The sequence below is a fragment of the Excalfactoria chinensis genome, chromosome 7 (assembly GCF_039878825.1).
Source record: "Excalfactoria chinensis isolate bCotChi1 chromosome 7, bCotChi1.hap2, whole genome shotgun sequence".
NCBI lineage: Eukaryota > Metazoa > Chordata > Aves > Galliformes > Phasianidae > Excalfactoria > Excalfactoria chinensis.
Genome location: NC_092831.1, coordinates 30,419,695 through 30,708,052, shown reverse-complemented (window position 1 = coordinate 30,708,052; position 288,358 = coordinate 30,419,695). Strand labels below are relative to the sequence as shown.

Below are 288,358 nucleotides of genomic sequence, written 5' to 3'. Positions count from 1 at the left end.
AATAAATCCATGAGGGTCCCATTGTGTTAATCCGTAAGTAGTTAGGAAAAGTCTTCAACTTTCATATACTCTGAAATATTGATTCTTAATGACCACTAAATTCTGAGGTTCAAATGCTTTTAGGATGCTCATAACCATGCCTTTGGGCTATTAATTGATTAATGATCATGCAACTTTATGAAGTTGCATGTCAACTAGAACCAATTTTAGGGGACAAACATGCTAGAGTATCACTAAGGGCATTATTACTTATTGACCCTTGAGAATCAGGAAATCATGTTGGGGGTGGATGCGACAGGCAGTGCCAGCAGGGTGTCCCCTGCTCCAAAGTGCACCTTTCCTCTCTCACCCACCACAGATTCTCTCCTGCATTCAGGGCCCGAAGGGTTTCTTCCAGTTGTACACCATATCCGCATGGCCAGTGCGTGATACAGAGCCCAAGTGGAACACCTGCTTGGAAAACAGAATAAACTATCAAATTTAGCTCTATTAGCGTGCGCTTTTGTCTCAAATGATGCATGGTCATGTTTTAAAACTTCTGATTAGTGGAGTAAAAGAGAGGTATTCGTTCTGTGATACAGGGTCATCCCTTTGCCTGGGATTCCTTTCCAGGTTTTGTCTTTGCCAATTAAGAGAAGCTAATTAATAGGCTAATAACATCATAACAAGCAGTACTAAAACATTAATAGAGCAATTCCTGTAGATTGTAGCATTGATTACATCAAGTCCTGTTTAATACACATTTGAACTATTAATAAAATAGAAGAAACACACAACATCCTAGATAATTCCTAAAACTCTAATTCTTGAGACTGCATAGGTAACACAGAAAATCATACCACTACTAATATTATCTATATAAGCCATTCATTCTTTTCCTAGAGGTGTCCTTGGTTCTCATGCTGTTTATCCTGCTCCACAGCTGCTGCTCTGTGAAGTCCTTCTCTTGATCCATGGCTTCTGCTCTGTAAAATTCTTCTTGTATTACAACAGCAAATATCAGACACTAACCAGCTAATACTCTACGTCCATTAGCAGGTAGAGCAGGAGGCCACGCTAACTGCACCCACATGACAACTGAGCGGCAAAACACAGATAGGCTGAGATCATCTGTTACGCAACTGAGCCAGTGTTTTCTCTGCACAAGCAAGGCAATTTCAGGAGAGCTTTATTCACTGTTCATCTGTTAATACCAAAACCATGACAAATAATCCAAGAAAATCAGATCTGTAGGCTATCATTATAAAAATCTGGCAAATTTTTTCTACATGCATTAAATACTAAAGCTATAGTGAAAAACCAAAAAAAAACACTACTTGGAACTTACCTGATTTGCTTCTCACAACAGAGTGTGATTTAGTTACTCTGATGCATCCCTATGGGAGCAATATGAAAAAACATTTTGGCTCTAACAATCTTAATCACCGCATTGCAGCACAGAGCTTGCTGCCCGCTCTCATTTTCTTTGTACAACTTACTATTTTGACCCTATTATAGTATTTAAGATCAACAATTACTAAATGAGCTCTGCCACCTTTCCGTGAGCAGTATTTGCACTCAACTATGCAGCTGGTCGCACCCTGCAAAAAAGCATTAGCTGAAAAAATTATTTGACAGGAAAGGCAGTTTCCTCTTTTCCACCTAATGCATTCCAGCAGGTCACAGCGACTTCGCTTCCTTCCAGCGCTTACCAAAGCACACGGTGAACCTGGCAAGAACCTGCAGACATCAAACTTGCACATTCTTCAGCACCGAGGGCTGTTATTGTTCTCATTTCAATAGCTCAGTTGCGCCCTTCGTGAGAAGTGGTCCTTCCTTTCCTGACTGCTAGGAAGTTCTTTTGCACGATAATCCCCTTTATGCAATGTGATATTTACAGATCTTTGTGTGCTATGTGAATGCTACCTGGTAAAGAGAAGGCTGCCACACTTCATGTGTGCTATAGCTTTTTAACAGATTTAACGCGGTATTCATCTCCTGTTGTTGCTTCACTATATTGCTTTGCTGCTGTGCTTACCACTGCCTTCCAAGCTTCTTGCTGGTTTTCTGTCCACAATGGATTACAGTGACAACATTGTTTTTGATTCGCAGGTTGTTTTTCACCAGGATTCCACTAGCCTATGAGAACCTTTACAGACACCTAACCACGATTCCGGGTTGTTTTTTTTGTTGGTTGGGTTCCTGTCACCGTTTTGTGGGGGGAAAAAGGGAGGTGCTACAGGCATCCATCAGCTGTAGCATCTTAGAATCATGTCTTTCCTCATTCATTTATTTACCTTTCTCTCAGCCAGCCACACAGCCCAAGTCCTTGTGTCTATGCTTGCATGGAGATCTCACCACATTCGTGCATAACATACCCACAAGTGCCATTTTGAAAAAGAAAACCATCAGCGTTTAAATTTAGTGATAGGTAAGCATGCGGAACTCTATACCATGCTTGCATACAAGGACGTAGTTCTGGGATGAACGCACTGAAAACAGTGAAGTCTCAGCAACAGAGCAGATGAGGGTGACGCGGGTTCCCTTGCACAGACAGGCTTCGCACAAACTGTCTTAACAGGAATACACAAGCCCTGCTGGAGTTTCTCATAAAGGCCGAAAGCCTCTTCGCTTCCTCCAGGTCTATAAGCCTGATTTAAGAGTACTACAGAGGCAGCCGACGTATTCAAACAAACTACTGCACGCTTAGCCTTTGATTACAGTCAAGTTCACCGTCTTTGCTCTGGCTTCCTCACATTGTTTCAGTATGCAACGTAGACTGTAAAAAAAATCCTTCTTCAGATACAGATAGAACATCTGCAAGACACTTACTCAGATTCAAGATAAAGCACCTAGCTACTGTTCTGAGGAGTAGGACATGCGATATACTAATTCTCACTCAAACAGTTCTTCCCGTTGGTCTCTGTGGAGGACTATCTCAAATATCGCTTCCAGAACTGATAAGGGACATATGCAACAAACACGGAGCCTGTATCATACAAAAGCTGGATGTCAGCCAGGTAAGCGGAGCACAACCTAAAACTTAAGCACTACTATTCAAGCTTTCCTTGCAGCGGTGCTTTCTTCTTCAGCCTGCATTTTGAGCCTGCACTCATTCTTCTCTTCCGATCATCAGTTAAAATACTTCTCAAAAACGTGAGAATAGGTAAAAGCAATGTAAAACTTGGTAATAGCTTGACAATTCTAATTGTAAAAAAACTCTCACCTAACATTCTCATCTCATCAGCTTTACCAAAGCCAAACTGTTCCTTAAAATTAATAGGGTATCCTGTAGATTACACTGCTTTCTGAGCATGCATTAGACTAGTACGAAAACCCAGTAAAATAGAAAGAAATTCTACAGTAGATCTACAATAACTTTTATAGAGCTGCTCCTCATGAAAGAGTAAAGAAAACAAGATGGAAAAAAAATGATCATGGGCATTCACTACCTTCCTCACAACGTACCACATGAATGCATACACACCTGCTCGATCTCCTGGTAGGTGATGAACTCCTGACACCCTGCAGATGACTTACATCTTTTCAATCAGTTTCCATGTGTTTCTTTTTTACCACAGTATTCCCCCCGTTTAGAAGATGAATGCTAGTGTTCGCCACTCAGATGTACCACCTGGAGGCAGTAATGCTGTCAGACCTCAGCTCGGCAGCTTCTCTTCCCAGCACTCAGCCTTCTGCTGCTTGGAGCCTGAAGTAAAGTAATGAAAGAAGTTATATTAATCACGCAGGCTATAAATACCAATAGCTCTGCCACTCATTTAGAAGCTAAAGTATTCTGTTCCATGCACGATGTGACTGTGAACCGTAACCGTGGCTCTCAGATACTTCACAATAAAACTTAACGTGTAGGAATGAGCAGGTTTTTCCCCAAAATATTGCTTCCAGGCACTTGTCTCACAGCGACAATTAGGCATCCCAACAGCGACAAGGGCCATATTGCCCCCAGAATCGTTCATGACTTCCCAAATCTGACAACAGGTGAAGAAGAAGACTACTCTCTAGGGATATCTTTCCAAAAAAGAAAACGCCAAAATCAAGTTAAGACACGGGCAGCCTGCTGGCATTCTGTTTGCCTTAGATGCAGCAGCATGGGCTGCATGTGAGGTGCTGCCGTCTATGTAGAGCAGAGATGGGTCACTGCTGAAGTGGGTGCCTGGATCCACGTGGCACAATGCAGCTTCCAGCTCTAAGGTTTCCTCTCCAGCCTCGAGGGAGCCTGGGCTCAGCCCTCTTGCTACAGACACACATGCAAAAAAATTGATTATCACAAAGAGGCTCAGTATAACCAGGTCATTACAAAGCTCCAAGTTACCAAAGAACAGAAAGTCCCTTTATACTGAGGCTCAAGTATTATGTTATTGTTTACCATTACTACTTTTCTAGCTTCGTGTGTCAAACAGACCACAGCGAGCAGATAAGAAATGCTAGCAAAATCAAAGCAGAGATTAGTGAGGCAAGAATCGCGAGACTCATCAACTGCATCGGGGAGACAGAGCAAGGAGCTGAGACAAGTGTCCTTTCCAACTTCAAATGTCATAAAATCCATCTTAGAAATAAGTGGGACATCGCAAGGCTGTGAGAACAAAGATTCTCTCTCCTACATGGACTACGTGGCATTGCTCGTGGCCAGGGCTACTGCAAGAAGCGAGCGTAGAGGTAAAAAATAATTACCTTCCCTCCTTCAGCTAAGAGTGATTTCCGTGTCATGGTATAAGCTGTCAGAGCACTATTAAAAACTAAAACTATTAATATGGTAGCGCTGTGTCGTTCAGTGATGCGCCTGATCTGAACATCTTTCTCTGAAGCACAAGCGATGCCTTCCACTGCACAAGCACAACCACAGCAGTTTGCCTACCCAGAAATGAGAACGTATCACGCGGTGTCAATGTGGGGAATGCCACAAACGATTCGGAGGCAGGATCTGCAGTATTTCCCAGTGCTGTGGAGATAGAAAGCAGTCCTCATCAGTGGCGTTACTATAAACCAGTAACTATGAAACCACACAAAATCGATGCACTCACTTTAAGGCAGAAACAAAGAGGGTCCCGATGTCATTAACTTGCACAGCCCACAGACACAACTAGCTGCCTCCAACAGGACTAATGGAGCACTTATAAATGAAGTGCATTTTGTTTCTTAGATCCTCTTCCCTGAAGACTTTATTTCCCTTTAATAAACTATTGCTTATTAAAGCAATTGATTCATGTTTCCGAGAGAGGAAAATTAACTTTGTGCACACCAGGTAGCAAGGTGGGAGCTCCGACCAGCATCTAATCGGCAATCCCTCTCAGCCAGAGCTGCTAGTCAGACTCCAGCAGAGGTTTATCGCATCTGTAACATGAGAACACAGCCCACAGCCAACGCCATCCTGTGACACCAGCTGAGATTGGAGAAGCTCCCGGTGGGCGGTGGCATTCTGTAGCTGCTCCTTAGCAAGCTGCCTACTGAGCTATTTTATCTTTGGGAGCTTTGTTTTAGCTTACACGCACAGCAAAGTGCCAAAAGCAGGCTGCCGGGGGAGCAGAGGGACGGCGAATGATGAGATGTGGCACTCTGGGTGGGGGTGGTGCTCCCCGAGGCAGGCTGCCCAAGTTCCCACAAGGATGTTACTCATCTACTCCACCAGCATGCAGGAGGCTTCCATTGATCACACCGTGCTAAGCAGCTGTCTGGAAGCGCTCGGCATGTCTATCGTTTTCACAACCCAAAGAAATTGAGAAAATCAACTGCCATGTTAATTCTCCTACAAAACAGAGCCCCAGTGAATACACACCCCCTATCTCACCGTCATTAACTCCCACTGCTCTTAGGCCGTGATGCTGTACAAGGTTCTTTTCTTTAAGAGTAGAAGGCTGGAGCAGTTAAACCTCTTCCGTATGCCATATTGGTTTCCAAGTTGTGCAAACACGTGCATTAAGGACACAAATATTGACGCAGCACTATCCAGACCTGGAGGGCTGTAGCCTCCGAGGCTTTGCTCTTCCTCCTGGCTTTTGTCATTACTGGTGGTGACATCATGCAGAAACTTCTGGGAGCACTGCTGCACGGATGATTTGATGCTGCGTACCATGGGTCGCTCTGGCATACACGGCACTACAAGATTGTGCAACTTCCAATTTTAGTGTCAAAAAAGGAATTCCATTGACCAATAACTTCACACCAAGTACAATCCCGCAGCCTAAAACTCTCCACTTCCAAAACTCATCTATCTTAATGCCATGCAAACAGCTACTCCAAGTGAAAAGATCGAGCGAACACAACCGCTTCTAAAAGACAAGCAGAAGCTAAGAGTATGCAAATAAAATTCACTCATCGTTTGTGCTTCCCTGCAACAACATGTTACGATGCACCCAGGGTCCATCGTGTTCCTTCCAGCACAGCTCCCTACTCTTGCACTTTCAAGGCTGCCATTCCGCCCCCCCCCCCCATACACACGATAAATTGAATAAAAAGGCCTTGAACAAAATAGCCAGCCACACCGACAACTTGCAGGACTCTTGTCACAGCCCCAACCATATGCCCCACATCCTGCTCCTGCTGTGTGGTTGTACAGCAGTTAGCACTACAGTGATGAAACGACTGCAATGCACGTAGGGTGCAGGAACCAAGAGAAACATCCAAAGAGTTCTTAAGAGCCACCAGAAAATCTTACAGCACTTAAAGCATCACATCCAATTATTTTTACCTGGGATTCTGATGATTAACAAGATGCCAACACTAGATGCATAGAAGTCACCCTGAAACAGCAGGAGAGGAGATCGGGATCGCGTCCTCAGTACCAATGAAACAACATAAAACAATTAGTATTGTTACTGGTTCCACCGCCACATACCCATTCAACTGAAAACCTGCTATCTGACAGCACAGAGGTGGCTCAAATGCCACAGCAGACGAGCATTACTTTCCAGCTTGGAGCATATCACACCCTGTAAGATAAAACTGTCAGAAACCAGAATTCCTTCTATTCCAAACATACGCAGTTGTTTAGAGTTCATAGCTCTGCCTCGTCCCTGCCAAGAACAAGTCAGAGGTTTCTGAATATCAGCTGAGAGGCGTATGTGATGCTAAACGCTGAGCATGCCTTGCTGTGTGCTAACACAGGGCACACGTCTACACTGCAAAGCAGGGCAAAAGCCGGAAGTGGTGCCTGCTCCAGCTGCAGTAAGCAGCTACCTTCCAACGGAAAATATTTCACCAGAAGGAATGCTACTTAATCCTAATGTTTGTTGTTAGTGGAGACAAATGTTCCTGGCACATCTCTTGCTGCAGCAGTAGAATAATCACGCACCCTCAGCAGTTCGCGGGGCTGTTCTAGCCTATGCCCCAGATGCACCCTAAAGCTGTCTGAGCAGAAGGCACCGAGCTGTTGGAGCCTGCTGAACTGCAGAGTAACACAAACAGTATGTGAGAGGAGAAGAGCAGCCAGCCAACCGGGATGTGTCACCACGCTGTGATTCACCGCTCACTTATGCGACAAAGTGCAGAGTCCAAGGACGAACTGAAACCACGCTTGGCATTTTCCTCTCTAGGTGGGGCTCGCTCCGCAGGATTTCCCCTTCCACTATGGCTGCAGACAGTCAAGGTCAGCCATGTAGCAGCCCAGAGCACAGTGAAAACCAGCATCAGCCCTGCTATGACACCCCAGGCTGCCAGATTTGGGATCTGGGGCATCAAAGCCGTGTGCAGTGTGGCACAGCCTCCCAGCACCTCAACACTCTGCCACAAAGTTTTGCCAGCAATGGGCAGTTTTCGGCTCAGAAACCACTTCTTTGCCCCTGTCTGCAACTGAGGCCCTCCCTGGGAGCAGACAGCCCCCCGGGGCATGGAAGATTTCTTGAACAGCGGGTAGATAACCCGGTCCCTCTGAACTTCTGCAAGCATTTCCAAGCACCTTGCAGCGAAGCCCCAAATTAAAAGCTGAGCAAGGGGAGACCATGTTTGTGTGTTGTTGCCTTGATCGCCTGTTGAGTCAGATGGGATGCAAAAAGGAAGACTGAAATTCCCTCTAACCGTTCCCTTCACCTTGGCCTGCCCATCAGATACAAGGTGCTTGTCCCTACCTTAATTGGGTTGACGGTAGGATCAGACAAACATCTTTGATTATCCATGGCTGCGTTGTATACCTCTTCTCATTGAAAAGAAGTCAAAGAAGCAATTCCTTACAGCCTTGAAGACATAATCATAAAAAAGGGAAGCACAACCTAGAGTACAAAACTCGAGACTCTGTCCTCAGAGAGCAGTATCAGTGGATCGCTGTCAACCAAAAGGCTATTTGCCACTATGATCTGTCATAGACGACTCAAACACAGTCATAAATAATTTGGAGGATGGAAAAGAACATGCTTAGTAATTCTGCAAATGACAAAAGAAATAAGGAAGTTTGAAGACAGAGCTACAATTAACATGATTTTGACAAACTGGCAGAACGGACAGACTTAAAAACGGAACCCAGTTTGTACTCCAGTCAAGGAAAACACAACGTCCTATAATTAGACACAATCTATCCCCATATGAAACAGGGAACTATTAAATCATACAACACGGTACGCATAGGAAAACTCCGTGAATTGACAGTAACAACCAACCCACAAGTCCTTAAACCTCCTCCGAAACACAACATTTACAAAGCTGTGGGTCACCTGAACAGAGACGAGAGCACCAAAGTACATAAATCTGTCTTAACTCCTTCAAACTTCCATCACCAAAAAAGAGAACATCAAAGGAAAGTTTGATGCCTGTCACACATGAGAAAGACAAATCAAAACTAGCGAAGGATAATCTAGATATTATATCTCTGAAAGAAAAGGAAATAATATTGAGATTGTATGTCAGCAAAGAGAAAGACAGCAATAGGATTTCAAGAGTAGCCACCACGAGGCACTAGCAAGATCGCTTTGAGCAGGAGAAAAGCCTCCATCACCAGACGCTACTAAAAGGACGGACCAATTACTGCCAGGAATTGCATACCTGTGGCTGGACAAGGTAGTGGGACTTCCTCTGCTGACAAACCTTTGTACCACCAAGTCTTCAGTTAAGTTCAATGGCAGTGGTGGGAACCAGCACGGTCCCAAGCTAGCCTGTCCCAGGGCTGTCATCAACATTCCCTATACTCGGCATACAAGAGCAAATAAGTGCTGAGAGGTTGACCAGTTGTCAAAGCAGCACTGCTTAAAAATACCTGCCATCCTCCCAGGGCTATAAGCAAGCTCTGCATCAGAAACTCAAAAACAGAATTAAGTCTTTGATAGGACACAAGAAATACGAAAAAATGCGCTCTGACTTGAAAGTCTTATGTGAATCCAGTCAAAACTTCCTGAAATGGATGTCTCAGACCAGCCCATTAAGTCCCTATGCGGCAGCTTAAATCAGCAGCCTCTTTTCCAACGCACACTGAGCACTCCGCAGCTCCTGTTGAGCTGAAGAGAAGCTGGCGATTGCTTGGCACATCTGAGAACTTAGGCCGCTTCGCCTTTGAAACGTGAACCTGAAAGCAATTTTCTGTGCAGTTTTTCACAGTCGTAATCCTGATGTCTTGTGCCTACTTTCCTGAACTTTTGCTTTTCTAGGCCATTATTGTCTTTGTAATGTAAAAATAAAGATTTCTCATTAAAGCAATTCCGAAGCTCTACCTTCGGAAATCTTCAATGGGCGCAGAACTTCAGGCTGAAAACTACATAACAGCAAAAATTTTACCATATCAAACACATTTCTCACTCCCACGTCCCCTCATGCATTCAGAATTACATTTCGACTCGCATTATAATCGCATTTGGGCCCCAGTCCTGCTCTTTCTTGCATTAGCCTTTAGTTTACGGTATTTATCTTAAATGATGGCTGTTATTTATTTTAAAAAGAGTTGCAGCCCACGTCCATCAAGCTCTATTTTCCTTCACTCTCCTTTTTTTTTTTTTTTTTCTATTTACAGGCATTATAGCCAGTTAAACCACAGTTAAAGAGAATGACAAACCTATAGAGAACAACAGGCCTTACTTGACCCCAACTGCTGATATCTCAGGTATATAAAGTACTAGTGAATTACTGATCCACTTACAGTATTTAAAGACCCGTTTCTTCAGAAAGTTTAATAGATTCACACCATCCTCTCATTTCCTCACCTATATATCAAAATGTGTCAACGATATCCTTGAACCCAAGCATGGAACGTGAACCACTGAAAACAAGTACCTGCTGAGACCAATTCTACTGAATACAAACATCAGCAGCTTCCACTGCTTCATGACTGTTTTCTTTAACAGTATTAGAATGTGAGATTCCCTCATACTCACATTAAAAATTTGACCAAAAAACTAAACCTTCTGATACACAGCACCTAAAGGCTTGAAAGCCATTACCCACTTGTCCCATGGACCACGTCCAGTTTCTCAGCTGAAAACCAACCTAGCAGCCCCAGCTGCCTAATCAGAGTGACCACAGGCACCATCCCCACAATGGCACAAGGTGGCATGTTTCCACGCTCAAGCCAGCCTGCATGCTACTGACACAACCCACCTCTGCCACATCCAAGAAGACAACGACATCCAGAGCCAGCGACCGACATCCGAGTCTTGTTTCCTCTTGACGTATTTCATCAGCTTCTCAAAACAAATCAGCAGCTGAAAACAGATAAACAGTTGAACCGCCATCGGTAGCGAGCACCTGAACGGACAGAGGTCTAAAGAGCTGAACATGGAACCATTCTGTGGGAGGTTAACAGTATTAGTGCTATTTTGGGGTAGTCGCATGTATCTTAAGTGAACGAATGCTTCAGCTCTCGGCATGGAAGCTCCCTCAACTGTGAATTATTTTGCCAGCAGGGCTTAAGGAAAGAAGAACTGGCAGTGTAGCGCTTTTCATAAAAATCGGGGCATACTTAACACAAAGAAAATGGATCCTACACTCATTTTCTCTCTCAGCTACTCCAGTTAGCAAAGTTCAAAACCACAGCGGCAGTCAGAAGCAATAGTTAAAACGATGAGGAGCGACGCTTGCGCTTACCCTTAGAAGCAATCCTAAATACCGAATGCAATCGCCACAGAGCTGTTTCAAGCTGAGAGCGAAATCTGAGCCGACTCCAGCCCTGGAAGGCACTGATGCACAGAGACAGACTTCTTGAACATCCTCCGTCAACCACAGGAGGGCAAAGTGAGCCTGGCCGTGCTACAGAAACCCAACGAAAGCCGCCAAGCCGAGTCAGGATCATGTTGGCAAAGGTGAGATCGTTCATAAATGCTGGCACCTCCTCAGCAAGCAGGCAGTGTCCTGGCAACACCCGGGCAGCAGCAGCTCCTCCTCTGCGTGCGTAGATCTGAACTAGGTGACCTCACCATTCGCAGTGGAACCACAGAAGTACTGCGTGCAGCAAAGGGCCAACAAGATGATTCCTGAATATTTGCAGCACTGGCTAAGAGCACCATACAAACAACACTGCTCCCGAGGCTTCCAGTTCCCAACGCATGTTTTCTTCCCCACTCTGACACGCTGTCTTTTCTTGCTATGAAAAAGGCACACCTGTGGGGGACATAATGATGGATGCTTAAGATTTCCAATTTCTTTGCGCACACATGCCATCCAAAGGAGAAGGGACTTCAGCGTGGGTGCTGGTGATGCGACTAAAAGCAAATAACACCCTGGTGAGGGATTTGTCAGCAAGTCGTGCTCACAGAGGGCTGGGTAAAGATCCCACTCTTCCAGTCAAAGAAAAAACAGTATTTCAAATACAGAAGTCATAAATAACAAAAAATATTCCCACAATTAAATAGACCGGGTGTTTCACAGCGAGATGTGCCGTGAAAAAGCAAAACCGGGGGGAGGAAAACTTTCAGGTGCCACCTTAAAAACAAAAACCAGCTGGGAATAGCTGTCAGTAGCACACCAATATTATCACTATGGTTTCCCATAAAGAAATTACAACCCCACAAGCCAAAAGGCCTTAAAATGTAGGGGTACGTGTGTTTGTCTTGCAGTTATCGAGACAGCAGCATCTGCCAGTAGATCGTTCTCATGCTTTCAGGCCAATTTTAGTTAATGAAAGCAGTTTCTCATAATCACAGGACTGGAAGATTGAACCTTAAGGAAAATACTGACTTTCTTGAAACACCCCAGTAAGAAAGTAGGCCTGATTCTGGGAGCACAGCAAGCCTTAAACACAGAAGCTGTGTGTTATACCAGTGCCGCTCACCTATTTGTGCAGGAAGCCCGTGCCTTCTCGCACGCCTTCAGTGGCGAGCAACTGGATTTTGCATCTGAGACCCAAATTTGCAATTTTCAGGTATATTTCAAAAGGAATTTTTAAGATCCTCTCCTTGTCGGCAGGTATTTCAGTGCCATCACTCACCGCAGAACCGAACAACAGAGACATTAAAAGGAAAGCCCACGCGTCAAAAAGCAAAAAAGAGAAAAGACATTACAAGCAGACCGGAGCTAAAGGCAGCTTATGATTAAGTCATGAGATAATAATGAGGGTGTAGGAGGGTAGGGATACCTGAGCAGATGCTCCCCTTGAGGCTTCTGCCTAGGGAAGGCAAAAGGCTCTGCCATAAGCACACACAGGGTCTGTGTCAGACCGCTGCTACCTTCCAATGGCTAAAGTAGGGATGGGAAAAAAAGTAAGAGGACTAATGGAGTTAATGCACTATTCGTATACGATTTGATTTTGTTGCTAGGTGGTCATGTTCGCCATTTTGAATCTAATTAATCACTCAGACACCAGGAGTCTTTGTATTACTGTTTCAGAAACGTGATACATAAGGGGGGTTTTGTATCCTTTTGTGTCTTTGTGGGAAATGGGTGTGTGAACAACTGACAGAGCCAGCAGCACCTGCAAATGTGGAACCTTCACGCCTTGACCATCGGCACGCTTAAGTGCACACCTGCGAGTCAAATTCTGTATTCATAGAATCATAGCGTAGAATAATAAAATCATTAATATTGGAACAGACCCTGCAAGGTCATGGAGTCCAACCATCAAACTATCCCACATCGTACCCACTAATAGCGTCCTTCAGTGCCACATCCACACGTTTCTCATACACTACCAAGGACGGTGACTCCACCACCCCCCTGGGCAGCCTGTTCCAAACCTCACCATTCATTCTGAGAAGAATTTTTTCCCTAGCATCCAGAAAAGAGACGTCCCAAAGACAGCTGAGACCAGCCCAGCAGCTCTAGCAGGCTGGAGCACAGAGCACGCAGCGACCTCCCCAAACACAGTCAAGTAATGACATGCCTTGAATAAACTAAGATCATCTGGGCAGCCAACAGTAACTAAAACAGTAACGGTTCATAACTGAGCAGTGCGTGGATATCAAGACTCACAATAAAAGCCTAAATTCTTCTTGCATAAATCAGACTGAGGAAGTAAGGCACGTTTTTCTCTAACACTGGTTTTCTTGCACTTGCCATTTTTGCCTTTACCATTAAAGTAATAGTTTTGATTGACAAGACCGCATTTTTTATTAGCCGGATCAAGCAAGGCACAACATCAGCATTTCTGGGAACATCTGAAAAAGCAGCCTGCTTCTGCAAAGAAAGCTTATTTCCATGTGAAGATTAAAGGTTCCAAACAGCAGCAATATGTTTCTATCTGCCCTTTCAAAAGGGAGACTTGAAAACATCAGGCCTCGCCACGCGAGAGATTAAAAGATACAGGGAGATAATGCGTAACCAATCCCTGCTTCTCACAGGTTTTTCTTCCTTAATCCTGTCCAGCAACGGCCGCTAACAACAGCAGCATCACCGCATTAAGCAAGGATTAGCACGAGAGGCCTCAGTGCAGCACCGTCACCCTTCATCTCATGCTGAGTGCCATCGTGCCCCTTTCCCAAGCTGATGAGAGCAGCGTGCTGCCAGGCACGGAGCCTGCAGATGCCGCTGAGCTCTGCTCCTCTGCTGAGCTACCTGTTGGGGCTTGGGTCAATCAGCAACCACACTGCTGGAAAGCTGTCAGAACCCAGTTATTCCCAACCGTATATTTCTGTTCTGATGAGAACAGCACAGAAGATGCTTTTTGTCAGTGTTTCTATATGAAGCAGACACAATTCAAAACTTGAAAGCTGCAACAAAGAGAAACTGCCATCCCCTGAACAGCTGCGAGCAACACAACTGCCAGCTGCAGCACACGGACACAAACCCTAATAGAAAACATGCCTGCACACAGGCTGCACTGCTTATGTTTCTCTCTCCATGCCTTCTCAGCCTACCTGCATTAAACACTGGAGGGCAGAGAGGTGTGTTCTGCGGGGCAGATCTGCACACAGCAATCCACAATGGTCTGTATAGAAGAAAGAAATGAACTAAGTGCTAACTCAGAATAAACTTCACAGGATCATTTGAGTTGAAAGGGACCTTTAAAGACCACCTATTCCAACTCCTCCGCAATGAACAGGGAACACCTACAGCTCAGTCAGGGTGCTCAAAGCTCCCATCCAGCCTGACATGGAATATCTCCAGGGATGAGACGTTCCCCACTGGTCTAGGCAGCCTGTTCCACTGCCTTGCCACACTTAAATAGCTTAGTAATATTTCACATGTCTTCCAAAAGGAACAGTTCTCAACAGGCTGTTCAGATTTCCCAGAGCCGCAGCGCAACCTGCCTGCAAGCCCTATAGGACACCCCACGGTCTGATCAGCAGACTACACAATTGCAGACTTAGCCTACGAAGACTTACTGGGCCTCCCTGCAACATTTTAGATGCTGGCTTTGTTTGGTTGGTTTTTATTTGCCGAGATTCCAATGACAAACTTTGGCTGTGTCAATAAGGGCTGGGGCAGCCCTGCTGCATTTCTGATTCTGCTGTTACTTACAGCTAGCACAGCACAGAGCTTTCATTCCTCTGACCCCCACCATTATCAGGATTGCAATCCTTAAAGGAAATAAATAAATAAATAAATAAAAGCTCTGGATTCCATGAAACAGCAGCAATCTCACACCACCTATCGGCACAACAAGCTATCGTGTCTCCCTGTAATGCAGCAGATGCCACACGCTTACAGACCGAGCTGAAAGACACACAGGGCTCGTGGCAGGGTTTGTCCCTCACAAAAGCAGGAGTCAACCCCATGCCATGTTCAGACAAGGCCAGAGCGATGGGACAGGAAGGCCACACCTGGCACAACCTTGGTGACCACCCGTGGGCCACTGTGGTCCGTCACACTGCCAAGTCCCAGCACCTAAAAGCAAGGCCAACCTCATCCATCCCTACGCCTTCCACAGAACTCCTTCTAGAAACCTCTGTGCCAGCCCAGGGGGCTATGCTATGATTTTCCTGTAACAGATTTCAAAGAGAGGGAGAAGCCCACTTCTACAATGGAGCCAGTTCAAATAACAGATAAATAAATAAAAAGCTATTGCAGTAACCTCCCTGGCCTGATGTGCTGTGCTTGGAATCCATCAACTCAGTGCGAGACCCAGGCTGCTTACTTGCACGCTATGGGCTCACACCCAGGGCACATTACTCAGCACCTGGAAGAGAAATTGGGGTCACCCAAAGACCAACCTCTTGCCTTTTGCGAAGGATTCAGCTCCATGGCAGCTCTGATGCTATTTCATACGGCACCGCACCTTCCAGACAACAGCAATCTCCAAGAGCAAGTGGGAATCCCGTGCCAAAGAAAGACAGCAGATCTTTCTTCAATAGTTTTTAAACAAATGCCATAGTTCTTCCACATCTCTCTTAATATTACCCAGTCCATTAAGCTCCACGTGAGCTGTACTGCTGGAAAGGTCTCTTGCATTTGAAGCATTTCAATCCATTTCCTTCCAACTCTCTGTCTGATAAATGAAAAAGAACACGCTGACGTCTTTCTTCATATATTATCTATCGCTAGGCCATTGCAGAACAGCCTATCGCGGGCTCAAAAACACTATTATTACTGCTGCAAGCTTCTCAAATGCCACTTGCCCAGGACACTCTTTGACTGCATTAAGAGAAGCACCAAGGAGCAGTGCCATCCCTGCACTGTCCCCGACTCAGGAGGGCCAGGCTCACATCTCTATTATACTATTATTTCCTTCAAAACATTATGCATGAGAAGTCTTTTGATATTCAGTAACCTGTTTATGGGGAAATGACTTTACATAAAACATCAAATGAGTTGACAGCAAATTGAATTTAAAATATGATTTTATTTTTTTTTAAATGCTCATGAAATTCACATTGCTTTAAATATAAATTAGCAACAGTGCCAGAAGGGATGAATGAATTACGCTGCTTGGCTGCGGATGATTTCAACGTACACTTTTACCCTCCATTCCCCATATTCATTCTACTTTTCTATTAAGTGGGGAAGGAGCCTTCATGGTTCTCTCACACGGTCCACACACATCTAGATATGCAATACACATCCTACTTGGACTTCTGACCCAATAATTATGTTCTTCTGACATGAATTCTTCCCGCAGCTTTAAACAGAGTCAATATAACTTAATTTTCTGTCCATAAACAAGCTGGGCTGCTATAAATTTGCTGCCCGCCACCCTGAAGCGAAGCTGAAAGGATGCAAAGTAGTATGGAAGGTCACCGTGCTCAGCTTCAGGAACTTATCAGCATCAAGAGATCCCACGGGAGATAGTATCACAGATCTGATGGGTCATACTAATCCAACAGTCACCTGGATAATGACAGTCCTGCAAGTTCACAGGCTTTGGATAAGATCACATCCAAAACTGCAGTTATAATGTGAACACAGCCTATTCCCCTTGCTTCACATAATTCCCACGCTGCCCACCAGTGGGAGCAGCCCACAAGCAGCCAGTGGGACCAACCCAGAAGCCAAATCCCCTAAAGCAGCCAAAAAGCACACAGTGAAAAACAGCCTTCTCAAAACCCAAATACCTGCACGGTTGTGAACTATGTACACATCAACTCCTGTTGCAACCCACCAACAACATACTTAAAGACACGGCAAAATGCTGCAGATGTACCAAGTTTAAGAGTGCTTCAGCAGAGAGCGACAGCTAAAATAAACCTCTCTCTGCATAAAATCAGCTTTGTGTATTTTTCCACCCTCTATCAAATTACAGCATCCCAAAATTATGTTAAGAGAAGCCCTGTCTAAAATGTGAGTTTCTGTATTTCATCAGCTATCACAGATGACTCAGGATTACAAGGACTGAAATAAAATGAACATCCTGTTCCAGTTTCTTAACCAAATTCTCTCCCTCAAATAGCATCAACAAGTGACTCAGTACAATGTCATAACGAGCAGTACTTTTGTTATAGCTGCATGCTTGGCAAAAAACAGTGTTCTCAAAGAAATCAATCACATTCTACTGGAATACCCTGATGACAATTAAACGGTGCTATTTTCATAATCAAGTGTGAAAACTACTTGTCCGCATTTGGATAAGCCAATAAATGATGCTGAGGCCTACATCTGGCTCCAGATAGTAACACCATGTGCTCTTGTATCTCACTGAGACCAGCCAGAGGGACATCTTTCTCCTTCAGACTTTGAAGGAACCCAAGTGCTAACATAACCCAGCAAGGGAGCAAAGAGCTTATGGCGCAGCAGAACCAGTCTGTATCCCTACACTATCCAGTTCTTGGTGAGGAAGTTCCATATGAAGGGACAGAGCATTTGGGGAACCCATTCATTTCCACCAGACCAACAAAAATAACCTCATTAAAAATAATCTCTTCCTCACCTGAGCTGAGGGATGTGGTTGCCGAACTACTCTCCATCATTTTTCAGCAGTCCTGACTGACCGGGGACATCCCAGTGGATTGAAGGCTGGAAAATGTGATGCCCATCTTCAAAAAGGGCCAGAAAGATGATCCTGGTAGCTACAGGCCTATCGGTCTCACCTCAGTGTCTGGGAAAGTTATGGAATGAATAATCTCAGGAACCATCACAGACCAATTAAAGGTCAGCCAGAAGATCAGGCCTAATCAGCATGAGTTAATGAACGGTAGATCCTGTCTGACAAACCTGATTTCATTCCATGACGAGGCACCCCGCATGGTGGATGAGGGTAAGGCTGTCAGTGTGGTCTACCTGGACTTCAGTAAGGCCTTTGACACTGTCCCACATAACATTCTCATGGAGAAGATGGCTGCCCATGGTCTGGATGGGCATATGCTCCTCTGTGTGAAGCAATGGTTGAATGGCTGGGCCCAAGGAGCAAACAAAGCTTGTGAAGGGCTTGGAAAATCAGCCCTATGAAGAGAGGCTGAGGGAGCTGGGGCTGCTTAGTCCGGGGAAAAGGAGGCTGAGGGGAGACCTTATTGCTCTCTTCCAGCATCTGAAAGGTGCTTACAATGAGAGCAGGGCTGGTCTCTTCTCACTGGTGACAAGTGACAGGACAAAGGGAAACAGCCTCAACTGTGCCAAGGAAAGTTTAGGCTGGAAATTAGGAGACTCTTCTTTACAGAAAGGGTAGTTAAACACTGCAATAGGCTCCCCAGGGACGTGGTTGAGTCGCAGTCCCTGGATGTGTTTAAAAGCCATTTGGATGTGCTGCTTAGAGATATGATTAAGCAGAGGGTTGTTTGAATGAGGATACTATGGTTAGGCTGCGGTTGGACTCGATCTTCGAGGTTCTTTCCAACCTGAGTAACTCTATGATTTGATGATTCGATGTAGCTAACTCAGTATTCAGATGTAGCTACCTTAATTAGGTATAATCCACAGATTACCTGGGATAAGCAGCAACCTGTAAGGAGGCGAAACGCTGTTGTTTTTCAACATTCATGTTAACTGCTATTTCCTTCAACTAGAGCACGCTTCGGGGAACCACAGACTCAAAACAGTGATTTCAATTCGTTTCTGTGCAATGTCAATGTGAAAAAAACTCCTCAAAACCCACCCTGCTTTTCCCTCTGGCCACCCTGCTTGCCCTGATCTCCCCTGGGGACCTGCAGAAAGCAGCAGCCTTCCCTAGCTGCAGACATTGACAACAAACATTCCATCTACTGCCACCTCAAGGCAGTCCAGATATTCACACGGATAAGCATTTTGATTTCAGCTCTCTCTTATCAACTTAAGAAACACAGCTGCGCTCTTGCAAACTGCTCTGCAATGATTTCATATTTAACTTGCAACCCTATAGATCAAAATGCACCTTGTCACCTTACATACACTTACTGCTGCTCTGCAGCTGTGATCATACCCAAGCAGTAGCAGTATTTAAAGAATATTTCCTTAGAAATCACATCAAAGTTGGACATTTTGTCTCAAAAGATTTATTTGTACCAAGTTAAACAGAACTCTTGCTGCAGAAGGATCTAAAGAAATCTAAGGAGCACACAATCCAATGGTTTTAAACCATTTAAATTCTATGACGATGCTACCAACATTAAGGACTTCCTGAAGACATCACAGAAAAATAGATGCATGGAAAGAAATGTATCTTTGTTTTGCAAAACTAAACATTTTTCTGTCTGAAGAGCAAAATGCACCAGGACCACAAAGCCAACAAGCCCTTATCTTACCCCTGCTCCCACAAAGTGCCTGCAGAGCAGGCCACAGCCATTCACGCAGACATTCAAGGTCAGGCTGGATGAGACTCTGAGCACCCTGATCGAGCTGTAGGTGTCCCTGTTCATTGCAGGGGACTTGGACCAGATGGCCTTTCCAACTCAAAAGGTTCTGAGATCCTATGAAGTGCAGCCCCACCATAAGCCAACCTGTCAGATGTCAGAGGCAGCGTCTCACCCGCCAGTCTGTGCAACTATTTACCCAGCACTTTGCTAAATTATACAAAGGCAATAATTTGCTATGTAATGGTGTGTTTGCATTCAGAATATCTGATTTCCTGTTCAACAAATATCCTAAACGCTCCCAAGCAAATGAAATGTAGACAAGACTTAAAACGTTTGAAGAAAAGCACTCAACCAGAAAATTAAGGTCAACACGGAACAGATGGCGTCTCTGAGAAATGCGTCTTCAACATTGATCTTTATGTAAAATAAAAATCTTTTAAAAACCTCCGGCTGTTTGGTGACACTTCTATTTGAAATATCCAATCTAACACTCCTCGGATAATAGAGAAGCGCTAAAAAAAAATCACTTCAAAATACTAAATCTAAATAAAATACTCCCAGCTACTGTGCGATAGGATTTCCGTGGGCATGTAAATAGGTATCAATAAAAGATAGATTCAATCGCTTCTGTAACCGCTATAAATATTGAAACCGCTCTCCACATTTCCATAAATACGGCCCACAACTCCCAAGTGAAAAGCTTTTTCATTTGCAGTCAGCAACATGAAGAAAAAAAGCAACAGTCCTTTCTTCTTTATCAAAGTCCTCTCGGCAGCCACATCGGAAGCCCGGTGCCTGGAGTTGTGAACAACTTGCTAGGATGACTCACAAAGTGAACCCTAGGGGCTCCCAACAGCAGAACTACAACTGGCAGTGCCACAAAACCCCAGGGAGAAACAGGGTCCTCACCGGGAAGGGATGGGAATTACCTCGATAACTCTCAAACTGGCCAGCATCGGCAGAAATAACAACACAGACCTGCTGCAAATGAGTCATAACGCAAATTAAGTTAGAGACAAATCAGAATTGTACTTTAGAAGATGTCTATTAGCAGAAGCAGCAGGACAAGCCATCAGACAGGTACAGGAAACACCTGCAGTACCTAAAAATACAGTCACAAGGACACCTCCCCACACGTGCCCTCACCAAACAGCTGGACAACAAGACTCTGCTCCCCATCAAGCTCATCACACCAGGCTCTTACACAAAGATTTGCCTATCGGCACCGCCAATGTCAGCTCAGCCTAGTGAAAAAGGACTGCTGAAACACATCCCCAAAGCCACCAGGCTGCAACAGGCACAACAGGTACCTGTTAACAGACAACCAACAGCCACCCATTAGCAACACACCTACACTTTCCAAAGTCACTCCCAAACAGCTGTACACACTAGAAAGACCTGGGTTTTGTAACCTGCACCCTCAGACAAAACACTGACAAAGCGGCCCTGAACACTCCTGCAAATCCACTTAACTAAAAAAGCTCATTGCAGCAGTTTTCCAAAGCCACCCTTCCACTCTGTGCCAGTGAAGCCTCACCTGGACTACTGTGTCCAGACGTGGAATCCTCTGTACAAAAGAGACACCAACCTGTTGCAGTGCGTGCAGAAGAGGGCCACAAAATGATCCATGGAATGGAACATCTCTCCTGTGAGGACAGGCTGACAGAGCAATGGACGTTCAGCCTGGAGAAAAGAAGGCTCTGGGGAGACCTGAGAGCAGCCTTTCAGTATCTAAAGAGAAGCTAAGAAAAGAAGGGGACAGACTCTTCAGCAGAGTCTGTGCTGACAGAACAAGGGGAAATGGTTTCAAGCTTCAAGACAGCAGATTTAGGGTGGATGTAAAAAAGAAAAAGTCTCTTACAGTGAGGGTGGTGAGGGACTGGCACAGACTGCGCAGAGATGTGGTTGATGCCCTGTCCCTGCAGACTTCCAAGTCCCAGCAGAGCCAGGCCCCGGGCAACCTGATCTAGCTGTTACACCCCTGTTTATTGTAGGGCAGCTGGACTACATGGCCTTTAAAGGTCCATTCCGACTCTAAGGAATCAATTATCTGTCTCTTATTGGCTTTGTGATACTCATTAATCTCAGGTCCTGCTTCCTTTAGAAATTACCTCTGACTCCTGCACCACTGGAGGAAATGAGCTGAGTAAGAACGCTCAGGCTCGCTGTTCCTAGCTGCGGGCCCTGCCAGCACCAACGTGCAGCCAAAACAAAACTCAATCGCAATTGCAAGTGAAAGGCTTTCAGGAGCGACTTCTGCACAGGGCATTCTTACTTCAAGGTCATCCCAAACCACATCAAAGGCAATTCTGATAAGTAAGAGCGCAGGAACAGCTCACTGGAGTCTCACAAATAAGAGGAGAAAGGAACAGGTTCTGTTTTCTTCCTTAATTAAGGATCTTAATTAAATTGCATCTATTCCCATTTTTTTTTCTTTTAAGAGATTGTGCACTTTTGTTGGTTCTCTTGCTCAGCCAAGTGCTGCTGTACACAGAAAAGCCTGCATCAGGCCTCCATTAGCTACTTCTAAAAATAAGCCGTATTAATTTGTTCCTCCAGCACCTGGTGTTTTAAAGTTCTTTCTTGGCAACTTCTGTTCCTGCCATTTAAACCTTTTTTGCACGCAGCTGAAGTCAGACAGCAGTCCTGGTTATCCTTCCCTGCCTCGCTAATAATTTGGTTGATGGCACGCAGGTGGGTCTCTCCTAATTAAAAAAACCCATTTTCCAAGTTGGTATTAGGTGATCTGAAAAAAAACAGAGTAATCCATTCTAAGGCTAAATATAAGTGATAAGCTGCAGAGCTCCATGAAAATATTGCATAATTCAGAGGTAAAAATAGTTTTGCTTTATTCAAGCTAGACAGGATGGGTAGATTTTGACTGCAATCAGCCTAAACCTCATCTCTTCAAGTTGCATGCTCAAGTTGATTACAGAAAATTAAATTTAGTATTAATCAACCTAGGAAAAGGGGAAATTACAAAAATGAAGCTAATGCATAAATCATAGCAAATAACGATGGAGAGGGCTTCAAGAGACCATTTAATGCATCCACACGCTTACCCTGCACCAAAATCAGCCCTCACACCATCTCCCCAAGCCACTCCTGACACCATTTGCCCAGGCATTTTAAACATCTACCTGCCAAAGCCACCAGCTCTCTTGTTCCAGGCCTTTCTCCGCTGCCTCCCAGCTCCAAGTGTCCCCCAGGCGAGCAGAAATATGTCTGATAACATGCCCTGTGCCTGCCCTGTTTTAAAGGGCCTGGCCCAGGCAGCAGCACCAGGTGGAACAGATCACATGCAAACAGCTGCATAGATTGCCTGGCAGGATGTGGGGCTGCTCCTTCCTCTTCAAACCAAAAAAAAAAAAAAGAAAATGGGAAAAAAGAAAAAAGAGAAAAATCTCCCCCCTATGGGGTGCAAAAACATGCAACTGCACTATTGTAGAGTTTTAGTTATCAGTTTATAAGCTGACTTTGCCTTTTACGTGCCACTTTTCCTACCACATGGCAGCTGGTCAGTGCTAGAAGGCAGCAGTGCCTTGCACTTCCAGAGGGCAGCACAGTCACCACCCCAACTCAGTTAACACATGAGGGAGCCACCTCTGAACACTGTTTCCAGCACATGAGAAGTTTCCTTCCTGAGCTCTGACAAACGATGACGTTTTAGACCTTTCATAATCTCGCTCCCCAGGAAATGTACAAACCTGGTCCCTGTTTATCAGCTGGGAGCGTGGCTATAGATGCAGCTCTTTTATCTACATTGCTTCCTTCCTGAGAAAAAACACAAACGTCAGGAATTTGGAGAAATTATAAAACTAAACCAAGTCCTTAACTGTTCCCCTTAGTCACTTCCAAACTTAGTTTATAATCCCCTTGAACTCCACCACCTGTAGCTTAGTAACCAGCCTGCTTAGGATTTTATCCCTTCTCACTGCAAAATGCTGTGTGTTCACGTGTAGAAAAATATACATGCACGCAGATGCCCAGCACAGAATGGATCAAAAAAGATAAACCCCACAAAGGACTGCAACAAACTTAAACTCCCTGGGACAGAGAAAGGAATAAGTGACCACAGCTCAAGTCAGAAAGTGCATCTCTGAATGAGTTCCTAAAGTGAAGCAGGGGCAGTTGGCAAAACCAACCCTGCTTGGTTTTGCATAGATGAAATTGGATGTAGGTACCCTCTCATAAGAGCCTGGGTGCCCACACTTTCCCCTGACACACCTGTGCTTAGCTAAGGGGAGAACCTCCTGAAGTTGATTAATGTGAGATGATTAATTGCGAGCCCCTGGCTAACTGGGCACACAGAGCCACACCGGACTCTCCCGGAGAACACTGCCAGATGGCACTTGGCTGTGCTAGGAATTGCTTGGCTCCCTGGCAACAGAAAAATGGGGCAAAACTTTACAGATGCGAGAAGAGCAGGGAAAACACTGGGTCGCTGTGAACACAGCAGGGAAGCTGCAGCTGAAATGCTTGTACCCGCCCTCCCCCTTACTACTAATATTGAGTTCTAGCGATGCACTTGGGGAACTGCCGATAGAACCCACAGCTCTACAAGAACAAGAAACAACTGTTTTGGGAGGGTATGGGCATGAGAAGGACCACGGAACAAGCAACCCACAAGCAAAACACAGGCACTAAGGCCTATGAAAACTCACTTGTGCTCATAGATCTGAGCTGTCAGGCCACGACTAGCATCATCACTTCTGTCACTTACACAGACACCACTGAGGCTGGAAAGATCTCACGCAGCTCCTCTGCAGAAGCAGCACTCAGCACCTATGCTCTTAATAGCGCTTGTGAAATACTGTACATCTGCACAGGACTGCAGCTTGGGCAGTTTTAACTAAAGGCCAAAGCTATTCAGATGACTTGTAAACACAAGACCAAGGCATGTGATGCATAATCACTGGTTTCACGTTACTTAGCACTCCCTCCTCCCCCCCTTGTCCCTGTGGACATAGATCACACGGCCTAAACACAAGCTGAAGGCTAGGTGGTGTCTCACTGTACAGGATTGCTTTTCCACTTTAGGTAGGCACGGGTAAAACTCATGCCAAGAAAGGACTGGAGCACACAGCAAAACTTGGCACTGCCATATTGCTGATCTGGAGCAGTCCCTTCGGTACGGGGGAAGAGGGCAGCACTAGTGAGACTTCACTGCTGACAGGTGACTCAAGTGTGCCTTACAAGCTCAGCTGCACTGCAGACTGTAGTTGGGCGGGACAAGGGAACACCTCGCAAGCTCCTCCTTCATTGATCCACACTACACAGAAAGAAAATAACCTTAAGGAAGGACACCATACAGGACCTATCTCAAGTCTTGTGTTAAGGACTTAATACAGCCCTAACCAGTGGGCCCCACAAACAGGCTTCTAGTGTCTGGGTAATTCATGACCACTGCTTGTTTACGTAGAGAAACGTTTCTGTGCAAGCCTCCGTACAGCAAGGTGACAGGATCCAGACGCAAGGCGGGCTCCCAGATTCCTCTGCAAGTTGAGAGCTCTCTATCTTGACACTGCTACCTCTGAGGGAAAGAACTTGGTTTTTTGTATTAGCTTCACAGGAAGCTCAGAGGAACCTTGAGAAGTTGCTACGACTATCTACGATAAGTCCATGCGACTTTTCAGGGCACACATCTCCCCTGCAAAGAAGTAAAAACTCATTAATAAATGGAAACAGCGTCACACAAGAAACATGAAAGCAGGAATGTTACTAACCTTGACAACACGCAGACCAGCCTCTTGTGTTTTTTTCCTCCCAACAGCAAATCAGTGGTCCACTGGACAGCAAACATTTAAACTTCACATCATTTATCGGCAGTAACCTCAATTTCAAATGTGAACAACTTCATTTATTAGCTTAATAAAAAGCCTAAATGCATAGAGCTGCAAACATCGGGTAGGTACCTCAGAATACACTGAAAATGGGTTCAGAGCTATAATCAACCGTCTTTATTATCGTAGAGAAACCAAGATCGCCATGATTGCAGAGATCCACAGCTGAGAAATCCTAACAAAAAAGAAGTCGCCTCCATGCTATTGTACCACTCACTTACTACAGTTACAGCTATGACTGGAAAGCACAGCTCTCACACTGTATTTGCATCTCATTCACCTTTGGAACACATCACTTGTACTTCACAGGTATACAAGTCCTCCTGGCTTCCTGCTCACAAGGATATCAAACATCTTAATGCAACACCACATGAAAGCTTCTCTATTTTCTATGCACGGTTGTTGTTTGTTTGTTTTCTAGGTACATAAGCAGTGTTAAGTCCCTGAGTTGCACGTTCCCTTACACCACCTCCCCAGAATTCACTGCATGCTTTAGGTTTACAAGTTACCGCCGTTCTCCTGTATCAGCACCAGCGAGCGTCCTCAGGAGGCACGTCGCCCTCCCCTGTATGCAAGACAAATTTGGCAACAGGAATTAGGAAAGCACTTCGACTGGAGACAAACAGCACACGGGTCTCCTTAGAGCTTCCTTCAGATATCTGTTGCTGCCGCTGCCTGCTTTTAAAAGACAGATTGGTAGTTCAGAATTAGGCAAGGAACCTTTGCCCCTAAGAGGTCACTGTCAACAGATCATCTCACGAGTACCAAACATACCAAACATATCTTGTAAACATCAATAACTTAGGATATATTCAATGAACATCGATGCCAAAGGAGACAACTTGCAATTCAGAAACAGCCTTTTCTAACAAAGTCTTTTTGGCTTGACAAAGAAAGTTAAAATTGTTTTTGAAACCGTTAGTGCAATTTTTATTTGAGAGGTCAGCTATAAGAAGAGTTGAACAGACGAATCCAGTATAACACCTCAGCTTCCAAGTTGTATTTTAAACCTGATACAAAATATGGCACAGAACTCTTTATCCCTAGAGTCAAACATCGTAATCTCAGAAATAAATCCACGGCTATTTCCCTCCCAGGAAGATTGGGGCGGGGGTTAAGTTCTCTACGAGATAACTCACATTCCATATAAAACAGAGGGACAAAAGCTTACAGCATCAGAACTGCAGCTGTGTGCTTGGCCAGTACCTCTGCAATCAACACATCCAGCTTGATCTAATGTAAAATTCATTAGGAAAAGCAAATGAAGGAAAAGTAGGCGGCCTCAATGAAGAGATATGCAATGCAGCATTTGAGAACGGTTTCTGAAACTCATTCTTTCCTGCAGATTCAGAGTCCTGGAATGGTAGCTCTGGGCTTTTGCACCAGGAACGGCTACTAACAACATCCTCCAGTGCTACCTGAATTTTGATCTGTCACATTCCAAGCAAAATAAGAACGAGTAACCAAGCTCCTACCCAAAGCAAAAAGAATCGGTGTCGCTCTCTTTGACACTGATAACGGCGTATTATTGAGAACTGTCCTTTAGAAGAGCATACAGGTTTTTGGAATCAGAGGTCAGGCCTCAAGACACTCCCGCAGTCTTCAACTTCTGTCTGAGTTAATAGCTCTGATTTAGGAGGCACCACAAAGTGCTGACCACATCACTTCCTTATTGCTTTTGCAAGCTATATTCATTCTAAAGACACCTAGTTCAGTACGGCATCTTCGCCCTTCTCCATCATTTCTCTTCCAATACGAAGAACTCCCACTAACCCTAATGGAAGTCAACGTGTGCACACACAGGACGTTACAAACCATTTAAGGCTATATGGCTGACCGAGAGAAACAAAAATACATACACATTACCAAATTGTTCTTCCATTTGACAAAGGGTACTGAGTTTTAATTCGCACTCTTCAAACCATCACCCCTCAACCCTCTTTATTATCCACCTTTTCTCCCTGCCCCTTTAATTTATGGGAAGACTCCCTGTGCTTCCCTAAGCAAAACAAAAAGATCACATCAAGTTTGCTCCATAGGCCAAAAGGTTTAAAAAAAAAAACAAAAACAACAAAAAAGAAACAAACCGGTTCACAGTTAACCATAAATAAAAGTGCAATAAGTGTTCAAGTAGAGTGTAGAGTTCAAGCAAGCTGTACAACCACATTTGGCATAGTCATCTTTTAAAGGCTCTGCGTGGGTCCCTCCCGTTACTGACAGCAGGGGGAAGAGGCTGAACGCTATTAGCTGTTGCTGGATTTACAGGTCCTCGTCCATTGCCTCTCCCACTACCTGCATAAGAGTGGCCGTGATTATACGTAAATGGAAATCCACTTGATTCGGGTCCAGTTTGTAAACCATTTCCTAGAAAAGACAAAAAAAAAGTCATCACAAGTTCCATCGATTCAAGTCACCGCTTCCATACACAAATTAACAACAGAGAACACAGACTTTGCAGCAATCAACAAACCCTGAGCACTACAAAAAGCCCCTCTGGCTTTCCCAAGACCCCGGCCTGCAACTTACCTTTCCTCCCCCATCCCTTCCAACAAAAGCAAGACAGGACACAGGTAGCTTGACAATTCTTTGCATAGCAAATATATAGGAGTCTAAATGAAACTACACTGATGCTTTCAGAAACGCCATCTTGCAGGTAAGCACACCAAAATGTTAAAGAGGGCAGAAATCAAGGAGAAACAAGCAAAAGCAAAGCAAGCTGCGTCTAACTTATGGCATCATTTCCCATGACCAGATTTTGGAATAGAAAGCTGTCATGTGAGATCCAGTCACGGAAACAAGTCAGCTAGCACTAAGTATTCACAAATTGGAGCCTTAAGCATCATTGCTCATGTTTTGTTTTCACCTCCTCCGAGGACGTGCCTACATATCAACGGGTTTAAATGCCCACTTTGCTCATTCTGGAAAAGGAGCCACTGGCCTCAGAAAGCATTGCTCTTCTTTGCTCAGAACCATTCATTTTCAAAGAAGCAAAGAAGGCTCATAAGTAAAATATAAAATGATCACACTATGAAAGCAGCAAACAGTCACTGTTTCAAAGTTACACAGGGCTTTAGAGCAGAGAGTTACAGATCAGTTTGCAGAGCTTAGCTGTACGACACCAGGCACCGAGTCTGGGCTTTGAATAGGCAGCCACAAATAAGGCTCCCTCTGAGCTTACATCAAGACTTTGAGGCAACTTAGTTAAGCTTTAATGTTTAAATACAGTATATTACAAAACCACACAGTCAGGTCAGATATTAGAATTCAGATTACCACCAACTTTCATCTATTTTGAGGAGCTAACCTGGCAGAAAAATGTGGTAGTAGGCAAGATTTCTAAGGCTAATGTCTCAGGTGGTTTAAATAAAATGCCTCCTTCTACACCGCTTCATAAGCAGAACTTCAAGAGCTGCCAAAGTCTTTAAAAGCACCAGAACTACACAGAACTAGTAAAATCCTATTTACGTGGTACAGGCTCCATGATTATTCTGATATCTCTTCCTTTTCTTGGAGACAAACCCCAAAACCACTACTCAGCAAATGTTTGTATTGATGTGCTTGCGAGCTCAGTCTCCACTCCAGAATGTTTTTAACTCTAGTACACTGTTGTAACACAGTAGAACAGAACCTTAAAATAAGTTCCTTTTAATTATTGTAGACATACCTTCACTTCACAAAGTGAACAGTGACTTACCCAGTGGCCCGAATGTACAAGAACCCATATTACTCGAAGCAGAACTATTATTCTGTTCGCCTTGTGCCTTCAGAGAGATATAAAAACAAATAAACATGGATCAGAGAAGTTTCCATAATTTCACATCGAGGGATTGATTTTGTCCCCACGTTCTTACTGCAGCTCTATATAAAAGTTACCTGCTACTCCACTTACTGACTTCAATCTACTTACTAGTTCAAGACTGTTATTCCACAAGAGTCACAGTATTCATAACAAAGAGAACTTCATGGTGGAAGTCTCAGACAAGTTTAACATACCGGTTTGTTCTGTCCAGTGTGTTCTGAGTTGGGTTCACTGAAGTTTGGCACTTCTGAGTATACCATGCAGAACCTGAGGAGAAATAACCATTATGGGAAAGTTCTAAAACTGTTCTTGAAGTTCTGAACTCTGCTACTCAAAGAATAAATGTTCTGCAAATAACCCACCACCAAGAACTAATCCCGAGCCCTTTCCTTCAGAAAGGAGTCAGAAGGCTTTAAAGGGCCTTGGTAGTTGTTTGATCCCTGTGCAGGGTTGTACAGAAGTTGTCACGTGTATTTCTGTCCAGCAGAGGAAAGTAAACATTTGCTGTATGAAGTAAAACAGACAGAAGAAAATAAAATGCAACGAAGAGCTCCCTTCACATCTCCTGTCTGCGCAGTTTTGCCCAGCACCCACTCGTAAGGTCACCCGAGGCAGTCACCCGGCCTGCTCCCACACTATGGCTGCCTTACACATCTAGGCAAAACAACTTCTCCCACACATACCCTGTGCAATGAGCACCCCATTAGCATACTACACTAAGTCCAGAACAAGAACAAAAGTCAGAGCATCCTTTACCATTTAAGGGGACTCTTAACAAATAGGCCCACTAAGCAACCACACGGAAATTATAGCAGGAATAAAGCTTTGGATCATTAAGCAACTCAGAGTAGCTAAACAGAAGTACAGCTCCTGCTGAGGGACAGAACCATGATTAAGACTCAGTTCAGTCCAACCTGCCAGCCTTTAAACTCACTAGATGACAACACTGAGGTGATGACTTGACACTAAGAAAATCTGCTGATCATTCCTCACCTAAAAGGGAGGCTATCCCATAGCACTATTTCTCCAATATCTAGAAAGGCTCCTGCAGCACTTATAACAACAGAAGTACTCTTCTGGTTTGAAACCTTGCTATTTGACCTGTTGCCTGCCTGCAGTGTTTCTCATTCTGTGCCACAAAAAGCCACCGTCTCACCCTGTAAGCTGTTTAAAGACAGTTTGAGGTTTGTTTCTGTTTAGATAGGACTCACTCAAACGACATCTGTCTTCCTTCTTTGTGCTGCTTCTCTCAAGCATGATAAAGACATAGGGCTTCCATCAAAATGGTAACTCAAGCTAAGTGACTAAGTACTTTGTCATAATATACCACCCCATCACCACCTCACCGTAAAATCCACATCCGTGCCATGACAGAAGCTCATCTACCTCAATATACTTAACGTGTCATTGCAACAAACGTGAAAACCCACATCACAGGTACCTGTATTGTACGTATTCAAGACCAGACAGCACAGTTTTGCTGACTTAGTTCTTATTTGTTGAGAGCCACCACATCTCATACTTACCATGGTGCTCTGCTGAGAACTGAACATAAAACCACAATGTATGCGCAATACTTACTCCCCAATTTTATGCAGCTCGCCTCCTCGCCCTGTGTAAAGTGTCAGGCATCCTTTCCACAGAGACGCATACCTGGCCAAAGAGAGGACATGCAAAGTAGTCAGTCTCTTAGAAGAAGAAAAACACCACTGCTGAAAAAGCAAGTAGAAACATGACACCTTCAAGGGTTAAAAGTTATTACATATCACAATCAATGTACTCAAAACAAGCCCCAGGGACCTCGAGTGTTCTCAACTAGATTTTGATCTTTATGTTTTACCTGCAGTAAAAATTACTGAAAGCTCAGCCGAACCCCCTGGGAATTCAAGGGGACCGGCCAACTATTTTGAGACTTGCTCTTTCCCCGGCTAGAAAAAACCTTGTGACCCATTCCTGCAGAAAAGGCATTTTGCCAAAAGCAGGACCCATGTTACCACCCAACAACAAGTCTCAGTTCTGGAACTTGAGACGCTTGTGGTAGGAGCCGGGCAGAATTACCTCTGTTCACTGAAAAACACAGATTTTGATAGTGATAAGCAGAATAGGAAATGCTTTTTCAGTACTGATCATTAACATTTTTTAAGGGAAAAGTTTGAACACAGTGTTCCCAGTGACATACAGAAACATACTATAAGCATTTTTGGATTGCATAAGCATCCACAAGACACAGCACAAGTGACAAATGCTCCAGGCACTAGAATCTGGGCTTATAGAAAGCTTTCTGTAGAGTCGTTCCTTTCAGTGGGGGGCATCATGTAAGGAAAACACAGCAACATTCACACTGGAAGACTGGATGTAGTGCAAAGAACCTAAAAGGAGCACAGGCACATTCATCTTCCTGCAAAGGAAACACAAGCCCCACACACTCCACCCTCAGGAGTCTCTGATAATCTCGAGTCACCACTTACTCATGCTCCAGGTCTATCTCCTGAAGATAGATAAGAAGCCCTCCTCCTGTCCTTTGCCTTATCTAGTCACAAGGCCCCCAGTAGAAGCACCAGGGAGAGGCCCCACTGGCAGAACAGGACCCTAATGCCAATGCAACGGTGACCTTCTCTGCTCAGCACAGTGCAAACAGCGCAGTGCTGCTTTGGAACTTCTCCTCGGGTTGTCCATTTAGAAGCAGGAGTAATCCTTTACAGCTTGAAGTGCCACCTTTCGCTTTAAAGACGATTCCCTCTGTGTTTCACCTTTAATAACTAGCTAGCTGGACAGACTTCATGCAGAGCACAAAAGAAGATAAAAACAAGTGAAAAACAAAGCGCACATTTACTGGGACAAGACTCAGCAGATCTTGATGCCTTCCAGCACAAAATTACTCCAAGTATGTGGTTTTCCCTCAGAAAGAGTTGGCCGTGAAACACTAAACTCGAGAACTTTTTAATTCAGAAATGCTAACTGCAGCAGCTTCCTGTAAAATGAGTTCATCAGCAAATGATGGTAAACAACAACAGTGCCTGCTTTTGCAGAGGAATGCATCTATAACAGCTGGAAATTCAGCAGAAGAAAGACACATTTACATGTAAAGCCTAGCTAAGCTTTACTACTTGCAAGAATAAGCAGCTTGCACTGGAAAGAATCAGATTACCCTACTGAATGGAGCTGAAATCTACCTGCCTTCTAATGGCAACTTCCCACACTGAATCCCACCTGAATTAAATATGTGTTCAGAGAAACCCATATGACTGCTTGAAGGCTTTTCTTAATAGAAGAGCCAAACCAGAATATACTTAGCTTTTGCAATTACACACTCTAAAGTAGGCTTGCAATTCATGTAGATGAAGGCACAACTTAACCACCTACAAAGATGGTGGATGTCAGCTCATGGATTTAATTCCTACCAGCCAAACTCAGCTTTTGACACGAAGAGATGCAATGACCCTCCCCCTTGGCAATGCTGAACTACCAGAGCAGCTGCAGCAAGAAGGCCTCAGAGAATGCTGCTAAAGTGTATCACAACTTGTTTCAATGTCAGCTATGCGTAAGGCCCTGTCCTGGCCCAGAGCCCTGGTTTCACTCTGTGCATTTCAGTGCCCCAGCACTGCCACGTGCTTCTGCTTCCCCAGAACAACCTCTGCTGAAGAGTCAAGCTCATTTCACAGAAAACATCTGCATAGGAGGAAGCAGCTACAGGCTCAGCAGTAAGGGTTGTCCGGTTCCTATGTAGAAATCAGGAACTACACTGAAATGAGCAAGCGCAGGAGCTCAGGAAACACCTCCACCAACCCACCTCCTCCTCATTTTTTTTCATAAGCACAAATTAAAAGGATCTTTCACATGCTTTAGCGCCACAATCTCCTGCAGGAGAAAGTATCAGTGCAATATACTTGAAGCGTGAAGTAACTAACGTGAGCTCAAATGAAAGCAACTGTTACTGTGCAACTAGCAAAGTGAAGCGAAAAAGGATTTTGTAATTACTATTAAGTTTAGCTTCCCACAGCCACCAAACCTGGAATGGGTGGTTCTTCTGTGAGCAATTAAGCAACACCTACCCAAATTTAGGCCCTGCAAGGCCTCCCTAGTGTGGAGGTTTATGGTGAATTTGAGAAGGCTCTCCCATGCCTGTCGTTTCTGCTAAGCCCACTGCAATGAAAAGCAACTTTCTTACGTTAGAGACGTTAACAATCCCAGCCTTTCATTGAGGAGCTGATTGCTGGGGTACAGTTCAGGCTGGAAAGGTAAGAACACGGTTCTCCCCGGTCTCCTTCACTTACAGACTGGGACTGACTGCTGCATGTGCTCCCTAGGAAAAGAACTCCAAGAGAACAGCTCATTCGGGCCCAACTCACTCACCCAGTACAGCCGCCCGTGACAAGCGCAGGCCCCTCCCACCACCTCGCAGGGAACACGTTGGCGCTGGGCAGTCCCGGGCTGGAACGGACTGCCTTCATTCGGCAAACGGCCCCATGGGCCGCTCCAGCACAAGGAGTCAGCCCGAACCGGGCGGGCTGCGGCTCCCCACGCGGAGCACAAGGCGGCTTCCAACCCCAAGCCTTCGTACGGTGACAAAGGACTCCCCGGGCCGGGCGGTGACGGCCGAGACCCCCCTACGCACCCTTTGGTGAGGCGAATGATGTCCCCCGGTTGGATGAGGCTGCCAATCTCGTCCCACACGGAAATGATGATGCTGCCCGTCTTGTCGGCCACCTTGCAGGACCTCACCTCGTGCCCGTCCTTGGTCTTGGTGACGCGGCCTGCGGGAAGGAAGGAAGGAAGGAGGGAAGGAAAAGGGGGAAGAAGAAGGGAAGCGTTTGTGCGGGGCACAGCGCGGCCAGGCCGCGGCTCCGCGGGACGTGGGCGGCCCAGGCGGGGCGTGCGGGCCGCCACTTACCGATCTCCAGCACAATAAAGACGACATTTAAGTTTTTCAGTCCTGGTTTTATGTCTTTTATAAAGACGTACGCATCGCTCGCCGCGCTCATGCTGCGGCCGGCTGGGGGGACAGGGCCAGCGGGGGACAGGGCCGAACCCGCATCCCGCGGGGCGGCGGCGGCAAGGCAGGGCCGGGTGGGGGACACCGGCAGCCCTCACACGGGACGGGGACACGGACACCGAAGGGCTGCGAAGTCACTGGGAGGCTCGCTCAACCCCCACCGCTCCCTCTCCCCACCGACACAACGTACACCGCCCTCCTCCCGCTCCCGCCGGCACTGAGGCGAGCATGTGCTCCGAGCCCCTTTATATACCGATCGGGCGCCACCACCCGAAGGGCCGGGCGGGGGGGGGAGGGAGGAGCTGCCGAGTGGAACCGTCCGGCGCACGCGGAGCGCGGGGACTGGGCAACGGGCGGGCGCGCGCCGGCGCCGCGCTCTGATTGGTCCGCGCAGCCGCCATTTTCCCTTTGGCCGGGCACGCCCCCAAGCAGGCGGGGCTGGGTCTGTGTAGGGCGTCTCCTCTGTGGTGCTTTCTTCAGGGCTGGGAACGGCCCTACTGCGTCCCGACGTAAGCCTAAATCCTGCTCAGCAGAAGAAAACAAAAAGCCCAGGCACAGACCCTGAGCTGTACCAGGAGCCCCTTGATTTGCTTTGCTACTTGTGGGCCTGAAGCCTTCCTCTTTGATTGCTGCATGCGCCGCATGTTTTACACTGAGTTGCACGCAGAAGGACCGTGCCAGATAAGCATTGCACAACATTTGTTGCAGCGGAGCTCTGCTGTGGCACAATGCATGGCCAAGTATTTCGTAACTGCTGCCATCTTATGGAACTGAGCTTAAAAGAAAGGAATGGGAAAGCCCGGGTAGCTTTGTGGCTTTGAAAAGGCGTAGCAAAGTAGCACTGTTAGCTTTCCTGAGAGGGAGAGATGAACTACAGTCTCACATCTGAACCTTGGATACAGCAGGGCTCAAGCAATCTTAGAGAGTTCACGAGTGCATGAGTGACAGCTTCATGACACAGGTCAAGGAGCCAATGGCATAAGCTGATGTCCTGGACATGATTCATAAATACAAGGAAGAAAAACTGGTCGGGAATGTGGAGGTGGGGTCAGCCTTGGTGGCAGTGACCGTGAGATGACTGAGTTCAGCATTCTAGGAGGACAGAGCAGGGCGAAAGGTAGGACCGTAACCTTGGTTTCAGAAGAACAAGCTTCGGCCTCCTTGAAGATCTGCTTGTAATACAGTCCTGGAGAGAATAGGTCCAGAATTGCTGGTTGGTATTCAAGGATCACCGCCATGCTTAAGGAAGATCCATCCCAACAAGTATGAAATCAAGCGAAGGCAGCAGGAGGAAGGCAGGCAGGCTTATCGCAGTAATGCCCACAGATAGTAAGAGAAGCTCAAACAGAAACATCTGATATTCCTTGCTTTATCTTTACTGTGTAGGTGGACAAAAACCATAACAGGTTGCCTCAAGAGGTTGTGAAGTTTCCATTGATGGAAAGATATATTCCAAACCAAGTGGACGTGGTCCTTGGCAACCCGCTGTAGCTCACCTTGCCTGGGAGCAGTTGGACTGCGATCATCTCAAAAGTCTCCACCGACTTCAACATTTCTTCCATTTATTGAAGTTTTTTCCTGTCTACCAACTGCAAAAACAGACACGAAGCTCCACTTAGTTTGACGCAAGAAGACAAGGTCACAAACCCCCAGTGTATCTGCAAGTGGCTGGGGGTGTGTTGGGAAGGCTGGCCATCTTCTCTTTAATTGTCAAGGAGATACGTGGTCTTTCTAGGTCCATTTTAAGGAAGCATTAGCAGTGTCTCTTCCTCCACTGATGAACAGTTTTGCTCTCTCTGACAAAGAAACATCTGAAATATTCCTCCTATTTTTTTAAATCAACGTTCCAGTAGCCAGTCCACAAGAGTGACTTGGGTATTATCCAGCAGTGATTGAATGATTCCTATTTGCTGTGAAGGTGACCTGCAAAGCAAACCACCTTTTATCTTCTGCTTCTTTATGATGTATAAAGAAACCAGAGTTGTTATTAATTTATTTTGTTTTTCTGTCTTCTTCTTTCCTGCTTTGTTTCTAAGGCTCGCTAGTTGTATCTGCAGGCTGTGGAAGCCCCAGCTTTCTGACCTCCTTGCAGGAGGTATAGTCAGCTTTCCTCAAAGACGAGAAGCACAGAGGTCATGAATGCAGGTGTATCTTCATGCACAAGTGCTTCCAGAAGGCTTCCAAATACCCAGGAACAACAAGTTGACCTAAAACAAAGCCCAGAAGCCATGACAGCGATACGCAACGGAAAGCCTTCCCTCTCAGAGGGATATGAATGTCTCTGTGCCATTCAGCCAGTCTTACCATGATTACCGAATTCAGCCTTCAATGAATTTCTCCCGCAGAGGTTCCACTGATGCATCTAAATTCATCGTCAAGCTCCTTTGCTTCCTGAAAACTTTGATTCCGTGTGCAAGGTCTATCTGTAAGCTAAGGTTACAATTTAATCCAAAGCAAAATCAGCACTGAGTTATTAAAAGATTTCTCAGCAGTTGCATATCTAGCAAAAATGCATCTCAACGGGGCTGTGATTTTACCCTACGGAGTTATGCCAGCAGAGAAATTATCCAACCTCCCTCCCCACACACACAGCCTTTTCTTTCACTTGATCAGCATTCAGTGCTAATGGAGTCCCATTTTTCTCGGGATAGGAGCCACTGGTCCACCCCCAGGATCTAAGGGATCAACTAGCCATACTGACACGGCTGGTTGGCTATTACAAAGGAAATACTTAAAGTCAGGGAGGAATGGCAGATTGCGTAGGGCATAGAGCTTTGCACAGGCCTCTGCATTTTCCCTAGAGTGAGATGAGTCACTTGCTTCACACACTCAACATATGTGGCTCAACATAGGGCGGCCAGCACTGGGAAGCTGCCCACTGTGGCTCAGGAACCCCTAAATTATCAGCAAGGCAAGCCCTTTTCCATCTGCCTTGGCCAAAGGAGAGGCAACATTTCAAAAGGCTTCATGAATGCCTTCTGCAAGACCATTCTCTGCCAGGAGCGATTCCTGCATGAGCAGTCCCATGACACGGTCTGTGGCTGCACCACACACCCTGAGGACAAGGAGGATCTTGGCTCCTTCTGCCCTGGGAAGGGTTTCTAGTGCTCTGCTCTGCAGACCCACCACACTGTGCTGGCTGCCATTCAGCTGCACTGCGGCTCATGGGCTGGAAGTTCAGCATCGGCTTGCATCATCTAATGATGACCTTCAGAAGGGATTTATGATTAGGAAGGAGCCTTTGAAGATGTAATTTGGTTTGGATTTTATATATATATATTTAATGCAGATTTGGGTGTTTTTTCCTAAAATTTTATTTATTTTTTTCCTGAAGCAGTGTCTGCTCTTTCCTGAAAGATTTTTATACTTATAATGTGAACTTATACCTTTCTCAAACCTTAACGTAAGCAACAGGGTGTTAAGGAATATCAGTTCCCTTGGCAGAGTAACCAAAACCACATCTCTATCTCCCTGCCATGTTGCTGGATGAGGACATCAGGGCCCTTATCCTGCCCCAGACAACCAGCACTCCTCCTCTGTGACCTCCTAGCACAGTCCACGTCTGATCACTGCCTTCCTGGTTAGGTCTGGGTTTGCTACTGAGTCAGACTTGGCTGTAACACCTGGCCGAAAAGAGGGAGGCACAACTCTGGTGTGCTGTGCTGAGTCAGTGTGGGAATGCTGGCCCTGCCCTATGTGCAAGCAGAACACTATAGTACTGATGCTGCGAGGGATGTGAGTGTGTAGGCGCAGCCTCAATTGTACAGCTCTGTGCTAACAGCAAGAAGCAAGTCCTACGCGAAATACACAGATCTCATCATGGCAAAGTGTTTCATAAATGACTAACTGCCTTCTGCAGACTAATACAGAATCAAGCTGCTCCAGACTACAGCAAGTTTTAATTTATCTCCCTTCTCCCTATGGCACCCGTATTGTACTCTGAGGTGCCCAGCTTTGTGTCACTGACTAACAAGTACATAAGTCACGGCAGGTTTCTGTGCCTTACATGACAGCACTACCATTTAGGTGCTCAAAGGGGGACCTGAGAACCATGCACCTGGCCCCAAATGGATCAGCAGATAAGCAGTTGTTTTTTCAGTGCATCATACCTGCCAACACAGCATCTCAAGTGCCACTGGTTTTGTACCACAGCTTTTACATTTCCACCTCCGTGTTACTACCATATGTAAAACCAATGTTCCAGCCCAGCTGGGATGACCAAGAAAACAGTTTCTCCTGAAGCCTACACATGAACATGAAATACATCAGTAATACAAATAGTTCTTTATAATTTCTCGCTTCTGGAAAGTACTATTCAAAACATACCAAGCCAGTTCATGATGTTCTAAATCATGGAGGGGGAAAAACATAAAGTAGGAAAAAGAAAGCCTTACTCATAGCAAGAAGAGATCTGTGGGAAACTATTTACTGCAGCTTAGTAGGGTAATGCAGCCAAGCTGCTCTGACATGGTGCTTATGGGGAAAAGAGCACTCCTGCTCTTCCCGATGACACAAACTCCAGCTGTGAAGGCTGTGAAACAGGACATCAGATTGCAACCTCAGCAGCCACAAACCAGCCAGTTCCTTCCCTTCTGACATCTCACGCCTACCAACAGGTTAACTTTCAGAGGCCTGATTTAATTCTTGCTCAAGTCCTCGGGAGCTCCTTTGAGCAAGGCAGTGCTGGTGGAGATGGTACCACCTCATGGTCTAAGTGGTTTTGCCCAGCCTTTGTTCATAAGCCACATGAGGTGTCTTGGTGACTGCACTTTCACACGAGGAAAGAGGAGCCTGATGCCCTTCTGGTGGGCAAATGGATAACCAAAGGCATCAAAGAGATACCTTCATTAGGTTTTCTGTACCTACATGCTAATGAAGTTGCTATATACAAGGTAATTCCTTTTGTCATTTCAGAGAAACAAAAGAGCATTAGTCTATATGCTGATGCTAAGTCGCCTTCACTATATGCAGATACTGACCTCCACCTGATGTCTGATATCTCGAATTCTAAAGAGCAACACATTAAGGCAACTTGGATAAGACTCCAAGAGATGCTTAACTGGCCAAGCTTCTGCTGGGCAGGTGCTCTCCCACATGGAGAATAGAATTGAGAAAGTATTTACTGGCACATAGATGCATCCATGGGAAGTGTCCGACTTGTCTGCTTGTTTACTTCCTGTAGGATCATTAGGAAGGCTCATCATCCTCTCATCCACGCATTCTTTTAGTCATTAGTCTCTTCTGACCGAGCTTTGGTTCCTGTGATTCAGAATTAAGAGAACCACAGTAACACACTCCGATATTCCCCTAAATCAGTCAGATCCTGAGCATCACCAAAAGCCACATGAAAAAAGAGACGTGATGACAAGCATTGTGAATACCCCCACATCCAGTGAGATCTCTGTCAATTCATACAATCGGTACCTTCAATATTCCACTACCAACTTTGTGACAAAATCAAGGCCTGAGGTGAGGCAGAGTGCCCCAATATGTCCTGAACCCTCTTTGCTGCACCCAGCTGTTATGGGTCCCACCTTGTCACTGAGCTCCAGAGGCTGGAGGAGGCACCTTCTTGGACCTTGCACAGCAAGTCTGGATGCTTCTTCCCAACCCCATCCAATATTATTTCCCTTTCGGCAAACAACTGGAAGAAAAACACCCTTCCCTGCTTCTTATCTTTAAGTAACCCACTTCAAACCTCCAGAAACAAACCAGATTTGATGGCTGCTACCTCATCTCAGCTTTGCAGCTCTCCTTAATTAGCAATTGGCAGAGCAACATATAATTAGCAGTAGATATTGTCTGTTCACAGACAAGCAATGCGCCAGGAAAGGATGTGGAGAGCTCACGTGGAGCCCATGTCACACCAACCGCTCCGGCCTGTCATTACAGTCAGACTCACGAGCAGGTTTGAGGTACCAGTTTCCCAACACTTCAGCAGAGACATGCAAGGCACCCAGCACTGCTTTGATCAACACTTATTTCCTGGGCCTGAAAACAGCAGAGCAGGTAGAGGGCTTTCTGCAGACCACCATTCCCATTATGACATCAGCAGTAAGCCTAACCCCATAGCTAATGTTGCCCCAAGCATCTGAACCACTGGCAGAGTTGGCTGATGTATAGCTCTCGCTTTCTGCAACATAAAAGCCCCCCAGAACAGGTTCTGCTGTTATGCACAGCTGTGCTGCACGGCACAATGCATAGCTGAAGCCAGTAACCAGAGTGTTAATTCTGCTTGGGTAATTATCTTGTCACAAAGATCTGGTCACTAAACACCAGCCAGAAACTTCAGCTGGTAATTACACGAGCATGCAGAGTACAGTTCCCTCACCCAGGCACAAGCTGCTGATGCAGGCTTCTCACATCTCACTGGTTCCATGGCAGCACCTCCACACCGAACAAGCTCAAGGAAGCACTTCCCACGTGAACCAGGCACAGAGCTGCTAAACCACCTTAGCATCAAAATCAGCAATGGCCACAGGCACAAGAAACTGAAAAAGCTGCAGGAGCGGTTTGTCATGTGCTAGCTTTCCCTGTTGGAGGCTTTCTCTCTCGACTCTTAAAGCACTCCAGTAACCAGCATCCGCTACCTGAAGGCACATGATAATGTTACCTTGGGATGTCTTCTGACTCCACGGTTTACAAAGCAGCCCTCCTCCCTTTTGCCTGCTGCTTCAGTAAATCCTTTGCTATCTACTCCCCACACTGCATTTATTCTGCGGCCAGAAGGGAAGTTCATTTTCTAGGCCTCTGCTGGCAACCCCTGAAACTGCCAGCAGTGAATGTAAACTTCAGCTTGACCTCCTGGGTCCATAAATCCCAGACCATGCTTGGCTTCTTTTAGCTTTTGTAGGATTCCACAGATGCCAAAAGTAATCCTAGTTTACATTAAATACGGGCAGGTCAAAGATCCTCTGCTGATGCTAAGAGTACCACTTGCACGAGTAGGGCCTGCTCACATAAAAAGGATTACTGGTACAAAAAAGGATTAAAAGACCGAAGCTGTCAGATTCTAAGTCTCTCTTTTTGCACTGTCAAGCCTCAAATACATAAGCAGGTCACCGGAGCTGAAGGACTGCCAGGATGACACTGCCTGGAGCCCACAGCTCCACCTCTATCCTCCCAAGGTCAGCCTTGGGTCTTTTCAAGTTTCTCCTGTTTTGGAGGACTCCCAAGTCCAATTACATCAGGTCTTGGGGCCCAACATGTGGCAAGCTCATTAGCAGCGTGTTAAGCAGAGCCACGTTGCAGCCACTGCTTTGAGCAGCTGGGAGCCAGCCCTGCCTCCCTCCAGATCTGTGGTGGGCACCACTGCACTGCTGGGCATCCCTGCAGGCTGGGTGCACCCCTGTGCTCCACGCCTCTGTGTCTGTTTCCCACTGCCTGTACCCACACAGCCTCAGGACCAGCAGGTTGGCAAGAGTAGCTTTGCTGGCAAAAGCAGCGAGTTCCACAGGCTGGTTGGGAACAACGAGGAGAGCGTCAGCAGCAAACACAAAGCAGAGAGCCTTTTCCTGCAGCAGCATTTCCAACCCACATGCATTTGCACACTGCTGTACGAATGCCTGCAGGTTGCTATGGACAACCAAAGGCTGCCAGACAACCTCACTCAGCAGAGCCCTACCATAGCATGCATTAAGGAAAGGCCTGGCATGTTTGGTGGCCTTGTGAGGGTCCTCATCTCACAAGCTCTTCCTGCTGACTGTCACAAAGCTGGGTGTTCTGGAAAACTGTGCCTCCAGTTTAATACCATCTGACCTCCATGTGCACTTTGGATGCAGGTGGTGCTGCTACCTGCCTTTCAGATGAAGAAAACATAAGAACATTAACCAACCTGCCCAACATCACGCCAGAGGCCCATGGAGGGCTGTGCAAGACTTAGAGGCTCCCAGTTCTGCTGGCTGCCTGGCAGTTTCTATCAGCACCAAGGTACAACTACAAAACTGAGTGGGTTTACTCCAGTCTTAAGCTGGTCAAAATGCCACTGCAGTGTGGAAGCTCACCCCTGCCACAGCTCACCCGTTGCCTTGAGCATAGAGATACACTTTCCTTTGGCCAAAAAAAGGAGAACTACATTATCAAGTGACGCACAACAGGTAATAAATTATCATCTCTGAAACACTCTTTGGATTGGCAATGAGCAAACATCAAAGAAAAAGGCCTTGGAATAGATTTGGGTTATCCTCCTCCATTGATACGCAATGCATGTCCTCCTCTCCTTCAGCAGATCTGCAGAGAGCCAAGTGATTCATCTTCCTAACAAAACAGACACACAGTGCACACCTCCCTGATTAATGAAGTTTTCTACCGAGGACTTGGGTACATTGCAGCAGACAATGAGAAATGTGATGACTGCTAATACGGCATTGACACAAATGTCAACGACGTAAAGCAAGTCATACCTTTTTGAATCAAGGGTCCCTTCCATCATTATTATTTTTGTTAGCTTCTTCCATTTTAATAAGCTGTTGCTCTGTGCATTACCAAAACAGTCCCAAGGAAAAGCAACTAGGGACGAATTACTTTTGTGTAATGCAGGCACCTTTAACCAAAAAGGGTGTTGTGCATTGACGTAGTCCCATTATCATTTACACACACAAGACTCGAGCCAAAAACTCCGGTCAGCTGATGTCTTTACCCCAGTGATAACAAATCAGTGCTTTTTATCAAAGTCTAACAGAGCAGGAAAGGAAATAGTGTCTCTTTGTCTCCCAGCCTCCCTGGGTTCTTCTCAGCCGCAGATCTGAGAGGGCTTCCAGCCTGACCGATGGAATCGGGTCAATGGAGAAACCACCTGCGAGCCCCCAATGATGCTCATTGAGATACTGGTAGATTTCCATATTTTCAGGGAGGGATTAGCTCAGCTTCACACACAGGGAGGGAAAACACACACAAAGCTGTGCTTCTCACTCCAGTAAATAGTAAAGGAATATGCGAGGATGTGAGAAGGAGCTGAGCTTCTAGATGCTCGGACAATTTTTAGTGCCACAAAAGCATTAAAGTCCTTAAGCTTAGCATATAAACTGCAAAAGCAACGACATTTCTTAAAGCCAATCTCACTTATATACAAAACATGAGAAACAAGTGGTCAGACAGGAGCAGAAAGCAATGTTACTAAAAGGAGAAAGTCTGCAAAAGCACTTGTTGCCAACCTAGGCATACTTAAATACCCCTCCAATCAACCTAACACTATTAGGAAAGCAGGGAAGATCTATCCTAGTCTAAAGGAATCTCTTTAGCACCAGGCTCGTGTGTGGTCCCTGGTGCAGGAAGCCTGCAGAGCACTGGTGTGTGTTTTGTTGGCAGACCATGTATTGATTGCATCTAGCAAACAGCACAGATGGGAATGGGATAGCAGCAACTTGTTTCTTGATTACTGCTGCTTGTCAGAACACCTACAGCTTGCAGCAACCTGGGCTGCTCTGTGCTTCTGCTGTGGTTGCTCTTTGCTTAGTAAGGAAATGCCATCTCCTTCATAACTAAGTCTCTTTCATACAAGAGCTAATGGAAGTTACCTGAAACAAGCTCACAAGCACAGGCCTGTGGTGTCTCATGGCCCCAAAATGGTTCCTGGTTGGTGGCACTGACATAGATCACCTGCAGCATATCCTGAGCTTCCTACTCCTGTCGTAATGCTGAAGCCTGAAGCTGCTGAGCAGGGTATGTGTACAAAAGCAGCACCAGACACTCAGGTTTCTCACCGGAAAGCTCTGGTTTTCCTTGGAGCGGGTGGTACAGCTGAATATTGTCTTTCAGTGCTACAGTGTCACTATGGGCTTGACACTTGATACATGTCTGCAATGTCAGCTCTGACCCCTCTAAGAGCCACCGGTGCCTGCACACAGTGACGTGGCAGCTTCAACTGGGTGCTCTCGGGGTAAGCACAGATTTCTTGCCCTAGAAACAGCTGAAGAAGCACTGAAAAGGGGCATTGTTTCTGATAGCCACAATAATCCACTCTAGTTATCCACAGCAGCGTCAACAGCTACTCAGAGAAGTTTCAAGCTTGGGAGTTTATCAGTCTAGTAATTATGGAAAGTAAACAGACTAGGTAGAAAAGGGCTTGCTTTGAGCATGCCCGGGTGTTCTCCAGCCACTGCAAGTTAGAGGACATCCCTGCTTTCAACCTCCTGAGCATTGTATTATCACATTCCCACAGCACAAAGGAAAAGAAGGCCAGTATCAGCGTCCAAATGGTCAGTCATTAACATGTTCCTTAAAAGAATCAGAGACAAACCACAGTGACGCCAGTGAATATAAAGATGGAACAGAAAAGCTTTGGGCTATAAAAACAGACAACTCAAGTAAAAAAAACATCCCCTTCCTCATACCTGGTTAGACAGACGTTGCCTGGGCAAGCTAAAGGCAATCACACTCTGGGGCAAAGGGGCATCTGAGATGACTTCCAGAATGCCCTCCAGGCCCGGTTCTCTGCAGACAGACATATGCAACACCTCAAAACGGCCGCACCAACCACACGGACTGCAGCGCCGGCTGCTGCACGAGAGTGTGGTTACAGCAGGAGCCTCATCAGCTTTTCTCTTTAAGGAATAACCGGTGGAACACTTAAAAACAAACGCAAATTGGAAACAAACCAAATAACTACAGGAGTGGAAAACACAACTAACTAGCCGGGAGAATCTCGACCTTCTTGTTGGTAGGCCAGGAACAAACAGTGGCAGAGGCTGGAAACTGCAGCGTGCCCTGCGAGCAAGGAGCTCACACTGCCCTCTGCAGTACACAGCCGTGCAGTGCCTGGAACGCCAGGAGCACCTTAAAATGCATCCACCGTACCTTTCAAACCACGCTGTGAAAGCTTGCTTTGCCATGCCTGTATATCTTTACTTTAGACATTTCTCCATTACGCAAAGAAATGAATGCTTTTTTCCCTTTGCAAAACTACTTGAATAGCCCTCACTGGTACTCGTGTTTCTATTAGGGATGTTCTCTGTACTCCCAAGCCCTCTAGTCCTTATTCAATGAGTTACTGCTTAGGAAAACCTCTTTAGGGCCACCAGAAAATGAAGCGATGGAGCCCTCATTCACCAAGGCTCCCAGGGGCACAATGAGCATTACGCACTCACCTGGAAAGCTTTTCCAGCTCACTCTCAGGTATGCAGGTGGGACTTGGCACCTCTCTTCCCAGCACTGATCACCTGCAGATCCTATTTCCAGCGCCGTGCGAGTCTGATGCTTGGTACAAACAGACTGAGGCACGGCTTCGTGCCTTGTACCCCATCGTCATTGCCATGTGTAGGACTTGCTTTTTTTCCTCCACAGAACTCTTCCTCTGGGACCTGCTTTCTGCACTGGGCACTTCTAACAACATCCCAAATTCTTTTTCCCCAGCGCATAGTTTCCCATCCTATTATATTTATGGCTTTGTTTGACTTTCCCTGCCAGCACATTTGTTGAGAAAATAACAGCCCTCGGGGGCAGATATTTCTTATAGTTTGCTCATGCCTGAAATAATTGTACCAACTTATTAAAAACCCCACTGACAGCACGACACAATAACCTCTGTGATTTATTTATCTTTCAGCAAGCTTCACAAAAACACCACTGCCTCGTTCCAGCTTTACGCTGTATAGTCCATCATCAAATGCAGCCCTGTGCTCTGATGTTCATAACGCGCTACAACAAGACACTGGGCTTTCAATTACATTTATTCTACCCTTATCTCGTTGATTTACTAGTTGCTCAAATATTTGCTTCCTTATACTATCTTAATTGAAGATTCCTCCTGCCTCTGTTTTCTTTCACTGCTATTCTATGGAGAGCAAGGCTCTTTCGAGCAGCGCTCTCACGTTCCCATTCCCATTTTCTGCCTACAGCTCCATGCCTTTTTTTTTTCCCCTATTGCTTTAGCCTTTACAAAACCCACCTCGAACATTTCAAGGGCATTAAAAACAACTGGATTCCACAGCACCTTTTTTCATTCTTTTTTTTTTCCCTCCTTTCTCCTTTATCTCATTTTCCCAAGGCAGCTCTGCCATCTGAAGGCACAAGCAAAACATTTACTGGAGGTACCAGCATTCTGAAGCGTAACTCCTGTATGGTCCTGACAGCGTTGAATGGAAGGCAAAAAGGGTTGTTAATGGTGGGTTTGCTTGCTTATTCTGGAAGACATACCTGGAAACACAGTCAAAGCCTCAGCAGCTCCTGCCTGTTCCTGTGGCTGTAGCGCAGGCCACCACTCATGTTCTACTTGTGTAAGGAAAATCAGGGTCCGGCCCCACTGTCTGCCCAAAGCAATGCTCCACACACCAGAAATTAAGAAGCTTAGGCTTCCTGTGGCATCAAAGAACTCATGGTTCCCTCTGTCCAAAGGGCCTGTTGTTTCTTACAAAGTCTATCCCACGAGAAGGGAGTTTACCCCTTGAGAGCAACAGAAAATCTCAAGTTTCTCCTTGCCCGCTGTGCACTGGAACAAAGCTATATCTTGTCATGTATTTTTCCCCTCAGTTAGATCTAAAGAACGCAAATAATCATGACCACAAATAGGAAAACTTTCCCTAAAGTTGCTGTTAATATTCTATCACCTTATCCTTAAATTGTTTTCCGTGGATTATAGAAGTTTATAATTACTGTCCCCCCTCCTGCCCCCCGCTCCATTTTATCTGCTACTGTAACATAATCAAAATCCTCCTGCTCTAAACCCTGGATAGCAAATCCTCTTTATAAAGCACTTGTTCAACATCCTCCCTCATTTTCATTTTCTCCACTGCTGCTCATCACACCAAATCCTGATGCCTGCAAATTGAACAAAAGCGTTGACCATTTTTCCAACAGAGATCATATCTTTAGGATGTTAATGCTGTAAATATATTTTAAAATGCAATCCTGTCTGCAGCAAAATGCCTTGCATTGCCATTGTGTTACTGTAAATGCCATTATTATGAGGGAGTGATTGACTTGGTTTAACGTATTGTTCCCATAGTCTGCAGAGATGTACATCTGTGATGCAAGTGTCATTTCTATGCTTTAATTATAATTTTAATCATCCATGATCTTCCATTTTTTTGCAATAAGCTAATTATATATTTTTTCCTATCGCAAAGCACTGGAATAATGGAGTAGCAGAAATCTGCTTATTATTATTAAGCAGATTTGCACGCCTGCTGTCTTGCTCCATGAGCTCCTCTGGTTCTAAATCTGCCTCTAAAAACTCACAATGCACTTCTTTTCTACACAGGACTATTTATTGAGATCAGGGATAATGTTAGCAGTGCCGCATCACAGAACTGCTGCAGATCTGTAATGACAAAGCAGCAAAGCAATTCAGTGCAGGCCACACCAGGCACCAGCTATGGGGACCTCTCAAAGCCTTTTCCATGCACTGCGATCAATTATCAGATGCCCTTCACAGCTTGCTGTGAATGATACCCTTTTCTCCTAGGCCTTCAGATTCCCTTGGGAGAGGAGATGGAAGGCATCAGTGTTGAGTAATCTCCTTAAGCCACAGGCGGCCTATTTAATTCTATGATTGCCTGTTAAAACATACATGGACACTGTTAAAAAGAGAGAGATCTTGCAGCACTTGGGCAAAGGGTTGCTCAGTTCTGACAACACTTCATCCCCACAGCAAACTCAGCAGGGCAGAGCTCCTCGGGGCTACAGTGCCTTGCAGCAGGCAGAGGGGGCTGTCTCCCTGATCAAGCCTAACATCTCTGCTCTAGCTTTGTTTCTAATTTGATTCCTAGATTGCAAAGGGAAACATAGACGTCCTGGTAAAGGAACTACACTTTGGAAAACCTCGCAGTGACACATTGCGTATACCTGTGAGCCACCTTCCCTTCAGATCAGACAGCCATGGAAACACAACCCTCCATTGGAAATACAACCCTCCCAAGGCAAAACATACCCTTGGAAACACAACCCTCCAATGGCAACGCAACCCTCCAATGGAAGCAGGCTTGCTGACACCCCCCTTTGCATGGTTAAGGATGAGTGCTGAGCTGAATGTTTGTCCAGCGGCCTGATGAGATCCTCAGGTGCATCTCAGCACAGGCCTTACTATCCCTTACTATGTCCACAGACCTACCAGCAGGTGTGAATTTCACGTGGTTAGAAGGACAGAAGAGCACTCATACATGCTGTTCCTGGAAAGATGCTGCTGAATGTGAGCCACCTCTCCCACGCCAGTTCTCAGTCTTCTGAGTGGATGCTTTACTCTGTTCACTGACAGTCACTTCCCTACCAGATTACCCTCAGGAAGCATCTCTGAGCTATTTTGGTGGCCCAAGGGTGACAGCAGCCCTAAAGAGCAGTTAGTGACCAATTCGTCCCTGGCTCCTGACTGACTTCACATCATACCGTTGGTATCCATAACAACACTCCTAGATAATGGAAACAACCAAACCAAATGGCTCCTTTAGGTTGCCTCTAACACTTGCATCATCTTATCTCGTCTAATTTACCAGCACTGTGTCTTTTTCTGAGTCTGAGAGAAGGAATCAGTGCAACATAAGTTATCCACAGACCAGGCCTGACAGGATTTCAGTGGTGATAGTAGTAACATAAGTCCATTCATACAAGCCAGCAAGAAACTTCCATTGCAGCTTGAAGGAAAGAAGATGCTTCTTTCCATCACTGAAAGCATGGGGCCCTTAAGTCAGGCTTGCCAGCACCTTCAGGGTTTATACACTGCTTTCAAGCAATGACTAGGAACAGATAAATGCTTTTACTCAAACTTACTTCCAAGGCAGTTGTCCCAACAGCTAGTCTACCTCTGTGCCTTCTCGACCTTCTTCAATACATTAATTTTTGCTCATTCTAACCTCCAAGCTTTCCTTAGACAGGCTCTCCAGCACTCCTTCCAAGTTACACAACAGCTGAATTGGCTGTGACTTACAGCCATGACTATTAGCTTCCTGCCAATTCTGCCATTCCTTTTCAAGACCACCTGGAGCAGTCATGTCTTTTTTTTATCCTCAACGGAAGACTAATAAGCACCTAAAACCATCTACATACTGAATACTAGGGTTTCATGAGCCTCACGCTCCTCAGCCTCCATTTTACACTGCTGACCCAGAAAGATCAAGTCATTCCTCCTTCACGGTCACCTTCCTGCAACCTTTTTGGTGAGCTACAGGCTACTTAGTTGTTCACAGATAAATTACATCAGAGCAGATTCAAAGTCAAGTCCCTCAGCTTCGTCTTTCATATAAAACCACTCAGAAAGAAGAACCGAACAAAAATATTGTGCTTCTTGACACAGCTGAGTCCAGCAGACTGAACACAAGCTTCAGAGCAGCTCCAAAGGCTCTGGAGCAGATGGCAGTGTAAATACACCCCCTGACTTGAGAGGAACAAAGTCCCAAGGGAAGGGCAGGTTGAGAGCTGACCTGCTTACCTCGTGGCCGAGACCAAGAAAGAGAGCTGCAGCACAAATCCCAGCGGTGCATCAGGGTACAAGTACATCCCCTGGTGCTGCAGAGGTGACAGGAGACAGCTTGCTGCTGCTTTGTTTTTGCTGAAAGCTGCTGTTATAGGCAGACTCTTCTGTTCAGATGATTCTGCCCAAATATTCATGATTGATACGCTAACAAACTACAAACTCGTGTAAAATCTTAGCAATTTAGAGCATCCCCTTGCATATCTCCTCCCTAACGTTTGACCATTCCCTTCCCTCAGTCCCCAGCCATTCCACTGGTATCAAAGCCGTGTTGTCAGACTCTTCCTTTATGCTCTGGGCTCACAAGCAAACAGCACCTTTTGTTCTTCCCCAACAGAAGACCAGGACTTGTGGTACAAACCACAGTGTTCACACAGATACCAAGCTAGCAGCAACATAGTCTGTTTCTGAGGCCCAGGTGATATATGATAACCCATCAAGTCATGGTAATATGGTGTCTTAAGATGTCTTGTTTATGCTCAAACACATTGCACTGCACACGAGCTGGACAGAACCTCCAAAGTACACATAATATAGATAGGACAAGGAGCACAGACTAATTATCTCTTAAAAATAATCTTTCTTTTCAGGGGAAAAACAACAACAACTTATTGTTTATGATATCCTAATATCCATTACTATGAGTAGGAGTTCAAAAGAGGTTGCCAGACCGTAGGTATCCATCATTAAAATCCTGTGGGTCAATATGGGAATAATTACTCCTTATTGCATAGATGAGCTGTCCATACCAATGGAAATTCACCATACATGACAAGTTTGGGACTTGTTTTTTCTCCCCGTCTCCTCAGTTCTCACAGAAGCTTTTTAGCCTGTATAACGCACAGTATGTGTGGTTCCTATTTCTTAGGGGAAAAATGGTTTGTTGACAACGACAGGCTGTAATTAGACTGTAATATAAAGAAAGGAAAGTACAGTGCTCTGTGTTCATACACTGCACATCACAATGGGATGTCATTCTGGGCCTCTTGTTCCTCGCGCCTGCTGTAATAACCATCATTAACAACACAAATGGGTAAAAGCTTTTTTCTTTCCATATTTTCTTTCCAAAGTCAGCCAGAGGTTCTATAAAAAGAAAGCAATATTAGGCTGGCCCTACCACGTATTTGGGATCCTCAAGGAGAGTGCTTGTTTTCATCCTGAGCTAAAGCTGATAAGTTCTGAACCAGGACAGCTCCAGGTCAAACAGGTTAAACTGCCATGCTCTGCAGAGCCATAGGTATTCCTGAGTGCCCTCACTGCTGCTGATGGAAAACTCCAAGACAAACGTCCACATGTGGCAGGATCAGGCCCAAGCTGAAGGCAGCTTTAACTAAAAAAAAGTAAGCTCCAAAAGCATTACACCTGGGTGACACGATTCAGCCTGGATAAATGTCAGATCTGCATAAGAATCAAATCAGTTTTGAAGACGCCCCACAATTTGGCATCCTGCACCTCCAGCTCCAGGCAAAGAAAGCTGTTCCCAAGCTTCAGGAGTTCAGTGCAGTTGCAGGAGTCCATCACTCAAAATAGCTTGCAAAAATGCAGGCCCAGTTTTTACTTTACTCATGCTGTTTTCGTCTTTAATGCTGAACAGGCTCCAAATCCCCAAACGCATCAAAGCTCCCATCAGATTCCCTATCTGAGAAAGGTCACAGACATTTCTGGGTAGCTGAGACTGTAAGAAACTGCAAAGGACAGAGCAGTACAGCAGGGGAAAAGTGAAAGAGAGTACTGCGGAGGAATAGATGAGACAGATCGTAGGAGGGCACATAGGAGCAAAACCCAAAGATGTGTTGTCTGATGAGAGATCTGTAAAGTGAAGTGTGACCTTGGTTAGTCAGGCATTCAATAAGGGGAAAGAGACAAAGTCTCCTTAAGATGGAAAGAGGGGAAAAAACTGGAGCACGATAGGCAGCATCTGAGCAGGGTCGTCTGAGCTCTTCCCAAGATCTAGAACTACTGAGAAAATGCCTTTGCCAGGCTTGTTGCAGAGCCACATGCAAAAGGTGAAAGCTCTGCAATGCCATTCCCACCTTTCTTTGCTTTCCTCTGTGAGTGACTCCAATTTAGATGCCGTGATCAAGCAGGACTCTCATTTGCATTTTCCAAAACAGGCTGACAGGCGTTGTTTTTTTTGGTTATTAAACATTCTTTCCTGCTATCTTGGCTGGAACAAGTTCAACGCTTACTACTGATATTTGATTCGATCACTCACAGGAAACAGAGAGGAACATTTCAGCTGTTCTCAGCCCATGCACAGCAACGGCAGCTGCCTGGTTTCTCCCAGGTTTCAGCTCCAAGAACTAAGCCTTCCCAGGAAGCCAGTTCAATTTGAAAAACCACTATATAAATGGGAAATAGAACACCGCATGTGTCTAATTATTCCTCCTCTGCTGCCCTAGCAATTAAGACTATAGTCTTAGTGACTATAAATAGTGAGTGATGTGTGGACTGTCACCCGCATGCCCTGACTGCGTGCTTTCTCAAAGGTTGATTTCACGCTCAGCATGGCAAGTGGTGCACACGAAAACAAAGACCTCTGCTTTTCCATGGCAGTGATACCTTGTGAAACCCCTCTCATCATCCTATTACAGCCCACGTCAGGGAAACGCTGCTGAAGCCCCCCCAATGAACCAAGGGCTACTACAGCCTCTCTCAATGACAATCAATAAGTCCCCCAGGAAAACAGCAAGCATTCAGTGCACCACAGACCAACCCCTGTTGTTTCCAAAAGGCAGACATGGAAACGTGCATTAGCTTTAAAAAACAAACAAACAAACCACAACCAACCAAGCAAAGACCTGAAAGATCTGCAGAAAATAAAAGCAGGTACTGGGGCTGGAGTCTCCCCAAGGGAAACGAAGTGGGACAGCCTTACAGAACAGGAAAGGTGGGACCTTCAGTACTGTGAATATTGCCGTCTTGCTGTGACCAAATTAACTTCCCCGTGACTTAAAAGAGAGCTGACAACTCCATATGTGATCCAAAATAACTTCACACAATGCGAGTTCTTTCATTTGCTTCCATTAAGGTCACCTGCCATATACAGACTCACTGCAAAAAAGGAACCATGCAGATAGAAGGGGTCTTTGTGAAGGGCTAGGGCTCCCGAGCACAAGACAGGGGAAGAAGTAAAGCTTGGTTTAGTGGGTGCAGTGCAATGAGGAAGGGTGTGCTAGGTGCACTTTCTATTGAAAAACCTACCGCCTTTGTTCGAGGAAATGTAAATGGTTTCATTTCTCTGCTGCTAACAATTCACTTCCTCCTTCTTTTGTCAAAAGGAAGCGGTGGGGATTTAGGCAGAGGGGGGAGCATGAACCCCAGCAACAGGACAGCTCTGAAATACACCTGTGGGTACGAGTCACTCTGGCTGCCTCAGAAATGCCTGTTTGCTGCTTGACCTATTTCTAGCTTTAGCAAAAACAACAAAAAAAAACACACATACAAAATACAGCACATAGATTTTGCAACTAGTTGTTCCGCAGAATAAAACAACCCCAACCCAATGCTCGTTTGGCATCATGGAAATCTGACAGAGAGGTCATTGGAGATGGTACCGAGATTTCAGACAAGAGATAAAGAGGGAGAGGTGAGCCTGTTTTCAGTTCAGGAGGTTGATACACATTTAAAGCTGCCTACCTGTCCCAGGTTTCCCTTCCTTCTCTCCCTGCAAGAGCTTGGTAGAAAAATGAATCTTATAAACATCTGGGATGCGCTTAGCTTGAAGCCACTCTCTGCTAGCTGTAGAGGAGAGCTGAGTGTTCACTGGTCCCCGGAGAGGCAACCCATAGTAGCAGGCTGTGCCTGGCAGCGTGGAGGCAGAAGTGTTCAGCATGACTCCGTTTGTCCTCCTGACCTCCACACAGACATCCGCGCTTGTTGCAAGAAGGCAAAGCTCTGACTTCTCACACTCATTTCTGTAAGGGGCAGAGCCAGACAAGCAGCAATGGCTTTCTCAAAGATGCAGCCTTCCACGCAGGTGTGTTGCTGCTGCAGTGTGGGCTTGCATCAGGTGTCAGTAGGTTAAGCACATACAATCAGGGTCCCTTGAATTCACCTGGGCAATAGAGGACTTCGCTGTCACATCGTCACCTCACAGACACCAGGATAGCATGTAGCACAACCTCAACAATACATTTTGCCCAAGAACACGAAGCCTTCCTCCAAGATACAGGGAGAAGGCTGGAAATACCAGTGTATCTGCACAGTGGCAAGACTTTGAGGCCTTTCTGAGGCCTCACTGAAGTTCTGAAGATGCCCTAGGAGGCAAGGAGCATCACCCAAAGGGCTGCAGACGTGGGCCTATGTGGGCAGAACCAGGCCACAGAAATCAGCTGCCAGTAATAAAGTCCCAAGTGAAAGGGATGAGGAAGCAAAGCAGTGTTAACTGGCTCCTGCTAGGATACCAACAGTTGCACACATAAGAATTAAGCACAGTTAAGCAGAGCTGCCTGTTCTGTGTTACAAAAATAAAGCCAGAAATCCTTAAAAATCATCTCCAGGAACCGAGTGGAGAGAAGGGTTGCAAGCAGCTTAAGTAACACTCAAGAAGCACTGTCTGCAGCTTGTGCTCTCCTGACCAGGGCGAGCACTAACACAGTGGACTTGCCAGGAACCCACAAGCTGCAGCAGCAGGATTTCGTCACGCAAGTCCCATGCTTGAGGCCAAGATGCCCGAGCAGCACCTTGTAATCAAGCAAGACTGACACACCAGATACGGTTGATATTGAGCGCTAAGGAAGAATTTCAGAGGAGCTGGGGAAATAGCAGCTCCTCCCTAGCCAGATGTTGTGTCTGCCAGTGAGGATATGACAAGAGACCATCGAAACTGAAAACAAAGAGAGATAGCTGGGAAATTCTCCTTCACAGTAAGAGTAAAGGACATTTTCCCCAGCAGAAAAATGAAGGGAAAGAAAACAAAAGAATTCACTACCAACTTCCCAAACCCATTTCGTTTTCTGAGCGCATCTGACCCTAATTTTGTCCCTCAAATAACTCATCTCAGAAACCAGAGTCTGCAAAGGAATTCTGCATCCCACCTAGGAATGCATGGAACCTGTGGAGAGAAATGCTGGGGAGGAACAGACCGCACAGGCCATGCTGATCTGTCCAGGTAGCAACAGCGCAAGTAAGCCAATGGTGACTTGTGAATTAGATCAGTATCTCATGAAAAACTGACCTATGAGTGCACACTGAAAGTAGCACATGTTCCCTGCTGTGGTTGGCTCCATCACCCAGCAGCGGGGCAGAGGTGTGCAGCGTTGCTCCACAGAGATTCTGACCACTTCTTTCAGGAAGGGTTTAGTCACCGAGGATGTTTCATTACTCACCGGCCCTCAGGGGTTTTCTCAACTGGTGCCTAACTAATGTCATACATTTCACGTGGGAAAGTGATCTGAATATATCAGAGGTCCAGTTTTCTCATTGCTGCTGTGCAACATACAAGTGACATGAGATCAGGTCTGTCCAACCTCAGCCCACAGGTGTCAAACTGGCTTTTAGTCATCGACTCACATCTGTGATTCCATTTTCAGATGACACAAATGCATGACCTGCACATTTTCAAATGGAATGTAAGGAGCTGTGACCAGATATTCAACTAAAAATAATCTGACCATGTCTCTCTACCAGACTTCTCTTAGGCCTCTCCTCCCAGAGCAAGCTCTTGCTCATCACTGGTGAAACTGCATGGCTCATGCTGGTGTCTATATTGAACAAGCGTTTTGTAGCTGAGAATCTGCTCTATCAAACAAGTTACTGTGTTTGCTGTAACTGTTGTAGTTACCATGGAAAGACATAAGACGTATTACTTTCAGAGTAGCCTACAAGTGGCCCAAGACAATTCCTCTTCACTCAATGCAGCCCAGCGTGGGGGGAAATGTCACAAGAGTTGTCAAGACCACTGCCTCCAGATAGCTATATTCCCAGTGTCTCCTTAACACCCCCCTCCTGTGCCCTTGTGCCTCCCTACAACCTCACTGGTTCACAAAGTCTTATATAGCAACCAAAACCAATTGCAGAGACAAGTCTGGTACTGGTGCTTCCACCCAGGACAGAGAGCACAGAGACCCTTCTAATTCTATGTCCTATGGCAAAAATCTGTCTGGGAAGTTAACTGTCCCTATGACTTCAGCTCCCAAGTGCCCAGCATTTTTGGTGCTTTTCCTTGTCAAGTCACAAAGACTCTTCAAGAGTCTTGCATTCCACCCCCCCTGCAAGCCACATCTCTGCCAGAAGCTCTCATCCCCCCAGATGAGGAGACCTTGCCACGCAGAGATACCACAAACAATAGGCTTTGCTCCCCTTTCCTCGCCCATAGAAATGATACTTTCTTTAAATACTGATGCTTTCCTAAAAATACTCAGCTTAAGTTCTGCCTAGCACAAAACAGTTCAGGCCATGCAGTTAAATCTTGCCAAAAACGCAACAAACTGAGAGCATGTTCCAATAAGCAGCAATCACATAAGCTGCCCTTGGAAACAGAGCCAAAGAAGACCAGCCAGTGCCTTTATACAGGCTGAAGACAAGCAAGAACCAAGAGAAACAGCACAGCACCAAGAAGATGCTGCCTGCTTAGTGTTTGCTTGGAAAAAGAAGCAGGAGGGACCAGGAGCTGCCCTCTGCAAGGAAAATATCATCAGAGATGGCAAAGCAAGGCAGCCTCAAACAAACTTCAATTTCTTTCCTCCTCCCAATTTAATGAAAGGGTGCAGAGTAAAAGGAAGGAAAAGGAAGTCTGCTTCTGTAATCTAGCATTTCTAGGTTACACATAGCCAGGTGTTCCTCACATTGTGATTTATTTGTCCACGCTCTGTACTGCAGAATGACCATGTTGGCTACTTGCTGCCCAGCACAGCCTGCTGACATCCCAGGGCTGCTGCCCTGCAACAGGGTTGTCTTCGGGGCAACATAATCTTTAGGGAGGCGACCACACAGAAGAGAAACATAAAAGAGTGACCACCAGAACCAGGGACAAGTTTCCAGGCCTGGTGCTTAAGAAAACTATTTCTGACTTGAGATAAACCAGAGCCAGGGTGGAGTTGGAGGAGGGAAAGCAACACACCAGAATAAAAAGACCCCACCACTTCCACTTATGTATACACCCATAAAAGCTGTCCCAAATGTCAAAGATTTAAGCATCACGCATTCCAAGCATGAATGACAGCAGCAGGACATCACAAGCTGTGATCTAGCTAAAGATATAGATATATTTCCTGTAAGTTGCCTTTCAGTAGCGTTGATTTTCTCTGTGCTATTAAACAAAAGACGGCGCTGCCTTCCTCTCTAAGCCGTTCCCAGCAGCCTGCAGGGAACAGCCACGCTTACTGATGTCCTTATTTAACACTTCAGTCATTCCTCACACTCCTTCAAGGAAGACGCCAGGGCTTTGAGACAGGCCTGCCAGCAGGTGCGCTGGGACTCGGCACGCTGTGCAGGAGTACAAACACCAGCTAATTAAATCTATTGTTAAAACAATTTGTTTCTCGCTGGGGCTGACTCGCCTGGAAGCATCTGAACAAGGCAGGTTTCATTTCTGAGGACAGACTGCCACCTTCACTCGGGAGCTCCTCACCCTCCGCACGTCGTTGTAGATTCGAAGCTCAGAGCAGCAGCAGGGAAAGGAGTTGTATTAGAAAAAGAGGAAAACTAAGAATCCCTGGACAAACTCCAAACCTTCCCTTAGCAAGAGCAGTTTCCACCAAAGTGGGAAACAAAGCAACCAATGCAATGCAAGCTCTTCTGCAGAAAGATACACCCTGCCGCTTGAGCAACCTCTATTCTCTATTCTCTCCCCAGCAACCAGCTCTTTTCACTAGGATGACAATTCAGGCACTTTTGAGCATGGGTCTTGAGAGTGAACCACAAAAGCAGCCTCTCACAGCTTCCATACCTTCTACACACCTTCTCCATAGCCATACTCCTTCACTAGCAGCTTTCCAGCTCCAAATACCATAGACTGCCCTGCCCCAATTACAGACAAAGCTCTGCAGCCCTTAGTTAGGCAAAAATTAATTACAGTATGTGCCAGACAAGTAAACCTGCCTCTGAATACGTAATGAGCTACAATGGGGTTCTCCAAAGACAGATAAGTAAATCAGTGCAAGGAAGAGATTTCAATGGCATTCATTTGGGATAGCTAAACCACAAAACACTTCCCTGCTTTTAGAACTTAATTGTGTTTGGATTTAAACGCCGTAACTCCGTGGTAATAAAAGCTTTTAATTTCCCCAGTTTTATCTTGACCCCCATCATCATGCAACTCCATTTCCACCAACCCAAGAGGCTGCATGCAGCTGTGCCCAGCAGCTCCTGGGCCACTTCAAGTCACACATTCCACACCACTCTGATTACATTCAGACTTAGTAATGCTCCTTACCAGTTTATCCAGTACTAATGGTTCTGTCCACTCACCTGCACGCTGTACAGCATCACCGTGCTGTGAAACACACTCTGAGATGTACACTCGAAACAGCACACAAAAGAAATCAAGGAACAAAATAACCCCTTAGGAGACTTAGGGAGTGACACCTCCAACCAGTCTCTCCAACACTGAAAAGCAAAAGCTGGTGAAAAGCCCTAAACAGAGTCCCCTAACTCTCTGTTAAACTAGGCTTACCTCAAGTATGAAAGCGTAGAAACTCAATCTTCACTCTTTCCAAAAGAGATTCCAGTGTAGATCCAACAGGAAAACTCCCTGCTAACAGAACCATCTGATTGGTCCCTTTAGTCTCTCACTGCAATCTCACTGATTGCCTTCAGGCTTGAAATTTGGCAGGTGAAGCCTAGCAAAGACAGCTGCAACAGCATGCTTCAGACCAGCCCATTATCCCTTCCCATCCTTCACCTCCCCTGGCACTTACTGAGGTGCTCGTAGGCTGCCCAGGGGATGGTGATGTGGCCCACTGCCATGAGCCAGATCCCAACTCCTTGCCTCATGTTTTATATCCCCCACATGGCTTAAACTCTCATTTGCATGAAGAGATGTTTCCAGCACACTGGGAATGCCAGGTTTAAGTTTCTCTTTCCTGTCTGAACAAGCTTAGATAATCAAATGGATGTCCAAAGTGTTTTTTGTTTGGTGTTCGGTGACTCCTGACGAATGTCTAGGAAATCTCTTGTTGGTCCGGCAACCAACTGCACAGATTCCTTGTGTTTAAACAAGAGGACACGACACTGGCACAGCTGCCCACAGGAGCTGTAGGTGCCCCCTCCCTGGAGATGCTCAGGGCCGGGCTGGATGAAGCCCTGGGCAGCCTGATTTGTTGGGTGGGAACCAGCCTGTAGCAGGGGGTTGGAACTGGGTGATCCTGAATGGCCCTTCTAACCCAAGCAGTTCCGTGATGACCTGACATGGGTAAGATCTGAGAGCAGACAGCTTCAAGGATCACATCTGCTGTGAGCATCAGATCCCCTCATCTACCAAAGGTGGGAAAAAGATCAGAGCCAGAGTACTTGAAGTAAAAACCGATCCCTGAAACACGCGAGGAAGGAAACAAAACCAAATTGAAACCTATTACCAAACTCAGCTTTCTACCTGGTTTTTCTCTGTTGCCAGTGCTGCTCTTGCTGCCAGGAAGGAGCCGTGAGGCCACGGCAAACCCCAGGCTGCAGTTGTTTGTGCACGCACACGGCTTCCAGAAAGCACTCAGAGGTGAAGCTTTGCAATTAGCTCTTTTTGCTCCTGTTCCTTCCATTTCCCGTGTCTGTTTAATACCAATACCCAAAATAACTTCTGACACGGCAGTGTCCAGAAGGGGGAGCATTTGCTGCAGGATCCGCTGCTTCCCCATTGCCAGCTGGCCTTGCTTTCTCGGCCCCGTGGAGGTACTGCACCCGCTGGTGCACGGCGCAAGGCTTTTTCTGCCTTACGTTATTACGGGGCGGTTTCATAGAGCTTTCCTGCAAACGAGGATCTTACTGCAAGCTTTGGGACGCGCCTATGACATGAACTTCCAGCTATGCTATAGCTGCACAAACATCCTCCCGCCCGTCAGATCTCAGGACGGCATTTTCCTGAGATATACTGCTAGCAAGAAGGGAAAGGAAGCCCAGTGTAAGCCTTTTCCTATAGGAAAAGACATAGCTTTGAATTTGCCAGGAATCCACCATTCAGAAGACAGAAATCCCAGTGCAGTTATTTACTGGCCTTAAGCAGAAAGACACCCTTGGCCAGATGAATTCTAGCACCATAACAGTTGTCAGGAAATTCCCACCTCTACTGCCACACCACCACCATTTGCCTTTGATACCATAGGATGACAGAAAACAAAAAACAGGAGGCATTGCTTTTGGAGCAGCCGTCATATATTACAAGATCACAAATAGCGTTTGGCTTTGTGTTCAGAAACATGGGCCTTTTGTGGTCTCAGGCTCCTTTTTATAGCGAGAAAGGAAATGAGTGCATCGCAGGGAGGCACTGGTCTGTAAGCAGCACTGTCCAGAAGCAGCTGTTATAGCGAGTGAGGACTGCTGCAAAGAGAAGAAGGACCATTCCTGCTCCCAGCCCCAGCTTAAAGCAAGAGAATGCCTCGTTTTTATCATGCTTATCAATTCTGATTGAAAAAGAGGGAGTGCAGTTCCAGCTTCAAGAAGCTCAAGAGCTGCTCCTTGCGAAAGAAAGCTCCCCATCTGTGCCCGACGGAACCAGAAAGATGCCTAAAAACTGTTCCCTGCAACACTGTATTGAATCTGATTTTGATTCAAACAATATCTTTGAGAACTGGGCACTGGTCCCCAAAGCGACTGCTCTTTTAAACTCTCATCATCAGACAACCCCTATACCAAAAAGTCAAGTGGAGAGCAGAAAAAGGTAAAAAACTATAAAAAATGCTCGGCTGAACTAGAAGATCTGAGTGGTCTTTTCCAACCATAAGAGTTCTATGACTGAGCAGTGGCTGCCCTCCCCCTATATGTGCACAGTTATGCAGGGACACTGAGGCCCCATGGGGACCCACCTCACTCCCTTGATGTCACACTTCCCCACAGCTCTCTACTCCATCACAATGCCTGGGTGAGTCCTGAGCTCCACGGGGCACCTGAAGGAAGGAAGGTGATGATCAGCCACTGCCACGCACCACGTTTTAAGTCTTATAGCCCCGGAGCAAAACAAGAGCTTTGCTGAAGCACATTGTAATTGTTCATCATGCCAAAACTCAGTGCAGGCGAGAAGGCGCTTAATGAGCTGGGGTACAAGCTGGGCGTGACCTTGGGGGAAGGGAGTTTCTCCAAGGTGAAAGCAGCCACCTCTACCAAACACAAAGTTCCCCTGGCCATCAAGGTGGTGGATCGGCGACGAGCCCCCCCAGCCTTTGTGTACAAATTCCTACCCCGTGAGCTTTCCATACTACGCAGGATCCGCCACCCTAACATCATCCATATCTTCGAGCTCATCGAGGTGTGCGATGGCAAGCTCTTTATTGTGATGGAGGCTGCAGCCACTGACCTTCTACAGCACGTACAGAAGATGGGCAAGATGCCCTGCGTCCCTGACGCCCGGGACGTCTTTGCACAGGTTGTGGGTGCCGTGCGTTACCTGCATGATCGCAATCTGGTGCACAGGGACTTAAAGTGCGAGAATGTGCTGCTGACTGCCGACGGCCGCCGGGCCAAGATCACTGACTTTGGTTTCAGCAAAGAGGTCAGCGTCTATCCGGACATGTGCACAACATTCTGCGGCTCAGCAGCCTATGCTTCCCCAGAGGTGCTTATGGGAATACCATATGATGGCAAGAAATCTGACATGTGGAGCCTGGGGGTGATGTTTTTTGTTATGGTGACCGGCTGCATGCCATTCAATGACACCCACGTCCACAGCCTACCTCAGCAACAGAAGAAGGGGGTCATATATCCAGAGGGAGCTCTCCCATTGCCAGAGCACTGCCAGGCCCTCATCGCCCAACTCCTGAACTTCAATGCAGAGCGCCGGCCTGGTGCGGGGCAGGTAGCAAAGAACTGCTGGCTGAAAGGAGACATCTAAAGAACCATCCTTGCCAGGGACTCCAACATGGCAGTCACATTTTACTACAATAAATACCGTAGCAGAAAAGCACATTAGCAGTTTCTCGATGGTTTTAAGTGGCAGAATGTGAGTGGGGTTGAACTCCTAGTGCTGGCAAGACCATGTGGTGGTCAGTAAGATGGCCCCAAGGTGGTCAAACCCCTCCACCAAGGAGAAACATTAGCCTGCTGCACGTTTGGCTGCGGTGAGTGAGGGGCTAGAGAGCACCATAGGGCTGCTTATGCCAGACTTAGCTCCTTGGTCACACGGGGGCTAGGTCCATGCTTTACCAACAGCCTTGCTTACCTCCAAACTGTGATGGAGCTTTAGATCACACATAAATGTTCAAAAACCTGACTTTATGGCAGAATCCTTGAAGATGACAAAATAGCATTACCAAGCCAAACGTTTTGGTGTGTCTTCAACCAAAGTCTTGCAGATAGTGATTCTTGCCAGCATTGGAAATCCCTGCCAAGAAAAAGCTGATGAGAAGGAAATGCCACTGGCAACAGGGAACACTGAAATGGGAAATGGGGAAAGAGGTAACAGAGAAGAGCTTTTCTAACACCAGATTTCTAGTTCCCACACTAAGTTACCAAAGTTACCAAATAATCTGCAATCCCCACCCCACCCCTCATTCCAAATCTGCTCTACATCCCAGCTGTCGAGCTTTCGGATGGTAGGAGCTGGCATCTGAAATGCATTTTCATGAGATGTTTCAAGCCGCCCCTCAACAAGTTCCAACCAAGCTTCCGCTGAAGTCAAACGTAATCTTTCCAGTTGGGTGGTCCACTAATCCCAGTGTCATTAGTGCCCTGCGAGTGAACACAACGCAGCCCTGGCAGGGGACATGTGAAATGAACAGAGCCCACGTGGTTCTGCTGGAGGAGAAGGAAACATCTTTTCTAACACAAACATTTTGTGTCTATTAAAAGCAGCAGTTTAAGCAGAACAAGATGTGGCGGCAAAGCCAGCCCAGGGCTTTTCAGCACGTGGGCTGCAGTGAATTTTGCCACTGCCAGAATGAAGATTTATTTTGTTCTCAGCTGCAAAATAAAACTTCATCGCAGCAGCAAAGCCCAGTGCAGAGGATTGGATGGGCGTCCTGAGGCCTGTGGCTGGGGAAACAGGCTTGGGAAGAGGAGTGGGTGATGGGGATGAGATAGAGAAATCAAAGAAATGCAGGAAGCGCGGAGGTGGATTTTGCAGTGCTGAGACTTTCAGTGAGGCTCAAGCCTCTTTTTCCTGCTAGCCCTCATCTCCGACACCTGCCTTGCTTTTACTCTTGTAATGATGAAAACAGGGATATTGCCCTCCTCCTACTGATGGGCACCACCCAGGTGCTGCTGTGTAGCTGTTTGAAGATGGCAACTCCATGGCATTGTTACCTTATATCAAAGCCGTGCCAAAGCGCTCGCTCCAGAAACCAGTGCATGTGAAAGCATCTCTAGCAACACAGAACAGTGAATGAGATCCTACATTTATAAACAGCAGATAACGTCTCTAGGTCTGAAGCACTGCCATCTCATGGGCTTTCCAATGTTTCCACAAGGTGGGCTCAGAGATCTGCTCAGGTTGTGACACCCGTGTCTTGGAATGGCTGTGAGTGGCTCTCAGGTGTCTTGAAGCAACTTCACCCCATTGAATCGGTGAACTAAGGATTCCAAAGACATCATCCCCATGCTCAGCACAGTTCAGCTCTGTGATGTCAATGAAGCAGCACTTGGCCGGAAACACGGGCATTAATCTGGGCACCAGGTGGTATGTCTTGTCCTCTTGTGTGACAGCGAGCAAACTGAGTGCCTTACCTCAGCCAAGAGCATTGCATTTCACATTACAGTTTAAAACTTCCCTGGCCCCCAGACTTCTGATCAGATCGTGGAACTGGCTTGAGATGATAAAAATTGAACAATATTTGACGGCCTGGAAAGACATGTGAATTCTTTCTCCGACTGCTTCCAAATCCAGCTCGTATTATCTCATGAATGAATAGAAGGCAGTATGCTACAAAAAGCAGATGGCTCTTTCCCAGCGCTGAATAAAGGATCTGGATTTCCTAACTGCACTTTGCACGGCCAGGAGGGCACACATAGCACGGGACAAGGCTGCCTGAAGAGGCTGCGCTGGCTCCATCCCCTGGAGCTCCCACCAGCAGCACCATGTTTGCTCCTAGTGCTGCCATCCCAGGGACCCGCTGGGAGGGATTGCTGCCTCCTGCTGAAGATCACATCCCTTCAATGAGAGACGCCGTGGGCACAGGAGAGACCTCCTTGGGAGCCAAGCAATTAGTAAGTGACAGCACTGAAAGCAGACAGTGGGACACCGTGATTTGCCTCCCGTATTTCCTAACATGGAGAAGTATTTCTGGGTGGCACAGCTCACAGTGTGCTCTGCAACAAGAGCAAGCCCTACTAACACATAGGAAAGTAATTAAACACCTCTTAGCAAGGCAGTTTAACAACAGTAATGAGACAAGGTCAACAACAACGTCATCAGAGTCAGCAGGGGAGCTGACAGTCCACAGAGCTCCCCGCTTCCTCACAGGAGAGGCTTTCCAAGGGTCAGATCCCACCAGATGCTCTCGCTCCTGCTAAGTGATTTTAAAGCAGATAGCAGCTCCTCCGTGTGGTCGCTTTGCCTGATCTCCAAGTCTCACACAGACCCTTTCAAAACACAGCTGACAATGTTGCTTTGCTGCTCGTGTGCTGCACAGCGCTCTCAGATCTGTGTGCTCTCCAGAGGAGGACAAACACACCATTGCCATTAAAACCTTAATGAAAAGTACAGCCTGAGTGCTCACTGTGCCTGACTTGGCTTTAACTCTGGCATTGGCATGGGAGGGGAGAGGTGAGGGAGAGCAGAGGTTCGTGCAGCTCACTAGCATTGGAGATGGTGAACAAACAACCTCGCTCAGGGGACACCTGACTACAGTCACTAATTACAAGCAAAAGATACGCATTGCTGTCTGAAATATAATGATAGTCCTTGGCTCCTCATTTGCATGTTTGTTAGCTCGTTAATAGGATACCTGTCTCGGAACACTCTGAACGCAGCATCACGTACGTCTGCAGCAGGTCATTTATGACAACAAGTAGCTTCTCCTTCTATCTCACATGCTTCTCCCCTGTCCAGAGAATGGTTCAAACCTCACCATCCAATGCAAACTGTAATTGATGAATAAATCTTGGAAAAGCAATTTTGCTCTCTGCACATTATGCAGCCAATTAACTCACCTGACATTGAGAGCCACATTTATTTACTAGCAATGGGCCCAGAGAATTGCCAGAGGAAGGATCCGCGGGAGGGTTGGACCTACTGGAAACCCACAGATAAATACATATTTATTTACATTATTTGTATGGTGAGTGAGAGACAGTTCTCTGCTTCTTCCTGCTCCAGAACCTGGAAGGAAGCAGTGCCATGAGTGCAAACAGACCTGGGCTTGGTGCTGCTGTGCTCCTCCTCTTTTTCCTAGCAGAAACTCATAGAGGTGACTGCAGCCATTTCCCTCACATCACACATTTCATTTTATCTTCGCAGAAGAAACATCAGTTGCTATCTTTTGTTACATGCTATTCCAGGCAGTGCCTGGCAGGAAGGCTCTCCCGGAGACAACTGCAGTGGTGGTTTAGGATGGAGAGCCAGCCTGTCAGCAGATTGAATCTATTACAAATGCTATCCTCGAGACGTCATGCGGGATCCAAACTTCAGACCTGCAACTCAGCACATATTTCATCTGCAACACTCATAAAACACCCGCGTGTTCTCCAGTGTACTCTGCTCTGTCTCTTTGGTTTTACTCTACCCCCAAATTTGCTGCATGCTCCGGACTGTACAGAGGAGAGCACAGAAGCGCATCGGATGCTCGGCAAGTCAACCCCACAGCCCTACAGAACACATTGCTGCCAAACAGCAATTTCATGCCAGAATAAGGCAGGAACCGTCACTGTTGTCAAAGAAATACAAACTAAAAGCGCACAAAGGATGGTTCTGGTCACGGGGATATTTTTCCACTAGTAGATGGATGGAGACTTGCTTTGGTTCGATTGTACATTGAGAGCTTTCCTCAGGGATAAATGGAAATGTCTTCCACAAATGCAAACCCACAAGAGCCAAGAACAGTGGGGAACAAAGCATAAGGTCAGCACACGGGGAGATCCCATCAATGGGCCTTCCATTCAGCTGCCACACGGGAGCAGGGGCCGGAAACGTTCCTTGGAGCTGGAAAGAGAAGGATGGACTGTCATAAAAAAGCCCAGGGACCCTTGGAAGGCTGAAGAACAAAAACCCAGCACATTGTGTCCAAAGAAAGTTCAACAACTTTCCCAGCTCATTGAATTGTGGGAACTTTGCTTTTCCAGGGAATAACTATGCTATTTTTAGCTTTTTTTTATTATACAGTTTGTCACAGGCTGTCTCAGGAGGCTATCAACAATCGGTTTCAAACGGCATCTGACCACAAACACTTCTCCACATGTGATTTAGAACATCTGGACCAGCGGAGGCAGCTTTCAACACATGCCAGCAGCGTGTTTCTTCTTGCTTCCATCTTCACATCCGTTTGTCTAAGCGCACGTAGGAAGCAGATTCAAAAGACTCAAAAGCTACAACCGTACCTCCACGCTCTGTGCTTACTTGGAAGGGCTGGGAAAGGAGACGCCGTGCTGCTGGAAGCAGAGCGCATTGCTGGTAACGCATTCCAGGCATTGCAGAGCTGCAGAGATTGATACGTCACATCCCTAAGGACAAGGGATGGGATGTGGGCCTGGAGGAGTGCCAGCAGCGTGCTCACATCAACACTGCATTTGTAGATCAGGAAAGGAGGTGTGTGCTCCTCTGCTACGTTCCAGCTCTGTGCACCAACTCTATATTCCGTGCGCAGAAGGCTCCAGCCACCAAGGGAAACCTTGCCAGACAGCCTGGGTACGTAGAGTGCAAATCCACTGAGCAGTTCTTCAATAAATCTGAGAAGGGGATGGGAAGATATGAAAAAGGAATCCGAGCAAATAGCAGAGGAAATGACATTATGATCCCAGCTGGAAGCACTGTAATGATCAGCTTGGTGTCTGCGTAGAAACCTGCATGAGAACGGATGGATTCAGGCTCCCACGGAGCCAATGAGGATTTAAAACCAGCAGGAGGGAGTGAAGGTTTTGCACAGTCATTAATTTTGTGTTCCTCTTTAATTTCTCTTCATAATCCTTAGATAGGCAGTGCTATCACATGGCAGCCCACATTCCCACTGCCTTCTGCCTTGCGAGTCTGGGTTCCCTGCGGCCAACCAAAGCTGGAATGGTTGGGATAGCCGCCGTGGTGCTAAGCCCAAACCAAGCCCCATGCAAACACCTTAGTGTGACAGTTCAGGCAGCACAAAGGCAGAAGGAAATCTCTACCAACCACAGGCAGAAGCTGCTGGGCATCACCTCCATGGGCAGCAGCTCCTCCACCACCCAGAACAGCTCGCCCTGCAGCACCCCCACTACCAAAACCAGGACTGCACTGGATATGTGGACTACGGCCCAATGTACAAGCAAGGCAGAGCACATAAAGGTCCTGAATTTGAATCTGGTTTTGCTCCAATCCCTTTCCAAAACCTTTTTTTTTTTTTTTTTTTTTCTTCCTTTTTATTCTTATTTACACTCTACTTTAAAAGAAATTCCCTGCCCCCTCACAGAGGGACGGGTCTCACATGAAAGGGTCTACAGGACTCACTGGGCGATGTGGGAGAAAGGAACATCTGGCAACACAAAGCCAAACACAAGGAGAAAGCCACACCAAGGGAGGCAAGCCTCCAGTGCTGCCACAGGCCAGGATTAGCACTGTGCAAGTCTTCTGTAGCACAGAAGCAAAAAACAAAAAGCAAATCTACAAAGGGCTTTGCAAAGGGAAGACACTGCAGATCCCCACCCACAGCATCCCAGGATCCAGCAGCTGAAGGAAAAACACTGTCATCTCTGGAAAGGGTTTCCTCACCCCACTTCTACAGAAAAGCCTGCAGCTGAAGCTTAAAAGGACAAGGAATGCTTCAGAGCAACTCTGGCTCAGCATTTAAGGTTTGCTCTGTTGCTCTGGCCTGGGAACTGGATCTCTCAGCCACGCGTCCTGAGCAGGATGCCTAGAACCACAGGGCATCCCCAGCACAAGGTGCTGGCCTCATCCCACCTGGGTGGATGTAGGGATGCGGTCCTCTTGGTTTACACACTGACATTTTCCTGGCTTACAGTCCTCTTTCCTTTCCCATCTGTTCCATTTTACTCTGAGAAATCCTACCTCCACCTCAATGGAAGGAGAAAACCACTTGGTAAGGATCAAGAAGCACATGCCAGAACAATAAGACGGTGCCTGGGAGTCCAGCACACGACAAACACCACATGATGTCAACATAGCAGCACTTCCTAAACACTGCATTCAGACAGGAGAGAACACATCTGTGCCAGTAACGAGCTGGCTGTTAACTGGAAACAATTACATAGTTATGCTGCAGTAAGTTTCTGCTGTTGCTTTCAAGTCAATAGTTTTTTCCTATACCAGAAACAGATATTTCTGTTTTTTTCCTTGCATGACTACCATAAAGCTAAGGAAAACTCAGAATCGCCATCACAACCCCTCACTCTTATAAGACATCTCCGTGAAGAAATACAGGATGCAATCGCTCACAAAGACCTTACATTGCAAATTAAAAGCTCACCCACAACTTTTGTGCTCCATTACTGAAAATGAGATGCTAATCCACAGGCGATGGTGATTTCCATCAGACAGCATCATGCCCAAAGCTTTCATGGTTAAACTTACAGCAAGGTCCCACTCCACAAACTATGGCAGCATGCAGGCAAGTAGCAGCCAAGGTGTGAGTATCCACAGCTATTCTGAGCTTCCCTGTATCTCTGTATAAATGAGTTCCCTCTCTTCAGCACTGGGGCTTAAAACCACATGGTTGGTGCTGCAACGTGTTCCTTTCTTTCAGGCTACAAGTCAGGCAGACAGCAGTTTGAGAGCCACACAGTGCACCAGGCCAGCGGGGACCTCATCGCAGCAGCAGAACACACAGCAACAGAAGGTTTTCATGTTACGAGCTTTGCTTTTGCTTTGTGTCAGAGTTGTGGGAAACACTGACAATACTGACAGGGCCAGCAAAGCAGCTTGAAAGGGAACAAGGCACCTTTTGTTAGTAAAAACTCATGGTTAGAGGGGAAATAGAACATTTGCTGTATCTTCAGCTGAAATCAAGGTGCCAGCATGCAGAGGTAGGTGATGGAAGAAAATAACCCAAAGAAAATAAATAGCTGCTTTGCACTTGACACATACACCTCTCTCCATTACCACAGAACATCAAAGCAGGAGGGAAGGAGGAAACGAGTCACAATCAGATGCCATTGTCTTCAAGGTTGAGGGTGAAGGACAGAGGGAATCTGTTTGTTAAAATCTTGTAGGGCAGCTTCATCACCGATCGTAAGCAAAGGCAACCACAGCGCTCCCACACTTTCCTAACTCAACATAAGCTGAAGTTTGCACGCTCAGCTCATCCCTGTGCACAGGGGAGCAGGAGTGGAGCTGTAAGCCAGTAAGGAAGACACAGAGCAAGCGCAGGTTTGGGACCTGCTTCTTAATTCATCCTGGAACCTTTCAAGAGATTATAAAACAAAACTCTTTTTTCAAAAGGCTCTTTTGTCCATCTTTCAGATGAGAAAAGGAAATTTACGAGTCAAACTGTGGATGCGCAAGGTCAGCACAACAGGAGCAACGGTCTGCTTTTTACAGACCAGTTTGATAGGTGATAAAACAATACGGAGAAAAGAAAGAAAAGCTGACCTCGCATTTCAAACTTCACCATCCGAGATACTTAAATCTATTAACATCAAAACGCCACGGCTCAACTGGCATATCCAAATCATTCCGCACCCCTTGGCCTGTACAGCATGAGACATTCCAGTGACAAACAGCAGCCATCACAACATACAGACTAATAGGCAAGGCCCAAACGTTAAAGCCCCGGGGAAAGAAATGAAACAACAGTAAACAAAGCAAAGACACCGGTGTGGCTATCATGACCTGTTGCAGAGAATAAAAGGGATGTGTGTGGGTCTGGCTGGGATGGGGTTCATTTCATGCGTCAAATACCCAAATGCTACCCTGCAATTACCCTCATTTCATGGGATAAACATCCAAATGCACGTAATCTAAACTCTCTCATTTCCTACCTACAGACAACTACAGGAACCCAATAGGCTTTGGCTGTTTTCCTCTATTTGTATCCAATTTAAAATTAGGGGTTCTTACTGGAAGGTCTTCAAAGAGGTTCATACAAAGCCTCAGCCCTTAGCAGGCAGGAATCTTAACACAGGATTTAGGAGATTGAAATCTCGCAGTTACGTGCAGCCTTCTTAAGGCAGTGGAATAATCACTTTGAGGTATCCTCATTTTGCTTTGCAACTTGATGCTAAGACTTCCTTTGTAAGCATCTTTTATTGTAAAACATCCGGAATGCTTTAAACTTTACTACATGATTTATCTGATTCAGCCACTTTAAGTTTTTATATAAGGGTTTAAATTTAGATCACAGTGAAGAATTGGATGCCCCATCCCTGGAGACACTCAAGGTCAGGCTGGACGGGTTCTGAGCACCTGAGGGAGCTGTGGGTGTCCCTGTTCATTGCAGGGCAGTGAGACTAGATGGCCTTTCAGAGCCCCTTCCAACCCAAACAGTTCTGTGCTTCTATGATTTTGTCGTAGTTTGGAAAATCAACACAAAGTAACCAGCTATAACAATAGCTTTGTACTGAAATTATAGCAAACTCGTCTACTTCAACCCCCAAGAGAGAAGCAAAGTGACCCAGAACAACCTTTCTCATCGATACCAGAGTACCAGCTGCACCAACACCGAGCACCAACAGCAGCAGAGGAACCTTCACAGCCAGTAGTGCTACGTAACTTCACCACCAGGAGAGTAACGAGACGCTGAACTTATCTTTTTCTTTCCTTTATTTATGCTTGGACGTCCAGCACTGCACATCAGGTACCCAGGGTCTTCATCTCTCCTATTTCAGACTGCAAAAATACAATGGTTTCTCCACTGTCCTCGCATCAACAAAGCAAACAGTCACATTCAACAAACCCTTCATGTAAGTACTTACTTCTATCTTAAAAAACACAGCTCCTCTTAAGGATTTCAGCTAATGCTTCTGGCTTATGAAGATTAAGTGCAATTAGTTACACTGAAAGTTTATACCGTAGCTCCTGGATTGTATTTCTGTGCACACCTTTACATCAAGCACACAAGTTATATAAAATAGCTCAGAGTACAAAAATACGGCTACAAAGTAGGAATACCAAACAGCACGGAATTAAAACAGTTTTATTACTGTAATACCAATTTATATACAGAGCCTCGGATTCAGGAACTTGTAATTCTAAGTATTCTTCCCAAATTGTAGTGTACACTCTAAAAAAAAAAACCTGCAAATTAACAACACAACTCTACACTTGAACCTCTATACTGTCTATGCAGGCTGCACCAACCCTCTCTTTTGCACACAAAAATGCATCATAAATAATTTTCTCACAAAATGCCATGTGTGTTTTATTGCACATTGTACATGCCAATGTCTAAAGGAAAGGCCCAAAGCCTTGGCTGGGTAATGAGCAGTTGAAATACCTAGCAGTACTGTGTGATGGATACTAAGGCGTTTATCAGGCTCTAATCTCAGCTAATAATTTAAAGAAAAAAAAAGCAGAACAGAAAACGTTTCAAACTGAGTGTCTCCTGCAAGTGAAATAAGCTTCTTCAATTTTATACTTATTTTTTTCGCTATATTAAAGGCATTACAAATATCTGACCCGATTAAAAATCCCGCTTGAAAATGTCTGCTTTTCTAATTTTTATCTTTTTTATTTTATTTTTTATTTTTAAAAAAATTATACATGTAGCTGCTCGGGTAACGACGTGTTCCTTTGGTCTTGTAGACTTAGATGTTCCCATGCTGTATATACTAAAGGATCGAGCTACATAGGTCCTAGTGTTAGCTACAAGGGTCGGTGCCTGGTCTCCGCTCCCCCCATCTCTCTAGTGTGGTGGCAAGGGAGGAGCCCATCAGAACACCACGATGGGTTGGTATAAAAGACACTGGGCATGAGTTGCCACCAAGCCTCAAGGTCATGTATGGCTTCTGTTAAGTGGATCTCTAGGCTAAGGAGTATGAGTAATTTACCATTAATATGTGGGTTTACGGTATGCTGCGTTAAAATATGGCCACTAAACAAAGAGAATGATTCGGGTATGACAGGTAACTTGCCAGCTGGTAAAAATGCCTCGCTGGTTAAAGATCTGCATGTTGAGGGTTAAAACTATGGCATGACGGATAAGATTAAAAAAATCAACCGATCCAATGTTTTGCCAAGGGCTTCTAAAGCTATTAGCCATCAGCAGCTCCAGAAAGGGATAAAAACCAGCAAAACCAAACGACTTAAATTGCACTATTACAAAGAAACAAGTCCATGGAAGGGAGTCACCAGCTGCAGTTAAGGGACAGCCACCTCAAGAAGCCGATTGTTTTTCCGTTTGCAAGTTGGGATGTTGCCATTTTTCTGGCTGCCTTGTATGAACTTCACACACACTTTGTCTTGTCTGAACTGGACCAGAAACCTAGGAGAGGGAATAAAATGCATGTTAGCAAAAGGTGGATGGAACACGAGCAAAGTCTTTGTGAAGGCTGTTCTTCTATTTGCTGCTCTAACTACAAAAAGACATCAGAGAAGAGAAGGCTGAAAGGTGACCTCATTTTAGCCTTCCACTATTTAAAAGGGGATTATAAAAATGAAGGGAATCAACTTTTTACTCGGGTAGACAGTGATAAGACAAGGGGGAATGGTTTTAAGCACCAGGAGGCAAGATTTAGATTGGAGACCAGGGGAAAGTTCTTCACAGAGAGGGTGGTGAGGTGCTGACACAGGCTGCCCTGAGAGGCTGTGGATGCTCCATCCCTGGAGGTGCTCAGGACCAGGTTAGATGGGGCCCTGGGCAGCCTGGTCTGGTACCAGATCTGAAGCTTGGTGGCTCTGCCTGTGGCAGGAGGTTGGAACTTGACGATCCTCGGTGTCTCCTTCAACCCAAGCCACTCTACAACTCAATGACACAGGGTATCACATCCTCAGAAATTTTTAAACAACCAAGGTAACACACTTAGAAAAGAACCTGAAAGCATCATCAACAGCATTTCACCATTTTTGGTCCATTATTTATACCCTATTTTCAGTTAGCTACAATACGTCAGTGTATTAGGTACCATTGCAAACCAGATTCTGCAGCCCTGTAGTCAGAGGGAAAAAAATTACATGTGTGGTTTTAGGGTGTTTTGGTTTTGTTTTTTTTTCCTAAAGCAATACATATAAAACCAGAAAGCAACAAACACAGATATAATTTCTTGTTACTTTCTTGCCTCACGATAAGGAAATCAGTCATAGCTACACATTCTTTGTATGAAAAATAAACATTTCTCCCACTTAAAGGTCGATTAACTGAATACATACATATAGAAAACCAGAATCAGTGCCAGACATGTTAATTCCCTCAAAGACCAATGCTCCTGTGCCTCTGAAGCTCAGCAGAGCACAGCAGGAGCCACATCCCACGAAGAGACGGCTTCGTACACTCAAGAAGCCACAAACACTCAGCTGAGGATGACTGCTTTAGCCAAGAAGCAAAAGCTCAGCAGAAACTGGGGTCAATGTTGAATCCTTAAGCCAGGATTTCTCCGTAAATCTCCATAAACAGGGAAAATGCTGTTAAATCAGTTTCATAGCTGAGACTCCCAGGCCCACAAAATGCCTCCCAGCTGGCATGTCGGAAACGTCCAACAAAACAAACCAGCATTTCAGCAGCCCCCTTATTTCTTATACCTACTTTGCTCTCACAGCCTCAGCAATTAGGAAAACTCATTTTTTCTTGAGCAATACCCAGATTTAGATACTTCCTACTGGCCAGGGAAAAATAATCTGGCTTTGACACTTCTTCTGATACGGGATGAGAAGTTTCAGTGCATTTGAAGAACTGCTTTAAAAAAAAAAACCAACACGGTCACACGAAGCCTCACGCTTTTCACTGATTGGGATAGCAAGATTAAAAGCATTAAACAGGGCAGCGCTGCTTTCTGGCTCATGTGCAGCAGTCACTGACCTAAAATGTCCTTTGTAACAGCAGATTTTCCCCTTTAGCATCCTTAAAATGTCCTCCAGCAGAGGCCAAGAACTTCAAAGAATTCATCCTCCATCCGGAAGCCACAAATCAAGCTGACAGCGTGGCCCAGGGGAGGAAGCAGCCGTGCTGTGTTGCCCCACAGCCCTGCTTTGCTGCCCAGCAGCTCGCAGGCTCTGAAATTAACTTGTTCAGTGCTCTTTGCCATGCAGGCAGACACAAAATGGGTGCTGGTCTCAAAGCCACCACCCTCTTGTCACCAACACTGTGTTTTCCTCTGACTTCCCTAAGTCTTCCAGCCTTGCCAACAAGCGTGCCGGTAGCGCTGGAAGGCAAAATGCATCTTCTGATACAGCTGGCTCTGCTCCTGAGTTACTGCTCCAATAACATGTGTCAACACTGTCTCAGCACACTCCTGGATCAACAGCACTTCTGGTTTAACAACTACTCTCCCCCAGAAGCAATGCACAGTACTTAAAGCATGGCCACATCTCCTCAGTTCCTAGTCGGGCCTCTAAGTCAGCGCTCTGGCATACAACAAGAATAATTTGTTGCTGTCAACAGAGAGGACTGCTCAAAGAGAACAAACAAAACTGAAAACTATTTAGTCTGGATAAACTCGAGAGCAATACACACTTGATTGGTTTTAGTCGCCAAAGCACGTAACCAAACCACATCCCAAAAGACAAGACTTCCAGAAAGCAAACTGGTTTCCAGACTAGGGCTGGCATGCCAGACTAGTGCACTACACACTTAAGATTTAACTCCTGTAGTTTATAACTCTCTAGCAACCAGTGAACTAGTAACTTCGCGGGGTCAGTCACAACTCTTTCATAGGGCACAAAATCACACACTTCAGCAAAGATGAAATAAATAAAAAATGGCAGCAGAACAGTGGAAACAGGCAGATGTCATTTACAAGGAAACAGCAATATCAGTCTTCATCTAAACCCTTAAAGCTGATCAGATACAAATGGTTATCATTGCCTGAGCTCTAGAATACTATCAGCGCTGTACTATCAGATAAAAGATCACATTTTCACCTGCTAAAAAATCGTTGTGCTAATGTTAAAGGTTTCCAAACGTTCTTCCTTATTAAAAATGAATAAATCCACAAAACCAACACCACTGAAATCAGGAAGTGCTTCACACCACGGACTATATGCATAACAATGGTGGGCTAAGCGATGGACTCCTATGGAAAAGAATTCATGAGTCCACACAGGAAGAAATACCTTTGATTTATGATTATAAACACTGCAAATTCAGACCTCACTTAAGTTCAAAATATGAAATTGAATCAAATAAAAGGAAACTCTAATCTATAAAACAGAATAAAAGAAACCTACCAAGAAACAAAATGAAACAACTAAGCAAAAAAGACCAAACCCAACCAACCACCACACCAAAAGACCAATTGACAACCGAAACTCCTTAAGAAGGAATTTTAAGAATAGATCTTTCACCATCAGAATAAAAAGGTTGAGCTTAACGGGCCTACACTGCTGGCTCTGCTGCTGTGTGTGCTTTTGTTGTTTTCACAGGAACCTGGCACACGATGTCCACTCTAATTAATTGATAAATATCTCATAGGAGCATGTGAAGCTCTCATTTCACACATGAAAGAGTCTCCTCCAACGTACCATCTCTTCGTTGTCTCTCAAGCAGCATTTCTGCTTCACAGCTCTACTTGAAACCATGTTAAGGGCATTTTCTCTATTCACTTGCAAGAAAATAGGAGCTCTAAGGAGTACTAGAGATGAGTATCTATTGAAAATTGGATCCTATTTATATGCAGTCAGTCGAGAGAAAAGTAGCAATTGCAAAGCAGTGTTCTGTTTCTCTAATACTAGATTCTTGACTTAGCACACTGCAATGAAAGAAATGCAAACAAGAAACATACTCATCAGAAATCTCAATGTTGAGCTTCTGCTTGGTTTGGCTGAGAGTGGTGCGGTAAAGCTTAGTGGCCATTTCAATAAGGTGATCGCTGCTGAACAGGAAATCCCCTTTGCTAGCTGCTCCTGAGCCCTGGAACAGAAAGAAAAGTGTTAGGATGACCAAAATCTTAAGCAAAGTATTAAATGCTGACCAAGCAGTAAGCTTCACCAAGGAGTCCTCCCTCTGCAGTCAATTAAGTCCTGTAAATCAAAGAGACGCTGCCCAGTGCTGAGGCTCAAAACACAATTCAGCCTCAAATAAACTGTACATTTGTTGATAATAATAAAAATTCCTCTTCAGCCTAAAGGAAAGTGACTATCCCTTCTCCAACAACAGTGTGGTGTTTCTGTCTCCCTCTTCTGGCCATGCCACAACAAGTTCACATTTCCAGGAAAGAACGGGAGCCAGTGAACACCACAACATTTGGAAGAAGGTGGTCAGTATGAAAAGGCACTATAAATAGCATTCCTCAAATCCATTTAAGCTAGAATACAAATGCCAGCTTAATGATTTTAGCAGAGCAATGCTGACAGCCCAGAGCAGCAAATATAGCACTGAACTAAGTTCTTTGGAACTGAGTAACCAAGCGAGCTGAGCCATAACGTGGATTTCTTGGAATCACAAAAAGAAGAGAGAGACATTCTGCTGGCATGTCAGGAAGCATACGAGCTTCATACAAGCAGCTAGAATGGAAAACACTGTCACTAGGTATAAGAAACAGATTAAAGGCTCATTATACTAACGGAAAATGTTAAACCAGAAGAGGCAACAGTGAAAAATGTTCACAATTAAATTATCGTTCAGGATGTAATAACTGTTCCTATTTGGAACCAGGAGTTTTAAATCCACATTTTTGCAGACGGGGCAAAGCACAAAAATAGCAGTCTCAACCTTCAGGCTAACCAATACGACCAGATGCTACAGGACAACCAGTAAGCCATTTCGATATTGATCTACATCAAACCAGCGTATTACTATGTGTTGAAGTCACAACCAACCTCCTTGAGGTGCACTGCAAAGAAGCCATCGTTTTGGGAACTCATGGACACTTTGGTGACATCTCCCAGCGGAACCTCCGACTTGATATTCCCCGACTTTTGATCCGCAAGGAGAACATTGTTTTTGGTTAATAAGAAAATCCTGGACGTAGCCTGTGAAAACACAAAATGGCCAAACACTGTCTATACGAAGATGGAATCAGGCTTTACTGAGCATCCACTTAGCCTACAAATCATTCACAGAGCGAAAACGTTTGGCCCACATAAGTAAACACCAACATTTGACGTTCAGCAAAAACTGCAGATGAGTTAAAATTAGGTCAAATTTACTTGTGTGTCTAATTATAGATTGAGAAGCTTAGCTCATTTTGGCATAAATGCTTAGACACAAACAGTTTCTTTAATTACCAGCTTACAGTTATATCATCCAGGAAATAAAGTCAGGAACCACAAATCAGAATAACCTCATTTCTCATGCAGACAGCTGTTGAATACTTAAGAAATAAACCCTTAAAAAAAATAACAGACAAAAAAATAGACATTTTAAGAATGTATTTAAAAAAATCAAAGCTTCAAGTAGAACAGCTTATGTTTGGTGTAAAACTGTTCTAAAACACCACGATAATTCAATTAATGTGGTTTCTTCTCCTGGAAAACTTTATGAAGAAAAAAATCTTAGCCATTAAGACATGGCTGTCTAAAGCACACAGACCCATAGCTCATTACGATTATTATTATTTTAACTTTGAGCACCATCTCCCGTGCCAGTTCAGAAAAGATACTGTTTTCATTTAATTACTCCCCTAAAAACCGAAAAATCGATTTGGAATCAACAGCAGTCAACCTAATTTCATTCCTACAAATGCATAAATGACACAACGTAGAAGCTGAAATCTACTGGGTGAAATATTTAGACAGATAAGGCGACAACAATTATATCTACTAAAGGAGAACAAGGCTTCTTGTTTTAATAAGTATAATTTAAATGCAAAGTAAGTTCTGTCTTGGCAGAAATTATTACCCTGCATATTTAACAGCTTTATTTCAATTATATTATCTACTCGCCTCTAAATTCCTCGTGGTTTTAAAGCGTATTAAAACGTGATCATCATAAACTTGGAAAATGCAAGTTTTCCAAATATTTCAAGGAGAACAATGTTCTCTAAATGCTTATTTTCTTCAACTGGCAAACATTAAAGATGATCACAAAGGCTGCATTTAGTTGTGAATCAATACAGCCTGTTGCCTGTTGATGAGATGCCATTTTGCTAGCCAATAAAAACTGGATGCCCAAGCAAGGTTTTAGCAATCTTGATGTAAATTTACAGTGGGTGTTTAGAAACACAAATTTACATAAATCCAGCACTTAAGGTTTTGCCCTTTGAGAAGTTGTAGGTTTTTAAAAATCTATCTACCCTTCTGGATAAAGCAACATCATTTTATTACCTTCCCATTAGCTCTATTGATCTTATTCACGACTTCAGCAATAATGATCTTCTCATCCACAGCATCCTTCAGTTTTTTGTACTTGGGGTTCTTGCTGATCTCCAGGTAAGCCCCCTGGAATGGCTGCCCAACGCTGCAAAACCAAGAGAAACAAAGTTCAATACGAATCTGACACGAAACAGGCATTGCTCCAAGCTCCACGGAGCCAGGAGGCACTCCAAATGGAAGCTTCCCTAATCTTGGATATGTCATCTTCCAGAGAAAGTCATCTCTACCACGTCATTATGAGCAAAAGACCCAGACTTAGAGCCAAGCAACCCAGAAACCTTTGCTTTCAATTTCTCCCTCTTTGAAACAATGGCAAGGCAAACTGCTACATTAACGTGTAGTAGAGTAATTAGAGCAATACACTGAAGAATACAAATACGTCAGTATCCAAGTGTTTATGCAGCGTAGTTAGTCCTTGCTGCTGTTGAGGAGCTGGGAGCTGCACGTCTTCCCCAAGACACCAGGGGTGGCACCAGCATTAATGCAGCACGTAGGTGTTAGCATTGAATCAATGCCATGAAGGCATGCCACATCCATCAGAAAAATTTGTGAAGTGTGGCTACATCACAACACACTATCCCCAGAAAAGCAGAGGGGGGTGCTAAATGGTAGGCATTTTAAACATGCTCTCTTCACAGCAAAGCATTAGTGAAGAATGAGAAATCCATCTCTGAAGACAGTAACAGGATATTCCTTTTCCTGCTCTTGAAGCAATTCCAATTATCAAGCCAAATGGTTACCAAAACTGACCACATGCACATCCTCACACATGCAAATGGTTTTCATGTGAAATGTCCCAGTAACAGCCTGTTTGCAAAAACAGAGGAAAACCAACTGCAAAAACAGCATCGCTGTCTCTTTGCAGCATTTTAGAGGGACAGTAATTCCCCTTGAGGATTTACTTGTTAGATGCATAGCAGCTCTTCGTCAATACTTACCGTCCCTGAAGCTCACCCTGTCGTTACCTTGGGTCATGTAACGACAGCTCCCCTATCAGTCAGTGCACGTTTTGTTTGGAAGTCACTTAAACTAATCACTTTGATTAAATTACAGTCTAAGTACTAAATGCAAACCTTTGCCAAGACCAGAGCCCAAAAGGAACCACTACATTATATGGCAAAGCACTGCCCTTTCTAACCACATCTCCAGCACACAAGGAGAGAAAAGGAAGGGCACTGGATTTTTAGTAATCACCAGAGTCCCTCTATGCTCTTTAATAATTGTACTGCATGCAGAAAATTAGGCACTTCCTTCAAATCATTATCATCCCAACTAACCAGAAACTTTATACAATAATTTCCTCCACACTTAGGCCAATAAAAAATTCAACAGGAGTTAATCAGCTCTGAACACAGTTCACAAGGGAAAAAAAGAGATGGAAATGTTTATAAATCAGAGAGGGGTGGGAAGTGGGGAATGCATCCTAACTTTCCACTGAGTCGGTGCTTTCTGCTTTGGTTTCTTTTTAATTAGTGCTATGAAACCCTAGTCACCAAAACCAAAGGTTCCCTGTAGGTTTTGTCCCCAGTCAAGTGATAAATTAACAGTTATTTAATATCACATTTACCACTTGGCTAGAGATCACTCAGCTCCACACTGCAGAAAAATACTGCACTGTTCAGCCTTCATCTCTTCTGTGTCTAAGTACCAAACAGGGACGCAAAATTCCTTCCTTCCCACACTGATCAGACAATAAGTCCAGAGGCAGCATCTTTTTCTTTTCCCAAAAGCATAAAAAGGGATCACAAAGCAAATAAATGAGCAAACCACAAGCTGACATACGCAGCCTTTAAATAAGTGATCTGCTGAAGGCAAGAAACCGAGCCCATTACAGGAAATAAAGGAAATGCCTCGGTAAGAAATGAAGAAAACAAGCCAATAAAATGCACAGACATGGAAGCAGAGCCTCTCCATGCGTGGAACTGGCCCCATCAACTGTTGCTAGATCCTGGTCCTACCTCATTTAACAGAGCTTTGCTCCTCTCTCTTCAAAGTGTGGCATACAAAAGAAATGGCTTTCAAGATGGACGATGCCTTTGCTTTCAATTAAAACATTATTTCTCAGCTCACACTGACTTAAAAAGAGCAATTCAACTTCTTCCAAAGACATCCAACCTCTACGTTGTTATTTTATTGCAGACACAAAACAATCACACTGCTAAAGTAAAATCAGACACTGCTGCACTTCTCTGGGCCATGTTAGCTGCAGGGACAGCAAAGGCAAGAAGAAAGCAGATCTCAGGTGCAAGGAAATTAAAGAACTTGTAGAAACGTTTCACATTTTTCAATCATTTCCAATAGAAAAAGCCAAAAAAAAAATAAAATTCTAAAAGTTAAACAAACAGTAAAGAACTTGTTAGAAAATTCTCCTTTCAAAATACATACGTGCCAATGAGTGTAACTTCAAAGCCCCAGCCTTCCCATCCCAACATTACACTGATAGTATTAATTAGGAAGATAAGAGCGGTCCCTGGCATGCCTCATCCAGGAGCGAGGTGGTCACATACCTTGTACAAGCTTCAGTTGGCTTTGCACATACGGGCTGCAAGAAGCAGCACGATGGAAACCAGGGCAAAAAATGAGTTATTCCCTTCTAACAAGTTCTCCAAATTTTGACTGTGCAAGCTGGACTCGGGGGGTCAGAACAACAAAATGTTCTGGTTTTGGGAAATAAACACTCAGTGTCGCAGGATGAGAAGCTGCAACAACAGGCAATCTAACTTTAAGGCAAACTGAGGTCAATGAAGTAAACGATGGAATCACGACAGTTCAGCAGCTCCTACAGTCAAACAGTATTGTGACATTAGGAAAAACTCTTTCTTGCCTAAGATAAAAAGCAAAACTGTGCACAGATTCCTGAATGTATGTAAGGATATTGAATTCATCATATGGGAAAACCTGCGGAGTAGGTAATTACCTGGCTGGATATAAAGCCTTCTTGTCCTTGAAGAGTTCACTTGCTTCCAGTTTTTCTTCATATATAAGCTTCTGCTGATCTGTGAACTGATCCCTGTACTTTTTACACTGCAAAACACGATATGCCAGACAAACCAAAAATTAGCCTTCCAATTCTGATCTGAAGCAGCAGCAGCACCACAGACTAATGTTTGCTTATTGCTCAAGACATACATTCTTTGTATGCTTTTGAGATGACTCAGCTCCATTCTACACAGGACTAGCACAGTAACAAACTGCAGAGGTGTTTTCCTCCTCACCCATTCCACATTCTTCTCAGTTACACCAGAAAATCTCTACAACATCTCATTTAAGCACAACATGACTGGAATGCCACGCTGAAAGGGTTCACAGAACATGTAGTTTGCAACTGGGAATGCTTACGTAAGCAGACAGAAAGAACAAAACACAGCTGAGATGACAACTTTTGCAGGCTCAAAAGTGAAAATAGTTCTTCGATAATGCACAGAAAACACAGCCCATGAGCTCAGTGCAACGTCTCATCAGCACTAATATAGATTCTCACCATTCTCTCCCTTCAAAGATCCAAAACAAACTTCAGCTAACCTCAGCTCATTAAGTAAAAAATTCTACCGAGTACTTTCAACGTTGGGCTGAGAGCTAGTCCCAGCCATGGCCACAGACACGATGACTATAAGGTACCAATTAACAGGCAACAGCCATGTGGCTTTAATATCTAGTTAAAAGCCAATGGCAGGAAGCAATCCTCTTTCCCTATCCCCAGGAAGAAATAGGCAGGATAGTTATACCCCTTGAAGGCCAAAGACAATAATCTTCCAAAGAAAGAAAATCATCCTGGCTGGAATGGGAAGAAATGCTTCCTAAAAATAGGCTCTTCAGGAAGGAAACAAATCTGCTGACAACCATATGCTGAATTTCTGTACAGACTGGACCAGAACGCGCCCTACCCTCCACAAATGGAAAATCCTCTTTAGTTCCTTGTGAGTTGAATCCAAGAAAAGGTAAGGTCTCGCTGGCCAGTTTTTATCTATTGGTGATAAAGAAGGCATCTTATTCTTCATTTCCAAGAAGTATTTCTGCATCTGCGATTAAATTGAAGCAAGATGTTTTAATAATTTACAAATACCAAAGTTACTGAAATAAGCATGGCAAAGCAGATACTGGGTGATTAAAAGCACCGTTAGCCAACTGCAACGCTCAGCTTTAATAAAAATCAACACAGATTTCATTGGAAAAAGCAGATTTAGATGTCACGAGTCTGACAAACGCTCAGCGCCACCCTCACACCTTCAAAACACTATCACTGTTATTACAACATCAATTTTATGTTTGCTTAGCTTGGACATTTGCTTCCAAGTGCCATCACAGCTGCAAAACAGCTGATATTTTTTCAAGAAAGTAAACAAAAATAAACAGATAACATACATATGCTTTGTGTGGATATATACGTACAAGTCTCTGAAGGGTAAATTCATAAATTTTTCTTCCAGCATTGGCTCTGAAGAATTTCCTGTACTCTCTACGGACCTGAAAAGTTAAACAAACCACCCAAAGTGAGTACGAAGAACAAATTCGTTTTCACAGGTACTCTTATAAATCTTTACAGCAGAAAATAGTCAGAAAGCAGACAAACATGCAAAGCGTTCCCTGAAATGCAAACACTAAGCGAATACACTTAAAATACATGAACCAGACTATGCACTAAGAGGTCAGAAAGTTACCTCAAATGACCTCAACACAGTCATCTGCAAGCGTGACAGAGAATCATAAATATCCTCCTCTGAAGACACGATGCTTGATGCTATAGGATTCATAGAATTCTGTCTATTTTCATGGGCTTTTTCATTAAGTGAGACTGAGTACACCCAGTGTGAGACCGGAGATGAATGGGAAACCCACGCTCATGCCAAAGCTGAAGAGGAAGGCCAGCCTTCCTCCAACTTTGGAGCAGCCTGGAACACACCTGTTAAGAGTCTGAAGCAAAAACCAGAGAAAACATCGTGGCTTTGCATAATTCACCCCAGAGCAAATTTAGTGGTTTCAGCGAACCTGCCACGTGTTGCTGAATTCACCGCAACCAAAAAATGAAGTGAGATCAGAAAGAAAAGGCTGTGGGGAGACCCCGTTACGGCCTTCAAATATTTCAAGGGATTTAATAAACATGAGGGAAACCCATGGTTCACACATGTAGACAGTGACAGTAGAAGGGGCAATGGTTTTAAACTAAAGGATGGAAGTTTGACATTAGATATCAGGGGGAAGTTGTCTTCTGAGAGAGTGATGAGGCACTGGAACAGGCTGCCGAGAGAGGCTGGGACACTCCCTTCATAATAAAAACTATTAGAGTCATTATTCAATGGTTTTCTGTCAAGTTTAGTGCTGCCAACGGGTGTACACCCCCTACAGTATACAAGGAGCGTGTACATGTGACACTAAGGGACGTGGTTCAGTAGGGAAATATTGGTGGCAGGTGGATGGTTGGACTGGATGACCTTAGAGGTCTTTTCCAACCTTGGTGATTCGAATTATTAATTGGTTCTCTGATTCTAATTATTACTCAGTGTAACTGGCACACTCGAAACCACTCCAGCCACAATCACAAATCTCGCTCCTCTCAGAGACTCTCTTTAATAATGGTGCTTTACGCACTCCTTTGTGAGCTGCAAGGTGTGCAAATTAATTTGCTACACAGGGACTTGATAAACATCCATGGAGCCTATTGGAACTGCAGGGAGGCTGCAAAGCAAGCGCCGACCAAGCGTTCCAGCAAAGCCTACTTCCAGAACGTTGAAAAGCACCACAGATGATATTAAAATCTACTTAATACACAACCAAAAAAAGAAAAGAAAAAAAAACTCAAGAATTACTGGCTTCATCTTGATCACTTGAATTAACTTTAATTCTTCGCTTACGTATACTTTGGGAGAAACTTCTACAACATAAGAGAACTGCCTGTGGTAAGTGTGGTCAACTGGGACTACAAAGTGGGTTCTTGTTCAGTAAACCCTGAGTGTTTCAGGTGAGGGAAACGTGCCACTCACACCATTTAAAAACACGCTGGAAAACCACACGACAGACAGGCAAAAAAACATTCTGGCTGCCACGTGCCTTTAAAGTTTTGGATTCATCAGTTTTTGTTCAAATGTTGCTGTCTGATACCCAACAGCCCCTGAGTTCTCCGGACAGACGTATTCTCATTTTAAAAGGACAAAAACAGACCCACTTTGGCAGCAGTACTTCATGTACGATTCTGATCTGTAGAGTGACTTCTTAAAATGGCTCCATTGTATTTCTAGCTCTGTTTTCCACGTATATATTGAACCGTAGTTTTCATATGCACAGCATGCTCGTATTATATATGACTTTAAAAGTTTCCTACATATTTAGCTCCTTTCATCATTGTTAAAGTAGATTAGAGAAAACGGGAGCTGGACTTTTCATTATTGGGTTGTAGCTGTTTCCTTTCAGAGTTCTGTAGCCCACAATACCCCATTAGCCAAGATGGCACCCAAGCCAAAGGACAATTTAGATATCTGCAGTTCCTCAGGACTGCATCTCTAAAAGTACATTTGTAAATCTACAACGAGCAGAACCACATCAGGTAAAAAACCTTTTAGGCACAGACCTGAAATAACCCAAGTTGCCATTTCCATAGTCTACTTACAGAGCAGAACTACATTTATCCAGATTACAAATGTGTTTTCTTTTGCCAACCAGGCTCTTAAAGCAAAGGACAGACAACCAAAGTCTACTGCACATCATAGCTCTGCTGGGAGGTCACGGCTGCCACCAGTCATAGGTGACCGCATGCAGTGCCGTGCCCCACACAAGCTCAGTGGTATTAGCAGTGGGCTCAGCAGTCTGACGTGAGCAGCAGTTAAGAGTCTGCAGTTACTCTCTGCCTCCATTCAAACAAGCAGAGGTCACAAGAAGAAAATACATGCTTGTGATCTGTTCAGACAGGAACTCTGCCAACACAGGTCATGTTTACGAGTCTACAGCCGTACCGAAGTCCCTTGAGTTTGAATGAGACACATTCAGCTTAAGAATTTTGCTGTTAAATTGGTGAGAAAGTAAAGCAACATAATTTTGTGAAAGAACATCCTTACTAGAAATCCCCCACACCTGCTGATTTAAGTGTTAGTAAGTAACGCTGTAACGAGCTCATGTAGGCAGAAGGGAGTGTTTGAGGAAGTACCTTCAGTCCAAGCCAGTAAGCCCAAATGACTGCAACAGCATGCTTACGCCTAGCCTCCTCCTTCAAGCGTTTCAATTCCCTTCGAGCCTAAAAGGTTTAGATAGTGAACAAAAGAGACAGCCCGATGCAGACAGCACAATGACCAGGAAAGGCTCCTCCCAAACAGAACAGCCAACTTACAATCAAGGTATAGAGAGATGGAAGAGCAGTGTTTAACCTCCAAAACCCCTTGTTGGTGTGAAATGGTGATAAACCACATATGAGGTCCAAAAAGCCTCAGTCTGAACTTCTATTATGCACGTGAGAATTTTATCTGTCCTATTATTTGCTGCCAGTGTTTGCATATCACATCCTTCGTGCACACCCTTGCCAGCAGCAGTAAGTACCATGTGATCAGAATGACGCCTATGGAAACCAAAACCTCAGCATCTCAGCAGCACTTCCACTGGCAAGTGTTGGATCGAAACCCTGAAATGGCGTGTGATGATAATGACTGGCACTGCACTAAGGGCTTTTATTCTGGAGGTGATTCTCATTTTCACGTACTTGAAATTCTACAGCCTGGTAAATTATTCCTTTCTCTGTGGAATGAAAAGGTAAGCCTCCCCCTACACAGTGCCTTCCTGCATGCAAACAGATAGACACTCACCTACTATTCCTCAATAATCCCCATTCTAGGAAAGCAATTTGCAAAGCATTCTGAACACATACACGGGCAATTTAGAAGAACCTTGTATTTTAAAGGACATCCGAACCTCAGTTACTCAGTATGTGATTACAAAAATCAAACGGAATGGAGAGTTCCAGTGTTATAACATCAGAGAGACACAGCAGCTCTGCCGACGTTGTCAAGTTGTGTGCTGTCAAATGGACTCGTGCAGCTGCAGATCCAGCCTGCGATGGGGCTAGCGTGTAATGCAGGCACTCATAAAAATGCTCCTACTCATATGAATGTAAAGAAAGCTTCTACCATCATGTATTGGAAAAGAGACGTCTACCAATTTTTCTGGAGCAAGGAACTATGGATAACAATAAAATTAACTACCAATGTGCTGCATTTAAGTAAACAGAGAGGAAACTGTTAACTTCAGCAGCCACCTAGATGTCAGGTTAGATGCACGGTCTCTCTGCAGGGAGGGAAACTCTGCACGTTTGCTTTGACTCGCAGTGCTGCCATTCCATTGCAAATCTAACAGCTTTATATCAAAACAGCAGTAATCAAACTCCGCATTTTACTTCAGATGTGATGTGAGCACATCTCTACATCTCATTGGCAAGGCGATCAGACAGCATTTCCCACTCCATCCTAAATATTAACTGGGGGATGTTCTAAACGTAACAAATCAGTAGAATATAATTAACAAATCATTAAAGATTTTTACCAGTCGAAACAAACATAATTTTAACCTCCAATGAACAGCATTTCAAATGTTCACAAAACCCACAACTGCAGGCTGGGGATTAGCAAGAATCTTTCAGTGGGACTTTGCTTCTGAAAACAAACAGCTGATGCTGGAATTCTTGGGATTTTTCTAGAGCTGTAAGTTCAGAATTGCCAGCTAGCACCATTTTCTGCTAAAAGATCTGGTCACGAAGCTGTGTTTTAATTGCAGCTACTATAGTTTTCTTACTGGTTCAAATCGCAACCAGAGAGTGAATTAAACCAATTAAAATGAATATTGAGTAAAATGAATAGCGTTGGTTTGAACTTGTAAGTGAAGACTGCTCAGGGTGCGGAATATACAGCCTGATGAAAATCTCAATTAGATCTCTAGGACAGTGTCACTGAAAGCGCTTGTTAGGGGAGGGAAAAAAACACTGAAAACCCACAACCTCCTCTCCCCGCCACAAACCATGCTTTGCACATTTGCAAGTAGTAAAATGCATTTCCTAATTGGAGAATACTGGAGTCTAGTCGTTTTTAATCTGGCCTAATCAGTTGTTAGTGCAAACCACTACATGGCTGCCATGCATGGGATTTCCTACTCTACAAAACACTGATACACAGAATGTCGTCAGGTTTAAGAATGGCATGAATGGAAATGGAGGGAACCAATGATCATGCTCTATTATTTTTAAGTCAACCGTATTAGTTATTAATTCTCACTATTTACTATTGATTAATTGTTGATATCGTTGGGTAATGAAGGGGGGCACGTGACATGTGCATGAAGTACCTTATATCCAAGCCAGTAAGCCCAAATAACAGCAATAGCATGTTTATTTCTAGCCTCCTCCTTCAGCCGTCTCAGTTCCCTTCGTGCCTGCGATGCGTTTGAAAACGGGATATAGAAAAGCTTAGGGAAGAAAAGGTTACTGCAAGTTCCCAACGCTGAGAGAAAGAAAATGAAACCAGCCACCACAAAGAGCAAATATTAAAGCACGTCCCAGCTTCCCAGGCTGCACCAGCTAAAACACGTTAGCAGCAAAGATGGGGAAAAAAAAACAAAATAAATAAGTAGTTTAAGCCACTGAAAATAGTTCCAAGCTAGCTTTGCCCTCAAGGGCCTTCCTCGTTCTATAGAGAGACAGTTAGGTGCAGAATCTGTCACCGCTTTCTCACCTGGGTACCGTGCCAATAAGCAGCAATTATCGTGGCAGCCTCGTTACAACGCTTCTGGTGCTTAAGCTCCCGAAGAAGTTTCCGAGCCTGTAAACAATTGAAAATACAATTCAGCATGACTCTCCATCTCTCTATCTGCACAGCAGTAACTATACTTCTCCTTACAGCATATGCCTTATCCCTTTAGCAATAAATCACTTATCCCTTTAGCAATAAATCACAAGTAAATTGCACAGTTACAGGCGACACTTAAGGCTGCTGTCAAACCAGGCTTTTATCCCCAGCACTGCCACCACCAAACATTATGTTCACCATTGACAAATGAAGAAAAAAAACGTAATTCTAGACGAGATGATGATTTGACCGAGTTCTCCTCAAATAACTCCCGAGGGAAAAGGCAGCACAACAGTTTTTGAGCTGTCACAATACTTCCAACTCATACTTTTTAAACAAGAAAAAGATGGAGTACAGCTCAAGAGAAATTATAAAACCAAATTATGCTTGTGTATTAACAGCAGAGTTCAAGGCCTATGGGGCATGAGAGGGCTGTTAACACCTATAGGTAGTAAGTGCAGCCTGTCCAATAGCAAGGAAACTGACACCAAAATCAAAGGCAGCCCTCTGTTCCCTAAACAGAGAATAAAGTCACAGCCTGTAATATGGAGAAAGATGAATAAGAAAACAGAGGAGGCCAGGGACACTTCTGATGCTGAACTGCTTTAAAGCTGTTTTCATTGGAACTGATAACCCCAGTTGGGCCTCTCGCTACTGCATCACTCTAAGTCTGGCTTAACAATACTGGCTGCAGAATTCTCTCTTTGCCAAGTACAAACCTCTGAGGTGCAAAGTTGTCACAAACTGACAACAAGCAAGCAATGGCAAAGGCACTTGCTTACAGCAACGATGACACGCTTTCACCTATCCACTCAGCACACAGCAAAGAAATGAACGCATACCCCAAACAATGCACAGCTCACATGATCCAGACTAATCAAAACCTGCTTTCAGCAACCCAAACTCATGCCAAGAAGAGTGAAAAGCAGGAGGCTTGGTGCACTTCAACTGTGTTTTCTTCCCCACTCCGTAACTCAAAGGCAGAACCACAACAAGAGGAAACTCACCTTCCATCCTCTGATGTATGACTGTACTATAATAGCTGAACTTTTTATCTTCTGATACTTCTTTTGTTGCTGTATAAAAAGAAAATGAATATACGATGCTTAGAATATTGCATTGCTAACACCTGAAGCCATCATTAGGGATAGAAGCAATAAAGGTTAAATATGAGGAAATTCTGAACAAGCAGATCAAAGCACAGATCGTCTGTTTAACTCGAGAGGAAACAAAACCCATCAACAATGGTACATGGACAATGTCCCTCTCTGTGTACAGAAACAGTTCATGGTCAGCAGCACAAAAATTACATGGATTAAATACTAACAGTAACAGCTCTATTTGTCTTTCCCACAAGCAAAGCAGTATACAGACTCTTAGAAATGCTCACATTCGTTGGCTAAGCTTTTCCTTGCCTTTTCACAAGATTTATGATGTTTCTATTATCTTTGGAAAAAACAAAACAAGCAAACAAAACTGAACGCATACTCCTGAATGACACATTAGGATATTATTCAAGTACACCCAGTGTTTTCCTAATAAAAAAACCCTCAGTTTCCCAGCAGGCTACTGGACACTATAACAGTGAATAATGGTTGATGGCTTTTGGGCTTCATGTTCAGCCCCCTTCAACAACAGAACATCACTATGAGTGAGCTACAAAGACCCCTAAGACTCAGCAAGGGTCTACAGCTAAGCAACCAACAATGACGTGGACTTAGTTATGTATGGCAACTACATTTTCCAATCATTAAGATCATACAAGATCTCAAATCAGACACACGGGCACAACACAATTTAGTACTGATGTTGATACTAGAAACAGTGTATTCAGTCACAAATAAAAAGAGTTTTACAGCCTAAAAGCATTTCTTCTCAGATGTAAATAACTGCACTTCTTTGTAATAACCCACATTTTGCTTTCATCATCCAAGATAATTGAACCCAACACAAATGGCTTTCAAGATGACAAATGAAAGTGCTCGTCAAATGAAATGAGCAACTGTCAGTCCTGCAACTTTCAGTTTAAGATGCTCACTCCCTACTTCACGTGATAGTTTACCAAGCTTTCTAGTATAAGTAAAGAAATGCATTTTGACATCTGTGACTTTAAAACTTGACAACAGTCTATCTGATGTATCGTGTGCTATTCACCAACTGAGGAAAAGACAGCTCATAAAGTCATGGACTTAAAGACCCAGCCTACAAAAAGAACTGTACCGGTACGAACTACTAAACTACGATGCTTATGGGCTATAATTAAAACAAATCCCAGAGATCCTCCCAGACAGCATTCTTCAGCCTCAAATGCAAAGGTACCAAATAAGGGAAAAATACAAAAACAGCCTTAGGAACAGCTGAATTCCACAGAATCACACATGTATATTAACAAACATTTTTGATACATCAGCCATATGCTTCGAGAGCAGCACAACATTTGCTTGGCTCATCTTCAAAATCCTGCTCTCAGAGCTAAAGGACTGGAAGGACCTTTTTAATTATTTAAGCAAAAGCACAATGGAAATGCTAAAAAAAGTAATAATTTTACATATATTTTTATTCTTTAAATACCAGTATAAAACTGAATTCTTTCTACATTCCTCCATACTTAGGAAGTTATGAAAACTCATTAAGAAATAAAAAGATACGCTCCCCTTACCCTTGCCAATAATTTATTAAGGACAATGTCTTACTGCGTATCTCCTGAACCAGGCAGCAATCACAATCTGGCTTTTTTTCATTAGCAAGAAGCGTGTGCGGCACTTCCAACCTCTGTAAATCTTCTCAATGAGCGTAGCCAAGTCCTCCAACCGCTGCTTTCTCAGATCTTCTAGTTTGAAGAGCTGGGGGTATTTTTTTAGGGTGTTATTTAACAATAGAAGAAAAACAGAAGACGAGGATAGACCAAAAACCCCCTAAGTAGTTATTCTAAGCAAAATCCCTCCTATATTCAAGTTCCCCCTTTAGACACCTTCTGGTTTATTTACCTCCTATCATACCAGCAGACGCATCAACAGGTTTGCACAAGATACATTGCTTTAAGTCATCACATGAAAGTTAAACTCAGGTTGACAGCTACTGTAGAGAACTGACTTTCCTTCAATCTTCATCAATGTTCATTCATCCCAATTTAAAAGTTATAAAATTGAATAGCTAGTTGTTGTTTTTTTTTTTTAATGCTATATTCTCCACCAACCACTGTATCTAGAAAAATCAGTAGAACAAGCTGGTAAATCATGCAGCACATAGCAGGCTATCCTCATAAAAGATACCTTGATTTTGCATAGAAAGGCATTTTTCACTTACCGTTCTAGGGTTGCGGATGAATATCTTTGATCTACCAAACGAAAACTCTTCTTCAGGGATTTCCAATTCGTTAAACAGTACCTCTACACCAGCCCTAGTAAGAAGTAAATGAGCTTAACAAACATGACCCCCAGCTCTAAAACTTCTTAGTTAACATATTCACAGATTAATTTCTGGGAAATAGATGAAAGCTCATTTTACATTCTTAAATACTGCTCGACATAAGCAGATTGAAAACCTAGCTCACTTACTGTTTATTTAGCTAAAGGCAAGAATAATCACGGTAAAGATTCAAAATAACTTGATGAAAAAGGAGCAATTTTCATTCAGCAGCATCAGCAATGGCCTATTTTTTCCCCTCCTACTTATAAAATGATTCTGAACAACAGTAATTTTTAGACCCCCCAAAAAGGGTAGGTTTTCCAATGAAGGAACTCATGCAAAGTCCAAAACGATTCTAAGGGAATGAAACCAGTAGAACATTTGAGCTGCTCCAGTTGACTTGTTGATTTACTGTTAGAATACTTGAATTATCATTAAATAAGAAAGAATTCCATTTGTTTTTAAAGGAAAAAATATCCGAATGTATGGAAGACAATCATACTATTCACTGAAATGGGATAGTTGAGAAGACTGCAGCTCTCCTACCTGGCTGGCCCTCTCCAGTGTGGCCACGTCTGCTTGCACAGCATTTTGTACCTTTCCAGGCATGGCTCATATGCCTGCCTGAATGCATACCCTGCCCTTCTGACCCGGACGTTCTCCAGTAGACCAAGGTATCGGATTTGGTGGCACACCAGGGCATCATTGAAAATGTGTGCAGCCTTTTTGTCATTAGGTTTGATGCACCTGGAAAAAGAAACGAACAGTGACACTGGATCACCGCCCTCCGAGTCAACAGCTACTGTAGTCAACTGTAGGTTTCAGTAGCCTTATCCTTTAGTACCGAAATATCATTTAACTCAATGAATACAAATTCTCTGAGTTCATCACAGGGTCATTTACCTAATGTAGTTTGGATTTTTTGTCTGGAGATTTTTCATCAAGGTAGCAACTGAAGCCTTGAACTGCGATCCTGCTGTTGGTGGTCTCTTGAGATTGATCTTGGCAGGGTTACCTTCAGGGAACAGTGCTTTGATAAGAGAGTGACTGGCCTTCCACATAGCCTGGGAGAGGTCCCGGTACAGAAGATCATTATTTTTGTCAACAAATCCTTCCACCTGGTACATAACCTGAACAACAGAAGAAAAGTCTCATCAGAGCACGGTATGGACTGTAGGATGTAGGCCATTTCCAAACCGCACCACAACACCAATTTCTCTTCTTTCTCACTATTCAAAACAATTTAAAGATCCCAGCAGCAACTAGCTGTCCATGCAGTCCTCAGGGGACTTTTATTTAAAAGAACTCTCACCAGGAAAGCAGTCCAATGAAAACAGTCATAAATGGAAACCCTTGACCAGCAGCTGAAGACCCTGGAAGCACCCAGATGAACTTCATGTAGATCTCAGAGCATGCCTGGCTTCTTAAATCTAATTTGATTAGTCATGACAAGTCATCAGGCTGATAATACATATTTACCAGCTTCGTGATTTCACAGTTAGTTCTTTGCAAATATGTATTATGTATGCTAACCATCAATCTACTACTGCCGTAGCCATGTTTTACAGAACAGCAAGGGACTGTGAACTCGGATGACTTTTTTGTTTAGAGAACACATTTCATGTTTCTGACAGGTGTGGTAAATGCCACTAGTGACAAAGCCCTTTGCATGAGCTTGCTTAGATTTCACAACAGAAGGGTCAAATTTTTGTTGACGAGTAACCAGAGCAAAATGTTCTCAGCTGAGGATGGGAAAACAATCCTGAAATAGTTGGAATGCACTGACTGCTCTGTTGTACAAGAGAATATTAGTAACAACTGAAGACCCTCATTGGCTGCTAAGACACTGTTTGCACTCTTTCCCAAAGCACTGGGGTATTTCAAATTCACCTGGAATTTTGACAATCAAAGAAATACCCAAGTATTAATCCTTGACAGATGATAGAAAGTTAAAAAACAAATGGCTGCCTCGAAGACTGAAAGTGAAGAATTTCTAGTGCTACTTTGAAAGGACAAATTATCAAACTACTCCAAACTTTAAAACTGACAAAACATTAAAAACCAGGGAGATAATTAAACAGAACCAGAACAAAATGATTTCCAAATAGTCATTAGTCTGAAATTAATATTTCATCAGTATTTTCAACCCTATTTTTGCTTTAGTCTGTCTCCTTTCTACAAACAACAGTTCTGATATTCACTAAGAAGTCATTTGAAATTGACATTAAAACATCAATCAGAATTGTATTTATACATATAGCTTACATTTTAAGCAGCAGAAAGCATTTGCAAGCCTTCAGTACAGTTTTCCCTTCCACCTGTCTCAAAATACAGACTTTCAAAACAAACTCAGTTCCTTCATATGCACTTTCTCATCACCCTAGCTATAGACCATTGCCATAGTTAATGACTGCAGCTAACCTGAAGACTAAGAACACAGGTTCCAAACTGTCCTGCTTTCACATGTGTGTGATCCTTTTGTCATTCTAAACAATGCCATTGTTTTCATAGACCCAGCTCCAGAATTGTTCTGTCACCAAAGCCCATGGGACATTGAGCTCCTTTGCTCAAAGAAGCCCTGCCTTCAGTTTTGGCTAGAGCAGCTTCATATCCAAAAACCTTCCAGCCAAAACCAGTATCTTAGGTTCAAGATTGAAAAGACTGAAGGAGGTCTGGATTTTCTGATCAACTATCAGCTCAGATAGACCTTTTCCATGATCATAATACAGTTTAATAACTTAAAGAATCTTGCCACTATTCCAAAGTCTCACAAAGGACCAACGCTCTTCAGACACCACAAAGTCCAGATCAGTAGGTACCTTGCCAGCATAATGCTGAATCCTGAAGCAGCTGTGAGGCAGGGTGGTGTCATTAAGGAACCGGGAGCACTTGCTCATCCTGCTTTCAAAATGCTGGTGGGTGGCACACACTTGGTTCAGCTTTTCTAAAAAGGTGTCATCGGTGACAGTTCCTGGTCTCAGGCACTCCTCGTCGAGCATGGCCAGGATTCCAGTTTGGTTCTGAAGTTTCAAGGCAAGAGTATGAGCATCTGTTTTCATCATATTTACATGAATACAAAAAAAATGAGACTGATATATCCTGTTAGACCAGAAACACGTCACTCCAAACCATCTCCATCAGACACTTCTCTTTTCCTCACCCCTACTCCCAACAGACCTTTAAGCATCTCAGTTTTTCCAAGGCTGCTTCATAGACTGGAAGCCTCCAAGTTCATCTTAATTGGCAATTTCATGCCTTTGACTCAGACCACAGAAACGCCAACTTAAATTAAAGTAGCTAGTCTATGGGCAAAAAACAGCATACATTTTATAGTGATAGCTAAAAACTGTTCTGAAAGTTAAGGAATTTGCTGTGCTAAGTCCACAGAAAATCCTCCTATTACATACAAGAATTTGCTCTATCTGAAGAGCTCAATAATAAATCGTGGAGCTGTTGGGTTTCCACAAGAAAAGAACAAGATATTATTTACAATACAGCATGTGATATCTTACAGTGAAAACACCGCTGTGTTACTTCTCTCACAAAAGTGCTGCTGACCACTCCTAACGGACTAACATCCAATCTTTCAATTTCATATCAATAAAATGAAAGTTTACCATTCAGAATAAGATTATTAATACCAACAAAGGCTTGTTTTATCAAAGCATATTGCGGATGCATACAGATGTCAAGGTTAAATTTAATACATGCTTAAAAATCATTCAGAAAAGATGACTGTAAATAACTTACATTTTCTATTAGGTCGCAAATTATAGCATTGTTGAAATACTCGATATGTGTCCACTCAATTCCCTATAGGGGGAAAAAACAAAGTCTGAACAGCAAAACAACGGATGGAGCATTTCCCCTAGGCAACCTAAACTACATTCCAGTTGACTATTTTTGAACCTAGTTCTATATGCTTACCAACATCTTACTTATTAAGAAAGAAACGCAATCGTCTCCCGCTAACATTATCTGCGCAAAAAAGCTGCCCTTGAGCAGCAGCCAAAGCCACTCTCCATTCCTTTCCCCCATCGGTGTCAACTTCCCATGCACTCCCCTGGAGCAGGGCCAGCTGCCTCCTGCCCAGCCCCGGCTCAGCGCTGCTCTCTGCACGCTCCCACTGCTCAGAAGGGAAGAAACCCATCTCAGGGCAAGCATCTGAGATCAACATTCTAAGCTCTGAGGGGTTTTGTTGTTGTTGTTGTTTGTTTTTTAATGGAAGAAGGAAAAAGGACTAAATTTAGATGAGACCATCTGCAAAGATCCAGTCTGTCAGTTGTTCAGATACTCCTAATATCCAAATATACATATATATAGTTTCACAAGTATCAGTAATAACATCTCCAGGATGAGATGCTAACGCACCTGGAGATAACACAAGTAAAGGACTGGAAAAAAAGAAAGACCTTAATTTGCATCCTGCAGTGACATCCTGTAAATCAGATCATTAGAACGCTCCAAATATCACTGAAGAAGCAAATTACAGTGATTCTGCTTTGCAAGTGTTCACGCTGAATGCAAAAAAATCACCAAAAACAAACATACGAACAAAAAAAAGGCATGTGAAAGCTTCACATTATCCTCAAGAACATAAAGAAGGAACTTAACTCCATTTCCAGAAACATTGGTGCAGCAAAGTAGTATCATATAAAAAGCCACTCCCGTGAAAAGAGGTTCAAGCGTGCATCAGTTTGGTTGAATGGAGAAGATGGGAAGAGGAAAGGATAATGAGAGATGGTTTAAGTGTTACCTCTCGGATGTATTCCTCCTGCTCTTCCTTGAGGGTGAGTTCTATGAAGATCTGCTGCAGCTTCTCATTACAGTAGTTGATAATGAATTGCTCAAAGCTGTTGTCCTGTCAAATAACACACGTTTGCAGTGTGAAGACGCTGGTGTGGAATTGTAGCAAGATGCTGCAGCAGCGGCAAGTCAGCAAGCTGCTCTATTAACTCCTACTTTTGCAGTATTTAAGTGAGAATTAAATCAGTCTGGAAAGTTTAGACCAAATCCTTCCCCGATTCTTTCTTCCTCTATTGGAAGAAATCAGTGGCTTTGTAGGTCTCTATTGGTGATGCCTCTGTACTGCTTCCTCAAGACGAGTCATAAGGACACCTATATAGTGCCAGGGAGCAAACAGGTGTGCTGCGCTAATCTGCCCCCATACATAACAAATGGTCTCCTGCAGGTTCTGGTAAGTAAAATAATGTTAGCTCTTTTCCAACCAGGATCATCCAGTATCAAATAAGGTATCCTACTTCACTGAAGACTAATGCCCATGCTGCTAAGATATGATAGCCTTTGGAGGTCAACTTCACTTCTCCCCTATCGACCAACTGCTTGCCAAACTGCCCCCTAAAATGAAGGCAATTTGGGCGTTATCAACCAAAAAACATTAAAAGGCTGACTTCTACATAACTGCCTTGGGTAGAAGCACGTAACCCTGTGCAGAAAGAAACAGGGAACAAGAGCCCCAGGAAATGGTGGTGGCAGAAGTGAGAAACCATCGCTGAGAACTTCTAGGAGGATACGTGGTAGGACTGGAAACAGTGAGCACCACATACCCTAGGCAGGGCCCTCAGGTTCAACAGAACACCCCCAGGGCCAGGACTGCAGGATAAAGCTGGGGTTCACCATATCTCCATGATGTTAAATGAGCACAGCAGGGAGGTCAGGTGCCCGCTTTGTGGACCATTTCCAAAGGAAAAGGGAATATAAGCCTCCATGTGTTTTGCTTTGTGTTTTTTTTTTCCCTCCCAGTGCTTAGGAGAGTCATTAATATTTTAAGAACTCCCAACACGTGTCTGCAGAAATAATTGCAATCAGCAGCTATTTTGGATATCTATTCCTGGTCTCTTCTGGGCTTTGTGGTTGGGTTCCCCCTCCCTTCTTTATTTTAATTGCTATTCATCAGGAGCCCTCTGGTTATTTAGGAAGCCTGAAATTTTGCATAATAAACCACTATGCATTTTTAGACTACCAAAGAACTCTGCGATATATTATCCGTGAAGCTCAAGTTACAATAATATGAATTATTTTTTATGACTACAGGCAATTGCAATCATTTAAAACCTTAAATTAAGGATCTGGTCACTAAAATAAGATTAAAAACACACAAGCAGATTAGAAAATATTTAGGTAGCACAGATCTCTTCCATCAGTTTAGTTTGAGGTAAAGCAAAATCACAGCCGATCACCCCAAATTCTCAGCCGCATTAAATTCTGCCCCTCGCACCAATTGCAATTATCAGTCAAGAGATTGCAAACTTGCACAGCTCTCAATGAGAAAGTCAAAATTGGGCATGCATCAAAACCAGCACTGCAAACAAGTCATACTTACTGCATTCTGTTGGAAAAAGAAATTACATAAATTGGTGTCAATGCTTAAATCACTTGCAAAGAAACACAAAGCAAAATTATCCATTAGCATTTACATGGTGTACCAAGTAAAACAGCTTTGTTTTTCTTAATCGGGTTTGTACATCACTGAAAACTTCAAGTGCAACTTAGGTGGTATATAACATATTTGTGTAGATGTGTATGTTTAGATTCAGTCCAAAGACTCATAAATAAATCAAGGGATTGAGGCACATCACCACGTAATGCGGAGCAGTGCTTCTGCACTGTCACATCTCTACATCAGAGCAGACCTTTTGACTCAAAAACCATAAATATAACCTCCGGTAGCTAGACCTCAATAAAAAGAAAAGGAGAGGTGAGGGAGAACACTTGAAAGAATAAAAGCCTATGTAACATATGCAGATAAGGCCTTCACTTTAGATATACTTAGTCTGATGTGAAAAGACCCCAACTGACACATCACCTTGGAAAGAGGAAGGGTCGAGCATCCCCATCTTCCTGCCAGGTGCACACCACTAACTCAGAAAGACTGTTTCCCCAAAAGCCCCTGTTATCCTGATTGCAAGGACAGCAGAGCTTATATTTCACGTGTTACACATAGTCCTCAAAAGAGGATAGAAAATGGACCGCAAATCCAGCTAAAGCATCTCACTGAAAGGTCATTAACAATATATTAAAGTAATTGCTAGGTGCTTTCCTGATTTGCTGCGTATCAGTGATATTTATGGCCTGTCACAGAAAGGCAAACCAAAATCCACAGAGCTCTTCGGAAACGACTTACTTTAAGCTAGGAAATTCTATTTGACATTGCCAAGCCACTGAAAATTGCTATTCCAGGAAAGCAGGCACCAAAGATGAGGCGTGATTTTGGCTTTTGTGTACCAGGAGACATTTGGTAAGCTAATTGCAGTTCAGAGAGAGGCATTTCCTTTCACTGATGTCAAGAAGCACTGTGAAGAACTGTTTGGAGTGCTTGTTTCTGGGTGAATCTGAATGAAAAGATGGCGATTCTGTCAATTTATTCACTCTTGTCATAGAGCTATAGATTTTGAATGCACGAAGGCTTCACAAACCATATGCTGCTGCATGCAAATTGCCAAGAACTTTCCCTCACTATTCTAATGATGGCTCCTTGATTAATGTGGCAGAAATAGGAAGAGGTCTATCTAAAAGACTTGCTTGTTTTTTCCACAACGTGATGGGGATTGATTGGCACCAGTGACAGCACTCCACAAACCCAGCCAGGACAAACAGGCTGCGAGAGCCCAGTGACCTGAGGCTCTATTTACTGACTGTGCTGAAGATGCACCTCAAATGACAGAAAGAGGCTTCACAAACAGTGTATTTCAATAATCTTGGGAAATATCAGGGGAAAAAAAAAAACTAAGAGAAGTTTTTAGGCTAACACTTCCAAATAATGAAGAGAGCCTGTTTTGTTTTGTTTTTTTTCCAGGCTGTAATTTTGCTGCCTTAATGCTGCAAGCACCACTTCAATCGCTGCTTTTTAATAGCAGTATTACATAGCATCCATCTGAAAGCACTGCAAAATACACAACACAACCACTCAGGAAGAACAAACCACTCAGTCTGTCAAATGAAATTAAAGGTGCTGGAAAGCAGGACGTCACCTGAGGTGCACGGTCAGTTCTTGCATTACATTTAGGGACTCCTAATATCAAAAACAACAGGGAATCTTCTTAGGAAAATTAGCTACCTTCTGACCTTCTTCCTCCATAAAGAATTCAAATGCATTTTTGAGTAGCCAGGTTCCAGTGACCTCCAAAGACACAGAGGTAACTAAGAGACTTGCTTTTCACTCAAAACTGGCTATCTGTGGTATGTTTTTATTACACTAGTAAGTAGGAACAGGTCTCATACCTAATGAAGTCTGACTGCAACCATTCTATTTTCTTGGTTCCTCTCCACAATTTCCCATAAATCAAGAACATTACATTCATTACAGTGCACAGACTCAGCTACATCACCGATACAACCATTATCATCCATCCGCAGGATGTTTCCCTACTTTTCCTCTTTCTTCTTTATCTTTCACACCCCAGTGGTTCCCACTGAGAGCCAATTAAAATGAACCTTTTGATCATTACAGAGGGGGGGAAGAGACAGACACTTCCAGTGTAATACATGCTACCATAGAAAGTAACTTTAAACCAATACACCCCCCCAGGCATCAGTAGCTCCTGATCTCCCTCTGCCAAAGGCTGGGTGAGCCAAGGCAGTTCAGACCCTGCGCTACCACTGGAGCTCCTTATACAACAGCTGGATGGCAAAGGCAATGATAAAACATCTGCGTTCATGCTTCAGTGAGATGAGTGGTAAAATGAATGGTGAAAACAATCAGCACATTTCATTTATATCCTTCTATGATGTTTAGGGATAGAAGTTTTTATGTATGACCACAGGGTCATGTAAAAGAGATGACACCAAGAAATATAAATTCTGGGAAATGAATATTATCGTGCATAGAAAGAAAATGAAAACAGAGACTCTTTATCTTATAAAACAATGTGCTACACGTAAAACAATGTGTGACCCAGTTAAACGTTATTGTAAAGAAATTAAGGTTAATGAGAATATGCCACCAATTCCCTGCTGAGGAAGTGCTGTCATAGTCTGGGGACAAGTACTTATGAACAACTCAGACTCCTTTTCTAGGTTACCATAGTGCTAATGGCACACACACACACACTAGTCATGTAAGAACAAGCATTTGCATTTGTCACACAACGAGAACATGAAGATGTGACCTATTAGGTCAGCCTGTGGTCCACCTGCTTCAGCCTTCTGCCTCCAACAACAGTAATATGAGGTTATGTTATGAGATCACATAAATCTGACCACTCTTTATAGCCCAGAACATGCATTTGCAGTTTTTTGTGAATGTTTCTGAGCCTTAACATAGCCAATCTTTTACAACTAACCTACGAGGGAATGAGAAGTCATCAAAACCACAGAGCTTTGCCTTGCAGAGCAGAAGAATGTAATTGCTCAAGATGTGGCAGAACACTGCACCACTCATCAAGCCAACAAGCAGTGGGGGCCACAGCATTACATCCTGGTTTTGTTATTCTGCTTTTATATATATATCACTTCAATGAAGTCAGCCTGATAAATGCTAGCTCTGAAACAACAGGAATTACAAACAGGCAAGAGCCTACCATATAATCTTATCCATTCCTCTGCTAAGATGTGATTACTGAAGGAAAAAACATGACTTCCACAGCCTCAAGCAGAGCACTTGTGTATGTTTGCTCCAGCATTTCAAATATTTCCTCTGTTGAAAGCAAACAGCCCATGGGATTTACTTTATAAACTTGCATTTCACAAAATAAGCCTGTTTAAATACTTCAGGTATAAAGCGATTAACTAAGTGGTGACTAACTTCTGTTTTGGAACATGATAGTACCTAAGGAAATGATTGCTGTAACTGTATTTTAAGGCCTCCACAGCACTCAGGAATCTACCCCAGGGTCACTCTGTAAAGCTCCCTGCTCAATGACCACTTGCCAGCAGATGCAGGTGATCAATTCTCTATTAAAAACTCTGCTCTTTTCCTTCATTGCAAGGCATAGTGCCTAGAAGAAATCACATTCTGGAGATTATTAAAGCAGCTACAGGACAACAGATATCTGCAGCTCAGACAGAGCTTAAGTAAGACACGGAGAAATAGTCCCCAGAGCCTAGAAAACTGAAGATAACAAGATACCAATATGGCTATTTCCTCCCTGTGCTTTTCTCTCTACTGCATCTTCTTTCTAGTTATTGGTTGCTTCTCCAGTAAAATCATCCTTAGGGAAAAACATCTCCAGGCCAGCAGCAATCTCCCCAAGCTCCGCAACTACCTTTCATTTAATAAGCAGGACACCAGCAGGCAAAGCAACTGAGCCAAGCTGTCGTGTAGCTATATGGTAGAAGTGCAAATAGCTTCCCACTTTTTTCACACCTCAAGCATCTCAGAAATGCCTCCGCAATGTTTACACTCTTCCTTTATCTGTTGCCTCCCTCTGAAAAAGGTAATTATCACAACTGCAAAAACACATTCATAGAATGTAATTAGGAACATGAATGCCATTTCATTTCCTCGATAAAGACATCAGCAATATCAAAGTCCAGACAACAGCACACACACACAGCTGTACAAGCAAGGGGACCAGGCTTATTTACACAGGACTTCTAAAGACAAGAAACAGGCTTACTGTGCACAAGTGATCATCCCTCTGTACTCAGCACTGGTGAGGCTGCATCTCCAGTACTGTGTTCAGTGTTGGGCTCCTCAATACGAGACAGATATGGAGGCCCTGGAGAGCATCCAGAGAAGGGCAACAAAGCTCATAAAGAGCAGCGGGTTCTGCCCAAGGAAGTGCAGTCACTGTCCCTGGAGGTGTTCAAGAAAAGGGTAGATGCAGCCCTGAGGGACATGAGATAGAGCAGTCACAGGCACCAGAGGATGGTTGAGCTAGGTGATCTTAGTGGTCTTTTCAACCTTAATGATCCTATGAAATCAACAGAAGCGGTATCATGGTGTGTCACAGACTAAGGAATGGATGTGCTTTTGCTGCTGGGAGACTTGTTTGACTTTTTTGTTGGAGATATTTCTTCTTACTGCTGAGTTTTACGCAGAATTTGGTGTATGCTCCGTCCTCGCGTATTCTCTGGGGACTCAGACCGAAACAAGCAGAACCTGCACCACTCCTCAACCTGGCTTTGTTGTGCCAACAGCTCTCAGTCAGAAGACAGATGAGGCACTTGCACTGCCCCAGACTGACGTCCAGAGAATCCCTGAGGCTCACATGAAGCCCTCCCTCACACTTCTCAGCACGTACTCCTGCCCTGGCACAGCTCCCCCCCTTCTCACACAAATGAAACCAGGGCCAAGCACAGCACTTTCTGGCACATCTCAAGAATTAGCCTCATTTGGCACCTTCATAAAGCTGCGCTACAAATTGTTAGCTTCAGCTTGAGGACCAGCTACAAAGCAGTTCAGAGTACAGCCTTTAAGCCAACTAGCACAGACATCTTTATCTCTAAAAGCCAGGCAGGATGAAATACTCACGCTTGCTCTATGACATTCAGTTTTACATACTCTAGCCCTCATCCACCTAAGTAGTGTACAGGATATCACCTCAATTTCAAAATGTAGCATGGAATCCATGCAGGAGGAGCTGAGACTGACCCTGCTGCTCTGATGGATCCACAGGCACTTGCCTCCCACAGCCCTCACCTGCACTTCCTTCTGACAGATGCACCCTTCCACACCCCCACCACAGCATCTTGCCCCCAAAAATAGCTCTGAATAAGGCAGGAGACTGTATTCACCATCCCAACCACACATCAACTCAGGCTGCAGGCTTGGACCATGTATGGCTGCTACACAATGAGGACTGACACTTCTACAACCCCCACAGCCAGGCTCTGACCCACTCCTGCAGCATCAAACAACAGCCCTCAGGCCCATAGCCTGCCTTTTCACATTGACTCTACACCCTAAACACCTGCCCACAGACCCTCCACACAGAGACGCCAACATGACAGCATTCAGCCCTCCAAACAGTCAGACCCAACAAACGGCTTACCACAAAGGGCATGGCAGAAATGAAGAATAAACACAGCTTTGCAGCACCTATTTTGCAATCATTTAGCTGAGCATGCTGCTGAAGTCTGCCAAACCCACAGAGGCTGAGGATTATCGATAGATTTCAATTGCCTAATCTGAATTTTTGGACAGCCGACTCCTTAAATCTGTGTTCCTGGACAGCTTTCAGGTCTGTCTGAAAAAGCTTTCTTGTGATTGACAAAAATACCCACCGTGTCCAAAACCCTAAGAGTAGAAGCCAGCATTGTCATCACTGCATTCATTACCTCGCCTCTGCTAGGCTTCAAGAGTCAACCAATTACTTATTAGGTAAATTTCAGCTTAAGTGAAATGCAGCAAAACCAGCAAATGGCAAGTAAGATCAGCTTTCAAAATCAGCTGAAAGAAATGCCATTTTTATATTGATTAAATTATAAAAACAGAATCATAAAGGTTGGAAAAGACCAGGAAGATCGAGTTCAACCATCTCCCATATCCCCACCATGCCCACTGAGCCACATCCCTCAGAGCCACAATCGCTTATAACAAAACAAGACTGCAGTTATCATCAGAAAGAGAAGGATGCTTGGTTTTGTTTGTTTTTAACAGTTCTTATTGCAGGAACTACAGGATGATCTAAGGAATCATCCCAGTCAAAAATAAGGATGGTTTAGGCCTTATTCAAAAAACTCTGTAGCAAATTCAACTTTCTGCAATTCAACTTAAGCAAGAGCTTCATAGCAAAACAGTAAACTAGAATATCATTAGTTTAGTCTCTAGAGATCCCAATGGGTAAATAAAATAAGGCAAAAAAAGGTTAAAGACAATGAGTCATTAAGCAGGCACCTTGCTACTTACTGCAGCAGCATTAACCTTCGTGTGCCATTATTCAGCATATGAAAACCTTCTCCTACCCCTGCTATGATTTTTGACGCACCCTGTTCTCACCCCCAGTCTGTTTCTGTTTGTGACTGTGCATTAGGACAGAGAAGGAGAAAACAGGTCTCAGTCCGTGAGTCTCTTAGATCCCTTTATGTTCCTTAATAGAGTTAGAGGTCAAAGAACAGACACTAATGATAAGCCTAGCTGCTTGCTGAGTAAAATCATATCCATAGCAAGCCCTTCTAACTTTGCCATATCAAACAACTTACAAGTTAAACCCTACAAGTTTAAACCCTTGGGAGCTATTAGTAATAGGTGAACGGTTGGACTGGATGATCTTTTAGGTCTTTTCCAACCTTGGTGATTCTATGATTCTACAGATTGTTTGCAGCCTGTTGTTATAAGAGATGTACGATCAGCTGCATATAGTCACTGCCACCAGCTACACTTCAGCCAGCAAGCTGAACGTTTAGTAGCCATGTTTACAAATGCGCCACACAGCAAAAAACTTCAAATATCTCTACACTTCTAATGAAATAAATCACAAGCTATTATTGATTTTCCCTCAAGGTGCTGGTTAGTCCAGCACTGAAGTGTCATTCATTTATCAGTGGGTTCAATATAATTAATTTTAACGCTATATATTTACTGTGAAGCAGTTACTTGAATCCTCAACAATCACTGTTTGTTTCTAAGTGTTTTCTGAAGGTGCTTAATAATTTTTGTGAGACTTGAGCATTTGTTATAAGGCTGGTTTGTTTTCCCATCACTTATCCTTTCAATTACAACACTGCCACGCAGTCCCAATACTGATACTTGTACTCTGTGAGTGTAATAACTCCAGAAACCTGAAGTAATGAGTTTCTTCTTCAGGCATCTCAACAACAAAATAAGGCATAATGTTTCTGACACACTGTCTGAATCCCACTTTCTATGTTCAGAAAGAAACCCACTTTTTCACGTCATGTTCAACCCAACTGCTTGAGTCACACTCTCACCAGGCCTTGGTTCACAAGCAGATCGCTCCCGTCTGGTTTATTTCAGAATTGCCTTTCCCAACTCCTTCAGTAAAACCCATTCTCATCATTTAAAGAATGAACAAAAACTTCCTACACTATTTTAACACTCTTGTCTGAATTGCCTAGGCTACCTTCTAATGTAAAAGAGAAAAGCCTTGTTTTTCCTCTTTTTTTCTTCTGCAAAATGGCTGGTTTATGACCTCCTGAGTCGCTGAACTACAGAAAAGAAAGCATTATAGGAGGAACAAGAGTAATTCAGCCTGCTTCTGCAGCACGGTCCCACAAACACCATTACTCTTGCACCAAGACCTGCATTCAGCCACATGACCGCTTGCAATCCATCCTCATAAACGCTCTCTGATGTTTAACACAAACAAACACAAACCTCACTGAGTAAACCCTTGAAGCAAGTATCACCTTTGTTTTCCCTTTTCATAGAGGTACTTCAATGTGCACGCACTTTGATGTCAGGCTTCTGAAATTAAGCTTACACCACCCCCTCACATATAATTACTCTTCTCTAAATGGTACCCATCTTCCACACTGCTTAAAGATGCTCGCTGGATTTTCAATAGAGATGTAGGGAAGTGGGTAAGGATGGAAAGCTTTCTGCTGATGTTTCCCCCTCAATAGAGTTTCCAGCTTAAATAGTTCTTTCCAACCAAAGCTTATAAATCTCCCAAAATAAACGGGCAGAGTAAGATTTATGAAGACTCCTTAACCCAATTAAAAATTCCTCGTTGATTGTTTTTGTTTCAGAATATCAGTAGGCCAAAAATATTCTCACAAGCAAACAGCAGTGAGCCACAGGTCACGAGCTAGGAATCACTACACAATATTTATGTAGGAGAATCAAGATGAAACGGAATATTATTCTTCATTTGATTTTGACAGAGAAAAAAAAACAACCAACAAAACATACAGGCTTTGGTTTGCTTTATAAAAGGAACAGAACTTGTTCAAAGACATCCACAAAACGCCTCAGGGCAGAACTGAGGCTGCCAGGCTTCTCTCATGCTCAGAATTCACGTCACAACAACATGCTTTTATTTTGCTACCATAAATATTTATTTACCTATTGTGCGAAAACACGAGTTTGGCTTTCATGAATTTCTGGTTTGGTTGCCAGACATGCTAAGACAACTCTCTATTTTAAAGCGCTTTTTGGTTCAGTATGACATGCATTCCCATTACAGGTACACAAACTGCTCTATTAGGTTTAATAACAGCTCTCATGTTAAACGTTTACTATTACAACAGTCTCACCTCAAATATTTCAAAGCCATAGATGTCCAGCACTCCCATCACCTTCTTTCTCACTTTTGTTTGTGCCTTTAAAAATAAATACAAAACAAGAAACAAGTTACGTTTCTGTACGTTCCACACAGGGGGGTCAGGAAAACCGGTGTATCTCATAAGCAGGTTGTCAGGTTGTGTAAACTAAAATGCTAAACATGACTTCTCAAAATACACTTCAGGTGAGTGTTTTCATGAGGTTACAGCAGAGCAGACAGCAATGTCTGGAGGTGTGACACAACTATTCCCCTGTACCTTGAAAGCATAGAACCATGTAAAATGAAATCAGCAAACAGCGTTATCTTACTTCAATTCAAATCCATTCTACTGATTTTCTTACCGGCGTAAAACAGCAATACCTTAATGCTCTCGTTGATTCTGGTAACAAGCCAAGAAAAGAGGCGACTGTATAAATTCTTAGCCAGAGCATCGCGAGCATAATAAGCCTAAAGAACAAAAAAAAAAAAGAAGAAAAATAGTAAATGTAAGGGCTTGACACAAGCTTTGAACAGAGCTGTGTGTGACTCAGGCAGTGGTGCTTCTCCCTGAGCAGGCTGCTGAGCCAGAGTGGGCTGCCAGGAGGTTTCAGCAGCATCCTTCCACCCAACTGGCACAGGCAAAATTTGACCCCCCCCATTCTGTTCCTAAGCAAAGGACTCAAGCAACCACAGTGAGTGAAGCTGCATTCCTGCTGGCTTGAGCTGATGAGACACAGGTGGCAATTGCACTGGCTTTGCAGTATTGCAAGATAAATTCACACTGCCAGCAAAAGTCATGGATTACTAAGGGCTATTTAAAACCATCACTTCTCTTAAAACTGGGACCGTGCCTTTACCTGAGCTACATTCAATGTTGTTGAAACTTTTTCTTGCTTGGCTTCAACTGTCCGGAAGCTGAAAGCTCTCTCCAACACAGACTGGTCTATACCTGTCAGCTCGCAGATTTCCTTCAGCTCTAAGGTGAAAAAAGCAGGGTGTAAGTATAACGAACCCTTTCATAGTGCTGTTTTCATTCCCACAAACGATCAGCTTTACAACATGTCAGTGTTTTCCCAAAACAGGTTTTCTTCAACTGCAGTGTTTCCCTTCCACACTCCCTCCTCCTCCCCCACCAAGCACAGTGAGTTACGAGCTTTGAAAGCACTTAATATTTGGATATTTCTGCAAAGAAACTTCTCTTCTATTCGCCACAGACTCCTCTTCCTGATGAGAAGCTTTGAAATGAAAGTAGCTCAACCTCCCAAATTATCAACTGCAAAAAACATGACATCACCAAAGGAAGCTATAAACAAAAACACCCTACTACACTAAACAAAAAGCCTCTGCTGCAGAATAACCAAGCAGTTACAGAAACACCAAGTACCATTCCACGTTACAGAAAAAAGCATTAATGAAGGGAGGGGAAGGGGGAGTCATTCTCAATACTTCAAACACAGAGCAATTGAAATTGAACGAGATTAGAGTCACATTTGCTTGCAGGTGCATTTTGGAAGCAATCAGTGATAGGATGAGAAATAACAGCCTTAAGTTGCACCAGGGGAGGTTCAGTTTGGATATTAGGAAGAAATTCTTCTCAAAAGGAGTGCTGAGGCATTGGCATGGGCTGCCCAGGAAGGTGATAGTGACACTGACCCTGGAGGCGTGCAAGAAACATGGAGATGTGGCACTGAGGGACACTGTCAGTGGGCACAACGGTGATGGGATGATGGTTGGGCTAAATGACCTTAGCGGTCTTTTCCAACCTTAATGACTCTATGATTCTACAATACAGTACACCTACAGAAATAACAAAATCCATAATGAACGTCAGACAAATTAATGCTTTTCTTTCCATCTCTCATCTCACCATTTTTATCTTTGATTTTACTTTCATCTAAGCCGTTGACGCGAGATTCAGGCTTAAACTCAATGTTTCCCAACTTCAGAACTGCCGCCACCACTTCAAAAACGGACTGTGTTTCGTGATCCATGAAACCCACAATCTGCATGGCGTTCTGGAAAGGAGACAGATAACATTACGAGAGAAAAGAAACTACATTCACACAGATCATCGTTGCAGAAGTAATAGCAGAAATTAGAAAAGGTTTTATAGATAAGTACATCTGTAGTATAAATGGGTTGCAGAGGGTTTGGTAAATGAGCTGGCATATCAGCCCAGCCCACTTTCAGGATCCGTATCAGACTGCTGAGAGCCAGCCCATGGATTTTAAAAGGCAATATTTATTTAGCCACTTAAGTTTATAATGCAACCAAGCTATCTATAGCCATATGAAGATATACTGCTGTCTTCTCAAGTGCTGCTCAAAAAGACAGTAACTTTTAGAATCTATGTTCCTACGACAACTTTCAAACGACTCAAAGATGGTCCTGCCAGCACTGCCCAGAGCAAGCAGCCAAAGCTGCAAGCACAATAGCTTTGCATTTCTGTTGAGCACTTCGGGTTTTACACGCAGCCCCTGTTATCCTTTACCCGAACTGTTCTGAAGTTGGCAGCATCATCCACTCCATTCACTTTGGCAGAGTCCAGGCCCAGGTAGTTGTATCTGCTGAAGTCCCTCTCCAGCTTGAGTTTGCCTAATAAAAACACCATTGTAACAGCATGCTTGTTAGGAGCTCTTTCATCCCCAGAGACAGTATTGTCAAGAATGATTTTCATTTAAAAGATGAAATTTTCTTTAGTGATCTTCCAATTGCAAGTGGTCTGGTTATGAACAGGCTGCCTTCTTTGTCTAGAAGACATGGCAAATGTTTACCATTCTGACTCGGGTATCTGTAAAATCTCACTCTATATAGTTACTGCATTTCAAGACACACTTGGAATGGCCCGTTAAGGAATTGTAACTGAAAAAGGCACGAGCATCACACTCACAGAGGAAGTCTTCTGATGCGCCAGACAGGATCTGATAGAAAATGTGGAAGTTTCTTTCACCTCTTGGCTGCTTCACAACACGAGACTTCTCCAGCAGATCTAGGCAAACAAACAAAACCTCACAGGTCAGGGGAAGGTTTAGCAGAACATTTTCATATGAAAATACTGGCCCGATTTATTTCTTTCCGTGATCACCTGTGAATTGGAAGAAATACATAAGGCACCTGTAAATGCTGCAATCTGTGAACTATGGAGAAAACTCAGCTTGTGGGGGGTAATGTACAGAACCACCAGCAGTCAGCATCAGCATAAGGTTTGCTGAGAAAGATCTTGTTACTGTGTTCATCTCCACTGCAATTAGCTAGGATTAAGCACCTCCTGATGGAACGAGAGCCAAAGGCGAGGCTTCAACCCACATAAATATACAAAAGCCTTAGGAAGCTTTGCAAATGAACTACAGCAAGGCAGTTTCAAAAAGGAATATCTGCTCTAGCACTTCACCAGAAACAACAATAACAAAAATAGGAGAAAATTACAAAAAGCTTCTAGCTGGCTTACATTAAGACAGCTCAAATATCTTACTGACCAGTGTGACTTGTCTGTTTCATGAGGACACCACTGCCTGAGAGCAGCACTAAGGGCACCAAACACAGAGGCTGGAACAGCAGCTCCCAAGGAGCCACACACCTGGATGGGTGAAGACTATGTGAAGGTGAATCTGCAGCACTGCTGTATGCAGTGTGCAACCAAGAACTTCAGACTTCTTTGAACAAACATTTGTGCTTCTATAACTCAATAACCCCAGTTTCTTTCCATGCCCAATGACAAAGGACAGGTACACCCAAGCAAGAGGCCATGCCACCAGCAGTTCATCTTGATGTTACAATGGGATGGGGTACAGGCGTGCCCTTATGCTCTTCCAGGTTAATGACTTTTAAGCTCTCCTCGTTGATCCATGGTTGGAACTTGGAGCCATTCCGCGCCTATCCCAACTTTCTCACTTTTAATTCATTGCCTGAAGGAGAAGCACCTTCCCCTCCAAGTGGTAATGCTGGGAACAAGGGAGGAACGGTGAAGGTAAGGTAACACTGAGTCACACCGGCTGTACAACTTCTCAAACTAAGTGTTGGAACGGATGGCAGCCAACTTGAATCTCAAAGAAATAAACAACTTCAGCTCCCACAGTGGCTGCACACACTTCAGGAAACGGCTGTGTTTTCAAAGGATACTGAAGTGATGCAGTTTGCGAAGCGGTTTGGCTTAGCTGTGTTGAAAAACATTCTATATATAAATGGAAGCAAACGCTGGCAGAAAAGCTTAGCTACACATCCCAGCAGAATATTAAATGTAAGCCTCCTTCTAATTTACACACACACCTTCTGCAGATACAACAAAGTTGACTCAAGCAGACGTTGAATTTAACATATTATGTTTTATGGATAGCTGTCTTGGGTTTTCCCTTATGGTTTACTTTATTTATAAAACACATTTTTAGAAGCAAGGAGGTTACTAATTAACAGACAGCTTTCCAAAGTCCCAATACTCCACCGGTTGCCTGCCTTTGTAATAGAGGGGAAAAGCTCCAGAAAGCAGTTGCTGACAAAGTTGGATATTTACCTTAACAAAGCAGCTGCTATCAATTCTCTTTAAAGATGTGTTTGTTGCCTGTGCTGGTTAAAAACAGCTTTTAGAAAGCAAGCATTACATATACTGCATTTCACATGCACTGCTGTTCTCAACTTGTTAATCATTAAATCACTGGCAGGCTTAGGTGGATTAGGATCACAACATGCTAAAAAGCTAGGTATCCTTCAGCAGGAAGGTGAGACATGAAAATATAAAACTCACAGATATTCTGGGTAAAATATTGTAAGATCCCCGCTTTAGAAAAGGTCTGAACAAGTGCCCATAGGAAAAGTGTTGGACTGTACCATGAAAGGCTATTTCAGACAAAAAAAATGAGTGTACACATCAACAGGCACAAGAGAAACAAAGCACGCCCTATCTGCAGTGCACATAACAAACTGCTGGAAGGTGGCACCAAGGGATAGGGTGGTAGATAGGTTGGGCTCCATTAACTTGAAAGTCCTCACCAGCCTAGGTGATTCCAGGAGTGTACACACACAAACATCATCTCGGGAACAAGAAAGACATGTGGATGAAGTCATGTGTTACAGCTAGATAAGCTGCTGCTCATTTTCTATTATCATCAGAAGGGACGGGGGGTAAGGAGGATGGAGTGGAAGGAGCTATTATTCTCTTTCTTACGCTCCCATTCCTATTAAAATGGCAATTATAATAGAAGAAAAACTGAGTAGAGCGCTGAGGGTTTCTGTATTCCAAGTCCACAATATTAAACCCACGTGAAATCAAGTGAATTACACAGCCCTCCAACTGCCTTTCCCCACAAGCATTGTGAGAACAGTCTCTGAGCACACAAGCAATCAGCAAAGCACTGTCTACAGCAGTGCTACCCACACACACCATGCAGCACGGGAAGGCACACATTATTTACTTCATTGCGACACAAAAAAAATAATTCCCAGCTGACATCATATATTTAATGACTGCATAAATCAGGTTCATCTCGAATTTTTCACTCTTGGTTTCATCTACTTTATAATTGTTCATCACATGAATGACTTACAAAGTAGTGCACTCAGAAGTGGGGGTGACTGTGTCATGTAGTTTTAATGAGCCTGTATGTATTTTACGCTGTCCAAACATAAAACTATTTTCAGTTTGGGAACACGTTGGTCCTATCATAATAGACATTACAAAACTTCCATTGCAGTCCCTTCCACTGCACTATCCCCATTCTGACGTGGCTGAAAATATTTACCCTTCATTTATGCCACATCAACATTTCAGAATTACCAGCTGCCACTAAAGCCAGCGGATGTATCAGTTCACTGCAAACTGGACAGGATATACAGGCAGCAAGCATTGTCATGGTAATTTTGCCCTCTAGCTCCAGCTCATGAAAGGTTCACTTGTAGGTGAATCCTTGTCATTACGGAGCAAGAGCTTGTTGAAGGCACAAGAATCGCTCAAAGGAAGGTCAAGATAGCATCTGTCACAACACAAAGTTTGACTGGCAGACTGACAGGTCTCTGTTAATCTTTAGCAAAGTGATCAAATTAGTGATGTGTTTTCATTAGCCTTCTTGCCACCAAAATAATCCAGACGTTCAGCTGCTTTCCAATATAAAATGCAACTCAGTGACATATGCCGTGACCCAAAAATATCGTCAAATTCATAGGTGCTCGGAAGTCAAGCTCATCAGATTCGACTAATAAAGTTTAATCAAAACATTATGACATCATCTTCACATGATGTTAACACTGAACCAACAAACGGTCAGAAAGCGAAGAATATTTATTAACAAACTAATCACCCTTTCCCTTTTAAGGATAGGAAACTTCAGCACAGCTTTATGAATTAAGATGGCAAATCCTAAATTTGACTACAACCAGAGCAAATTGTAAATGATGCAGAAGAATTTAAGCCCCCAGTAAATCATGAATGGCAATAACTCCCAACAGAAACATTTCTTATCCAAATCAGTACAACGCTGCAAGCATTACAAGTGTGGAAAAATACAAGGTAGGGCAATGCACTTGTGTTAGCATTCTACATAATTGAAATCAAGTCTTAAATGAGCTGGGTAGGCAATGAAACTCTGTGAACTGCAAGATGGTATACGTTAAAACCCAACCACAAGAACTTGGTATTTAACTGTGACATCCAGCATTAGTATGAGATAGCCCAGTCAGTAGCATCTTTTAAACAATAGGGTCTACACTTCATGTTTTCAAATCCATATTCCTCGTCTCGCTATCAGATACTTAATAAACCTTAGAGTAAGGATACCTAAAATAGGTATCTTATAAAAAATAGGTCTGCCCTTGATTACACACGTCATCACATCAGATAATTAGATGCAATGCCATCATTACCATCTGCTATGATTTAGAAGGTAGATAAACAATATGGTAACTATTTGGATCGCCTTTTAATATGACACGCTATTTTAATCAGATGACTCAGCACAGCGTTTTCAAAGACAAATTGTTGAATGTCCATTCTGCAAAGCAGTTCATTTTTACTTATCTTTATTTATCTACTTTGAATGTGGAGGGAAAAAACAAAACAAAAAGCCCAGCTAGTCTGCTGAGATCTTTTTGTACAAATTAAATTACTGATGACTACACTTAGCCCACATTTAATTACTGACTATAGCAATGAGTACATTTCCATCTAACTTTATTGCTTGTCACATGTCAATGTTAACAGATAGCCATGAACACTCAAAGAGCGACTGCTCTGAGCTTCGTGTTGCTAGCATTACAAAATGCTACATCTGTGTGTGTAGTTCTTCACAGTGTTTCTAAAAGTTTGTGTTATATCTGAGAGTTCACTGGTTGAGCCTGGAAAACTAATTGTGCCTCAAGCAGGAAAATGGCACTGGGGTCAGAAGGCTTTAGAAACAGGAATGAATTTGGCTGAGCAAAGAGAGAGGCCGAGGCCAGGTCAGTGACACCTAGTGCAGTTGCTCACTGCCCTCCTCCAGCCCTATCTGAAAAGTAAGGAAAACAAACAAGCATAGCTTAATATAGCACAGAAGAACAACTTCTTATAAAAACAAAACAAAACAGCACTTAAGCTCTTGAAAGAAAAGCAAGTCAAGGCATCTTGAATTGGCATTTCAGTTACTGGTTCCTTGCTTCCCAGCAGAAAGCCTGCTAAAAAGTCTATCAGAGCAACAGCCCTACTTCCAGTAATAAAACTTAGGTTTAGTGGGGAAATATCAGTAGTAGGGTGAATGACTGGACTAGATCATCTTGGAAATCTTTTCCAACCTTGTGATTCTATGATTCTGAAGCCCAGGGCTACTTTGCCCTTCATGAACTCAACAGGTTTTTACGCTCTCTCACAATGAGCTTTTATCTATACAGTGAAGTACACTAAAATTAGCATTGGAAGCATTAGAATGCTTTTATTTCAAGAAAGCACTCTCATTCCACTGTGATCTCCAGCATACTTGGAGCGACTTCTGGATTACAAAATCGATTATCTCCAACACCACCTACCATCAATATATAACACATCAAATCAAGTCATAGCTATGCCCATTGACCCAAGTACGAAATAGGCCTCAGACACACTTAATCCATTCAGAGGCAAGGTAAGGACCCACACGCTCTGCTTCTTACCCTCTAAAACAACACATCTATTATTCACACTTCTTTCAAGTCTCTCTTCACTTACTCTCATAGACTCATCACCAAAACAACAAAACACAAAAGCTTAATTTACCACATAATGAGGTTCAGTAAGACCAACACTGCTACTGATTTCAATAATTTACTTGCCCTCCTTTTTGAACAAAACGTTTTTAGCTGTCAATAAGCTGATATCAAGAGCAATACTCACAGTTGCTTATAACTCCTCCGAGTGGATCACCCTTGAAATCAAACTCAATATCCATGTATTTTCCCTGCAAAAGAAACAGAGTTCAAGACTCTAACTTTTGTTTATGAAAAAAAAAAAGCTATTTTGGAGACCATTTTAGAAGTTCCTCGGTTGTTCTACAGGCTAAAAGAGCAAAATGCAACCTCCTGTGCGCAACGTCAAATTGTAAGAAGCTGAAAATGACTCAAAGCTTCTAATTTTACTATCACAGCCAGAGATTCTCAAGCCAACTGCTTTAATAGGCCATGTGCAACACGGTAATTTTTTTGTTCCCTCGACAAAAAGTAAGCTGCACAAACATTGAGCAGAACACTACCCCCACCCAACAGTGCTTGTGGTTGTGTAGGCGTTACCACACTTATTAAAGGAAGTATGGATGTCCAAGCAGACATATTTGCTCTATGCCAAACCTCCTGAGCACTCAGAATAGCACTCAGGAGCAGCAGCAGCGATTACCGCTGTTACTGTAGGTGCCTGCCCTGTGCAAAGTGATGGTTTTTTCCCATTGAACTCTTTGCTTAGTAACTCAGGAGACCAGAGGCAACAATTAGCAGGCTGTCACCACAAAAGCCACTTCATGTGCAGCCTTACTGACGCAGTGCGTTGCCTTGACTTCTGCATGACTTCTTCTGCTTCGCGCTGTTCTGTGCATCATTTCAATAGGTACAACAAGCACTTACGGCAGTAACAGCTACGTTTAGCAAAGACAGAATGAACAGAGCCACACTGCAAGCACAGCTCACCCCGAAAAGGAAGTTTAGACTAAAGATAAAGAGCACTGGTAGGAATTCAATCCTGCTCCCCAAGCCATGCACAGAAATGATCTCACTGGTGAGATCAGAGGATAAAAACAATCTTTGAAAGGAAAAGCCTCATGTTTATCCTGCCTCATTGTGTTTAGGAAGAGATTTCTTGTTTTAATTACAGAACATGAAAAATCAAGCACTTAGCGTTGACTGCCTCAAAGATATGTTTAAATTTGCTGGCTATTTTGTCAAGTTTGGCTTATTACGTTCCTACTGAAACTCTATTCTTCTCCTGCTGGCAGCTGAAGCAGACGGGACAATACTTGTACTTTCTTGTTTGAAGTTAATTCTGAGCTGATTCAAATTTTCAAGATAAAGAATTAAATCAGATAATTAAATCTTAATTTCCCAAGCACTGGGCCAGCTGGCTGTTTCTGGAAGTATTTTTAGCTTGGTGTTCATAAGCAAGGACTTGAAAGGCAAAATCCTTCTTGGTTGCACTTTGTCCTGGAAACCCTCTCGCTTGCAAACGCTGCCTCTTCTCTCTGATGGCTCTCCTCCTAGAGCCTGAAGGACCTCATCTCTGACAGCTGCCCCTTTTCTACCCTTGTAATACAAAAAATGATCATGCAGTGCCTCAACTTTCAGCCCCGACCTTGCCTCCATGGCCATATGCAGGGCCCACAGAGCACACCGCTTGCTCTGTTCACAGACAGGGCAGTGACCACAATTAAGTTTTCACTCACTCACAGACAGTCAGATCCTTAATTTTGATTTTTATTTTCTATTTTCTGCTTGTTTCTGATAGATTCCCAAAAGATGTCTAAGCCCACATCAGAAACCAGCAAGATTCCTGACAAATGGGTGATACATCTTTCAAAAATATGGCCAAATGTAGTATTAACGCTAGGAAAACAATTGGGCAGGAGGATGTGCTAAAATGTCCAGAATGATATACTGACTGTTACTGATCACGAGCACTCTCCAGGCATCTCGGTCCTAGGGCAACTACAGCAATGTTCTCTCTCCTAATGATTCATTCACACCGTACAGATGCCTTGATGGCCAATACAAGGTAAAATAAAAACAGCATGCTATTCCCTATAAGGAATTCTAATAAGCCTTGCGTAAAATACTTACAAATCTAGAGGAGTTGTCATTCCTCACAGTTTTGGCGTTCCCGAAAGCTGGCAAAAGAGAAGAACAAATAAGACCACATCTACTGATAAAAAATAACCAACCAAAACACATACCTTAAAAATGCTTTAACATTTACGACCTTTTGTATGTCTAAAAGAATCCTAGACTTCTGAGAAATAATACATCACTCATTGCACCCATATCACTCACTCAAGATAGACTAAGCGTGACATTTTCTTCATTGGGAAAACACCTATGGAAGTCTAAAGCAGTCGGATTGATGAAAGGAAAGAAAGCAGTTGTGTTGATGAAAGGAAAAAAAAGCATACAAGGTGAAATAATTTCAAGACAAAATTGCATCTGGATTAAGGCGAATCTTGAGTTTGAGTCTTCACTTTTACAATCTAATGATGAAAATAACTTTCTATATAGGAAATTCTACTTGCTCTTCACTTAGAGAAAGAAATCAAGGTTATCTACCAGTACAGAAAATGATAAAAAATGCAGTCTGATTTGTAAGTGTTTAAAATGCCCTCTTCAGCTAGACCTAAGCTAGCTTTTGGAATCAAGTTCGGTTTTAACCTCTTCAGTTCAAGCTTCCTGACAAAGCAATCTCTCTGATAAGTGGCTTCCTAGAGCTATACTCAGATGGGCAGCCAACAGCTCAAAACACACACAGGTCTAGAGGACATTCAGGCTCACACATTCCCAAAGCCCAGCGAGTCAACCAGGAGCTCATCTCCTGCTTTATTAATTACAGCATCCCTACTCCAAAGGAGCCTTGATTTACTCCCAGTATTTATTAATATAGCGTACATATCTTTGAAGGTCAAATCAAGTGAATGTTATTTGGATAGAAATAAATACACGCTTTTAGGCTTCAGCAAACTTGCATGAGTAGACTTATTCTTGACCAAAGAACTGAAGCCAAAAGGAAAAGTTTCTCGCTCCTGAAGGTTAAGGATAAGTGAAAGAATTGTTTTTAAAATCTTTATGCCTGCAATAAATCATCTTTTCAACAACCAAATCTCTGAGCTGCATTTTCTTAAACACAGTGCTGAACAGTAGAGTCATTTATAACCGCACGGAATCAAACACAAGCGTTCCATTATAAAGCATGAGACACGTTCCTGAGTTTTCCCTGAAGTTCATTGTTTCTGAAAGTTAATTTACAGTAGTGACTGTAGTTTTTTCTAAAAATAAAACAGAAAATTCCCGTAAGATAAATTACACGCATTTAACATTGATGTCATTTTCTTGCACTGCAGCTAGACTGAAACCGATCTACGTAACCAAAGAAAAACAAACCTAACCACAAATGCTTAATTCCTGTCTAAAATGTACATAAGCTGCCAGGCCTGCTCAGCGGCCTCCCGGTCTGAAAAGCTATATAAGTAGGTACCACCGCACCAAGCAGAACAAAGAATACCTTTAAATGATATAGCAGTTCCCTGTGAGCTTACAGTTTTCTTCCTGCATTTAAACAAAGACTTGCAAGCTAACATGAAATCCAATAAATTTGGCAGTCCCTGGGGAGCAACTTGGCCTCGGCAAGAAAAGCCATCATACTACTTAGACTATTTCAATCTGCATCTGAAGCCTGCCTCCCAGGGATAAGAACAGCAACTTAAGTTTTGCGTATAGCTCATGATCAAATCTTATCCTTCCCAGTGCATCACTGCTCTCAGTGTGCTTTTGCTCACCCTTCCCTTTTTGGATTATTTTTTTTCCTGTTCGTACTCACATAATAAATACTCAATCCTTACAGGATACAAATCCTTACATTTATGTATAGGGAGCTAAGCAATAAATAAAATGTTGACGCTCAACAGTGTGACAGATGCTGTGTGTTCTACAGCCATAGCACCACAATAGCTCTGTACAGCGGTTATGAGAATTTGTCTCAGCACCACATTAGCTCAGAGAACTGTGGCAAAACCCACGCCAGGACTCAACACAATAGACTTAAGTAAGTCATTTCTGAAGGCAATTATTAGACAATAGGATAAAACTGTGTGCTTTCAGGATCACATATCCTATCTCCAGGAAAAATGAAGATCCTGTTTCTGGCAGCCAACCACTTCCAATTGACTAATTAAAAAACAAAAACCCAGACAATCACAAAGTCCTTCACGGGAGAGCAGGAAAGGCAGATGTCAGGAAGACAAGCTAACAGAGACAGCAGACACCGTACACAGGGAACAATAAGTTCTAAAGAATAACGGGTACCCATGTGGATTAGGTTAGTTTTTCCTAACATCCATTTCTTGACTTTTTTTTTTTCCTGCAAGAAAAATAATGCTTTGCAGAGATTGTTTGTTTACTAGGGCCTGTGATAATATAAATTGGAAGGAAATGAATCAGAGGGAGTGAAGTTAAATCTCTTGATACAGTCAAGCATCCTCAAGCCAGGGTTAGGAAAGGGTATGCCCTGAGAGAGCTGACTGAGGAGTCTGGGAAGTATGATCTAACTTCCTAAGCTGTTACTTCCTGAGGAAAAGATTTCATTTTTAAGCAGACCTCTCTGTAATTGAACAATTTTGTGCGGCTGTCTTCACAGAAAGCACCTCCTACAGTTTTGGAAACCAAGTACGTGCAAAATAGCAGTGGGTAGTGCTTCCAAAGCCAACTCGTCAGGGAAGCTGATAGATAGAGGTAGTGCATGCTCGTGAGAAACATACCTTCAAGAACAGGATTAGACTGCAGAAGTTGTTCTTTCACTTGGTTAACCTCTGCCCCCTTGCCACATACAGCTGCTACGTATGACATTACCAGCTTGCTTGCCTCTGTAGGGGAAGAGCAAAACAAAACAGCAGTAAGTATCGGCAATTGGTCATTTGGAGACTTGATCTTCATCCTATTTTCACTGTACCAGTCAAGAATCATGGGCACAACTCATTTCAGCTTTCTTCTCTTTTGGTGTACAGCCTGGAAAGGACAAAGGAGCTCACCGTGCCACAAGAGCCACGCCATGACATCAGGACCTCCAATGACTTAAATAAGTGGAGCCCATCCAAGCTAAAGAAGCCACTGCTGGATACAGCACACTGTGGCTACTTCTCTGTTTAGTCTTAGTGAGAGACAGCCACTTAGGAAAGAAAACTACCTCTAGGTACCATGCTGGAATGCGTAGTCTGGATCTGAAGGTTTTAGCAAGAAAAACTAGGCCCAAGCACTTTCAAGATGCAAAATGCAACAAGTTTACCTCACCAGATACACAATCGCACAGATGTAAGCACACAACATGCAATGCTATACACATAATTATAACTCTGAAGTAAGCTACGAGTAAATAAATAACAGTAATTCAACATCATATATCATTGTGCAGCCAGTTTCAAGGTATAAAGTTTAGAGAAACTGAAGTCCTCATTTAAACAACGAAACTAATTAGGAGATATAAACTTTTAAGGAAGTCTGGAACAGTTTTTGCACTGGGTTTGTAAGGATGTCCTTCAGCCAAACAGACAGGAAGATTTCCAAAGGAAAAAAACCCATCCAACCCTCATGTTTTAGTCGGTTTGGACAAAGAGCAGCTGCAAAAGGACCCTGTTTATAAACAGAATCTGTGAAGTTCAGTGTGATGTAAGATGGTGAAATTTGAGGCAACATCAGCTGATATACAGTGTAATGACTAACAGATGGAATCCCTATCAACTCAACCCAATTGCCATAACAACCCAAAACATTACTTGCTATTCAGAGATCTGTAACAAATTCAAGGGTTTCATTTCAGGAAGAAACTGACTAACAAGTTATACCTTGGATTTTGATTCTTCTCTATTTAATCAAGCTCATCTGTCTGTATTAAATGACTATTCTATTCTGGAAAGAAAACACAGCAGGCCTGTGATTCACAAAGCAAGGAAGCAGAAACCAGCAGCATCCGTGTGGAATCCCATCTCCCTTAACCATACAATTCCTCGAGCCTGGCTGTCTTATCTAAAAATACCTTCACTTCAGATCCTGGAGTTACCACACTATCTGATATGAAATACTAGCTAAAGCAGTCAAAACCTCTAGGGAGAGCTACTCAAAGAGACAAGAAATCACTGAAGCAAAAAATAAGATAGTAGAAAAAACATATACATACAATACCAATACATACAATGGCCTTCAGACAGGCTTTGAACATCACCAGAAGACAGAATAAATGCCAACTCCTTTATTAGGCACTCTGCTTCGCTAAGTAAAGACACAAGGAAGTGAATCACTGACTCAGTGCCTAACAGCACTTCAATATGCTACTCATCCTGGTAGCATTCCATGTTTTCTTGCACAGTGTTACTGTTCGTATCTATTACCAATATAAACACATGAAAAAAGTCTAAAACCTGAATAAATTAAAGAAAACAAGTGACAAGTTCAGTTTCAGTGGTCTCAGCTGAAACATGCCAAACATTCTGGTTACTAAAACCATCTATTCTAACTGTTACACCACATCTGTACCACCAAATCTGATTCTTCACCTTGAGGAATTTCTCCACTATCCTCCTTTTTCTTTGCAATGAAACCTAAGCCCTCAGCTATTAGACCCACTTCAGCATCCATGATCGCATCAAACGCTTAAGAGAGAACATGACAAATTCTGAGTCCATTACTGACTTGAATCTCAAACCACGCTCTTACGTTATTCAGTACTTACCTCCATAAAGATGGAATAACTCACATCATGCCCCATGTGGCTAAGAACACTACAGAATGCAGTTAGAATCCATATACAAACCTGAACCTACCAAAACCCTCTTCACAAATAGATAAGTCAAGAAACACATCCACTCCTACAGCCTTCAGCTGAATAAATACATTTTATAAAGTGCCCATCAGCTGTTTGAGAACTTATTGATCTCGAGGAAATAAAAAATGAAACAGCTTTGGTAGAGAACTCTTTTCAGCTGTGTGAAATCCTTGATAGAATCCATAATACTGATATGAACAAGAATTTGCTTTACTTAATATATACTCTTAATGGACACACAAATGTTTTACTGCCATCGAACTGGAAGAAAAGGATTAACTTAAAAGATCTCAAAACATTTTAACTGGCTGCCACTAACCAGACAAAGGAAAACCAGACATCACTGACAAACAAAACAGAACCCAAAGGCATTTATAACGACACACCAAAGATGAAGTTCATGTTGTTGCACAGCACACAAAAGACTGATGATATTTCCAAGATATCAGCTGTTAGTATCAATTTTCCTTGGGAAATGCTGTATTCCATCATAAATGCAAATCTTTATTAAAAGATACGTAAAAGGATCAAAGGTTTGCCTTCCAGTGTAGAAGAGCCAGAGCACTCAGTTGTCACCACCTTTGATATTTTTCAGGGGAGAGCCTATAAGTTTTTGGCCCTTGCAATACTCTATTGCAAACTAGCATCACCACAGCACAGCTTTGCACAGCAATAGCAATACCTCATTAACACGTGACAGGACTGTATCACGGTGACAGCATGGAAAAACATGAGTTTTGGGAAGATCACTCCTACAGCAACATGCATGACTGCATTCATTTACTACAGTGGCCTCACACAAAGTCTTACTGGTACCTCTCAGCTCTTACAGCTTCCAGCATCACTTAGCAACAGACTCGGAATAACTGTCAATGCTTCTGAATGAGGTCAAAGCCGTTTATTACCTGTTTTTCCAGCTCCGCTCTCTCCTGTAATAAGAATACACTGGTCTTTGTCCTGGTCCCTTAAAGATCGGTACGCTTCATCTGACAGAGCATAGCTGCAAGAGAAAAGAGCCAATTAAGGATTAGGCTCAAGTATACAGAAGAGTTTCCCAATAAGCATGTTCTTAGCACTCTAAGGGTGAATCCATACTGTGAAAATGAAGAATATTCTAAGATTTACCAGCTTTCCTACACCAAAAAATCTTTCTACGGAACACAGAACATTGTAAGTCTGAAACTCCTGGGCTGCAATTTGGATTCAAAGGTGCTCCGTTGCTATGAAGTAACATGTACTTTTTATATTTGGCTTTTACTCGGTTGTCATTTCAAGCCAGAGGAAGAGCTGCATTGATTTTGGTTTAAATGCATTTTCCAGCTCATAGAACAAGGCTTTCTGGATGCAGCACTAGAACTCCTTGCAAAAACTCCAGCAGTATCTACAACAAGACATACAACCAAAATAACTCACAGCACTAAGCAAATTCAAGCAACATGCTAGCAAACCTGCTAGCAAAACACAACATAGTTTTACATGAAATAAACATCCACTCATCAGACCAAGAGCTTTGTTTGACTGGTGTTCCTCACAGAATGATAAGCGTCAGTATATATTTTAAATCGGATACAATTCATTATTTACAGCAAACAAACCACAGTTCCAAAACAGCAAATAACTCACAGGACAACATGAAATACATAGTGGTTACTTAATTAACACATCATTTAGAAACTTATTCTATAGCAGCTTGGGAGCTTTGCATTCTGCTGACAACTGCAGAGATAGCAAGCCTTGCTTTTGCATAACATAACCATGCAGAGGTTCCACAGGAAACCACAGCTTTCCAAACTCTGACATGAAACTAGCTATGGTTAGCATGGGCAAAGCAATCCATGCTCAGCTTCTTCTACAGACTCTAGACTCTTCTACAGACTCCTACTGCTACAGCTCAAAAGCTTCTAACATAAAACCTGTGTGTGCTCAAATCAGTTCATACCTATTTCTTTTTCGCTATCTAACATTGCCCCTTGAGCTTAAGCAGTTCTGGCTTCTCCTCCTCCATGGTTTTAGGAGAACGTCCCATGAAACACTCTGTACTTCCTCATCCTTCATCACTATTAGACTCATCTCTCTTGTCTTTATGAAGCTGCACCATGTTCTGAGCTCAGCCATCCAGCAACAGCCCAACACACCAGGTGAGCGGCGTTCCAACAAGGCTGCAAAAGAAGTCATGAACACTTCCTGACTCCTTCCCTGCCCTTCCTCCCTAGCTCCTGCCACTGATGCTCAAGCCATTGATTCTTCACTCTTCGTTTTCTTCCTGTCCTGTTTCCTGCACCAGGGCTCCTCCATTGCTTTCCTTACAGCTTACGTTGTCTGAGAATAGTCTATACTGCAATTGTCCCTGCACGGCTGAGCTACCTGCTTACCAAGCACAAAGAGAGGTCACCACTCCTTTCGATACAATTATCATTGAACCAGAATTAAAACTGATCTCTCCAAGCTTACTACCACTATGGTGATTGAAGCATTTCAATGCGGTAGTTCAACCAGAGGTGAAAATGTGTTTACGAGAAAGTAGCAGGCTGTAATGTTTCTAGCATTACAACAAAGTCAGTCCGTGCCATGGCCAACAGGCTGCAGAGCTAGAAAAAAAAAAGACAGACTATTTTGCTGCTGAGAGACCATGACACAATTTCTGGCATCTGCTTTACTGACCTGAATCCAAACTACAGTAGCAATAACACTTTACCAGACTCTCTCTCAGGATATGTTTAGGAAATGAATAATATTTGCTGAATGCTGCTGCAGATACACTTGTGAACTGAAGAGCACAATGCAGAGCGTTCAGACATCCCAGCACATGTTTATGTAACTTCAATCACCATCCATTTTGCAAGGAAAAACAAAGCAGTAAGATATAAAGGAAAGAAATGTAACTACGATGAGCGTTCACAGACCATGCAAGCAGCCATTAATGGTAATGCCATGGACCCACGGGTTTGACTGGAAGCTGGCTATCAGCAGGAAGGTGAGGCTTTGTGGTGCTCTCAGACCTGCAGACTGGGTGGCTCGGACCGTGCCTGATGTCCTCCAGACAAACCCAGCCATCAACTACAATTTCTCTGCTGGAACAGCTTTCCTAGCATGAAAATGAAGTCAGCTTCAAGCACTGAGAAAATATTCTCTCTGCTGATACACTGAGCTATGGAGTTGACCAGATTAGAAACCATTCATCGTTTCTAATTCACCGAATTTCAAGTTTCCCAGCAGCCCCCATAAAAGTATACTTCAGTGCTTAATATATTTATTAACTCTGCCTGCACTGCACAGTCAAAAGCACCAAGTTTGGCCTTTCCTCCTCCCACGGTGAAGAAACAGAAAATTAAGTGCTAGTTGGAGAGCAAAAGGGATTCCAGCCAGCCCTGGACTGCCCCAACCCAGACAAGGATGCTGGGCATACATTGGCTTTTACTCCACATTTCTAGGCTACCCAACAAAGCAACAGACCCACAACTGTATCAGATATTGTCCACTCCAGGCACAAGAAAGAAAGAAGTGGACTCATTCTAGAAGTTTTGCAGAGTCGCTTATTAGAAGTTTCCTAAAACTCACCTCAGATGTTTCAACCCCTGCTCTAACAACTCAATTTCTGGAGGCAAAAATCAAGAGTATATAAATAACAGCATTTAAGGCTTCTTTGTTTTGCTGGCACTGCATGAACAGCATTAGGCACATTTAGATCACAGCCTGAACAAAGAACTTTATTCCCAAGGAAAAGAGAGAACAACTCATTTGTCACGTCAGCTTCAGTGGCACAGCACTGCTTCACAGTCCTTCATATTTATTACCTTCTTTTTGTCTTTACGTTAAAAGAAGCTTCAAGTCTTTCTGTTTAAACTCCACTTGTTGCCAACATGTGATGTCACGCTACACCTTATTTATTATAAACACATTAAATAATCTCATTTAAGGCCATTTGAGCTTAACATACAGGAGACCGCAAAGAATCCTTCTCCCTTCCGACTCTCAGCAACGTGAAGAGGTGCAGCTCTGGAAGCCAACATCTACAGCTGCAGCTTTAGGCCACATTCTCTGCTCTGACCCACCTCACAATTACAGAGCCCAAGCAAAACTTTCAAAATAGTTCATAATTGAAAAAGTAGTTATAACCCATGTGTTTTGAGTTAAATGGCGAGTGTGTCAGCAGTGCCGTTTTCCATACCTTATAATAAACTCCCCTTTGATTTTGAGGTTGTTAGGAGAGATGACAACTTTCTCCTACCACAACAAACACAGAACTATTTACTGGAGCTCTCTTTTAGCTGTGATTTAAGTATAGAAGCAGTTTGAAGTTAAAATGGCACCCACACCTACATCATTGGCAGGCGTTGCCTTTTTATAGCACCCATTCCTTTGGCCGCACCACTCCAGATGGCCTAAAGGGTCTGCAGAGGATCACACAGAACCACTACTCCAAGCCCTAAAATGAGGGCATGGAGGGAAGCAGCAAAGAGGGGTTTCCAAGAAGCTCGGGCAGCACCTCTTCTGTTGTAATAGAACAGGCCACAGTGAAGCTCACGTGTGAAGCAGAAGCCTTGCCCTCCTTCCATCGCCATCTTCCTTGAAGCCAAAAGCACCTTTTCAAAGGACACTTAGAAGGCCTTCCTCCTTGGCCTACTCAGCTGTCTCCAAACACACTGGCAGGGGATACACCAAGGGGCAGCACATTATCATTGCAAAGCACACTCTACGCTGCACTAAAACAGAGCTACAGCAAAATGCACATTTTACACATTGTTTAACACAAACTTCACATCAAATTTAACGTATGCTTTTCTGCAAAGCCTGAGAAGGGTATTTGTTAAGCTCCTTTCACTTTATGAGTGCACAGAAGTGCTCCGTGACAGGATGATAAGCACATAGTTTCATCCTCTCACAGTGAGCTGAGGGGGATGCACCAAACTTGTTAGTCTTGATGTACTCATATAAAGAAGAACTAATAACCTGGGATAGGAGAAGTGAAAGCACATTTTATAGAGAGCTTTCAGGCTTTATACTGTAAATCAGCACTATTGATCTCATTTTCCTCCCCCAGCCCCACCAAAGCCCAGTGGAGAAACCAGCATTGGGGAAAATAGAACTGTAAGAGATTATTTGCATCGTTAGCTCATAGCACAGAACTGTTTAATCTAATTGCCCTACGGATAACAAGCATGGCCCCATTTTCCATAATTACAAGGTGCCTCCTGTCAGCCCCTTTGACACATGTAGGGAGAGGAGGCTGTCAGCCTGCAATGGGCCTGAATGGAGCGGCAGCTGACAGAGCAGCGCCTGGGACAGCCCCACACAGGCGAGCAGCTGCTCTTTGAGTCAGGGGAAAAATGAAATGAGCTTAAGTACCAGGATAAAGAGGTGCCCTAAGACAGATGGAAAGGCTTTTCTCCCCTTCAGAACGCTACTGCATCTTTAAGCCTTCTTGGTTTTTCTGGTGAGGACTGTTTTTATCAACAATACTACGTGGCTAACATACACAAGGAAGCACAGCTCCTGTATTTCCCTTCCCACATGGCTATTCATGCTGGCAGCTGCAACGTTCAGAGACACAGAACAAAGCCCAGAGCCGAGTAAATCAGCCTGACTATTTGTGAGGAGCAGCCAGAATCCATGGAAGGAACAAGAGAAGGACAGACAAAACCACTCTTGATTTTCAAGAGTAAAGCACTTTAAAAACACAGCCTAATGCTAAACCAGAGACATTTTCTGTTCCGATGAACTGGGAATGCAATACACGCCCTGAGATGCTCTCTGGAGATCCCTTCTTCCTCAGGATGCAGCAGCTCTCAGGCTCACTTCAAACAGTGCCGGCACAGCTGGGCTGCCCAGTCCCTTCCCCACCCTGGGGACAGGACATATTTCCCCTGCAAGCCAGCAGGATGCATTGCTTTCTTCCTGGTTTTGATCACCTCCTTTTTACTCAGTGATGGCCAAAAAGACGCCTTTCTTGGGAAAACAAGCAATGATTTTTCCCCTGCACTGTACACACAAGACGTAAACACAACACATGACTGTCTGCCTACTTCAACAACATCTAAGGCGTCCCATTGGGGCTGCACAGTACTGTGATGGAAAAGAATCAAGCACAAGAAACCTACAAGCCAGCCGTGACATTACTGGACAGCAGGACTCTGAATACAAAGGTAACTGTGCCTCTTTCTAATCTAGACTATACAGCAGATTGTCTCTCTAAACTTCAGCACAGTAACAACCCCAATAAGCACACCCACATCCCATTCAACAGCTTGATCCTATGAGCAAGCCAACTGCCACAGCAGCAGCCCTCCAAAGCAACATGGAAATCCAATGGCCAATCACTGCATCACTGCTGATAAACAAACCAGCAGGACAGCCCAGGGTCCTGTTAATGCCTTTTAACTGAAAAAAGCCCCACAGACTAGCATACCAATTCAACACACACCAATGCTTGCAGTCACCAATGTACAGCAGGTACAATCCGGGGCATGGCTTGCATACAGAAGGAAATAAAAACAATGCACTATTATTCGGAGCTGTCAAGCTGCTGTCAGCTAAAGGGAATATTTTTTTTTAAACCAAACAAAGAAAAAAAAAAAAAAGGCAAATATCTCCACACCACGAGGTTTTCAGCAGAGCAGCTGGGCTTGGCTTCCCTCTCAAATAGTCCCATTCCTAGAAATTACATCAGCTAGCTGGATGCCCGTAGCCATCACTCTCCCACGGATCCAGCAGAAAGGGTAACTCCCAGTTCTAAGGCCCTGACCAGATGAGGTCCTGACCCAGGGCATCTCCCACCCCAGTACCGGGCTGTGTTACCCAGGCAGACAGCCAGATCCTGCACCAAGGGAGGACAACACAGACCTACACCAAATCAGTTTGCAGCAACATGGGTGCAAGATTTGAAGTTTCCTGCGTTTACAAAACAATAATTTTGCTGGGCACTTGTATAATTGAAGTACAGAAAGTGTTTTCTGATCCTTTAGCTAAAAATACCTCTAATTGTAGATGCTAAGCTTTTCCTACAGTTTATTTCTTTTTGCTGGACCTCCTGAAGCTTTGCGGCCCATAGGGTTGGGCTTGTAAAAATGCAATTTATCTCTATATGTAACACAGAATGTGTCTGGAAACCAGAGAAGCCTACTAGTAAAACTCAAATATCCAGTTTGTTCCAGCTGTGGCCATACTTTACACAAAACAATTAGTTTTCTGCAAAACCAGACATGTATGGGTGCACCATCACGCCATGGGATTACTGTGCTAAATGTGAACTCCTCATACAAAACCAGAACACATCTTGACTTCAGTGGCTAAGCACAATGCCTATTCCATCAAAATAAAACACTGAGAAATGATTCTTCCTCATGTTTAAAGCACGGCTTGAAGAGATGATGGATTTCAAAGATCATGGCTAAACAAAGACCCCTTCCTGAAGTAAGTATCACTTGGGATCCCCTGGGCAGGGCAGGGACTTGAAGCACACATCAGGTCCTGAGAGCTGATGAGCTCGAGCACATCCTCACTGAGAATCATTGTGGAGCTGACCAGAATGGCTCCATACTGAGCCTCACACAGGGTTTACCTACTAAAAAACACTCCAGAAGTGGAGAGAAAGAAACTGCACACACAATACAGATTTGAACTACCTTACAAAGGCGCCGTGACTGTGGTCCCTTCTGTAGTTCAGACCTCTATTTGCAAACCCCAGTCCCAGCTCTCCTATCCATCCAAAACATAAGGAAAAGATTATGCAGTGTGCTAGACAGTAAACATTAAGATTGCGCATTTCCTAACTCACAATATGAAGAAGTTTATCCTCGGTAATCCAAACGGCATTAACCACAATGTACTCTGAGTTGCAGAAATCAAAGCCTTCAGGATACAGTCACAGGCGGAAGGAGAAGAAATGGAAACAGGGCCTTTGGAAGCAGTAGGAGAGCTCAAATCTTGCTCAAGTTTCAAGGCTTGTAACATAAGCCTTATTTATGTTGCATCTAAAACTATGACAAAGGCTCCCAGCAGAGCAGAAGGACATTTACTGAAGTATTATAAATTGCTTTAAAAAAAAAGGAAAAGAAAAGAAGAAAGAAAGAAAAAAACCAAAACCAGCATTGAGCACAACGAGACATTTACAATGAAAGAACGACAGCTGTTGTTAATTGCAGTTTGAAATCCCAGTTGTTGAGAGCACCACGCTGCCAGTCTAGGAACAGCAAAATGTACATTTAAATCCACGTACAGACTATGCATCAAATGGAATCTTGCTCATTCCTGACAGGGCCTCAACCCACCTTCACTTCTAAGTCTGGATTTCAAAAATGAAAGGTGAAAGCCTTCAGAATTCCTCTTTCTCATGTACAAAAAATCCCAACATTTAAACCAAAAGTGAAGCTACGAGAACCTCCTTTACGACAGTTACACTGACAGATGCTTTAAGTGGTTAAAAGAGCTTTCATTTCCAAGTCCTACCACTCCGTCAGCCCAATTCCCAAAGGGAAAAATGTGACGCTGTTAAAGAGCAGACAGAAGGTTGGTCTGATTTCCTGCGTAGATGAGCACACAAAAAGTTGGAAAGGGAACTGGTTGCAATACTGAGAGGAGATTCAAGAGCAATTGTGTATGGACAGGCTAGGAGAACTCAGTTATAACTGTGGGATATCACAGGGCCTTACCTCTATTTAATGAAGGCCTCATTTCATCCCCCAAATTCAGTCACGCTGCATGGATTCCCAAATCTAACACATGAGTTAGCAGGATCTGACTTTATGTGACGGTATGAATGGATTTTATTTTATTACATGTCAGCATTTTACGTTCTAAATACACAAATGTTATAATAGAAGCTCCAGCTGGAAGTTCCAGTGCCAGGAAAACAAGAGAAATGGGATATGGCAAGAAGGTTGCCAATAGGTTAGACTACTGGAGCATTAGCACGCATCTCCAAATAGCCAACATACAGTAAAGAAGGCTTTTTATTATTATTGTGTTTAATGATCCTGGCTCAAACGTGACCTAGCCAAAACTTGCGTGTTCTTATTCTTACAAATCAAGACAGACTACAACAAATGCACTCACATGAAAAGAAAGGGACTGCCACAGATAACTAAAACCATTTGATTCTTAATCCCCAACATGACCCAAGTGAAATGTGAAAGCATTCAGTGTACAGAGGTATGGGTAAATATTTGAAAACAGCACTAAAAACAAAGCTATTCTGCTGAGGCTCTAAGCCAACAGTTAGTTCACAAAGGATACCCCCCACACCACTTTCCTTTGTACACCACAATGGCAACTATGGAGTTACAGAAGCATCTGGAACACATCTGCAGTTAAGAGCATCCTTTACAAACTCATAGCTTCCCAGACAACCACTCCTTATGCTTTCTGCAGGCTTCTCCATGAGCACACTGGCCATATGGGCACTGCTCTTGTGACCGGCTGCAAGCACAGAGACCCATGAGGAGCCAAGAGATGCACACAGCTATGGGCACAAGGTGAAGGGCTTTCACAATGCCAGCAACAGTTCAGACAAAGAGGATGGTTGAAAAGGGTTGAATAACTGGAATAATACAAGTGTATAGTTGTAATTACAGAGTAAACAGATAGCTAGAGGGTATCTAAGAAAAGACTCACCAGTGCTGAGGCTTTCAGTTGAGATGGATGCTTGCCGATGCTGAGGCACACCACAAAAACACCACGAAAAAGCTATCTCCAGAAATAGAGGGCCTTAGTGGTCAGCCCTTAAATGGGTTCTAGGAGAGGTGAAATCAAGCCTCACCCCTTCCAGGAGCACAACTGAATTACCTACACCTGTGCTCCCACAGCTGATTTGTTGCTTGCCTCAGATGGTTAATCAGAGGTTCAGGCTGTGATCAACAGTTTCCCTTACAAGAGTCATCACATTGAACTTTGTAACCCCATCTTAAAGCCTCTCTCTAGCATTTTAGAAATTAAAATAAAGCACAACTTTCATCTGTACATTCATTCACCCTCATGCTTTGCAGGTTGTTTCTACTTCTCAGGTGTTGGATACATTTTCTGAGCCTCCTTACAACGAACAACTGCTCTAAACCCTTGTCTGTGTTCTTATGCAACAGTACAAAACCTCACGTGACCCAATACTATTCATGTCAATAAGACCACCTCCACCTCTCCAGCACTCAGGTCAGCTGGTTGCATAATATCCAACCAACCCTGCTCCGATTTCAGGAAAAAGCTCAAAAGAAATCTTACTTTGCATTCTAAGCCTTCAAGCTTACAAATCTTTTCCAAAAGGCTCTTCAAAAAATGAGACAGCCATTTCAAGACGGGCACATCACAAGAGTCTTCCTCAAACCTCCATTTTCTCTGGACAGCAGATGTGTCTGGGCATCATGCTCCGACAGGAGGTGTGCCCACAGCCTGCAATGCAACAGGCCCTTCTCAGGTGTGAAGTCCTTCTGATTCCCGAAGCAAATGTGATGGTTCATCCCCATTTCATCTACACGCTTGATGTCCACAGATTTAGCGCATCCAGCACTGCCTCTCTAGAGAGTTCAAATCATAAGCCTTCCAAAAGAAGACTGCAATGCCTTATGTAGGTTTTTTTCCTTCCCCTTTCTTCTTTCAACTCATTCCTAGCATGGGTTGAAAAAAACAGGTACAGGCAGTCCTCCCCAATTGTTATTTATGATTTACGTTGGCCATGGATGCTCCTGCCCAGCAGTTAATTTTGCCAGCTAACCTTTGAAGTGATCACCTTCCCTGCCTATAAATCTCTTTAGAGAAAGACACCTTGCTGAGCCACATGAGCAAGTCCAAAGACTAAACTTCTGAAGAACTCAGGAATTATTAGGAATAAAAACAACCTGGCTGCAAAAAGGGGATACTGCAAGGTGAACAACAAGGAGGAGAGCGCTTGTCAGAAGAGAAAAGGAGGTTAGGAAAGGAGTAATAGAGAAGGAAATAATAAAATTGGTCAATGAAAGACACCAAACTACAGCCCAGGCTTTCACACCACCATCCTCTCCTTCAGCAAATAAAATGTGCTGTTGCATATCTCAAAACATTGATGCCTATGGGGGATGGCTTACTCTTAAGTCTAGGCAACAACTATGTAGGACTTCATCATCCCTTCAGTGAAAAATAAGTGCTTTAAATCAAGGAGGAAAGACTTACTGTAACGTCGGCATTTCTAAAGGGAGGCACTCCTGGAATACCAACAAAAAAAGCCAGAAGCAAAACTGTAACTTTGATATTTGCTGCTTATGTGGGCTCAAAACAGTCCTCACTTGAATAGCTAAAAGCAAATTTAGCCTATTGTCAGTGAAATTCTGGTATCAGCATTAAAATGATTTGTCCCAAGAGTTATTAACACGATGACAATCAAAACAGGGAATCTAATTAAGTCCCTCAAACTTGCCTCGTGAAATCAGGTTGACATCTCCATATTTCTATCCCATGTAAAGGCAAGCCATTTCCAGGACCAACCTGCAAGAGCCTATGCCTCTATGTATCTGAAAGCTTTGAACTTAGTAGCTTACAACTTGTGGCTAGCAGCACCGTTGCCACAGTCTATTTCATCCCTCAGCTTAAAGCAATTTGCAGCTCCAAAGGAAGAAGTCGAGGAGCTTCAGCATGGGAATGGGTGCAGAAAGCCACGTTTTGTGTTATACCTGCAAGAGATGGAGAGCTGCTGGTAGCCAAGATGGGAAATGGAAGCAACATCTACTCTGCAGACCCATAAAACAAACCTGTTCCTGGTAGGAAAGCGATATGGCATGGCAGCTACAAGTAAGTGATATGACAAAGTGTTTAATTCCCATTGCTGCCACAAGATTCCAGCGGCCGCCTTTGTCACTGGTGGAAGGCGATGTAAATTAGAAAGGTAGACAGCTTTGTTCTCTCCCATGTCTAGGCTACCCACAAGGTAAGCAAAACGGCAATTACATCAACTGGAAGGGTAATTACATCACCTGGAAGAGGAGAACAAATGTAAGGAACCACCAAGCAGCTAATGGTCGCAGCACTGAAATGTTACCTTCCGCTCTGAGGAGCCAGAGACAAGCTTGATCCTGCCTTGTAGATAAAAAACAAACCCAGAAAGAGTAACAAAACACTGGGGAAATAAGTGGATGCATAAATAAAGAGCTTGGTAAACTTCCCATTGCAGCTATGCAAATAGCCACGGACTGGGAAAACAAGCATTCCAGGAGCATTACATGGTGTCGTAACAACAGCAGTGAATCTAGAGAGGAATGAAACATTGAAATTTAAAGTCTAAGATTGATTTTTAACAGATAAACCATCATCCAAAACCATCTGACTGGGAACACCCCCTCCCAGAACTTGTGTTTGGCTGCCTGTTTCAAACGTGTCCGCAGCCTCACTCAAGCTACCAAAGAGCACTGAAGCAGCACCCCCAAACCTGGGTGCTCTTGCAGATGCTGCTGAGGAAACACAAAGCCAATGAGAAGGCGAACACTCCCCTCAGCTTTCACATTCAGGTTAAGAAAACACGTGATTTCCACTCCCATGGTTTCGTGTTTCTCCAGTGACCATGTATGGGAAAGAAAAATCCCTAGGTACGGATTTCCTTCATGTCATTAGATGCTGCTCCCTCCTTTGCCTTCAGTTATCCCTTTCTCATTCAGACAGCTATTTTAGTGGGACGGCAGGATTTCTCACGCACGCCCTCCCCATCCCAGTCCATCACCTCCAGATGCTTGCAAGTACCACAAAGCACAGAGAGAAAGATGTATAAAACTACAGGAAAATGAGCAAAACGTGATTTAATAATCTCCATTTCCCAGAAATCCCCTACAGAGCCCATGCTCTTAAGCTACAACCCCAGCAGTCAGCTCCAGAAACACCAACATGTATAACTTGGGAAATGCAGACCTGGAGCTTCTCTCTGAAACAGCAGGCATTGAAGAATAAGAACCATCCAGTGACAGTGCATTTTCTTCTAACCAGCACCCAGGCTGCCCAAGGAGGTGATGGATGCCCTCCCTGGAGACATCCAATGTGAGACTAGATGGAGCCTGAGCACCATGATCAAGCTGTAGGTGTCCTTGTTCATAGGACAGCAGTTGCACTAGATGGCCTTCAAGGGTCCCTCCCAACTTGAATGTCTCTGTGACAAGTGTCTTGGTGCCACACAGCAGAGTGATTTCTAGAAGCATTTCACCAAATCTAAACCCCTGCAAGGCATTCTTATGCATTAAATCATTTACACTTTTCTTGCTGGCACTAATAACAAATCAGATTGATAATTTGTGCAAAGGAGATGCTAAAATAAGAAATGCACTAAATATAACTTCATTTATAAACATATTTTCCCATTCATATGCTTAAGTTTCCTAATGAATAACCAAGAGTTTGGGTCGGCTCATGATTACATCATATGAGCCAGAAGCCTCTTCCCAAAGCCCCCTGAAACAATGCAGTGGGCTTACCTACAACCACCTCTTCTGAAAAGACCACAGCTCAATGGAGATCTGCACACCAAAGAGAAATAAGTATGTAGATCTTGACAAAAGCCACCTGCCGCACATGGATCTGTCAGCTCTAAATCCAGCTGCAGGCAACAAGCTGGGCAATGCCGGCTCTGCCCCAGAGCCAGTTACTGGAGAGCAGCATTCTACCAATTTTGGAAGGGACAAACGGGGTTCTCTCAATCCTACAGCTCCCCTTAGACAGCTGCAAAGGAGAGCAAGGTTACCAGAAGGTAAGGTCTTATTAACTGAAGAAATATGAAATGGAAACACTGCATCTCGAACAACAAAAATCAGGAAATGCTATTCTCCTAATCCAGTATTTTTAAGGATAGTTTGTTAGAAGACAAAACTACCACTCAGAAGCAACACCAAATAAGTCAAAGCTGAATGCCCACGTGATAGGACTGAGCACTGAAAACTAAGTATCAAAATGATCAAAACGGTCATTTCATTCTGGAAAACCACCTCTTGGGAGAGATGGAGAAACAGAAATCAATGTATTAGCTGATTAAACACGTAACCTCCTGAACGCGTAAAGGCAAAGCAGGGCAACAGCCTGACACCACACAGGCATGCTTCCCCAAATCAGAGTCACACAGAGGAGAGGAACAGAGGGCTGCAAATCCACAGCTACAGCACCTAATGAGATAAACCAATTACCTCAACATGCACACCCTGAAGACAAGGCACCTCATGCTCAGCCACACCACCCACACCTGCAGTAAAAGTCTCAGGGTTTAAACACACTCAGGCTTCTCAGTAATTCAGACAAGCCCTATAATAAAGCACAAGGCATGCCAGGCCAGTGGGGCCAGCTCACAGCACAGAAAGGAGCTGGTGTGGGACGCAAGCAAGGCCTCTGACTTCTTAGCAACGTGTGCTCCTGCAGAGAGAGTACCAGAGGCAAACCCATATCAGAATATGACATTATACTTACTTTCCAGCCTTTCCATTCCTACATTTAGACCTGGAATTTACATCACATGCAAACCACTTTTTGCAGTGTTGTGTCTCCATATATACGCAATGAATTTTACTCTTAAGATTCACATGACATATTGATGGCACTCAGGCTTCCCTCTTAGAAATGGCTTATCTCCAAGCCAACACAGGGGACCAAGTTATTGTTCCCCTACAGACAGCATCAATCAAGAACACTTCCTCGAAACCAGGCTACAATGCAGCAACGAAGGCTACCCAGTAGAAGTTAAAGGAATATGTTCCCAAATGCACACACCAGAGCCTAAATACATGAAATACAACGTGTGGCTTCTCTTTAAAATGAACTAATCACGAGGGGACTGCTTTAATGGGCACGGACTTCTTGATGAGAAAGACAGCTGGCACCATCTGCTCACGGGCAGCCTGAAACGAAAGCTCTGTCGCTGTACTCACATGTGAGGGCTGAGTTCATAGAAGTTGCGGTTTCTGTATTCTTCAACTTTTTCTGGAGTATAAATGGGGAGAGGTCTGTAAGGGTTTATCGATATCACCACGCTGCCAATGTAGGTCTGTGGGGGAAAAGAACACAACAAACATCATGGAGTTTTCTTTTTAGAATACTTTTGCTTTTCATGTCTTTCTGTTTAACGCTTACGTAAGGAAAAAAACACAAACATAAAATTACAACAAGAAAGGGGGGGGGGAAAAAAAGCCCACGTTGTAATAATGCATATATATGTATCTTTGCACACTGAAACGCTCCCTAGGTCTCGCTAAACATGGCAGCAGCTACTTGTACGGAATGGAATGCCTCTCATCAACGTTTTTAAAACAAAGTCCTATCGTACAAACATTTCTCTGACCTTCAGTTGGGGAGGAAAATGGGACACAGATGTTCATGAAGGACCCACTCCATCCGCATGGCAAACAGAAGTGCAGAGAAGCAGCACAGTGTGCGGCCAAACTCCTTCCTACACTCAGGCAGAAGGCACACACAGGCTGATGGCCTCTCATAGGTTTCCATCAATTGAGAGGTATGAAGGCAAGGCTAAAGCCAGCTGAAGTCGTGCTGTGGTGCCCCATCAGACACAAAGCATTGCTTTGATTTCCAGATGCTAAATGTAGATGCTGCTAATGGAGGAAAACAGTGTGGGTATTGCATTGGTTTTCCTCTAGGTCCTATTCAGCACCCAGCAGAATGACAGTGGGTTAGCATCCATGCTGCAAGAAGTTCCACAGCCCCTCTGATCCTCACTGCAGGCACTGAGCAAGCACAAAGTAAAAGTCAAACACTTGGTATCTCTTTCCCTAGCCACGAAATGACTAAGAACACCAGGCAAAAAATATGGGTTTATCAATAAGTGGGGCTTCCAGGAGGTGTGACAGCTGCATACAGAGGCCACAGGTACCCACTAGGATTACCCCTGCTAGGAACTGCTTAAGTAAAAACAACAATTCTTATATAGATCTTTGAGTTTAAATGGCTCCTTCTACTGCCCAAAGGATGAAACAGAAGCAGCCACTGCTGAAAGCTCGTCACACAACTGTTGCTGCAATGAAGCATAACGCTCTGCAAACTGGGCTCAAGGCTCACCATTCCCAAACAGCACATGTTTCTCCTCTCCTTTGGAACTGGCCAGGAATCTTCTGCAAAACACTTTCCCCCATGCATCTGAGCTAGAGTAAAGACAATTGGAATGCGCTGGTTGCACCCGGAGCCCAGGGAGAGCAAGGGGAGGGGAAGGAGCCCGTGGTACTTTGCCATCAGGGTGGCCAGACTGCAGCTCACAAGAGGGACAACCAAATGCCTGCCTATGAGGAAGGCAGCCCAGAGGCACTCCAACACAGACTGCTGCTGCAATCACAAAGCGGGTCTGTGCCTTTGCAAAATAACTAAGATTCTTGCTTCTTGCAAACACACGCTGCAAAGTGTGCTTAGATACACGTCCTCCAAACAGCATGTTGTTCTAGTTTCGTGGTCATCCTCCCCTTAATAAGGAAAGCGGTTTCCATTTGTCTACTCTCCTCCAAACTGTAAGTAAAAACCCCAAAATGAGCTCCCTTCTAAGGAGTTGGCTCTGCTTCCTCAGCATACGCAGCACCAGCAATTTGCAGCTTTCAGATGCTTGGTGCAAACAACAGGTACCCAAAAACAAGAAGCTTTCTGGTCCTCACACGTGCTTGGATACCCCATTAGGACTCCTTCGTAATAAAACAGGGGTATGTTAGCTTGCTTCTTCATAAATCTTAGGAAACTGTCAATTCAACTCATTTTGAACTCTGTGTTGGAAAGTACCAGCAGAAGACACGTGCAGACCAGATCTGAAAGATTATATTTTGAAACAGGAATTCCCTGAAACTCAAAGACCTGCCCTTTCCAGCTATTCTGCTGCTATAAAAGCATTAAGTTTGATTGCTGCATTCTTGAAGTACCCTGAAATGCCAAAGCAAAGAAAGATGGGTAAAAGTGAAAAGCTTCATTTTTACATTTGAATACAGGCGTTCATGGGAGATTTATTTAGAAGCATCTCATCATAGCTAAGAACTGCCCAGACGATGTATTTTGGGTATTCAAGTCAGCTATCCATTGTCAGAAATACAGCTCAATTCCTAAAATACCAATATTCCAAAAGGTCAAACGACTATATAGAAACAAAGCTGTATACACGCCCATTCTAAACACCAACCTGCAGCATGCCAAGAAACCATCAGCTGTGCTGCAAAGCTGCTCACTAGAGCTGATACACTGATAAAGCCCCTCTTCTAGAATGCTAGTATCTCCAAACTGACACCAGTACTTGTTAGCAGTGGTCTGTGACATTCCGCCTAACTGGGATAAACAGAGCCAGAAAATAGCTTTCCCACATAACATCTGCCTTCCCATCAGAACTCCACCATAAACAAACAAACTAAATGGCTTAAACCCTTGAGCAAGCAACAGGCGCAGTAACATTCCAGTGCTGGAAGGAGAATGCCGAGGGGTAGTGGGAGACGTACAGCAGCACCCCAGGGACTGAGAGAGCCTTCATCCTCTCTGTTCAAGGGGAAAAACTAACCCCAGAGGAACGGCCTCGTGATGACAGTACAGAGTGCAGGCAGGAAATCTGATTTTTTTCTTGGCTTTGCTGTTGGCCTTGTTATGCGAGTTTGGACAAGATCTGCTGTCTTCTCAATTTTCCCTAACGAGAGACTCTTGATTATACTCGTTTCTCTGAGATTCTCCTTTACCAGAAGGACTCACAGAGACCAAGACTGCTTCCTTGGAGCGTTTACCCTGAACCTGGATCAAAAGGACTCTTGGGCGGTTGGATTAGATGATCTTAGTGGTCTTTTCCAACCTCAGTGATGCTACGATTCTCACTACAAGTCTATCAGTGAACCTGTTCCGCAGCGTGACTACAGTGCCAAGCACTAACACTGCAGTGTGGAAATTTAACTTTCCATCAGGTCAAAAGGCAGGACGTTCTGCATCCTCCAACAAAGAAACACAAGCAACGCCACCCTGTGAATTTAAGGGCTTAAGGCCCTCAGCAGAAGAAAACTTAAAATTACAACCCAGTGGGAAAAGGAAGCAATGTTCAGTAGGCCGCTCCTCCAAGATGTTAGAGGTGTAAGTCGTAAGACACCTTGATGCCTGCTTTTTCCTCTGAGGAACAAAAACAAACCTAGCAGCCTAGGGCAAGAAGTTACCAATACAGTATATCAAGTAAAGCTGTTTTTCCTCTGTCAGAGTTAATCTTGGAATATCCCAAGGGTCCAAGAGAGAAGAGACTGCAGCTGCAGAAGCCAAGGAACGCTGCCAGCAGTAGTCAGGGCTGCACAACAGGAGCTGCAGAGGCTGCCTTACTAACATCTGAGAAACCTCCTCTGGACTAGTAGCACCCAGCACAAAGCAACCTGAAATGAAAATCATCATGTACCTGCACCTGTCCGCTAAAAACCAACACTGCTTCACACGTGGCAGCTCAAATAACAACGAAGCAGTTTCTTGCACATGGTTGCCTGCTGTAGTCCTGGAAAAAATGCTGCTGCAAAAACAACTCCTGCTTTAAGATGCACAATAGTTACAGGACTACGCGAGTGTGCTTAAAGCATGCTAAATTCCCAAGGCCCAGCACAGCTACTCCATTTATTCATGCATTTTTAAAATGTATAGCACAGAAAACAAAGTTCTCGTCAAGTAAGACTGCTAGTGGGGATACAGCCTCTACCACATACGTTATGGCTATGCTAAGGACTCAAGAAACAAAGCTCAAGCAGGTAACACAAAGGCAGAATTGCACACATGACAAAGCAACCAACCACAACACAGCAGTCCATGTCAAAAAGGACAGCAAGATCCTCTTCAGTGCAGGCTGGGTCCTGCATGCTGCTGTGCAAACAGCCCCGACAGGCTGCGGTAACCTGCAGCGGCCAAAATCAAGCCCTTAATCTCACAGCAATCATTTTAGAGCCCTGAAGAAACAACGGAGCATTCTGCAGAGAAAGGTGCTCGAGCATAACGTGCTGAAACAAGTACTTAAAGAGGATGCATGTATACAGACTATCAGGTTTCTCTTGTAAGTTTCTGGAGGGTACAGACTTCGCTGCTGAGTGTTACTGCTAACCTCACTATCATCCCGACAGAGCTCGATGGTATTACTAACAAAGATGATTAATGACCTCAATCCCCCACCTCTCCATCATCTCAACCCCCCACCTCTGCGACTCTGAATGCTGACTCCAAAGCCATCTGAGTGCTATCTCTGCTCTGTGCCCATCTTTTGTGTCTGCATGTCAGACAACATGCACCGAAACCACTAGTAAATGTCATCATCATCTCTATGAAGGAATACACAAGATTTTGGGGCAGAGCCAACGCTGCCCAAGTTGCTGGGGTCCTATGGGAGGCACTTCCCACACCACCTTCTCTCTTTTCAAAGAGCCACACCAAAGTGGCCAGCAGTGTGTAATGAAGAAGACCTCAAGCACAGCCAACCACGTCAACCTGATTTGTAATGTTTTCTTTACTTCTTCAAGCAGGTACTGCATGCAGCCCTATGCCGCCATTGCCATGTTTAGCATGGGGGTGGCATACAAAGAGGAAAGGGAATAAAGCAATGCCTTTAGACAAGCAGCTCTAGTCCTATGCTCTGTGAGTGTCCCTTCTCCCTCTTAAGACACCACTTCCAAACCTGCACAAAAACCCTGACCGAGGGCCCCAGCCAGCCTCAAAGACAACCTGTAAAGGCCAGTGCAATTATGCTGACCTAATTCAGACAGCGATGACATTGAGAATAAAACCGAACTTCAACCAGCGCTATGACCATATTACAATTAAAACCTTCCCAGCAAGCTGCATTTATATATCCCAATACCACAAAACTCTTTTATTCACGCCACCAATTAAGTTTTATGGAGGGGTGTGATCGTGCAAGGCCAATTCATATTGAGACAGTCGGTCTCATTCATGTATTTATTTCTATCTTCCATCCCCTTCCTCCCAGCACAATAACTGGAAGATCAGAGCCGGGTGCAGCAGGAACAAAGCCACTGTGCTTGACTGCGATTTGGCCAACTCCTGAACTATGCAACATCACTAAAAAAGGAGCCAATCAACAACACACAGTTGAGCAGAAGTCAAAGCAGAAACAAGGCTACCCCCAAAACACCCTAACAGCAGACATCCCCAGGAAGTCCCCCAGCCAGTGACACAAGCACACCGCAAAGCCAATCAACAGAAGGCAGCCACAAGGATGCTACCTCAAGCAGCTAGCACTGAGTTATTATACTGGAATGACAAATATTTAATAGCTCAGTAATAAAACAACATGTGTTCAGTACCGTAAGAGTGTTCTTGCCCAAAGCAGCCCACAAAAACTCCACGTGCAGAAAATACAAATTAAACGCTGACATCAGAGAAAGATTCTGTTAGGCTACAAGAACAAAAAGCAAACAAACATTTTGTTGTCATGAACAAAACGCTGACCTCTGTTTCTCTGGGAAGGCTTCAAGAAACAACATAACTGCGGGGAAAAATGTGCAGGGCAGCAGAACAGAGCGGCTTCTGGCCCTAAAGGCTGCAAATATACCCACGCAGCACCAGTCCCTCCAGACTGCTCCTCCAACACAAGAAACCAGTAAGAAAATCAGCTGCAGAGCAATATGTACGCCTCAGTTTACCCCAGTTCTCCACTATCACTGTGAATTCATGCACTGACAGATGCCAGCCCTCTCCCCGATTCTGCAGTGTTCCAAAGAGTAAAAGAAAAATAACTGCTGGGCTGGATGGGCTGATCACATTTCAGTCAAATCAATGCAAATAAAACATGGAGGGAATAGGGGTAGCAGAACGAGTCTAAATTAATCCACGGTATACAAGCTGAGCTTTATGGAGGTATTTAGAAGTTAATATGCGGTCTCTTGGTCACACATTTTAACCACGCAAGCTGCTCCCTGTGACCTCCAAATAATCATCATTCTATGCGCTAACTGCATTGGTCATGAATCACATTTCACTCAAGTTCAAGAAACTCTCCCTTTGTTACTGATACTTACAGAACAGAAAGTGGTTTTATCAATAAAAGGTTTAAGAGCTGCAAAAATAACATCACAGACTATTGCAGCTTTTTAATGAGATTTTTCTTGGTCAGACATACCCCAGGCATTTCCAGACATGACTAAACTCCAAGATTCCCATTCCCAATTAACACATTCATTACCCAACCAGCCCTTCCCCCAGAGCATGAGATTACTGCCGAATCTGATGGTCTTTAGGAGAATAATTGGCCCAGCTCCAGCTTCACCAGCCTTCATGTTTATTTTTACAGCCGCGGCCTCCAGCCCAGCAATGCAACCTAACACCCACGTCCATTAAACGTCCATCAAGTACAATTAAAAACGAACAACAGGCAATCAGGTTGTAGTCCGTTCTCTGACTGGTAGGAGTACACTTTTACCCTTGTTTGCACATGACAACTTTGAAGTACCAGTTTCCTCTTGAAGAGCTCAGAGTGGTCAAGCGAACCACTGGGAATCCAGGTCTGATCCAGCTCTTGCAAGGGGAGCTCTTGCAGAAAAGACTTGGCACTAGGATTTCCGACATTAAGAATTCAGTGTCAAACCCAACTACCACGATAGAGACTAGGGAAGACAAAAATTGTATTGTTTTCTCCTGGAATGAGCCCATTTATCTTGTCATCTTTGGCTATGGAGAGAGATCTGGCGCTGTTCGCAGAGGGACTGATCTGACTCACATCCATCTATAAGGCTGGCTAACACGATTATGCCATGTCTGGCCAACTTGAAAGTTTTTTCAAAACTACTCGCGTTACAGGTCTCATTCCTCACGACAAACCCCTTTGAAGGTTTATAACTGTAGCTTGGTTTTAAAACTAACATATGCAGCACAGACACAGCTGTTGGTTCACAGAAAACTGCTTAAAACCTGATGCTCAAAAACTGCGGTCAGATGCTGTAGAAACTTTTCAGTCCAGTCAAAAAGCTTCCATTTGAATTCATTTCTTTAAACTTGGACACCATGTTTGGTAATGCCTACAACTGGGTACTGACCTAAGAGGTGACCTTACAATCCCAAAGGCTAAAACTGTTGCCTTCCAAAGGGATCTGAGGGGCCAACTTTAATAGCTTGTCAGAGCCGAGGAAGCCTGCAGTCTTTGTTGAGCACCAACAGTAGCCCTGTATCACTTTAACTCAGCTTCTCCATGAGAGCATGCAAACTACAGACTTTACATGGCAAAGCAAACATTGCTTCCAGATGGAACAAAGGCTCCGTTGTGCTCTTCTAAGTCTAAAAACAGACACACCAAGTGTGGTTTCCATGAGGAAGGCTTGGGGAGAGGAGAGTGGCTGGCGATAAGGGAAAGGGAGAGAAGAGTTTAAAAAGTAACGCCTGGTGAATGCAGCGAGAGCCCTTCCAATTGCTCCGTACATCAGACAGCGACAGTAGTATGAGATCTGCAGGGCATTCATCTGATGGGAAATGAAGGTATTATTCCCCGAGTGGTTTGGGAAACAAAGCCACGCGTAACTTTCCTACGCGGTAGCAGCACGTGGCATGGATGTGAACAGCGATGCCTTCCACGACTAACGTACCAGATGCAACAGTAGTTTCAGAGGCGTGCAATGCTCTGCCTTTACAGCACAGATTCACAAACAATACTTGTTAGACCTTAAAAAACTGTCACACGATCAAACAAACCCAGAGACAAAAAGGGCAAGTGACACTGCAACGTGCTGCATTTGCAACAAACGACATACATACACACACACAAAATGCTTTGCTTTTGGCAACAGTTCAAACATCCCAACAGAGCTCCTTTAAGTATTAGTCTTTCCCACCTGCAAGGCAAAAGAGCCTACACTGCTAGAGAAAAGTGACACCCCGCATCACCTGCCAAAGCACATAATACAGCTAATTACAGCACATTTCAGTGCCAGAATGGGAAACTGAAGGAAATACAGGTTCCGCTGTCATTGCCTCGCAGAACTGCTTGAAGACAGTTGTCAGATGGCATGTAATAGGTGATAAACAGTAAAACAAATTACCCATTTGTCAGTCAAACTGATTTATTTCCACCCTAAAGTATGTAAAAACATGCAGATAAATATGTTGCCGTCCATAGCAGCTCACATAAAACATCTTGAGCAATCCACTCCCATGTGGTTTATGGTAATCCTCACTAAGGGACTGCACAGGCTGGAGTACCCTGACCAAGCCGGTTTGCATCCCCAGTGCTCTACATACAACTTTCAAATAGGACCCAATGGTGGGGCAAGGTAGGACAGTTACTCTCAGTCTTTAGGCAAACATCTCCCTTCTCTTTTCTTTCATATTTTCTCGAGCTTAAGTGGAATGAAATCATTCCATATCCCCCATTTTTAGTGCAGGTATTAGAAATACAGTGCTAACATTGAGGTCAGTTACATGAGCCAACGACCGGATGAAATCCTGCATCCCAGAAGAGACAAACACTGCGGGACTTGTAGGGAGCTGGATGGAGGAGCGGCAAAGAGGATCCCAACAGCCACCTGCCTGCATCAGCACCTAAGGCCTAGCAAAGGGAACAGGGCACGTCTTCAGGGGAAAGAAGAGAGAAATGTTTGGAAATGTAAGTCACAAGTCACCAGGGAGAATTCTTGAACCATATTGGAAGAAATCTCCCTTTCTGTAAACACAGATTCACTTGGGTTTCTTCTCTAACAAGGTTTTCATGGTTCGTGAGAATCCTCATCTTACTTTCATTTTCTAGTCAAATTAAACTGCCAGTCCAAGCATATAAAGTGAAATAAAAGCAGATAGATGCAACTGCGTGTTGCTAGAGAGAAGGGAACAGGCGAGGTTCAGTAGGAAAACTATGTTAAAATAAAGATGCAGCAAAGAATGAAAAACAGAGGTACAAAAGCACAGACTATAATAAAATAAAACCAAAAAGGAATAGAGGAAGCAAACATAGTAATACAGACCCTCCCATGCTGGAGGATGGAAAGGAAAAAGCATAACGAAACCATGAAGCTCAGAATGCTTAGCAAGAGGGAAAAATATAGTCACAGTAAAACTTAAAGGGGGGATATAATTAAATACAGAGCACATCTATTTGATTGTAATAAGCTGCAGACAATTGCTTGCAGCTCATAGGTCTATTTTGGCTTAAACATTTCAGCTTTACTCTTCAAGGACTTATCTTTCACCAAAGGTCTTGCAAAGTCTCAGCAGATCATTAAGTCCCTACAGCCTTTGCAACACTACGCACGCTTTAACTAAAATGGAACAAAGAGATGAAGCAGGAAATTAAGGGCTTAATTGGAATCACAACTGGCCCCTTCATTCCCAGCCTTTGCTTCATCTGTTAGTTCCCAGCATCTCTCCTATTGAACATCATTTAATATACCTGAAGGTTATGATTACTCCCATGTATATCAAAGCTTAAAATCAAGCATTTCTAAGGAACACAACATCTTCTTTCCCCTCAATTTACCGCCAACAGGCACCAGTGAAGGCAGCTCTAGTCCCTAATGCAACAGCCTGCGTACAGGTACTCAGTCTATCCATACCCTTGTAAAAACACATATATTTCATGAATGATAACACAGGCCCCCAGATGATGTTCCATGTTGACATACTCACATATACTTCATTGTGATCAAAGCGCTTTTTCAGATTATTGATGAAGGAATCTTCATTGAGCGGCTCTAAAAGAACCATATCTCCCACACCTATCATGTCATCTAAAAGCGACGTCTTGACCTCCATTTTGGCCATTTCCGCCTGCAAAGAAAGAAAAACAGAGCAAATTAGCTCCAACTTACTCTAATCAGTCTAATTTTTCATAGGTGTTAACCATCAATACTCCCTTAGGTTCACAAATAAAAGCCCCATCAAATGGCGCTTCTTTGTTTCCCTCCAGTGCACCAAATTAAAGCTTAGATCGGTCCATATCGTGATCTGAATTTGCTTCTCACCTTATCGGCACTTCTCCAACCCAGACATCTTTCAAGCAGAAACCAAGCAGTTGAATTTGCTCAAAACCCCACCGTCCTTACTCGACTTCATGAATGAAGTACTCTAGAGTGCATATAATCCATTACAGTGCTGCTCTTGGTTACCTCCTGAGGCTATGAAATTATTTCCTTTCCTAACTGGACTCGAAGCTACATATTTACTTGTAATTTTATTGCTTAAGATGCAACAACGCAGCTGATGAGAAGGGGCTACAACTACATTATTAGTGTAGCGAAAGGCATAAGTGGGGCTAAAACAGAGAGCTTATCAAAGTAACCAGTGCTAATAAAGTAATTCAGATGAAGAAGTCAAGGTGAGGCCAGAACTTGGACGTTCTTCTAGAAGTTAGTGCTTCATACAGTCAGCGTTATCTCAGCATTGCAGCTAACCCATTCAACAGCTGATCTAAAACAAGCGTAGCCTTTTAACTCTTGCTCGTGTCCACAACCACTACGTGCCGTTTGATTTTTGAGCAGTGAGCGACATCAGATCAGGGCTTAAGTCACGTTTGATGTTTTTCCAAATTCAGCAAAGAGAAGTACAGCTCCCCAGGCAGCTACGGGAAACACTACAACAAGAGCCCCAACCTGAACCAAGCCTGGGAAACGCTAGAAATTCACATGGAAAAGCAAAAGCGGTGATGAACTTATGGTAACCAACCAAAGCTGAGTCAACTCTGCTAGACAAACAAAAAAGCATTCATTTTAAACATAAGCACTGGATAAATATTTTTATTTTTAAGAGAAAAAGGCTTTTGTTCTTAAAAGTTCACCTCTTTGAAGCCCCCAAAATATCCTAAATGTTCACAAAAATCTTTCCAGAGGTATCGCCTCAATTTCTGCATCCCATTAAGACAAATTCTTTACGCTACCCGTCTTGTTTCTGTGACCCCTTAACTTTCCATACAGCAACAACTAAAGTCCAAATAACTTTTGAAGACTGAAAAAAAAAAGAAAGTCCTCCAGTATGGAACTTATTAAATAACGGGTTTGTAGCCAAAAAAAAAAAAAGTCCTAATATGGGCAATCGCAACCTAAAATTAAACGTCTAAATAGCATACCTCATCTACCATTGTGAAATGACATACCTCCTACCACACTTTATGCATCACTGCTCAGGAATTTCAAGACCAGATCAGCCAAGCCCATCAGGAACGCTTGCGTATTCCCGACCTCAGATGCACAAAGACACTCTATCTACTACTAAATGCTGGACCAGAAATTTGTATACAAATATCAACTTACCTACACTTTAAAAAATGTCTATTTTATCATCAAAGGCTTATTTTCATCTTGATAGGTTCCCCCCCCAACAATTTAATATCATACCACGGTAAAACTATTTCACTGACTGCCAGAAAACATGACAAGCATAGGTGATTAAAAACAGACAGTGTACCTACAGATATCCTGTTCAACACTGAAGCCTCAAAAACATGCTCAAGTTTTGCATCATATCCCTAAAACCAGCCATCAGTGTTTGAGGACTGTCAAGGACAGCCAACAGTAACGTTTGAACTCAAGCGAAACATATTAAGATTGAATGCGATAATTTAACTTACTAGGAGCAGTCAGTCAACTGGAGGAAATCAAGGTACATAACACCCTCAAAATACAAATGCTAATTTTAAAAGCAGCTCTAAGAAAACTCAAAGAGTTGACACGCTCCACAGACTTCAAAAAGCATATATATATAACCTATACACAAAAAAAAACCTTGCTGGAATTGCGAGACGAAGCTTCCATCAAGATGTTTTTAGCTGTACATCATGAAGCTCAGAAACTCGATCCAAATCCACACCCAGGTATTTATAGAAATCTTTCCTCATCATGGGGAGCTCATTCAACGCCGTTTGGAGAACTGTACACCAAAGCAACCTGCTCCTTCCTCCATACACATTCTGGCATCCTTTCATGGGTTTTTGGGAATGATGTTGAAGAACCGGGATGATGAGAGTGCTGGGACCAAAACATGCTCTCAGTGGCTCAGAGACCAGAAACAATTAAAACCACAGCTGTGCTTGTTGAGGAGTACCAGCAGACAGGAAATTAGGTTAGAGGAAAGAGTTAGAATGGGTTACGTCCTTTAAAACAAAGACATCCCACCTGAACAGGACCTACAGGAAAGCTGGGGAGTGACTTGTTATATATAAGGGCATGTTGCTAAAGGACAAGGGGAAAATGGTTTTAAACTGGAAGAGGGTAGGTTTAGACTAGATATTATGAAGACATTCTGTACTGTGATGGTGGTGAGACTGGAACAGGTTGCCCAGTGAGGCTGTGGATGCCCCATCATCCCTGGGGGCATTCAAGGCCAAGCTGGATGGGGCTGCGAGCAACATGGTCTAGAGCGAAGTGTCCCTGCCTATAGCAAGGACATGAAAGCAGATGATCTTAAAAGTCCCTTCAAACCCAAACCATTCTGTGACTCTATGTTAGACTATTTTCCTCAGAAGGCTCTCGAAAAAGGGATTTCTTGTGGGTTGAAATGAGGCTCTGTGTGAACTGGGCCAGAAGTTCCAAGTGGAAACTATCCACTGATTTAAATAATGCATTGCTTTTTGTATCTATAGAACGTCATTCTGTCGACATCAAAAGAAACAACAACACCGCACAAAAGATTACAAATGCCCGTCACTGAATGTTTAATACGGCAACCAATTACCTCAGCATAAGAGCAAAAGCCTTATAACACTTCCAGTCTGAAAACTAGAGGCTTCATCAAACGTTTCCTGAGCCCTACCACACCCACTTAGAATCTTCCACATTTACCTTCCTTATCCCCAAAGCACACATTGGCAGCGTTTCAGAACAGCTCTCTTTTCTCCATCCATTTGCCAGACCTCTCTTCCTCCTCGCTCTGCTTTCGCATCCAGGCCTTAACCCAATGAAGTGAGAACAGTTTCAACACTTTTCCATTCTCAGGGAATTAAAAGAAGAAAAAAAAGCTTGCTCAGTAATCCCTCACAGCTTGACCTATTTTATGTTGGACACAACTTGCTCTGCAGGAGAAGGGCTGGGCAGACTACATCTATAACACGCTTTTACCCACATGCTGTTAGACATAGGTTTGGGGTATCTATTCCTTGTAGGGCCTGGGAGTGCCATCCTGCACTCACGGCCAGCTGGATCTCATCCTTCCTGTCCCTCTTGGCCTCACAGATGGCAAATTGAAAACTACACCCCTCCAGAGCCACGGCAGTCTTATCATCAGCCCATCTGAAATGAGAACTAATGACAGCTATAAATAGAAGATGATACAGAGAACAGGCAAACCCCCAAAGCCTCGTACAACTACATACCCATTCCTCTAAGGGGAAATGAAGTAATGCCACATTATTGGCATAGAGCACGCTATGGAATTGTCCAGGTTTTTCCACACCATCCTCATACGGTGTAACAGGAAGGACTGCAGCCAGGCAGTCCTCACTCAGCATAAGTCTGCATTTGCTGCACTGGGATCACCACTGGCAGCAGAGGGGCTTGCAAGGTTTTGTGCGCCATTGCAACAAACAGGGCACAATTTTCCTCCCACCAAAACTGTCATAGCAGAGGTACTGTGAAATCTTATATTTTAATAATAAGAGAAAAAAAATAAAGCCATCTTTCCTGACATCAACACATAGGAAGATCTCGATTCCACTCAAAGAAAGTATCTCTTCTGCTTCCAGACTCCATAGCATTTTAGTCTCTGTCTCTCTCTACACAGCAGGGTGCAACAAGCAGCTCCCGTCTGCTGCCCAGCAGCTGTGTGCCAAAGGAACCTGCAAGCCCCCCACTCAAGAGATGTTTCCCATCACCAAGAGAATGCTGAAAAGAAGGGTGTGCAGAGCACAGCACGATGCTGCAGCTTGTGACTTCTTGTGGAAGTCAGACAGACTGAAGTCACGAGGGTTAAATGGTGAAGATGGCCACAGCAGCAAAATGTATTGCTAAAAACCAGGATGATAGAATGGTCTGAATTGGAAGAGACCTTTAAGATATCTGGTTCCAACCCCCCTTCTATAGACAGGGACACCTCCCTCTAGACCAGGTTGCTCACAGCCCCATCCAGCCTGGCTTTGAACGCTTCCTGGGTGGGAGCATCCGCAGCCTCTCTGGGCAACCGGTTCCAGTGTCTCACCACCTTCACTGTAAACAACTTCTTCCTAATATTTACTCTAAATCTACCCTCCTCCAGTTTAAAACCATTTACCCTTCTCCTCTTACTGCCTCCCCTGATAAAACAGGCCCCTTCCCAAAATGCTCCTCCAGCTCTCCATCTTTCTGCATGGCGAGTGTATGAATATCTTGCAAGCTCATTTCCATTCCTCCACGAAGCAGTGCTACAGCCCCACCGAACACACCAAAGTAGTCAAGTCTATAGGTTGTAGCTTTAGAATTAGATAACGCTTTCGCACCAGCTTACCACCAAGCAAGACCTGTTATCTAAAAGCCTTATGCAACTTCTTTTTCTGTAAGCACTGACCATTAGCCATGCATACCAGATTCTTCCAGTAGTTAACAGCAAATAGCTCCAGTAAATTGCACCAGTCAAATGTAACGCCGGGCTATGTTTGTGTTAAGACTACAGGAATGCTTGCAGCAGCCATCAGCCCAGTGGGAATGGCTCTTTAGCAACATCAGATCACTGTCGAGTTGTGCTCCAGTGACTGCAATTTAGATGACAAAAGATTGGCCCAGAAGAATTCAACAGCAGAAATGAGCGCTCTGAGGGCTGCTGCTGTGCAGTGCCACCATTTAGCTACAGATTGTGCAGGAACCAAACAGGCCAATTCAGTACCACTGAACAACCGCAGTCACCTGAAGCAAGACCATCCTGGAGGAGCTGAATGATGAAGGCTCAACTGCAGCTCAGAGAAGTGCTATAATTCCACAATATTTGGTAGTCTGAAGGATGTTTACCGGGAATTTCTCTCCCGTTGCCACAAACAGCAGCTTAAACTCTCCTCACTCACAGCATCTACGTCATAGAAGCATACAATCTTAGAATGGATTCCAATCCCTCTTCATGGGCAGGGTTGCCAGACACTAGATCAGACTGCCCAGGTGCCCATCAAGCCTAGCCCTGAATGCCCCCAGGAATGGAGGATAGAGTAGAGAGGGATGATCACCTCCCTCACCCTGCTGGACACCCTTCTGTTAGTACAGCCAAGGATACCAGTGGTCTTTCAGGCTGTAAGAGAATAGTCCTTTATTAATGGAAAGGAAAGAGACTTGGATGTTATTGACAGATTGTTCTGGGCTTGGTTCTGGCTTTATGTGACCCCTGTCATGTAAAAGGTGCACTGGACCTCATCACAAGAAGAAATTACCTGGAGTCACATGCACACATGTACCTCAATCTCCTCTCAAACAGAAAACCAACGCCAGACACCTGGGGACAGGCACTGGGTTTAGGTTTCTCTAAGGCTGTTTTCTATTCCTTTGGCCTGCCAGTGAGCACAACACCGGCTAGGACATCACCTACTACAGTAAGAACCTGCAGGGTGCATCTATTCTACTTTGTACTCCCAGCAGTACCAGCTTTCAAGTTACTTGCAAGGACTGTTTGGCAACCACAGCACAATAGCCACCACCTGTAAGCACACACCAGGTTGACCTGTTTCCAAAGCCAGCTTGCTTTGAAGCTGAGCTGCCAGGGTCACACAGTCACATGGGCTTTGGGGAAGTAGCCATGCAGCAGATATCTGACTATCCAGAGCCTGAAAACTGAAAAGACCACGATCCTGTGATTTCAAAGGTGGTCAGTACAGAACACGAACACAGAAAGTAAACAGCCTCATTGTTCTTTTTAAACAACAACCAGCTCTTGCTACTGGGTAGGCAGGAGGCGTCCTGTTAGACCCACTATTTTCATCTTTCAAGCTGCTGCTTGAAACTTCCTGCCCAGTTTTTGGGATCCTACCCAGTCCAAAGGTTAGGTTTGCCCAGCTGTTGCAGAAGCAGGGCAAGGAAACCAAGGTAACCCATATTTATTTTGAGGGGTCCTCTTTGTTTGCCGTATGTGCCGCAGCAGCAGCTTGCTGCCACATCAGAGCTCGTCTTCAAAAGATTCCCCTGTAGCAGACCCTCACAAAATACTATAAGAAAACAACCTGCCTCACAAAGTCAGAGCATTTCTTTCAGGAGAGGTTTGAGTCCTCTGGGAGCAATCCAACAATCAGCAGTTACCTATACCTATATTATTCCTGCTCCTATGATTATGCCATTTCTGCTTTCCTTCTGACTCGAGCACACAAGCACACAGCAAGCTGCTGTGCCCTCCAGGTTGCACAGGAATCAGGCACTCCCAGTACTGCCAATGGAATCTGCTCGTGCTGTGTCAGTAAGGGGGTATTAAGAGAGACCTTACTATCAAAGGGTTAATACACCTAATACATGCTCATCTTCTCAAATGTTTGGGTTCCTTCCCCATTCAACATGGTGACAAGCCTCAAAGATATGCAAAATATTAAATAGCACAGCAAGTAAAGCCAGGGCTTCACACAGCTCCAACTGCTGAAGGGAAGGATGCCACTGAAAGTCCTCCCAGCCATCCCTGAACCCGACTTAAGACAGGATATGGACAAGCACAGAGCTACTGAGATCCAGATCCCAGAAGAACTAGTGGCATCCCCAGTCACTCATCACCAAGCCCCCACAATAACTGAGCATATCTGAGACTGATAGAGCAGTGGGAAACACCATCACATGCCCAGAGTCCGGTCCAAGGGCCAGTATACAAAGCGAAGTCCAAGTGTCCACACACTTGTATTCTCTCCCTGGACTAAAGTCTGGCTAAAACGGCACTGTACGTGGCCGTACCGTGTATTTTCATACTGTTTGCTTTCCTATTGTTTAAAACAAGAGGAGAAGTCCAGAACACCACCAAGTAGATTTATCCTTGCCCACATAACCCTCCCTCTCCTGATAACTCCACCCAAAAGGCTCAGCCAGCATCCACAGCTGCCTTGAGATGGACATGGCAAGCCACAAAGACAAAGCCACGTTCTTCCTCTTGGATGTTTTCAAGAAAAGGGCAGATAAGGCACTTAGGGATGTGGCTTAGTGGGCACAGTGCTGGACCAGGTGATCTTAGAGTTCTTTTCCAAAACCTTAATGATTTTATGATTCAAGAGCAGAAGAAGCTTAGATAACTACCTTAGACAACTTAACAGGTGCTCTTAGACAAGTACGCTCGTCTCAAGCATCAACATGCAGCCTGGTTATTTTCATTCTCAGCAGTACATTTCATTAGTACGTCTGAAGTCACAGCATAAAAGCCATCGTTTTTTAAATCCAGGTATCTCCATCCTTATCATGAGGCACCCGGGAAAATGCAGGCAGTTCAAAAGGCTGCATTTCAACACATGTTAATCACTCTGCTCCAAAAGTCCAGGAGAGTACATGCCAGCACACAGTCTAATATCAACCATGATGAACTAAGCCATTTCCAAACAAAATGCTACACCACAACTCCCCAGCATAACTATAAAGAAAGGAGGAAGGGAAACAACCATCTCAGGGCAGAGAAACTCAACGTGCACTCACAGGTACTGAGTCTTCCCTCGCTTTGTCTCAGCAAGTGTTTCCAGCTGGCAGTTTTGGGAAGCCAGAAGACTTGTTCAGAACTTCCCTGTGTCAGAAGCGTGCTGCGAGGTACGAGGAGCTGGACTGCACCCTTGCTTGCCAGAGGGATTTATAGGGGTTTCTCCTGGATCAAGCTTCATTTCAGCACAGCCTCAGGCTCTTTGATCACTCAAGGTAATCTCCAGAGGCCTTTTAACTGCCGCAGCCTGACAGCTGGGTAACTGAGCAATGACAGCAGTAGCTATGTCTATTCTGCATGTTTGAGGCCGGTGCCAAAACCACTGTATCATACAGTCGTGACTACTATATGCTACAGCTTCTTCAGAGAGCAGTTTGTCAGCCCTCTCACCTTTCATAAGAAATAGCTCCTGCTTCTCCAAAGCAGCACTCTTCACTCACCCTCTGTGGCAAAACCCAACCGCTCCCGCAGCCACAGACCTACTCACAGACATGGAAGGCAGGAAGCTTCTTCAGACTCTCAGTACCCAGATGGTTTAGCCCATTTAAGTTCAACTGCTCCCAAAAATGACCTCTGTCCATCAACCAGCACCATCTTCCTTCCAGTCTTTCCCCAAGCTGATGAAAAGTGAGAGTGGTTGGTATTTTAGCCACAATACAGACTTCTCCGCCCCAAAGGTGGAGAAAGGTGTCCCACAAAGGAACACCCCCCTCTTTGACCTCTAAGGACACCATTCACTTCTATGAACAGCTTCAACACAAAGGAATAAAAACACAGAGAGTAAGCACAGCTTCCTTTGCTCACGTCTTCCCAGGATCCAGAACTCAACACCTTCTCACCCAGCAGATTCGCACTTCTGTTTCTGAGGTGCAGGTTTCCAAAGGTCAGAAGAAAATACAGCACTGAGACTTCGCATGTGCTCCACTATGCATAAAAACCAGTAACCCCAATGTTCCTATTGCATTAAGTCCTCCAGTTTAATCGTTCCTATTCTTAATTCTAAGTACCCTCAGTAGCGCTTTAAAATATGCCAACCATGAATAATCATGGAAAACCACAGAAAAAGGAGCGTGGAAAGAAAAACAAAAGACCTCGCACACAGAGCATACTTGTGGGCCCAGGAAACTCGTACCCATGCTCACCAGGCTGTGATCACTAACTTCTCCTTAAACAGTTTTCTGCTGACTGTAGGAAAAAACACAACACGAGTCTCTCCGCACTGACTGTATTTGGACACTAAGGAAACCTACAGCAAGCAATTCCCACAGCGCAGCACCGCCAACCCTTCTACTCAGCATAGATATCACGTAGCTATTCCTGCTTTCTTCTTCCTATACGCTCATTGTTTCTTCATGGTATCTTTGTTATTCTGGATCTTGCAGCTGAGAAGGGGACTGGATAAGTCGTCAGCATCCTTCATTTGCAAAAGCATCTTTTGAGACTCCATTCTCTCCCACAGAATGCTTCTATCAGCACAGTGACTTAACCAGCAGGACTGAAATATAGCTAGAAATGGAGAGAAGCTTGCTTGCCACTACTAAATGGAAAATTTCCCTGTAACAAGAAAAACACCAACACTGTCCATGTGGTTATACCCTTAGCTCTTAGCCTGTAAAAAGAATTCGGATCATTCCAGCCATGCACTTGGTTGACATGTTAGTCAAAAGTCTCAGGTCTGGAGGCAATCCTTAATGACTGCTAGGTTACTTAAAGTTGAGATAAGCAAAAAGTGAGATAAACTACTTGTTTTTACAACAGGGTTCTTCAAACCCAGAGCAAAGCATCAAAAATGGCAGGAATCGCTGAAAATGGCCACGCATACCATAAAAGTACATTCCAGCCCTGCTCAAAGAGCCCAGCCCATGCTGGGTCTGTCCCTGAGGAGCACACTGCAAAATACACAGCCACCAGAGACAGCATGGGACCGCAGGAACGTGATGTGCCCGAGGCCCGGGGAGGATAGAGTGAGGTACCAGAGGCAAGTCAATAAGTAGGGGCCACCTGGTGAGAGATAAAACAGCTCAGCAAGAGACCTAAGCCAAAAGTGATTAGAGAGCATGGAAAAGAACGAGCGCCTGCACTGAAGGATGGAAGATGGGAAGCCCAGAGAGAGTCACACAAATTCCTTCTTCAATCACAGTGAGCAGAAAGGCTTCTCGTGCTCAAAGAGGAAAGAATCTACTATAACTGTTCTATGTTATAGTTACATATATGTGAAAGCACACAGAAGGGTTTGGAGAACCTCTCCTTCCTCTTCCCTAAGCAGGATCCCAAGACAGGGTCTGTCCATCAGTGAGAAGAAAAGATCCTGCCCTCCACGCTCTGCTCAGACACTGAAGTCTGGAGTTCTACACAGCCAAAGAGCAAAGCTTTCACGGTCTACAAGCAAAGTAGGAGACAACTGCAGTGGATGAAAGCATTGGGACTGTAGCCTATATCAAGACTGATGCTGAGAACCACTAGCAAAGACTCCCAAACCTGTGCGGTTCTGGTAATCTCTGCAGCAGCTACAAAGAAGAGCTGCAGCCCTTCCCAATACCCCATCAGCACAAGAGGAAAACCTTTACTGTTAGTTTCTTTTTCGCTGTGGGTACAGCAAAACAAAAGAAAATCAGTGCTATTCTTTACTACTTCTTATTGACAAAGGATGCCTCGGTGCTAGTTTATACATCAGGCATCAGGCTCTGCTTTCCTTCTTTCTGGAGGACGTGAATGGCGAGGTTACATAAGGGTGTAATCAGAGCTGCTACTTCCTTTCCCAGCTGAAGAGAAAAAGCTGTGGATCAGGTTACAGACTCAAGGGCCGGACATCACTACTGCAGCCTTCCCAAATCTTGCCCGTAATCCCCAACAGACAGGAGAAGCAGCTTAGATCTCTTTTACTACAGTGCTCTAAGAACGTAAAAGATGATGTACGTTGCTATTAGGGAAAGAAAGAAAGAGAAAAAGAAGTCCATATTTTTGTCTCTCGTCTAACTCAGGAATTTCCCCAAGCTTGAAGCATCCAGTCACTCAAGTCACCATTCACCATTTCAGTTTGCTCTTCATAAGCACAATAAAAAGGATGAACGGAACGTAATAGAGCTGTTCAAGGAACATGTAGATGTGGTACTGAGGGATGTGGTTTAGAGGGAAACATTAGCAGTAGGTGGATGGCTGGACTGGGTTACCTTGGAGGTCTTATCCAACTTTGGTGAACCTATGACTCCGTAAGGGAAGATACATAGGACAGGCTGGATGCAAGCAGCACTAAATATACAGCAGCACACTACACACCAGTGGTGTTTAACATAGGCTGATATGTCCACATTCACCACAGCTCCCGCTCCTCATGGGAGGAGGCAAGATGATGCCCAAAGGGACCACAGCATCGCTAAGCAGCAATCCAGCTCATTCCACTGGTGCCTTCCTCACCTTCCTCTCCAATTCCCAAGCCGCTGCTGAAGGAAGATGAGATCAGAATCCTGCGGGAGGAATTTGTGTTCCCACAGAGCTCAGAGGAACCGGATGATCTCAGAGGATCATGTGAAGAAAGTCCATGACACTTCCATGAGGCAGAGTATCATCAGAGCACTGCCAGCAGTTTCTTAAGTGCGCACAGTGGGAAAAATTAATGGCTTTGCTTATGTTTCCAATTTCTCTCCCACTTCCTCCTCCCAATTGCCAGACTCTGCCTTCCCTTCCCCCAGCAGCACGGGTAGGCTCACAGCACACATCTGTCCCTTAAAGAGAAGCAAAGAGCTTTGCACAGCAGCTGAAGGGCTAACACGCACGGTCCAGCTCAGCCCCATACCCCAGCCTTGTTCTCCTGCACAGTTCCTCCGTACAGACGGGACTTAAGCTCTCACAAACACAAATCCCTCTACACACACGTAAATCAAAAGGCAACTTTCTGTGATCTAAGATGCTGCAAGGAGTTCTTTCACCTCTGCCTCGCAAACACCCACCCCTAATAACGGGAGGGAGCTGGTTGTGCCCCACACCACCAACCCTGGCAAGCGGTGACCACCGCACGCCTGCCTTGGAACAATAGGCACTACTTGGAGCGCCACGTTAAACCTATTCAGAACCGGGCCGGGTCAGCTAGAAACAAAAGCACGTGTAACAACACCGGTAACATGAATGCATTAAAAAGCAACCGAGCTCCGGGCTACAGCAGATAAATCCAACTTCTCCTGCCCTAACACCGCACGCTTTGGGGGAAAGCCATGTTTTCGGCACAGGGCTTGACAAAGTGAGAATTCATCCGGGGAAAGACGGGCAGCTTGCTGCCAGCCTTCATTCACAATTAACAATGGGACGGCCGGACACGGGAACCTCATGATTCAACACAAAAACTGCACCGTCAGCCATTTTACCTTGACCTTTACGTTCCCCAGCGGTAATTTCTAACCGGGCTGCCTTTTGGATAGTCAGTTACACTAACGCACGTCGGAAGAGCGACAAGCTTTTATATCAGACCGTTCAATTACCTTCACCCTTCGGAGCGGTCCCGGTAGGCACGCTGACCCGCACCGCTCGTGTCGCAAAGGGGCGAGCCGACCCGGAGCCCACCCGGAGCCGCGGGCAGCGCGCACTACCGCCCCGAGAGCAACGACCACGCTCCTCCCGCCCGGGGATGCGCTCGGCGAGGCTGCAGCGAGCCCCGGAGCTCCGCTTTCCGCTCCCCTCCCCGCATCCCCGCCGCTCGTTTGAATGAAACCAAGCCACGCTCCCGCGGCACTGACTCCAGGCGGGAGGAAGCAGATGCCGCCGTGCCCCCTTGAAGCAGCAAGCCCCAACCCAGCTCCTCCCGCTGCCCCCGCGCTCCGTACCTCGGCAGCCAGACGCAGCCCCGGCGCCTCACGCCCCAACACCGCCCGGCTGCAGCCGCGGGGACCGGGAGCGGCACCGCCCCGCCCCGCCCGGTCCCGGCCCGCGAGGGGCGGAGGCGGCCCCGGGTTGGGAGCGGGCGGGGTGGGCTCGCAGCGCCGCCCGGCGGGCACAGCGCCTGCCCCGGGGATGCGGGAGGGTACCGTGTGCCCGGCCGGAGCTCTTACCGTTGAAACGCTTCCCTCGCTGTGCTTTAAGAACGTATTTTCAGCTCCGTTCCCGTTGCGAAAGGTCTTTCATTTCCTGCGCTTCCTCGGGGGCAATTCCCAGTTCTTCATAAAGCGTGGCTCAGCAGCCAGCTCTGTGTCTTACGCTTCCTACCTTTGGAAGAAGTGTTGATCGTGAAACCTATTTCATTCGTTCCTGAAAGCAAATCAGTGCAGTGTGAAGGCAATATCACAACGCCGGCTTGGACTTCTTAGTCCTTTCTCACCCCATCTGCTGGACTACCAGAATTACCTATGCCCAGACTTGTCCCTCCGGATGAGCAGCTCTGCCTTGAGCAGAACAAGATACTTCAAGGCAGCTGCTGCACATGGGGTAAAAGCACAGCCTTCCTGCGCTTAGAGATACCGAGGGTATATACTGACTGGCTTGAAGAGGAAGAAGCTGAGTCAGCAGGAGTAACTGCTGGTGAGTGGGCATAGGGACATAGATCATCAGGTTGGACTAGATGATCTTAGAGGGCTTCTCCAGCCTTAACGATTCTACAAACTCAGTCCCTCTCTCCAACAAAAAATTAAGCAACAATCACCTCTAGCTTCTTCATTACTGAAAATGGCAACAGGTTTGAGCTCTGTCTGAAGAGCAGGCATTCAACAGGCAGTCTGAAGAACAACAGTTCTGTGACCAGCAAATGGGAAAGCAAGGACTCACATGAACACAGCTCATCCTTCACTCACCTGAAGCAGAACCAACTGCATTCAAGCTGGAATGAGCAAGCAGCAGTTCTGTACCATCTGCATCTCCGCTGTACTTTAGAAACCATCCGTTAATTCAGTGCAGAGATAGTGTAAGCTGGGAGAAGAGGTCAACCCAACATGGATGTTTCATGCTAAAGGTTTTGTAATAGAGAAGATCCTCCCTGTACCCATAACACATTTGGGACCCTCACAAAGGACACCTGGAAGGGTGCCCTGCGCCACTTGCAGCAGAATCATCTTGTCCTGTTCCACGTGCTTCTCATAGAACACTTTAATTGTATGCTTGCATCTTTGTGGCTCCCCAAGCACGACATATGTTGGTTTAATGATAGAGCTGCACTACACTGAGATTTCTAGCTGCATCTAACCTCTCTTTGTGGGGACTCTCCTTCCTACCAGCTCACGAATGTGGCAATGATGTGGTTCTGTGCTTTGTACGGTCATCTCATATTGAGGACTCATGTCAGAAGGAAAATAATTCTTAAATTATAAACCAGGACTATTTTAGGGAACACAATTACTCAGCACAAGTGCTGGAACTGAACTACAGTACGTGTAAACATAGATTCGGAATTAAACCCAGTATATTAAACCCAGTATAATAAACCCCACATGTCACATACTGGGGCTTAATAAGTTGCAGCAGGCTGGGAACGATTGTTCCTGCGTGGCCACATGAAATGATGTGGGATTTTTTCAACACCACGACTTCTAATGAGGAGTTCTACTTCACCATCATTGTTACCTCTATTTGAAACGGATCTGCTATTTCCACTAGGATTTGAGAACCTGAAAGCTGACAAATGAAAGCAACAAAAGACGGTGTTGCACAGCTTAAGCCAACAGAAGCATAAAGGAGAGTGCCCTGGGTCTTCAGCAGGAGGCTGTGAAATCTTAACAAAGACCTAATAAATATTAATACCGAACCCAGTACAGACAATTTACACGTGAGGAAATTATTTTGCATATGTTGCCATGAATTATGTATGATTCTCTCACCTTTCTGCTTTTCTTCATGTGGAATTTAAACAAGAACTGACCGGGCAGGCTGTGGCTTCAAAGCCTTTTGAACTCCAAGCAAAAGCACGGGTGGACGGAGCATTCAGTCAGGCTCTTTGCTGGCTGCTCATCCTTCTGCAAATGGCAGGACCGATGAAAGCGGCACAAATAACAGAGAGGAGTACAGCACGGAAAAATAAATGGCTAAATAACACAGAGGCGATGCTTTTGGAAGTTCCTTCCCCATCATTTTCTAAGTCCCAGAGCCTTCCAGTTCTCCTGCTAGCTAAAGCAAAGAGATCAGTTTAACTCGGGCACATAAGGACAGTTTTCCCTTCCAACTCAGTTGCAAGAAAAGCCTATGGAAGGTAATACAGCTGTGAGGGATGTGACGCCAGACAGACACTGCCAGCATCAGTTCTTCCTACATTCCCCAGCCGTTAATTACTCACTGGAGGTTATGCCTCCAATGCAATTTCTTAGTTCTCTAGCTTTATTACAACACAGTGAACTCTTTAGGAGCGCGAGTTTTTGCCAACAAGGAGCAGATTAACAACTCATTACGGTACGTTTCCGCTGCCATCACAGGTGAACACAGCACTTCGAAGATACGCTATGTGCAACCCTGTAAAAGCAAAGAGCTTGGATCTAGCCCCAGCTACGGCACCGTGAGCCAACCTCAGCTCTGCTAGAAGACCCAAGGCTGCAGTGATCTAAGTGGTGCCTCAGGCAAACCTTTAGCTCCATCTGAACAGAAACACAGCACAGCAACCTTCCTCTGCAGTGCCCTGTTAACTCATCATCACTGCAGCTACTCAGGCTATCCCACCACCTGGGTGAATCCAAAATCATACTCCATTAAATGTCAGCAAAATAATCACTGGACCATCAAAATACAGCTTATATGAGCGCTGCCAGTTTTCACCAGCTGTGTATGATTTAGCTAGTCTATGTTATCATTATCCCATGTCATACAAAGATTGTCATTTCTATACAAACAGAAGGTACACATTACAATAAAATCCTTCACACGTATGGTGCAGAGTACCATGCATAGGTGGTGCTGTGCCATGTTTTATCCTGAAGTAGGTATTACCAAATCATTCGCTTTCTTAGTTCTCGACAATAGATAATCCTGGTCAGTTTTCTTTCAAACACCTACTTCATTATTTCATATCCACTTATTAAGGAATATCCTTATATTTGGAGACAGGCCACAAACCGAAATGCTGCATCAACCTGCAAGGACCTGCAAAGGGAAGGACCATGAGGTTCACTGGTTAAGGGCTATTATGCAGCACTCCAGAGCTGTTCTAAAGGTCACACATCCTGTGCATAAATAGAGGTGCTGCTAACTGACCCTTGCTAAGATGACTGGCTACTTGCTTAGACTTGCTTAGTTCTAAAGAAATATTAATTGAAACACTCCAGAGGGCACATTATCTCAGACGTATCCAAAGATGTTCTGTTGACTTTGGTCTCAATTACTCAACAGGTTCCACACAGGAAAAAAAAAAAAAAAACAAAAAAAACATTAGTGAAAGAAGCCAATCTACTGCTTTAATAGAAAACATAGCTAGAAAGGGCTCAAGCAGAACCCTATCTATTGTTTCTGTGATGACTCCCTTTAGGAAAGCACAAGTTGAAGAAGGAAAATTGCTAGAGAGCTGCTGTTTCATGTGCATCATTTGTCTGTGAGATCTGAATCATCAGCTTAACTGCTAATAACTCTTTCTGCCTTAAAATATGGTGAAAGAGGGATTCTGAGGGAAACAGATCAAAAGGCAGCCTTTTCCTGCAGCACAGCACCCGGTGCAGGAGCTGGTTAAAAATCATTGCCTTTGTTCTTCGTAGAGTACAAGGACCAATCTTTCCATACATCTTAGCAATACCAAGAAGCAGGCGAAGCAGATGAGGAAAAAGGGTGCTTACCTCTCCTATCTATTTCACTTCTTAGGCTTCTGCAAAAGGAATAAGAAGAGTCCAGATTAGTCAAAGTTACTTGCTGTTAAATCCAGCAGCCACATCAGCAATAAGGACTGAGAACCTTGCAGTAATAGGGCACACAGTGAGGGCATGAGGGTTGCTGCGCTGTACTTTACAGGGAAACATTCTGTTTAATGGTTTAGCAAAGCATGCTGTCAAAGTCGGTGACATGTTGGTGACAGCAGAGAATTACTGAAACACAGGACAACAAGCAACATGAAAAAGCAGATGCTGAGGACTCATGTGCTATTCAGGCCTTAGAAAAGTGCAGTCGTGACAAGAAAGTTCCTGTGATTCAATTCAAGGGCTTCCCATCTGGAACAAAACTGCTTTTGCAGGGTGCCGTGGTGCATGAAGTAAAGCTGGTAACTTCATAAAGATAGCACACTCCAGAAGGCTGGATTCTTTACTGCAAACAAAGCTGGTAGACTACAAACAAAACTACGTAGGCTATAACAAATATTTTTGACTGTAGGGAGAAAAATGAATGGCTTGAGTCCAGAAACTCTCTCTGCCTACATACAGAACTAAGTGTGTAGGAGATCCTTATTCAGCAAGTTTCCTACAAAAGACATTAATTTACATTTTCTTGTTTAAACAACTTTCCCCATGTGAGAAATACCAACAGACGCGGGCTTGGAGGAATGAATGAGCGCTGCAAAGAATTCCATACATCCCATACAGACGCTTGTGACTGCTGCCATTTTGGGCTCTCAAAAATGATGAAGAAAATGCAGTTTTGTCAGAGCAGACACCAGGACATCAGTCCCTGTTAGTCTGCAGCTGCTTTCTTCCTGGCAATGCAGTTTGAGATACGAGATCCTAAACGGGCACAGATGAAAGGAAAGGTTTCTTTTAATTGCCACCACTGTTAATGAACAACTTAGTCCTGTTCAAACATTCAGACTGTGATATGGGTGAGTGTCTCAGTTTATCGTGCCCTCAATCTTTTGAACAGCGAGATTTTATTTGCTAAGCTTCGGCTGGTCCAAAATGAACAAGCTTACCCTGAGAGGGATTGGCTGAACTTGAGGTCTGGGCTTTAGATAACAAAATGTTCAGCATTTGATGCAATTTTGCCTCAGCTACCTTTGCCGAGCTTTGAGCTGTCCTTGCAAACTTAGCAACTAAAGCAAACTGCCCTGGAGCCCTCCTGCAAATTAGAAAGGCATGGACTCATTCCTAAAGGCTTTTACTTGGAGGTTGTGTGTCTACAAGTTAAAGAGAAATGCTGAATCTGTGTGCCAAAGGGAAAAAACACTAACACAAGTGGATGTGCTGTTGTTAGCTATGGTTTTCTATTTTCTATGCAATTGGAATAGCCAGGCAGAATAATTAAGCAGCAGCAGCATGTACTCCACATACCGTTGCATAATAGCTTCTCATGAATTTATTAATCAACATATCACTGCTGAAATATTCAATACGTTGTGCTGGGGCTTCCCACTTTTGCCCCCAGGGTGAAATCCTTTCCTACTGCTATGGCTCACTCAGCATTGGTACTAGTGACGTTTTCAGTGATCCCACAGTTTTACCTTTGAGATTTGTCGAAGAAAAGATGTCGCAACAAAGACAAAATATCAACCAAGACATCCAGCTGCCCACACAAACAACGGCCCATCTTCTGCAAGCGAGACTCAACTAATTCAAGGGTGAGCGCCCTCTTACTTGCCAGTGGTATTCATTCAGTCCCCAACATCCTTTCCAACTGGAGTGGAAAGGTTGCAGCTGCGTCTGCTGCATCATCCATTTTAGTGTTACATATTTCGGTCCCACAGGGCACCAAACGCAGTCATCTCCTGAGCACCCGAAGTAAATTACTTGGTATAATGAACTATAAAGAAAAGAATATGAGATAATAAGAAAGCATCCTCTACAGAGCCATACGCTCTAGCTACAAGGCTTAAAACTCACCACCGTAAGTTCTCTGTGCTGGACTTAATCTGATCCCTCCCTTTCACACTGCAAAAGCAAGCGAGTTTTTTCCATCTATACAGAACTCCCATCCGCTGTTTTTGCGGAGAGAAAGAGACACATAAATGAGTCAGAAAGCCCCCAAAGTCCGTCAAAATGAACACTGGATCGTGCACCTCCTGTTTGAACATTTGACACCACCCAGGAAAACCAAGAACCTCAGAAGCTAAAAGCCTGGGGAATTTCTGCTTTGGCAAGCCTAGAGTGAAGCATTAGCCAAACACATTGCTATTGGCATCCGGTCTTGGAAATTTCAACCCAGCAAAACCATAGCTTTCTTCAGTATAATTAAAACAGATGCTCCAAGTGGGGATTGCCAGGCTAAGTTAAGAAATTACACACAATATATTTTAACAATCAAAACGTCTCGAGTAATCGGGAGAGGTGGAAGTAGTATTTCTAGCTTTGAAACTAAATCGGGAAAATCGAAAACATTACACATAGAAGTAATTAGATGTCAGTTTTCCCCCAGGCTCTAGAACAGTCAAAGTGGAGTAGTGCTATTAAATCTTGTGTTCTGTAGGCCTTAATTTTTACAAGCCGTGTGCCTTTTGTGAGGCTCAAGACATGTTACAAAGAACTGTAAACCATCAGCCAAGCTCTGCATAAATGCATGCCATTTTTCTCCACAACACTGCTAGACGTTCTGATGCTCAGATAGGTAACTTCACATCTACAAGGAAAGCAATAATAGCATCACCTAGTACGTGTGTTTCGGGGGGGAAAAAGCCATTAAGCAATTTAATGGTAGGTTAAGGAGACCTCATGTCTGAAATCATTAGGGTCTTCTCAGCTATTCTGGTCAAGCTCCACACGGCCTCTATAGGAAATAATTATCATTTTACAAGAAAAATCAAGTTTCTGCCCAACTAGTTCATTTTTTACTAGAGCTTTGTCTATTCATTACAGTATTCTCCTCATTCTTTTAAAGACTTTAGAACCCATTCTGAACAGGGCTACTGTCTCTTGGACAGAGCTCCACGTCTGATTTCCATCTGTGTTAAATACTCCTGATGACACTCTCCAGCTGTAAAGATGACCTTCAAGGACTAGCATGAAACTCAAACAGATTGCCCATGTCAGAATGAAGGAAAACGGTCTCATTAGAAAGGGAGAAGTTAGGCTCCCTAACATTTAAAAAGAAGAAAAAGTGAGCTACAAGCCACAAGCACTGATTCTATTTCGTTCATGGATGGCAGTGATCCATATGGTGACATTTCATCTACTAATTCTGTGTTTGTTAGCAATATTGAGTAATAGCTTTCTAGCCACGTGTTCTGAATTAGCAAATACTGCTGTCCTCAGAGTGCGACAGTGAACTTGTGGCAAGGAATTTACGGGAACCACAGGCTTGCAGAGTTCAGGCATTGCTGATTTGGAGGCTAGATTTAGGTAATTCAGATCATGGCAGCTTTACTTACTCCGTAGGTCCATGTGAATAAGATACAGGTAAGGTATGTGAGATGTGGAAAACAATAAACCCCCTTTATCCAACTAGTAACATGGCTCCTGCACTCTGGTATCACTGGTAGAAGAATAAGCTTTATACTGTCTCTCCTTAGAGAAATCTGAGGGGTAAACCACAGTCCAGATCTAAATGTTAAGTCTGTCTAAAGAACGAATAGAAGAATCAACTAATTTCAGGTCTGGGACATTCTGAATTGCTGTACTGAATCACATCCAAGTTCCAGCTGCAGGATGAGCTCTGCTAAGGCAGCCACAGAATCCAGAGGCACCAAAAACTGACATGGGCAAGTCCATCCTCTGCTGAACACTTCCAGTGATGCTTTTTGCAATTAAATTTCACTTTACTAAGCAGTCCAGTTCCTGAGAGTTACTCAGACAGGTGGGTTTTGCTTGTTTTCTTACCTTAACTATGAATAAACAGATAATCCTTCTGTATTTTTTGATGTACTTATAGGGAAGCATTGTTTCTTATACCGCTAACAGTAGAGATGAATGCAAATCCAGTAAAGCAAGTACGTCACACGCATTGAGACACAGCCTTCTAAAGCGGATTCCATTTTTCAGCAAAAGCACAAAAGTCATTAATTTGGAAGGCAAAGGATGGGTCTGATGATCAAATTTATGGGATCAGTCCATTTGAATAGAATTCTCACTCATCTTACACAAATGTAGTGAAAAAAATAACACCACCCCTTGTCTTCAATTGATTTCTTCCACCTTTTATACTAACTGGATAATTTCTTGTATGCATAGAAAAACTGTACTTGATATCACGAAGTACCACAAGGCAGTCTGGAATCTGGTAGTCAGGCTATTTCTAATGACCTCATGGTTTGGCTACGATTCACGAATATAGAAATCCATTAAAATGCTTTCATTAATCCCTGATGCTTTTACTGTATTCAAAAGGCACGCAGCTTAAATACTGAACCGTACAATAGGCTTTAACCTTCTGCCATGCCTCCCTCCTGACTCTCATTGGCTTAAGGAAGAAAACAACTGAAGAACTTGAACTATGTCAATGAAAAATTCAAAGACAAGTCAGGGCAGAAGCATGACTTCTGCAAGGCATGACTACCGTGACTATCGCATCTGAGTGAAAGATCAGTATTCTGAAGGGCACATTTCATCATCTTTTTATATCAAAGAGAAAACATACAGCTTTTCCTTGTTGAAAACGGGTTGTGCTACCTACATACAAATCAACGCAGACAGGAGCAATAAAATGAAGCGTGGTGGAGGAAGGCAACGCGTTCATTTATTAAGAACTCACAATGTGTCTATATTTCCCCCTCAAGTCATTGATTCTCATTGAATGTGAAATGCTGGGTGATTGCCTTAGCTGTTGTTACTATGAAGACAGTGGTACTGTGAAAATTCATTTCCATTCCTTCTGCTTTCATCAAGCAAACAGCTTTCAAAAACAACAATAAAAAGAATGACAAAAGGAGACAAAAACTTACCAAATCTATATTCTTCCCTCCTCCCATCTTAAAAGCAGCCATGCCTTTTCTGTATAGCTGCTTCTGTAGCCATTGGGAGTGGATCCAGACATAGGTAAGTGGTAGCAAAACTCGCCTTTTATAACTGAAACATTTCTGTGAATAGAAGAATACAGTTTTCTGCCTCCTGAATCTCTTCAGCTACTCCTTATCAAGTAGCAGCAATCAGATGACTGTAAGTGTATGTAAGTTCATAGAGCCAGTCCCAACCAGTAGCCAACTGCTGCCATTTTCAGGTTGACTGAAATATCTTTAAGCTCTCTTCCCCCTCAAATTCACTCTCTCTTACCTAAGATAATGCTTGGCGGGCTCACCCAGAGGTGTTCAAAACGGCTACAACCAGCTGGACTCAGACAGTTGCTTGTAAAGATGCGTGTACAGGAGATGTGCTGAGCACATGGGAACCTCTCTGTTGGGCCACAGAAGCCAGGTCAGGCTGTCACCTATGAGGACAGAACCACTCTGCTTACAAATCCCGTCCTTCGCACAGCTATACCTTCGCTATCAGAAAGCTGTCTCACAGCAGGACAAGCACACACCTGCTATTTCATGAAGCTGAAAGTAGCCCCCCCTCCACATTTTTCTCTTGACAGACACCCAAACTTATTCTATACTCTACCAAACCTTTAACTGGCACAATCACTACAGAGTCCTGCAGCATTCACTGACAAGTATTTTCCAGAACAAAGATGAATACTTCCATACATTTAAAAGCCAAGCAAGAAAAGTAACTTTTCAGATCTTTTTTTGTACTATAAAAATCAAAACAGTCTTTTTTTTCTTCTTCTTCTTTCTTAAGATAGATTATTAATTGACTGCTATGCTGGCAATACACAGGGGATATTCATTCTTCTCATTCCAATTTGAAAGATTAAGCCCTTCAGCAATTAATCTGTATCCATAGCCAAGGAGCTGCTGCACAGCTCATCTTTAAAAGCAGGTAGAATCTTGGTAATCAGAATACCCGAAATAAGGACATATAAGCAAAACTGCCATGCAGAGATCTGAAATTTGTATTTGCAATGAAAACCCTAGAGATCTGCTGTATCAATTTACAGCTAACCCCAGGCTTGCTCGCAGGGGCCCAGGTCACTTTTTAATGTTTTCCAACAGCTGCACAACACACAACCCCCATCTCCAAACCACCACGCAAACCTGTGTATTGCAGCCATCTGTGGGGATAAGCCAGATTCAAGCTTATTTAGCTGTTGGTGCTTTCTTTATGTGCAAAAGTACTTATTAATTTACAGAAGGCCGGATACCGTAAGGTATCCTCTACTAGAGGCATCACTGCTGCAAGAAGGACAGGCAGGTTAGAAAAAACAGCAACCCTTCCCTTGTATTTCTTGCATCTATCTCCAGCCACAAAAATCCAGCAGCAGATGCTGACAGTGAATAACTCCTGATGATAACTTTCAGAATCGCTTTCCAAGACCTGGCCCCCCATGTGAAGCCTAGCTGTTTCATCCTGACCCTCCAGCTCCAGCTGATGGAGGCCCTGACATGATACTCAAGTCATCTCACTTCTAAAGCTCTAGTTCTACCTCTTAAGTCCCTCCATGGACCTAGCTAAGCTAAGAATTAGCTCTATCAAATAGCTTTACTGTGCCCTATCTGCTGCCTTTTCCATGGAAATAAATAGGAGGCGTTTATTTTGAAGCAACCTATATAAAATGGGCACCTTGGAAATAAGCTTTATTTCAGTGTTAACTTCTGCACTGTGCAGCCCTCATGCCTTGCTGAGGTGGCACGTGGCGATGGATCCATTTCAAACCGAGTCCTGCAGAACTCCCAGGCATCAGTCAAGCACCAGCACTGCAGGAGTTAAGAGCATGTGCTGTACATCACTGGTGGGAATAGTTTGGGAAGCAGAAAGAGTGGGAATAGGATCCTTTACAATGATTTCAGTTTTTATTAACATATTTTTACAGGATATCCCAGTTAAGCCAGACAGCTTGTTTACAATAGGGCCCTGTCCAAGGACAGCTTAAAACTATTATACAGTACATACAGAAGGACAATACAGCCCCAGTACGAGCTACCAGCAGGCAGTAAATCATGTCAAAGCCTCATGTTACACCTGATTAACTACTTGGCTCCAGTGCTGCAGCTTGTTCCAGGAATGCCTGCTACAATGACGCTAAGAGTCATCAGGGAATTCATGCCATCTGATGGCAAGTCTCATAACATTGCTCCCTAGTGTATCACTGAAGAGGCATTGCTTGGTATGAGCTGTAGGAGCACGCCCTTAGCACCTGCAATGTCCTCTGGTGCTATGTACTCCCTAAAAAGAGACCCCGAGTCAGCCTCATTTACAGCAAGAAAACACCATTTTGGTCCCCACAAGATCACCTAAGCCTGGATTACATCTCCATTTCAATTATGCTTCATCAAACACATCCACAGTTGTGTGCCTCACAAGTCAGTCCATTCTCTAACACGGTCACTGCAATTAAATGTACCCCACTGCTATTCTTGATCCTGCAGAATGGCTTTAAAATACATACTCTAGTCCAATCAGCAACCTTACCTTTTTCACTAAACACACAAGCCTGCTGGCAGAGCACACGGTGAAACCTTCACATCTTCTGAACAGAAAGGAAACCTTGTTTATGTGAGGTTCAGAATCGATCCAATCAACCAAAGAGGCCAAGTTCAAAAGCACCCTAAGGTCCGTAGGCCGCATGGTGTCAAACATGTAAGGCACTGTGGAAACCCAGTCATAACCCTTAAAGAGTTCATATCTATCCACCTGTCTCTCAGAAAGCCAAACAACATGAACTGAAAAGTAATGCACCTTGATCAAGAGTTAGAGTCCTACAAGTTAGCAGAAGTGCTTCTTCATTGCAAAACCCATTAGCTCTGGCTCTACATGTGCAGCTTCTCCTAGAGCCCTGGAGGTATTGAGGCATCATTTCCTTTGAAAACACAGGTGACACTTCAGCTTTACTCTTAATTTCACATACTGGGGAGCTGGTGTAGGTCAGGTTTCTCTGCACAAAATACAAACGTGGTGCAGAACCCAGTAAAATACCCTATTTCTTGATTTTTAGCACACTGCAACACACACGGTAGGCTGAGCACCTGAACTCTTGCTCTCTGAGTGAGGTAATTTCACATTCTGAGTTATACCACGGATCACAGTAAAACATCGTCTTCTAAAATTGAACAAGGAGTCCAATTAAAACAAAAGCAAGGGTTCTAAAAATAACAGCAGAACAGCAGAGCAGGCATCCCTGGGTTGCAAGCAAACCTATTTCTTTACTACATCATAAAAGCATTTCCACAGCAATCGCTATCACAACAAGAGCTGTTGACAAATGGAGAGCATGATATTCAATTGCCTTTTCCTGGAAGATGACAAAAAGTCCTTCTTGGTTTTCAAATGGAGTAAGAACCACATTAAGTACTGAGGCCACATCAAAACAGGTACATGCAACCTTGTAGAAATCCCTGCACCTAAAAGCAGCACTCACAGACACAGTCACTTAAGGCAAAGGAGGGCATCCACACGGTACTTTTGTGCTACACTGTATGAGTGCTTGTGCAGTTCAGAGCAAGAAAGAAACCAAGAAGTCCTTTCTAGAAAGGCATCAAGTAAGACACGAATGCTGGACAGCAGGGAACAAATCTCAACTGGGAACACATGAAACAGTACCTGGGCAGCAGCTTCCAGGTAAGCACCTCGTGGTGGGAAAAATGTCTGGGCGTGGGTCAGCTGAGGCTTTTCAAAGGACATCTCTTTCCTGAACAACAAGGGACTTTTCCTTACAGGTGGCACAGCATCAAGGGACAGTAAATCCAGCAGGACCCCTTCAGACACTGAATAGGACTGGAAGCTCACAGCTGTTTAGCCAGGGGAGGAAGATGGGGGACAGCCAGAGGGATGCTCAGCCATTGCTGAGCTGGGCCACGGTAGCACGGGGCTTAGCAAATTGCTGCCCAAGCCTTTTGGGTGAGATGTGACTGAACAGCTGCAGAGCTGTGACACGAGCCATTGGGCACCGTGCACCAGCTCAGACACAAAGCACAAGGTCTCCTTTGTGGCCAGAAATCACACCAGGTGCTTGGCAGGGAGAGGTCTGGCCGCAAGGTTAAAGGTCTGGGAAGAAGCTTACCAGTTGCCACAGACATGTAGTTGCTGTCTGCAGGGCTCAGCACCTTAAGCAGACTTGATCCTTGCCTATTTGAGCTGAACATTTTAACATGCTCTGTTTGGGAATATAAAAACGCCAATTTGCTTTTAGCCAATTCATTCATCTTCAGCTGGTTTTGTTTAGTAGCAAGAAAAATCAGAGGTCCAGCCTCAACTACAATGAATTCAACCCTTCTAAGTCCCAGCTGCAACTGAAAATCTGTGACTAAGTCTAGTTGTACTCATTGCCTTGCTCAACTGCCTGCAAACACTGAAATGGAAGCTATCTGCCTGTACAGACTGGGTGACTAAGTGCAGATATTACTTACAGGTGATTTTCTTCTCCTGGTCTTGCAAGTCTTTACCCAGAGCACCAAATACCAAAACCATGATGTGTAACACTGCCTTTCCTGTTGAGCTGTGCTCTACTGTTCCACAGCAGCATCCAAGAAGTCCTGTGCCTGTGGTAATGTGGTCTGCAAGAAGAGTCTGTAAGACAAAATTGAATGGAAAGCGCTGTATTCTTTTTACACAACAGAAAGCTCAGTATCACCTAGAGTTACAAATACAGTACTACACACCTTGGTTCCCCCTGAATTTGAAGTCACTACTGAAAAGCTGAGCATTACGCAGGACACAGGCCTATAGCAGGGGGCTAACTACTACTCTCATTTCGATGTACGGCAGATTTGAGACATTATTATCTCAAGGCACAGATTTGTAAGAAGACATTTGACTACTAATAGGACTGTCTTCTCATACAAAGGCACGTACATTCAAGCGCAACGCTGAAGGATAATTAAAGTTCTGTTTCTGATCTGTTCTAAAGGCCAGATGAATTCTCACCTGATAAAACAACAAAGACGGGTTCCAGGATGTCCCAAAGTCTGGGAGTTAGAAGCAGAACTGCTTAATTTGATGGCAAGCCTCCAAATCCCACCAACCTTTCTCTTAGTTAACTTCAACAAAAATCTAGAGAGCAACTAAGGCACCTTTTGTAGGCCAGTGAGAAAGCACGCTCTGACAAAGCCTGAAAAAATAAGCTTTGTTTTTCTTAGTATTTCCCTCAATTAAAGCATTCTTACAGTAGCAGTGAAGCAATAGAATGGCAAGTTGTAACATGTGCTCTGACACTGTATTTTACTACCTCCAAACAAGCAGCAGGGTGAGATATTGGAGACATGAGTCCTGACTGTGTTAGGCTTCCACTGAAACTACACCTACAGTATTTCAGCAGAGCAACAATTCCCACTTGCATCATCTTTTCCTTACCTTAAAAAAACAACGCAACACAACTCGATCAGTGTTTCCATAAGAAACTCTTTCTCAACTAAAATGACGTACCCAAACAGATTTATGATGCATCCTGTTCAGTCATGAAAATGTTTAATTCCATGTGATGAGTGTACGTGGGTGCCTGTTTGCGACTGTATTTCTGTTTTAAATAGATGCATTTAAAAATGGAATATATACATATTACATATAGGCAAGGTCAACAGGGAGGAAGAGGTAAAACACAGGTTTAAATTACACAGAACAGATTGAGAAAGTTCAAAACAAGAAAAGAGCTCATTTCAACACTATTCTTAGTAGGATTTCAACCCACTACTGGGAATGACTGGTGTTTAAAGTGACCCATATTGTACTCAATGCCCTTATGTACCTAAGTCATAGTGGTTTTAATAGCACCGCCTACTTGAAAAGGTGTAGATAAAACAAATCTGGTTACACCATAAGCCTCTCTTAACAAAACTGTGCTGGCACAATAGCATTCTTAGTCAAAACCAACATTTGCAAGACAAATATATCAGACTGAAAAACAGGCAAAGAAAGCAAGAAGCTCAGATGGGCTTTGCCATACAGTCTACAGTTGAGCAATGTACCTTCTGCTTCAAACAATGATCGATACTACGTTGGCACCTTTCATTTCCACTTCTCCATTTCTCATGCCCACTTACCTTGTAGTGATAAGCACTTCAGGTGAGAAGTGCTTGTGATGTTTGTCCAGATGAAGTCAAGGCCTCCAAGCAGTATTGCCACACGTACAGTCCCTGCAATAATAGTACAAGTTTGACTATGGGCTGGAGTACGAGAGGGATTTCTTTTTACCATAATTAGGCTCATTATATACTAACTTGATACCTCTACTTTGCATGAGGATGCGCAACCTCACCCACTCTAAAGCACCTGTGTGGCCATCATGCTACTTCTGCAAATGTACCTCTTAAAGACAGACAACAACTTAAAAAGAAACATAATTACTCAAGTCTTTGGATGACAATACCAAAATACTGAAGCAGATACTAGAATAAATCAAGGTTTCATTGCGGTGAGGAAACATTGATCTTGCAGATCCAGAACCAAGAGGGCTTCCACAGTGTGAATCTCAACATTGCTCCTGGACAACACAGTGTCTCCTCCCTACCTTGGGGAACCCAGGCAACACCGTGGTGTCCTCCGAATGCAAATGCCTTCATGCAATTCAAATGTGGCCGCCGCTGAGTCATCACAAAACTCCCACAACAGTACATAACCTGCTGTCCTTTGAGAACCTCATTAAACCTATCAATGTTTCTATCTCAGGCTGATGAGACCAGAGAATTCAGAGACAGTGGTATGCTTTGCTGTCCCTTAGTTATAACTGGCTGAATTTGGTAATTTCCTTCATAGTATTTCCCCAACGAGCGATAACAGATTAGTCACAAAGACCAAAAATTCCCAAATTTAGACCAAATTGTAATAGACTGAGGAAAAAACATAGTAAAAAAAATGCAGTTCACAATGCAACATGAAGATACTCGCTTTCAGCAGAGCATTAGATGAACTACTTCCTGCCACCTGCAAAACTAGCAGGAAAGTTTGAATTTCCATAAAACACTTGAGTTGCTCTGTGGTTTTTTGCTTGGTTGTCTTTGGCAGATGCCTCATATCAGGTATGATTCACCCCAGAGGTGCTGCCCCAGCTGTGCCACCTTGAGCTATCGCCATCACATGGCTGGCTTAAGGGAGTATAAAACACTGGCTGGCAGAGCCCTCCAGCTGCTTCCTTACCCCAGAAAGCTCCAATGCAACAGATCACAAAGAAGGCTCGACAGTCTTCAGGAGCATCACGCCTTTCAGCACAGCTCTGAGCGCTCTGTGTACTCACAAATAGCTTAACGTTATTTATTTCACAGTAGCAGCAGTTTAAATATATGTGTGGCTTGTCAAACAAAGTTAAAAATATATCTACCTCAAAAGATATTAGCATCAGTTTTACTGAGAACCTCTAACAGTTCTCAAGAGTACACAGGAATCAGTGGTTTCTTTCCGGCAGAAGATAACGCTCGTGGTGTTGGTTATGTGCTTCGCTGCAGCGACAAGCAGCGCTTCTCAGTCTCTGGGTCACAAGTAGGTCAGGTGCCCTCACACAGCACTGTGCAAAACAACCTGTACACAAAGCCTGATTTTCTGAAAGATATGTGCACGCATTCGTAGGCATGAGAAGAACTCAACAAAGCAACCACTGGGGGAAAAAAAAAAAAAGACAGGAATTGAAAGATCTTAGCCAAAATCTTTTGGTTGTGAACAAAAACTACTGTGGTAGCACACCACAGTGCATTTGTGATGCACTATTTTTTGTTCCCCCAAAGGAGTGAGGCAATGCTCCAGTTTTTTCCAGACCGTGATCAAGATGGCTGAGCCATCAGAGTCCCTGTAGTAAAAATGCAATAGGCTCGGACTCACACCAGACGGATGCTGCAGATCACACCCTAGAGGGGAAAAGAGGAAAACTGAGATCACAGGTTCCCACTCATGCCAATCACTGTTACTTGTTCAAAGAGGAGCTCTTGATCTCATGCTCGAACTATTGAGAGATGTGAAAACTGAGTATGGTTAAAAATTAGAAATGATTAATGAGTCAAAAAACACGAGGAATAAGAAAGTGATTTATAGCTTATATTTCAAGGGTACTTTGTTTTTGATTATAGACAAGATCCTAAACACACTTACAATAAAGTCTGAATAATGTTAGGAGCCTAGCTAAGAAACACAGACCTCAGAACGCCTGCCCGGTGTTTTCGGCACATAGAACAAGTGGGTGCCTGAGCTATAGCATGGAAGCCGTGCCACCCCAACCCATATCATTCAGCAGCTCGCTGCCCATTTCACCCCTAACACCATTCTGACTCAAGGCTCTCCACTATTTGCCAAGAGCACACTCAGTGTGCTCTAACCCAGAGCACAAGCTCCAACAACACCCGACACGCAGCAGTGGCAGGGAGGAATTCCTGCTGCAGACGTCACCTTGCCTCGAAATCTATGTGCCATCTTGCAAATAAACACATAAATCAGTACTGGAGTACTTACAGTGACACAAAGACTACGACTTAACTTCCTTACCATGCTGAGAAAAAGCAGGCATGCAGTGTCTTCTCATCTCCCAGCAGACTCCTGTAATCCTTACACTACAAGCTGCTTCCCAGTATTACAGAGAGAAGAGGAGGAGTACTTTCTCCCACAGCTGAGGCTGTGCTAACTCATCCAGAACAAGAATGAAAGCATGGGCTTGCCCAGCATCGTTAATGTCCAACCACAAAAGCCCACATCTATTTCTGGGAAGAAGAAGGCCAGGTTTGGATTCCTTCTCTATGTACCTCATGACTGCTTACTCTGCAGTGCAAAGTCCTTGGATCCTGATGATGGACTACCTGAATGATCAGGTGAATTAGCAGCTCCCTCCTTAAACCTCATTTGGCTTCTCAAGGATAAATAGAGAATGCCCATCCCTACCCTACACAGGAGCCTTGTCACCGTAGCACCTACAAGGAAGATGCAAGATGCAACTTTGAATGACCTCAGACTGTAGAGAGAATTGAGCTGAGGTTTTGGTCTTTTGTTATTAAAGACGAAAACAGCCTGTAGCCACATCTCTCTTCATGTTATAGAGCAGGCTGCTCTAGCAGGAGGTGTCCCTGCCTATAGCAGGGGAATTGGAACTAAATGTTGAGTGAGTACATGACCGTTAGGTCTTTTCCAACCCAAACCATTCTTTGGTTCTATAACTGAGCTCTAGAAATCATCCTTTTCTCCCTGAGAATACAAGAGAACAATGCAAGTTTTCTTCACACTATTAGAACAACTTTCAATGTTAAGTTTCCATGTACAGTTTCAGTTCTCAGTGTCTTCTTACACTACCAGACACGTTAGTTGTCCTCTAGTGAAAACAAGATCATTTTCGTATCCGGTATGAATTAATCACACTGAAAACTGATTCATACTGAACATTGTGAAACAAATTGAAAAAGCCATCTGGAAAATATAGGAAAGATTTTCAAAATATATACAGGATCACAATGCTCATCCATCTTCCTCCACCTTCCCCTCCACTATGGGAAGTGCACTAAGTGAGGGACACGACAATTTGCAACTAACCATGACAAGGGCCTGTACAAGCAGTGTGCCAAGGGACTTAGGTCCAAGAACAAAACAGGTCTATAAAAGAAAGATTGAGCCTCAGCTACTTCTCACAGAAGGCTTGAAAGGAATACAAGGATCAAAGCAGACACTGCTTTCAGACAGCTTAGAAAGAAGACTATAAGCCCATAACAGGCACATGATTGCCATCCTTCTTGTGACATCCAACAATACAATTAAGGTCAACTGTACAGCTGCTTTCAATTTGTTTTGTTGGTGTTTTATTTTTTTTCCTATAGCCCAGCCAAGAAAAAAAAAAACAAAATGACATAAATTCTGAAGGAGTGTGTTTTCTTCTATAAACAGCACAAATAGATAAGCAGTTTCAGGGAGTAGCATAAATCAAGAGGTTATTTTACTGCCACCAGAGATAAAACCTTCAATTTTAATATGGAATATCTTAAACATTATCAAGTAGAGATAATCAAACTTTGGTTTAATTGCTCCCTTTGTGGAAAGACTTTATTAAATTAATCAACCAAGTTATCTTCTCAGAGTATGATCCATTTCTAATTCTGAATCTATCGATCTTTTTATTTGGAAGCCACTGTTCAGCATCAAATTGCTTTCAGCAATCAGCATATACTAGCAAGTTTAATAAAGCTCAAGGACTCCTTTAAGGTTCTAAGAGACAAAGCCAACACATTCATAGGTATACTCAGAAATAACCATTACATATAGTCATCCCAACCCCACATATGGAAGGCAGTAAGAATTCAAGTAACTACAGACAGGGAGAGTCCCAAGTGAGATTACTATGAGACATTCTGCTTTCTGTTATCTGGTCTATGCTGACTTTCATACTAATCAAGTCGCAGCAGCAAGAGGTTCCTCTTTTTGCCCTCCAGGTTAATACACGTGCAGAAACACTACCGCCCAAATCTCATTGATATTGTATTTATTTCTTACACTCTGCTTTGGAGAACAGTAATCAGAAAGCTCCCAAATTCCGTGCAAATAAAAGGGGTCATTACCAATGAATGAGGAGGCTCAAATTATTTGTATCAAATAAGATAAATGCTTCCTGAGAGTCCACAGTCTGCACAAAGCTGAAAAGTCTTCTCAAGCAGAGCTGTTAGAATTCCAACCTACATAACTCAAAACACAGAGGGAAGCCTGACTCCAAATTAATTCAGGAAAAGCAAAAGTTGAATGTGCTTGAGACCTTTTAGGAGGCGGAAAAGTTAAAGACTTCATGCATATCAAAGTATGGAAATGGCTGAAAAAAACACTTAATATAAGGGGGATGTTAAGCAAGGAAGATTCATAATGATATTCCACAATCACCATTTTTCATTATCAAAAGGTTTCATTTGCACTATAAGGCAACACAAGACCCCAAGAGTTCATCCCTTTCTCCTTGCTCTTCTAAACTACCTTTGTCTGCCATCACTTTTTTCCACGCTTCTTTCAGCCTTTCTCCACAGCTGCCCTTTCTCTAAACAACAGCAGGCTGCCATCCAGGTAGAATGGAGGCCTTACAGATCATTTTTCATCAACACAATGATTTGGGTGGTGACTGCAGGACTCCAAATAGCATGTGCCTTAAACGGTGTGAGAGAGATGTGCTAGAGAGATCCGCATTATGTGTTAATGATTTTCTTTCCTAGCTGGTATCAACACAGATTTGAGCGAGGTGTGTACACATACTCCAAACAGATCTATACACTTGCATATAAGGCTTACTACTGGAAGGAGGAAAATAGTTTTTCAGCATTTGAGAACAACTAAATAAACAAACAAAAGCATTTATTTCTGAGCATAACAATCAGCCTTTCAGCTACGCACAAATGCAGAGCCAAGAGATCTTTCTAGCACTCACAAACAGCTTGTTAGAACGTGCAGCTTCAAGACAACACCACTGTTCCTGTCTTTTCCTCCAAATAGAGGACAGTAGTGGATGTGACCTGCACGCACGACTGCTGATTTATGCTGTGCTGACTCGGAGGAACTACACTGCCAGCAAGACAATTTCTCATGATTACAGTGTTTACAAGTCTCACCGAGTCCAGAAGTCCATGTTTTGAATACAAGAGGAAAAACTATGAACAGCTCAGACACAAGACATTGTGCATGTACAGAACACTCAAGCTAAACGTCTCCCTTGTGTAAAAGATAGATGAGACATACTCTAATTAAAGGTTAGTCAGGGAGTATAATGACCAGAGGCCAAACACAAGAGATGATAATCTTGATTACAGGTTGGTCACGGTGATCAAAGTAATAAATGGGCTCTGTATTCCTAGAAACAACTTTGTGAACTTCTGATTCAAAGATTACTGCGTCCAGAATTCCTTCTCCATTATTTAAGGCTCTTCCTTCCCTTTAAGTAGCCCACACAGTTTGGCCATCTGCTTCTTATTCGCCTGCTTTTACTGGAGCTAAGCAATGATGAAGCAGAATGAAATGTTTCACAGCACTTATTAAATTTGACCTACCAAACCTCAACAAAAGCCCCAACCTCTGTAGTCTGTTCTCCCTCATGTTCCTTTGCACCTCCTGCCCTTTACTGTGCAGTTAAAGAAATTCCCTTCCACCAAGAGGCTGCCCCAGGCCCTCTCCTTCATAGTCCTTCACTTCACAAGCACCCTTTCAGCCAGTTTTGCCTTGCCTTGCACCCTGCTGAACTCTCTTGTCAATGGGAGCCAGAACTGCCCATTCCTCAGCTTCTCCTGCCATGCCACGTGCTCCTGGAGCTCCTGGCCCCTTCCAGGGCTTAGCGGCACTCGCTGCTTGCCTTGAGCCAGCACCTCCAGCCTCCTGCCTACCCACAACCTCTCCTCCAGAGCCCCATAGGGCTGACTCAGGCCATCTCTTCCTTCTCATTTTGGTCCCACTCTTCAGCACTTCTCCTTGCATCTCCAGTTCCTTCCTCTTGAAGCAACCCTGAATAGATATTGAAAGAACAACATCACCTTAACAGCAGCCACTCCCCCACCACAGACCTTGTTTTAAAGGTTAAGAAAGAGAGAAGGCAGAAAGCATCCCTGCTATTACGCTATTTTACTGGGATGGTGTGATCTACCCATCCTCTTATCATTATGGATATCAGATGTGGAAGGATGCTTAAAGAATGAGTACTTAATCTAAAAGAAAAGACAGGTAGTTATCAATATTTATTCAGAAGCTAAAGTGCAGTGCAAGAGTTCCCCCTACAGACAGCATGAAATTAAATTGCTAATAAATGTTATTTATTGGGCGGTCTTCAGACTGCTAATTCAGTGTCCCAGTGTGTCTGCAAGCTGGTACACAGCAAACCACCTGAAAATCAGCTGCTTTGGAAACGGATCTAGAGAGATACCTGCCAGCAAAAGAAATATGACATAAAACATGGGTGAAGCGCGGCTGTATCTACTCCTGTGAGTGCCAGAGGCTGAAGGACACACAGCAGGTCTGACCTGGCTCTTGCCAAAACTGATCTGAGTTTGGTTCCTGACCTCTGCAGACAAAGAGGGAGCCTGACTTCCAAACTCACCCCCAGCTACTGACAAAGGGCAGTGAAAACATTCTTTCTGCTTTAGTATCTCCTCTTTGAGCCAGAGACTGCCAAGTCAAATCAGAACCTAAAACAGCCACTTACAGGAGCCAAAATGCAGTTGGGTACGACATGTGCGTCTGGTCATTGGTGGCAGCTGCTGCTGGCTCTGCATCCATAGCTTCCACTTCTGCTTTGGAAAGCTAACGTGACTTTGTACACCGGTTATTTCACAAGAACAAAAGGCTGAAGAAAATCCTCCAGGACGCTGCAGCTTGACCTCACTTGTAGAACACAAGGAGCAAATATACAGCAGTGTAGTGTAAAAGAATAGCAGATAAATAGGCCACTGAGGCATGCACTAGACCACTCAATTCAGTAACAGGGATTTTGCAAAGATCTGTTATGCTTCTGACTCTCAGATTACAAATGCACCTGAAAAAAATGCTAAATGCTATACAAATCAATGCCAAATCTCATTTCAAGCATACAGACAGTGAAGGTGACATCTACCAGCAGATCCAGAAGTTACCTATCTATCAGAGATTCTCTCATCACTTCCAATTCCCTCTCCATGCCACCTGGAAAATGTAATTACACATCACTAGTGACAAGCACCTTCCTTTTTACTACACGCCTGCACCTGGCTCTCTTACTTCAGCAAGGCTTCCTGCTGCTCCCAGCACAGAATGCAGAACCACTCTGTCAGCTCACAAGCAAACACACCTTCCCTTTGCTGCTCCTACAGCCTGGCACAAAGATCTGCTTATGACTGGGGTTTCTGGTAATGCACAATAGAACCTTGGGCTTTAGCAGTACTGCACCCAATGCTACGCTGATCCTCTTTCAATAAACTAACTTATGCTGAGGAAAAAAAATAGAGTGTGCCCACCATCATGACCTTTATAATGGTATGGAAGATACCATACTGCTAACTCTTTGGGGCAGGGACTGAGCCTTTTATCTCAGATAGGAGCTCCTGCATCTCAGGCTCTGCCTGAAACAAAGCACCCATAACTGCTGCAGGAAGTCACAGCGTGCGGTGTGGTTACGTTCTGCTGCTGAGCCCTTCCACTAGTGTGGGTCACAAAAGGCAGCAGGCAGGGTCTACATGTAGGATCCAATGTGCCTGCCTGGAGAGGGGGAGAAGCCTGGCTCCCTGAGAGCCCTTTGCAAAGGCCAGGGTGCCACATTACCGAAGAACTGACTGATGTTTTGGGGTATTTTTTGATAAACAACTTCCTTCAGACCATTTCTGAACCCAGAACCAACATTTCACCTTTCTCTGCTGTCTGCTCCAGAAACGCCTCATAGTAGAGCAATAAGGCAACCACAGAGGGTTGCGCCTCTCGTGATGTTTTAAACTGTGACACGGCCCCATTCCACTCCCCGGGGCGGTGAGGGCACAGCTGACGCACAGGAAAAGCTGCCGGGACAGAGCTGGGGCAGCATAAAACATAAGGCAGGAGGCAGCCACACCTGGGGACACCGCCAGCAGCTCAGGGACCGCATGTACAGGCAAGTTGGGGGGGGCTCCTTCTGTCTGTCCATCTGTCCATCCATCTGGAGCCTTCAGGGTGCCATGGGGGTGGGGGTGGGGGTACCTTACCTGGACATGGCGGCCTCGTGGTCTTAGGGCTCCCCGCTGCTCCTGCACCGCTAGACCACTCTATCAGGGGAGGAAGATGAGGTTTATCTGCCAGGGGGACCGTAGGCAATGCCGTGGTGGTGGCACAGGTCGTAACTGCAGACAGAACCAAAAGTATCTGAATGAGCACCTCACGACATAGAAAGTGAGGCAGTTGCACCGTTACTATTTCATTCGCAGTAGCTTGATGCTAATTTTTAAACACAGTACGTTCCTGCTACAAGCTTTTATGGCAGATTCAATATCAGCTACAGGTGTGCTGAGCTTTTAAACTCTCAGCACAACTCAGAAGAAAAGGAAAACCTGGAACAGGGCATTTGGTATCAAACGTGCTCCCAAAACCCTGGGTACAGACCAGGTCCATCCATTGCAAGCTCTGTGGCACCCCAGAACATCACCTAGAAGTCCAACAAGGGTACAGCATCATCTTGAGGGTTTTTTTATTTATATAAAAACACAAAGTTCTTAATACGTGTAGGGCATCACAACCACAGCTGGCTAGAAGCTGCAATAAAATCTCTCAATGAAAGCAAGCAGGCTCACAAAACTTATTTTCTCAACATGAGGTATTATTACATTATGATTTGGTTTGTGCTGGTATCTCAAGAAATAAGGCCTGAGCTTCCTTGTAATTACCTGTGCAGCAACAGAGATGGGAAAATGTTCCTATATATTGCTCCAAAAAAATATATTCTCTCCTTTGAAATCTTGACATTATGAAACTACGATTCAGAGGTGGAAAATGAAAAAGCTTTTTATAAAAAGGTCAGCTTTCTATAAAGATGCCAGCTTTGATGAAGCCCCACCTTTTTAATTTTCAGGGAAAACTTCTATCAGAAACATCCAAAAACACCACGTTGCCCCAACTGCAGTGCAATCTTTAATCCACGGCATTGTACTGTATGTAGCTTCTTAGTATGAACCAAGGCAATGAGGGGCAGACAACCCTTGGTAAAGGACCTCACCATGGGCAGAGCTCACAGGAGGACCAAGGTGGAAGGCCCCAGGGTACCTTCCTTACCTGTTTCCAAAGCTATTGCTGACTTTTTCTGCAGATGACACAGCTAGAACCACAACCCAACATTGCCTTGAGCAATGTTTATCTCTTAATGCAGTACAGAAGTATGTGGGTTTATCTCAGTGCATCCTCCAGTGCAATATAGGAGATCTGATAGTGCTGCAAAGGCGAGGAAGGGTAGGTAGGAGCAATAACACAACCCAATGGGACTCTTCAAAGTAGCATTCAGGCTTCTTCAGTATACAGCGGGGCTAAAGCAGCAAATCAATTTCTGCTTTCTTTTTTCGTTGGAGCTTATTCTCTTTCTGCTTTTGAATATGCTTTCCTGCATCAAAAAACAAACACAACAATGAAAATGTTTTCACGAGTCAGATTAATGATGATGTGATGCAACCTTAGCATACAGACATCAGAAATATCATCTCTGCCTAAGTAGAACAGTCACCGAGGTGTCTGCTTTGAGAGCCTGCTCACCCAAAGTAATCCATTCAGTCCATGGAAAGCAGAGGCTAATTGAAGACAACTCAACCCACCTAACATCTGTAACTCTCCTTAGAGAGTCAGAATTGAATTGGGGTGGATAGCGCAGCCAGGAATTTCAGGGCCCACAATTGGGTGACCCTACGGTTGCTCATCTTTTAGTTTTCATATGGCTATACCCTTCCCAAGTTGGATTTTTGGTATTTAAAAAAAAGAAAATCACATAATTCTAAGCCAAGTAAAAATAGGAAAGATACACTAGACCAATATTTTGCATTCTGAAGTAAGCGGTCCTCTCCAAACAGAAGACATAGAGCTTGGGCAACAACATCAAATGGTATGAATTGATTGTTGCAAGCAATTACATGCTGCACAAACCTCCCCCCTTGGTTGTCATCAGAACATACACATTAGGGAAGAAAGCAGGCAGAGGTGTAAGAGCTAAAACATCTACTGACCTTGCTTGCTTTCCTCCCTCTTCCCTTTAACTGACCAACTTCAGCTGGGTAACGCTCATTGTTAAAGACAGAAAATAATCAGGAATATTCAAGAACATAATTAAAAAAAAAAGAACTGAGATGAAAATAAATGTTTTTTTACCCTTTGTATTACTAATACATTGCTATTTTCAAACAAGTTTAATCGTTTCTTTTGCAGCATGTCCCAGTGGAGTCAAGTTCAACAGTTGGAAATAAAGTTTTTGGAGCAGGTCGACCAGTTCTATGATGATAACTTCCCCATGGAAATCCGGCATCTGCTGGCACAATGGATAGAAAGCCAAGATTGGTAAGAAATACATTTATTCCCTCTCTTAAAATTACCATCATGAGCTGCTTTCAGATGTTAGGGTTCTCATGGTTTGAACTGTGCAGACATCTATATTCCAAGAATAGTATCCTTCTATTTATGGATTCAGCTTGTTGAGTTAGAACTACACTACATCTATTTAAGAGATTCAGTGTCAGTGAAGTCCTGTTAAAGCTGCAACATTATTTTCCACTTATTAAGTAATAATTTCCATTGAACACATTTTATATACAAAGGTCACGCTTACATCTAAAGACAGAATCAAATTAATTACTGTGCTTTTTCTTAATAAACTACCACATATCATGTGAAATATAAGGCAGTATTGATGAAAATAAGATCTGGGTGCAATTGGGTGGAGTCCCTTGCATGTATTGAAATGATTCTAATGAAAACCACCATATTTAAAGGTAAACATAAATATATAATCAATATATAGCTTTTCTAGCTTGGATGCTTTTTCTTAGAGTGCAGATCTCTTTTCCTTTTAACTTTAAATTTAAGAAACACCTAAAGGGAGAGTGAGTTCTTATTTTAGCTTAATCCTAAACAAAAGGCAATAAAAATGATCTAAGAACAAAAAGATGTTGTACTGAGGGACATGGCGTAGTAGGAAATATTAGTGATAGGTGGATGGTTGGCCTGGATGATTTCAGAGGTCTTTTCCGACCTTGGTAGTTCTATGATTCTATGAAAATAAGGGCACTAGATGTTTCACAGAACATAACCCAAGTCAGTTTTCAATGGAAACATTATTCCTTTACCTCCAGTAGCACACAATTATTCCTCTTGTCCAAATCACACTTCAAGCTGGATATAGAATATTGGAGGACAAAACAGCAATTTGCAGTTACCGTCTTCTAGAAGGTAAATTTATAGAGAAATTTAGATGATACCCATTCAATAGCCATATCAAGAAAATACAGGACTAAATGCCAAGAAATGTTCATACTAATAGCAGCAGGAAGAGATGTCTGAATTTGGGAAGCTAAATCCACAGGTCTACTGGAGAACTATTGAAAAAAAAAAAAAAAAAAGACTTGCTAATTAATACAATAATTTTCCTTGAAGGTTATAGCATGCAGTAGGGCTGTGGGAACATGGGAATCATTAAAAGCCTCTTTTGGCCAGATTTAGCAGGTAAATCTCAAACAGGTACCTGCCACTGGGGGAACAATGAGGGAGTAACCTTAGGACAAGGAGACCATCCACTGCAGACTACCTTCCTCTATCCTGCTCACTAACGTTACTGCCCTTCATGTAACAAAGCTGTTCCATAAATAGCAGAACTAGTAAAGCCTGTTTCCATGCATTTGCATCCTTTGTCCCCTACATACCCTTCACCAGTAGCTTCAGAGTCTTCCCATATCCCCAAATAGTTTGGCTGGGCAAAGGCTCATCTGGTGCCTGGTGTGAAGATACATATCTGCTGACTGGCCATCTGGCTGTTGCCTCCTGAAGCAAGTTATTACTGCCATTTTCCTCAGCAGAGGCACTAATTTGGATTCCTCTGTTCCACCAACCTGCCAGTTTTCTGGGCAATTTGTACAGATATGGTATTTTTTTTGGACTTGGAGCCCACTGTCAACTTGGGCTGAAAGTGGGCAGCAACTTGAGAAATTATGTCTATGTGACTGACAGAGGGAGAGAGACTCTGGCTCATACTATGCATAAGCCTCACTTCCATCAGCAAGTGGGCTAAAAATGTTTAAATACTCACTAAAACCAGGACTGGAAACCTCTGATTGTCTCCCCTCTGGATGAGTCCACAGCCTGGGCTTAGAACATCCTCTTACTGTCGTTACAGCAGGGATCATAAAACCAGTTCTTTACATAGCTCTACGTGATACATTTAAATCGAGCTTTTTACTACTTTTATTTCTCTATGGATTATAAATTTGTGCACAGATAGCTTGGCACACATTCTAACATTTTAAAAACACATGTTTCTCATTCATCTGCTCTCTAGGGAAGCTGCATCCAACAACGAAGCAATGGCAACCATCCTTTTACAGAACCTGCTAATCCAGGTGGATGACCAGCTAGACAAGGTTTCACAAGAGAAGAACCTTCTCTTGATACACAACCTGAAAAGAACCAGAAAGCTGCTTCAGGTATGTTGTTACTCCGGATAACCAATTGCACGCTCTGCCTGGCTTGTAAAAACAATGCCTATCTCTGCTATCACTGCTTGTTCCTTTGCACTACTCAGATCTCCCCTATAGAATCCAGCTATGAGAAGAGCAAGCCTCCAATAAGAGGCTATCAGTCATCTTATGGAAAAGCAACTCATATTCTTAATGCACGTCACTTCAATGCAACCATGCTGTGACCTCTTGGCTCAGCACATACCCCAGTCTCACTCGGCTCTTAAAAATAGCTTGATACAGTGCTTATAGATATTAATGTTCACTACCAGTGTGATTACCAACTATCCAGACACATATGGCTGTTTAAACATGATTAGCTGTGACAGCCTTTGGGGAAACAACAACTATTTGGTGCTTAGAAAACAGCACCCCGAACAAGGAGCAGCACGGGCTGTTTTGTTCTTAGCTGTGATTACTTGTTACAAATTGCTTAAAGGATTTTTCCTTTAGGCTTCAGCAAAGTGGTATTTATTTTGATTGGTTGAACGTTCCTCTAGTAATAGTTTATTTAAGGCAAGAATTCTCAGAGTTCCACTTCATTAGTCACCTACTTCCTGACGGTTATTTGTCTTGTGCATAAAACAGATACACATCTGAGTTGAACAAAAGTTGGGGGATTTTTCTCTCCTTTGATGGTGTTTTCCATAAGTACTTCAGTGAAAACTGTATCGTTTACAAAATGTTTTTTGTATTTTATGTGAATTAATTGGTCTGGAAAATCTTCATGCTACTGTGTCAATTATTTTCACATCTCTGTGCCTGCGTGTCTTTCTGTTCTGTATCTCTAATGGTGGCCACTTAAAAAAGCAACACCTCTATCACTTCTCCTTCCAGCGTTATGCTAGCAGTTTAATGCAACTTAATGAAATTTGAAAGCTCTTTTTCTGTTGCTATTTTGGTTTGTTTCTTTTATGGTTTGTGTAGCTGCATTGACCCTCATATCAGCACTGCTCAAAGAACTTAACTACTCGTGGAAAGGACAGCTGAAAGGTTACTGCTGTGATCTCCCTCATGATCACTTGGACACTTGGTCACAGTATGGTTGAGCCAGAGCTCTATCACCTTAGGTATTCTCTCCAGAAGCCTATATGTAGAAAAAGCACAGGAAAAAAATCAGCAGTTGTATTCCTGGCTTAACAAGTTGTACATTTCTGATTCTGCCATCACAACATACGAGGATTAGTATGTATGTACTTACAGGCTCTACTAAGGTTAAGACTCTCCCTGCTCCTTCTTTGCCTCACACCATTCATTTTATTCTAAACTTCAGTTGTCCACTCTGTGTCAGCTGTGAAATCCAGGGCACTGAGATGAACCGTGAGCCTTGAACCCACACACAGGACTTTACCTAGCAGCTGGTGTGAACATGGCCAGAGTGAAAACCGAGTCTCACAGGCCATGACTTAGCAAGCTTCCTCAAGGAAGGAACTCTTTGCTCTACAAAGGTTTGCAGGTCGGCAATCTAAACCAATGCAAAACTCCTGAAGGGACATCATAGTTGTTGGAACTGCACTGCTTATTAACAAGAACTTCTATCTTGAAATTAGCGATAAAATACTTCCAGCCAAGCAAAAAAACACAACAGCTCTATTAGTAATATTACTAATAAGTCGACCTTCCTCTGTTGTATCAAGACAACATTAACATCTATTCAGCTAAAAAGCCACTCATTCAGTTTCAAAACACACTTGCAAACCACCAGACACTGAACAGCACACTTTCACTATTAAGCCTTTCCTGCTTTCTTATAACTTTTAACTCTATTATTCACAGCCTTATTATTATTTCCACAATAACTTCTGTACCTTGCAGTAGAGCAAGGCTCTTAGAAAATAAGAAAATAAACCCTTTTGTCCTGAAATGCTCGCTAGAGAAAGGGCACACCACAAAACTAGAGACTGTTCACTAACTTGAACTGGCTTCCTACATAGATAGAGGAAGATACAATGGTAAATGTCTTTTCACTTCTGGTGACTCTATGAACAGTCCTGGTTTGGTTTCCTCTGAAGGTTAGTTACACCATGATCCCACCTTTCTGTTTGCTCTCTATTACAAGCACTTCACTGAAATTTCACAGTTCACTTTTCTTCCTTCCCCTCTCTATACCACGCACAGACACATGTAGACACACAAAGATGTTCAACCTCAACATGTGACCTGAATATTATGTTTGTTTATTATTTTGAGCTAATTATATATGGCTTGTCAAGCTAAATAATACTGATGAGCTTCACCTGTAATGTTTGCAAGCATTTTAGTCATTCCATGGGATTAAGGAAGGAAAGTAGGGGAATGAGCAAGACCTTGCCTGCCTGATATTTGCAATATAAAGCTCTGATCAATCTCAGCAGTCGAGAAGTGCAAAGACCAGAACCGTTAGAGTAAAGACAGCATAGCACCCTTGTTTTTAGGTCACAAAGACCACCCCTATTCTTCTACTATAGCAGAAATAATAATGGAGCATTGTATTTCTGCTCAGGCTGCTGAAGTAACTAGAATTACCTTGATGCAAAAAGAAATGTTGACCAGGAAACGTACAAAGTGAAATAGTTTTAAGAACTTGAAAGCAACTCAGCTAAGCTGTTAACTCTCAGTAATTTGCTTCTCTATCCATTTCTTGCTCTTTCAAGAAGTTACTTCTTGACATCTAACTGGTATAAGTGCGTGTATTATATTAAAAAGGAGCAGTGCTTTAGGTTAAAATCCCTTGTATTCTTATATTGCTATCACTCCTCTAGCTAGTAAATTGGATTCATTTTTGCAGCAGATTGGCCTTTTGTTGCAATGCTTTTCAGTGGATGACAGCAGAGCACAGCTGCTTGCTAAGGTTCAATCCTACATCCCTCCTCCCACAGAAGTACTGCTCCTGTGAGCAGCAGCTCTATAAGGGGATGAGGAGGGAATATGATTGGAGGGAGGAAGCTCTGCCTATGATTCTTTCTCCTGTTTAAAGCCTAGATGGAGAAAAGCAAAGCAGATTAGTCACAAGGACACGGTTTGTGCTGTTGCTATGACAGCAGAATGCAAAGGGCAGATGTTAAGCTCAGAAGAGCTGCCTATCACTTCTAAGAACCAAATTTCAAATGCAACAGTCTGCAAGACCTTAGCCCATGAACAATTTCATCCTGGCTTCCTGAAGAATTTCTTGTAAGTATCTGTGCTTGTCCCTGAAGCAAGCTTCTTCGAAACATGCAAACACGGTGCACAATAGAGACTAGCAAAATTGCTTGTTTAGGACAGAAGCCGCCCACATTCCTCGCTCACAGGCTTAAATCCTTGACGGCTAAGAGCAGCATAGCTGCAGGGATTCTGCAAAGCTGTCAGTAGACTGACAATCTAAGACAGTCATGGATCTGCTCATGCCCCACCAGCCCAAGTAGGAACAGTCTCTAAATTATCCAGGGATTTTTCACCTTAGACATCCTTACAGCCTTGATTCTTCCCTTACCAGAACAGCAAATTCAGCTTGACTGCCTGAGCCACACTTGAGCTACCAGGAACTGAGCCAGCAGTGTGCCCAGGTGGCCAAGAAGGCCAGTGGCATTCTGGCTTGTATCAGAAGTAGTGCAGCCAGTACGAAAAGGGACATGATCGTCCCCCCATATTCAGCTCTGGTAAGACAGCAACTCAAGTTCTTGGCTTGGTTTCAGGCCCCTCAAAACAATAAGGACATGGAGGCCCTGCAACGCATTCAGAGAAGGGCAAGGAAGTTGATGAGAAGTCCAGAGCACAAGCACTTATGAAGAGCAGCTGAGGAAGCTGGGATTGTTCAGTCTGTAGAAGAGGAGGCTCAAGGGAGACGTTATTGCCCTCTACAGCTGCATGAAAGGAGGTTGTGGTGAGCTGGGGGTCAGCCTCTTTGAGGAAACAGCAGCAGGATAAGAGGCAATGGCCACAAGCTATGTTAGGGGAGGTTCAGATTGAGTACCAGGAAGAACTTGTCAAGAAGAGTGGTCAGGCACCGTAACAGCCTGCCCAGAGAGGCGGTGGATGCACCATAACTAGAGGTTTTCAAGAACTGCGTAGATGTGGCGCTGAGAGACATGCTTCAGTAGCCACTGTGGTGATGGGATGATGGTTGGATTGGATGATCTTAGTGGACTTCTCCACCCTTAATGATTCTATTACTCAGAGACAGAGATGGGCTGCACATTGCAATGGGCTTATGACAACACCAGCAAAAAGCAGGAATTCCCATAATCATCCCACTCATTATAACAGTTCATCTTTATGCTCTAGTCTCATGATAACTCTTGAAAGCAATTCTTTCTCATTAACAGCAACATGCATCTGCGTCACAATACTGTTTTTATGATATTCAGGGGAAAAACACATCATATAACTCTCTTATAAAAGTGAAATAACTGATTTCAGGGACAGGAAGAATGGCTACTTCTCCCATTTAACCATAGAAGCCCGAGTTAATGAGGTTATGTTGTGCTCTGGGGAACATTTCACCAATAAAATAAGTATATCCATGACATTAATTTAACAGCCAAAGCTGATTCTCAGGAGTCTGTGATCTGCACACACTCACCAGCCCAGCCAGAGCCTGAGATGAGGGGAAGGCATGCAGAGGGAAGCCTGCCTGAGTAACCACAACTGCGTGCACACCTTCAGCAGCCTGGGGAATCCTTGTAAAGAGAGAGGTCAAGGATTCACCAGATCTGCTGATTCACTTCAACACACTGCACCAAAATGAACTGCTGGAAACAGGTTTATGCTGTAGAGGTGGGAAATAGTGGTTTAGTAATGCTTCTTCCATCTACACAGCACTATGTTATCATGAAATGATCTGCAACAGCATCTTAATCTACCTTCTATTTCTCTTAACCAAACTGTGTTAAACTTAAGGCATTTAATTCCATGTAAAACTCACCCTACTTTCAAGCAGCACCAACAGCATCTTGCTTTCTGTGCTGTTACAACAGGGATGTGGTAGTGTGCTCCTGCTTCAATTTCTCAGTCACGATGCACGGCTTGTTTCCATCTGTAATGAGAACCAAACCCCTCTGAGCTTCTCCAGACACAACTGAAACGAATGTACAAAGGCATTTATTTTAGTTCAGGTGACTGTTACCGCATGTTTCTGTACCAGAAAGGAGCAGGATGATGGATCTTAACAATATGTATTTGTGACCATCAAATAAAACTGACCCAAAATATAACATCATAAAAAGCATTATATCTGAGATAGGAAATTGCAACTGGTACTTAACAATTACTTCTAGTAAGAGCTATACTGAGAAACAGCTGAAAAAAAATGGAAACATAGTCATTGATGTTTATGTTGCAGTTTCCTGTTAAAGCTAAAAATGAAGTGAGAATGGAACATAGAGAAAGTTTTCAATATACCACAGAAAAAAAGAAACACAAAAACAACCCAACATGTAAAATGTTATTTATATACGTTTAGTGCTAACGCAATCGAATACATCAACAAAGCAACGTATGTTATTTCATACCATCCAAGCTGGCTTTTCATATTACCATCTTGCCGTCAGCGTGTTTTCAAGCTTAATCACTTAAGCCGTTTGCAAAATAATTTGGGGTGCAAGTGAGGAACCTCAGACACACTCTGCAGACCAAACGCTAACCATACAACCCTCTGCCATCAGTGATTGCAAGCTAGCTGCAGCATGGCTGCTAACAAGGTTTTTTTAACGAAGGATTCCAATGCACGGCTGCAAAAAGGTTCTTCCTAGACATAAAACGTTTTTGAGTTACAAGTCATTTCAAGAACGCAGCTGTAACAACTTAGAAACATTTTGGTTTGTTTTCATGGAATGAACCAGAGGTAGCTTATACACAGATGTTCAAAAACCAAGAGCATAAAACATTTTGCAATCTTTGGTCATTCTAAGGGCCCAACTGCAGACAGAAACCTGCCTGGGAGGGCAGCTAACAGGCCTCAAGACTTTGTGCCCAAACGACAGAGGAAAGAAACGTAATTGAGATGTCCTCTACTATCTGCCCTCTTTTGCAGGGAACATGCTGTGTTTATTTTGAAATACATTTCATTTGATTAAGAAGCATTGCTGTATTATTCATGCCATGGGGCAGCACGGTTGCACTGTGTGATGATGAGATCCACAGCTACATATTCTCTGCAGCTGTATCTCACCCACTACCAGCTGACAAGCCCGCTGCTCCTATAGACCATCCCTTTCCTTCTTCTGGTTTGTGCTGAGAGGAACTCAGTGGACTTTAGGAGCAAACCAGAGTATGGAACAAAAGATCTCTGCCTCCACAGCTTATCTCAGCTCTGCTTTGATGGCAGGTGCTTCCAAGAATGTTTACATTATTCTCGAAGCTACATTAATGTACTGTATGAGAAAAGCAGAAATGCAAAACTGCAGGGCTGTCTTTTAGGGCTTCCCGCATTCAGAAGAGATGCATAAAAGAATGAGTCTGCCTTTAAGGTTCTCCTAGGTATTTTGAAAGCATGAGGGGAAGTCTATAAATAAGAATTGAGGAAGAGCAGTCGCAGGTACTTCCTCTTAAAGACCTAAATAGAACAAAGCCATCATTTTGAGTAGAAAAAGAACTTCAATAATAACAGAACCTGCTGAGATGCAGGGTTTCAAAACAAAACCAAACATGCTTCATCAAAGAGTCAGTCCCTACAGTGCACTGAGATAGGTGTTATGCCTGCCTGCACAAACAGGGGCAGAAAATAAATGAAGGCAACAATGACAACTGTTTTGTTTTCATTACATGAAGAGATACTTGCTCATCTAGAAAGATGCTGAATATCCAGCTCAGTAGAATAAGGGTGTCACAAGAAAGCAACAGGGAAGGCAGCGTATTCTTTCTTGACATTGTACTCCTGTTTCCTGCCTGTGTCCCAGCTCCCATCCATCAAATATTCATTCAATGTCAACACATCAGTAGCTGTCATAGTTAACAGTTCCATGCCACCAATAAAGATTATACTGTACACGCCTAAAAGGCATGAAGTTGGGTTTTCCAAGCAGAATCAACCAAAAATAGCTCGTACTGATGGTTTCTACAACTAAAAAAACCACACTTCTTCAGAATTAGAAAGCACTAAGACCTACTCAAGCCATTTTAAGGGCACCCTGAAAAGCAGGTAAAAGGTTGGGTTTTTTAAGAGGTTAAACACCACCCTTGTACATTAGAGGTAGTAAGCAACAGCCAGACACTTCTAGACACCACTGAAACAGAAAACAGAGCCAGGCTATTCTGTAGCACATCTAAGGAAGTACTCATTTATAGACATGCATGGTATAGAGACCTTTGACACTTAAAAAGGAAAGCTGTTAATATCTATGTGGTCGGGAACAATCCTATTTGTGATGGAGATACCCAGGGGAAATCATACATTGTTGAGGGAAAATTATTACATGTGGGGGTGGAAGAAATAGTGTAAGAAAGAGAGGCAGTCGCTGGTATAGATTTCTGAACTCCAAGGAAAAGCAGTACATTTCCAACACTAAAATTGACAGCTCTTTGTACCAGCACTTGTAATATAAAGTTTCTCTGTGATCATATAAGTTAGGGAATCAGAATCCTGCATTTCCCCAGCTACTGAGGAGGATCTAGGATCATCCCAAACAGCTCAGGCTGTTTTAAAATCTGCCTAACATTTGGATGCTGCACGCTGTAACTAGTACATCCTTTGTGCAAAATGCCTTTTGGTTTCTCTACGTGATCTGGTAAGAAACTTTCACAGCAGACACCTCTGAAGTGCAGACAGTGCATTCTGAGCAGTGGTAGGAGGGATTTCTCCCTAGAAAACGTCATCAGCATTCAGAGAAAACGTTGGCCTGTTCAGAATGAAAGTTTTACTTCTTATTTGTTTAAATTGATCATAATGGCAGTACTTATTGAGAGTAAAACTCCCCAAATAAGACCGATAGCTGTTTGTTTCAAGTCACGGCACAAAAGAGCTCTCCAAAACAGAAGACAGGAGAAAGAAAAATTCTAAGAGCAATGGAATCCCAGCTGCAGCAGCAGATATGAATAACATTTCCTTCTGAAACTTCAGATGTGAAGTGAACCACCAGCTTCTCTTTGTTGATATTTATAAAAGGATGATACTAAGTTCCCCTCTCTCTATACATATATACACATACAAGTACCATTAATAACACAATCTTGCATAACTGCAAAATCAACACCCCTTATCCTTTCCCAGCTGCCAATGCTTTTGTTGCACCAAGTCAAATTTGCTTTCTTTGGCTAGCATTCCTTTATTTCCCAACTTGCACCATTTTTTCAATGATAAGAAATCATTTCCATGTTTTCATTTGAAAGCCAAGTTCAGCTTGAACAAATCCTACCCTCAATCAAAGAGGAAATGGAAGTACAGGAGAGCAAGTGCTTACAGTGAGCTGACAATACTGGCTGGCATGGTTTGAAGCATAATTCCCTTTCAGAAGCATAAAAAACAGGGAGATAAACAAAAAATCAGTGGTTATTTTGACAGTCAGAAGAATTAGCTACTATTACTCTCAGTAACTACAGTCATTAATTAAGTTGTAACTCTTAAGATCAGTTATAATTTGTTTACTCATATCCATTTCTTATCTTTAAAGTTGAAACCCTTCTGCTAGAAGTACTGCAGAAGAAGTGGGGCACTGAATAGGCTGCCCAAGGAGTAACCCTCCTTGGAGTGGATAACCACCCTTGCAGTGGGTGGACAGTTGGACTGGATGATCTTAGAAGTCTTTTCCAACCTTGGTGAAACTATGATTCTATTCACATTGCACAAATACCACAGTTCTAGGTGAGCGTGACAGGCTGGCTGTGGCACACTGCTCTACTGGTGCCAGCTGCCCACAGCTCACTGTGTGTTTCCATCTGTGTGCCAGAAAGGCTCATCGCCCTCCTTTGGTCACAACAGTGTGCATTGAGAGCACAGCAGCTGCAGAGCATCATTCCAGCCTTTAGTTGGAGGGGGGTTACAGCCCTGACAGCTCGCTGTCGGTCTGCTCTGTGCCTGCTGGAAGAGCGAAAGGAATCAAGCAGAATCGAACAAGTGCTGGGCAGGCATAAGTAAGGGAAGCAATTCAGACACAACTGATTTCTAGGGCCGAGTTTAAGAAGGGAAAAAAAAACAGTTAATTTTCACTTCAACTCCTGATTCAGACCGTTTTCCCTTACTGAAACAAAGAGAGAGATTTTAAATGTTTTGCATATGAATGGTACCCAGAAATGCTAGGAAAGTCCCTGATAACTGGCATTCCTTTGTGGGGGATTTTAAAACATCCCAATGTCAAGAGGCTTTAGAAGGCCTTTTCTGTGTAGGTGTGTCCTCCAGCACCAAGGGATCTCTATTTCTTCTTGGCTTGGTTACAGCTTCTGTTTGAATCCTTCTTGTCACACAGCAAAGACAAAAGGATCCCCAGGGGCTCCATAAGGGTTGTTTGGGGGGAGATTTCAGTACTGCAGCCAGTTCTGATTTTGCAGCTTGCCCTCCTAACCCTCAAAGCTTCAAACAGAACCACAGGCTCAGCCTGAAGTAATGCAGTTCTGTCATGCTCTTTGGAACCCCATTCTGCAACCCAATTCTGGTATCCAGGTTTCCGCAACCCCAAGTTCCTCAGGAGCCCACAGCCCTCAAATTACTTTGTGTGTACACTGATGGCCACGTGGGACAAGTACCTTATTCATCCTTCTGAGATGACTAGAAAAACCCCAGTAACGTTGCAAAGCTTCCTTCCATTGCCAACAATGCCATGATAGTCAAAGCCACCCTAGGAGGGAACACTTAGTGCTTCACACATTTAGCTGTTAGAGTCCTGCTGTCACAGCAGTAGATATGCGCTCACAAGTTGTTCACATACTTGGTTTCTAGTGGAGCAAATGGTATGACATAAAGTAAAATACAGCACTGATTTAAGTTAACACAAACCTATCATGTCAGATTCAGAGAAAGCCAAAATAAACGTGACTAAAAACTAATCAGAAAGAGGAGGAGAAAAGAACAAACCTAAAAGAGGAAATTGTGCAGGAAGAGAAAACAACTGGATGAATCCTAATGAAGAAAGGGTACATGAGCACTGAATGAAGGGCATCTGTCTGAATGAGACATGAGTCCTGAATAAAAGGCACAAAAGATACTGAGAAGCACTGGACAAATACACCACCATGAAAGATGCTGCTGGAGTTACCAGCCTTCCCTATTTGATAAATAGAACACAAGCCAATACTTTTCACATGGCACCCATTTCCCTGTCAAATACCAGCAATTCTGCACCTTCCTTAAGATGAGACAAAAATAATAGTCAAAACTTTTCAAGTCAAGTCTTCTGCTTGAGCTAAAGGATTGCTGCTGCTTCCTTCCTTATTTGCCAAAGAAGATAAATTGTTCATAGACTAAAATGAAGTCTTGTGCTTTCTGCTGAGGAGGCCTTTCTGACTGTATGGTTACCACACTGCTATGCTTTTAGTCTCTTGTTGGCTGAAATGCTCCATGCTAACAGCAACAACCTATTAAAAATGGAAAACATTATAAAAAACATGCACAAAACAGGCTGACAGGAGTGCTCCATCAAAACACCTGTGTTAGCAATGGAGCAATTTGATCATCTAATGACATGCATCTCAGAGTTACACCTTAATACTCTCTTTAAGATATAACCAACAGTATTTTATGACTGTAGCACTAACTGATGCTGCACTGCAAAGCTGAACCAACACTAGCAAAGGTCAAGAACATTGGGAGAGTCTTCTTCACCCACACAGAGCTGAAGCTTACAGACAGCGAAACCACATTGTGATTTCCAGTGGGAAATACTGAATTATCAATTCTTAAGAGTCATGTTTGTTTGTGTTTGCAGGGGAAATACCAGGGTAATCCCATGCACATAGCAGTCATCATCTCAAACTGCTTAAGAGAAGAAAGAAGAATATTGGCTGCAGCCAGCATGCCCGTGCAGGTAATGAATTGCATTTCACTCAACTGCCCACCTGATTTTAGGACCAAATCCTGTCCTCTCATTATGAAATCCACTGGAGTGATGGCTGCACACTGGGGGTTGCTTAAAGTTACCCTTTAAACTCATGTTTGTGCTTCATTAGCAGCTCCGCTGCTGCAAATATTGCTACAAGTGACTTGGACGTCACAGCTAATCTTCAAAGACTTAAATCTGTGGGAAAGACTCTAAAGAGATAATTCTTAGCAAAACAGATGTGTACATACTAAATTATGCATTACGTTCACTGATATGAATAATGCAATGCAAAAGGAGCTTCGTCTTGTATGTTACACTGATTGTTTTTATGTTATTCGAAGGAAGAAATTTGAAAATCACATCTACAACCATTTTGTGGAAACCTATTGAGCTGCTCATGCCAGTCCCCAGCCAGTACAACACCGGGTTATGAATTCCCTGTCTATGCTAGACCTTATCATATAATTAATATCACTTGGCATTACTCATCCAAGTATCACTTGTTCACTGTGTTCCAGGGACCACTGGAGAAGTCTTTACAGAACTCTGTCGTTTCAGAGAGACAAAGAAATGTGGAACACAAAGTGTCAGCCATTAAGAACAGCGCCCAGGTATTTTGTTGTCCTGTTTCCTATGTGCACACCCATGATTTTCATAGACACATCACAGCTACCGTTAAGCCAGGCAGCACCAGCACCTTGTGCTGCGCCAGCCTTCTCATTGTTCTCTGGATCCCAACCCAGGTTAACTACTCAACATGCACATGGTTTCTCATATTGGTTTTTGAAGCAGCTCCAGGTTAAGAACAGTTACCTAGTTTAAAGCTGTCACACTCGTTACTAAGCAAGTTACAAGCAGATAACTAAGTTCGGTAAGAACACAGCTACTGACTCTAAGTGGATGTGAGGTTTAATAAACATACTTCTGCAATTCAATATCCTTTCGTTGGATCAGAAGTAGCTAGACTTCCTGACCTTGAGATACATGAGTACCAAGACTCCTGTAAAGCCAAAGGCTACATGACATAACAACATGTTTTGGAGGAACGAGGGGACAAGAAAACCGTGAGCTGATGGTAAAAATTCTCCCATTCATTTCAAGGCAGGATAAGAATTGAAGCCACCTGTAGCCTTTTTGAGATACCAGCCCCTCTTCTAGCTTCATAGCAGGCTTGATGTAAATTATAATAGAAATACTTGTCCATATGCCACCTATAAACAACACATCAGGCATACTGGAAAGAGGTCCTAACACCATTCTCTCATAAGCATCTCCCTACATAGGCAAGAAAGGTAGAGAAATGAAACCCTTAAAAGGATAAAGCTAGCTTCAGAAGCTTGTGGTACTAGATATCTATCGATGTTACAGATAAGAGATGCAAAGCAACAGCAGCCAGATATGCAATTCAGCAGCCAACCACTATGCTCTTCCAGCCTGTGTCTATAGCAAGCATCTATGAAGGAAAGCTCAGACACCCCTGGAAGACCAGGGAAAACGAGAATAATTTTCAGGTACAAGGGTTTTTTAATGGAAAATTAAATTGAACACAAATCAGCCAGCTCCTTGTGTATATAATGTCATACGTAATTTCATACCTTGAACACATAACATAAAAGCTCTCCCCCCCTCAAAAAATTAAGAAGAAAACATAATTACTAACTTTGTGTGTCCTAATTTAGCAAATGAACACCTCTATTTTCCCAGACATGGCACTTGCATAACCTCTCTGACTTAAAATTACCTACTTGTGCTCCTTTAAGGTGTTAAGCAACAAGTCAGTTAAGCTACTGGTATAATATTTTATGCATTCAGGTGTTAGGGATGGAGAAAACTGTTTCACCTTCATCCATTACAAAGCAAGTTCCTTTTTATGCCACTGTGAACACCAAAGTAATTTCTCGCTTTCCTCTCCCCTGGGAAAGATGACTGACCAAGACGTCAAATACTTGGAAGACTTGCAAGAGGAATTTGACTTCAGGTATAAAACAATACAAAGTTTAGGTAAGTGTTTTTGTAACTGTTTTTAGACTCTCTAGAAAAAGGGTGATTTCACGACTAAAACCCATCTGCAGGATTTTTTTCTACACATTATGGAGATAATACTTGTAACCACTAACATAGATTTTTAACTTGTGTAAAACCGTAGTCCGAAACGCAACTCTCAGAGGGTTAAAAAGGGCAAACAGGATCTCCTTGTTCAAGCACAGTTATTTTGTATAGATAAGTGGCACTGCACAATGAAAAGAGCACAACCTTTTCAATTTAAAGAACATATTTTTCCCTCTTCCTTATGATTGACTTGGCTCTTCCTTAACACAATGTGGAAGAGCTTCTTCTCTCCCAGAGTACTGTTTTAGCCTCTAACTTAGCTGTCTGTTCTTTTTTGAACCACAGTGATGATAATCAACTGGAAAGCACTCTAAATGCATGTTTGACCTATGATGGTTAAGATCTGTGCACTGCAACAGCACTTGCACGATCACTTTCAGAAAAGAAATTGAGGTCCACTCACGTCTGCTCAGATACCTTCCTGGTTCTTCCCTTTGAACCTGCAGAGATAGCTGGGGTTTGAAATGCCCAGTTCCTAAAACAAATCACTTCCGTGCTTAAGGCTGGATATGGATAGACAATTGGAAGACATCAAGTTGCTATGGTTTAATGAAGTGTTGGTTATCGTGTCAAACACAATTATTGGCCAAGCTGATGACCGAAACCCACCCCACTCATGAAACGTGCTTACATAGATTACATACAGGGCTTACAACATCACTTTATCAGGAAGTGCTACACACCAGCTTGATGTTCCTTAAAACGTGCATGTGACCAGCTGTGGCTGAACATAGAGTCGAGTACCCATCTCTCTCTCACGTAACACATACTCTGATGCAATGAGATGTCTCAGCTGAGCTCCAGGTGGACACAGTTGACACCAATTTCTTTTGCAAAGGTAACATAAATGACACAAGTGCAAAAGGTGGGGGATGAGACACGTATGAGTGAATACACAGTGAGCTTGGGGAAGCTTGGAACTAAAGCACGATCCAGGGAAGGAAAAAGATGACAGAAAGGGGGAAGTACCAGCATTTGGTACTCCAGACTGCTGAAATCCCCAGGGTGATGAATAATTTATCTGTTTCAAATGCCTAACCTTGATGCGGTCAACCAGACACATAATTCACTTGGAGCCCTACGAGCTTTAGCTGACACCATGAGTGTAGGTCAGTAATACGCAGATCGAACACTGATCCAGGCTGGTGACTACGCACATAAGAAATATAGAGATTTCTTACTTATGAGCCACACCTTATCCACCTTTCCCCTCTTCCAAACGCATGCACACATTTCAAGAGCATAGTCATAAAACCATAGCTTAAGTCTGTATTCAAATGGGCCTACTGGAAGGAAATGAGCCATTATGTAATGTGCTGATGCCTTGCAGTTTATTTTTCCCCTCCTTCCTCCTGCAGTCAGGTTGTGGTTCCCCCCCGCCTCTCCCATAAACACGCGCACAAACCCTCACACCCACATCTGTACTGAATTAACTACGTGATTTTTTCACCCCTGGCAGAGCAGAGTGACAAAAACAGCGCCCTCATTAAACAGGAAATGTTGGCGTTGCAGGCGATGCTCAATACATTAGACTACAAGAGAAAGGTTAGTGACATCCTTTGTCAGCTGTGGGTCGCTGGCTTTCTCATTTTATCCTCACACCGAATACTCAGATGCTACATGTGCCTTTATGAATTCTCCTCTCACAAGAGCAGGCAAACAACATGCGAATTATCTGTACACCAAAGGCTTTGTGTGGGTGATCTTGGCGAGCAGTCAAGAAACCAGCAACTAAAAAGAAGCTTAATTAGGGCTTTGATTCTGCTCACCTTAGAGGGGAGGACTTCAGAGAAGCTGTTCTGCACTGTGCTGGATAGGTAGCTTAGTGGGCAGCCCAGAGCTTTTACAGTAAAGAAAAGTCATCCAAAGTAAATAAGATCTAGTCATTGCAAAACCAACCAAACGCACAGATGCTAACTAGCTCCATTCAGCAATGGAGACTCCTGACTATGAGCACTTCTTGACCATTCCTTTGCCAGCACAGAAAGCCTTGTGTTCAGACAAACCTACATTTGACTGTTAAAAACAAGTCAAATGTACAAACAACAACAAAAAACACCCTGTGAATTGGATACGATTGGAAGCAAAAGTAAGATTTGATGACCTTGACAGTGCTTTTAAATGCCAGCTGCTTGGAGGTGTTACAGCCACAATGAATACAACCTCCCCTCCCAGCCCCTAGAGGGAAATTTTCCTGAGGAAGAGCTCGTTGACATTCAGGATTAGCTTTACATGGTGAGTAATTGAGTCACCTCTGGGCTAAAGAGACAAAAGTGGTGGGCCTAAATACAGATGTTTTCAAAATAATTCAAAAACAGTAATCAGCACGTTGTGATAATGGCTGAATGTCGCAGCCATTCCCCGTGGCCAGTCCATGACAGCTTTCCCATGTTGCAGGAAGTACTAAGTAAAATAGGCCGTGTCATCCACGAAATTGATATGCTCATGAGCAACATGCTGACCGAGGAGCTGCTGGACTGGAAGAGACGGCAACAGATTGCCTGCATCGGGGGTCCCCTCCACGGGGGGCTCGATCAGCTCCAGAACTGGTAAACTTGCACTTGAGCTTATGTTTCTACTGAAAAACCACAGGAAGTCTGCAAGCCCCATGCACACAAAATGATAATTCCTTTAGATCGGTTGCCTCGCTACCTTGCAACAGCAGAAAATTCATGAGCAGCTATGCAAGTAAATAACTGAGAACACACTTTCCTTTGGTAGATCAAGTTTGCTGGTAGAATCAAAGACATTAGAGTACAGCGCGGTGCCTGAGCCATTACAGTTGGTCATTTCTGGCTTTGATGGTAGTGGCAGTTATATGATACGCATACCCCAGGGAGTTTTGCTATAGTATATAGTATAGCTTTGCTGAGTGAGTTTGTCACTGAGGACAGTGGGAGTTTAGTCTCAGCAGGAGCTGGGTGGATACTTGATGCCCTGACTCGCTGGGTACATCACTGCTCTAGACTTAAAGATACCCAGGAACTGAACGACAGAAGCGTGTGCCATGGTGGTAATAGAACCAGGCTCAAAGGTGCTTGTAAAAAAATAAACATATAAATCTAAATAAATAAACATCTATGAAAGCAAAACAAAACAAATCATTTTAGGTTTTAAAAAGTAATACCTCTAGAGAGCATCAGTTTCTCCCACATTGGACTTGTATGTTGGAAAAGAAAATATTAACAAGAAAAATAGAGGGAGAATAACCAAACATATACATGGTTTTTGAAATCTGAAGATAAATAATTTTTTTTAGCCTTGGTAGCATGTTCACTTCACTTATCTGTCATCCTTTCAAAGAGCACCCTTTGAAAAACCACTAAGCTGTAGGTAAGAAATGAAACTGTCAGCAGTGCCCCACACGTACAACATGAGGATGGTAAAGGATTTCCTCTAAACTATCACAGTCACTGTTGCACTGCTGCTGGTTAGCCCTTTGGGGAGATATTTACCTTTGAAAGTGGGAAATCTTGCATGATGTATTTACATGCAGCTGTAAACAAAAAATGAATGGCCATTATTGTGTATAAAGCTTGGAAGCACCACAGTGCTTGGACTCTAATTTCCCTCAGCAAGAACTTAAGTAGACGTTACATTCTAATAATGCTTTACAGGAGAGACTGCAAGGTAACCTGTTGTCTCTCTGTAGTTTTACGCTGTTGGCAGAGAGTCTTTTTCAAGTTAGAAGGCAACTGGAAAAACTGGACGAGCTGTTGACCAGACTGACATACGATGGGGATCCCATTCCACTGCAAAGACCTCAGTTGCTGGAAAAAGTCAATTTCCTGCTCTACAACCTCTTCCGCAAGTGCGTAAGCTACCGTGAATTCGTGTTGCTTTACAATCAAACCTAATAGTTAAGAATGAAAAACAGCAACAAACAGCTGAGGCTGCAACGATGTTAAACACTGAGTTTCCAAAGGAAGGAGTACGTACAGCTGTCATCAAAACTCAGAAAAGCTGAAGGTACCAGAGAACTTCTCCTGTACAGCACATAAGGTTTTGTGGTCAAGTTCCGACTCTATGCGAACGCCAAAACGCACTTATTTGAAACGCGTATGTACTACTGAGAATTGTGTGTAGTGAAGTAGCACATCCTTCTCTTTTCTCTTCCCCACCAAAACAATCTTCCCTCCTGAACTCAAACATCTACTCATATGTAACAGTATCATAATTTATCTTTTCTTTCATACCGGCTACACAAGGAGACAAACCACAAGTGGCTATTCTATTATCTGCATCTGCAAGCAGAACATGGTTTATTGCTTTTCTATCAAATAAGGAAAAAAAATGATTATTTAATTTCCTTGGAACCAAGTCCAGTGGACTTTTATAGCTTGATTTATGGTTCTGATAAAAGGCTAGATCATTCAACTGATGTTTTAGTCTCACAGAACTCAGTTTTGGTTTGATTCTGAAGTTATAACACATATCTGTTTCTTATGGGAACAAGTGTAAGTTAGACCCCAAATTCATTTAAAAAACTGAGAGTAGAAACGCATATCTCCCATATTGGCATCTGTAGAGAAACAAGTCTCAAAGAACTAGATAACATAGCTTAATATTCATTTATTTATGCATGTTCCTATCAATCTATTTGTATCATTTATTTCTACCCTAGTTCGTTTGTGGTCGAAAGGCAGCCCTGTATGCCAACACACCCCCAGAGGCCAATGGTTCTTAAAACGTTAATACAGTTCACCGTAAAATTAAGGTAAGAAAAGGAATTCCAATATCAATTCCTCCCTTCGTACACTGCACTTGACTCTAGGAGACTATTTAAAGATCCATAAAGGAAAGTATTACAACTCCTAGGCCAGAGCCAGGCAGACACCCTTGGGACTCCAGGGAAAGCTTTCTCAAGCAAGGGTCTAAAGGCCAACGAACCAGTTGCTTATAATAATGGCAAAGAAGAGCAAACAGCAGAAGGAAGACAAGCAGACTGTGGCCTTCAGGAATCTATACTTAGTGGATTCTTGGTTTAATGACTTTGCAAGCTAACAAGTAATGAACCGCTTCACACCAGGCAACATCAGAATACTCAGAGCCACTGTAGCGTATTAGAGGGAAAAACATCTGCAGCCTGGGAGGTGTGTGATTGGTGTATCAATGACAGAAGTTATTTCTCTCCCGCTAGCTCCTTGCTTGACTTGGTAAAATGAGGTGAGATCAGAGATGATCTCGCATCTCATTTCCATCCAGCAGCAAAAAGAAGGCATAGAATGTGGGGGAAGAGGAGTGGAAAGGAGTACACAAAGGAGAGCACAGTGCAGCTAAATAAACAAATCCATCTCTAATCTTTACGTTGTTTCCCCATTGTTCACCCACTCCCTCAAACACAAACTTGCAGGGAAGGTAAAACCACTTGCCACTGGATAAACTCATCCCTCTGTCTGTGTATAGGACCCTGCAAATCCTGATGTAGTCCTGGATGATTCATTTGTTTTCAGATATTAAATTTCATTTCTAATACTGTGATGTGGAGCTGGTGGTCTCTGTCAAATTTGTCTGCTATCTTATTTGGTTTGTTTGTTTTTGTTTCTTTGAGCGTTGACTTTCACATTTTCTCTTTTAAAGGTTGCTAATTAAATTGCCAGAGCTCAACTACCAGATCAGAGTGAAAGCAACTATTGACAAGTAAGAAACTTAAATGTGAAAACATTACACAACTCTTCCCCTACATACTCCATGCTGCTTTTTCACTACCTACCCTACCTGCTTTAGAATTGCCTTAAAGGGGGAAAGAAACCAATTAACAGTTGAAGCATCAGTGTAATAACTCTCTCTAATGTGGAAACTCTCTTTGTACTTCAAAAGAAAGCCATTCATACTTGAAATACTGAAACTGGAAACGAAACATCCATTTAACATTTGTTTCAAGCCTAAAGTAAAATTCAGCCTTAAATGGTGTCGTCACAGAAAACCTGAAATCCAACCCTGTTGAGTTCATGGGATAATCACTTCCCTCCGCCTGTGCCAATAGTCCCAGCACCTTCAATGCAGCTGCCCCAAGCATTACATGCAATTTGTGCTTGGAAAGCTGATGCTGTAATTAGTAACTACAGCAGCTTACAGGGTTACTCTACCTGGCATCAAGGCTGTTAAGTAAGATCCTCCTTCCTAACAAGTACAGTACTTCATTATGCTCCTATTACTTCTTACAGCAACAATGATGAACTCCAGCTCCTACTGTTGGTTACCATTTTCTGAGCAAAAGGATTCTTAGACCACTCCTGTAGTACACTAGGTGCAGATACCAACACTGTTGTACAAGTACATCTGTTTGAGTTGATTAGCAGCCTCAACAAGATCATGATTTTCAGTACTATACAACAGACTGGACCCCAGAGCAAGCTTGGTTACAGATGGATGAGAGTCCCCTAGCATGAAAAAACATGAGGGTACAATTCCAGAATCAGCACAGCTGATCCAGCTCCTCACTGCCCACCATTCTCCTTTGCTCTGGCTTTCATGCTTCTATTAGCACCCTACAAACCACTCTGCTCCTGACTGCACGGGCACAGGCGTTGGGCCAGAAGAAGGAAGACAAACACCTAGTGGGTAAAGAGCACAAGAGAAGGCATCTTCCTTTCAGAAGCCATGTAAGTGTACCACCAGCCTTCCAAGGCCCATCTACGCTGGCCTCTATTGCAACACTCATGCAAGCAAATACATCAAAAAAGCATGTACTGCAGCTTTCCATTTCCATACATCATTCCAATGGCAGAGGGGAAAGAAAAATAGTTAGATAAAATAACTAGAATCAGAAATAATAGTTATTTTTTCCAACAACTGCAGTGATATAAGTAGCATACATTCAACAGATAAGGGAAAACATGCAGTCTCGAGACACATTACTCAGAGCAAGGACAGCGTACACATTTTCTGATTCATCATCTGTTTCCTCCTCTACCCCTCTTCTATTTCAGGAACGTTTCAACAGTGAGGTAAGGAAATAAAACAGGAGAGTCCCTTCAGCTATCCAATATGTTCTCACTGGAGTGCCTAAGTGTAATGTTCTCCATAGCAATCGCAGATTCGTTCTGTGCGGAACACATGTGAAAGCCATGAACATGGATGAGTCAGCAAATGGGAGCCTGTCAGTAGAATTCCGACACTTGGTAAGCTTGTCTGCTCTTTTCTTGCCATGCATCTCTGGCAAGGAAACGAGATGTCTTTTAAAAGCTACACAAGGAGAACTGTACTCTTGTCAAATCTACACTCATTTTCTTCTCCCTTAAAGGCCCATTTACTCCTACACCCCCTGTACCACGTTCAATGCTGCTATAAAATGAGAGCGTATTTTCACTGTAATTACAAAACAAACCCTACTTAATGCCAGAAGAGAAAGAAACTAATCATGCTGAATCACACTGAAACATTTTATTTTAAAACAAAAGGCGGAGGGGGAAATACTGTCCAGGTGAAATAGATAATTGAATGCTTCAGATCTGATTGAAACCAATGCCTGAGGCTAATGTCCTTTCGAGAGCCAACAGAACTGCTTCTGTTGCTTTTCCAATGTCTTAGCAAGCCCTGCTTTCAAAGCAGTCGCTCTCACAGTATTCTTGTGGTTGAGAGTACCTGTCAAAAGGCCATTCACTGAATGGACCTGTCAAGGCACACAGTCACAGCCTTCATCGCAGTGTATTTGTATACCCAAAGCAAATCCTTATTGCACTAAGAGCATCATGGCTACATTTGGCATTCTTTAAGTACTCATCTGTAGATCTTCTGCCACATAATTTCTGTTTTGCTTTATACAGCAGCCGAAAGAAATGAAATCAAGTGCTGGAAGCAAAGGAAATGAGGTTGGTGCATTTATATTAGGTGGTAGTTTTGATTACTCTCCCAAGTATTTCAGGCTTGATTTTATTTAAATCCAACAGCAACCATATTGAAGTAGAATAGATATTGAAATATATACTCTTTTTATAAGTGCCAGACTCAATGTTATTAAATCATGTGATTTAAAGAGCAAGGTGAGAACCTTTCACATGTACTCAGAAACCTCAGTTGCATACCTCGAGTTTATGTGTTGAAACAGAGTATAAAGCGGGAAGTAATAATCCCAAGGACCCCAATAATCCCAGGACCAAATTCCCCGACTGATCTTCGTCTGATTCCTAGTCTGGTATCTCCCTCGTGTGGCTACGCTTCAGTATGACACGTCAGACCGAGCAGCAGCCACCCGCAGCATCCCAACCATATGGGGCAGTGAGGGATTAGGATGCAGGAGCTATCATGTGGCTCACTGCTCACTCATTGCCTCCACCAGGGCACCTCCTTGGTCAAAGCAACGCCTGGAAGCTTTAAGAGCATAAACATTTCCTTAACAGCAGCTATAAGCATATTCATGATCTCCATTTGTTAGGCTTAGATCTCTTTATCTAAAAATCTCAGGTTCTTCCCAACTGTAATGGGGCAGAGAGAAGGGAAGTTTACCAAACCTTTTCAGCTGGATTGATTCAACCTGTGTTAAAACATTTCATTCGATGGATGAGCATTTCGCTTCAAAGCAGTCAGCTCTGAGCTGGGTTTTCCCTTTGTAAGCCAGCTGTACGATTCAGATGGATGAGAACCTCCTGCAGCCTCAGCCTCTCCTCTACACAGAACCTTTTGGTACAGCATCTGTATGCGTCCTGAAGGAGGTTACATTCGTGTGCAAAACCACCACGTTGTTCAATACAAGTTGAAAGCAAAGAAACTGTTGCTTTAAGAACATCCAGGGCTGCTCATTTTGTTTCGGTTTGAGAGTCATCAGAAAAAAATCCACCAGAGACCTGAATTAATGTAGAGTTTAAACAAAGGGTTGCCTTCTTTTTCTGCTCTGCTTAGAGATGAGATGTGTTTACTGGCAGCGTTGTGTCATCTCAGCAGTTGGATTGCCCAGGTGGCGTATAACACCAAGCATACACTCACAGTTTATTGCCTACTTTCTCTCCTCAGGGCCCTCATATGGTGACTGAAGAGCTGCACTCTATCAGCTTCGAAACGCAGGTCTGCCTGTACGGCCTGACTATCAATCTGGAAGTGAGTATAACCTGGACAGATTTTCTATGGTGAGAACCAACAGCATTTTCCAGAGGCTCACAAGGAACAAGCCTGTTGGGCCGAACCAAATGCTCACCTATCCTAGATGCTGTCTTCAGCAGTAACCATAAGCCAGTGCCAGATTTCCAGAACTCCATAGAAGGCTGCATAGATTTCATGCATCATTCTTAGCCCTTCTATACAGAAGCTGAAATACAGGCTGATCTAAAGGTCATACACTCCATTTAAGCCAATGACAAAAAGATCTGTATCATACGCACTGGAAGGCACATGTCTCCATTAAACACCATAAATTAACACATTAGATAATATCACAACAACAATTGCAAGCAATATGCATACCTAAAACAGACCATTAGAACCAATTTAGTGACCAACGCTACCATGACAAACTCTTCCAAGTACAGAAAGTCAAGCAGCCATTCTTCTTTACAGCTTTCATGTAGCTAAAAGGTAAGCTTGATGCCCAGGCAGAGCTAACCCAAAACTTGAGCACCCTGCCAAAGCCTATGTTTTCCCTTGAAAAACAGGCTGGACAGGAGTTACCTGCAGTTCGTTCTGCTCTGCTGGAAAAGTACAGGCTTAAGTACAGTATTTGGAGGGGACAGGAGACCAAGGAAGAGCTAAAAGACAAGAAATAAAACAGCATTGTCATTACCTACTGTGCTCATTTTTTCCCCGCCAGACAAGTTCTTTGCCTGTGGTGATGATTTCCAATGTCAGCCAGTTACCCAACGCATGGGCTTCTATCATTTGGTACAACCTATCAACCAACGATCCTCAGGTAGGTCTTCAGTAAGCAAAAAGTGGCTTTCTACATTCTCACACTCCTAATTATTCAGTTGCCAAGTACTCTCCTTTTATAAAAGGCCATTTCCCCCCCTTAACACAGCTTATTTTCTTCAAATACGCAGTTATCAACATCATACTTCTATGTTATCTGCTCTTTTTCTCCCTGCCATGGTGTAAAACCACACGCCTCTTAGCCTTCATTTTTTAGGCTCAAGTAATAGCTCAGAAACTAAGGAAAGGTGAAGGCCCTTCTTCACAACTTTCCCGGGTCAGCTTCATCTTTCTTGAGCATGCTTGATTAAAATAATGCACAGCACAAAATAATTCCACAGATACAATTCAAAACCACTGAAGTAGACCCAGTCACGTCTATAATGTAATTGAAAGTGGCTTGCCCTCATTTTAGAAGAGCTAGTGCTTTAACAGGGAAAAGACTGCAAGAGCCAGGTAGCACCATCTAGTAGCTTTAATCCGAGCAAAAAACAGAATCATTATTTCCTACCTCCTCCTGGCACAGCACAGATTTCATATTCAGTCGCTGTTACCACATTTGCAAACTGCAGAACACAGTATCTGCATTTATTGGACAGGCATTAAGCATACTTGCACAGCCTTAGCACACATTGCTATCAGAAGCATAGTAAGGTATTTTATCACCCAAGATGTATACAGACTCATGCTCTCTCCAGGAGCATCCCCCTCTAGGCTTGCTAGCAACCAGGTAGGAACCAAGGTATCTTTGTCCAAGTTTGTTCTGCTCTCCATCCCACCATACCCCCTGCTTTGATTTTTTGTTGGATTTGGGGGATTCTTTGGGTCATTTTTAAATGCTTCTGGCTTCTACTTAAGCACTTGCTGCTTGCTTTGAAAGCCTGGAGGGTTTTCCATAGCTGCTAATAGTCTAAACATGGCCTTCATTCTGTTGCAGAACTTGTCTTTCTTCAACAATCCCCCTGCTGCCACTCTAAGTCAACTCTTAGAAGTACTAAGCTGGCAGTTTTCATCCTATGTTGGCCGTGGACTCAATTCTGAGCAACTCAATATGCTGGCAGAGAAACTTATGGGTAAGTTCATAAAAACACTGAGATTTTGTTTGTCTGGGGGCTCTTTTATTTGATTGTCAAAAGTAATGACTTAAAGCATGACCTTCACTTCCACCCTTGACTTCAAAAATACCCTTGTGACATTGTTTTCCTCCAAATAACAGCACATATCAGCTAATTCTTACCACAAAGCGATTCAACTTCTTAATGCCAAAGTTGCTAAGCTAAAGAGGGCATCAGAGTCACGTTCAACGCTGTTTTGTTTCCTTAGCAAGCAGTCGTTATCTCCAGCATCAGCTATCAAAAGGAAGTCTTTTTGCTTGCTTATGGGATTTTGGCCTTATTGGTGGCAGCAATGTGTTTTGTTGGGGTTTTCTTAAGTAACTGTTTTCTGGGGCAGGTTCAGTCCCGGGTTCCACCTTTTACTGATACCAACATAGGAAAGAAGCCCTGCGTGGCTGCAAGTTCAGGGAGAAAAGCAAAAGAAAGCTTCAGTCTGACTCCTCCAGAAGGGAGCAGCCTCAGGGGAAGGCTGGCAGAATAAAAGCAAGCATTGCCTGTTCCTAGAGGAGAAACTAGTTTAAAACATACTGTGAGCCACAAGAAACTCCAAGCTGAGGGTGTAACAGTAACCCTTACTGCCAGGCAAGAACTAAAGTGCCTGTCTAAGACTGGACATAATCTTCTCACTGCTTTCAAAGCTGGGAGGCTAAGGCCAGTTTCCTTTAGTAATGGGTGCCTTTCCTAATGGTTTCTTGGAGATCTGTTAGATAATGGAGCAGAAAGACACCACTGCTCTTCAGTTAGAATTCTAACATGAGAAAAAAAGAAAGCATTTGAAAACTTGGAAGCTCCAGGTAGGGCAATGGCCAAGAGAAATAACATTTGGAACGAAACTAAAACTGAGCACAGTGTTGCACAACAAGGTCCCAGACAACACAAAGCAAAGAATCCCCAGGCTGCCATCAACAGCTGCTTCAAAAAGACATACAAAACTCATCTGCCAGCTGCATGCTTTCCCCATGCACACACCCTTTAACAAGCCTCTCCAAACCAGGATGGGCTACGCTACTTTTCAGCTGTATGGATGTGCAATATCTCTTTCAAGGCTCCAGAAAAATAGACTCACATTTCTCTATTTTACTCGTAGGGCAACAGGTCAGTTACAGTGACTACCAGCTCTCCTGGGCAAAGTTCTGCAAGGTATGGTTCTGAAAGTAAAAGCACAGACTCCTCTCAAACATCCACACACCTAACTCTGTCCCACTGATGCCAGTGATGAGATTCTCACTTGCCATATGTGAGTCTTGTAGCCCAGCAAATCCAAATGAAGTCTACAAGCTTCACAATGAAAATAGTATTTCCTGGAGTTTAAAGCTTGGGCTAAGATGTATTTAGCAACATTCATACAGATACTAGAAACAGTTACTATAGTCAAGTATATATTCCAACAGATACCAGATGATTTTTAAAGCATAAGAACCTTCTCATCATGTTTTTCTTTTGCATTTATTTCCCCATTAGGAACATCTACCTGGAAAGTCTTTTACCTTTTGGGTTTGGCTTGAAGCTATTCTGGACTTAATTAAAAAACACATTCTTCCTCTTTGGATTGATGGGTGAGCAAGAACTGACAACAGCCACGTATTGACCTCTCTCTGCTTTATCCTTATTACTTCACTAGCTAAACAGAAGAGAACTTGCAAAGAGTCAAACACTTGAGTTTCTTTCTCCCCACTTATGATCTTCTAATCTCTTTGCAAAAAGGGAACTCCTGAATCTATTAGAAATGCAGAAGTGAGCCCATACTTTCCATAAAGTAAAACCATGATTTCCTATTGCACTTCAGGTACGTAATGGGATTTGTAAGCAAAGAGAAGGAACGGATTTTGCTCAAAGACAAGACGCCGGGAACATTTTTATTAAGGTTTAGTGAAAGCAACCTGGGTGGAATTACCTTTACTTGGGTGGATCAGTTAGAAAACGGTAAGTGCAATTAAAAACACTAATAACATAAAGCTCAAACCCTGTGGTACAATTGTAGCCACAGCTGGCTGAAGTGGTTTTTCTGTTGCTGTTGTTTCAAAGTGAAGTTCATGTATATTGTGGTTTGGGGAGAAAAACAAGTATTACTTACTGAAATGCAAACCAAAGCTCTGCAGTCTTCCTCTCGGTTGTTTATATTAACGTAAATAGGTGCAGTAGAGGATGAACCTGCTGACTGCAGGCTTCACTTCTGTACCCACACGTGAAGGAAGAACACCTTGAAAAATACTCACATTGGTACAAGAAGTAAAACCCGTATCAGTATAAACTTAAGAGAAAAACAAAAAGCATTCCAAGTAGAGATGCTGACCTAGCAGCAATCAGCAGCTCCTTGCCCTTGTGTTCCTACAGGAGAAGTAACATTCCATTCGGTGGAACCCTACAACAAAGGCCGCTTAGCCGCACTGCCCTTTGCTGACATACTGCGAGATTACAAAGTTATCATGGCAGACAACGTTCCTGAAAACCCTTTGAAGTACCTGTACCCAGACATACCCAAAGACAAGGCCTTTGGCAAACACTACAGCTGTCAGCCGAATGAAGGTTGGGCATCGTTTCTGTACTTAACCCTTTGGGAAAGCAGCCTCAAGGCCAAGAGGCAACTCAATTTGGGGAGAGGAAGAAGGGAACAGATCACGATGCCTTCTTAAATTGGCATCTTCATTAGAAATGTTTGATGTGTCTGTCATGTAGACAGCTTCATTTTATAAGCTACGGTCTTAGAGGTTACATTAGAGGCTACAACAACAACATTTAACAGAAGCTAAGAAGCAGATACTGAGTTAGAAAGAGTCTAATTGGATTTCATCTCTGACCAGCACGCTCCAAAATTCAGTATTCAGAATAGCAAAGGAGATGAAAAGTCATTCTGCTCTTCAGCTTCATAATTGGGTAAAACTGCACCAAGTTGTCTCTCCAATTTCAAACAACTCTTTATTTCCCTAACAGCTTGGAAGGCCTGCTTTCATTTCACAATGAGGCAGCAGTTACCCCGGTAACTACACTGGAAAACACAGCTAGATAGATTAGCTCCAAAAGGCTACATAAGACAAGCTCTAAACAGGCTTGCACTTGTATGGGTTACAAGTCAAGCCATTTTTAGATGGAGCTTGGATCCCTTCAAAAAGCAAAGAAAACAAAAACCTGATTTTTCTAGATAATGCACATAATTCTGAGCCTTCTTTAACAAATAATACAAGGCCATTTGGATGCAAATCCCTACACTTCCCAAAGATACTTTGGGGCAGCAAATGCTTTTCTTCTTCATTTTAATTCAGGGGACTTGGCCTAATGCTTGAGTCCTCTAAAAAACAATGTGCCTGCTTAATTTCAAGCAAAAGACATGTCTGAAGCTGTGATAGACACTTGCAGAACCAAAATGTAGAGGCTCAGAAGTACAAGGCTTTGGGAGTTCTAGCATGGTCCTCTCTCTTCAAAGCCTGGGCAAGATCTCTTCTATCAACTGTTGTATTGTACCTCAGTGCAGAAGCACAGTCATTTATGAGACTAAGACCTGAACCTGGACACTAACAACAGGAATTCCCCCCATTTTATGGCTGCTTATTTAATCACAGACGTGTCTCATTTAAAACTATATAGACTGCAGCATAATCAATTCCAAACAAATAATAAAATCAATGGGCATTATTTAACTTCTTTAATATTGATTTTTCAGTCTCAAAACTCTCAGACGGAGGAGTCAAAGGTTACGTTCCTTCTGTATTTATCCCAGTCTCCAAAATGTGAGTAACCTTAGAGATATATTACACTCTGAACATTTACATACTGTTACTAACATCTCCCTGCCTCTCTTCCCCTGTTCAGATAGTTTGAAACAGCAACGTAACTAAGATTTTGTTTGGCCAAACACTGCTAAAAACAAAAAAAGGAAGCAAAGATCTTCACTAGACGTGCTTCTCTCCTACATGCAGCAAAACACCTGTCAAAACTGAATAGAGGCTTTATAGCACTTAGGTCATCTTTCACTGTTCCCTTTTCCAGCAGCTGATATTACCAAGCTAGGCTTAACCTCAGTCTTTCTTCAGACCTATTCCCTGCATATTTAAACACACAGTCATTGGCATAAGCTCACAGGGTCCCTAGCAAACCTAAATATAAGCTTAACTAACCTAAGCACTCAACACACGAGTCACGCGCTATAATCCACAACAATCCTCCATGAATTCGGAGGGATTTCGGTTACTTCTAATATCGTTTTCTTCTTTCTTTTTTAAAAAAAGCTTAAATGATTCTACAGATCCACCCTCCCCATCAGACCTCCTTCCAATGTCTCCAAGTGTTTACGCTGTGCTGAGAGAACATCTGAGTCCCACAGCCATCGAAACAGCCGTATGTCGTAAACTTTTCCACTGATAACACTTAAACAGCGCGTGCAACACAGAGGCTGGTTACAGAAAGGCCACTAGTACCATTATGAGAATACTAGCTCACCCATCACTAGCACTATTACATTCTGAACCAGTGGTGCAGATATTTCCTACTCTAACAAAGACAAGACGCTGCAGCACACTTGGATGTGTTGCCTGATATGAAGTTGTGTGACTTCCTGGCCAGTGAGCCACAAGCATTCAAATCAAACAACAAATGCGTCCTGGTTTGTTTCGATACATGAAAACAGTTCTGACCTTCTAAATAGCATTTGTGACCTATGCGCGCTAGCTGGCATTTCCCTGTTTTAGCAGCGATAAGAACAGTTGGTTTCACTTTTACCATCAGATTCCAAATATTTTTAGTATTTTTTGTTGTTTTTTGGGTTCCTTTTTTTTTTAAGCCAATTCTGCCCAGAGTTTTGGAAGGTTAAATAGAACCAACTTGCAGTTTTTAAGGGTACTAGGAAAGCTGTTCACTGCTGCTAAACGGGAGGCGGATTGCTGGAAACAATTAGGGGAGAAAAGAGCTTTAAAAGGGTTTTGTTGTTTTTGTGTTGTTTCAGCTTGGTTTGCTACTTGTGGTTTGATTCTTTGACTGTTTTTGTTGATAATATCCATTTTCTATTCTGCATACCCCGCTAAAAGAGAAAGGAGGAAATGAAGAGTTTACTAGCCCAAATTCATACAGCATAACCTACCCAGGTGAACAGGTGGTGCTTGTACTGTAGTACAGCAAAGTAGTTACTATTAAAGCAACAAATGTTCTCCATGAGGTGTCAAAGAGCACTGTGCAATGCAGAGAACAAGAGCGAAACCTGCAGCAGAACAGAATATCCTACTCATTAACACAGTCTCAGCAGCCTTGCTGAACTCTTTTCCATTCCTCTACTCATTGCAAAAGCAAAACTCCAACAAGAAGCACAGAAATTGATATCTAGATGCATCACTTTACTTGGGAACTTGTTCCTACACTAAAAGAGCAGTACTGGATTTTGTAATGGACTCGAGAAAATACTTTAGAGTGTTAAGAGCCATCAAGATGATCCTGCAGATACCTTGAGGTTTGATGTGCAGCTCTTCTTGAATGAAGAGCAGCTTCAGCCCTGAGACTGATCTTGTCCTCTTTTTTTCCTCCTAGCTGAGTTCTCCTTATTCAACTGACTGAAGTACACAGAGCGGAAAAATAAGCAACTGCGTGGATGCTCCATGGGTTAGAAGCATAATAAATATCTTTTCTGCCATCGCTGTAAATCATTATTTCCTGGAAACCATTACAACGCTATTCTTGGGACACCTATTTTCAGTTTCACATAGAAGAGGCATTTTATCCCTATAGGTTACACACAGACACCCTGGACTGCTGCACACACTGATAAAACAAACCCATCCCCTCTTGCAGGTCATTTGAACCCAGTGGGGTCCAGTAGGTACCAATCTCTACCTGCCAAATTACTGACCTTAGCATAGCTGTAAATACAGCAGTATAATAACAGAAGTTCTTTTAGCTTCTGATAACAGCATTTAAGGACAACTGAAGACTTCATGGTGCTCAAGGAAACCAGCGTTTATTACACTGAAGAGTCTCCTTGATCATCAGTTTGTATACCCTCAGTTTTAAAGTGAAGATTCCCATCCCTACAAGTTCAACTACACGCAGGATTTATTTCCCCCCCACCCCAAAGATGAACTACCTCGAGCACAGGCTGCCACCACAGCAGAAGGTCTGAACTAAGGAAAGTTGGGATACTATCTGGTAAATGCAGGCTGGGAAGAACAGTTCCAAAGAACAATTACACAAGAGCGATAGCATTCACTAACCACAGGACAGCCAGTGATACACAACAGCATTACACGGCTAACAGCAACTCATTTCCAAGGCAGGATAACTAGTTTTATATCGCCTTTGAAGAACATTTCATTTGGCTTATTTTGGCATAGACTTACGTTGGCTCATTTGTTTGTTTTTCCCAGTATGATCCCCTCAATGTTCTTTTAATTGAATAACAAAATAGCAGTTCCAGGGCTATTGCCTTTCATGCGTGCAGCCTTGTGCAGATTTAACTTGTGTGCAACATCAACAGCTGATACCAAGTCCATAGAACACACAAACACTTAGGAAGCATGTGAGGCGCAGATGCTGAAGCACGAATAACACAGGCACTTGAGATGAAAGCAATCCCTCTGCATCAGAGTGAGATTTCAGTTTCATTTCTCTTTACTCCCCCCCTCACCCAGACCATTGACATGAGTGAGCAACATGTGTCGGAAAGGAGAAACATCCATTCTGGGCACTGCTGAAATATCAGATGAGATATTAAATGACCAAACACATCTCTGTAGCTGATCTGCCACAGGGATTCAAAGCTAACTGTAGAGCCACGTTTCTCCTCGCAAAGCATCACATAGAGATCTTTAACCTACACAATGATAATTGTGTATGTATGTCTGATAGCCAACTGTAATTGATACCACCAGCATGAATAAAAACAGGTTTAGGCTTTAAGTCGGACACTTGAGCTTATGTGGATTTCTTCAATGTAAAACAGAGACCTGCATCATCTATTATCTAAGTAGAAAAAGACCTTTGAGACCATTTCTGGCTGAGCACGCATCTCAACTACAGCAACACAGACTCCAACAGCAGCAAACAAAACTTGACCCAACACCGCATGCTTTCCCACCCTGACCTCTTTTCACCATCTTACTACTAACAAAACGGATTCCGCCCATCTAGAGGTCATGAGAAATACAGTTAATAAAGGAGGGGAGGGCAGACACAGCATGCAGATCACTCTTGTTCTCTGCCCTTTCTGCTCCCTGTACAGGGCGCCTATTTTTCATGTGGCCGAATAGGATTGCGGATCGGGTTTTGGTATTGCTTCTGTTGGTTTAATTGGAAGGCCTGCTACTGCAGCTCCGTTTGCTACTTCAAAGAGACAAACATTATTGTCCTCATAATGGATGTATACTGGCCAAATCTCGTTCGACAAAGAAAAAAACCACACTCCACCAATGCCAGTTTGTCTTTGTATAAGACGAGGGTTCAAAGGAAGGAAGTAAACGGCGAAAAAACAAGAAAAGCAAGTCAAAAGGGACACTCTCACACTGCTACACGAGCTGACATCTGCTCTCCAGCACTTTTACTAACAGTGCTTACGCTTTCACTGGGTTTCGCAGCTGCAAAGACAGAAATAACAGGAAAAGAACCCAACAGCACTGCGCTGTGCTTTGTGCCCTGCCCTACTAACATATGGTTTCACAATCTATTAGCTACCGTTCTCCTACCCATTTGATATATCAAGAACACACATTCACACCAGTAATTAGGGCTACCAGACCAAAAGCTAACCAGCAGAACTTCTGTTAACCCATTTCTTCTACCAGCTAACAAGTTTCCCTTGTTTGAGGACAACGAGAGATACAAACTACAACCAAAAAAGCCCCCCATCAGGTTTATACTCTTTACAGACCGTTCACAAAGCAAATGGGAACCAACATGACCCTACATGTCCTAACAAGGCAGCGAGCTGCTATAAGGATGAAACAAGAGATAACGAAGCCTCCATATCGATTGCTATATACTAGGATGAAAGCTCTCGGAACAGCAGGAGCAATTAAAACCCTCAGCTGCTGCCTGTTTGTACGCAGCCCTCCAAGCCTCCGTCTGTTGGACGGCAATCTGGGTTAATAAATTAACAGCCAGAGATACGACTGTACAATCTTGCAAGGTATTCTTTGAACGCAGATGGCACAGGAAGCGGAGCCAAAGGCCACATTGGGGATTTCCATGCCCTCCATGGACTCCTACCGCACCCAGGGTGCTGGAGCTCGTGCAGCAAGAGCCGAACACCCCGAGGCTTCCTCGCTTGCCACAGCTCCCGCAGTGTGGGGGCGGGGACACGGACGGCGCTTTCGGTTTCGCCTTCCCATCAACCGGCCCTTTCTGGGCGCCGGGAGCCTTTCCCCGAACTCACGTGGTGCGGCGCTTCCTAAGAGCGGCCCCACCGCGCCTGCGCGGCGTACCGCAACGAGTCGGCGGGGTCACCGTGCTGCGCGGTGCTGTGCGGGTGGCGGAGCCGAGCAAGCAGGGTCAGCGTGTGCAGCCCGGGGCTGGGAGCGTGCTCGTGTCTCCCGTATCTTACTCCGTCACACGCTGCTTGTGGAACACACCGCGTTCTGACACGCGCTTGCACGCTGCTCCCCTCTTTCTAACACCGTTACCCGACCCGCACTGCTAACACCGCTTCGTGCCCCGCACGGCTCTAAAGACCAGCCCCACTCGCGACCCTCCATCACGCGGAAGGAAAAAGGAAGGGGGCGGGGCTAGGGGCGGCACAGCGTGTGCCCATTGGTCCGTGCGGCGTGGGCCGGGCTCCCATTGGCCCCGCGGCGTGTCCCCATGGCCGCGTCCGTGCGGGTATTTGTGGGCGCAGGGAAGGGGCGCGAGCGGAGCGGCGGGGCTGTGAGTGGCAGCAGGTGAGTGCGGGCTGGGATAGCGCTGGGCTGGGGGGGAGATTAGCATCGCATGGCCAGCTGTGAGCTCTGAACTGCCCGTGTGCTCCGGGGAGCTGTGCACAGCCGCGGGGTGATGGCGGTCACTGTCTCTTACTCCCGTTGCTTAAGTTCAGGCAGCCTACGTGGACTGCATGGAGCGCGAGCTGAGCCTGAAATCTGGGGCTCAATAGGAAACTATAGCCTAGGGAGGGCAGGAAAAGGCTCTGGGGGGACCTGAGAGCGGCCCGACACCGAACTGTGCGAAGGAAGGGGACAGGCTCTTTAATAGGGTCTGTTGCGACGGGATGAAGGGAATGGCTTCAAACTACGAGAAATACGAACTGAATACAAGCAAACATAACTGCGTTCTAAGAATTCTCAACCATATCAGCCCAAGTATTCAACGGGTAGACCAAAATCCATATAGAAAAAGATAAAAGGATCAGACTCACCCGGCTGGCAAAGAGGCTCCTCTGCAACACAGCACTCCCGCACGAAGCAGCCCACATCCAAGAGATGTTGCCTCTTCAGTGGCTGCCCTTTATATGAGCCATGGGGCTGCACTCTCAGCCCACCCCTTCTGCTCAGCTGGGGAGCACAGGTGCAAACAATCTGTGCTCCCTGAGCCAGACTCAGCCCTTCTCCAGGTGCTCCATCACAGCCCTGATCTAACAGCCCCCCTGTGAGCAACTACGGTGCAGTAACAGTGCTAATACTAATTGAGAACGGAGCGTGTTTGGAGAGGGGGAAAAAAAATGAGCTGCTTTTATTCCCCACTTCCCAGGATGACTCAGTGGTATCAGCTGCAACAACTGGACGCCAAGTTTTTGGAGCAAGTTCACCAGCTGTACGATGACAGCTTTCCTATGGAGATCAGGCAGTACCTGGCACAGTGGCTGGAAAACCAGGATTGGTAAGTATAGAAATTGACCTTTGGGTTACATGATAATAAACGTTGTGGTGCACAGAGAGTGACAGGTGGCAGCAAAGTAGTGGGGAAGAAAGCTGCTAGGGACATGGGGACACCTGTGCTGATAGGATGCTTTGTGGGGGTGGGAATCTAGTCTGCGTAGGGGAGACCTGATGTCTAAAGTAACGATTGCCCCGTTTAATGTTTTCTTTGGTTAATCTCAACCAAAAGCAAGTATTTCAAGGCAGTCAGTTCTCCTGGCACCGCAGGCTCTCACCATTCACAGACTTGGAACTGTTTTCCAGCATTGCTATGCAGTGTTGTTTAGCACTGCATGGTGTGTGTATGCGTCAGGATCGCTTCTAGCTTCCTGATGCACATGGAAAGGGTCAGTGATGTCATGCAAAATGTGGCAAGAGCGGCACAGAAGAAGAGCAGCAGTTCTCTATTGAAGAAAGTGAAGCAGAAAGTGAGAGGATGAGGCTGACGTGTTTGAAAGCAGTTCTTCCTGCTTATGTATATTACAACTGGAGCTGGGGATCAATACAACATGCATTTTGAGTGCTGGTTGAAAGCGTTTCAAACAAGCATGCTTGGAATTTCTTCTAGGGAACACGCGGCCACCAATGTGTCTTTTGCTACAGTGCTATTCCATGACCTGCTGTCACAGCTTGATGATCAATTTAGCCGCTTTTTGATAGAAAACAACTTTTTGCTGCAACACAACATAAGGAAAAGCAAACGTAATCTTCAGGTATGCCCGGGCGTGTGTTTAAATACCTTCGGTGCTGGAGCTGAATGTCCCTAAGCAGAACATTCTACCCTGAGAGTGTTTGGGAACCTTAATTTTATTAGACAGGTTTCAAACGTGACTCCACTTTTATTTTCACTTGGCCATGGTTACAAAGTCAGTTTCATTAACGGTACAAGTAATGGTTTCTGAGAACTCAAAAACAGAAGTTGTGGTATGCAAGGTGTTTACTGCATGTAACTGGAGTACCTACAGGAATGCAGCTTTGCTTGCCTCATCCCTTCCCAAAGCAGTTTCTTTAGTGTCTCGATAAATCACTGGTGCAGAAGAAACACGGGAGAATAAATCCTTACACATGGCTACAGAATCACAATAAATAGCAGGGAATCTGTCATTTGTTTACATCATATTATGCTGACAAAGAAAAGGACCGAGCAGTGGGTAGTGGATAGCACTGCACAATCTATTTGTGCTCTTCAATACTTCCCTTCTGTGTGTGTTCCCAAGTGGCAGCAAACGTCCCTCCTTTATCTTCCCAAGTGAAAGCAGTACCTGTCAAGCTACAACTTCTCTTTATAAACTGCAGCTATGCTTCCAAGGTGTGCAAGTGTGGCTCTCAAGGGAGAGCAATCTATCTCCAGCACTACAGTGTAAGACAGCTTACTCTGTGCCTTCTTCCAGTAACATCTCCAGCCCTCTGTCATTGTTATGTGACAAGTCCCATCAACTCTTTGTACCCTAACAAAGCAAAGTAAAATAGCAAGCAGAGAAACTGCTTTTTAGGGTGCCTACAGTCTTTGTAGTCTCTAAGCAAGATACAACTCAGACTTAACCAGACACGTTATTCTCATCAGTTGATTTAATGAAATACAAGAGATCACACATATCAAGTTTAACAACAGCCCATGTCTAATGCCAGAATAACTTCCAAGAAGACCCGATACACATGGCAATGATCATCCACAACTGTCTGAAAGAGGAGAGGAAAATACTCAACAGCGCACAATTGTCTAATCAGGTAAGTTAATCTTAAAATGTCCACTTCAGTTATGTTTGCCCTATTCAGAGCTATTCAGAGTGGGAAAGAGCCAGAAAGTGATCTTGATGCTTTGAGTAATGTGAACAACTGGTTTTAATTCTTAGTATGCCTTAACATGCTCATCAGATCTTAATACATGGCAATAAACAGCGCTTGCCTTATTTCTCCAACAAGACTGCAGCTTCCTTCCTTCTCCATTTTACTCTTGATATACTGTTTATAGAGCAGCTGAGCACTAGTGGGTCTCTGGACCGCCTCGGAAAGTGATGCTGTTCTTCCTTCCCAGCTACACTCAATTTAATGCTTATGTTTTAAAGTGAACTGCTGAGCCATAGGCAAAGCGTATTCTTCTCCTCATCGGGTTTTTGGCTGTGCATCTGTTTGTGTTTTCCTTTCCAAGAACTGTGTTGCAATAAAAAAAATCCACAGTTAGGAAAGCCCCATAAACTACAGAGCCAGATCCAATCTGAGAGCATCGGAGCACAGGCTTTCAGCAGTCACCTTAATGGAGCTGCATCCAGAATAGCTCCCTTAAATATCCAACTCTGGCAAAGCCATTTCCAGATATTTTCCTCATAGCTGCAGTGCAGCTGGCAGTTTCTGCATTGGCTTATGACAGGAAGCACCCGAAACTTCCTTTTCAGCATTCCAGATGTTTCTATTAATAATAATCTTTAAAAAGGAAATAAATCTTCTTCCACATACTGTTGGCGCTACATGAAACACTGTGCCCTACCCTCTGATTTCTTGTAAAGGTTCTTATTTCCCAAAGCAAGCGAACTTATAAGCACTGTAAGAATAAAATAGAGACTCCTGTGTTAGTCAATACTCAGACTGCCATCACAGTCCCATTTAAAGTTATGTTGGGAACCTTTGCCACTTTGTAAGTTGCCTGCATTGGCAAAACAATATGTTTCTAATAGTGACACAGTACAACAAAAACCCTGTCTTTGAAATCACTGCAACTCTCTCTGAGAGAAGTCGTGCTATGAGCTCCTGAAAAGAAACCTTGCAGTACTGGGATCTGAAGGTTTCCTTTAATGCCTCATAGGAAATCAATTGCATAATGCATTACCCTGTATGGCAGCTTATCTTGTTCTTGTGCCTCACGCTTTCCTCCCCAGAGCCCGAGTGACCAATCTAACATTTAAAGGAGATGCAAATCCAGCCTTCAGTGCTGCTGTTTTCCTGGAATATACTAAGAAAATACGTGAAGATAAGCAAATAAACCAAAAAGGAGATGTTAAGTTTTTTTGGCTGCTTATTCCTATGACATTAAATGCAACATCTCCGCATGAAAGACATTTCTTCAGCCTTGCTTTTTCTTCACAGAGTCACTTAATAAAAGAGCTCTATCAGAACGAGCAATACCTCAACTAGGCTGTTTGTCAACAACAACTGACATTAACTAAATAGTATTTGCTGTTAGCTCAGTCTTGTTTGACTCCTGCTTTTGTTCCGCTTGCCTTCCTCAGATGGAAGTGGGAGGCGTACAGAACACCATGACTGGGATGCTGGACAAACAGAAGGAGCTTGATGCAAAAGTTAAGGCTGTAAAAAACAGTGTTACAGTAAGTATAGTGTGATTCCAGCTGTATTTGAAGTAGTGCTTATCGAACCATAAATGTCACAAGAGTTTTCAGTGGTATGAAGTATTCTTTAAATGACAAGTATCATTTCTGGTTTTCTACTCAATTATCAGTCACTGATGCATAGCAAGTCAGTACTTGTCAAAAGCACTGCAGTATGGATTGGGATTTGGCTACTGTGGCAATATCATATTTCTTATGCTTAAATTGTAGCAGTGAAAACATTTTACCTATGTGGAATACTAGGCAACCAATGAAAAATTCTTAAAAAACTCAAAAACTGACATTTCATTGTGAACTAGAAGATAGAAATCTGCTTTTTTTTCCTCCTGTTAGCACATCATTGCTCATTGCCATACTAAGTACTATCCCAAGAGTAAGTTATTTTCAGTGCAGTACTCAAGAGTTTAAGAGTTAAAGATGCCATATGCTGTCCCCAGTGGTAGCTTAGGTTCTCCTCGTTCTCTCAACTGGTATGGCCAAGCACTGAGAGCTTTCTGTGTTTTATTATGGACAGATTTTTGTTTGCTAAAAAGAGAAGGAATGCAACTAGATATTGGTTCACTTCAGCAATAATTCCTGCTAGGGATTTCCAAGAAAAGCCATTACTCACTGTAAGTGCTTGTTGGCAGGCAGATCCTGGTCAGACATAGTCTTCCATTATGTGAAACTGAGTAATTGCTCTATCTTCATTCATGCTTTATAGGATGTGGAACAAGACATCAAGACATTAGAGGATGTGCAAGATGAATATGACTTTAAATATAAAACCTTCCAGAATAGAGGTAATGTACTGAGGACATACCTTACTGCACACAATTCATAAGATAGCAGAGTTTATTCTTATGGCAAGAAACTAAATTATATACGCGAACTTATTGATCATATCCCTCCTCCATTCATTCTGCTTTATGCTGAATTCCCCAAGATAGATTGGAAAAGGGAGCATCAAGCCCCACTCTTGCTCTTTGTACTTCATGGCAGGCAGCGTTTCCTTAAGGCACATGGGTGCTTCTAACTTAAGGTCAGTGGGCAGCTGAAGTGGTAGCTGGGGGATGCAGCATGGGAGCTATCGGCCTGGGTTTTCCTCACCCCTTCTTTCCTGTACTCACAAGATCGCATCCTTGCTGCAGTTTCCCAACCTCGGATTCACAATTTAGACTTATTTTGCAGAGTATGAGCCCAATGGTGCATCACAAGAGGAATGTAAGAAGGAGCAGATGAATATCCAAAAGATGTTTTTCTTACTTGAAATCAAGAGAAAGGTAACAATTTAGTTTTCTCTCAGAAGGCAGCAGCGCTTAGTTTTGAATACTTTCATTGGAACGACACGTCATTCCTATTTAAAAACAAAGAACTGTGCTTACATATGAAGTCACATCTTGTTCTTTCCATCCTTATTTGGAGACCTAGAATCATGCTGAGCAGTCATATCTAGCTGCCTGCATCGAGTTGGCATCTATATTTTAGTTAAGCAGATTTACTCATTGCAGTGCTCAAGCTTCCAGCCAATGTTAGGGGGTCCCAAGTATACCCTTAAGAAGTATGGAGATGGGATATGTTTAGTATCACCAACTTCTGAGGAGCTATACGTTCTTTCTCCATTTAACCTAGCTAATGCTCCAACTACGAAGAGGTAGGTGGGCTGGAAGAGCTCCTCTATTGATAGAAAGAAGCTATCAATTTGAAGTCATTGGGAAGTATCGCAAGGCACAGCTTTAGCTAAATCAATACTTATTAATTATACTTAATAATACTTATTAATGTTTCCTTTAGGAAGTGGTGGCCAAGATTATACAGCTGTTGAACAACATGGAGCACACACAGAGCGCTCTTATTAACGAGGAGCTGGTGGAGTGGAAACATAGGCAACAGACTGCATGCATTGGTGGCCCGCCCAACGCCTGTCTTGACCAGCTACAGAACTGGTAAGTCTCCAGTCAAAGACTGTGTTGGCCAGGCACTCAAAGTATGACAGATCACCAGACCTGTCAGATATGCCACGTGCGCCGACTGTATGTTTTCATTCTGTCAATGCTTAACTAAAGGGCATTGATTTTACTATCACATCTCCAATGAGCAAGAAATGCTACCCATATAAATACAGACCTTAGGGACAGTTACGTTGCTGCTGTCTCAGCATCATTACACGGAAAACTTGCTGGAAATAACAGGACTGTGTCATTGTAGGTTCACCATCATTGCTGAAAGCCTGCAGCAAGTCCGTCAGCAGCTCAAAAAGCTTGAGGAACTGGAGCAGAAGCTTAATTATGACCCTGACCCTATCACAAAAAACAAACAAGTTTTGCAGGACCGAACGCACAGTCTTTTCAAACAGCTTATCCAGAGGTAACAGGCTAGAAAAGCTTCCTTGTGATTGTCTGAATGAGTGGATCTGGAGTCTTCCTTTCTGTTTGCATTTCTTGCGCGCTAACTTGCATTCTCTGACGTTGTCCTGAGCTTGTCACAAACATTAAACAACTGTTGTGAAGATTCCCTCCTTTTTTGGGTTTTCCAGAGGTTTAGGCTCATGGGAAGGGATCTGTGGTCTGCCATCATTCAAGTCAGCAGGGGGCTTTGCTACAACATATATCGATTACAGAATCAAACTCCTGCTCCATCAATCCATTTCTTGCTTTCAACTTCAACCTTGCAAACTAGCTCAAGTAAACAGATGCAGGAAACCACCCACACCAAGCTATGTCCAAGATAAATACACACTAGATTGTCCCTCCTTTTGGCTCTGGAAGAAAGGACTGTATTAGCCCAGATTTCTTATGTGCAGTTAAGCAGAAGAAAATGTCTCAACTTGCTAAGATGCCCAAGACTTGCTAATACAGTAGTATACCTGCCTATACAGCACTGTGCTGCACAAACAGCACCTGAGAGAGGAACAGTTTGGGGTGTGTTATATTAGCTTAGCCTCAGGAGTTTGCTCTGTGGGGTTAGCTAGCCCTTGCTGATTCCCCAGTCTAGTTCATCTAGCTCTTGGGGTGCGCATTACAGTGCTGTAACACAAGCTGAGGAGTGCAAGCGAAGCAGAACTCCTCACTTGGATAACGCAGGTTACCTCAGTATTTACACAGCATTTGACTTTGGGGGATTTTGAGATGGCACTCTGTCCTCCACAAACAGTTGATGTATTTAGGAAAACAGCTACCTTATGAAGTCTGTAAACATCCCCAGCCCCATTGAAGCACGCAAAGAAGGCCACGCACAGACCTGTTGAGACAAAAAATGAATGAATAGGTAAAGCATGCAGTACTACTAGTAAATCCCCATTCTTTTCAGGTTCTTTCTGTGTGTAACTTCACATTCCTTAAAGAGTGCATTAACAAATCAAAGCATTAATCCGATCTTTCCACAGCTCCTTTGTGGTAGAGAGGCAGCCTTGCATGCCAACACATCCACAGAGGCCATTAGTCCTGAAGACAGGAGTACAGTTTACCGTGAAGCTGAGGTATGTTTTGGGCTTCTCCTTCTTCTGTGTGAAGCCTTTGGTTGGATTGGTTTCCTACAGCCTGGAGGATGGCACACCTTACAGGCAGCCCAAGTGCTGAGCTCAGGGGGTCAAGGAAAGCGTGAGGTGGCAGCAGTATGTCTTGTAACACATTTAACTTACAGTCTTTACCCTTGACCAGGTGTGGTGATGATTGACTATCTGAGAAACACAAGCAGACAGTAGCAGGTCAGAAAGATGCAAGGCCATTTGATCTTGCAAAATAACTCACTGCCAATCGATTTTTATCTCTACATCAAGAGCTGGGATCGGTTGTACAGACGCTGCCGATTTATCCTGTCACTTCATCTTCATTAGCTTATACAGAGCAAGCTTGGGGACAAGACATGATTTTGAGCACTGCAGCTTAAATATATCTATGTTAAGCTCTGCCTCTCTAGTGCTGCCATCTTTTGCAATGGTAGTCATTCCTTGTTTTCTTTTCCCCTTCCAGACTGCTGGTGAAATTGCAGGAACTGAACTACAACCTGAAAGTGAAAGTCCTGTTTGATAAGTAAGTTGCATTCCTTTCGTTGCGTGAGGCAGCGTTTGTTTTGACTGCTCAGACCAATTGCTTCTCTTCCACGAGACGTTTCACACAAGCATTTTAGCAGCTCTCAGTTAACTGTTCAAACAACCAGATTTTCCATAGCAGAACCTTTAGAATGTTTTCCATTTTTCTTTTTTTGACAGAGACGTCAACGAGAAGAACTCAGTCAAAGGGTGAGTAGCTTCACAGGTATAATGAAGTTGGGTTCTTATAATGATTTCAGGCCCCTGATTGTTTTCTCTCTTTGCGTAGATTCAGGAAATTTAACATTCTGGGAACGAACACAAAAGTAATGAACATGGAAGAGTCGACTAATGGAAGTTTAGCAGCAGAATTCAGGCATTTGGTAGGAGGCTTTTTCTTTTATTGACGCATTTAATTGTGCGGGCAGAGGGTGCGGTAGGAAGCTGACAGTTGCTTTTTATTGAAATCACTGTTTACTTCGGTAAAAGAGGAACCGTTCATTAATATTATCTTCCCTTCTCGAGGTCTTTGGCCTGTTTCAATTGAAACGGGATTGCTTTTGTCTTTGAAATAGGGCCAGAAAGGCAAAAAAGTCTTTGCTGCCATATGATTTATGCGTAAGGAATTGGTTGGAGGAAAAGAAGAAGCCTAGGCTTACTATTTTCGCTTTTTCCGAGGAGGACCCAGAGACAGGAGAGGATGGAGTAGTCAGAATAGCTTTGAGAATGGAAGAAGAAAACAGTCTAGGAAAGTTACAACCATTTCAACAAGAAATTCAGTGTCTTTAGGCTATACAACACTGCATGTGCAGAGCAAGACAAGTGAATTAGATGGGTTCTGTCATTGCAGTAGGAAAGGAAAAAAAAACTAAGTCCTGAACCAGTTAATGTGGAAGTCTCTTGGTTATCCAGAAAGAACGCTACCAGTTTCCTCAACTGGACAACAAATTCTGAGGCTTAGTTTAATATATCAATATTTCATCTGGTCCTTCCTGATTTCATTCTGCTTCTGTGCCTATCAAGTCTCTTATATGAAGACATTGCAACCTTACGGTGCAGGTGATATTTTCACAGATCAGTACTTATTAAAAGACTGGAACCAAGTAGGACCAGGCACTAGGGCAGCAAGTTTCCATATAGTTAAGGAACTACAGCTCATAAACATATGCTACTAGCTAAAATTAATGTGTGATAGATTTATGTTATTGTTTTCTTTTTGCAGCAACTGAAAGAACAGAAGAACGCAGGAAACAGAACAAATGAGGTATGCAGCAGTAACCTCGTTCTCAAAGCTTTAACACAAAGCCAAAAAGACATTCAGATCTTCTAAGACAGCGCTCCATTCAGCCCCATGAAAAAACACAGGGGAGGCTCACGACCAGTACAGTTCAACCCTGCTGGTAAATGATCTGTGTGGGAGATACTTGTATATAAGAGCTACTGCCACAGCGATGTCCTTCTGAACTCTCCCTCATTGACACTAACTTGAACAGGGCTTCCCAGTAATTGCAGATGTTTTCTGTGGCTTCTGGGTAGCAGCCAAAACAGAGATGCTGAGCAAGCACCCATCCTAACACAAAGTTCAAGGAAATCAGCATTATCGCTTGGCTGGGGCCTGTAAAGCATTTCTGAATTCCAAACAAGGAGCATCTCAGAGCTAGTAAGCTTGGGAAAGAGCAAATTCCCCTACAGAAAACCCTAACATCTTGATTTTTCTTTTCCCCTTCATCTTCAAAGGGTCCTCTTATTGTAACAGAAGAACTTCACTCTCTGAGCTTCGAGACGCAGCTGTGCCAGCCTGGCTTAGTAATAGACCTAGAGGTAAGACTTGAATGAAGGAAATGGAATTAACTTCCTCTATGTCACGCCTCTATTTCACAAAGCCACCCAACTCTTCCTCGTTTATCACACTGAATTTCTCTCCCTTGCACGTACGTTTTCAATGAAAGAGACAAGGCAACACAAGCAGGGAGTTAGAATGGAAACGGGTTTGTGAGTCATCTAGAGAAGGGCTGCAGCAGGGATACAGAACACTCTGACCTGTTTCTTATGTATCCTTTCTCAGACCACATCGCTTCCCATCATTGTCATCTCTAACGTGAGCCAGCTTCCAAGCGGATGGGCTTCTATCTTATGGTTCAACATGCTGTCTACTGATCCCAAGGTAAAGGCAAAACAAAAACACTTCTCCCCTGCTTGCACATAGAAGCGGTCTGCAAAGCTCCTGAAACTCTATCAGAAATGGAGCTTTTGAGCATTCAAGCTGGAGTTACAGCTTGAATTTGTGTTTACTGACCGTTCACTGCACTTTTCCATTCTATTCTAGCATTTGTCCTTCTTTCTAAACCCACCTTGTGCAAAGTGGTCTAAACTCTCAGAAGTGCTGAGCTGGCAGTTTTCTTCCGTGACGAAAAGAGGACTTAACACAGATCAACTGAGCATGCTGGGAGAGAAACTACTTGGTAAGGCTTGCTTCTATCGCTAGGCTTTTTGGTTCAACTGAGCGAGCAGCTGGCCTGTTTGAAGTAAAGCAAATCCTACGTGTTTTCTACAATCTATTTTAAGTTTTGGCATCCTCTCGCTCCTTTTCCCCTTACACAATAACCGCACTGTAGCAATGCAGCGCTTTGCTGGTTTCAATGCAGAGCTTGCAAAAGAAGGTCGGGTGATGAGAAATCTGTATTCCAAGCCTTGGAGTTTTGTACAACAGGGCAGCTCTATAATTAGGGCCGCTTCTGCCTTTTGAAAAACACTAAACAAGACTTATTTTTTTTATTATCACTTATATCTCTAGTAGCTTCAACTTAACATGTGCCCCCATTAGACTAAGCTTGTGTTACAATCTGCGGCCTGCTTAAATGCAGTCTCATGCAGTCAACTTCAGATGGGAACTTAACAAGTGCCCCCTGTGCTAGCCTATAAAATACAGTAGCCTTCCTTTTATTTTCCTTCTTAGTCCACCACCTCAGAGCCTTAAGTTAGTACTAGGGATTTGCTGCTGTAAGTCATTTCCTTTCGGTAATGTATGGATCTTAACCCAAGTGCATCTATTCTGCTCAGGGCCAACAAGTGGAGGATCTCAGGATGGCCTTATTCCTTGGACAAGATTCTGCAAGGTATGAACTCAGTTAAGAAACTAAGATGGTTTCTCTTTCCTGCCCATCCAAGAAGATGATGGCAATGAACCAAAGAGCTTGCTTCCTCTCCAGCTAACACTCATGCTTCCCCATCTCTGACTTTCAGGAAAACATCAATGATAAAAATTTCCCTTTTTGGCTGTGGATAGAGGGAATCCTGGAACTTATTAAGAAACACCTCCTGTGCCTCTGGAATGACGGGTAAGACCTGAATTCAATTAGCAAATATCAAGCCTCAAACCTCTCGCTTTGTGGTAGCGTTGTGAAGTTGCGAGGCTGTTTGTGCTGATACTTGGAATAGAATCAAGTGGATCCTGTAAGCAGAAAATGCTGCAGCAAACAAATTATAACAGCGAGGAAGATTTCACTGGGACAACAACTTAAAGCAAAAACATCAGATGAGCGAGTTGCAGAGGAGGACTCTGATTCAATTTTTGACCCCTGCTTCTGCTATAAGCAGATTGTTCCTACACAACGGAGCCTCTTTTGTGTTTGTCAGGGAAAGCCCAAGTACAGCAACGTATAATTCATATAGTGATAACCCATGTTAAAAAAGAACAGGCTTCCACAGACAATACTGGTGAGCCTCCGGTAGGTGGCAGCTGCCAGCCAGCAAACTTCACCTACCATAAGAGTCAAGGAGCTGGTCTTGAATAATAGAAAACTAATAGTGAAACTGAAAATCAGTTCCATTGGCCTTTTTATACTGCTTTATCAAGCCTTGTGTTCTAGTATTACTGATTTCAGAAGTAACTGCTGCCAAAAACAGGTTTGGTCACGTTTACAACCATGCATTTTTAGTGGTCTGTTTGTATTTATCCCTACCTGGAAATCCTATTAACTGCTCACTCCCCATAGGGGATCCCACAGGTCTGCAGGACATACAGCAGAATTGCTCTCACAGCATTCAAGGGCAGGTTTGAACTTAGAACCGCCCGGTTCCAGCTGCACACGGAACAAAGCTTTCTAAGGGGCTTTAATAAATACTTCAGCTCTTTTAAGTGCAAAAAAGCTTTTTAATTTCCCTAGCTAGACCAATACAGCTTATGCTATACTGGTATATATGGAGATTTTATACTGAAATGTTAACCTTTCTTTTCTCCGCCCTCCAATGTACAGCTGTATCATGGGTTTCATCAGTAAAGACAAAGAACGTGCCTTATTGAAGGATCAGAAACCAGGAACGTTTTTACTGAGATTCAGTGAAAGCAGTAGAGAGGGAGCCATCACCTTTACCTGGGTAGAAGGATCTCAGAATGGTAAGTTGGTAACGGGGAACACCTCTGCCTTACAAGTGTACACTTAGATCAGAGCTCCGAGTCTTCCTGCATTTCACTCTATGAGACAACACAACACACCACCCTAGCGACTGCACCCTGCCCAAGCAGCAGGCCACAGAAAGATCCACACCTTGTTTGGTAGTGCTGATAAGCCTTGCAGGAAGATTCCTCTTCCAGGAACTGTTTGCTACAGCTGCATTCGGTCCTCTGTACTATTGCTCTCTGCCTCTACTTCATTGTGCATGCATTACGCCTTTCTGCAACTCATTCTCCATCCCATCTGTTCCTTTATTCTCACGTTCTTCCCAAGCAAACTGCACATTCATTTAGGTCATTTTCTTCACAATTCTCCTTCCTCTGCTTTCCAGGAATGGACAGATGAACTACTTGACACCTTAGTTAGCTATACTACTTTTCTCTCACCCTCTTTTAGTGAAGCCTGGGAACCCTGAAGCTGCAAAAATGATTCAACCTTCCTTAGTCCTATCAGGCCTCTCACTCATCATACTGCTTAAAACAACTCTTACCTGCCTGGGTGTTGATGTTTTACTTGGATGAGCCCAAGGCTGCTTACAGCTGGAAGAGGGAAAGCACTGAATGTGCTTGAATCAGCTCTTCATTCTTTCCCTTTGCTGTCCTCGCACCCAAGTCATCCAAAAACTGAGCAAGGATAGGTGACAGGATTTGGAGCTTTCAGGAACACTTCACATGTCTTTTTTCCCCCCATAAGAGCTCCTCTGTGGCATTCTAGGATCAAACTTCCGAACAAGCAGTGAGGTTTCAATGTCATCATCTGACAGAAGGTTGCCGAGGTAGCACAGCATAAAGCCTTTTGCTCACCTGACTTCTGCCCTTTTTGGAGTATCTGCAGCTTTTCTATGAAGTCGAAAAGTACAGACCTCACAAATTAACTCTAATTGTTATGTATTATCTAATCTGTAGAGCCCCAGTTCCACTCAGTAGAACCCTACACCAAGAAGGAGCTCTCTGCTGTTACTTTCCCTGATATCATTCGTAACTACAAAGTGATGGCGGCTGAAAACATTCCTGAAAATCCACTGAGATTTCTGTACCCTGATATTCCCAAAGACAACGCCTTTGGCAAGTATTACTCCAGGCCTAAGGAGGGTAAGTGCTATTAGTGGCTCATGTTGAGCGTTCATTCTTGAGATACTTGGGCACTGGATCATTTCCATAGCACAAAAAGAAAAGGCAGCAGTGGAACTAAAGATCTTGGCAGCCTGACCCACAATGGAGTGATGCTCAGCTGAGAGCTGAGAACCAGCAGCTGCATTTCAGTAGGTTAAAAGAAGGTTGCTAGAGAAGAACACCACTAATGAGCTCAGGAACAGAGAGCTTAATTATCTGTGGCTTCTAAAGCAGTTTTATGTTTGCCTGTGATATATCTCAGAAGAGTAATTTCTCCCAAACAGCTGGATCCATAATGGTCACCTTTTACTATTACACCGCACTGATACTGGGACCAGATGGGATATATTGATACAACTACACAAAACTTTAGGAGAGGCTGTTTCAATAGTGGAAAAGCAAAAACTGACCTAGAAAGGAACTAACCTTACTGCCACAAAATGCACAAGAGAGACCTGCGTATTGTTTGGTCCCCAAGCTGTATTTGATACAACAAAGATAGCAGCATGAGGTTAACTCGCTAGTAAGAAAAACAAGCCGTTTATTTTTTTCCTCCTCTTTTCTTGAAGCCCCAGAGCCTATGGATACAGATGCTCCCAAGGGAAATGGCTACATCAGGACCGAGTTAATCTCCGTATCTGAAGTGTAAGTGCTCACATAAATGCTGGAGTTTAGGAACCAAGCATGACTTTTTCAGCTGTGGTTTTATCTGTGTTCATAACATTCAAGTTGTAGGTACTGCTAACAAGTCTTTCCTCTTTGAGGATGTGATCTTCCCATGTTTTTGTACTATGAAAGATGAAACAATATTTTTAAGTAAACAAACATTAAAAACAAAACACAAAACAAAAACACCCAAGGTGAAACATTCACAGGCAAGCCAAAGGTTATATATAGACAAGAGATTCAGACTCACCCAGCTGATGAAGAGCCTCTCTGGCAATGCAGTACTCCCACACGAAGCAGGCCAGGTCCAAAAGATGTTCTTCTTTCAGTGGCTGCCTTTTATATGAGCCATGGGGCTCCACTCTCAGCCCACCCCTTCTGGTCAGTTGGGAGCACAGGTGCAAACAAGCTGTGCTCCCTGGGCCAGACTCAGCCCTTCACCAGATGCTCCATCACCACTTCAAACCCTGACCTAACAGCTCCCCTGCAGCTAATGGAACATCTGTGCTCAGAGGCAGAGATGGTAGCTCAGCTGTGCCTCACTTCTTTAGTGGTGTTTTTTCTCTCCTTCTATTAGCCACCCGTCCAGGCTCCAATCTCCAGAGAATCTTCTGCCCATGTCTCCTGAAGAGTTTGATGAGGTGTCTCGGATGGTGGACCCAGCAGAGATTGACACAGTGGTAAGTATCACAAAGCACCTGCTTGCAGGAGGATTGAACTCAATTTCCATCTCTCATTTCCACCCCACCCCCTTTTCCCCACTCAAATGTACACCAGGCACTTCATACAGGGTAACACTTCAAAACATTCAACTTCAGAGATATAAGAGAAGCTGGGAATCCGCATTGGATTGCTATGGGTTGGTCTTTCCACTTTTCTGCACAGCATCTGCTATGTTCCTCCTCCTCCTTATGGGGAAACAGAAAAGGTGGAAGGAATAAAGTTGTAATCTTTGGCGTAGTGTTTGGGGAAGGGAGAAGTGCTGGAGAAGGCCAGGTTCACATCTCGGTATACCTGGGGAGGACTTTATATTGCTGTGCTGTTAGCAAACAAAGCAGAGCATTGGGGCTTTACTCTGCTTGCTTAGTTGACCTGTGCTTTCCTTATTGCAGATGTGTTCAGCATACACGGCGTAAAAGTAGAGCTTCTTACTGCACCGCTAACGCAGCCGATCAGCTTCTGCATCCTGCTCTCCGGCTGGGCTTCAATTCTTTGTGAAGGCTATGCGTAATTCAAAGCACATCAGTTTCTCAACCTGAAAGTCCAGTAGCCATTTGTAACCGGGGGGGCAAGGGGGGGAATATAAGCACTATTTGAATAGCCCCTGTACGTGCACCTGTTTAATTCATGTTGCATTAAACAATTTGTTATTGACGAGATGCTGTACCAGAGTGCAGGAAGAACAAGGGGATCCACAGGAAGAGAGAGGAGAGAAATATGCACTTAAGTCTGTTAGTTGAACATCTCAAGTAGTTGGCTGTATACAGAAGGCTTCAGAGGAAAGCTCGTTCTTTTGCAGAGGTTCTGTTCAGGAAGCCTTCACCTGCTGAGCAATTGCTTCTGAAGAACTTTGAGTTTCCTTCTGCATCGCAAATGAAGGAGCAGATGAGCACTGCAGGTACGCGCCACAGCAAGTCCATGTGCTGCTGCAGTTGGCTCCAGCTTTCTTTCATACAGGCATGGCATGCTGCTCTGCGGGACAACATCAGCCAAAAACCATAATCTGTATTTCATTTCTGCTTGTTTTCATGGTAATGGCTTCTTTGGTAGGAAGGAGCACTTCTTAGGACAATTAATTATCAAGTCACTGGTAAGAGGTGAGGTTGTCTTAAACAGTGGATCTCTAAGAACATACATTAGTCCAGGATGCTAATTAGCACATAGGTGATCAGAAGGGCTCTAGACTGCTGATGCTGGATCCCGTAGGGTTAAGCAGAGTTGCTACTGCAGCTCCTGAGCCTGCTGCCGTCCACTGCCACTGCATGGGAGACCAGCACTGCAGTGCTACTTTGCTGCCATTCAGCTATGCCAAATCAATTCACTGATTCTTACATAAATAAATATCCAGTTCAATTTGGGGTTCTGCCCAAGAAGACCTATGTGACCCCTGGAAAAGCTTGAGGGAAGCAAAATGTGAAGGACCTAGCAAAGTGTGTACTTATAAGATGTTCCTACACTTTCTTATGTCTTTGTGCCAAAGATTGCTGAGGTTTAAGAGTGAATCACAACACCAGTGACCACGTATTGCCATGCATAACTAAGTGCTAAACTTCTTTAGTGAAACAAAACCAGACGTGTCTTTCTTAACCCACACCTCACACCCACGTTATACATGCAAGCTTGTTTTCATTACTTTTAAACCCCAATGAGGCTTTCTTACGAGATTGCAAGCAGCAGCCATACATCAGCTTTGTCTCTACGTGGCCTGCAGTCCTGTGAGCATTCCTCCCTGTTGTTTCCACTCCTCACCCAGGGACTGTTGTTGTGCTGTATTAAATAAATGAAGATATTTACTGATGCTTGTCCTTTGTGTGTCGTGTCTCTTTCTTTTATGAATATGATGCATCTGTAACTGTACACACAGTAGATACAGTTCTGGTGCTTAAGGCAACGTAGATGCTTTTAACCCAATGCACAGCTACAGGTCTGTCTGCGTTAGAGTTTTCAGAACAAGGCTGCTCTTTTTTTTTCCTTTAAACAAACTTCAGGAGAGTCTACTTGGATTTCTAATTGGAGTTAAGCACTAGAGTAATGAGCCAAGACATAACCTTTGTGTGACATCAAGCTGGCCCACTGGTGCATCACTGTGCACTACAGCCATCAGGTGATACCTTCCTTTGGCTCAGGCTTTTACACTTCACACACTCTGAAGACAACTAATAGGAAAGAAACTGCTGAGATAAGGGTTGGAAGAGCAGGCAAGAGAAGCACACAGAGCTGTTGAGGCACTATGGGCAATACACAAAAGAATTCCAGACATTAACAGAACGCAACAAGTGAAATGACAAAGCCCTACAGGAGTAGACTTCATCAACTCATTTGGTTGCACAACACAAGTGAGCAGATGGGGTTTTTTTAGATAGGAGACTCACATGTCACTGAGGTTACACAGAAAACCAATAAAAACCCACCACCAGCAGCAGCTTCTTGGTATTTCCATTTAATACGCTGTAAAAAGCAACGCTATCTGGATTTTATTTCTTAAAATAAATAGCTTTCATTTTCAGAACCAGTACAGCTCAAGTTTAGATTCATTCATGGGAAACTGCTAGAAATACATTCATCACTGTCTGTTCCCCACAAGACAGAATCTAGAAGTCAAGATCAGCCCAGTCAGTTACAATGTCCAGAAGTACACTGCCAATAAGTACAGTCACTGATAGTCCAGCTCTGAAGCAAAAAATAAATCCGGTACGATACATTTTGTTCACAAAGGTCTGCTAATTAATGCTAAGACTATCACGATATTTCTGAGTACAAAGCATTAAGTTAGCTTAATTTCAGTTTGTGATACAGAAGAAATGGGACGAAACAAAGGTGTGACGGAATCTTCTTTGGAGCGTAAGGAAGTCAGCATTTGATAAGATAACCAAAAGCAATTCACGTTAAAATCTACGTGTCAGTGTCATAGAGGATGATGAACAGCCAAACCAATATACTGCATATATTAATAAATAACGCCAGGCCTAAATAGCTGCATTGCTTAATTGGACGTCACAAAATAACGCATCTTCTCACAATGAGAAAATATTAAGACTATCCAGCAGAAATGCACTTGAAGCTAAGACTGGCTAAAAGCACTCTGTAGGATCTAGAAAGCGTTAAGTTTAGGGACAGCCGTAATTTTTGTTATGTTAACTCAGTTAAAATGCCACTTTGGGGAGGTTTGTAAATACGGGTACTACATCATAAGCCTAACTTTTAAAAATGCCTGTTTGAGCAAAGCAAGATTCAGTTAAATAAAGTGAAATCAGGTATTTTTCTGAGCAGCTAAAGGATATGTTTACATAGGAAAATGGAAGAAGGCAGATTACCATTGAGATACAGGACACTAGAGCCCATGTGAAAGACCTCTACAGTAGACCTAATAGATCTGTTGCCAGAGAAAACGAGTTGGAATTGAGTGTAGGGTGCAGCGAAGCAGAGACCTTGTGCTATCAGTGACCGATGTGTCTCAATAAAGAGCCAAAGGTCATTTCAGTTCTCAACTAAAGCAAAGGTGGCTGTGACACAAGACGTGAAGAGAACGGGTTAGAAGATGTTTGAAAGCCTTCAGAAAAATAGCTGATCTTCACAAAGAAAAGAACAAGAAGCACTGCAGCTCAAAGCAGTAAGATCCTTGTGAAAAAGTGTTTGATAACCATGCAAAACCATGCCAGCCAGTGCAGGAAGGTGATTTCAGGGCTTTAGACATTCCGATTCATCCAAGACTTGATCAGCATGAGGACAGCCACCGCTTGTGATGAGTATCAAGCACTTTTCCATTTGATTTTCCCCCCCCACGGGAGGCAGTATGGCATATCGAGTAGAGGACTGTACAGGATGCCAAGAGGATTTATTCTCAGCTGTTCTGACCTTCTGGGTCATTCTGGAGAATACACTTCTCTCAATGCCTCTGTTACCTCATTTGCAAAAGAAAGGTAATGTGGTTCAGATCATCTTTATAAAGTGCTTGGCCCACTCTAGAAAGAATCTACGCATCAACTGAGGAGGATTTTGGTGCTCACACACTGAATTTCAACTTCACAATCTACTAATGCTTTGTGTTTTGTGCCAGCATAAAGCCTGCTATTTGTGCTATTCGTAAATGTCATTTCTATGTGCCACACCGATTCTACTTCAAAATCCACCTGTGTCCAACAACTGCAGGGTCTTGTGAAAGTCAGACTCTTAACTTTGAATCCCTGATCATCTGTGGTCTCTAAACCACAGCACAGCATTGGTAAAAACAATTGCACGTGGGATAGGGAACTGTCCTAACATCACAGTTCTGCAAACAACAAAATACCTGCATCTACATTTCCCGTGTCAGAGCATGTGCCAAGCTGCTTCAGCAGTAAGACAAACGCCACAGCTCAAAGACATCGCCTAATTGCGCTCCGGTCGCTCAACTCCAACCCTACACCAGCGTAACTCCACTGACATCCCAATCCTTGATGGATGGCAGTGCGAGAACGTTCCCAAAATCTGGCTTATCTCCTGCTCTGTTCATGCTTTGATTGGCTCTATGCTCCTTAAAGCTGTTTCACTCCATCTGTGTTCCTCATATAGTCCTAAACGTAGTCAGATTCACATGTAGTATTTGGTTTAGCGTTTTGCCTTTCACATGCCTGCATTCACCTCCCTGGTTCCTGATGCAACCGCCAAGAACAAGACATCAGCCCAAAGCAGGGTCTTGCAGCTCGTCAAGGCTCACCCAAGTGCAAATATACCTGCAAGGAACACGACTGCATAGAGTGGAAGCACCCGCTTCCCCCAGCTACGGGGAAGGACGTTAGCAGCTGAACGTGGAGTGAGGAGGGAGGAAAGACGAGGGGAACCAAAAGAAATGCTAAAACAACACAACAAAAAATCCTAAACACTGCAAGTCACACTTCCCCTCCTCTATGCCATTTGGTCAAACAAACCTTAAAACAGATGCCGTAATGAGACTACCTCTAAGAACGAGCCTAAGACCATTGACAACTGTCACCTAAATACTCCTTTGAGATTTATAGTATGTAAACAAGCTCGTGTGGAATTTCATATACTTATTTCCTAAGAAGTGAGTGCAGATCCTTACGTAACACACCCAGCCTACATCTACACCAGCATTCTAAGCTTTCAAAACCTCACTGCCGCTCCCACCTGACAGTACTCGGGCTCATCTCGGCCATACTGGAAACAGAGGACTGTAGGAACAAAAAACCTCAGCAAAAAAGAAACTCCTGACCACAGACCAGAGTCCACATCGAACACAAAAATAAATTAAACAGTGCACAGTAAAGCCAACAACAGCTCAATATTTGTATACATCAATTATATGCAGCATGAGGTAATATTGCTCACATTATGGAGGGAGATTCTTAGTTGGTTTTGTCTTGTCTTTTTGAGAGAGAGAGAGAGAGATTGGATTTGTCCTGTGCGTATAGAAACTCCTGTAACATAACACTGAAGTAACAGAGACTTCTGTAAAATATATACCACTATCAGATAGAAACACACACGCTCTTCGTTACTTAAGTATACCACAATTAAATAGGTAACTGATTGGATTCTTAGGATCTAGCTGAGAATGATTATAGTAAGCCATCCAGGTTTTTATGAACCGTTCGGTTCTCCTTGCCATTATTGGAATCCTCTGACGGCGTGTATTGGACCTGATACTCTTGGAGAATTTTAAACACATCGTGGTGTCCAAAATGTAAAGCTTCATCCATTGGAGTGTTATTCCATCTACAGGGAAGAAGACAGTGTGTCTAAGATCAGTGTGCAAGCACAGGGCTGAAAGCACCACAGCTCCCATTCTGTACGAAATACAGTAACAGTTAAGCACAGGAAACGTTCTAAACTCACTAAATAGGGAAATACTAGGTAAGCTGAGCACATCATGTTAAGTAACTGTTTTTAACTGTTTCCCCACCCCTCAATGCCGTTTGCTCTGAGCATCAGAGAAGTACCCGCAGGACTGTTCCTTCTGCCTGGCTCATCTCCATGCACGGCAGCCTCACCTCCACCCAGTGGAGACCAGCACTAAAACCACACACCTGTCTTTGGGGAAGGGATTCACTTTGCAGGCTTCCAGGAGGAACTTCACGACATCCACGTGTCCTGTAAGACAGAATTGGGAGCGTGTACATGTTTACATGCATCTACAGAGACGTAAAATACCATAAAGCAAATTATACACAGCGACACATTACCTTCTGCAGCTGCTACGTGCAATGCTGTCCGTGAGTCATAGTCTCTCTGCTCCATATCCATCCCCGACAGAGCAAATCTAAAAAAGGAATTGAATTTCAAGAATAGCCTCATATAATTAAAATGAGTTACAAAACCAGACGGGAACAATACCTCTCTGCTAGAACCATGACCCATCTGTTGCAAGAGGATATATATGGCAACAAGTGGTAAGGAAAGGGGCCCTTACTGCCTCGGCTTCAAAAATAAGATAGAGATTAGGAAGAAAGCCAAGCCCTTAGTTGCTATAAAGAAAAAAAAGTAAAGCATCTTTGGGAGGGGGTGTAACAGTCTGTTCATCTTCATACTTCTCCTTCTGCACATAAGTATAATGTCTCAAAAATTTCATTTCAAGTGTGTTCAGCCAAACAAGAAGACAGGCAAAATGGAATGATTAGAAGAACGTATATAGAACACATTCCATCTCCAGCACAGCCTCGATGTCCCCAACACCAACACAGCGTGCATTTACAAGCAAACAAGGGCAGTCCCCAAACCGGCAGCTCTCCCGTTCTCAGCCCCACGCAGATCTTTACCTCCGGAGTGCAGACACATCCCCCGTGTAGGCAGCAAACAGCAGATTTATCACTGACTTCACCTACAAAGAGAGATGAAGCCCAGTTTATTTTGCTTCTTTCTTCAAAGGAAAAACAAGCGGAAAACCCAAGAACGGCCAGTGCGTCCAACTGCTCCAATGCTTCTCAAGCCGCTGATTTTATTCCCTTCCCTGGCCACACTCCGCAGGACAGCATGAAAACTCTCAGACTCATTCCAGCTTGCCTCACTACCAGCGCTTCTGTGCACATCTTTCCAAGGTTGACGTCGTAAGGATAGGAAAAGAAACATAAAATGTGCATTCATGTTCTATTGTGCTAAAAAAAAATAGACCCTTGCTCAATGGACAAACCGTGTTATACTCTTGGACTGCCTATTCATATTGAGAGCTGAGTGATGGAGGGTATCACTTGGCACACTCCACAAACCATAAACATCTCCCAGGACAAGCTGCTCTGAGAAAGTAAGAGTTTTAGAGCAGACCCCAAATGTTAAGAGATATCCCTGCAAGCAGAAGAGCAGAGGTGGTCACTGTTCTGCTTTACATTACAGATGTTGCTTGCATCTGTCTGAAAAGAGCCTCTCTGTAAAACAAACAACTGCAAGCAATTCTCTCACAATGAATTGCTGGCAGAGCAGTGAGGTTTGTTGGCAGACCAAGGCAGGCTCTTTTCAATGACACCAGTGAAGTCTCAGGCAGATCGTGCTTTTCTCAGCAGTGCCCCAGTAAGAAATGTTATCATCCAGTTACCAAACCCTTCTCACGTACATACTGTAACACATCCTCTGTTTTAACAGAAGACAAAAACAACGAGATAGATTATTTTAAGCCCACCACATCAGTCTGCTTCATAAAGAGTCACTGGCAGTTCTAGGCACCATTGCACTGTGTTTTCCAGAAAGCCTTCTGAATCGAGCCTATGAAGTTCTGCTGCTAACAACCCCAAGTGCCCAGAGGCAGAGCAGAAAGCTGGTCCTGCACCAGCCTCACAGGGGAGTAAAGAATGAACACATCAGTGCCCTGAAACAGATCTGCCACAGGTTTCTGCAAGAAACAACGGTGTGTTTTCACCATTCTGCCTGGCGCTGGCTGCTTCAGGCAGGGTTGGCCAAACGACCCCCAAGGTCACTTGAACCACCAGCTTTGCACTCCTTGTGCATGCGAGCAGCACAAGGGGAAAACCACAGCTGTTGGGTTTGAAGCAAGGTGAAGCTAAAGGAAGGAAGCGATGTGAGGCAGGAAGCTACACAACTGCTAGAAACTTCAGATAAAGATGGGGGCCTGAAAGGGAAAAAGTAATATTCTCAGAGCACGATGCAAGTGAGACATGCCTCAGACAAGAAACCTGGGCAGCCCACTAGAGCAACCTCATGCTGAAAGCTTTGAGGACACGGCACGGCTCAGCACTGAAGCACACCAGAGCACACAGGGGCTTCAAGGAACCAGGGCAGCACATTGTGTGTGGGCTCCATCCAACACAACAGCCCTGTCACCCAGCCTTACTGCTGTACTGACAGGGCTGGGCAGCCGGAGGCTGAGCTTGGCAGCTGCCCCCAGGGGCACAACAAATCCTTCAGAAAATATTAATTCAGTTCAGAGCTGGATTAATTCCATGAGCTTTTTACTGAAAAGGTCACTCAATCTGGACTTCAATTTCCTGTGATGCTTGAGAGCACCTCGCCCAGGACCTCTGTGACAGCACAACAGGCCGCACAGCCCCAGTCCTACTGCTGGCCACCATGCTGAGGAACCCAACCCAGCCAAGCAGTGTGAGCTGGTGCAGGCACAGCAGCACAGCATGGCCAACCAGCCTGCCTCCTGCCTCAGTAAGGCACATACGAGGTGCTCAGGAATATGACACAGCTCAGGCTCTGAGAAGGACACTCAAAATACTGTGATAAAAGGTTCTCTGGATGTGCAGGTTTTCAAAACTAGTGCCTGAACTCCATTGAGCACCAGATCCTGCACACTGATGGCAGGTGCTAGAACAACGCTGGAAGCAGGCAGCATAGCCAGAAGCAGCCATCCCTTCGTCCTGCTCCTCCTGGCTGTGCTCAGGACAGACATGGCAAAGGTCAGGCCCATCTGGAGGTGGCCCCAACACTTGCCACTCCAGCAGGCACAGTTACCCCATCCAAGTGAGCACTGTGAAGAGCTGCCACTGGGGAAGGGGAAAACCTCCAGGTCTGAGCATGCCCAGGGCCCTTCACCAGGCAGCATCCAGCAGCACTAAGCTGCTCAGCACCAGCTCAGCAATCCGCTTCAAAAAATAGATCTTAAGCTATGGATTAATGCCTCGTGCTGGGGAGAGCCTGGCCTGCTGAGCACTGTCCTGCTGTCCCAGCCTTCAAACTGCCACACACCAACATGTGAAGCCAAGAGCTCAAGTGAGCTGAAGTCGCATAGAATCCATAACAAAGAGGAGCTGGGCCCAGTGCCGTCAGCACTTTGCTGCTTCTCCTAAAGCTGATCCTACACCCAAGGGATATTCGGCATGCAAAGCAAGCCCTGCTGCTCTCCTGGGAGATGATGGTCACTCACTGCTCATTTATCAGTGGCAAAACACTCCTGCCACCTCAAATACAACATCAACTCTGAAACAGCAGCTATGGGCTGTAAGAAACAGCGAAGTAAAAGCGGAGCACACATGAACACTTAGGTCACCTAGGTTCCACATTGAACCTCAACACAGCCATGTCACAGCCTAGGGCTGCACTCCTCCCTGCATACAGGGCTTCTCACTCACAGCCAGAAACAGCCCCCAGCCGGTTCTAAAGCTTCAGCTATGAAACCGAACCAAGCCACGACTGTTCTTTTAAGAGTTCCCACAACTACAGCTCATGTACGGTAAGCTGGAATCTGACCTCTGGGGACAGATGTCCCTCCAGGCCTCGTGTGGAAAGACCCCAGACAAGTCTAAAAGACAGGCATGCTTTTGCTTGGATGCAACACTTCCTAATAGGAATTAAGCTGTACTTTGTAAGAAAAGAAATCCCAATCAAAGCCAAAACACCTCTGCTGCTCAGCTCCAGCATTGTTTCCCCTGAAATAAAGCCAAAAGTATTACCAAACGTTAAGAAGTCAGCTTTGAGAAGTAAAAGTTAAGACTAAGCCATAAACAAACATCCCACTGCAGGTAGGTTTGTCGAAAGCACTGAAGATAGTCTGAAAAAGCAGTAGAAGTAATTCCTGGGGCAAGCATTTGTTCCGTGGCACTATAAATAGTGGCAGGATACACAAGCCAACTACAATTTGATGTTACCCACACAAATACCTGAAGTTACAAACAAGGGCAGCTATTCCATAACAGGTCTCTTCTTCCATCCCCCCACACACACTCCTGCCTATTTTCTACATTACTGATCCTCGCTTCCTGACTGAAATAGAACCTGCAAATATTTACTCCTCAGTGTTTTGCAAGTTTAGCACAGGAAAACAAGGCAGCTTGTTTTCCTCTCCCATCCCACCTCAGGCACCAGCTCTCCCCTCTAGATGGCGCACACCGCTCTGACTCCACCACGTTCCTGACTCGGAGCCGGAGCTGCACCAGCAGCTTTCCCCGGGGAGGGGATTTTCAGAGCCTCCCAAGTGGAACCAGCCTGAACCGCTGCCTGCACAGCCATCAGCCACGTACTGATTTTAGACAAACAGCACCTGTAATTAACTGAGCCAGGCAGCTCCCACGCCGCCAAACACACGCGGTGCCACAGGCAGCCCTCGTGCCAGGGCTCAGCCAGGTGCTGCTGTTTGCTGATAGCTGCTAACTCAGCAGCAGCATCCACACCAGCCTGAAAGAGAGTTACTTAGGAGTTGTTTATCAAGCTGGTAACAAAAAAAAGGAAAAAAGAAAAACCAAATAGTACACTTGCAAATGCTTTCTTATTGCAACATTGCTTTTGAAACAGCTTGAAATAGATGGATCTCATTTAAGTAAAACTTGTAATTTTCCCCTTCTATGTTTTCATATAGGCAGGTAGACGCTGACACGGGTTCTTTAGCAGCCTGATTAAGTTATGATCGGGCTCAATTCAGACACAGCAGCGCTCAGACGCAAACAGGCCAGCAAGCAGTTCAGCCTCAGTACCTGCTGCAGATGCTGCGCATGCAGCTTGATATAGGAAACACGAAAGCAAAACAAATTGACAATCTCACATTAAAGACTTGCCATGACACCAGAAGAAAAACCAAACCAGCCTTCTAACTCATTCCTTCAAGCTTAGACAGCTACTGGAAAAGACTCAAGCTGAAGGTGCAGATGGGCAGCCCACCTGGAGGAGAAGCCTGAGCAGGAACATTCCTCCCTCTCCCATCTCTACCCACTTGCCCACTGGTTTCAAGTGGATTTCTGCCATTCACGCTTCCTAGGGAGGTCAAAACGGGCACAAGTACAACATCACAGCACAAAAAGAAGCAAATGGGAAGCACATCAGCATTGCATTACAGTACATACTTGGTTTTTTGGCCCATCTCTGTGGAAGTCTTTTCTTTCCCAGTGCTTTTAAATAATCTAGATATTGAAAAGCATCTAGAAATGAGACTTGCTACAAACCAGCACAACACCAAACCTGTCTGTTTGGCTGGCTTTTCTGAGCTGTTAATGCACTGGTTTGCACGTTTATAACCTGTTCTTGATTAGCCCTATTAAGGCTACTGAGAAGTACTAGCAAACTGATATGCACCTAAATAACAAGGCCATTTAAAACAAATTCTGAGTTAGATTTAATTAAACCCAAACACCTGCTAGGTTAAGTGAAACATCCACTTACCTTACCACTGAGGCTCTCAGGAAGAACACTGCCCAACTGCCCACCTACTTTCCTGCTGAGGCGTGCAGGATAAATATAGCCAATATTGCTCCTATGTGGATACCAACAAACAGCTCAAGGATGATGCTAGAGTTTTCAACAGTAACAGGAGTGACAGAGTCCAGTTGCATCAGTGTTTACATGACAACGCAACAGGAAATTCTTGAGACCTGATAAGCAAAAACTAAATCAGAAAAACTATAATAAAAGAGGCAATTCCATAGAGCTGTGACTCAGCAAGAGGAGTAATAGGAAACCCATCTTCATTGCTGCCCTTGTGAGGAGAGATTTAGCTGCTGGGTAGTTTGCATCGAGCCGTGTGACAACAAATGAGTGAGCCAATCATGTTTTTACCAGATCAGGTGAAGTATTTAAAGCATTAAGAGGCATACAGACTTTTGTCCTTCAAGTCAAAAGACAAAGCTCGGGCTAAGTTACGAGCTTTAGGCAGACACACAGTTGCCACCAGTCTTTGGGGTACGTATACTTGAATCCTCTGCCATGCTCGAAGCTTCCCAGTTGTAACAGAGGAAAACAAACGACCCTCTTGAAGACTTGGATTTCCTCTGGGGCTACAAAATTACGTTCCCATCAAAATTATGACGATGGGAAATTGCCAAATGGTAAAACAATAAATGTACAGAAAACTATGATAGGAATCCTCAGGGTAATCCGATCATGACATGATTTTTGTAGTCCTTTTTCAGTCCTTTTACGAAACATCCACTGCAAACACTCGTGCAGCACAAAGCACACAAAACAGATGCAGAAATCTCAACAAGTGGAATGAACACTGATGAGCTGATCCTGAATGCAGGAGCAAAAACAAGAGCCTTTGAAGTAGAGGATACAGACATTACTAACACTGCAAACAAAGGACTGGAATGAACAACAGCCAAATGAATAAAGCAAAGTGCTGACCAGGGCTTCAGTGACAGTAGCTGTATTAAGCAGATAGAACAAAAGAGCGTCTGCCCTTTCAAGGACCTACTGACCACAACTAATAGCTGCACAACGGGCAAAGCAAAGCTCCTGCTTTCCTGCCAGCAGGTACTCTGCCATTCGTGAATCAAGTTTTACTCTAAGCTGCAAGATCTGGAACTGGAATTACTCCACTAATAAGGAAGGATGAAGGCATTCAGCCAAACTTCACAAGCAGGAGATGGACACCAACCTGCAGGCTGACATCAGGACAGGGGCGTTCTTATCAGAAGTTGGTACTCCACTCTCATTGGAAGGATTGCTTCTGAAACATCAGAAACAGGTTCCTAAAGAAGCTTATTCAACTTCCTGTTTATTTTTTCACTACCTTTCTTCTTGCTCCGGTAACAGTTGTTATCTTGAAGTGTCTTTAACTCCACCACTACTGGAAACAATCACTACTGCCCATCAGCTTATTAGGTAAAATCTACTCAACTACCCAGTTTATTCTCAAACCAAAACTAATTATTAAGCAGTTGTCCTTAACAATTACATGTCGGTGAAGTTTAAAAATGGAGGTCCTTTAAAAAGCATGAAATGCACTTAATGTAGTACAAGCCATAAGTGCGCTTACAACCAAAGCCACGTCTACCAGTTCAAAAAATCCACGTTGATGTGAAATGAGTAATTCCTGGACAAACAATAAAGTTGCCTACCTCAAGGAAAAAGCTGGGTTAGTGAATCACATCAACAGGAAGCAAGCAACATTATCTCTTCCTATCACTCAGCTCTGCGTTCACAATTCATTGTTTGGTTAGTAATTACGACGATCACAAGCCATCCTAAAAGTAACACGCTGTCCCTCGGCAAATAACAGATCTCTAAGTTGGAATTTGGACTGCTGTGTTTTACCAGAAAAACTAAAACTAACAGGTCACAGTCTTAAATGCTTATATCACTTTAACTCTGGTGTTATAATATTGGCCATACATGTAAGTATACAATCTATGTATTAGTATAATTATCCTACATTAGGAAAAGGTACTATTGAAAGATGAACTCACAACTCACGGTGTGCACAAGAATGTTTAAATCACGTGAATACTTCCAGTTCTGCATACCAGCTGTCTGACAGTTCAAGTGAAGAGCCCTTGTAATAGCACACCGCAATTAAAGAACCTGCCAAATGGAAATCAGTTGTGAAAATAAGAGTTGTTTATGATCCTATATCAAAGCCATTACTTTTTCAGATTTCCTATTTTCAGAATACTCAAGAAACGTATAAGGAAGAATCTAACTGAACCAATTTCCCTGAAAAAAACCAGAACATTGGAAACCAAAGAAGAGATTCACAGAAACACAAATACAAGAATATCCCAATAGGCCTGGTATATGCCAGGCCTGAGTAAATAACCACGGAACCACCATCCACTGGTCTCCAGCAGAACTGCTGCCAACTGCCTATAATCCACCAAGGAGCAGTGCTACTTAACCTGAGAAGACCTGCCCTTGCTGATCAGATACAGAGGTTAAAAGAAACAGAGAAGACAAGTTATGTCCCTTGCAAGCATAGCTGCTATCAGGAAAACACCTACAGAAAGCACCAGCTTCATGCCAGCTGCGTGGTCCTCAGGGCAGAGCAGCATCTAGAATGGCATGTACAACCTTAAAACAAACATGCTTTGCTGCACATCCTGTGCATAAATGAGATATAACCAAAGTACAGCTGAGGGTAAAAGAACCTTCTCAAGTCTTTCCTTCACCCCTTGTCCTTCGCTCACCTCCGTTTCCTCATCAGGTTTAGTGCTGAGGTGACAAGGTCTCTATTGTTCTGCCTGTGTTTAAACATCACCCTTGTCCTTTATTGAAAGCACTGCATGAAGCAGTTAACTGCAGCAGCCTTCCCGTATATCATGCCTCCGCCTTGGCTTCACTGCCTAGTTAGGCTTTAAAACATTTCGACTGGTGGTGAACTTGGCACTATCACTTCTGCCAGCCCAAATCCTATTTTAGAACCTTAAACGGTAGCTTCACATGCAACTGTTATGCAAGGCTTGCTGCGCACAGAAAAAAAGCACACACCTATTGCCAGAAATAAGTGAACTACATGCAGAGCTGTGATGCTGAAGACCAGAAACTTCTACATGGTTAAGTATTTGAGGGACATCAGAAGTCTGCATAAAGCAATACTGGAAGCTAACAAAGTTATCATTGTCTTACAAGAAAAGGAAAGGGAAATGAGCCACTTCTATGCTGTACTCAGCATTCTCTTAAAGGAGCAAATGGTAACATAGGGAAATACACCTGACTCTCAGTACGTAACGCAATAGTTGGGACTGCTACTAACTATTCAGCATACAAGGAATTAAGTTCCTGAAACAAAATGGGACTGTACGTTACCCAGCCTTCTAAAGCATGCCATTACACACGCTACTCAGTCGTGTGCTTCCTAGACAGGACAAGAACTGTGGAACAGCATATAGGAGCATGATCTTAATAAACTAAGAATTAATACAAGCTTCAGTTAAATTACCATTTGATTCCAAGTCTCCCGCCCCTCCTGCAGCCACCACAGACGTTGAAATCCCTCTGCAAACAGACTGCAGTGAAGATGGATTACCAGTTATGTTTCATCATCATAGTACCAACTCTGCTGAAAAAAGTCCTTTTTTCCCCCACTGTAAAAGCTGCTTTTCTATTCCAGCCTTCTTTTCAACCAGAAAACAACAGAAATATTCAAATCCAATTAAAAACAAAACAACAAAGCCCCACAAACGACGCTCAGGATGCTTAAACAAAACATATATAATGCTGAAACTCGATGAACTGCTTGGTTGGTTTATCAGTGACACATATTACAACCATAATAAACAACTAACAGGGAATGACAGTTGAAGAACCAACACCTTGTTCCTCTCCCTCTGCCCTCCTCCCCCTGCTCACCTTTCCATTCCGCTCCCTTTTATTCATCCTCCCACCCACCAGCTGTTGGACAAAACAGTCACAATGGAACACAAGTCATAATAGACAAAAACAAGGGTAGATGAAGTCACCTGTAGTTCTCTTTGTACCTACTGTTGTTCAACCTTGTCTTCATGATTTTTTTTATCATAAACTTTTGCTGTATTTTTTTAAGTGTACAAAGAACATCCAGCTTATTTTCAGGAACGCAGTACAAATAACTGCTGTTTATAAGCCCACATACAGGCAAACTTGATGAATAAGCACGACCACCCCCAGCATGGGAATGCCTCTATGGAAGAAGCCTCATCGCAGAATCATCCCCATGAAAAATACACCTACCATTTTGTATATTGAATAAATTCACATAGGACAAGGAAGCCAGCCTGTGACACAGTAAGTGCCTTGCCAGGAGCACAGCTAACAGCTGGTTGGACCCCACTGTTACCACTACAAGGATGTGGGTATTAAACCACCTTACTTTTTGCTTATGATATATTACAGGCTCTGATTTTCACTTCTTAATGCTCCACATCAACAGTTACTTTTCTGGCACTGGCACCATAAACCACGCATTTTCCAAGCAACTAAATTAATATCTTCAAAACCACACACTCTACCACACTTATCTTAACTAACAAAGTCACAGTGATGTTCTGCTATTACAATTTTGGCTTGTAGACAAAAAGAAGCATGTCATCTAATGATTTAACTGAGAAAGGAAGGTTTATAGCAGCTTATGAAATCTGCTTGCTCTATCTACCTTTCCAGAACTTCAGCTCTTTTTAGTGCAGAGTGCTCCCTATCTCACTTGAGTCTCAAAAACGTGTTTGAACAAACCTGATCTCCATCGAGTGAAAAAATAAAAAAAAAATACAATAAAATCAGCTTAAAATAAATTTATTAAACAATACAAAAATAAGCATGCTGGAAATTGAGATACATAAATAACATACAATGCAAATGAAAAATGGAAAATGAAACAGGGAACTTAACAACCGAGCCAAAGGGTACAACACAAATGCCAAAATAAAACTTCAAAAGCATTTACATTTCTAATGAAATGTTAATGATGCTGACAAAGAACAACAAACAAACAGCTAAAATGCTTGAATATCAAGAATTGCTATTACTGTAGCACAGGTGAACACTAAAACCGTTGCAGACTTGAGACATTCAATGACTAGCCTCTGACACCGCATTCTCTCAGGCCCACTCACCAAGCAGTACAGGTGTGGGCAAGCTGCCATGACAGATCTAACTATGGTCCCAGCTCACTCTCTGTGCAGGCTGCCCTTAGCAAGGGCCACCTCTGGGCAGCTCAGGCCAGAGTGCAGGCAACTTATAAAATAATTGGTCCAAAGGAGTCTCCCTCTTGACCCCTCCAAACTTGAGGCTGGCTTCAATTCCGAGACAGGCTTCAAAAGCATGTATTACGGAACTGGAATATATACAGAACTATCTAAAGTAAAGGCTGTGTAAGCTGTACCCTAAATAAGATGCATACTGAAGATTAATTCAGCTTGTTTCTTTTTGTGTTTTTTTCTTTTTTAATTTCTCAAGCAGGATTCGCCACTACCACGAGCTTTGGTATGCAATTTACATACATAAACACGGCAAAGACTTGGATGTCCCCATCTCCAAATACACTTTTAGTAGCTGCAAATCCTGCATCACAGATACTTTTTTCATTACATTGGTAATTTAATCAACAACATACAATCACTGTAAATACTTCTAGTTAGCAGCACAGATACATTACCAGCCCCTTCTAAGTGGGGGTATTTCAGGCAAGCACACAGTTAGGCAGACTCGGAATACTTGTTATATCTCTGTGGCTGCTATTAAAGACTGAAGTCCTCAAACAGGTGAGAAATGTTTATAATTCAAGACTTGGCCTTTACTTATCTCGCTTAATTTTCAAGGTAAGCACTGCCAAACCCATGCCAAACATCAGTGATAACTTATGAAATAGCTAATACTCAGCAATTTATTACTGACATCTGCACACAGATTTACCTCTACAATCCACTAGGACTTGATGTTCACTGTATAGTGACTTTCTGTATTGCTTTGCTCAAATATTTTAATTCAGGGGCTTCAAACACAGGAAACTCATCCTTTTACAAAGTACTGCTAGAGAAAGATTATCCAGGGTTAGGTCAGAGCTTATTACTAACATTATCTCAAATGCTTATGCAGGACAAACAATACCGAAACAAAATAATCAAATCCAGCTTGTTTTCTCAAAGAAAGTAAGCTTGGCTTTCTGCATCTTCCTTGACTGACATCTACATAAGACAAAAAGGGACAAGGAGAACCAAAACTCTCCCCTTATGCAAAACTGATTCATGAATGCATTTTGGAGTTTCAGATCACCAATACATAGGAGCAGTGGGCAGGGAGAAGGGCTGGAGGAGTTACAAGGAATCAACTATCACGCTACATCTCTTGAAATCCTCAACGAGCTTTAATGGACATGGATGAAGGAATACCCATATCATTACTCAAACAAGGTTCCCACCGTTTTACAGCAGGAACGCCTGCCTGAGGTGTGCTTGTGGTAGGGAGAAGATATCAAATTCTTGGCCAACATGACATTTTATATACGTAGAGGATTGTGTTGGTGATTTGGGTTGTTTTGTTTAAGATTTTTAGTATTGTTCAGAACCTCCCAGAACAGCTACTTGTCAAGGGTTTAACAACCCTGTGCCCTGTCCAGCGCTGCCTAAAGCCTGCATACACCGTCTGCACATAGCCCTCAAGATGACTCAAATGATCGCATCGCGCAGATTGAGATGCAGTTTCCTGCAGAACAATGCAAGCCGTGATTCTCTACAAGCTGACAGAGGTACAAACTGGCTAACACTTGAAAAAGGAGCTATGAATAACAGCTTTTTAAACTTTTGCTCATGTAGAAGTAAATGATATCTATAACCCCATACATGAAAACGCACACACATTAGCGGCTGAAAAATAAGTTAACTGTAAACAGTCGAAATACCTAACAAAATGCTTTACTCTGAACACGTTTCCTGCTCCCTACTGGGCTGGTTACCACTCAAAAACTAGCATTGCTTACATTCCTCACCAGGGTGGAGCACAGCATTATTATTAAGGCAGACTTCTGAGTCATAACTACCAAGAGGCAGTGCAAGCAGCTAGCAAGACGCTCAAAATAGTCTGCTGAGAAATCTTTCTGCCACATTCGTTCACTTGCAAACAAGGCAAGCTTTGTTTTGCCTTCTCCCCCAGTCCTCCCCAGCCATGTTTGCTCTTTTATTTACGTGTTAACATTAATTATGACCGAAGGTCAAATTAAAAATAAAAATAATTAAAAAAAAGAATACTTTTTGCTAGCATGGCATATCCAAGGGATCCATTTCTGCTCAAAGCAAACTGGAAGTTCTCACTAAAATAAAGGATGAAGCGATAACATGACGTGGAACATAACTCCACTTAATACACAGTTAGTGGGAAATTCACGAGTTCACTGACAGTACTTGACTTTGTATTTTCAATAATATTCTATCTTGACATGCTGAACCTGATCAGAGGGCGTATCTTCAACTCCTGCTTAGCTCTACAATTAATTTACTTAAAATTCTCAGGTATAAACAAAAATACACAGATATACACAAGAGGTATATCTCTGAAAACATTCAGATGGACTGTTGTTTTTTAATAAGTAAATGTGCTTTAAGGAAAGACAGAAGTCAGTTCAGTTAACAGGTTTGGCTGGTGTTGTTTACGTGTGCTTTTTTCCCCTTGAACTCTGACAGCATTTTTGGTATAGCATACAAATTTACACAAAATGTATATATAAAGGAAAATACCAGGCAAACAATATTCAGATTGAAGTCGAATCTAGAGATGCTTGAGGCTTTTTAAAGTGTAGTACTTAAAGAAACTAGAACCCATTCACTTAGTTCTGCTCTCCCCGACCTTCCATTCTATACACTACGGTTCTGGAGATGTCCTCGTTTGATTCGGGTGACACTTTTTTCCATACTGTTTCTTTTAAAGCAAGTTCTTGCTGGAGATTCTCATAGTCCATTGGTCCAAAGGAATGCTAGTTGTTCAAGCAACATATATTATTTATTAGTGTATTTGAAGGAAAAAAAATAAGCTAATTTGTAATCAATGCTAACAGACCCAAGTTTTTCACCTCTTCACATAAAAACTGCTGTTTTCTACCTTCTAGTTACAAATAATTCTACTTACTAACAGAACGTTTTTTCAGATACATGCATGCAAGAAGCACTTGAAATCATTCTCTTACCTTCTCCCACTGAAAGCTTCACGCCTAACTGAAAACATTAGCGGGTCTAAAAGCAAGCTTTTCCCTATCTTAAGTACCCTCGCATTCTTATCTTTGGTACACAGAGCTGGATTAGATTCACTTCTTTCCCACAGACTGCATATACTGCTTCCTTGGTAACAGGCACTGGTCTACAGCAACGTGAGGCCTCCATTCATTGCCTGTGTAGCTGTCAGCAAGCCACGTGGACTCAGGTATCACTGTAAAACAATACTCAACATACATCTCCTGCATTGCAACGCAGAACAGGAAGACTAAGCTCACCTGCTGGTCATTTTTTTTCCTCACTAAAATCAGAACAGAAACTGCTGGTGACTTATACCAGATACCATAGCCTTACTGCAGCAAAGGAGTTATTCTGCACGAGGGAGAACTACAAATCTGATATAAAATTCTGTGGCACAAAACCCTGTGGTTGTGTGGTCCACCGAGGTAAGTGTCCACTAGTAACGTGCACTAACTGGTTGATCTGAAAGCTCTGAGGAAATTCACATCACTGAGCAGTTTTGCACTTGCAGAATAACTTTCCATATCTCATCTGGTGACTACAAGCAATGCTCACTAAAAAAAAACAACTTAACTTACCCGCTGATCACCACCTTCTCTGCGAGGATCGAGCTTCTTCGCAAAGTGTCTCAAATTATCGTAATTATGGAAGTTACACAGAGAAACCAGATCCTGCAAACATTGAAAGAACAAATGATTCTCCACATGCAACTGTCAAACGCATATAATAGCTTAATACTGGCACTTGTGTTTTACATCAGACTGTCCACAGCACTCGTGAAAGCAAGAGACAAAGCCAGGACTGCCTAGCCTAGCTCAACAACTTCATCTGATTCAGAAGACAGTTTTGTATGCCAGATTGTTTAACCAAATCTGCTTTACTTCAGTTCTAAAGATCAGAACATAATCAAAACAGCTCTATTTCATCAAAAAATCTTTTATCTTTTATTGCATATTTTCACTTATATTGCATTATACCACGATGTTATCGTTGCATTTGTAACTTTTTGAAAGCTGTTTCTGAGCATGAAGAAAGAGAAGATCAAGTTCTACACCTTCGAATGCAGCATAAAGGAAACCAATGCCTTTGTGAAGTCACCAAGCACTCCATTTCAAAGATTTTCCACCATCAATTGTCCCATATTTCTGGCACTGTATTTCCAGGTGTTCACAGAATTTAAGCGCAATACACGACAAAACGCAAACATCTTGTCAGTTTTTCACCCTTAGATCAGATGAAATTTGTTCCATAAGAAAGTATTTATTTATTTGTAAATCACTATATTGGTGGAGTGTCAGCTGTGCCAAATGAAGCTCGGTCAGCACCAGCTACACAAGAATACGCTAAAGGCAATTCTGCTTACATGGCAGAAGTGAATTCCCTTAACACTGTTGCCCATCTTGTCCAAAGGAGGCGACCAGCACATCAAGCCCATGACGTTAGGAACAACCAGAAGAATCCCACCAGCAACTCCCGATTTTGCAGGAAGGCCCACCTATAAAACAATGACAGGATTACTGTCCTCTGCAAACATTCTTCACCCCTGTGACGCAACACAAGTGATTTATTTTACCAAAGATTACACAGCACTTAGAAAAGTTTGATCTAGAAAACACTGACAAAGCATGACTACTTCTTTTTATAGATGGACTATAACCTTGACCTCGGTTCACAGCAATCTGCAGTAGGTAGTCAAAGTTATTAGCTCTCAGTAACACAGAAGTCAGTAACACAAAGCAGAAGATAACCCAAGTTGCTGCTATAACAAAGCTACTCTGACTCAGCGGTGATAAAGGTGCCTATCTGCCATGAGCAGTTCACAGCATGAGAGTAATACAATGCTATATAAATAAATATTTAACTGACAATGTAAAAAAAACAAATAAATTGAAAAGCCTGCCCATCAATTCATTGAACTTCTACTACTTCTTTACTATCTGAACCAAGTAATTGCTTTGTTCCAATAGGAACTATCACGTCACATATCCCCACAGCTCACTAAGCAATAACTTCTAAGGTCACTCAAAGCATCACACTCAAATTTACATCCATGCAATGAGAAAAACTGAAGAAGCTCAAAACACTGGAAATACAAGTAGGTTGCAGTACATATTTAAATACTTAGACAAAAGTATTTGTTTTTCAGCAGTATATTATAGTACATGTGCCGTGTACAACATCCAGTATTACAGTTGAGCACGACAACTCATTAAACATCTTGAGTCAAATAGAAAGCAATTGTACACAAAAGCCTCCTGCTATCTTCTATTTCCATCTACTTCAGGATTTCTTCAGTTCTGCTGGTTCCAGTTATTGATGCATTAGTCACCTATTTGTCTCGTCAACAGCCTTTCTCTAGGAATACTTTGTCTTTGGGTGAAAATGATTCCCAGATGTGAAGCTGCTGGGAACACCACTGTACGACAAGGTATGGAATACAAGTAGTGCCATGGATCCTGTGCATCTCCCATGGGTTACGTTGGGTTCCTAAACAATTCACGTAACTCCTCCCCACCCACAGCAACAGCAACCAAGATGAACGTGGAAAACAACAGCACAAATTAACCTTGCCGGTCAGTTCTAGTAAGTATCTGGAAATTACTTACATGGAAGGCAAACTGCCCTGAAAAGTCATACATGCCACAGGAGTGCATTAAACTCAAGGTATTCCGGACTGCTTCGGGACTCAGTACTCTTTCACCAGTGATTGGGCAAAAGCCACCGTTAGCCAGAGTTGCTGCCATCACACTTGCTGACTCACAGGTTACCTCTATCGAGCAAAGCTTATGGAAAAGAAAGTCGTATTACACAAACTGGTACCTCTAGCACAATTCAGCCCACTACATCTCCACAGAAATAAGATTTCTTAAAATAACCTGCAGCATAACATTTGTTACAGATGACACTAGTGGCATGAATTTACATCATCGGAATCTTTCTACTATAAAGATACAAAGATCCCAGCAGCAGCTTTTGTAAGCCTTTTTAGTAGTCTTGGAGTTATTATTTTTCATGAGTTTGTGTCTCGGCTTGATTCCTTCCCCCACCCCCCTTACGTTGCATTGACAGGAACAGGCCTGGTAAATAACCTCAGTATTCTTTATTTGCTTAATTGGCAAAGCCATTAAGGAACTATTTTACAATTTGAGACGTGGTGCTTTGTTTTTTTGTTGTTTGTTTTTTTTAAGCCTTACAAGACCACCCACATCCACTAAAAGTAGTACATTTCAAAGCTGCACACTCTAGCACATACAAGTCTTAATGCTAGCATTTCCTGCATAGCCTTAGTTTTACCTTTGTCTCATATATGCTTTAGGATGTATCTAGAGATATGACCACATGATAGTCTCGCCCAGGATCCCTGCTTCAGTACAGACTATACATACTTTGGTGACACATCAGGAAATGTGATATGATGCCATCACCTGATGCTGCCTCATGTCTGCAGAAACCAAAAGATAAGCTGGTTTCAACCTGAAGCTGAAATGCTACTCTGAAAAATAAACAAACTAGTGCTTGTACTTTTGCCAAACAGTCATTACATGATACTTCATGAAGTTACCTAAGCCAAGTTTGCACGAGTAGTTACTACCTGGAATTCTTATTTTCCGGCTGCCAAACTCAATACATCCTAGTCCAACCAACTGGAGTTGCAAATCAAGAGAACGTCTGAGACGCATCTAAAATGGCAACTGGGTTTTAAACATATGAAGTATTACAGAACATCACCTACTTTGAAGAAAGTGCTTCTAGGTTCTCAGTTTAAGTGCCTACATTTTGTACCTTGGTTGAGCAAAATTACAGTAATCCTTCCCCACTTTACAGAGGTAACGTGGACATAAGTTCATTACTGGATCCCAATTGCACAAGTAAGGAAGGAGGGAAAAAAAATGCCTTCTAAGTAGAATCTGAGAGCAGAAAAAGAAGCTTTGTGCAATGAAAACAGGACACTGAATTGATGCTCAGAAAGCGGCGCTCAAGTTTTCTGACTATGGAGTAAAAAGGACATTTTAACAAGGGGAAAAAAAAAACAACAACAATGGTAACCATGAAGGTAAGGATCATGATGCACACAAAGAAGGCCAAACCATAACGACATCAGAAAACTCGGTTTTGGCTTTTCTTAACTCGTGGATATCTTTGCGCTTAGAAGCATACCGGGACTTGAGGCAATGGGGCAGGAAGCATTTTGCAAGGATGGTTAACCAGTAAATTAAAATCATTTCTCTGCTTTGTTCTGTGATAACAGAAGTTCAGAGCAGACTTTGAGTTTTCATCTGGTTTCCAACTTAAGAAGTCAACTGAGTTGAATTTACATACACACTTGACAAAGCTTCATTCACTTTCAAGACTAGACATGCAACCACAAACAAAAAAAGGCTCAGACTAAACTTGCACTTAAAAACACTAATTTGCACAGTTAAGAGCAAGTACCATTAATTCAAATCAGACTTGCTGAGAACTAAACTCTGGACTTATTTAAACTATCCCAAACAAACTGGATCAGTAACACAACGTGAACTGCCTCCTGAGAACAGCATGCAAAAGATCCGACTGAATTGGGAGTTGTGCATATTTTCACATTAGGAAACTCTTTCTTTAGGAAATACCTCACACTTGCCATGTTCTCATTTTGTGACAGTTGCAAACAATTACTAACGTGAGGCAAGCAATATGGGGGAAGGAAGAACGCACTTGAAAAGATTATTTGTCTTAAGTGAATTGAGTTGAACAATAAAAGAGAAGGTATTCAAGTCATTTCATTTATAATACTACAGTTGAGCGTACAGCATGGCATGCAAATACAATTGTAGTTAAGCATGAGTGCTCCACAGTATCATAAAGTACAGCAAATTCATTCAAGTAACAACACATATCAAACTTCTGAACTGCTAGTACTTCATAGACTGCTACTTATGCGCACTAGCAATAAAGACCCTTGCATACATAACTTAAAAGCAAATCTGGATACATCAAATCTACACCACTCATTTCCAAACAGTTTTAACAGACATTGACAACTTGAATTATAAGCCATTAACACCTCCCCCATCTATAACAGAACAAGCTTCTATTGCTTATTACAGTAATTCCAAGCCCAATCTGAGTCTCAATTTTAGAGTTAATTACCTGAAAATAAAAGTCCAGTATAGCAACCATATCTGTGCCTTCCGGAAAGCACTGAGGGAAGGACAAAAAAACGTCTTTAGGTACAATAAAGCACGTTCAGAGACCAATTAAACCATACTCTAAACAGTGTACAAAACACTTAAACATAACAAATATATATATTTTTATATTTGTATATATTTTTATATATGTGTGTATATAATATATATATATATTTCTGTATATTTTATATATGTATATAATATATATAATATATATAATATATAATATATATAATATATACAATATATTATATATAATATATATAATATATTATATATATTATATATATATAATATATATAATATATATTAGAGTATATATTACTCTATGTATTCTAGTATTGTAAGTGCAGATCTCAGCAGCTTTAAGTGCTTTAATAGCAAAACGCATCCAGTCTTACAAAGTCATCCGTACAACACAGACTACACATTTAAGACATGAGAATTTACTCGTCCTGTTGTAAAGAAATAAGGTTACAGGTATTGTTAGAAAGTTTTATGTATTCACACCCTATATAAGACCAGGCATTTTGAGTGACAATATAAAAACACATTTACAGTACTACAACACTTTAGATAACCTTGAATGTGAAATGAAAGAAATTTTAAAGGTTCATTGATGATGAAAAGCATTCAATATTCGAAACACAATAAACGGAAGAGACCAACCTTTTTCTCTTTCAAGTAATAACCAATGGCAAAGTTTCTATCTCCACTCTCTCTTTCAGACTGGAACCTTGAAACAAAACAACAAGAAATCAGAAATGCACAATGTAACCCAATAATACCACAGCTAAAGGACACGTTACTTCTGAACACAAGCTATCTACTTACAGACCAGAAACTGCCCTAAAACTCATCCCAGTGAGCTCTGTCGGAGTGAATTAAGTTGGAGTCCATCTTTAACATCTGAACATATATGTTACTGGTTATCTATACAGACACAAGTTGACTTGTATTTAAGACAAAGAAGTACAAGATCATTCTCTCAGAAGCATTTTGAAAAAGACAGCAGTAGGCCGAGACCTCTGAGAATAAGCTGCAGCAAAAGCATCAAAAAAGCAGCATTCATCAACTACTGGTACCAAACCAGACAAGCGGTGAGCGCCAGAAAGGTAAGATTTCCACTTAGAGCTCTCAGAGCCATAGCATTGGAGCACTAAGACAGAATAATGAGATCTCAAGGAGAAAACGATCACTTCAATATCAGACCAGTCACAGCAACACAGAAACAAGCACAAATTCCTTGACAATTTTAAGCCAAAACGTGACCCTGTAATATTTAAATGATGGCTCCCAACGTAAATAACAAAACCACCCTGTAAACTCAACATGCCAACTATCAGTTGAGGTAATAACTATATAAAAATACTTACGTAGCATTACTGAATCCAACGTATTCATTACCAGCCATTTTATTCATGAATTGCATCACCTGTTAAAGACAGAGAGGAAGGGGAAAAAAAGGCAAGCCAACATTTACAGATATGAGAATTACAACTGACCAGCATTCAACTCAGCCTTACCCTATACCCGTCTCATGGTAAACACAGCCCAAATTGTTCAGTGTTTTATTTAAGCAAATACAGATCAAGAAGAGTTTTAAAGGACTTAAAATAGCAAGGTAACTGTAGGTGGAAATACAAGACAGCTGCCACCCATTTTAGTTACAGTAAAGAAAGGGTCGTAATTCACTTACATAGTCAAATTTTTCTGCATTATTTGCTCCTTGCTGCAAGAAAAGAAAGAATAATTTACAAGGAATGTTAACATAGGAAAGAAGTTAGTTCAATTAACATTAGGACTTTTATTGCATAAAACTAAGGCAAGAGGCTAATCAAGAATACAGTACTATGGTCATTTCATATACTACCAAAAAATTAAGGTGTTAGATAAGTAAATCTTTAAACATCATTTAAAGAAAAAGTCATTTAAATAAAAAGCCATCTAAGAGTTATCAAACACCTGCACGTTAGAAATGGATTTAGACTGAGAAAGGTATGCTTTATTTTAAGTGTTCTCTACTCAACTTTACGTGTTTAACACAAAAATAGTTAAAACAAGAAACACAAAATAAACTTCAGGCAGGATAATTATAACAAAAACACTAACTTGGTATAGATTAGTAAACACAGGTAATCTTACATTATCAACAGAGCTGAGCATAGCAAAATTCAGGCCACAAAGGCTGAGCTATTTTCCATTGCTAGTGCCCATACTACAGATTTAGACTAAAGACTTAAAATGAAGTGTTACCCCTTACTGTGAAAATAACTGCATTTAATCAAATGTATCTGATTCAATAGCTGATTAACGTCCTACCTACTAAAAAATTAAACAGAAAAATAATTTCACAACATACTGTAGTACATCATAAAGTACATTACTTTGCTAGCAACATAAAGTCTAAAATTCATAAGGATGCTAATGAATACTCATTCGTAGGGTCAAGGGATATGAGGTTCGTTTCCTCTCTGTTGGTTCTTAACCCCCCCTTTGGTACGGGGGCGTGGGGATATAGGGGTGAAAGGTGCTACTCAGGGCTTTCTTCCCATTTTTTTAAGAGTGAGCTCAATTTTAGAAGCTGCCAGTTGAGGACATATTAATTCTTTACTCTCTGACAATTTGTCACATATCCCTCTAGCCAGACACTGAAACAGGGCTGGGAGATTAGAGAACAGTGCATGGTCTGCTGGGGGACAGGAGGGGCTGAGCAGGAACCGTTGGAAGTAGCATCTTTTTAGGTTGTTTAAAAAAACAATGGCATCATATACACAAGTGGAAATGATACATCTAGAGAAGATGCTTTTATAAATTATCTCGGTATTTAAGATAGCTTACTTATATAAAATACTCTGTTTAGGAAGCTATTTGAGGCACTACTTGGACGATGTTTAGTATGGGAGAATAGGGGAGAAGTAGAACAAACTGAATATGAACCAGCATTTTACTAAATGAAATGCATTAAGCCAGCCTCATTTCCCACTCTGGCTGTGGATTAAGGTGCTGCAAGTAGTCTCTGCAGCCCGTGCACCAACTCAGCTACAAGAAGTGCAGTCATACACGTACGGTCACTAGCTAAAAGGAACACCACGCTGCTTTGTCCAAATTACACGCCCATAGTCACCTTATGCTTCAGCTTTACTCTTAGAATCAATCTCAAGCTAATTTGTAATAATAAAAAATATATATATATGACATATCATCAAAATGTTCCTGTATAATATATACCAGAACACAAGCCTTACAAATTTAACTCCAAATCTGTTCAATGAAAAAATAATTAAAAGAAGAAATTACCAACTTCATTGAACTGTTGCAGTTGTCAAAATATTCCATAGATCCTAATGCTGTAAAATATGTAACAACATTTAAACCACAAAAACCTTTTCAAACCTTTCAAATGCACAATGAACATCTTTTCTGGGAAAGTGGGTCAGCATTAGTTACGGGACGCTGCATTGATAATTGTATGGTTAGACATAATAAATCGAAACAATTTCTTTGGTTAAAAAAATAGAAAGAGGGAGAAAGGGATCATGCTTTCTGCCAAAACAGAAATACATCACACTTGACTTTTTGTTCTTCCCAGCTGAAAAAAAGAATTCCTCGCCCTTCAATAAAAACCTGGCTTTTCCAGCAGCCTACACCATTTGTGGGCAAGACCCAATGTGAACTCCTTCTGTATCAAGTTATAAAAGAGGTTTCTCTGCAGCACTTGCTCTCTACTACTCTCACGTTTTATGAATAAAACCTTCTCCATGCTACATCAGGACAATTCATTTTTAGTCCTTCGTGCCCCACAAACATCCATAAGTACCTTACATTAAACAAGAGCATTGTTACTCATTGTTACTGACGTTACACCGCTCACGGCACCTAAGATATTTGCCTCAGTATTCATAGGACTAAGACCTCAGAAAGAATTAAACATAATGCAACTGAAACAGAATACTTGGCTTCCATACGCTTGATGACTAAAAGACCAAGCTAGCAATTCCCTGCTTCAGCAGCTTACAAGTGCATGCCTCCCTCCTTCCAGAAAGCTGAAGAGACACAAACACAGTCAACATGTAAATCCTAACAGAGTGCTGAGCAATGTTTCCATAATCACTTATACAAAGAAAGAACCCATCCATTCTTGTACAAATGCTTCTTATTTCTATGAGGCTGGGAGTACTAAGACAACACTTCCTTCTTGTTGTTCTTCTTCTTCAGATGCAATTCACCTGTCTAGGACACAGAAGGAAACATTCCATGCACTAAGTCCACAAACACTTACTGCATTTACTGGAACATATGTTCATATACACACTGACTGTACACATGCTTGTGTGTATATACATATGAAAACAACATTTCTAAATGAATACAAAATGAAATTGAAGATGTTAAGATTGAGGCAGTTAGATAGACAGAAAAAAATCCAACTTGGCAAAGATAGCTCAAAACAATCCTGTAAACGCTCACTACTACAACAAAGCTATAGCTGTCCAGCATCGGGTTTTGGCTTTGGGTTTGCCCTTCTGGACAGTCAAAGGTTTCCAGTGACCTTCCCTATATTGAAACAAGGTACTTCTACTAATCTTCTACTGGAAAACTACAAAGCAATTGAGGAAAACTGATTACATTGCATGCCTACATCTACACAGGAAAGGAGATACATGTGGATACTTACCAGAGCTTGCAACAAGAAAAATCAGGCAATATTTGTTAGAAAAGTAGTTAATATTAGCCACTTTTCAGGAATTAACGTGCCTTTCTTCCCCTCTCCTCAAGAATTGCATAGGCTTCCTAAGACTGTATTCAGACAACAGACAGACCTGGGAACAGCTAGGCAGGTTTTCACAGTGCTAATGGACACAGACACTCAACCAGCCTATTTAGAATGCTCTGAAGTATACAGTATCCACTACTTTTTATTCTACTAGTTACGTTCTCCTGAGTGTCAACAAAAATCAGCATTTTCACCTTCACGTACACCAAACTTTGTGACAGGACAATGAGTATTGCTGCACACCCTACACTGGGCTTACACAGCAAGGCTTTGGTAGCAGAGAGGCGCCAGGGATGGACTCTGAGCAGAACCCCAGAGCATCCTCATGTCAGATCAGCTAGGGATCACTGCCAGACAGAGCCAAATCAGCAAGCAACACCAGTCAAGCCTCTCAGAGGACAGACATAAGGAAGGGACAAACTGCTGTGCAGCAGCAGACAGGAGAAAGAGGTGAAACGTGAGAGATGCAGCCCTGCAGGCTCCAAAGTCAGTGTGGAAGGAGGGCAGGAGGTGCTCCAGGCACAAGCAGCAGCAGCTCCCTGCAGCCCAAGAGAGGCCCACAGAGGAGCAGGCCACCCCCCTGCAGCCCACAGGCACTGTGCAGAGCCCACAGAACAGCCCCAGAATGGAGCCCAAACCTTGGTCACTTAGAAAAACCTACAGACAGAACCCTGACACATAAAATTAAGAATGACTTCCAACTAATCCCTGGTTCCTCTGACAACTCCTTCCACAGGCACACACAGCTCCCTGCACACCTCTACCACCAGCGCCCCTAAGAAACTGCCCCAGGCAGCCATGGCTACTGACACAACCACAGATCATTTGGTAGTTGTCACGCCCTGAGAATCAAGTATAACGTTACAGAAACACAGGAAAAGAAAGCATTTCCATCTATCTATACTGTGGACAAAGATTTCTAGTCAGTGTGATTTACAGAAAGCTGGGTGTTGCAAGAGAACCACACCTGCACTAAAACTGGCCAGCAGCTGAACCCTCATTTGAAGTCTCTCCTTGGAGACGTGAAAAATGTATTCTATCCTATGAGCATTTACCCACATTAGATGGTATAACTGCCACTTCTATTTTTCTCACTGCTATTATTTCAGTATTGTTGTAACTATATAGCCTCAGCTAGCAATAAAGACAAATGGCCGTACAATTATAAACAAGCACAAAGGCCCTCAGGGCTTTTTATGATCTTAATTAAACTAAAGCCAGACTATAGTATGTCCTTTCACTGAAAGATTTTCATTCCAAATACACGCTTGACACTGCTGAAACAGTTTGTATTTGCAACGCAAACATAGTTAGAGCAGAGCCACAAGTTAAGGCAACATCTGAACACGTTCCAAGCACATCGGGAGAATCGTGTAAGCTGGTAAGAGCAGGTCACACAATAAGCCAAACAAATGTATGACTTGCCACGTCCGTATGTTGTTATTATTATTCACTATTAGAGATATCAAGTACTAGCGTGACAGCTTGGGTCTGTGCTCTGTTCTAAAGTGTGCAGTCAGAGCTGGACTTGTGACCCCAAGAATCATTTCCTCCACCACAAAACACAAAGATACTGCATCGTCTGACAACAAAAAATAAACCTATGTGACTCTAAGTTTCATGTCTTGTCCACAGCTCATCTTAATTAATATCTGACTTGGAGGGCAGTTATCTACACAGGCACACATGCTAATCTCTGCTGGCTGAGTCGTTGCCCCACGTCATAGATGCAAGAAAACATAAATGAGGAAGACATAATATAGCACATCTCTCTCAAGGGATGTAAAATAAAGGTGAAACACAGCACCAATCACCCCTGAACTATCAACATGCTATCACTACATAAACCTGTCACACGTGACCAACTTGCTCTTGTTTATTTTCTTTCGTTATCTTGGACTCCACAAGCCATATAAAGCCGTCAACGTATTCAAATAACACCTGAAATCAAACAACACGAATGCAGAGAAACTGAGGGCAGAACAGAGGTTAATGAAGCCACTTGGTCCAGAAAAAAAGCTAAGTCAGATTAGATCAAACACAAACTGGAGTTACTTCAGTCACTGAACAGTTTAGGAGGAAAGACGCTAAGAAAGAGGTTGTGAAGAAGTTATCTGACAAGAAAACACAGCCTGTATGGAAGTTCTTGACCCTCCGTTTAACTTGTTTGAGAATACCATGTTTAGTTTGGTTAGTTAGTCAAATGATAAATGGTATCTTAGTGAAAACACTACACGGAAAGCTACATTTTAATCACAGTGAAAACAAAGAATGAAGTGATAAGTGTGATATGTGTCCATTAGACGTGCAGTTACCACATGCAAAAACATCAGCGCAGTGCAATACTCTTAATAAGGACATTACAGAAAAGAACAAGAAAACAAACCGAAACCCACCCTGCAAAACAAACCCCCGGCCTTTCAACAAATACCACAATTACATGCAATCAACAAATTCACTTTCTCTACTTAAAAGTAAACCATTTATCCAGAACTATGTGCCCTCCGCAAGAGGCACATGCTTGCGTTTTGCCTTACGACCAACAGGGCATGTTCTAGGTAGGTCTGACATCTTGACATTGGACAAGTGTGTTAAGTCATATCTTAAAAATTCACTGTTATCCGAGTGAATTTCAATACTCAGTCAACCTTGAAAAAGATTAAACGTGAATAAATTTACCTGTCATATTTAAGGCCATTTTCTTTCACCTACAGCTATTAAAGATAAATGTCTTTAAGCAGGAGTTTTTACACCTTCTTTAAACATAAAATAACAAAAAAATAAAATAAAATCATGATCTAAATAACTTTAAAACCAACAATTTGGAAACAGGAGGTAGGAAACACACTGTAGCTAAAGAAGTTTGAAACACAAGGAAGACAAAGGCTTTTTTAGATCTCCGAAATAACAGCATTAAGTTCTCTACTTCAGAACTCCAGGGCACTGACATGACCTCAGCCCTCTAAGCGGGTATCCTTAGTCCTAAAGAACCAAGAGCCAGGTTTTACTCTATCAGTGCCTACCAATGAAAAACAAAACAAAAGGCAGAAACAGCAAGGAACGGGCAAGTATTAGAATTACATGAAATTTATGTCATTTACAATAGATAAAGTCATTACTCAGCTGATACTCTTGCAAATACAGCTGGCTGTTTCCAAGCACATTTAAGAAAGCACATTAAGCATCCCAAAAGAAACAGCATATCATAAGTTGAAAGTAATTCAATTACACAGTACGTTAATAGTAGATAGACTTCATCTTAAAATGAAGGTGGGAATCTAACTGCATCACCCTCAGAAACCCCAGGATCTTCTAATTCTTCCTCACAGCAGGAAATTAGTTTATGTTCCATGAGACATTTGGAAACATACCAGAGTGCCACAGAGTACGTTCATGGGGACATGCTGCTAACATTTCAAGTGTTACGCAGTTCAAGAAGGAAACAACAGTAAAATCTCAACCATTAAAGTCTTCTGGCTGCACTGTTACTACTTATAAAAACTGTAAGTCTGAAGCTGCCTTTGTTTGGAAGCGTTCTATTTGCAAAACATCCCAGCTTGCCCACCTGCTAACAAGCAAACTGCCATCAGATACTGCACACAACCAATGAAAACATATGAAGATACTTTCCCACGTTCTATTAAAACTCTCAGAGAGAAACTAAAAATGATTTCTTTACCTTGATTAAAGATGTGACCACAATTGCTCCAGCATTCACCATGGGGTTATGAGGCTTGTCTGTGAAATAAAGTTTTCAATTACAAATGTGCCCAAAGAGACATCTGTCAAACAAAACCAGACTAAGGTTGAAGCAAAAAAAATGATAGATAAGAAACAAGATATAGAACTATAACAAAGGAATACTAACTTCAACTAGAAATATTATCATCTAACTTTTTTTTTCCTCTTTTTTTTGGCAATTCTTTGCTAAGTATTTTACAGCTCAGATCAAACTGCCCAACGCTACTTAACAATCCAGTAAATACCTCAGTTTGGCAAGGTTCTCTCTCTTTAAAACACTCTATCTCCTCCAGCGATCCAAGATTTGATCCATGTGGCATCAACAAGAAGAATCGACATCCCCCAAGGGACTTACAAACCTTCTCCAAGTCTTGGTGGTTTTAAATGTTCAAGGAGTAATTTAAAGAAATAAAATGCCACCCCAATTCTTTGACTTCCTCACTGCCGTGCTTAAATACAGCAACCCAGAGGCTTCCATCACCTTCTTCTGAAATACAAGTAATACTTTTCCCAGTATTTAATACTGTTAATTAATTCTTTTAAGCAAAGATGTCGCCCTGTGAGGGTTCCAGTGTCTCAGAAACTCTTATCAATTCAGAATACTTCAATGTTGTAACAGGTTTGAATTATTCCTATTATTTGCTGCTACCTGATGTCCAAATAGGTGCGAGGGGGGGGAAGAACAGTTAGAAACAACAAGTGTTCGCTCTTTTAATATGTGATATACGCAGTATTAGAAACTTGAGAGACTGCACCATTTCAACAGCTTCCTAACTCTGCCTCCTTAAGGATCAAAACCTCCGTGCTGTTTTCTAAGCTGCCAGAAGATGAGTGACTTGGAGCATCTCATACTGGTGGTCAGAAGCCAACTCATCTCATGAAACCTCTCACTCACAGTAAGGCTACTGCTGAGGTTAGACCAGGTCACCCACAGCTTTATCTAGCTGTCTTGAAATCCTCCCAGTACTACTGAGAATACACACCCTTCCTATGCATCCTCTTCTCCCTCCTAGGAGCCAAGTTTACCTACCACCCCATCCACATTCCCTCAAGTTAAGCATGATGTGGGACCGCTGGCCCTCATCGCTTCATTTGCCCCAATCTGAAGTTACAGGCTTCTCCTTACAGCAGCAACTCATTTAAACTCCCCAGGAGAAACCACCTGCAAGGAACTGCACACCATATAACAACAAGGAATGAAGGCAGAAAATGCAATCACCACAGTTTGCAAAGAGGTGAACAGGCTTATCTGTTCAACTTCAAAAGAGGTATCGAGCTCCAGAAAGCTAACAGGCACACACTGCTAAACACGCACTAATCAAATAAAGGCAATGATTTACTTCAACTGGAAAAAAAAACACTGTTAGGTGGTGTCCCTGCAAGTCTCTTGTCTCATCATATCATCTCATTATACCTCAGAATAAATTCATCTTCTTAACCTTAATGAAAAGCACCACTTGTAACAGCCGTGCCATTTCAGCTGGGATGCCCTGACTAAGCACAGCACTGCGTCATTTCTCTCCTGCATAAGCAACCTGCCTAGCAGCCTGAAGAGCAAACACGCTGCTTTACTACCGAGCTCTGTCTGTACTGTAGGACAGGGATGCTCATCTACTACATCTTTTAATGTAGGGAAGCTAACAAACTTAACAGATGCATCTAAGCTCAAAAGAAAAAGCGACTTATCCAGTTATCTTAGTTCTCTCCCCTGGACATCACTATTAATCAGTGAAAAACATGCATGCTCTTTATAACTCCCATCTGCCAGACAACCAGTAAGATTGCTCTAACAACATCCCACACAGTTATGCCTTATGCAAACCAGACCTTTCCTTTGAGCTTGTAAACTCAAATGACACTGCTTTTCTGTCATCAGTTCCTCTGACCTTTTTGTCCATTGCTGGAATTAAGCATTGCCAGCATGACTGATCTGCAACCCTTGAGTGCAGGAAGCAGAATCTACCACACATGCACAAAACCAATGTTTAACACACAGGACAGGTGTGCTGTGACTTGTTCCTCCTAAAAAAGGCATCAGATAGATACAGTCTTGTCAGACACACTTCAGTGTGAACTCAGCAGCAGGAGGAATACCACAAAGTGACTCCATCACTGTAACAAGTTAGCATTTCCAGTGATGCATATTGCAGAAGTATTTTACTATGTGAAATTCCCAAGCTAGCCGAAGCAACTTTTAATTAGCGTGAAAACTGTTTTAATCATCCAGCAATCTGAACTGCATGGCAGACCACCTCCTTTGATTAAAAAGGGTATTGAAATTGAGTATTCAGATGGCTGCGTAAGATTCCACATTTACGTTGCACAGCACAGACCTTACCCTAAACGTGAATGACACTTACCAACATTTATTGTTCTGTTAGTTTTTGCCACTATGATTTAAAACTACCTTAAAATCTTTGCAGTACTAGACAATTAAGAAATACAAGAACTTTATATGGAGTAAGTATTATTAATTAGATTGCCATGACAACAGAAACATAGTTCTACTGGGAGAGAAAGATCTGCTGGAAGCATCTGTGTTTCAGAGGTAACATCCAGCACTTCCCTTAAGGTTACGTGACTCATCTTCCCCACATTTTTACCATAACTCAAAATAGCACTTTTCATGCTTGTTTATAAATGCCATTCAAAAAGGAAATTATCTAGATACTGCTAAAGCACTCCTGTCACAGACAAGAATAAGTATCACAGGGAATCACTGGACAAATTCAATTTGGAATCATCCACTGGAAAGCATGTTCAGTTTCACCTCTGTAAACTAACCAGCCCCAGCCTTTGGCATCAGCACCAGATTCTCACAGCACTGAGTGGCCTGACGGTATACAGAGAGCTTTTACATTTAAATGATAATAACAGCAAGACTTGAGAGGATAGAGTAACATAGAAAAAAAGGGGGGGTAAAGGGTAGTATGTTCTGTAAATTAAATACTAATTAACTCTTACCATCTTCATTCAGGAACAATTTGTTGAATCTTAATCCACTAGGCTCTTTACCAACGTATCTGTGCACATACTCTGTGCCAAGATCATTAACAGCAATAGCATATTTCAAAGGCTTTACACAGGACTGAAGACAAAAAGGAACTTTGGTATCTCCAACAGAATGCCTGGGAAAAACACAAACAAAGATGCTTAAATTCTCCCATTCTCCAGCTGCGTTGTTTCATTCAGTTTTCAGCACACTGGGACTAGTAACACAAAAAATACAGTTATTTCAGCTACATTTAGATAGCAGGGGGTGCCCAGTCAGCAGCATAAAGGTTGGAACTAGATGATCCTACCGGTCCCTTCCAACCCAAACCATTCTATGATTTTAAAGAACAGAATGAATGGGCTTTATGTTTTTAACCATCGCCTCCATACACTAAACAAGACCTAAGTGGTCATTATAACAGATATAACTAAGAGCTAATTAAGAAATGAGTTTGCACCAGAACTCTAGCACCGTATTTATTCAACTGAAAACAGACAACCTGAATACAGACTTTTGCACATAGTGATGGATACAGGAGCAAAAATGAGAGCCAATTCTGTTTAGGAATTCAAAGGCAGCAACTGAACTACCAACAGTTCTGTTCTCACTGAGAGTGGCATAGGAATTTTACCAAAGTCATGAATTAACATCTTTCAGAAAGTTTACTTGCAACACCTAACCCAGATTGCTCGAGAGAATGACTCACACAAGCAGCATATGTCCCGTTGAGAACAAAAGGTTCCAAGCTATCACATGTCTGATGGCAAAATCACAACTGTTTGTGCCTTTTTATTTTTTGGCAGAAAATCTGAGAGAGGTCCAAAGAAATTCACAGAAACATTCTGGCATTACATAAGCTAGAATTAAATAAGATTAACAACCACAAAACCTACTCTTACAAAAGCTCTCATTAGTGCATGTTGCTATATCCAAAACGATGCAAATGGTAATTCAAAGGTAATCAAGAAGAATATTCTTTACTTTAGAAACTGTTTTATAACAGCTTGGCCACTTCAGTAAGAAGCTGAAATGGTGGTATCGCATATCACTAAGATTAATGCATTTAAGAGGCACACCAAAAAAACTTGTGTAGCACCTCCTTAGAGATTACAGACCATGCAATATACAGGAACAAAAAAAGAAGATCATAACAGACGTCATTAAAACATCCCCCAGTGCACTGACACCATAAAGCAGTCCAATGATCTCAAGAATGCTCCGTCCAGCTGGGACAAACTAAACACCTAAGAAATCTGATACTCAGCTTACACAGCATGTCTGCATCCAACTGCAGTACAGTAGAGATGCAAGCAAACATGCACGTTACATCATCAGGTCACAGAGGCTGACACAATTGTTTACCTCACTTGTCAGCTAGATGACGTGAGATTACCGCTTTACATTTGGCTGTTTTCTGCTGTGCTGAGTCATTGCTCAAGAAAAAAAATAACCCTGTAACTTATATTAAGAGCCATATGCACCCTTACAGGAGACAGATTAGTAAATCTGAAGCAACAAAAAAACACAACAAAGTTCAGTCCAGTTTCTATATATTCGCTTCCCTTGTAAAGAATATTCTTGTGAAATTCTTTGAGTGATGTAAGGCAGTTATAAAAATACCAGTAGAGTAACAATATTAAAATGCAAAAGTCATGTCTAGATCAAAGCATGGATGCTATCAGACAGAAGATGATCAGCTTTCAAACCTAAATACTACATAAGCATCACCTCTATCTTGTCCTCCGGTGATCATTGAAATTACTCTCAGCTTTATTTATTTGTTGTCAGCTCATAATAACAATATAATATACCTCAACAATGTAATTACAAATACTATTAAAGCAACACTTCATAAAAACAAACATAATTTAGCTTCACCAGAAGTTTAAGACAAAGAAGAATAACACCCAATTAAGTTTCACTTATAAAACAACTACAATACTTGTTGTTTGTTAAAACAAGCAGTACCAAGAAGTGCTGCCTCTATCAAATAGTTCAACTTGCCAAAACAGCAAAATTTCCAAGTTAAAAATATACCTCTGCCCATCCACTGTGCAAAGGGACACACCCCATAAGTCAGGGCTGAACTTGGCCAGCTGTGGAATATAGTCAGCAACCTGTCATAACAAAAAACAAGAAGAGAGATGTTAGGCCATCCGAAACATTCAGCTGTATGTTACTGTATGTCTAAGGTAATAATTGCATGTGGAGAGGATGTGAGAGGTACATGTGTATTATCCCACTGATCACCACAAAGCAAACCTAAAAACACTAATAAACTGTTATACTGAGGAGATAATTATCAGATCAAGTATTTTTCCAAAGAAAATACAAACTTCAGCATTCAGCACAAGGGGATTATAAAAACAGGAGGGGAATCAACTTCTTACTCTGGTAGATAGTGATAGGACAAGGGAGAATGATTTTAAGCTCAAGGAATGAAGGTTTAGATTGGAGGTCAGGGCAAAGTTCTTCACAAAGAGGGTGGTGAGGAGCTGGCACAGGCTGCCCTGAGCGACTGTGGATGCCTCATCCCTGGAGGTGCTCAAGACCAGACTGGATAGGGCTCTGGGCGGCCTAGTCCAGTAACAGATGTGAAGCTTGGTGGCTCTGCCTGTGGCAGGGGGTTGGAACTTGATTATCCTCAGAGCTCTTTCTAGCCCAAGCTACTCTATGATTGTATGATACAGCACGTTCTGAGAGCAATCCGTGCCCAATTTTTACAGCATATTTAGGATTTTCAAACTACAAAAGTCTAATTTGGGGGTTTTCAACCTAACAATAAAATAGAGCACTAGTATAAACTTTAATTACTAACCACAGTACAGTTAGCACTTCAAAGTTGTGCTACTTCACACAACTCACGGGTTGTAAGTTACAAAAACAGTTACAGACAACTTAAGCAGCAAGTAACAGAGCAGCTTTATAACTAGGGTAAAATTAGAAAGACCAACATTATTTCTTGTCTGCTAAAAATGGGAAAAGCAGTCCTCTACTTGAAAAGAACAAACAAATGTGGTTAATGTTAATATCAAGAATTCCAGAGAAGCTTCGAGTTGAACTTAAAAGCAACATTACCTTTCCTCCTGATTGCTTTTTCGCACTTTCATATAGCTCATCAATATGGGAAGTGAACGACATGAAATCCGGGATGACAAACTTCCTCCTGAAAGCCTGAGTAAGCAAGACAATATTACTTTGTACGCACCTGCAAAAAAGTCAAAGGGAAAAAGTTATTAGCAGTTAAACCCAACAAAAAGACAACTTGGTTTAAACAGTTAAACAGTTTCTTATTAACTTTTCGTGCCTAAAATAACAGGTCTTTATTACAAGCAATTTCTCATCCCTATTTTTAAAAGTTATTTACAATTGTTTCAATACATTCCCTTATACGTCCTTTTATTTTAAAGCTCTTAATTCAAGTTACAGCTGCAGGGCTGTAAAGCAAAATAACATTAATATTCCTTCCAGCAGGATCTAAACTTGAAACTGGGGTCCACTAAGCCACCCAATTCTTCCGGCCAACACAAGTGGAAGTTGCCTAACCCAGCCCTTGTTCAAAGGAGCACTAAAGAGCAAAGAAGCAGCCAACACACCAAACTGAGCTGAGTTGAAAAATACATAGGTTGTTAGAATAGAAAAACTGATGAAGCCCTTGCTAACATCCAAAATAAACCCAAATCAACACTAAAAAGGACACTAAGTCTCTCACTTCAGACCATTTTTTACTTATTTTAACCTAGAACACAATCACATAATTGCCCACACTCTCCAAACATCAGCCCATCGGGGACATCTTAAACCAACAAAGTAAAATGGCATTTTCTCTCCATCTAGGAGAAACAGAGGAAGTGGAGGTTGGGAACACAAGGTGAGACAAGCTGTGCAAAGTACTCTATCTGTGGGTGGGGACAAACGCGAGCAGAGGATGGGAGCTGTTATCATACAGTTAAAGATCAGCTTTGAAAGGGATTAACAGCCCCATCCCAGTGCAAGAAAGAGAAAGGCAGGCTTAACACCAAATTAACACATCTGTTAACATTCCTACCGAACCTTCCTGCAGCGTTCATAAAAGCAGAAGTGGGTTGCTACTTCAGACAGATGAGAACTCAAGACCACGTAGACCTCCACTAGGAATGAGAACTTAATTCTTCCAATTAGGAATTATTCCTAACAATTAAAGATTAAATCACACCGAACACTACTTCAATAATCCTATGGTTAGAAGTCAACACCGGGTCAGAATAAAGTTGCATGCAGATGACTGAGCAGATAGAATTATCCTCTTTTGGCACCCCCTTCCCTTTTCAGAAGCTTCACTTTCAGTTTGGACTCCATTGTGTTTCAAAGACTTGATTGCAAATTCAACTGACAGCCATCCCAAACACTGATCTGCCCTTCCCTCCCACAGAGGAAGGGAAACAGCAAAGAAGTTATGTGCACTCAAGCTGGCAATCTGAGAATTGCTCCGCCTGCAATTAACTGTTAGTCCACATTAAAACAGCAGTTCCAGATGGTTTTGTTGTGATTTGTTGTGCTCATTCACTCCCTTTTAACACAGCCTGCCAAAACCCTGCCCATTTTTGTTCCCAGCAGTTTTCCTGCAGGTGGTTCAACCCCTTTTCAGAAGTAATTAAGAACAATTACGGCAGCCACGTGTGCAGAAGGAAGAATATATTCACACATTAGGTTTAACTTTCAGATGCACTTCAGCACATCATCTGTATCACCTAGATAGCATTAAGTATTCTCATTAGGAAAAAATGAAGTTCATCTAAACCTATTAAAACAGCCCAAGAAGTCTGAGTGTGAGCAATGAAACAATAGGAAGGCAGCATGCACTGAAAAACACTCCCCTGATATCACATGACATTGCAGAAGCAACAGAAAGGGCATTTTGCACTTCCCAATTTACACTGAATCTCACTTAAATAATTCAATTGCTTTAAGCTAGAAACCGACTGCAGAAATTACCAAGCTGGTCCAGGACCTCACTGCATTTCTACAACTGCCAAGATCAGCGTTTCCTTCCATCCAGGCAAACTGTATGATTTCAGGCACTAAATACAGGGGTTCGGTTAATCTAGCCAAGCACTGCAAACAACTACCACGTGGACAACACAGCAGGGGTCTTAGCCACAGTTATGGCAGCACTGATACTTTCAATCAATAGAGGACATACATCTTGCCAGCCTCTAATATTTCACAGCTGACACCTCCTCCCCAGCAGAGCCTGTAGAAGGTTTATGTTTCACATTACATTTCAGAGAAGGGCCAAGGCTCAGAAGAAATGGAGCGCTATGAAAACTTCAAGAACAAAATAGACTTGATTACATACTGCATGCATGAATAGTGTTTCAGGTAGGGATGCTACCTTCCCATCTCAAATCCCTATTTTCCCAAACTTATTGATATCAACCTAACAATGCAGTTGGGTTGCAGTATTATCACATTGCTGTTCACATGAGCAAGAGGTCAAAATAAATCAAGGTAGAAAAGACAGAAGTATGCTTAGCAAGGACTCTGAATAACCTGCAATTCTGTCTGTTACTGGCAGGTGATGCATTTGCATCAGAGGAACGCACTGGTATTGCACTTCAACAAGCAATTTTCACTCAAGGGTAAACAGGGGATTATGTTCAATGAACTCCCATCAGAAAGATGGATGAGCAAAGAGAATAGATATCCACAGATCACTCTCTCTCGTGAATATTTTAGTGACAACTAAGAAATCATCACAACTGTTTTCCAAAACAGGTTTGTAACTGACTTGTTTACTTCATCCCTGCTAAGGCCAAAACTGTCAAGCTTAGGACGCATCTCACCTCAAGCCAGTGTCCTTCAGCTCCCTGCATTCCCCACTAACAGAAGACTAGGATTCAAGTCTTATGACCTGTATAATCTGGAAGACATAGCTTGAATTTTAACTTAACTTAAAAATATAGATAGATAGGTGAGTAGCATGACATTTTGATCATTGTATTTGTTTTATCATGAAACTTGAAGCATTTATAACTTCTCTTTAAAGTTCTGGCTCCCACTGCCAGCTATTGCTTTCCCAAACAAAGTAGATACCTGCTAAAACAAGATACTCTGAACTCATGCATTTTGAGGAACGGCTAGGCTAGCCATACAATAGAAAGGGATCTTAGCTTATCTTCCAGATTCAAAAGCTGTAGTATAAGCACTACAAGAAGCTCCAGTTCCAACCAGGAAGACTAGTTCTGTGAAGCATTCAATATATTTAGACACTTCAGAAACACATAAATGTGACTTCTTTAGGAAAAAATAAGGAATAAAAAAAAAAGAGGTATTTAAAGTAATATAGCAAAAATCCTCTTCAGTTTCTATTAATAGCTTTTGATTTCCTCCAACAAATAGGATGAAAGCATTTAATAATACCTGGGTTAAGTATATCAGATATTAAAGTTTTGCCCAGGATTTGCTGCCCAGATTTAGAGAGCAGCACAGCTGTTCCACAGGAAATAGATAAGCCTGTTTGAGATCCAGTAACAGATGCTTAGAGCGGAACAGACCCAGATTGCTGCTTCCCACCAGCAGATCAGAGGAGATTTGGCCAGCAAGACCACAATTCCAGGTCAACAAAACAGGACAAGTGGTACCTTGTGACAAAGAGTAAGTCTAAAAATCCAAGTTAATATGAAGAAGAATGAAGATTTGACTAGTAACAGTTACTTAATAGCTACCATCTCACTTAAGTTCGCACCCTTCTCAGAGCAAGTCCATTCTGCCTTCCCCCTATTTGCCATGCGTATTGATCAACGTACCACTACCTAATTTGTCTAGCAGCTTCAGTTTTATCTAGGCTCTTTTTATACTAGTACCCAAGTTAGGCTCCCAAAAAACATAAAGCATACCACCAGCAAACTGGAATGCTGGACCTTTTTCAGCTTGCACACTTTACTCAGCTATGCATCAAGCCGACAAGAAAAACTGTTATGGTACATTGATGCAACATGAACACCTGCGTCAAGATAATTATGAAGCCTTAAGGCTGAAACTGGGGCAGCGTCCAGACTACGTTTCCAAAATGGAAGACAAAAAACTGGAATCGTTCTGACTGCAACATGGCAATTTCCTCCACGTCTTTGTCTAAAATGGAGAACTCCAAAAAGCCAGAAGCCTTCAAAATAAGACAGCCTAAGTCAAATTGCAATCCAATATAATCAGTAAAAATATGTTCAAACTTGTGCTACAATGATAAGATAGCACAGATGCGCGGCCCAAAATACTTGATGGATAATTCGGACAGGGCTTAATTGATTCAGTCAAGTTGATGCTATCTCCATTCCCCATAATATTTTCTTGATGCATATGTGTACACAAGGAGTGCTAGTTCTTCTCAATTACCTATATGTGTGTGAATATATACCCACATTGATACCTATGCACACACACAACAAACTAACAAAAGAAGGAACACAATATATCACTACCTCAAATACTTTAAAAAAAAAAATGCTTGTACAGAACAGAAATGTATCATTATGACATAAGTAAGCTCTTATTGAAAGAAGAAACTTTTGGGTATCGCATCATTTACCTTGCAAATGGAAGAAAAATGGACTCAAAAATAGACTGCAAACTCCACTTCAAGATTTAAGAGCAACTGAAGTCATAATCTTATGGCACACAAAAGCCATTAATAGGGGAGTGAAGGAGTGCGCCCGGAAGGAACCGAAGACAAGCTGAACAGTGCTTATATTGTTCAGCTAAATGACACCAGACTTCTCTTAAACTATCAATAAAATAAGGCACGTAAATCTTTTCCGAAACAGATCAAAGAAGTGTCTACAGCTCAAATCCCTGTATAGCAGAGTTAAGTTCAGCTTCGCTATTTCTCATATATTCACAAAGAATTATCTCTGATAACAGTACCAAAATGATCTGAACTACACAGAAGCAGCTCCCTTGACTTCAGATTAAAAGCGAAAAGGCAGAAGATATACATACTCATTGAAAATAACCCACATTGCATCCATTTCTTTGGTGTCTAAGAGCTGCAGGGTGGGGTCAGGTACGCACACAGGTAACACACTGACACATGAAACACTGATGACTATTACAACATCTGCCTTGGACCCCTTCCTACTAAACGACTATGTACTGTTGGTGTCTCCCAAGACAGATGTCAGTAACACACACAGAACATTCATTCAGATATGTACAGTAACAGTGACAACAAAGCTTACTTCTTAAAAAGGTCTTTGTCCAGCATAACACCGTCGGAAGTTGTTTGAAGGGTCAGTCTTAACATATCCATGCACTCTTTCAACCTGGGATCCGACGTACGTAACCCTGTAGATTTGAGTGCCTACCACAATAAGACATTAATTACTAAAATGAAAACATGCTATTACAAAGATCTCCGCTGTTCGGTGTAGTTTATTAATGTAAAAACTATCTGCCACAGGAGGCATCGACAACAAGATAATCAAGATAGACGTTAAAGGGCTGCTGTTAAAGGTTTGGATCAAAATCCACAGTGTCCAAATGCATTTTGTCTAAGCGCAGACATCACTGAGTTGTGCCACAGACACAGAAGCTTTGAAGCTTTTTCTCTCATGCAGCAAATAAATGACAGCACAAGAATCCTCGTTCAATTGCACAAACAGTGTTGGGGAAGAGGAAAAGTTACACTCCTCATTGCAGCAACCCATTTATAACATCAATACCTTCACTGGTATTCTTGCATCCAGAATGTAAAAAAAAACAAAACCATTCTGTAGCAGTTAGTTCTCACAAAGCACCCAGGAACAAGAAACTCACCGTTATGAATTTATGCACCGGTATTTTCTCTTGTCCTTCCGCAATAGTGTAGAAGAGCAGATCTTCCAAGCTAGGAAGGAGACCTTGCTTCACTTTACTAAAAACAAAGCACAACACAAGCATGCACATATCAGTTCAGCGAGTATTTCTGTTTATGCAGTTTCAGTACTCACAAGGAAACACATTTTAATGACAGACGTAACTACTGCTACTCATTCCAAAGATCTTTTTTGTATCAATGCTAAGGGTTTAATTCAATTACTTTGATTAAGGTAGGAAAAACTGTAACACCAGAGACACATACACGATGTTTTTAGAAACATTTCTAACACACACCTTTTTACTGACAAATTTCTTCCTAAGATTGTATTTAGACATTCTCTGGGGCAGATACATTGCATTTCCCTCTGCTTGATGCTACAGAGGACAGAAGTGCTACTTGCATAGAAGATAAAAATGCCTCAGACTCCAAGACCCGCATGCCTTAAACAAAGCTCAAAGAGCAGACTGATGTAAGAATTACACAGACAAGAGAAGGCAAGAGGTGATGCATACGTATTATTTTCTTCAAAATAATCCTATTTTTAGGAACTCCTGGGAGTGCCCCGTCCTTCTGGAAGCTTATGTAGGCCACATCAGTTGCAGTGAAAGCAAGTGAAGCCATCTGCAGCATAATTCACTAACAGGAACTATCTCACGCACCAGAAGCAGCAACGCAGACAGTGTAAGTTCCATGCAGTACAGATAAACCTTCAAACAGTCAGTATGTTTATCAATACCAAACAGTGGCCCTCCTATTCTCCCCTGTGTTAACTACCAAGCATACTTCTTGTACATCTGTACTGGTTCCTAACTTAACACTCCATTTTAAGTAAAGCACAAAGGAAAGCCATCGGATTCCTCCCAGAAAAGCATGCTGTAACACAGAGCTGCCTCCAGCTCACAGCTTCTCCTATCTGTGACACCGCACGACACCCCTGCAGCAGGTCAAAGCACAAGGCTGAGTCAGTCCCCTGACTTCCACTGGGCCCGGCTCTGCAACATACAGCTGAAAGGCTGCTCTAGGAGCCGTGTGCTCACAAAGGGCTACAGGCAACAGCAGCCAAGGGCTCCACATCTTTCCTTTTAGTACCCTCAAGTGTTGACGTCAGTTTCAACGCGGCCAGTGTAGTGTGTTGATGCTTCCCAATAAAGGAAAAAGGGAAATGCAGAGTATGCAGTCTCACAATATGTTAACCACATGTTAATGTTACAGCTCAATCCCATAATCGAATAACATTATTACTACGCTATAATACATCCACATTGTTGATTGAAACTTAGTACCTAAAAGCAGACCGCTCTGAGGCATCTTGTCTATTTCTATAGCTGCGCACACACAAGAAGTAGAACTCCTGCTCAGGAGAAGCTTCCTGAGATCAACAGCCCCTCGCAGCACAGTGAGGCTGCCTGCAGGGCTGGGAGCTGCAGAAATCAGCCCTGCAGTGGAGCACAGAATGCGGGTGGCCAACGCAGCCTTGCAGATGGGTGCAACGCCTCCCTCTCCTCCCAGCACTCGCTTGCTGCAGTTCAACAACAGGTCACACTCATGATTCATTATTTTTAATAAAAACCTGATTATCTCCATACACCCTCTTAAACATACTGCAGCTCTTCGGTTGCACTCACCTCCCCCCCTTCCTCCTAAGTAGCAGTTAGAACCAGCAGTAAAAACCTCACTTCTCATTTTCCAGTGTAATACGCTGTACTTCCATACTCCGAACAGAAGACATCTTTGTAAGCCCACAGAACTCTCGTTGTGTTCCAGCCTGGATTTTTTTAACAGCAGTGCTGGCTGACTAATGCACAGACAGCCTGGCAGCTCAACCGAGGCGGGCACTAACAGCTACCTCAAGCAAACACCCTTTTTCCTCAAGAAAATTCACGTCTTCCACGCAGCACACTGCATTGCTCATCTTTGGAGAGACCAGTCTTTTGGGATGCCCAGACCAAGGTGGCAAAACCAAACCAACCCACATGCAGATCAAACTCTCCTCCTGCAGCAGCATTGCAGCTCAGCAGCTATCTAGTTGGTTTAGGGCCATGCAGGGTTACAGAGCCACTCTACAGCCCTGCGCTTCACCCACGCACACACAGAGCATTTAACACAGCTCAGTGCTGAGAACTACTTGATGTTTTACAGAACATCTACGCAACAAGACTTGTTACCGGCCTGACGGAGCTCTGGGAGAGGAAACCTCCCTGTTCCACTTGGACTCAGGATTACTCCAAACACGGAACTCCTCTCTGGAAGACGGCAGAAAAACAGACAAAAGCTTTAGACGCATTACAGAGATTTTTATCTGCTTTTTTTTCCCCATCGGTTGAAAAGAGATGCAGCTTCCACAGCACAAAGTGAAATAGTTTCCATATCTCTCACATCTGCTGCTGTTCAATATTGGGTCAGTCAGCTCAATTTAACAACGGCTCTGCACGGACTGCCAAAGCAAAGAGGACAGCGCTAGGTATATTTACAGCAAATAGCTCGGTGTCAAACAGTCCATCTTTTGATAAAGTCTATCGGTTAAACAGAGGTAGAAAGGCTTGCTCTGCAGTTTGTTGGGTCACTGATGTCAGTAACCCATGTTTGCTTTACCTAAAAGCTGTATTTTGGCACCGTGAGCACACTTAGCAAGATAGCGGCGTTCAGCACTGGTTGGAAAGAGCCACGTTTCTCACATCAAGGGAACAGCCAGACTACAGTGGAAATTCCGCTTTAATCCATTATGTCAATAACGGCCTGATAAATTAAAACAAAAAAAGAAAACAAGGGAAAAAACCAAACCAGAGGTACAGTTAGCCTTCTCTAGCAGTACTGCAACCTGTGAGCTAGAAGGAAGGCCACAGTTTGCTCCACGCTGTTTCTTATGCAGCAAGGCAAACAGAATGCATGAATTCCAAAAACAAGGCCTTCACAATCCCTACTCCTCCCCCAGTTTTTCCTTCTACATCAGAACAGCGCTTATTCCAAACTGCAGGGGATTTTCTTCTAATAGCAGATGAAATATGATTCTAACCAAGAAGTTCAATATCAAATACAGTGGCTGACTTCTCATCTCAGACCGTGCCTTCAAACAGCTGGACAGCGGTTACCAACTCATTTCACACAGGGAGAGCAACAAAAAGCAAGGAGTCCTTCTCCTAGAGAAACACTCCTACCCCCTGGCATAACCAGCACAATGCAGGATGGGATGTGCTGAACAAAAAATGGTATGAAGTCATGTTAAGGCTACTCACGGATAGCACACTACTAACCAGAAGACACAAGTGAAAGCTGCCAGGGCTGCTGTCTGTAGCTCAATATGAAGCCTGCAGAAGTTGTCACACCAAGTAGTGGCTGCTGCCCAGTCGGACAGCGAGCCCACCAGCAGCTGTGCAGAACCGTTTACCCAAGAGCTCAGAAGACCCAGAGAAAGCCGTACACTGATAACATTCAGGCCAAAGATGGCCACGTCTGAGTAGATGTCAAAGTGCCCCTGGTGAAACCAAGAACTGTTGCTTCAAAATCTTACGCTGAGAAGTTTGGGATGGATGAAAACTCCCAACAGTTTGATGCACCTGCACAGCTGAGCACAGTGAGATGAACTGCTGCCTGATTAACCAAGAGTGACTTCACTGGAATCCAGCCTGAGTATGAAAGCAAAACAAATTCAGAAAGTTATCTCCAGAATTCAGCCGTGGCCTTGAAAGGGAGCACTAGCACTCTCTTGTGCTTCTAGGGGAAAAACATGACAATGATAACAAATCTTATGCTTCGCTTTGCTGGATTCCATATGCTTGTACCAGCACTGCTATAAGTCAGTTATACTTGGAAATTCACTGCCTTGCTCCTCCCCCTCACCTTACTACATGTCCACATAATTCACAAGTAGCTTACACTAAGGTGAACTACATGTGATCCTATTACTGTCCAGTATAAAATGCAAGAAGGAAAACACAGTTAGACTGAAAGCAGAAGTAGACACTACCTCGCATTACACAAGATTGTATCAGGATCATTTAGGACTGCACTTGGATATTGTGTTTTACATACCTAAGCATGAAGCAATGATTACCTTCTAATCCACAAGCTTTAGTCATCAGAATTACCCATCTATGGCTGCTTTCTCAGCTTAACCTCAGACATTTCTTCTTTCCAAGACGTACTGAGTCCCAGGTGAGCCTGCAGAGCGACTGGACTGCTGCCCTCCAAACGGACCCCCCCCACCCACCAGCTCAGCAGCCCTTGCCCTAATGGACCCTTGCACTAATGGACAGCACCAGACTGCAGGCAGCAGAGCGCAGCCTGCACTCACCCAGGCTAGCTGTTAGCCCAGAAACCTGTCTGCTGAAACACTTTTCTTCTGCACCCTGTGCTTTCTTAACATAGCAAAGATAGCCACGTGTAAGGTACCACCACGTACAAATGCTTTAGTAAAATATTTGCAGTCCCACAGTAGAATTAGAATGAGTGTGGCCGATGAGCCACCAGGAATTCCTGCCCAACCTGAATTACAAAGAAACAGTTTCCAGCTTTTTACTTGTTGATAACTACACGCTGTAGGTTTCAAGCAATGATTCTTTGCTCACCATGCAGGAATGCTCAAAGCACAACTATCTGACTTTCACATACTTGAATCAAAGGCCAAAAAATGAGAACAGTTTAACTGGTTTGAGACTACAGCCTCCCCACGTGTCAGAAATTCCACAGCTCCCATAACTGATGGTCAGCAGAAGCTGTTCTACAAGCTCAGTCTATGAAAAAAACACCTTTGCAACCACCACAGCTGCCATACTGGGGCTTTTCTTCTGTATATTTTCAATGGTTATGCCTGTGTTTCTCATTGAAAGTGGAAGTAAGTCTTCAGGCCACCCCTACTTCAGGCACAGCCAGAAATGGTTTCTGTTTCAAAACACTGCACTTACAGCTAATGCACACAGGAGGTTAAATGATGAAAGACAGGATAACTATAATAATATACCTATCTATATGTATTACATCCTATATGGTTCCCTAATCCAATACACATGCACGATTAAGGAGCCTGCTAGCTGAAATTACAAACAATGCCTTCACAAGCAGCCCATAACTCGATGCACAAAAGGTTTGGCCCAAGCCCAGCAACTTGGACATTTGTTGGAATGAGAGGGAAAAGACCAAGGCAGCTTCTCCCCCTACCTACAGGCTGAAAGAGCATAAGTTCACACCAAAACCCCTCTCCAAAGGACAGCTATGTACAAGCCAAGAGCTGCAGTTCCTGCCTGACCTCGTGGAATCTCTTCTGACTTCCTCTTAGCATGAGAGTAACGCAGGCTTGACTGCATGTTAAAGCAAGGCGCTCCTTCCTCATCTCGTGTCTTCTCTGCCTTCTCTTCATCTAGATAAGAGGCACACCAAAGCTGGGGAAAGGAGCCTGGCATTAGCTTTTAACTAGGCCACCCCAGAGGTAGCACTGAGAAGATGCACGGGCCACCTAGGAGACAGGAAGGGGCACTTCCCAAGCACACTGGAAAGAAATGCATCTGCATGAGGCCTGCAGTTATCTGTTCAAGATAGAAAAGGCTCAGCACGCTGAGCCCAGCCCGCGTTCAAAAAGCCAACGCAGACGGGTGCGGGGGATGAGCAGATTGCAGCCTAAGGCCAAGAACAGCCGGACACAGCGCTGGGAAGAGCCGGAGGCGCCCAGAGTGCTCCGGAGCCGCCTCGAGCCGTTGGGTGAGGGCCCCGCAGAGAGCTCAGCTCGCAATACAGCGCGCACCGCCACCCCCGCAGATAGATGTGCTCCATCACTAACATGAGATGACACAGCTTCCAATTCTACCGAGAAAATAAAGCAATAAACACACATATATGTAAATAAGTAAAACCCCCACGGCACGCACGGCCCCCCCAGCCCTCCTGCGGCAGCACCCGGGGCCCGCCCGACGTTCCCTCCCCCCCGGGCCGCCCGCAGCCCCGCACCTGCCGGGCCCCGCCCGCCCCTCCCGCTCCGCCCGCGTGTCAGGAGGCCGCGGGCGCTCACATGGCGCCGCCGCCGCCCCGCCCGCACTCACTTCTCTCCCCCGCCGCCGCCGCCTCCTCCGACCAGCTCCTTGCCGCCGCCGCCTCCGTGGTTGTTGTTGCGGCCGCCGTCGGGGGGCTCGCTGGGGGCCGCCGGCTGCTGGGCCCCCTTCCCCGGCTCCTCCAAGGCGCCCTCAGAGCGGGTGCACATACCCCGCACCGGGCCCGGACCGCGGCGGGCGGCGACGGGGCCGGCGCCCAAGGCTGCGAGCTGCGGCGGGAGGCGCCTGGAACACGAACCGGGCCCGGGCCCGCCGCCGCCGGCCGCCCCCGGCGGGCCGAGCAGCAGTAATTCCCGCAGCAGCGCCGCGCGCCACAGCCGCATCATGCTGCGCCTCCGCCGACTGCCCTGCCGCCGGCCCGCCGCGCCGCTCGAGGCCCGCTGCGCCCGCCCCCCCGGCCTGCCGATTGGTCGCCGCGGCCTAACTGTCAGGCAGGCGGCGCTGTCGTTGGCTGGGCGGGACGCCACTCCCGGCGCGGGACGCGGAGGGAGGCGGGCGAGGACGCGGGGCGGCACCGCCCTCGCGCCGAGGGGAGCGGCCTGCCCGCGGCGCGTGGCGAGGCCGGGACCGCCCCGAGGTCGGCCCTCCTCGCTCCCGTTCCTCCTCTCGCCGCCTCCATTTTCTGAGGGAGAAAGTTTGACGGACCGCCGCCCCCCGCGGCGGGGAAGGGGCGAGGGGCCGCGCCGGCACCTGCGGGGCGGCTCCATGAGCGCCCGGGGGTCCCCGAGGCCCGGGCTGCGCCTCGCTGGAGAGCTGGGCCGCGGCCTGCCGGGTTGCCATGGAGACGGCCATTTCTACCATCGCTTCGCACGTCGGCTGGCGAGGGCGCCGCCGCCTGCCGGGAGACAAAGGGATGGGAGCCGCGGCGTGAGGGGAGAACCCAGCCCCGGCCCGCATCGGAACGCCGGGCCCGGCCCGCGTCATAACGCTGCGCTCCACGTGCTTTGTTTCAGTCTGGTTCGGTTTAATTCCCGTGCAGATGACAGCAGTAAATACACGTTCAGCATAGCCTCTGCTTACGCTAATGCTCTCTGGTAATAAACCATCACAGCAGCTATGAGAATCTTTAGAGGCAGATATAAAGATAGCCAGCAAGTTTATGCCTATAAAATGAGCCTTGGCTCACCCGTGCTTTTCCATCCCCCGAACAAGGAAACTTGAAATACCAGCGTGGGATGTGCAATCCTGTGCTACAATTACTGCACATCCAGAAATGCAAAGGGCCTGCAGTTCTCACATATTTATTAAGTTACCTATTGCATTTTCTGGAACTAAGGCTACATTTCCATTTGCTAAGGCTTGCTGGCAAGCCCAGAACTTCCATCCCACATCCCAAAACTAATGTTTCTCATTTTTAACATTATGCATTGCAAAGTAAGGAGTATCTCAAGCCCATTTTCCTTTCTATTTGCAGGGGGCTCCAGAACCGAGCACAGACAGCGTGTACGTGTCCCTGATGTGCACTTGGCCACTAAGGAAACACACAGCCCTGCAGGCCCTCACAGGGATCCCTGCCGACTTGCCTTGCCAAGGTGATACTTGCGGTGTGACAGCTGCGCTCTTTCACACGCCAGCTGTTCAGCAACTGACCTGATTGAAAAACCTCATCAAATTCCACTCCTGTACTGCAGGGGGGGAGGAAGACGAAGAAGGCGGAGTGCAACGATCTGGATCTTTCCTTTCTGTGCTCTGCTTTCTACTCAGAACGTTACATGTAAGGTTGTGGGAGGGAAAGAAAAAGTACTGCATTGGCAAAAATAGTTGCCTCTCATAACAGTACCCTGTGTTACGCATTCTTGACCCTGCATGAACTCTTTTACTCATTTCCTTTTTCTGCTTTGTATGCTATTGCCTTATTCCTCTATTTAACCTTTTACTATCAGCTTCACATTAGTCATCTCCCAGCACAAGAGTTCCTCAATAAAGGTTCTCTTAAAACTCACTTCAGGAAACAAATTCTCACCTTACCTCCCTGGAAAGTTCTTGGTATGTTTCAGCTCCTCGGGGCAGAGAAGGCAAGTTGCCCTGCACGTGGAACAAGAAATACAACTCGGGAACAATGCGAATGGTAAATATAGTTTCAGATTCACATAGGTCAAGGGCAGCAGTGACTCATTCC

At 43.4% G+C, this 288,358-nt stretch overlaps 6 protein-coding genes and 4 long non-coding RNA genes across 19 annotated transcripts in view; 3 read left to right on the top strand and 7 right to left on the bottom strand.

Annotated features, from left to right (window-relative positions):
• Window positions 1–3,910, bottom strand: part of LOC140255034 (uncharacterized) — a 7,272-nt gene extending 3,362 nt beyond the window's left edge. Inside the window, exon 1 of the long non-coding RNA XR_011904366.1 lies at window positions 3,467–3,910. This is a non-coding gene — a long non-coding RNA (uncharacterized lncRNA). The remainder of the gene's footprint in view (window positions 1–3,466) is intronic.
• Window positions 3,911–4,820: 910 nt separating this feature from the next.
• Window positions 4,821–8,099, bottom strand: LOC140255035 (uncharacterized). The gene is made up of 4 exons (XR_011904367.1): window positions 8,061–8,099; window positions 6,686–6,737; window positions 5,786–6,093; window positions 4,821–4,939 (listed from the first exon to the last, which is right to left on the bottom strand). It is a non-coding gene; the product is annotated as an uncharacterized lncRNA (long non-coding RNA).
• Window positions 8,100–24,086: 15,987 nt separating this feature from the next.
• Window positions 24,087–34,335, bottom strand: NABP1 (nucleic acid binding protein 1). The gene is made up of 6 exons (XM_072342297.1): window positions 34,015–34,335; window positions 33,739–33,877; window positions 30,705–30,776; window positions 29,318–29,390; window positions 29,019–29,085; window positions 24,087–27,688 (listed from the first exon to the last, which is right to left on the bottom strand). The coding sequence occupies exons 1-6, from the start codon at window positions 34,103–34,105 to the stop codon at window positions 27,501–27,503; spliced, it is 630 nt and encodes a 209-aa protein (XP_072198398.1). The 5' UTR covers window positions 34,106–34,335; the 3' UTR covers window positions 24,087–27,500.
• Window positions 34,336–60,656: 26,321 nt separating this feature from the next.
• On the top strand, window positions 60,657–61,490 carry LOC140255121 (testis-specific serine/threonine-protein kinase 6-like). Its single transcript, XM_072342448.1, has one exon. The coding sequence runs from the start codon at window positions 60,657–60,659 to the stop codon at window positions 61,488–61,490; it is 834 nt and encodes a 277-aa protein (XP_072198549.1).
• Window positions 61,491–70,495: 9,005 nt separating this feature from the next.
• Window positions 70,496–159,064, bottom strand: MYO1B (myosin IB). 7 transcript variants are annotated; one of them, XM_072341733.1, is made up of 31 exons: window positions 158,935–159,064; window positions 145,991–146,131; window positions 136,318–136,433; window positions 122,374–122,468; window positions 119,412–119,516; window positions 116,731–116,777; window positions 114,806–114,869; window positions 109,370–109,468; window positions 108,971–109,074; window positions 108,347–108,494; window positions 107,337–107,455; window positions 106,861–106,947; window positions 106,472–106,537; window positions 96,108–96,212; window positions 95,102–95,164; window positions 94,171–94,371; window positions 92,255–92,481; window positions 91,898–92,098; window positions 91,250–91,343; window positions 90,637–90,786; window positions 88,951–89,019; window positions 87,830–87,916; window positions 87,444–87,530; window positions 85,267–85,353; window positions 82,521–82,595; window positions 82,016–82,150; window positions 81,049–81,155; window positions 78,084–78,216; window positions 76,638–76,790; window positions 75,602–75,729; window positions 70,496–72,150 (listed from the first exon to the last, which is right to left on the bottom strand). In XM_072341733.1, exons 2-31 carry the CDS (start codon window positions 146,123–146,125, stop codon window positions 72,027–72,029), a joined length of 3,411 nt encoding a protein of 1,136 aa, XP_072197834.1. In that variant the 5' UTR covers window positions 146,126–146,131; window positions 158,935–159,064; the 3' UTR covers window positions 70,496–72,026. The 7 variants fall into 7 exon arrangements, with proteins under 7 accessions (XP_072197834.1, XP_072197832.1, XP_072197835.1 ...); XM_072341731.1 differs by lacking the exon at window positions 158,935–159,064 and adding an exon at window positions 158,710–158,819; XM_072341734.1 differs by lacking the exon at window positions 158,935–159,064 and adding an exon at window positions 158,368–158,500.
• Window positions 159,065–164,353: 5,289 nt separating this feature from the next.
• On the bottom strand, window positions 164,354–167,715 carry LOC140254617 (uncharacterized). The gene is made up of 3 exons (XR_011904267.1): window positions 167,580–167,715; window positions 164,590–164,684; window positions 164,354–164,509 (listed from the first exon to the last, which is right to left on the bottom strand). It is a non-coding gene; the product is annotated as an uncharacterized lncRNA (long non-coding RNA).
• Window positions 167,716–167,948: 233 nt separating this feature from the next.
• On the bottom strand, window positions 167,949–220,166 carry LOC140254598 (uncharacterized). 2 transcript variants are annotated; one of them, XR_011904261.1, is made up of 9 exons: window positions 220,094–220,166; window positions 191,668–191,778; window positions 185,403–185,498; window positions 184,432–184,585; window positions 183,355–183,676; window positions 182,295–182,429; window positions 173,712–173,804; window positions 172,083–172,242; window positions 167,949–168,061 (listed from the first exon to the last, which is right to left on the bottom strand). It is a non-coding gene; the product is annotated as an uncharacterized lncRNA (long non-coding RNA). The 2 variants fall into 2 exon arrangements; XR_011904260.1 differs by lacking the exon at window positions 185,403–185,498.
• On the top strand, window positions 184,490–216,312 carry STAT4 (signal transducer and activator of transcription 4). Its single transcript, XM_072341258.1, has 23 exons — window positions 184,490–184,617; window positions 186,608–186,752; window positions 197,597–197,695; window positions 198,229–198,321; window positions 199,633–199,711; window positions 201,279–201,364; window positions 202,217–202,368; window positions 203,472–203,630; window positions 204,444–204,536; window positions 205,400–205,459; window positions 206,752–206,769; window positions 206,850–206,943; window positions 207,589–207,633; window positions 208,772–208,855; window positions 209,562–209,660; window positions 210,597–210,732; window positions 211,862–211,914; window positions 212,236–212,330; window positions 212,561–212,697; window positions 213,109–213,300; window positions 214,433–214,499; window positions 214,998–215,106; window positions 216,286–216,312. The coding sequence occupies exons 1-23, from the start codon at window positions 184,490–184,492 to the stop codon at window positions 216,310–216,312; spliced, it is 2,250 nt and encodes a 749-aa protein (XP_072197359.1).
• STAT1 (signal transducer and activator of transcription 1) lies at window positions 219,495–236,699 on the top strand. The gene is made up of 24 exons (XM_072341257.1): window positions 219,495–219,623; window positions 220,426–220,554; window positions 221,161–221,305; window positions 222,222–222,320; window positions 223,817–223,912; window positions 224,637–224,715; window positions 225,104–225,195; window positions 225,707–225,858; window positions 226,121–226,279; window positions 227,298–227,390; window positions 227,884–227,943; window positions 228,123–228,152; window positions 228,232–228,325; window positions 229,165–229,206; window positions 229,680–229,763; window positions 230,008–230,106; window positions 230,269–230,404; window positions 231,003–231,058; window positions 231,186–231,280; window positions 232,199–232,338; window positions 233,302–233,487; window positions 234,078–234,153; window positions 234,752–234,854; window positions 235,287–236,699. Exons 1-24 carry the CDS (start codon window positions 219,547–219,549, stop codon window positions 235,308–235,310), a joined length of 2,346 nt encoding a protein of 781 aa, XP_072197358.1. The 5' UTR covers window positions 219,495–219,546; the 3' UTR covers window positions 235,311–236,699.
• Window positions 236,700–237,353: 654 nt separating this feature from the next.
• Window positions 237,354–286,590, bottom strand: GLS (glutaminase). 3 transcript variants are annotated; one of them, XM_072341747.1, is made up of 19 exons: window positions 286,231–286,590; window positions 282,367–282,444; window positions 280,159–280,255; window positions 279,582–279,703; window positions 274,447–274,576; window positions 273,406–273,485; window positions 271,338–271,501; window positions 268,312–268,370; window positions 261,555–261,587; window positions 261,232–261,290; window positions 260,525–260,591; window positions 259,815–259,865; window positions 257,291–257,467; window positions 256,048–256,179; window positions 255,263–255,355; window positions 241,650–241,711; window positions 241,077–241,153; window positions 240,921–240,984; window positions 237,354–240,609 (listed from the first exon to the last, which is right to left on the bottom strand). In XM_072341747.1, exons 1-19 carry the CDS (start codon window positions 286,563–286,565, stop codon window positions 240,453–240,455), a joined length of 2,037 nt encoding a protein of 678 aa, XP_072197848.1. In that variant the 5' UTR covers window positions 286,566–286,590; the 3' UTR covers window positions 237,354–240,452. The 3 variants fall into 3 exon arrangements, with proteins under 3 accessions (XP_072197848.1, XP_072197846.1, XP_072197847.1); XM_072341745.1 differs by lacking the exon at window positions 282,367–282,444; XM_072341746.1 differs by lacking the exons at window positions 237,354–240,609; window positions 240,921–240,984; window positions 241,077–241,153; window positions 241,650–241,711; window positions 282,367–282,444 and adding an exon at window positions 251,247–254,428.
• Between the last annotated feature and the right edge of the window lie 1,768 nt (window positions 286,591–288,358).

What these genes read in the sequence shown, in the direction of transcription:
- NABP1 (XM_072342297.1), bottom strand. Translation starts at nt 34,105, where the DNA reads ATGAGCGCGGCGAGCGATGCGTACGTCTTTATAAAAGACATAAAACCA. An exon ending in CTTTATTGTGCTGGAGATCG is followed by an intron (nt 33,878 to 34,014) that starts GTAAGTGGCGGC and finishes TCCTTCCCGCAG; the next exon opens with GCCGCGTCACCAAGACCAAG. An exon ending in ACACTGGACAGAACAAACCG is followed by an intron (nt 29,086 to 29,317) that starts GTATGTTAAACT and finishes ATCTCTCTGAAG; the next exon opens with GCACAAGGCGAACAGAATAA.
- LOC140255121 (XM_072342448.1), top strand. Translation starts at nt 60,657, where the DNA reads ATGCCAAAACTCAGTGCAGGCGAGAAGGCGCTTAATGAGCTGGGGTAC.
- MYO1B (XM_072341733.1), bottom strand. Translation starts at nt 146,125, where the DNA reads ATGGCCAAAATGGAGGTCAAGACGTCGCTTTTAGATGACATGATAGGT. An exon ending in CACTGGAGAGGGCCAGCCAG is followed by an intron (nt 91,344 to 91,897) that starts GTAGGAGAGCTG and finishes ACTTCTTACTAG; the next exon opens with GGCTGGTGTAGAGGTACTGT. An exon ending in AATTTACCCTTCAGAGACTT is followed by an intron (nt 82,151 to 82,520) that starts GTACGTATATAT and finishes ATTTAATCGCAG; the next exon opens with ATGCAGAAATACTTCTTGGA.
- STAT4 (XM_072341258.1), top strand. Translation starts at nt 184,490, where the DNA reads ATGTCCCAGTGGAGTCAAGTTCAACAGTTGGAAATAAAGTTTTTGGAG. An exon ending in CAGTAGAATTCCGACACTTG is followed by an intron (nt 206,944 to 207,588) that starts GTAAGCTTGTCT and finishes TGCTTTATACAG; the next exon opens with CAGCCGAAAGAAATGAAATC. An exon ending in TATCAACCAACGATCCTCAG is followed by an intron (nt 209,661 to 210,596) that starts GTAGGTCTTCAG and finishes ATTCTGTTGCAG; the next exon opens with AACTTGTCTTTCTTCAACAA.
- STAT1 (XM_072341257.1), top strand. Translation starts at nt 219,547, where the DNA reads ATGGCCGCGTCCGTGCGGGTATTTGTGGGCGCAGGGAAGGGGCGCGAG. An exon ending in TGCTGTCTACTGATCCCAAG is followed by an intron (nt 230,107 to 230,268) that starts GTAAAGGCAAAA and finishes ATTCTATTCTAG; the next exon opens with CATTTGTCCTTCTTTCTAAA. An exon ending in GGTAGAAGGATCTCAGAATG is followed by an intron (nt 232,339 to 233,301) that starts GTAAGTTGGTAA and finishes TCTAATCTGTAG; the next exon opens with AGCCCCAGTTCCACTCAGTA.
- GLS (XM_072341747.1), bottom strand. Translation starts at nt 286,565, where the DNA reads ATGATGCGGCTGTGGCGCGCGGCGCTGCTGCGGGAATTACTGCTGCTC. An exon ending in ATTGTTCCTGAATGAAGATG is followed by an intron (nt 268,371 to 271,337) that starts GTAAGAGTTAAT and finishes TTTATTTCACAG; the next exon opens with ACAAGCCTCATAACCCCATG. An exon ending in GTTGGATTCAGTAATGCTAC is followed by an intron (nt 260,592 to 261,231) that starts GTAAGTATTTTT and finishes TTTTGTTTCAAG; the next exon opens with GTTCCAGTCTGAAAGAGAGA.